We start from the raw sequence: 219,118 nt of genomic DNA, 5'->3' as shown, positions 1-219,118 counted from the left end.
TCATCTACTTCCAGGAGGAGTGCTTTCATAGACTGCCACATCTCCATGAAGGCATGAGGAAGTAAACACTTCTGAGAGAAAACTCCACATAAAGGCAACAGCAATTGGCTCAGACCCTGTCTTCCTACTCAGACACCACCACGTTAAGCACTACTCAGACGATTACTTTAAGTTGTTTTAAGTACCTCCGGTTGTTTTCTGACTGGTTTCTGCTTTGGTTATTGACTACGAGTGGGAAGCCTGAAATATCAGACTTGGAAAGTCTGTTCTGTGGTTTAACCTTTCTTTTTTCTTTTTTTTTCTTCTTTTTTTTTCCTTCTTCTTCTTTTTGTATATAAAAGACTTTTACTTTTTGTGGGGAAAAACACTGAGTATTTGATATACCTGCAGAAAAGCAGAAGCATATCGAAGCATATTGCCATTGTGGCTCTACCCCCTTTGCAAAACACTTTTCACAAGCCGTGCGGAAGACACCAAACATTAAAAAGGAATGAAAATCTGGAAAAATAAATACACCGAGGAGGACTTGGACCCCAGTTGCCTCCGTCCCGCAGGTGCACACGTGCCGTCAGGTCCCTGAGCACCCTGCGCACTGGGCTGTGGCCGAGGCCCTGTGGGACCTCCGCCTGTGCTGACTGCGATGTGCAGCTCCAGCTTTGTAACCCCTTTGCCGAGATGTCGAACCCTACCCACACCTCAGGACAGATTATCATTAAGAAAAAAACCTCACTGATCCTGAAATGTGTCTTAATTAACTCCCAGCAATTTGCATCTGACAAAAGATGGAGCCAGTTTCTCTTGTTCGGCTGATCTGTGCTTAATGCCAGATGGGGGTGGCTTCAGGTCAGGTGTTTCCCAGGCCTGGGGCTCCCTTTGGTCTGCAAGACAAGCCAAGATAGGAAAGAGAGAGCCTAAATACCGCTTGTCTTAGGGTAGCTCAGATCCAGACTGGTCAGCATAAATGACCATATCGGGAGGTTATGGTTATTTGGATTATTTTTATCAAAATAATTTTGATAAAAGGGTCTTGGAACCGGAGCAGATGTTCCGCCCCGTGGGCAGGGCTGCAGTCGTGGTGCCTGGGAGCAGCGGTGCTCCTGCTGCCGCGGGTGGGCACCGGAGCACGTCCCTGCTGAGCCGGGGGGCTGTGCTGTGCTGCCTCGTGCTGCAGGCTGTGCATACAGATGCTACCCTCGAGATCTCGGCAAAAAAAGGAGACGTTGGTATTCCTCTGCGGGACTCTGGGAACACGGTTTGCTGGGGGCAAAGCTGCATTAGGTTTTCCGCAAGCAGTGCAAAAATGGGATTTCACTTCTGCACTACCTAAAAATCTCACCTTTGTGTTGAAGTTTCAGTATTCTTGTAGATAACGCAGCTGGCCTGGCTGCTGGGGGCTGTCAGGCTCCTGCCCCTGGGTGAGCACAGCCCTCAAGGGCAAGCAAAGGCAACTGCAGGGGAAGGGGCATAAAAGAAAGACTGAGCTGGTCCTCAGTGCCGCGTATTTTGGGGAGGAACACCAGCTTGGGTGTGCTGTGAGAGCACTGAGCTCCTGGAAGTGTACCATCTACTGCCTCTTGATCTGCAGTGCCCCAGGACTTTGCTATTTAAATGCACAGTGCTGTTCCCTGGATATGAATCTCTGGAGGTAGTTTTTTTTGTTGTTCTTGTTGCTTTTTCCATAGAGCCTTTGCTCTTTTTCCATGTACTCCCCCATTGCAGTGATTACAGGGCTTTGTAGTTGAACAATGCTTAAGTGAGGGAGAGATTAACAATTTACAGTTGTTTTTTTTTTTATATATATATATATAGCTATAGGAAAAATCCTGGCAGCAAGGTTCACACATGAAGTCCTGCTCAGCTCCAAGGATGCAATGGAAAAACACTTCTCTCCCCCAGAGGAACCCGTTTCAGCAGAAGAAGGACGAGCAATCAGTAAGATAATGAATCAGTCAAAGTGCATTTGGGAAGATCAGATGGTAGGACACATGTAGCCATTCATTTCTGAGTTTCTTATAACACAGCTGCATGTTATCAAGTTAGCTTAAAATCCAATTATTATACATTTCACAGTATTAATTTTTCAACATCCTCCATTCAGTTTGGGCAGAGTCCTCTAACTACTGCTTTACGTGGGCAGACATTGGGGTAACACAACTTGGATTTAGGGAATCAAAAAATTATGCTGTCAGTGGTCACAGAATTACTGGGAACATATGACCCATGTAGGATGGTGCAGTACATCACACGATGGGGCCCCAAACAGGTTCCAGACAAGCTTTCCTGTTTGCTTCTTTCTTTTTTTCTTTCTTTTTTTTTTTTTTTTTCCTCTAAATCTCTAGAGAAGGTTCCAAAACCTGAAGCATTTGGAGCTCCTGCTAATCGGACAAGGCCTTACATGTCATTTAGATTTACTAATTTTGCACGTAACCCCACGATACAATTAACAGCGGTGGCACTGCCAGATGATTAAATCTGGTTTTATGCAGAGGTCAAATGAACTGGATAGTTTATACACGAGCCGATGCCCTTTAATGAACAAATCAAACCCACTGGCCTGACATTAGCCCTCCACTGCCAACAGCACAGCGTTGGTTCATTACGGTGCTCGTTGCTCACCGGAGCTGACCAAGGCTGGGGACCGCCACCCGCAGGAAAAGCTGACATTTTCACACTGCTCCATTTTTCAGAATGGGGACAAAACGGCAAAAACAATGTCTTGCCACCAAACCGTCCCAGCAAGGCGGTGTGTGGGGTGGAACAGAGGCTGGTGGAGCTGAGGAGGCAGGACACGTGCCCTCCTGCCCCGGCTCCTGCTCCGTGAGATGTGCAGGAGACACAGCAGGGACCAGCAGCAGCTCCCGGGGGGACTCTGCCGGGCAGAAACACGATTTCATGTCACACTGACTCACACTGACAACATTTCAGGCTGATTCAACCGAGCGCTCGGTTTCGCACCGTAATGACTCCAGTTGCAAGGTTTTGTTTAGATGCTCCTGACAGAAAGAGGGTGTAGAGAGAGGCAGACATACACCTCCTTGTGAGATAAAGTAACACCTCGGAAACTCCATTTTCTACAGAAAAAGCTTCCTGCAGCCTGGGAACGCGGCCCTCCCTGGGCCTTTCCATTCGCCTCCCGCTATCACTCACCGTGTGTCTTACGTTATTGTTACAGAAGGGTTCTCTGCGTTTTTGCCATCTTGACAGACAGAGGATAGATTGTAATTAAATCACAGCTTAGCTTGGGGCTCCACGTGCATGCACAGGATCAGGCCAATCTGTCTATTTGCAGGTCTGGAGGATATATTATTTTTTTTAAATCCTTATGTGTTTCACAAATTATACCTTGTGTTCATGGATGGGAAGCACATTAGAGAAAGCCAGCGTCCTCCCTCATCCTGTTCTTTGCACTTCTCTTCAGGAGAACAATGAAGGCAGTAGGAAGTCCCACACTGCTTTGTTACGAGTTCCCAAGCAGTTTTGCTTTCAGCTTCACAACTAGGAGCAAAGCATTGCAACATCCAGGTCTGACAGACACAGACAGCATCTGGTTCAAAAAAAAAAACAAACAGCACCACCAAAGATTCATGGGGGTGCTCAGAGACAATGCGACAGCCCTCTGTTTTTTAAATGTGCGTTTATTTTATTCAGTTTACCATTTTGGTCAAATCTGGCTTTTTAAATGCGAGGACTAATGGCGGTGTGTGAAACTGGGGGGTCACGAGTTATGGACTGGAAAAAGGGGCTGAAGCCAGGCATGCTGCTGGTGCTGCGCAGCCCTGCGCACCTCCGCTACCCACTGCTTCTCCACCAAAACCACCCCGTCCTGCCGAGGCCTCGCAGCCCTGAGAGCTGAAACGCTTCTGGGCTGCTCCCAGCCCCTATCAGCCGTGCCACCATCAGCACTAATGAGGGTAACGAGACGTCGATGCAGCTCCTGCACCGCCAGCGGCAGGGCAGCAGCCTCGGCCCCTTTTTGTCCCTCTGTCCCTCGCAGCCCGTGGAGCAGAGCTGGTTGCAGGATGATTTATTGTTATTTTTTAATTCACAGAGCGCATCCCCAACCCAAAAGCGTAAGAAAACCCCGTCCGCCTGCCAGTTGACTCATGTGTAGGGTTTCCGCTTCCCAGATCTGCATATTGTAAGATCCTGACACAAGCCTGTGAGAGTTGATGTTGTAAGTACAGCTTCCATACGGTTCGCTCAAAGGCAACAGATTTTTTATACGTATATATTTATATATGGCACCTGGTTTGGCAGAAACCACATCCGAAAAAGGGAAGCAAGGAAAACAGAGGAAGCCGGCTACCTAGCCGCTGCTGCATTTGGAGGGGTTTTGGCCCCTTCCGAAGGCGGTACAGACGCGGTACCGGTGCTGAGCCAGGGGCTGACAGGTCTGCCGCTGCTCCGTGCCCCCCAGAGGCGTCCGTGGGGCCGTGACACGACCCCGCATCTCCCGTGGGGCCGCGACACGACCTCCCCAGGAGCCGCGCCGTGAGGCGCCCTCACAGGATCCCCCCCGACTCCCCCATCCCTTACAACGTGTGACCCCCCGCCCCCCCCAAAAAACCTTCCCGGCGGACCGGCCGCCCCCCGTCTCCCTCCCCAGCCCCGCTCCCGGCTCCCGCTGCCCACCCAGCCCCCTCAGCCCCACACGCGGGGCCGGGGCTCGCCCGCCCCCTGCCCGCCCCCGGCCGCCGCCGCCGCCTCGCCGTGCCTGAGGGGCGGCTCCGGCGGCGCGCTGGGCCGGGAGGCGGCCATGCCGTGCGCCGCCGCCGCCGGAGCCGCAACCGGAGCCGGAGCCGCCGCCGCCGCCATCCCGGCGCAGCCCGCGGCGAGCCCTGCCCGCAGCCGCCGCCGCCGCCCCTAAGGCGAGGGGCGAGAGGGGCGAGGGGCGGCTTCTCCCTCGCCGGCGCCCCGCATGAGGGGAGGCGTTAAATAGCGCCAGCGCCGCGGCGGCCGCCACTGCCAGCTCGGGGGCGGCGGGGCCGCCTCGCCGGCGGCGGCGGCAGCAGCGGCGGCGGAGGCAGCGGCGGAGGAAACATGGCGAGCGACTCGCCGGCACGGAGCCTGGACGAGATCGACCTCTCGGCGCTGCGGGTGAGGCGCGGGGCGAGTGTGAGTGTGAGTGTGTGAGTGTGTGAGTGTGAGTGAGTGAGTGTGAGTGTGAGTGAGAGACCCCGACACGGGCTGGGGGGCCGTGGGGCTGCGGGGGTGTCGGGCTGTGTGTGTGTGTGTGCACATGTGTGTGCGAGTGTGTGCGAGTGTGTGTGAGTGTGTGCGAGTGTGTACCGCCCTGCCCGCACATGGCTGGGTGTGCGTGTGCCCCTGCCTGCGCATAAACGTGCATGCGTGTGCCCCTGCGCCTATATAAATGCACATGCATATACCCCTGCGTATGTATATGTGCCTGCGTACACCCTACACGTATGGAAATATGCATGCATAAAGCCCTGTGTGTATATGTGTGTGCATCCATGTATCCCTGCACGTATAGAAATGTGCATGCTTATACCCCTGCCCATATATAAATGTGTGCATACACACAGGCACGTACATAAACGTGTGTGCAAATGCCCCTGCACGTATAGAAATGTGTGCGTACGCACCCACACGTACATAACTGTGTGTGCACGTCCCCTGCATGTATATAACTGTGTGTGCACGTCCCCTGCATGTATATAACTGTGTGTGCACGTCCCCTGCATGTATATAACTGTGTGTGCATGTCCCCTGCATGTATATAACTGTGTGTGCATATCCCCCGCCCGTACCTAAACGTGTGTGCCTGTCCCCCTGCCCGCACATAAATGCATGTGCATATCTCCTGCACATACATAATGTGTGCGTATGCCCCTGCACGTACATAATACATATATAAATGTGCACATGCAGACGGGTATGTATATACGTGTGTGCCTGTGTGTGTGTGCATCCGAACACACATGTAGGGCTGGATGTGTGTACGCAAGCGTGTGTACGCGTACCCACGGCTGCATGGCTGCGCGTACACCCGGGGTGTGTGTGCGGTGCCCCCAGCGCCGCCCGTCCCCCCCGGCTGGGTGGCAACGGGGACCACGGGCAGGTGGGGTGCTGCGGGGCGCTATGGGGGCACGGGGCTGCTTGGGGTGGGGGCACCGCAGTGCTCCGGGCAGCCCGGACCCCCCCCAGTGCCCCCCTTCCCTGCCGGCGGGGCTGGGCAGCGCGGCGTCTCGCCGCGCTCGATTAATAAATCATGTCGCACGCGTGCACGCGCGGACACACGGGCGCAGACGGAGCCGGGTGCCCGCGGGATGCGGGAGCGCGGATGCTCGGGGCTGCTCCCCACGCCCTGCTTTTCCCCGTCATCCACCCGCCGGGCCCCGCCGCCCTGCCTCCTCCCTGGCCCCCCTCGGAGATAACGCGCTCCTGCCGATGTACCCTTGAAATGTCGGGCTGGTCAAACGTGGCAGCCTCCGCGTGGGCTGGGGCCTGGTTGCCCCCCTACCCCCCGTCGTTTTTTTTCCCCTAAGTTCTTCCGTCTTTCCTCCCTTTCCTCTTCATCCCTTCGCTGTTAAGAGCAGCGAGCTGGTATCGAGGAGGGGGAGTCATCTGAAGAATGAGGAGCTACAGCGGGGCTGCTTCTCTCAACCTGCTGCCATAGATAAATAAATAAAATTAAGCAGAATCCACTGAAGACTAGCACAAGTGTATTTTTAGAAATATTATTTGCTTCAGTGCAAAAAAAAAAAAAAAAAAAGCCTATCTTTATTCACTTGCCCTACTTTCTTCCTGGTGAGTTTCTGGTTGATTAATAGTGTAAATGATTGCTCAGCAGTACACCGCGCAGGCGAGGCTGGAGCAGGGCGACCATCCACAACCTGCAGACCTGGAGCTCTCCTTTCCCTTGCTAGGTGGAGGTGTTTTAGGAGGAGGGGTGCTGAAGGCGGTGGGGTTAATCCAGGAAAGCAGTGTCCTTTGGGAAGGGAAGGGGGCCCTCTTCCCCCCCACCCCCTGAAAATCAGTTTTTGTTTCATTTTTTAATGCATCTGCGTTAGGAACTCTTCTTGAAGCAGACCGCTAGCTCTTTTTAAAACTGTCCCCACGTGCTTAGTTCGTGGGTTTTTGTGGCTTTTTAATCGCAATGTTCTCGAGACACGGTCTGGGTTTTGGTTTTGGTTCAGAAGGAAACGTTCTCCCTCCAGCCCCGAGAGCCACCAGCAGCGCCCAGCCTGCTCGGGGTGCCCCGGGACAAGGGACGTGAAGCAGGGGCTGGTGGCACCGCTGCGGGTTGTTCCCCTGCCTGGCCCTGTGCAGAGCAGCTCGCTGGCACCGCCGCCGAGGCTGGCAGGGCTTCACGGGGAGGCTCTTTCTGCAGGAAATGGATTTTTTCAGACTCCCATTATAAAATTAGAGTTAGGAAAAGTTGGCCGCGTCCGAGACGCAGAGGAGCGGCGTCCCGATGGGGAGAGACCTGTGAGGGCACTTTCCTTTGAATTATGAGAGATGTGTTGGTTTATAAGTGAGACAAGAATAGGGGCTTAATTTGCCAAGGAATAGATCTTCTTCTAAACTAAGCTCTTTTAGCACTTGGAATAATTGTTAAAGGTCGTAAATCCAGCAGATAGGGCAAGGAGCGTGAATCATTCCACAGGGTCTGAATCAGAAATCAATAGTAAATTTGCTGCCTGAGCACAAAACATGGCAGCGAGGAGTAATTCCACAAGCCTTGCGGAATTTGATTTATTAGAAAATAAGAGAAGTGTCACATCGCTGCCGTAGGTGAGCCTGGATGGAGGGGACGTTGCTCCTGCGCCTACGTGTTTGAGGGTGAGAGCTGGCTGTTGGAGCTGCCGGGAGCAGGTAGTGACTCAAAATTCGTTCTGAGCGGCGGGGAAAGGAAACGCTCGGGCTGCTTATCTCTGAGTTTGAGTCACCAAAATGTTCCAGGAGGCTGGCTTTTACGAACAACAAGCAAAGGCAGATGCAGAGAGGGGACCTCTGCCTGCCACTTCGCCCCGTACCGTGCCCCGGCTGCCTTGCCTCTTTCAGGGTATATTCCCAGGGCTCCGGCACAGCCCCAGCTGAGCGTGGCTTGGCTCTGGGGCAGGATTTGTAGAGGTAACAGAAGCCGGCACACACTCGTGCCTCTGCCACACCGGAGTTTATCTCGGCCATACAACCGTGCTCCGCCGCAGCAGTGCATCTGCTCCGCGCGCGCGCTGCCGGCTCGGCCAGGAACAAAGCCCTGAATCCTGATTAAAATGCGTGGCCTGGTGCATCTAGTAAGCGCACTTCTGGCTCGCTCCTGCCTTCTTTGCGACACGTTTCCATCAATCATTTTCTGCCGTGCTTATTGCCATGGTACCCGAGTGTCCCCAGGTCAGCGCGGAGAAGCGAGCGTGCGGGGAAGGGCAGGGCGAAGCCTGCAGCGTCACAAGGATGCTCTTAAAATAGAGGTCTTCCGCTGGTGGCGCTGGTAATGAGCACTGCTAATGTTGCAGAAAACTGTAATTTAAAATGATGAGGGCATTGAACAGGTAGTGCTGCATATTACACTGACAAGGGGATAAGATAAACGGCGTTATAATGCTCTTTTGTCCGAGCTGGGAGGTGTTTTTGCTAGTCCACTCGGCATGTTTAATAGCCGAATGCCCTGGCGTTGCTGTTAGCAGAATAGTGATTAACAGGGGGATTCGCACAGGCTGTTGATGGCCGTGTTTGAGAACAGATCTTTGGAAGAAAAAGGGAACGGGTGTGAATGGCGATGCCGTGGGCCGTGCTCCCTGGTGGTGAGCGCGCAGCTGAGCACAACGGCAGAGCAGTCAGAAGGACGGGGCTGGGCTTTTGGGCTCTCCGTGTTGTATTTTTTTAAGCGTGTGTCTCGGTGAATGCTGTCATCTCTTGCCGAAGCCTGTGGCCTTGATCCTGCTAAAATATCCAGGTCAATAGCTTTTCCTCCGCCACGTCCGCTTGCAGACGGCTGACGTGCTGGGGACGGCTGCGGGCGCTTCTGCAGCAGCAGCAGCAGCAGGAGGATGCCTTTGGGTGCTCGCTTGGAGCTGGCCCTCTGTCTGCCAGGCTGCAGGAACAGCCCCCTAAAAGGGGCTTAGGCGGTAAGGGGATGAGGGGAGAGCCTTTGTCAGTGAGCTGACGGCCCCCTGGGGTGGGACCAGCCAGGGGCTAGAGCCTAGGAACGGCTCACCTGGGCTTGGCTGAGGGTTTCCTACTCAACCAGCACCCTTTTTGGGGGAAGGAGCAATAGTTTCCTTCGCGTACCTGGTTGTTGCTTTGGTTTGGACTCATTAACAAAAACCAAGGCTTTGTTGTTTACTTCCACAAAGTGCTGACCATGCACTCTTGGGAAACTGGATCCTGAAATCGTTAGTTGTTTTGGAAAGGCCTGGCCTTTAGTGCTCAGGCTTGGAGAGGAGACAGCGCAGAATTAAGGAGCCGGTGGGTATTAGCTGTTGCTGGGAGGAATTGGATGAAGCCCAAAAATGTCACTGCTGTTCCTTTAGCTTTGCTTTGTATAGAAGTGAATTTTCAGTGGCCATTTGTTTGCATTAGCTGATCATTGTCAATGAAGATAAAAGCCCTCATATTAAAAACAGCAAACAAACAAAAAAAAGCCCCAATATGCTGGCATTGTCCTGTTTCCAGGACTTCATCGGGTTATGGAATATTTCAGAATCATTAAAGATTTAGGAGAAGTTCTAATGGGGCGTAAGCACTGCAAGCCACTACTCGGGAGCATTATCTTTGCAGCATTTTGTTGGATTTCTTCTTCCAACGCCTTTTTAAAACATGTAGCTCAACAGAACTTAAGCAGCTTTTGCAAAGGTCACCTTCTTCCTAAATAGAAAGAGGAACGAATTTTACTAGAGATGACTTCTGGAGATTAAGAAAGGCATGTTTGTGGTGCGTTGTACATGGTATGCTACCATGCAAGATTTGGCACCTATCTTCAACAAATGTTTATATATAGATAGATAGATATAGATATATATATATATATATCTGGGACTCCTGAGATTAGACCCTCTTGGAGGTCTTTCATCGCGAACTTCATCAGTGCCTGTGTAAGCTATGGACCTTGGGTATGGCCATGTTCATTGTAAATTTTGAGCCTCCCCCCTTTTTTTTAACGTAAGACCTTGGCTGCACGATACCCATCTCTGAATAAGGAGTGAAAATGTCCAGCTCCAAGCCCTTCTGCATCTCGCTTCCATTCCTCAAGCCAGGATTTTGGTAGTGGTGCAAACGATGTCTTCTGCCCATGACGCAATTCCTTGCGTGTGTGTTCATGGGAAGTTAAAACAAAACCGAAGCTGGCTTCTGCCTAATCTTCTTGCACGGGGCTGATTTTTTTTTCCCATCTCGTGGAGCTGTGCAGCCCAGATGTTGCTCTTCTGCAGTTCTCCACGTTCAGCACTGGCACGGTGACAGGTTGGGTACTCTGCCTGGTCTTCGGAGTTCTTCCCCCACATGCAAGTGGATAAGCGGCTGGTGTTTCTAAAGGCACCGAGAGTCTCTGTTCTCACGAGTGTCTGTGTACTGGTCGGTTACCAAAACTAATAATTTGGGCTGCTTAAGCATGAATTCAGAGCAAAATGTGCCGTAGCAGGCTGGTGTATGAGTACGGGCATTTTGTTGAGTCAAGGTTTGAGGCAATGAAGAGGTAGGTATTTGATTGGTGTGTGCATGTCTAAAATAAAAAGCACCTGATTTCTGTTCCATGCAAAAATGAGTGGTTAGAGGAGGCTTTCATCCCCGCTATGTGAAGGTAATTTTTATCTGCCAGACTCATAGTAGGGGTACTGGTACAGTTTATACAGGGTGAGGGGGGAAAACCGTTTCCATTGGATCAGTATGCAAATCTCCCGAAATTAATCACCCCACTGAGGAAGAGGCGTACTTGAAAGTCATTATTTACGTGGTGCCAGGTCATGCAAGAGCTACTGTCGCGCCCTGAGCTTGGACTCTGAGCTGCTCCCTGCAAACCCTCGCCTGCCTCCCTCTAACGCACCCGCAGCCGCTTTGCAACCCTGATTATGTGCCTCAGCAGGAGCCTCCGCCTCGGACCTGCAGAGCAAGGACGGAGTATCGATCCCCGTCTGACTCCTTCCTGCCCAAAATACAAACGGGGAGAACCCTGCCGGTTTTCCCAGCGTTGCCCCCAAGGAAGAAGCCAAGAGCAGGCGGACGTTTGCGAGGGGCGGTGGGACGAGCCTCGGCTGGGTCTGCTTCCTCCCCCAGCTCTGTTCCTGCTGCATTCGCAGTGGGTTTGGTAAAAGCTGTTGTGTGCTGGCTTTCCGGTTTGTTGTCTGGGAAGGGGGAGGTTGGGGGGGTTCAAGAATACTTCTGCAGCGCAGCTCCCACCTGGTGGGAGACGAATGCCCCTTTCCTTCCCCTCCGCTCTCGCCACCAGGCTCGGCAGGGACCAGGAGCTGGGCAGGGCAGGGCTGGGGGCCAGGGGCTTTGTGTGGCTTTTCCTTCCCCCTGGGTGGCTTCAGCCTGCTCTGCTCTGCGGGGCCCCTCGTTCCCCAGTGGCACCGCAGGGCCTCCGTCACACGAGGCTCGCTCACGCTCAGGCACCTCAGTTACCTCGCAGGCAGCCATTAAAGCCGTCCGTAGGCTGCAGGTTGAAAACCACTGGCCAAAGTCATCGCCAGCGCCATTAAATGAGGGGTTGTATTTACTATTTGTAAAGCAGCAGCGTTGTTTTCCTTCCCCCCCGCCCCGTCCCCTCTCGTCACGTTGGACTGTGGCTGTACATGGAAACCGATGGGCTGCCTGCTCTGTTCTCTGGAAAACAATTTATATAAACGAGGCTTGATGTTCTGCATGTAAATCACTTATGATTTCTAATGGCGGATTGCCTAACGAACACAGCCATGGGAAAAAGGAGACTCCCCTCTGCCCATGTTCCCCCTCTGCGGTGGTCTCGAGAGGAATCCTGTGTGGGGCTGTGACCCCTTCCCACAGGGGCTGAGGATGCTCAGCATGGAGGGGCCAGTCCTGGGGTGCTCCCCACCAAAGGCTTGGTACTAGAAGGAGAGGCAAAGCAAGCACTGTTGGAAAACATCGGTGAGAAGCTTAATCAGACCTCGGTTACATCCCTCTGCACGCCTGATTTTATTTTGTAACGGCAAATGCTCTGAGAGTACAGCAAGCCATTTCCCTTTGATCTGGAATGTTGCTTTTCCCTGTTAATTTTCTGCCGTGCTTGCCAGAAGTTCAAGGTTCTGGATCGGTAGTAAATTATGGATGACTGTAATCAGGCAGCCAGCACTGGAGTATCCAGATGCGACTTGCGTAGCCGAGAACCAGCATTTCCTCCTCCTGCATTAGGTGAGCAAACACAGCATTTACTGCCCTGCGCTCAGCTGAGTTACCGTGAATTCAGGAGGAGGTCCGCACTTTGTTCTGCTGCTGATAAGCAGGCCTGGCACAAAAAGTCTATCAGTATTAATGGCTTCGTGCAAACGCCACCCTCCTGCCTGTAGCCGAGACCTGAGCCATTCGCCTGGTCCCATCCTTCCTACGTACGTCCTGAAAGCTGCCATGGCCTCTGGCAAGTGCAGGAGCTGCTCTGTGCAGCAGCCTGTGAGCAGTGAGCCACTCTACTGAGTAAAGGCTGAGCAGTCTGAGTGTAACATCCTCTTTGTTTTACATGCTGTCACTGCAGCAAGGGTGGGTGGATGTGTTTCTGTTCGTGTGAACGCACGTGTGGTTTTCAGCTCTGGAGTGCATGAAACCTTTTGTTACAGTTCTTGCCTGCTTCCTCCAGCAGTGTCATTTCAGAGTACGAAAAGAAATAAATTGTTTAGCTCTTCTGAAAGCAACGCTTTTTAGAAGCCAAGGATATCGCAAAGGATGTATATTCCTTTATAAACTAACAAAGAATCCAAAATTTAATTTAGGTGGCTGACACTTCCCCCCCGTTCCCCCGCCTTTTAAAAATTCTCTGTGCTCCTAATTTTGAAACTCAGCAGGAAAAAGCCTCCTGCCAGCTGAGTCATGTGTTCAGTGCATGACAGAAGTGACTGTTTGGGACCATGCCCTTAATCTGCTGGATGGAGGCTTTAGGATGCGTCTGAGGCGGTAGAGCCTTTGCTGAGGAAGAGATCGCACAGCTTGAATCTAATAAAATGTGTCTAATAACTGCTGTAGCATGCTACAGAAATACAAGAGATCAAAGCTTCGGAGGCATTTATTTTCATAATTTGTGGGTCAGATCCTTGCAGGACTAATTGGGTGCTGTTTGATGTCCAGGCAACAATAGAAATCTCCCAGTAAATCAGAATACATTTGCCTTTTCCTTTCTCTTTCGTATGCAAGCATAAAAGCTTAATATGATTTAGAGATAAACTAGCGAAAGAGAAGTTGCAGATCTCCTTCCTGTCTCGCTGCCATGTTTTTCAGAAGCATTGCACTGTGGACCTGTGCAAATGGCACAGCCTGGGTGCCTGTGCTAGCTCCTCGCTGAAAACGAGGTACCCAGATAAAAGTCCTGGCTCCCCAGATGTCAAGTGCCACGCGTTGGTGGCTGATGTTGGTAATGGTAGATGTTTAGTGTGTCTGAAGCGTGGTCCCCTTTAGGATGCACGGTTTTACCCCAGCTTACATAAGCTGACCAAAAATGAATATGCAGCTGGGTTCTGTGGGCTAAAAGCAGCCAGATTTGGGGTGAAGGAAGGGGCATGGGAAAAGGAAGGGGGATTTATAGAGGAGAAAAGAAATGGCACCGAGAAGTCCCTGTCTCTAGCAGAGCAAGTGAAATAAATTAGCTGTTAATCTTTCTTCAACGGAGACCAGGTGATGTTCAAGGCTAGCAGGTTTCCCTAGGGTCACAGGTGTCACCACACAGCTTGGAGATGGATGAGGTGAGGGAGTTTTCCTGTTTTTACTGTGGAAGAGGAAAGCACGGAGCCTGTCCGACACGTGGGCTGGGAGTGCTGCTCTTCCTAAGGCAAGGTTGTTGTTCCCGTCGCTTTGGGTGTTGCTTAATTAGCCATGGGCCTCTACTCAAATGAGAAACCTGGCTGGAAAGGAAGGGCCCTGCGCTTAAACCGTTGTGTTTTCTGTTTTATCCTCCTGCTAAATATTCATGGCAGGCGTTCCTAGGGGGACTTCCTTTGTGTGTCTGCAAATGCGTCTGTTTTGGGGGGAAAGAAATACGGGTGTGCAAAGGAACTGTTCCTGGAGTAAAACCAGAGGCCAAGGCAACAAAATTAAAAGGGCTTTAAATGCACTTTTTGGCTATGCAGACGGGCTGTCTTTGCTGCAATAAATCTTCAGCCTTTACGTATTGATTAGCCTCAGTAAATACCGTGATGACGCTGCCCTTCCTATTGCTATTCTGTGGGGATCAGCGTATTAGTGTGTTTGAAGAGACTGTAATAGCTAAATGGGATTCCAGTAGCGAGAGCGGTTTACAAATGGTCTCCAAAGTGAATCTCCCAGCCAGTGCGACTATCCCTGCTCCCTGTTTGAGTGTTTTGCTGCTATAAATATCAACACGGAGTGCTCCACTGGTGACCAGGCTGGTAATGGCTGTGTTTTCGAATGGACAAACTGTGTTTTCCGAGCCAAGTGCCCTGAAGTGGCTGTGCCTGGCCCTGGCAGGGATGCTGAGGAATCTCCTCTGTCTTCTGATGCCCTGGTTGGGGAGCTCTGGTGGGCAAGTGGTGGGTGTGGGGGAGCAGGAATGGAGGGGAAGGGCTGGAGTTTCCTATAAGTTGAAGAACTGATTCAAAATCCAGCAAAACGTAGAGCAAAACGTTTTGCCTGTCCGACTCCCTGAGCTGGTTCCCTGCAGGGTGAGGTGAGAGCCAGTGCTGGTGTGTGGGGTGTCTGAGGGTCCTGGTGGTGGGACCCGCGTGATGAGCTGCTCTAGCCGTCCGGGGGCTGCAGGCGTGGATTCCAAGACTCTCCTGATTGTGAAGAGGAGAGCGGGGCCTATCTCCTGAAGGCACCTGAAGGTGTCAAAATTCAGTACTGGAAACTGAGTACCATGAGCTCAACAAAGAGTCGCATTAGAGCATGGGGCTGCCCGGCTAGCCGTTGTCTGAAAATGGCTCCTCTTCTAGCTGTTCTGCTCACGGCCTGTAGTAGATTCTTTAGTGTTCATGTGCAGCAGGGCATAGTTCAAAGTGGTTTTATTTGCTGGGCTTTGCCCCTGCTCTTGAGGCAGTGATGTGTGGCACCCCAGCCACTGGGCCAGCCCTGGCTTCTTATAAAATTGTCGTGACATAGTACGAAAAGAGCAGGAATGTGGAAGGAATGACAACCTGTTACACCTGTGGAGCAGTGCTGGGAGGAGGGATGGAGAGCTGCTTGCTTTAGACGTTAGGTGCTGTAGCAGAAAACCCACCCAGAAGACTTTCCATTTGCAAGCCCAAGTTTTGGCACTACACCGCGGTGGAAGAGCTCTTCCAGACATAGTTTGGGCTGTAGGGTGAAAACCCAAGCTGCTCCTGAGACAGTAGATGGAAAGATAGGACGGAGAAACTGTAAAATTAGCATAACAATATACCTTTAATTCAACGTGAAGGAAATAATTGAAGAATCGCTGTTGCTTATGATGGTGACCTCTGCCAAGATGACTCATCCCGCAATATAATATGAGTCACTTGTAATGATGGCCTGTTAAAGGAGAAAGTGCCAGGTCCCCCTAACTCCTTCATTGTGTGATATAAAAGCCAGGCCAAAGAAGAGCTTTCAGGATATTGTTTAAAAGTTGCTGATACTTAGAGCTTTGAAGCACTGGGCTCTTGGGGAGCCTTGGCATGAACCGGAAAAGGCCCTGAGGAGAAACACTGCTGCTTCTGTGGCCTCTGTTTAAAAGAGCCCCATGACACACTTCTCCTCCCTGCCCTCTGCGTAAATGCCGTGTTGCCAAAGGGTGGCAGCCCAGGTAGCTCGCCTTCCTGCCAAGGGCAGCCTGTGGGTGGGAGGAAGGTGGGTGGGCATTCACTTGTGCGATGAGCACGAAAAGCCTTGGATGCCTTTGCGAGGTCTGCCCGGCAAGGGCTTAGCGCGGGGATGGAGGTCTGGAGGGCGGCATGACGGCAAGGCCTGGAGGTCTGAGGGTGGAGCGGGATGGTAGGAACAAAACCCAAAATGGGGGAGAGGAGAGGCCAAGAGCTGGCCACCAGTGGTCGCGTCCTCGCCTGCAGTCAGGGCTTTGTCAGGTACAGCCTCCCTGTGGCCTCACCTCTGACATCTGCCAGATGGGTGCAGGATGAGTTTATGGCCACGTGCAATCTGAAGTACTTGCTGTTAATCATTTACTAGCTGACTTAAACGATTCCTTGTGTTGGACTCTTGCTTTTCCTCAATAAATAAGGTTTTACAAGTCACAGAAGAAAGCGAGAGCCTGGCAGCAAGGTGTTGTGACCCTGGGCAGGAGCTCACCAAGAAACCATGGCCCTGGGAGGCCTTTCCTTAGGCTCTGCCCTGTCCTTTTCATGTGGCGGGGACACCTTGCTCCTGAGAAAGGGTTTCTAGCCTGTCAAAAGCCTGGTGGTTTTGTCTGATTTTTTCTAAGCTTTCAGTGAGGGGCTGTGGAGGAAGGCTGAGGCCCTGAGGAGGCGAGGAGGGCTGGGCCTGCCTGAAGGAGGAAAGCTTTGTACCCAGGAGTAGCTGTCAAGGTGGTCTGAGTATTCAGGAAGCATCCGAAGGACACTGAATGTGCAAGTGGTTGCGTTGCAGAAAATTGTTATCTAGTGCCTTAGCAACAGATCTCCCTGATAGAGGGAGGAACCTGAGAGGAAACTGCCAGTGCAGTGGCACCCAAGTCTTCCTTTTGTCTTGCTCCTTTGGTAACTGGCGTACCCTTCTTTAACGAGGCCCCACCGTTAGCCCGGTGGTCCTGCTGCTGTGGCAGCTCTTGGGAGCTGTCATCGTGCCTCCCATACCATCCTTGTCAACTACAGATGATTCAGTTGTCATTTATGTCAGTTATCTACCTTATGGATAGGTAGACTATTGTGTCCCCCTCCCCTCTAAAATAAAACAAAAATAAAAAATTAAGCAGTGTGGTGAACGTGGGAGACCTGGCTCAAGTTCAAAGCCAGGGTCACTTTCCTGAGAGCCTTTCCTATGAAGTTGTTAGTTGTTAGTTTTGCCACTTTATGTGATCTCTTCCATACTGTTGGTTTAAAGCAAAGTGCTGGCACGAGCGCTGGCCAGCGGAGGAAATGTCCTCGAGAGAAGATGCAAGAGCCCTACTCACTATCAGACCCGAGTAAAACTGCTCCAAGCTAATCTGGCTGCCTAAAAATAGAAGTAGTAGTGGGGGAGGGACTGTCTTCTGTCTTGGTTTGCCCTTGGTTTTCGTGACATTTTGCTGCTCTATATTACGTGTTTTGCTGGGGAGACCGGGTGTCCTGGTCACACTGGAGCAGTTCCTGTGAGCATGTGTTCATGGCAAAAACCATCGGAGAGGAAGGCCCAGGAGCTCGTTCAGGGTTTAGCAGTTAACTCGGAGTGCAGTTATATTGAGGTTTACGCTCTCAGGTTCACAGCCTGTCTCTTGGTGTGATCTCAAAGCCTCCCCTGGGTGGCTCTGAAGAAGCGATGTGGCTGGAAGCAAGGCATGGGCTGGGCCCTGGTGCATCCCTGGTCATCCATCGTGTGTGCACCTCTCCAGGGCCATGCTGGAGGTCACAGCATCTGCTTTGCAGTGCCTAAATAGGAAAAAACAAAATCACTCAGGAAACTTAATTACTCTGTTACTGTTGTAAAGCATTTAAAACACAAGTTTCATAACTGCCTTGTGATAGCCTCGTTTATGTTCCTTTTCAGTATTATGCAAGCAGCTCACCTTGTGATTATGAAATAGTGAAATGTGCTTTCTAATACTCACCCTCTGTTTCTCAATGAGTTCATAAAACCTCTTCTGCTTTCCATTAATGATGGAACAATAGGACATTTTTCTTTTCTCTTTTAAAAGGAGCCGAGCCCTTTATTTTATTTTTTCCAAGTTCCTGGGCCAGCAGCTCCACTGAGACCTTGCTGTTCCTTGCGGTTAGACCAGAGCGGACGTACCTCCTGTCCTTCACCGCACCGTCTGCCACTTGGGGGGAAATAGGACGTTTGTGGATCCGTCTAGGAGGTCCTGCTGCTCTGGAGCAGTCCCAGCTAGTGCAGTGGCTGTGGCTGGCACTAGTGCTGCTGGTGTGAGCTGCTTACAGTGTGAGCTGAGGCGAGTGGGAAAGGTGGGAGCGGGTCGGGATGGGGTGACTCTTTCCTCCTCAGAAGACCTGAAATATTACCCTGCTTGTTCCCAGCCAGTTATTTTCCAACTGGAAGTTTCTATTAATACCAGAAGAAGCCCTTTCTGCATTTTAGTGCCCCACAAAGACCTCATAGCACTGAGGCAGGGCAGAGCAGGAGCCCTCTTGTGTGCGAGGCCCCGGGAGCTGGGGCTCTGGTCTTCATCTGCGGGAGCATCTGTGCCGGGTCTGGATTTACCCTATCTCCACATCCAGCTGTTGTAGGATAACAGCGATTTTTTTTTTCTTTTCCTGTAGAGGGAAAGAATTAAAATTTTTCCCTAAGCACAGATGGGAATGCAGCGCTGCTCAATTTGCCTGGGAGCACTGAGGAGGATGTCTCCCGGCTCAGCGGCCAGGGCTGCAGCTCCGCTCGGATTTACATCCACATCCGGAGACTCATAACTCTTTGCAGATGCTAATGAGGAGTTTACAGATAAGATCCCCTGTGAGGAAAGGAATGCGAGGATAGTCTTATACCAGGGGAAATCAAGGTGAGGGGGGGGGGTCAAGCATCTTGTCTACATTCACTTACAGGCGCTGCAGCCCTGGCAGAGCAGGGAGTAGAAGTCAGACCTTCTGGCCTCTCATCCTGTGTTGTAGTCATTAAACTATGCTCTCCTAAGATTAGATAAGGTGTGTTTTCAATGCCAGCAAGAGTTGATGAGCAAATTCCTTCAATAAATGCTTTTCTTGTAGATTTGCCAACACAGAATGAGCTTTGGGACACTAGGGAAGGGAAAAAAACTTGCAGGTGTCAATTTTCAGGGAGGAAATCAGATGGGAAGATAACCAACAGGTCAGAGTTCTTGAAAGAAACAGCAAAAGTGAATTTGTGACCAAGACTAGCACACTAAAACAGGTAGGCACCAGTTATACAGAGAAACATAAGACCAGTGCTGGGACTTGGTGCGAGAGCGATGTGAAGCCAGCTCTTATGTCCTGAGCAGCTGTTACGGGGGACCAAGGTGCAGCCCTGTTACTGGCAGTAAATGCTTCAGAGCAGCCCTCAGTGGTGAGGATGGCACTCTGTGTCTCTTCCTGTTTTAGAGTAAGTGATGTGGGAAACCCACGATTCAATCTTGCTGCCGGCAGCCTGCCACGAGTTTTAATATTGCTTGACAATGTAGGGCTCTGACCGTGGTGAGACGTGGTGCAGGGGTTTGCTGCAGCCCTGAGATAGATGCTGACGTTAACAGGGTTTTGCCTCAGTATTGGGGTCCTGGTGGATCCAGTTGCAGAGTTGATTTTCTTACAGTGTAAACTGTGATAGCGTGGTTACCCTGACCTGGAGTGACAATTTGGTCCTGGCTTCAGTGCCTGCAGTCTGCACAGGCATGGATGGCTGGACTGGTTTCCCAGCAGGATGAAATACTCCTTTCCAATACATCGGGTGTTCGGAGGAGAAAAGGATTACCAGGGCATCTTGATTTCATAGTAATTTGTCTTCCTAGCTCTGGCTAGGGGCTGTAAGGCAGACTGGAGCTCAGGTTTGCTGGATCAGGTGAAGTGACACAGGTGGGTGCAGCAGACAGCTCTGCTAGGATTTAGGGTGGCCCTGCAGAGCACCGGCTTGCGGCTGTGTTGAACAAGGCTTGGAGTGCACAGAGGGCAGCCGATCGACTCGTTGAGGACATAACACGGAGAGGAGAGCTGCGTGCAGGGGGCAGAAGTGGTGTCTTGGGCGCTAACCTACAGAGCATTTGTCGTACTGCTTGTTCTACTGCCTGATGGAGTGTGTTGCTGCTGCTCTTGCATGGGTGTGATTTCTGGTTATGGGCACCCTTATCTGGTTCTGTAGCCATTAATTCTTCATCTTGCCCACGTGGACAGCTATAAGTTACTTCATCTGGTTTTCTTATCAGCTCTGACGTTTATTGTGTAGAATTCAAATTATTCTAGGAACTATAAAAGAGGGGACGAAGCCTGGGAATTACAGGTAAAAAGTTGTTCCTCTTTCTGCACAGACCAGTGAGATTTAAATGGAGAGTGAAGAATCGCTACATTTGTCAAGCCAGGACTGAGCTCTTGATTGTGCATCACAACTAGAAAAAAAAGCACATTTTCCTGAGATTTCCTGTCGTTCCTTACTTTGTGCAACATTATCGAAACGCTCCTTTCGGCCCTTTAAACCCATCGATGTGCTTGTGAAAGATTCAGAAACGCTCAGGCTGAGTTTGCCTCACCATCGGTGGGCTGCATCCTTTCTGCGTGGCTTTGGTCCTGCTTCCTCCGCGCTGAGTAACTTGCACTCCCCGCGAGCTCTGCTTCAAAGGGTATGCCACCCTCTGGGAGGCTGGCCCTCGCGGGCTCGCCGTTTCTTTTACCAGTAAGTATTTAAATGACATTGAGGCTGCTTATTGGAGCCTGCTGCTTTTTTAGCCATTAGCACCGCTGCGCAGAAAGAGCAGGCCTCCAGTAAGACCAGGCAGTGGCGGGGATGGCCAAGTGATGCTCAAGCGTGATCCTGCCGTGGAGTTGTCCAGCAGAAACGAAGCTGGCTTTGAGAGACCACCTCGAACGCTGTCCTGTGCAGTGATTCTGCCACCACGGGATGGTCTCTGAGCCTTCCTCGTGGCTGAGGAGAGGTGCCACGCGCTCTCCTTGCTTGGCGTGTCGAGGTCTGGCTGAAGTCTGGACAGAATTACAAGAAATCATCACGACTAACATTGTGCTGGTGAAAAAAAGTTAATAGAGGTGAATAATGGCACAAGATACATGGGAATCAACATTTTCCTCCTTGGAGGCTGTAGACGTAATCCACTTAATATTCTGTGGAACACAAGATTAATTTTCTTCAGAATAATATATGTGAGGGCTTTTCTTCCCAGTTCGCTGGCAGAGGCACTGCCGCATTGCTGCAGCTGCGGGCAGGGAATTAGGGGGAAAGGATGCCGGCGACTTGCAGGGATCCAGAGGCAGCGAAATCTGGCTGGAGGAGATCGAGCTCCTCTCTCTGCTCCTCTCCCGAACACCTGGGCACGGAGCTGGTGCCTGCTGCATGTGGAGACCAGCCCCAGCCGTCACTTGTCCTCCTCCACGGTGTACCTGTGCCGTGGTTTAGGCTCGCAGAGCTGCTCCGCTTTGCAGAGGTTCCTTTAAAATAACGATAAGCCAAAACCCCTGGTCGTCTTTTTCTTTCACGGGATGGAAAGAATGCAGCGACTTGCCAAGCCTAAAGAGGAGTAGATACAGGAGAAATAAATAAATCAAACTGATTTATTTTAAGTTGATTAATCTGATGTGTTTGTAGTTTTCTAAAATAAAATTTAGCCCTGGAGGTTTTCGCAAATCAAATAACAACAACAGCAATTAATTTAGAAGCAGTTGGGAGTGTTTCCCACCCCTTTGCACATCCCTACACCCACGTGATTAATTTCGCCGCTTATGGGCCCAATCCTGCTCGGGGTTGTGCAGCTGCCTCCTGCGGGATGGGGACGGGGGACTCGTAGAGCCGCCCCCTGTAGGGCAGGGACGCCTGCGGGAGGGCTGGGCTGCTGCTGGGTGGCATTTCTCTGCTGAAAACCCAAGTGTTACGCACCTCCCCCCTCTGTTTTCCCATTTCGTGCAGGTCTTCAGCAGGCTGCTACCTGGGGTCTTGCTTGCAGGGCTTGCTTTGCTGCCGTGTGCGTTGTGCTGATGTTTCCAGCCTGCCTGCGTGGGCCGATAAAGCTGCAGTCCTAGCAAAGAGCACTCTGCTCGCAGAGGCCAGGTAATGCCACGGCTCGCTCCAGGGAGGAGAGCTAGCAGAGAGCTCCCACGGCAGGGAACGTCACGGGGCTGTAAGATGGCAGGGAGCCGAACTGATCCCATAAAGCAGAAAGTGGTGCTTGGATGCACTGAGCGCCACGGCGACTTGTGGAGCAAAACCAGCTCAGACACATGCGAGAGGTCCTTCTGCTTCGCCTCGGCTGAAGCACTGCCGTAGTACACATAGCACGGGAACTACAGTGCAGTCCCTGCTCCCCACCCCGTTTAGTAATGGGATTTAGAAGAAAAAGCAGCTCCCAGAGCCTACAGGAGCGTTTTACAACACGAGCCACCACGAAATACAGAAGTTTTGCTATGGGAAATACTTTACGACCTGGCAAAAAATTATTGTGAATCATTTCGGCGCGTGCGGATGGTCTGTGGCTGTCAGGCAGCTCTTCTGGCACGCGTCAGGCAGGATCTTGCTTCTCTTGCTGTGGGACCTCGTTCCCCCCAGTTTGAGTGAGGGTCTGTCAAGATCAGACGTTCGGGCTCCCTGGTGAGTCTGGCGTTACTCAACGGAGCCTTTGAAATGCAGGAAAAGGGTGCGAAGCCTTCCTCCCCCTCCCCTGCACCCTGTTAACTCCTCAGTGAGAAAGTTCTTTCTGGATTTGTGGCGTGTGACTTAACATATCCTTGACGTTTCTGATTTTTGTGTAACTTTGCCGTTTTGTCAAGACAATTCTATGACAGACGTGTCCATAATGCGTGTTCGGGGAGCTTGTGGAGCATCGTTGTGTTTTTTACGGTCTGCTGGCTGCATCTTGCAGACTTCTGCAGCTAGCGGGATGCTGAATAATGTGATGTGACTTGCACCCTGCTTTGTCCTTTTTTGAAACAAAATGGGAGAGACGTTCCCCCATTTTGAGGTCTTCTTCTGACCTCAAGGAAGGAGCAAGGCTGCCTTTCCTTGACGAAGGCAATCGCAGATGTCCGAGCTCGGTGGCCTCCTGTGGAGGCTGCTAGATCCAGACTCAGAAAGGTGCAGGCTGGCTCCCGAGCTGTCACCCCTGCAGACATCCCCAGGCAAACCCGCAAACAGGACTGGCTGTTGGAAACGCTGAATTTTGGCCTGCCTGCGAGAGAGGGCTCTCTGCTGTTGGTGCTGGGCTTGGCGGTGACCTCGCTTTTCAAACGTGCCTCTAGGAGCGGTGCGTTAAGAGGCTGCAGTTCCTGAAACAGCTGCTCTGGTAAGTAATTAAACCAGCTCCTCTGAGATCCCCCAAACCTTTGACAGCATTTGCTAGTAGGTAGCAATTTCAGCTTGATGCAAACATTCGCTGGCTGAGGTGAGACTCTTTATTTCTCAGAGGGATGAGATCTAAACATTTAGGAATAATATCTTATTGGTCTGAAACTGCAGATGAGTGACTTCCAGTGTGGAGAGTGTCCAGCTGCTGGGCTCTAATTGATGTCTTGCATCCTAAGAAGTGTGGCACAATACTAGCAGTGACTTCAGATCTTCTGGGGACTATAGGTATGATTTATAATTGGCTCTGTAGCTTTTTAGAGACTTTGAGCTTAGCCAGGCCTTTTATATATTGTCCTGCTGAAGTTGCGTGCTTGAATTAGGCATCTGTTGAATTGGTGCCTGTGCTGGGGCCGCATTCATCCGGCGCGGCGCTGAAAACGTCGGGGTTCGTTCGGCAGTGCTGCTTCCGCTCAGCTCTGCACTGATCGACTTGCAGCTCTTCTGCATGAACAGCTTCTGTGAGCCGGAGGGAGGGCTTGTCGTACGGCTGCCAACAATTGTGGAGGCCTTCCCGAGGATCCACAGGACGTGCCGTAAAGGTTTTGAAGTGAGAGAGGATCGGACTTGGTTTAGATTCGGGGAGAGTCAAGCTTCAAATGAAGAGTAAGCGGAAACGCCTTGTGTCAAGGGTCATTGACTATCGCCGTCAACATCTTACCGTGATAAGACTTAGGGAGGTCAGATGTTGCTTCAAGTCAAAACCCACGGACTGTTGCTTAAGGGACATCAGGAGTGGATGGAGGCACCTTGTGGCTGGTAACACATGGCTCTGGCTTTTGTAGGAGTGCAGAAGAGGCTTGGACCCTTCTTGTCTTGGTTGGTGTACATGTGTATCTACCTCATGGGTGGCTTTTTCCTAGACTAGGCTATTGTAGCGTGCCCTCCTGGAGGAAGGTTAACTTCATGCATGTCAGTGTAGTCGTTGTTGTCCCTCAGTAGCATCTGTAGCACAACCTGGGCTGTGGGACCCATTACATACAGTGGTACAAACGCGTTATCTTGCTTTGGTACCTCGTTGTTTCCAGGTCTGTACGTGTTCTTAGTGCCCATGTGGTTTGTGTTTAGGGAGGGTGTGCCAACTGGTCGCTTTTCCTTTTGACACAGTAGGAAGGAGAAATCGGGTGAGAAGAACTCTCATTTTGTGTGTGCAAGTGCTAGGCTGTAAGCAGGACATCTGGAAAAGGTCAGTGTATTGTAGCTTCGGTCATTTGGACCCAGTGGAACCACGTGAGACTGGACGGAGGGGTATGTGCCTGTGTGTAGGTGGATTTTTGCTGTTCTTCCTTCAGTAGAGTTGTTGGCTACACTTTTGGCTGGTAGCTACACCTGGGAGAGCTCGTGTGTGGTTTGTGTGGGCAAAGCACGGCGGTGACCCTCAGGGAGGGCTGGAGGGAGCAGCTCCTCGTGGGATGCTGGAGAGGAATGGCTCAGATGGGTTGGTACATGGGCTTCCCTCAGCTGTCAGGTGGAGAAACCCTTCTCCAGTTAATAGCTTAGCCTTCACAACAGTTTTCGTTATAGGAGCGTTGTTTCTTGCCTAACATCTTCACTTGAGATGTGGTGCTGGGTGTTCGGGGGTGAGGGAGGACAAACTGCTTCTTCAAAACGAAAACAAAACCCTCAGCAAGCTCCTTAGTGCTCATCCAAGTAGAGCAGCTTGTATCGCTTGAGTAGGCAGGAGGTAGATGGCATTGATGATGGCTTGTCTTGTGAGTCTCTGGATGGGTGGGCGAAGGAGGGGAAAAGTACCGAAGCTGGGAGAAGACGTGAGATTAGGCAGTCCCAGTGAGCGCTGCATAGCGCCTGGTAGTCCAGCGTGGTTCTGCTTCGTTACTTGGCTTATGACCAAAGCAAAATATCCCCCCAAATACCTGTGCGGCCTGTTGAGGTTTTTTTCACTGCTTTTATTAATGGGCGGGCTTAGGGGTACATCCGCGTGTTGGGAGCGCAATGATTGCAGCTCAAAAAGGTAACATCGCCAACCTCTTTCTCTGGAAGTTCCCAGTAACTCAGTATTTTATTGCCTTGGCCTTTGCCTTCCTGCTTTGCTTGCTGTCGTCTGCAGCTATATAAGCAATCCTCTCCTGGCTTCTGCCCATCGTCATATTACTCAGAAGGTTGTTAACTAGAAGAGCCTTGGAGACGGAGACGACTAGTTTATTATTAAAAAGAAACTCTGTCCTCAAGTACTCCTCCAAACCCTCCGTTTTGCTCTAAACTGCATGCCGTTTGGGATAGCTTCCCCAGGGGGATGGGACCTTGTTCTGTCAGACCGTACGAGCGCTTCAGTTCCTGCAAAATGAGTGCGGTAATGAGTTTGCAGAGGGAATACCAGTTGACTTCTTAGAGCTTGAGATTTTTCAGGTCCTGTTGTTGGGGAGATGTGCCTGGCTGCCCACAAAGCTTCTGACTTTGCTAACATGAAGCGTGGCTTCACAGGGCACGGCGCAGCTTGGACGTGTGGTCCCGGGAAATACAGTCTGTGCAGGTACTCAGTGTGTGAGCTGAAGGCTTGCTCCTTTGTTTCGTACCCTCATTACTCACAGGGATGTTTTGCATAATCAGAAGCACATTAGCCTTATGACAATTTTATGTGTCGAATTGCATTGCTGAAGGGCTTTTCTGTCTCTCCTGCCTTCTTAGGAAGGTCTTTTCTCATACTTTAACTTTATGAGCTTCCTCCCCTGGTTGGGGCTTGGTAGGGTAAGGCGGCTTGATGTTCTCCATGCAGTTGTGTGCAGGTACTGTGTCTTAAAACCACTTGTGCTGAGAGTACTGCTCACCGCAGTCACGCTGAGCTCCGTGGCGTGGGGATACGGCCCTCCTGCGCACACTGCTGTGTGCTGTGATGCTGCCATTAGCTTACAAGAGCCGACCACTTGGGCAGGATGACCCTTGGGTATTTCCCAGTGCCAAAATGCCATCCTGCGACTGCGGGGACTCGTCTGAGCAGGGGCACCTGGATGCAGATGGAGCTCACCAGGTGTAGCATTGAGGACAGCACGTCAACTGCTTTGTAAACCTGCTTCGGGTTCTTGAAAATGCCCGATCAGTTTAATGGGAACTCCCGGTGAGGCTGTTTTATCAGGGAGCTGTAAGGCAGAGGCTCGTAAAGTCGCGGTGTTTGGAAACGTTAGTTGCGCGGGCTTTATTCGTAGTGGAGATGAAAAAACCCTCTCCTAGCGCCATGGCGTTGCATCAGCTAACTGGAGCCCGGGGATGCTCGTCGGCTACTAACCCATAATGGTGCATTTCTTTCAGTTACACAGAGCGTTTTTCTTCTCTAGGGTTATAACATTTGCTTAATGACTGGTTATCTCCATGATTTTTGGCTGGAAGTTGTCATTAGCTGCTCAGAATTGGGGGAATAAGTGCACAATGATTACAGAGGCTCTGATCTCTCATTTCCCCTCCTGTGCATTCACAGCAATAGTGGTTTAATTGGTGTGCCCCTCGGTTCCCTATGAGCATCTCTCCCCTGTCTCCTCACATAACCCTTTCTGCTAAATACCTTCTCGTGTGCTGGAGGGGAGAAAAATTAGGCTCCTGCAAGGAGAAGAGGCGAGCTGGGCACGCAACCCGCAGACAAATGCTTCCATCCTTCCCCTCGTGTTTGTGGGCATCTGCCTGGCCGTGTTTAGGGACAGGTCACGAGCGATCCGCTAACTCTGTCTCTGCCACAGATGAGCACCTGCAGCCCTCAGCCCTTAGCTGGTGTAGCCCTGCACGTGGTCACTGCCGTTTGAAGTCTCCTGGTGGCTCCTGCGCTTCTCGGGCTCGCTGAAACACGGCGGTGCCGGCAGCGGTGCCGTCCTGCGGGGCCTGCGCTGAGCGGAGCCATTTTAACGAATGTTCCTGCTGTGAGCCCAACTGCTGCTGGCCTCGCGCCGATAAGCCCTTCCGAAAGGATGCGTGTGCTGGTGCTGGAGTTTGGAGGCGTTCCGCTTTATCATCTGTATACAGAAGCCCCTTTTCTGACAACGCAACGGTTTTAAATATACTGCTTATTGAAACGCAGGGGGCGTTTTTCCATGGCATTACTCTTGCCTTGCTCCATGTCTCACACCGTTTTCAGCCACTCAGACTTTGATGCCACCGATTTTCGTGGGCGTTAGGTCAGGAGTGTAAGAATTCCCCCTCGAGCTTCCGCCTGTCCTGGCGCAGCTGCAGCAGTGGGGTCGGATCCTGGCGAGCAGGGCTCGGTGCCGGCCCGTCCTGGCCAGAGGACCCCCGGCTCTGCCCAGCCTTCACCACGGGTGCTGCTACCTAAATATTTCCTTTCCTGCCCCCAGCTGAGCGATCTTGCTGGGCGTTTTGTTGCTCTGGAAGAGCCTGAGGACCAGGCTCTCGCCGTGTGCTGGCAGGAGCACGGGGCCAGGGCAGGCAGCTGGAGCAGCGCGATGCGAGGCAGCCGTTGTCATCTGCAGGGCTTCAAATGAGCCTGCTCCAAAATCAGCCCTGCAGAGCACCCACCCACTGCAATGCCGGCGTGCTGGGGTCCCTGAAACACAGCCCCGAGTCGTGCTCGGCCTTGCCCCTGCCTTTCTGCCCCCTCCTTTGTTCCAGAGCCGGGAGGGGGAAGGAGGGACCGGCTCCTGCTCTGTCTGTACGCGGCTCTCAGCGGTGCTACGGCAATGCAAACCGTTTTCTGCCCGAAGCTCACATAGGGCTGAAAATTGTTCCTGGGTTTGTCTTAAACGCTGGTTCTCTTCCTCAATTTTAATAAGCGCATCTTCTTCCAGTAGCCCTAAATGTTCAGCCACATCATGTCTATCTTTCCCTGTTATTTCTGAGCTGATTTTTTTACTGAAACGTTTAAACCAAATAAAAGAAAGAAGGAATCTGTAGCCTTTGTGAGGACAGTGGGAGGAAACAGGCCACGATACCTCTGCGGGCAGGGGCAGGCAGCCTGGGCAGCGTGAGCAGAGAGCCCCGGGGCCGCTGCCAGCAGCCGCGCAGCGCCCGTATCTGCAGCCCGGGCTATATTTGGTCTGAGATTGCTCCTGCCTGGCCGGGGTTGGTCCCCAGCCAGGCCTCTGCGCCCTGGGTTTCTTTTCCCCGGCTAGGTCCGAAGCCCCCGTTGAGCACGCCACCCCGGTTGCCGGCCTTCCGTGCCCATCCCCTGGGGCTCCGCAGGGGTGGCCGCGTCCCCCAGGTGCCGGGGTCAGCCCCCAGCGGCCCGTAAGGTGCGGAGCTCATCCCCGGGCGTGAGCCAGCTCAGCGGAAAGAAGGATTTCTCCCTGCCCTGTCTTCTGGGTGTGCTTCCTTGGGTGGCTGTTGGCAACGCGCTGCTCCTGGGCACGGGCACAGGCTGTCTGGGAGCAGCGCTGTCCCCACCAGCGCCCGCTGCGTGGGTGAAAGCCGCGCGAGGAGGAGCAGCAGCAGCAGCAGCAGCGCTGGGAGGAGCGAGCACCCTCCTCTCCCTCTGCGTTCCCGGTGTGTTGCTAGGGCTGCGCTCAAATCCTGCCCGTCCCCGCCAGCAGGAGCTGTGCCGTGGCTCCGCGAGCGGCCCCGTTACCTTGACAATGCTTCCCCGTGGAAATGCGGGGAAGAAAGAAGCGTGGTGGTGGTGGTGGGGAGGCACAGCTGCCGTGTGCAGCCTGGCTCCGAGGTCCTGCGGCCGTGCATCAAAGGAGCTGGGAGAAACCTGGTGGAGCTGGGTGGACGAGGGGTGGCCCCGGAGGGCAGCAGGGGGGACTCTTGGGGCTGAGGTTTGGGAAGCGGTCGGGAAACGTGTTAGACAAAATGGTTCTTGTTATCAGAAATGGCCAGCTGCTTCCTTCTCCAAGCCTCCTGATCATCTGCCCTAGGCACAGCTTTCTTCTCTCTTAATCTCCTAGTGAATATTCAAAAATAGATATACTTGTAGCACTTGAAAAGCCTCTTTCAGAGTTGTTTCAGCACTGCAGAGAATAACCCTAAGGAAAGAAATTCAAGAAATAAACAGCAGCTGCTGTCATCCCTCCCCTCCTCCTTACCCAGTTTGTTCAAACTCGGTGCACTGCTTCCCTTTCCCCATCTGCTTTTCGGGAGAGCTGCCCTTGGCCTGCTCTAGGTGGTGGATGGCAGCTTTGGGGTCCGTTTTCATTTGGTTTTGCCCATGCTGCTTCTCAGGGCTTTCAGCCCTGCAAATCACGAAGCCGCACCGATGGGGAAGATGTATGAAGGCAAGACGTGGTGTTCCTGCATGTATGGGACATCTCCTGGGCTGGGAGAAAGGCAGCTCAGGCACGTCAGGCTCGGATTAACTTACTTGGGGCGCTACTAGACGTTGAAGCTAGCTTCTCAGCTGCTCACAAAGACCCAGTGTTTGACTTCAGGGCCCAGACGTCGTTCTGAGTTGATCCCGGCTTTGTAATGAATGCAACCTCTCTTTCCATAACCTGGCACGGTGACGGAGGGCTTCCCTCGCCTGTCTCCCAAGGGATGCTTCTGAAGGCTGCTCTTCCTCCTCCTGTGGCAGAGCCGCCAACCCGCCCAGCTGCCTCCTGTCAGACCGCAGGTACCTTTGCTCACTGGGCCTTCGAGTCATTTCGTAGCAGAAGTGATTCAAAACCCCGCAGAGCCTCCGAGTGCCGCCTGCAGCTTGGTGGCTTTTGGTGGCCCAAATGTCCTGTGAGGCCGGTTGAGAAGCAAGCAGGGAGGGAGGACACCCGTGGGTGGTTTGGAGGGGAGCAGAGCCCCGGGCACCGCCACGTGCCCACCTGGTTTGTGGGGGATCGCACGGACCCAGATGGAGCGGTGAGTGTGGGGAGAGGAGGAGGAGCAGAGAAGCATAAATAGAGCTTCTGGACGGGGAAAACCCAGCGAGGGGAGAAAATAGCAGCGCCGGTTTATTCTTTCCCCACCCTCCCTCATACCTCGTAGCGAATGTTGGCTTCGAGCAGTGCTGGTGCTACGTGTGCACGTGTGTGACCGCTGCCTGGCCAGCGGGGCGAAGGGGTGTGCAGGGCTTCTGGGTGTGCTTCGGTGCCAGCTGCCAGCTCTGTGTGTCCTCTTGTGCTCGTCGGACAGGCCAGAAGGTTAACGGCCAGGATGCACCAGGCCTCAGGGCAAGCGACACAAACGCTGCTGGGACCTGGCCCTGCGGGGCTGGTGCGGGGCTGGCTCGCCACACGGGGTGGATTAACGCCCCTGCTCGACATTACTGTGATGCTGCTGATCCCTGGGCTGTTAGAGAACTTTAAAATGTTCAAAACATTTTGCCAGAAAAACATCGGTCTCTCTTTATAGAATGCTTATTTTTTGAAGAATTAGAAGTACAGCTTATTAAATGCTTTTTCTTCCTTTTCTCCTAGGATCCTGCAGGAATCTTTGAGCTGGTGGAGCTTGTTGGCAATGGCACGTATGGGCAAGTCTATAAGGTAAGGCTAACGCCGGTGTCTGAAGTGATTCTGGTCGCCTTGGCCGTGTGCTGAACATGAGGCATCCCACTGCACCAGCCTCGTTAGGTTCCGGCAGTGTCAGGCCCGACAAAAACCTCGCTGGGCTTTGGCTTTTTGTCATGTGCTCGAGCTCTGCGCAGCACGTGGGGCTCCTACCATAGCAGTTTGTACTACTTCGGAAGCTGTCGCTAAAAAATGGATTGCTTTCTTTGCCTCTCCCCCCAGTCGCTTTTTAGGGATCCTGTGCTGAGGGAGGGAGCGGGGAGTCTGGGGTTTCACAGATAAATCTCTTCAGAAGAGCTGTATCATGGTCCAGGAGCCTGCTCAGGCTGGTGCTCTGCCGGGACCGCGGGGCTATGGCACGCAGGCTGGCTGCCGCTTGCTGCTCGGCAGAAACCTGCTGCCGGAGGACAACCGCGGCGCTCAGTGGGTTTGCTTTCAAGCTCCTGCAAACGTCTGGCAGCGGCTCTCCAAATGGGAGTACAAAGGAGACCGTGGAGAACAAAATTATAAACCCGTGAGCTTCTTTCCTGAAACGTTTAAAGTGTCCGTCCTTTGCTAAAGCACATCGCCTGTCCTGATCACCTCTTGGCGTGAGGGAATTCCAGAATTTGTAATCCTGGTGGGTTTTTTTGTTGTGGATGATTCTTGTGGGGTTAGCAGGGGTTGAATTATTTTGGAGTCTGGGCTTATCTGCGCTTAATGTATGCTGTAAACATGTTTCTTGGCAAGTTGCACATGGAATTTGCTGAATATTTCAGGTCTGCTGGCAGATAGTAACCCCACGGGCCCCATTCTCCAAAGATTTGTGTGTGTGGGCACTAGATCTGTATTTACATTGCACTTGTGCGTGTGTGCACACAGAGATCCCGTTTGCCTGTCTTGCCCACGTTCCCTTTTGACAACAGAAAGGAGTATATCCACGTGCTCCGCCTTGGTCAGCGGGAAGGCACAACTCTCGCCTGTCACGCAGTGAAAGGCAGCGAGCTGGCCCTAACGAAGAGGAGAAAAGGGTGCTTAGAAAGCCACCTGTCAGGAGCTATTTGTTCTGATCCTGGTCTCCCCATCCTCCCGCTGCCGCGGGCTAATTCCATCAATTCCACGACAGAAGGATTGAAGTGAACCGCGGGTGAACCGCAACTTCTGGGGTTGAAAACGTGTCAGTTTTTGAACTGGAATAAGTTGAAAACCAAACAAAACAGCCCCCCCTCTAGCCCCCTTCTTACCAAGGCTGTATTCCGGGAGCCTTCCCCTCGGTGCTCGCCCCGGGGCTGTGTTCCCCGGAGGACGGTGGTGGCCGTGGTGCCCTTGTTCGCTCTCGGGCGCGGAGGCCAGCCCCGGGAGCTGGGCTCGGACCTGTTTTTCTTCTCAGCCACTAAAATAATGGCAGAGGGTTGACCTAATTTTAACTTAGGCACATTTCTAACAATCAGTGGAAACTATGCACCTTTAATGGCCTTTTGAAAGTGTCGTGTTTTTGTGGAAAGCAGAAAAGGGAAATAAACTATCTAATGTTTGCTCTGCTCTCCGCACAGCTCCACTGCGCGTGTTTCCTGTTGCAGTGGTTTGTTTGGTGCCTCGATGTATGATCGTAAAGGGGGGAAGAACCATCCAGAAGCATTCAGCTGTAGGCTTTTGGGGAGGTAATATATTCTGAACGCTCCCGTGTTTCTTTTTCTCCTTCTTGTACAAAGAAAATCCTCCTTTTCGCTGTTTTTAATGTGCCGGAGCAATCAGATTGTCCCGGTGTGATTCACTCGCTGGCAGTGCCAGGCAGGATGGTGACTGGGAGGGGGAAAGCTGCTGTCCAAACCCAATTAGTAAGTGTTGAGGTAGGAATTCAGGCTAAGGCTGAGTTCAGATTCTCTTAAATTGAAGTCTTGGAGTTGTATCCACTTTATAAACAGAAGAAGACTTTGATAGAAAGCATACATAACTGTTTATGGTGTCCCACCCTAAAACCTAGCACGGAAATAAGATCTCTGTGATTCTTTTCCTCCAGATACCACCGCTGTATTTATCTCTTAAAGCAAAACAAATGGATCGGTTTTCAAGACGCTTAGACCTTCTGGCTCCCTTCTAAAAAAACACGTTTGAGGTTGCCCTTACCTAGGAGCAAAAGGTCTCCAAGCAGTCACATCCCCTGGACAGCTCAGAGGTCAACAGCAAGGCTGTTTGGGGTCCCCGGTGCTGGAAGGACCTGGTGTGGAGGTGCACAGCTCAAGGGAGAGGGCGCAGAGCCGTACATCGGTGCGACCCGAAGGCTGGGGAAGCCCTCATCAGGACCCGTCCTTCTGCCCCCCCTCTGGCCGCAACCAGCAGTAACTGCAGAGAGAACGTTCCTTGCTCAGCGAGCTCTTGTGACTAGCTTGGGTTTTATTTTAGCGAGAGACCGCGCTGGTGATGGTTTCTCTCTCTAATTGAATTGGAAGCTGTTCTTTATTTTCTAATAATCCTGCATCTAATGGTACGGATTGTGAATTGTCTTTGATAAAGGGCTGAGATCTTGCTAGCTCCAGTGCAAGGCATTGTTGCGCTATGGGATTTTTGTGTTCCGGGGTTTTTTTGAACGCTTAAAAGAAATGGCTAACAGATACACAGTGCTTTGGACTTCAGGGATTAAGCCGTTGCCTTGCTGTTTTTAGCAGGTAGCTGATGACTGGAAACAAAACTGTAAATGCAGAAGTCGCAAAGACTTTTGATAACGCTTTAGAGCATTATTGGAAGGGTGAGGGAAGGCTTTTTGCGTTGCAGAATATTATTATTACCGTTCATCTCTGCTTTGCATTAGAGAGCAAGCAAAAAGGGCTTGCATACTGAGCATACTTACACTGCCTGAATAAATCACACCGTCGGGGCTGCAACTGCTGGCATGCCGACCACCACTGACCACGTGAGCTGAAAGGGAAATAACACCAGATTCCTCACAAACACCCTCCCAGCGGGTTGGTGCAAGGCTGGAGGAAGACATTCAGCGGGCTGGTTATCGTGCGCTGAATATGTCACAAAATAAAGCGATCCCCCCATGTTTTTAGGCAGCTGTTTTGGTCACTCCGGGAGTCCCCTGTCAACGTGCAGCAAGGTGGGAGCAAACTCCTGGAGCAAACTTGTGCTCAGCACCACTCGGGTACCCAGCATCACCACGGCAGGGTTCTGATGCCAGTCTTCTCAGCATTAAACCAAAAAATAAAAATCGGTAGGTAGGTCAGATGGTAACCATTAATGTTCTCATCTCGCATACGGTTTTACAGCGTTGAACAGGGAGGTGAATGACGCTAGGACTGCGTACTCCTGCAGCCTCCCAACCCCACCAGGAGGGCGACGTGTGCTAACACCAAGCGTGCTGGCTTTGCTGGGTGCGCTGGGGATGTGGCTCTCCGTTCGCAGCTTTAGGGAGGCTTTTATTTTACAGGGTACAAGATTTTATTTTAAAGGGTACAAGATACGGCACTATGGGCTGGCTCCGTAACTGCACAATAACTATTGATTGTTTAATTAGCTGGTAAATGCCACATAATCGCTAAGCCGTTACACAGCCTCGTTCTGTGCTCTCGTTCAGGGCACGTGGGACTCATGGCCAGGGTCCCTGTGCACGCTCCTCCGCTGTCACGGGTGGCAGAGAGCAGCACTGGGGACACCGCGGGGTGCCACCGGCCATCACCTGGCCGCAGGGCGTCCCTGTCCCCGCCAGCCATCGCCGTGCCTTTGAGCACCAACATGGGAGCATCTGCTGGGAGGAAAAGTGTTTTGGAAGCTTAGGTTTGAAGCCCAGTTTTCATCCTGGTTTTTGCTTTCAGGCCCAAGCTAGGTGGCCGTTTGCCCCATACGGGGCAAAAGGATGAGGAAACGCATCCCAAGGTCTTCTGTCAGTTCTTTTATTCATTACCCAACTTGTGTTTGCCAGAACGGATTCATCTGGAGGCGAACCCCCAGTTCGGTCCAGTAGATGAAGATGTTGAGGTTCAGGGGTATGAGAAAGTGAAAGAAGTATCTTGAAATTCAAAAAGCCACACGTGGCTGCCTCCTGGTGATGGTGTCCCTGAGTCTGCAGATGCCAAAAGAGCTGGGATAACGTGGTCCTGCCCTCCCTGGTGCTGGTTGTGTGCTTCCACGGTACCCAGCGCGTCCCCAGCTCTCTGTGCTCCCTGGGCACTGCTGTGCGTCCCCCTGCTGAATGAGTAGCTGGTGGATATGCTAAAGAAAGGCAAAGATTTTTTTTTTCTCTTCTTCTAAGCTTTTTGGAGGGGAGGTGTAAGAGAAGAACTCACGTGCAGGCTTGCTCCGTGTTCAGCCTGCCCGTGGTCTGGCTCAGCCCTGGTGGGAACAGAGACTCTGCAGGTTCCCAGGTCATTACTAGCAGTTCAAATAATTAGCTTGAGTCGAGAATGACATTAATTGTTTTTAATAATCAGTTGTTTTATTGTCTCTCTTTCTGAAAGACTGATGGTCAATAGTTTGATAATTAATCGCTGTTGCTTCTAGCCCAGTGGAAGAAGTTACCACGCTGCACAAAATTATCGTTTCCTGCGGATTGTTGCTGTAAAGAATTAATCCTAGCCGTGTACACAGCTTTTATGGCTGAGGGCCGACTGCTGGGACTTGCTCGAGAGGCCGTGCTGCACGCACGCAAGCTGCAGGCGCTGCTCCTGGGCTGATTGCTGCCGCTGTCCCCCTCCTCTGGGCGCCCGTCCTGCAGTCCCTGGTGCCCTGCAGCACCGGCACCCGCTGTCCTGGGGAACACAGAGCCCTGAGCTCCCTGCATCTCTGGCCCACAGCAGCCAGCTGTTGGGTTTGAACGGGCTCATTAAGCATTTGCTTTTTCCCACCTTCTCGTAACACCTGGTTCATTTCATTAAACTTGAGCCAGAGGTGTTTGTCTAGCACCGTATCCTTTGCGGTCCCTTTTTGGTTCCAGCCTCTTCTTCAGAGCCTGCTTTTGCTGCATGTGTGTGTGTAGCTGTCCCTTGGCACGCTCTGGTGGTCGCTGCAGATGAGGCAAATGTGTCAGGGTGTCAGCACTCTCCGGCTTGGGTCGTTCCCCAGCTTTCCGTATAACAACCTGGGGCCTGCTCCATAGGGCTGAAACGGGAAAACTCCTTGCCTGTGCCTTGCTCGGAAAGCAGAGCAGATAAAGCAGGAAGGATCAGATGTGCCCCATCCAGGGCTCTTCTTTCCCTCGTATCAAGGCGGTTGTGGCGTGGCTGGGACCCTTCACACCCGTGTCCAGGTACGGGGTCACCCCGGGGGACGCCCGCCCCACGAGGCAGCTCTGCACCCTCAAGGTCACACAAGGGCTGTGTGACTGAGCATACGGCTGACAAGCCGCTGTATAATCCTTCCGTACCACAAGCACGGCATTACGTAGTGAGCCGTTGCTTCTGCTGGGATGGCTGCTTGTGTCGGGGAGCCCGACGGCGTCACCCCTTCTTATGGGGCCACCAGCTTGCGGGATGGTTTTTGTGCTTCAGTCGGTTCTTACTGGGCTGCGGGAAGGGGCTGGGCTGGCACGCTGATATGTGGTAACGCATGCCGGCTTTATCAGAGGGTGAAAAACAGTGACCTTGATTTACCAGCTTCCCTGTGATGTCGGATTATCTTTGGAAGAAAAAGTCCTTCCCTTGCTGCCTCAAATTGTGTGTGCGTTTCTGAAACGGGGCCTGCTTTTGGCCACACGGGCAAGGAAGCCTGAACTGGAAAATGCTTAAAATGATGTTTCACTTAGGGGAAGAAAAAAAAAAAAGAAAAAAAGAAAGGCTTTGTTACCAGAGCAACTGGTACATCTTGTGCTGCTTCGTTTCTGTGAACCGCACAGAGCACCCTCCGCCCGCCCGCCCTCCCCGCAGGAGCCAGCCCCCACACACCTACACACCAATATGTCACGGTGACTTCTCGCCGCCTGAATAAGGGAAGGGAAAGGTGCTTCTTACACTGCGGCCGCTTACAAAAGGTGATTCAGAGTGTTCCTGCGTTAATTTATCGTTCCCCCCCCCCTCCCCGTTCATCTCCATCCCCTCCGCGGTCCGTGACGGGGCAGGGCGGGCGCGGTGCCCGTGGCGCTGGCCGCTCTCCTCGCGCTGCTGCGCGCTCTGCTTCGCTCAGCGCCGCGCAGCCTCGCAAGGCAAGAAGACATCCGCAGTGGCACGGGGGAAAAAAGCTCCCTTTGAAGACGCTGAGCCGAGCCAGCGGCGCCGCAGGACGTGGTGGCTGGCCTCGCGGGGCTTATCGGGTGCCAGGCGTGGGTTCAGGGGAGGGAGAGCCCTCTGCTCGTCTCGCTGGGGTTAGAGGATGCTCTGTGCAGGCAGGCGCCCTGCAGAGCTCTCGATCCAGCACCGTTTGGCCACAGGAACGACCAGACTAGGAGCTCAGACCTGTCTCGGCAGGACAGCAGGGGAAGGCAAGGGTGTAGATGCTCGTAGCGGTGTTTGTCAGTGAAATCTGTGACACCGTGCTGCCTGGAGGTCTCCACGCCTGCTGGGAGAACCTCGGTCTGTGGGGTAAGAGAGGTGTCCACTGCCCTTGCTTTGGGGCTGCTCTGGGGCTCGCTCAGTCCCTTCGCTTTGGGGCTGTTCCTGGGGATGTCCCTACAGGCACCGACCCGCATCGAGGGCAGGGGGGGATGCTCAGAAAACAGGCAGCTTTTCCGAGCTGGGGGCGTGCCCTGCGCAAGCCTGGCTCTCCTGTTCGGGAGGTGCAGCTTCCCAGCCTGAGGCTTGCAGAGCTCTGGTCACTGACACCGCAGAGCAGTTCGTTACAGCAGCATGGCCACGGCCAGCGGGTGAGGTTTGGTTGCTGCAAGGCCTGGGTGGATTATAAAATAATTTCCTGTTAGAATATGCTGATCTGATGGTAACCCTGGGCTGCAGGGAGGCGAATGAGGAAGATCTCGCTGGAAGAAGAAGCTGGTGCACGCTGGTTGTTGTTGTTGACTCGTTCATGATATTTAATGAGTATCAGGTTAGTGATCTAGAGCCTGGTGTGGCGTACAGGAAGCCTAGTGCTGAGTCCTGCGGCTGCTAACTTCTCCGCTGGCCTTTGCTGAATCACTTCTCTCTCCTCCTCTGCCCTGCCTGTGCCCAGCCCTCCCCTGGCATCAGGAGCAGTGCGGGTGCTCTGCGGGCAGCGGAGGCCACTTACAGGGAGCTGCTGTGTCAGGGGCAGTTGTTAACACCGTTTTGCAAGCACAGACTCGGGCATGAGGCTGGTTCAAGGGGAGCTGATGCAGCAGCCCCAGCACCAGCCAAGCAGCCAGACCACCCGTTTGGCTGCTGCCGGCAAGATGCACAGTGCCACCGTCTCCGTTAACAGCCAAGAAAACTCCTCTACACGATGTAAAGAAGCGCTGAAAATGCAAAGCAGGATCCTGGGGCTGGGTCAGGCTGCGTATCTGAGGCTTTCACGGTGGCCAGTGTTTGTTTTCGACGTTCCTTGCTTGTCCTTTTTTTGCATCTTTTCCGATGTGGACGCAGCCTGACTTGCAGCTGGCGCTGAAGGCCTGAAGCAGAGCGGTGCCGGAGGGGGGCCGGGTGGAGCTCAGCGTCTCCTGGGTGCGCCGTGGAAGCTCGCCGCAGTGAGAAGCGTGGCTCTCGAAATCTGCAGTTTATTCTTAGGTTTACCTGGGAAGCCCTTTACACTAATTACCTAAAGATGGGAAGTGCCGAGCAAACATAGCCCGCTTCCAAATGGTGTGAGTTTTTTTTTTTTTTTTTCCTCCCTCACATAAGAATGGCAGATTGGCGTAATATTTTTTGTTGTTGTTTAGGTCTTTTTAAGTTCTTATGTTTGAATTTGCTCGTGGAAGAGTGTGGCTGGGAGCTGGCTCCATCCCCACATCTCCAGCAAAGGCGCTGCCTTCGCTCCTGTCCCCGTCCCCATCCCACCCCGCTCCTCGGCGTGGGCAGCTGAGGAGGACGAGGAAGAGGAGGAGGAGGAGGAAGGGGAGAAAGGCAGGGCTTCCAGCCCTGCTGCGCGTTGCGGGGGGTTCTCACAAAGGAGAAAAGAGAAGTAAGAAAGATAAAGCAATTAGCTGGAGGGGGTCTTGGGGAACCTGTGCCTTCGTTACAGTCCTGCGTGGGGCTCCGTGCGTGCTGGTGCTGTGCATCCCGAGCTAGGGCAGCGTGTCTGGGCCCTCCCTGCCAGCCCCACAGCCTGTGGCTGGTCCCTGCCCCGGTCACCTGCCCGGCTGGCCTTGACCAGAGACGTGGATGTTGATGTCCCGGGGTTATTTGTGTCCCACGCTTTATTTTCGAAGACTTTCTGATCCCCACTGGGTCGCGGCAGAGGTATCTCCTTCGTGCCGCTGGTGCAGGCTGTGCCCCGCAGCGTAACCACAGTGCCGTGCCCCACGTGGGTGCCGGGTACCCTTCCTCACCCTCTGCAGCCCCATCTCTTTTACAGGGGAGCTTGCAACCCGTGGCAGCGAGTTTCCAACACAAATAACCTTCTGCATAGTATTATTGTTATTGTTTTAATCCACTTTAAAACTGGATTTGAGAGCAAACGGTAGCTAAAGTGACCTGTGTGTGCGGGGGCAGAGAGGGCAGGGAGCTAATCCAGCACAGCACGCTCAAAACCGGGAGCTGCTGGGGGGAGAGACTTGCATAAAGGGCAGAGAATTGGATTTTAGATTCCCAGAGGTAATTTTTCAGAGCTGCCCACAGCCCCGCTCTGGAAGCTGTGCGGGCTTTGTTAGCTCTCCGTGGGCATTAAAGGCCAGGAGGCAGAAGCACCTTTCCCCGGCAGTGTGCTCCTCGTGCCGGAGCTCAGCCTTCGCCCCAGCCCCGTGCTCCTGCTCCATCGCATCGCCACGGATGTCTTCTGCAGTCAGTGCTGGGTGGGATATTTCTTTTAATAAGTCTAGCTATTGAATTCCAAATAAACAAATAGTGTTAGCTCGTTACGGTTCTTCTACTCCCTTGAGAAGTGGTTATTAACAGGGTCAGCGTGAAGAAATGTATTTTCTGTTTGTCTTCGTAGTGTCTAGATCAGACGAGAGCAGGCTTAAACAGTACGACTGCTACGTTAAAAACATTCACTCGTGGATGCCTCCTCATTAGTTAAAAGGTGTGATTCTTTCCTTGCAGGTTGCCATTGTGTTTTCGTTGCAACGGCTGTGGCGCAGTTGGTGCGGGAACTTCAGGGTGGTTCCTCCATCTGGGCACGACCACGGGGTGTCTGCGGGATGGGATGGGATGGGATGGGATGGGATGGGATGGGATGGGATGGGATGGGAGCCTCTAATGCTGAGCTCTCATCCAGGTCCTCCTCCAGAATCCCTGTTGTAATGGCAGATAATGGTTGCTGTGCCAGATGGAGGGCTGGAAAGGAAAGCCCGGAGCTTGTTCCAAGGCCTCTCCTTCTCCCTGTGTGTTTATCACTGATTTTTTTGGTGAGGACGTAACTCCTGGGGCTGTGAGTTCCCTCAACGGGTGGCTGCTGCCTTGCACAGGGCTTGTGATGGGCTCAGGGCTGCTGGGCCATGCCGGCTCGGTGCCTCGTGTGGCAGTGCTGGTTTGCATTTAAAGAAAAAAGTGATGTTTTTCAGGGGCTGTTGCTGAGGATGGGTTGGACGTGCGAACCTCAATGACAATGAAAGCAAATTTCAGCAGCCTTTTTTTTTTTTTTTTCTTAACTTTAAACTCGACATGATGGATTCGTCCGTGGAGAGTCGGGACTGAGGAATGGCTGGGGTGAGCAGTCCTGCACTTACATCAGCCATGAATTAAGCCGGTTTGCATCACACCGAGGAGCAAAAGGAAAAGTGATTTATTGCAATGGAAGTTCATGGTCACAGTCCCATTTTTTCATGGACTGCTCAGGTCTCTCTCCATGTTTTCCAGCATTGATGTCCATGTCCAGTCCTACTAGGTGTAATCCGAATATTTCACAGCCTCTGAATGACAAAGAAGAAAAAATTGTCTGAAGCCCGCTGGGGACCTGAGCCTTCACCAGTGGCGTGGCCTTCCGGTGGTGGCAGCGAGCGGAGGGGACGTGCTGGGGAGATGCCACCGCCTCTCCTGGTGGGGCTCCGGGGTCAGCCCCACGCTGGCAGCGGGGAGGCACGGATGGGCAGCCACTAATCCCTCCAGCCCGCGCTCTCTTGGTGCCCTGCATCCCCTTTTGAAAAGATGGGATGTTTCTGCTCCAGCACGTCTTTCACTTGATAAGTCTTTATGCTAATACTTTCCTTGGTGTTGCAATTTGTCCCTGAGCAGAGCCATTAGTTGGGAATACGCCGCCTCATTAAGTGGCTAACTTGAGCATTCAGAAGTCTCCAGCCGACCTCCTCCCCTCCCAGCCTGGCAGATGAAAACCTCTCTGGTTTGAAGCTCTTACGGACAACTTGAAAGGCTGGAAACATATCTTCATGTCTTATGGCAGTAGGAATTCACATGTAATCAGCAATCAGCGTTTAAGAGAAATTGCAAATCCAGCCGGACTTGCTGTTACCCTCTGTTCGTTAGAGCGATTGTTATTACAGGCAAAGCCGGCAGGGCCGCGGGTGCTGGGTGGGAATGCCTTCATGTCCCGTGCTTCGGAGATCTTCTCTTTTGCACTTCAATTCAGCAGGGCCAGGATCGAGGCCAAAGCCTTTCTTCTGTACATAACTAATAGGAAGACAGCCGCTTCAGCAGAATTTCCGTGAATAGCCTGTTCCAGATGAGTTGTGAATTGTGTATCTGAAAGCCGATAAGGTGAACCCAAGGGGTAGTTTGCAAGAGGAAATTGAAATCTTCTGTTGGAGGAGCGGGCTTCTGAAACGGAACACAAAACTGCACTTCGGGACTTTGCACAAATATTCCTTACCATAGTCACGGAACTGCCTAAAATGCAGAAAGCGTGATCCGTGGTGCTGAAGGGCAGCATCCCGTGGGCGAGCCCTACCAGTTGCACAGAAAATGCATCTGCTTCGAGTCCTGTAGGAGCCAAGCAGCAAGCCGGCCCCTCGAAAGCCAGCTGAACATGCTCTGGTGGTGCTTTTTTATCCTTGTTTGCTTTTTTTTTTTTTTTAAATTGACAAGGAGCAATCTGTAGGGATGGAGAACCTGGAGCATTTGCAGTGTGTTCGGAGTACTCCGAGCTGGATGAGCTGCTCAGCCAGGCTGTAGTGGGAAGGAGAGGGCCTGGCGGTGTCGTTGTGGAAACCTCGTCTGTAGGGTTAAGCAGCAGCATTTGGGCCCGAGGTCTGCTCTGTCCGTGCAGTGCTGGCACTGAGGGCGTGTTTCTGCACGCCGGCTGCCGTGCATTAAATGGATTTCCATGCGTGCTGCTACGCTCGCATGCCGGATTGTGCGGGGCACGGGGGTTTCATGTTACAGGTTTTTGCTCGAGGAGGGGCACCAGGGGTCCGGGAGAGGCTTTCTTGAAGTGGTGTGTTTCTCATCAGGCAGGCTGGCTCGGCCTTTCTGAATCATTCCAGTTTAGGTTTGCTGCAGAGTGCCCCCCGCACATGGGTTTGCCGGGGTTAGCACGCCCAGCCCGCAGAGTACCGCCGTGCAGCCAGGCTGCTGCCTTCCTGCTTTATGGCTAACTTGTGGTTTTATTTTTATTTATTCACTGCATCTGCCTATGTTAGCTGGGACTTGGCACGGCCAAGGAAAATCGGATCCTCTTTGAGTGCCTCAATGCCTTGAGTGTTGGTTTTTGTTCCCTTATTGGTGACCATTCACAACCTATTTTGGAAGGCACTCGAGAAGGAATCAGCTAATTATATCATTTAATAAAAGATGTGAGAATATCAATTTAGGGAGCGCCGGCAGTGTGGAGAAGCTGGGTCTGAAGAATGTGATTTCTGTTGCATGGGAAATATTAATCACGTCAGCTCCCGGGAGACAGGTCTGCCAGGAGGGTGGTTATGTTGGATGCACCGCTCATCTCTCTGAAATTAGGCTGTGTACAAGAACTAATAAAAGCAGAATAAAAGATTTCTAGCAGAAGGGATCAATAACTCGAAAGCATTTAAATTCAAAATTAGAAAAATGGGAACGGTTATGGGCAGGGAGAGCGTATTAATAAAGGCAAACAAGTATTTGTTACTGCTGGTGTGAAATAAGATAATTTAAGAGAAATGTTCCAAGTGCCTTTTGTCACAGATAAAACCTTTTGTTAGATTTCCAAGCAAAATGGAGCTCGCAACTTTCAATTTCAGGGCTCTCAGATGATCAAAATACCGTGGGGCAGTCTGATCATATAATACCTTGCCGGAATGAGGTCATCAATAACTTTTGCCTGGGTGTGATTTACACAGTTGTCAGTGTCTGAATTGCCATAATATGTCTCTGCCTGGGAAAAATGCTGCATTTGGAGGAAAAAAAAAAAAAACAAAGCAGTAGCTCTCTGGGTAGCTGGTTCTCTGCTAATAATGGATACAGAAGAGTGATTACTTGTGATCCATTCAAATAGAAATGCTCAGCGTCTAAAACTAGAGGCATGGAAGCTGTTACAAGGTCAAGCAGTGTCCTTTAAGGAGAAATAGGTGGTGAATACTGTCAGCTGCAGATAACACATCTGCAACATCGTGAAAAGTACATCTGAAATGAAGATTAAAGGTGCTTTGCACTCATACGGAGCTGGGGGTTAGGGGGAGAGAAGATAGAGGCAGAGTGAGAAAAAAGAGGATTAGCTTTTGGTGGGTGACAGACGATAACTCTTGCAAGGAAGAGATTTAAGCCCCAAAGAGCTCGGTAACCTGGGGAATTATTAGAGGTTTCTGTAGCCGCCTCCAGCTGATGATCTTCAGCAGCTCTAAATGGTTTGGTTTTGCACCTCTCACCCCATGCATGTGTGCGCACGGTGTCTTCTGCCGCCCCGTATTGCGGGCCCTGGTCATCCACGCTCGCAGCCTGCTCTAATTTTAGATGCCCCAGTTTAAATAGAGGCAGAAAGGGAGCTGACCTTCAGCTGTGCTGCCAGGCCTCTTCCTTTTGCTGACATACCCTGCGGGTCAGGGCGCTGAGAGCTTCTGAGAATGAAGTCCTCATGTCTTGGCAGATGTTTGCAAGTGTCTGCCGCAGTAATGGGGGCAGAAAGCTTTGCTGGAGATCCTGCAGTGAGATCCTAAGAGGAACTGGATCTCTTAGCTGGTGGATAGGAGCCAAAAGTAGCATTTCTTGATATTGTGAAGAGGGAGATACTGGAAATGCTGTCAGTCCCACCGTGCTGAGAAATGCCAGTTTGTGAAAATACGTTTTGGCAGCCTCTCCAAGGAGGAGAAGGACTCGACCCCTTACAGCCACAACAGTAGCTTCAGATGTGGAAACTTGTCTTCATATTCCCAACTTAGAGTGACCCCAAAGGAAAATAACTGCCCTGAAGCAGAGCGGGGGGGGCATGTGCATACCAGGTCCTTTGGACCTGGCGCTTCTCCTCTGCCTAGGGAAATCACCACAACCAAACAAAACCTGCACTTTTCCATTCAGATTGGGCTCCTCAATGCAAATCTCTGTCTTGCAAAAACATCCGAGAAGCCTAGGGTTTATTCCGTAGTGGAAGACAAATATGTTTGCAGATCTCAAGTGTTCTGGGGAGCTGCTGGTGGTATCCTGGGATTGCTCGTGCATAGGCTCGCTTCCTATGCGGCAAGACACGTGCTGATGCTGGAGTCCTCAGGTCTGTAAACACCCGGGCGGCTGGAGACCTCACTGGTGCCTGGTACACAGCTGACCTTTCATTTTGCTAGCAGAAAATGATGATTAACCTTGAGCTCAGCAGACTACACTTAAGATTGTGCACCCTAGCTGTTGGATAAAAATAGACACAGAAGCTGGAAGGGGGGAATATTGCATCTTTTAAAGATTATCTGTGTGCTATTAATGTACCAATGACCAGGCCTGATGCTGAACTTGTGGAAGCTTTACCTGCATAAATATAAGGAATATGGAGTACAACGACCTCCCAGGTGTTCATCCTTCTGGTACGTAGCAAAGCTCGCCTTCTCCAGCCGCTGACCTACTCAAACCAGTTTTATCAAAGGAGCATAGTGGCTGTTTATAACATAAAGCAAGCAGCAGAAAAAGAAGCTACAGTGGTTTTCAGGATTCTGGTGCAAAATTCTTTCTGGATTTCCTGGCACTTAGTTATTAATGAAACATTTGTTCTGTTTGCTTAAAAACCTCCCAGCAGCTAGCACATGTGCGCTATGCAAATTATTTTCGGTCTGGTTAAATACTGTTTTTCTAGGAAGGGGAATAACTGACATTAGTAGAGGAAAAATAAGTAACATTAACCCTCTGTAGGTTGTTCCCTCATTAATTATTTTGGCCGTTTGGCTCTCGTGGCAGAATTGCGTGCTTTGCTGTTGTTAGCAGGCTGGAGGAGTTCGACAGCGATTTGGGACCTCTGCTTGAATAGTCACGTACCCCAAGTGCATACTTTGGGTGGCAGTGGTCCAGAAAACTGCCAGCGTCCTAATTAACACACTTTTTCAATGGACAATATTAATATTCATACTGTTATACTGTAAAATGAGTAATTTGAATAGACAGAATGTCGTGCACTCTCTTGATCTCTTGTGGATTAACCTACAAAAGGCCATTGGCACTCGTTCTTTCAGGCCTTAATGGGTACGAAGGCTTCTCATAAAATCATGCGAAGCTGAGGTGCCTAAAAACGGGTAGCAAATATAATGCATTGGATAGGGATGTTGATGTTTTGTTAGAGCAGCCACCGGGCTGTGAAGGAAAATGTTTGTAATAGATGAGCACCTCAGGATGATGGAGGAGGGAGGCAGCTCTCTGGGGTGACGGGTCCCACAACATCCATCTAAATGATGTCAGCAGAGCAGCAGTAATGGAGAGGTCCCCCAGCTGGGCCGGGGCTTAGAGGAGAGCAGTACTGAAAGGGAGAAAGCAAATATATGTTTGACTGGAAAACAAAGGACTTGGAAGGCCGGTCATGTTTTATTGATGCCCACCATTAGGGGCTACCACAAGATGTACTGCCGATTCTAGCGAAAGGAATGGAAGTGCAGCAAATACCATGAAAGAAAGCAGATTCCCCAGGAGGAGAAGGCGGAGGCAGTGCTGAAGTAGAAAACGATGTATTTAACAAACAGGCTAAGGGATGTGAGGATTGCAGGGTATGTTCAGGTAAGCACCCGCTAATTTACTGAGGTATCCAGATGACTGCATTCACCTGGGATCCACGTCCCGTCCATGCACAAACCGTCCTTTAACAGACACTTTCCGTCTCTCCCAAGATGTAGTTGACCTGGAGTCCCCAAGGAAGGAGAAGCTGGCTTCAGGGTCAGTATTGCGGAGAAACAGCTACTGAAAAATGAAGACTCAGCACATCTTCAGTTCAGCGTTCAGTATTGAGGGGACACGGCCTTCTCCCCCTGTCTGGGGGGAGAGAGCTTTCCAGTGGCCTACCCTCTAAAGAACCTTTGGTGGTGCAAATATGGGGTAGCGCCAAGGAGAGAGGCCCTTTGGTAGCAGATCTGTCTGCGGTCACTGCAAGGTTTGAGGTGTCACAGAGACACCAGTTTGCCTTCAGCAGCAGAGGCTGGAGAAGCCTACTTGAATGCAGAGTAGGGGGACGCTAACAAATGTTATTTTGATTCAAAACCCCTCAGTTTGGGCTCAGCTGAGGAATGAAATTACATTTAACAGAATCATGGGGGTACTTTTAGGAAGTGATCAGAGCAAGCTGCTGCTTCAAACCTGGTCCTGAAGATCGATCTTGTGCCACAAGGATCTGGGGAAGCTGTGGTGCCTTGGGAGGAATGTCTTGAACCTGCTCGCATCCTCTTCGGGATGTGTTTGTGTTCCCACAGCTACCAGCTGGAGACCCACAGCGGGGGCATTTAGTCTTGCTGGCTCTGTGAACTTGATTTAATAAAAAAATCTATAATAATTAAGGTGAAATGACAAGAAAAAGAATGTCTTAAACCCGTGCCAGAGGTTAGTGCACAAAGGAACCCACTAGTGAGGTTTGAGACATCAGGCAGGCTTTGGCTGGGAGATAATGGAAAAATTAGAGGCTTTTAGAGCCTGGGTCAGTGTCATGAATCAAACACTAAAAACCTGCTGCTTTACTGCAGCTCTACAAGAACTATCAAGCCTCCTTAAAGGAGTTCCTATGACCAAGTGAGTGGAAAATAACGAGGCCTTGTGACATCCTGGGGCTGCAGCCCGGCTGGCCGTGGGGCAGCATCCCCGCCAGCTTTCGCTCTCCATCCCCTTGAGCAGAAGATACTTCAGCTAGCAGAGAAACCGCAAGCTGAAAAAGGGAGGGGAAAGAAAAAATATATTTTTTTTTTTTTCTGAAGAAAAGGGAAGGCTTGATAAATGAGAGGCAGGAGGGCAGGGGCAGCGCTGGCGCAGTGCCGTGACTCATGCTGCTCCTCTCCTGACATGCACGCAGCGCTGCAGCATCGCCGCCTGTGTTTGGTTGGGTCTGAGCCCTTGCAGAGATGTTGTCCTCTGTGGGGTGTGGAGGTAACAGTGGTGGTGCTGAGGAAGGTGCCCAGAGCCAGGCAGGACAGATCCTCCTGCCATCCGCCTGTCCTTGCTGCCAGTTTGTAGAAGCACTGACGCTGTTCTTGCTGCTCTTACGCTTCCCGCTTTTGTGAAGTGCTTTCATTGTGACTGATTATTTTTGTATCTTTTGGAAAAAGTCCCAAAGAAGGCCTTAAAATAGAGAAATCGGGTAGATTTAAGTATTTTTGAGGGAAGCTGGGGAAGTATTCTGCAGCCTGTTCCACGGCCTCTTCACGTTTCCTGTGAGGTGACTAGCAACTTCTTTGTGAATAATTCCCCAACTACATTCAAAATATGGATGGTACGCATCCGTGTAGCTGCACACTATGAAGTCTTAAATGTGCTGACTGCTGGCACCCAGGGGTGTTTGTGTCCATCATAAGACCAAGGCACGAGGCAGGACTTCTTGCTTTCGTTTTATCTCCTGTCTGACAGGGCTGGTGCTAGCCAGGTGAGGCTTGAAGGTCAAGTTTCAACTCCACCTGAACACTGCATGCTATTTTATTCAGCTGAGCTTTCCAGGGTTTACTGCTTCAGTCGCCAGGCTCAACCTGGTTTGAAAGTTTCCATGGAAATGATTTTTCCCCTATTTGCAGGAAGGACATTTTCTCCAAGATCCTTTGCTTTGATGATGGGGGAAGAAAGCTCTTATAACCCCACATTCAATATGATGGCTTCCTGATATCCTGACAGAAAGAACCTAACATTTTATTTTATATTTATTTTTTGTTTGCTTTGGTTTTAGTCTTGTCCCAGGCTGTGTGTATACTTGCAATAACAATCTTGGAGGTGTGTACTGTTCTTGTGCTTCGTTTTCCGTTCTGGGGCTCTGCTTTCTTTGTTTGGAATGTTTTTTTCTGTAGCAGGAGCTGCTTGTTTCCCAGCCGGCTCCTGTACCTTGGCACGAGGACAGTTAATGAGAGCTCTTCCAGTCTCCCCTTTCTCAACAAAATGTCTTTCCCTGCCTCTGTGTGGTGGCCCAAGGCCAAGCGTTTGTGCTCCATGAGCAATGCGGGAGCCCTCTTTGCGGGGCCTGCTAATGGGCAAGGCCTGCTGAGGTGACCGAGCCCTGGTCTGCTAGGCCGCGACTCGAGAGCACAGGAATGAGCTGCTTATTTCCTAACTGCTGTTATTTTGGCAGACTCTTCTTCCTTCCTGAGAGGCCTGTAAGCAACCTCTGCCCTGCTGCAGAGCGGCCAGGGAGTAGCGTGGATGCAAGGGTTGGGTCTTCAGCCAGGTCTCTGCTGTGCCTTGGGAGAGAAGCCTGGTACGGGCACTACCTTGAGCACTACCCTGATGTTAGGATTGGCCTGTCAAGATTATCGAAAGGTATTTATTTTGAACAGAACAAGGTATCTGCTTGCAGCCACTGTTAACTTGAGCTCCCTGCACTTTTAAGGAATTTGGGGCTGGGTAGCGATGAGGCACCCAGCTTGGGATTCCCTCAGGAATGAGACCACCCCTGCCATGTGTATCGTGGCTATTTAATGACTACTAGCTCCATGTCGTCCGTGTGAGTGATTTACATGCTCCTAAGCGTATGGACAGCCCTTCTGAAACCAGGTGGGGCCGCTTGGGTGTCTAAGGGTGAGCGCTTTGGGAGTGTTTGTGCCTACGAGCCTGATCCAAGCCATGCTCCCCTTTGTTTCACTGGAGGTTTGTTTGGCTACCACATGGCCAGGAGACAAAATGACAGGTTTTTCTCTAACAAGATTGCATAGGTGCATAAGGCAGGGATGAACATATGGAGAGGAAGACATCCTCCTCTGTTGGGCAGGTGGTGGGGTCTGGGTGGGTTCTGGGCATGGTGGTGGTGGAGCAGACCCTGCCAGCGGTGCTGCTGTGCGGATGGGGAGATGGTGCTGGAGGGGAAGCAGAAAATTCCGCAGTATTTGTGTAAGATTCACTCCCCATTGCTGCTTCAGGACTAGCTGAGTGTGATGGAGAAGAGAAAGCCAGCAGATTATTTCAAATTCCTTTTTTCTCTGGAGACAAGAGGAGGGAGGAAAGTCATTTTTAAGCCGTCAGGGCTGTATAAATTACCCAAGAGCGGTCGGCTAGCAGGGAGCATGGCGTGGGAAGGCGGAGGGGTTATTTCTGCAAGCACGGCTGCCCCCGTGCCGGGGTCCTGCTTCTCCTCCTTGCACCCAACTGGGGTGCGTGGTGGCTGGGTGACCGCTGAATTGTGATGGGGACCATCACCCCCATCCCTGCCCAGTTCTGGGGGGACGGAACAGGTCTGGGAAGAAAGCAGGGCTGCATTACCTAAAGCAATTAACTTCCTTCATTCGGATCTTCCTTCAGCTCTGGGCCAGCATTTGCATTCATGGCCTTTTCTTCCCAGGTTGCTGCGAGATTTGTGCCGATGGGTCCTTTTTGGAGAATGCCTATAGCAGAAATGTGTTTTGTTATCCCTTGGAGCTGAAAGCCATAAAGAACAGAATGACTTTAATGAACAGACCTTGCAGAATCACCACCTTGAAGCTCTAGCCGCTCATGTGAATCAAAACCTGCTGAAAGTAGGTCATATAGTAAAAATGAATTAGGTTTACTTCACATTTTATTGACTCTGCCAGTTTTTCATTCATAGAGTCTTGTAGTCAGGAATATATCCTGCCTTTTTAATGCTAGGCTTGGGTAAAAAGGGCAAATACTGTTCTTTATTCTCGCACTTTTAGCCTACGTGATTGAGGTTGTCAAAGATGTGATGGATGCTCTTTCTCTTTGCCCTGTTTATTTATTATTTTATTCTTCATTAGAGAACTGCCTAAGCAATGACCAAGTTCCCATGTTAGGTTCACAAGTGGGAATTCAGGTCAGTCCAAAAAATGAATGCAACACCTAAATTCTTCTTAAAACTTCCATGAAGGATCAAAGTGGTGTCATGGTGACTGTGCAAGGTGGTGGATTGCCCTGCATTGCCCCTCATTTATGTGATTCACTTCGATTATCTAGGAAGAAGCACAAATAAAAATCATTTGCATGCTTGTTTTGTAGGCGTGGGCTCCTGCACGCAGAGGAGGAGCAGGGACCCAGCTGTGCCGAGGCATTTGTGGAGTCTGTAGCACGGATGCAGCAGCCTGTTGCAGTCCTGGGAGTCAGGCTGGCGTTTGCTATTTGTACCTGGGTTGCATTTATCGAGCTAGCGGTAGTTTGGCCCCTTCTTGTTAGTTTTGGCAGCGTGGGACTCCCGCAGCAGCGTGTTGCTTCCCAGAAACCCCTGAGGATGGGGCAGGGGGAAGCTGGTGGCTTTGGGCACTGAATAGACAAGTATGTGGGAACGGTGGGAGCAACACTGCGTTAATGTTACTGAAACGGCTGGCGGTAGTTACGTGGGAGTTCTTGGCCGATCCACGCTGAATGCCCTCGCTGTCCCAGGGCCGTTGGTGTGGCACACCTGGCTGGGTGCAGTCCTGCTGTGGAGGTTTGTGCCTTGGAGGCTTTAGATAACCTCCGTGCTGTGGTTTCATTCCCCCTCCCCTTGGTAAGTGCAGGCAAACACAGGTTTTTTGCTTTTTCCCTTAGAGCTTAGGTTTGGAGGCCTTTGCAGCACTCAGCAAACACCACGGCTTGTGGACAGGCGTGCACGGTGTGGGACCGGAGCTGGGGGTAACAGCTCCTGGCTGCCTGGGGCTTCTTGGCCTGGTGCAAGTCCTTCCAACTCGATAGCTGCAGTGAGGACAGAGATCAGCCCCTCTGCTTCATAGCCACACAATCGTAAGAATTGTTTTATTTGTAACACTAAATGCATATTACCAAGTCTGTTTGAGGTGGAGCAGGGCAGCCCAAGGCCAGCGGGTAACGTGGGTGGGATAACCACATGCAGGTGTGGCTGTGAGACCCCGGAATGAGTCAGCGCAGCAGACGTTAGATGACTGCAGAAGGACTTCCACAAGGCCAGGTAACAGGGTACACACGCACGCCCCTGGTACCACAGAAATACCGTGGGTACATCACCACCAGAACGAGCACCCACGTTCCTGCAGGGAAAACCGGGGTGAACAAGGGGGCTGCTCTGGTGGCAAACAAACCCTGGAGATGTGCAGTGTCCCGGTGCGTATCGCAGCGGGGCTGTTGCTCCTCAGATAGGGCTGGGGGCAGACGTTCCCGGCCCGAGGCAGGAGGTCTGGCGAGGCTCTGCAGCGGCAGGCACGTGAATCGGAGCGTGTCTTCAGGTCGTGCTGGGAGGGGGAGTGAGAGCCCCAGCACAGTAACTCATTCTTCAGGAGGCTTGGCCAGCGTCCAGGGTGTCATGCAGCGAACCTCAGAGAACAGGAGGGATGGGTTGGAGCAGCAAAGGCTGGTGATGAATGGGGGCAGTGAGGACAAAGACTCTGTGCTTGGTGCCCATCACCAGCAGTGCTCGGGGCTGGCTGTGCTGGTCGTTTCTATCCCTTTTTGTAAGGTTAGAATTCATTTCCACGCTTTAGGAATGACAACGGAGGGTTTAATGACACAGTGGGTGTTATAACCCTGAAGTACTGCTGCGGAGCTGGCGATGAGGTAGGTCTCCGCCTCCACTGCTGGTGCGGTGGCTGGGTGCCTCCCGGGCCTCTGAACCGAGAATTAAATCCAGTAATTAGGATTCAGGAGCGTAAACAAGGGGGCACAGCTCTGTAAGCTTGTTTGACCATTTGGTTATAGCTTACAGCAACTTCTTTCAACGTGACTTGTTGCGTGTAGGGAGGATGGCTTTCTGGTGGTAAAGAAGGAAAAGGAAGCTGGGGGCTAAATGTCCGCCGGCCGTAATCGAAGGCGGCTGCTCTGAGCGGTGCCCGTCATCCTGCGGCTGGGGGCACGCTCTGTAAAACAAGAGCTGTGGGAGCTCACACCACGAGCAGGAGGATGGCACCGCGTGTCCTGCGGCGCTTGGTGTGAAGCCTTTGAGCAGCAGCAGGTCTGCCGCTCTTCCGTCAGTCCCTGCTGGTGCTCGCTCTCACTTGATGGGCTTTATTTCCCATCAGACTTTGTCTGCCTTCGGTCTATGGTCGTTGGATGTTGTGGTCCTCCTCTGCCACGTTCTGCTGCTGGCTGGGGTTGGGTGTTCTCCTGGCGTTTCTACCGGGCTGGAACTGTCCGGCCTCAGCTTTAGCAAGAAGCTGGGAGGAAGAGAAGGATGGAGAGAAGGAAGAAAAGTCGTGGGATCCTGTGATGTAGAGTGTTCATGCGCTGCTCTTCATTTAAAACTTCTTTTTTTTTTTTAAAGGAAGGCGCGTAATGACACAGACTGGAGATTTTATCCTGTATTTAGGATTTCTAACGTAGCTAATGGCAAATCGGTGAATAAGGGTAGCTTCTCTAATGACTGATGATTTTTTTTTGTCCTGCCTTCCTGCCTCATCTGCCTGCTGTGGATGGTACATACTTTACGAGGGAACAAAACCCCTACTGATAAATTAGGATTTGTTTTGCAACCTTCTCTGCAGCTACAGCTAACTGCTTTGATCTCAGCTGCGGACCTTTAGCCAACAACAGAATATAAATCCTCTCCACCTATGGTTTCATAATTTGAAGAAATATAGCCTGCAACTGTCTGGGTAGGAAGTGAGAGTCCTCGCTGGTACCTCTGTGCCAGGGGGCCTGGGGAGGCACAGCAGCGTACCAGTAGCCTCTGTGCTTTTAATTACAGCTGGAGCACCCCCACATTACCAAAGTCACAGCTTGAAAAAATTTTATCTATTTAAACTATTTTATCGTGGGTAATACAATGTGACCTACAGATGAAGGCCTGTAAGTAAACCACTCTCCTGCTCAAGAAAAGACCTTCATTGACTATTATGCGAGTAATAAATCTTTCATTTTCTCTTAAGAAACAGTAATTACAGAAGCTTCAGCTGTGGTGGGTATCTGCTGCGGACAATAAATGTCTGTCCTTCAGCACATCATCAGCATCTCAGTGATGGATGCTCGCGTGGACTGCAGCGTAGAGATAATATAACATGTTGTCGGCAGTGTGTACTGGCAGCCCTTGCTCTGAGCCTTGGGAGCACAGATTGGGACGGCGCTCCATGTATCGAGGAACACATCTTGTTTGTCACACTGCCTTTTTTAACAGTTCCAGGGTATTTTTACTGTCTGGCTCCTGGCTACTAGCAGTGAGCTCCAAGGAGATAAGCTTCGCTCTTCAGCAGGTACGAAGCTGCCTCAGCACTCCCAACAAAGACGGATGACCTCTTCCGTTGCTTTGCCAGCAAAATCTGAGCAAGAAACCCCAAGGGGATCAATGGGAGCTGTAATCCAGTTGCGCCGTGTGGAACTGGGTCATGGGAAGGGGAGGTGATGGGAGCCTGGAGCAACGCGAGGTCACGATCGGCTGTCCTGCGCCTTCAGCTCTAATGGGCACCAACTGTCCTAAAACAGTTGGGGATTGTTACGTGTAACAGAAGAGATCAAAAAGGAATTATCTTAAATATACATCTTCATTAGGGCTACGGTGGGCATCACTGGCGGGCAGGTTGGAGCTCTCCCTGGCATGGTACCTCGAGCTCTGCTGTCCCAGCCATGCCCGGGGCTGATGGCTGTGCCGTGCGTTGGCTCGTGTTTGGCTGCTGGTTACGAGAGGTCTTGACTCGAGATATCGTGAACCTGACGGGGTAATGGGTGTGCGTGGAAGCAGCCAGGTGTCGGGGAAATCGGCCCAGTGTAACTCTCTGGAGTAATAGCTGAGAGCTGAACTTCTGCACGTGTTGTAGAAGGGCTTCTGGTGCTGGGTGGCTACCATCTGAACATGCAGCCTCATAGGGATTCTTTTTATTTTGTATCACTCCTATTCATGCAGCTAGTGCTCGAACTGTGAGCTTTGCGGAGCTCTGGGAGGATTCTTTCTCTCAGGAGGCAGCAGTTTGCCCATGGCATCGCTTGACTTCCAAAAATTGTCTTTAGGGTTAGCTCCTGATAGAAACTGTTGTGATAAGCTGGTCTTGAGCAGAAACAGAAAAATAATTGTGGTAAGGTCTGGATGAAAAGGGAAATGCTGCCAAAACCTCGCAAAGTGCAGGTTTTAAAAATGCGCTCTTCAGCATGGGTTTGTTGGCCACCAGGCTCCAGCGATGGTGGAGAACAAAGCACACACACAAAGGGTTCTTTGGCTTTAACAGTGGATTCCTTTTTAAAATTATTATTATTTTAAAGGAAAAAATGGATATTTCTGGACTCAAAATGCATCTAATCTTGAACTCTTTAACATATACACCTTTGAGACAGACATAAAATTGGAAAGGATTGCAGAGAACTTCCTCTTTCAAGTAAGCCACTCCTGCAGATGGCCCTCCCGGGGAGAGCAGCGCAGCGGCGAGTCCCTGCGGGCCGCTCAGCCGAGGCACCCAGGACAAGCCGTGCCCCTGCAGCAGCCCTGCCTGGCCTGGGAGGATTGAGGGCAGCTTCAGCGACCGCTTGCAGAGCCGGACTCCGCGCCTGGATTTAGTGCTGAGGAAGATAAAAGGATAAAGGGATGGAGCTAGGTGAACTTGGCAGCTATTTTTAATTCTCAGATGGGTTCTTGAGAAAGCATTTCTTGAAAAGAATTACAGCCTCATTTTGATGGCTGAAGATCTGAAATTACCGACAGCTCTCACATTTTTTTCCCCCCGTCTCAGTGCTTTATAGCCCTGAGTGAGTTAGGTTGCAATGGAGAGACTTGCCTGCAGTCTGGAGAGGTGAAAGTTCTGTTTCGCAGGAGGCTCGGGTTGATCTGATTGCATTGTAGTCTTATTAATTACAGCACCCCTTTGATTCACTTACAAGGCAGACCGAGTCGGGGTCAGGGTATCAGGTTGTGTGTGCTGCCTGCTGGGGCTGCCAGCTCCTAGCACGGGCTTTTCCGTGCAGGGTTCGCATGCCTGAGACTTGAAACCATCTTGATAAACGTTTCAGGGATACGCGGGCCTCCGTCAATGCTGCTGGGGGCTCTGCCAGGGTCTTATCTGTGGGTCTGGAGTTTTAAAAAGAGCGCAGTCAGGCAAGCAGATGCTGTGCTTTGACCCTGTGCTTTTCTCTCTCATTACCTCTCTTAGAGGCCGCTCTTAAGCTACTCTGCAGTTGGCATGCAAGAAAAACAGTAGTGGTTTGAGGAGAACACCAAAATAAGCAAATATCCAACTTTTGTCTCAAGTAGTAGCTACATTTCTTACTTCCCTTTCCTATACCTGTAAGGTATAGTTTCTGTTTTTTATTTATTTACTGATTTATTTACCTTCCCCTAAATGAAAGTAGCCATGCCAAGAGTACGCTGCGTCCTGCGGTGTCAGTGCTGGTTTCGCGGTGTGCTGTGCCCTTCCTCTGCTCGTCTGCTGGAGCTGGAGTCGGCGAGGCACCATTTCCTTGCTGTTAGTTTAAGTCCCAGGGTGAGCTGCGTTGCTCCCCGCAAATAAGTGTAAGTAACTTGCTGAGGTGAGATCCTAAATAATTTACTTGTGGAGGAGCACTCTGTGTGCGCTCTGTGAAGCAGTGGTGAGGAGGGAAGTGGGACATTTCTGCACAGCGGCGCGTTAAAGAACAACATCTCCGCTTCTGTTTCAGTGATATGAACAAATCTGGCAGGTTGTCTTGATTTTTCTTCTACCTCATGGCCAGTGACTGGTCTGGTCCATGTCACATTATCCAATGTTTTTCTTCTGTCTGGAGCAAAATCTGGCCTTGCCTTTGTGGCTGGTGACAGAGGAGCTCCTGGCATTTCCTGAGCTGATTCAGTTCGTGCCATGCTGATGCATTTAGGATGACTGGGCTGCGGTGGTTTGGTAACGAACTGGGCATCTTTCTGAAAGGGCTTTCAGTAGTGAGTCCTTGTGACTTCTTTTTGCCGTTTAAGCAATTGAACTGTAGTCTTGAGAAGCCTTTGTTTGTGGAAAACTGAGCTTTTGGGGTTTCCTTGCTGCAGGGATTAGTCAGATAACGCCCAGCGGGCTGTAGCTTGAAAAGGTGCAGATCGATGTGGTTAAAGCCCAGGACTAGGACTCAAGAGCTGAATGTTCCTGCGGTGCACATATTTTCAGTATGATCTGCTGGCCTTTCCGTGCCGCCCTTGGCTCTCTGTAACACCATGAACACCGCACGTTGCTCACTTCACTCCATCTCTGGAACCATCGGTGCCAAACCCACGGTCTCCAGCCCATCCTCTCGTGCCCCTAGGGAGCTGCCCCGTGGGCAGCACGGAGCTTTGGGCACATCCTCAGGGGATGCAGGCAGTGGGGCCAGAGCTGTTCCCAGGCACCCAGGGGGACTGGGAGCAGTTCCTAGCACCAGAGCTCCATCCTTCACAGGAACCATCACCCCATCCAGCTCAGCGCTTTGCTTCCCAGCCCCGACATACCGTGGCTGTGTTGCTCAATGCTTCACCTGCTAATTAACCAGCAGATCTTAAATAATCTTCACAAGCCCCCTCCCCTTCTGAGGCAGCTCAGCGAGCGTTGTTATCCCCGGTCACAGATGGGGAATTTGAGGTAATGAGGTTAACGGGCCGCCTGAGGCCGCAGAAAGGAGCTAATTCAGAGCGGGGCTCCCAGCTGGGCGGTTTCTGGCACACGCGTGTCACCAGCCCCGACCCCGTGCCATTCATACCTGCGGCACCGCGGGCTGCTTTCTGCGGGAGACACAGAGTCCTTTTTCAGCACAGCTCTGAAAGATGCTGTTTGTCTGGCCGAGCACCCGGGACGTGGCTGCGTCCTCACAGGGCGACTTCTGTACGGGTGGCTGGGTGTGCATCCCGGCCGCCCCGCTGCAGGGAGGCGGTGGTTCGGTGGAGAAGGGGCTCGGGCAGGCTCTGCTCTGCTTTTTTCCCTTCCCTGCTGCAGCCGTGGGGATGTCAGCAGCGCTGCCACACGCGGTGGTGCCCCTGCCTTAGCGTGGTGCTGTGGTGGGCTCCTTGCCGGCAGCGGGCGGAAGGCGATCAAAGGCTTCGATTTGTAAGAAGCAGACGGACAGAAGGGACCACAAGTGGGATAGCTGCTCTTACATCCCCCTGAAGGAGAGAGCAATCCCTTCCTTGCTGCTTGTGGTAGCAGAGAGGCCAGGCTGTACCTGTATTGCAGCTGCAGATTGAAAAGTCGTGGGCAGATGAGGTTCCTAGATTGAAGAATGCCTCCTGGAATTCAGATACAGTCGCTCTATAACAGAGCGTTAAAATTTGATAGCCCTTGTTTTTATTGAAAGCCCGAATTTACAGCCAGTTGTCAGAGCGTGGTGGCGACCTGGCGGAGGTGCTGGAGGGTCACCGGGGTGGGTGGCAAAGCCACCAGCCGTTCCTCCTCTCCTCACTGCAGCGGTCTGTGCACACCTCTCGCTGCCCACAGCTGTGCTCTGGCAGACAGGGCGGCTCGGGGAGCTGTAGTTTGACCTGGAGGTGCCATGGGTGGCTTTCTGAGGGACGGCGTCCAAACGTGAAGGCCAGGAGGAGGGCCTCCCTCCTGACAGGGGGGACTTTGTGGGCCACTGCGCCTTCAGCAGTACCTTGTTGGTGCTCATTGCTTCTCTGTAGAGTTCAAAATGAGATTGCTGTAACCAGGTCTCTGCTGACGCTTATGATGGAACGATGTCCTCTTGGTGACGGTGCTGCATGCAGGAGCCGTTGGAGCTGTGGATCGGTATCCTGTCACACCTGACTTTTGGCGGTCCCCATTCAAAGATACCATTCTCACTCCAAAATGAAATCTAAAAAGGGAGCAGGGCTCGAAGGGTCTTTTGGCTCTGACAGTGCAGGGCTGAGCTCTGTCTGTCGGGATTTGGGATGAGCCCTGCTCCCTCCGTGGGCCCTCTCCAGCCCCCGGGCGGCCGTGCCCTGAGGTGGGCCCACGGGGGGTTGGAGCGGATGGAGGCCCTTCTGACCTCTGCCGTTGTGTGGGACTGAAAAACTAGAAGTTAGGCCGCTGTGGTTTTGTCAGCAGATGTGAGTAACACCGGCTGAGTGGAGAAAGTGCTCTTTTAACGCTTCTTTCCAGTCAGCTCCAGGCCTCGGCTGCGGGGGCCCAAACCCACAACTGGCAGCACCCACAGCGTGCGTGTTGGCAACCAGCATGACCCCAAAATGGAGGAAAACGGTTCCTGGCTGTGGCTCGCAGGGGGGTTGCAGGTTTCTCACCCCCTCCTTGCCGTGCCTGGGACTGAGACCAGGCAAAGGTGGCGATGCTCGGCCCCAGACAGGCCCAAACCACCCCAAAGTGGGGTTTCCAGGGCATGTGGGTGGCGTCTGCCCTGTGGGCAGTGTCTGTCCCCTCTGCTTAGGAGCCGGGCAGCGGCGGTACGCTGGGTGCGCTCAGCACGGATCATCTGGGCCGCTCGTTTCAGGGTTTATTATTTTTAGACGAAGCAGAATATGGGAATGTGCTGAGCCGGCTCCTAAGCCCTGCCAAAAAAAGAACATCCTTCAGGACTTGCTGTAGCTTCCAGCCCTGTCTCAACACACAAGCGATCTACCTGGAATTGTAAGTGCATAGGGCACATAAGGCTCTTGTAACACAGCCAGTGGGTATGAAAGATATTTCAGGAGTATTAGAGGAACTCTGTCTGAGCAAACACCAGGCTTAAAAAATAAAGCAGATGTTTTACACCCAGAAAAATGTGCAAGTCAGAGCTACTTCGCATTGTTCGGGACCAAATTACGCCAGCTGTGTTTGCATTGGGGTGCTTAGCACTTTGCTGGGCAGCAGCAAATCTCTGGATGAGAGCAGCGCCCAAAGCTGGGATCGTGGTGCGAGGGCAGGCAGAGCTGCTGCTCTCACCTTCCTGGGTTTTGGTGTGTGGGCTTCACTCCGTTTCACGAGTTAAACCTACCTGATCTGACTTCCTTTTCTGGCTGGGATGGGGCAGTGTGTAAGCATGGAAAGGGCATCTTTAGGAGCCACGGCCAGCTCATTCCTTGAATTTGTGTCTGGGGGGGGACGAAGTGCTCTAAACCGCTCCCTGCAGCGGTGTGCCGGCCGAGCGCGCGGCGGCGTGCCCGAAGCAGCTCCTGGTGTCTCTGCTCGCAGTGTGTCCACTCTCCCCTGCAGCCCAGCAGCAGGTCGGAGCAGCGATGGCAAATAGTTGGCTCGCCGTGAGGAATGCGAGGCTTTCCCAGGAGCGGGGCCGTGCGTGACGCACACCCCCAGCTATGCCGCTCTGTGCTCGGCCCTTGCAACCAGCAGATAAACTCACGGCTCGGAGTAAAGACAGACACCAGAAGCACACCCGAGAGTTATCTGGTGTGACATTATTGCCGTGATGAAGTACCCTACAAGGGCATTATCACATCATTTTGCTCCGTTATGAGGCAGCAACCGAGGGCTGTGTCGGGATGCAGCATTTTTGTACTGCACAGTGAGCTTAGTGGGAGATGATTCGTTCTTTCCCAGACTGATAAGTGGCATTGAAAGTTTTAAAGACCTGTAAAATTAGGAGTAAATTTAAAATGCCTGGAATAGAGGTAGCTTTCCTATGTAATATTTGTGTGTACATAGTAAGCACAGTACTTGGAAGTTGTGCTTGTTGTAGCCATGATGAAGCGTGGGCAGAAGAAGAGCCAGGTTTGGAGAGAGGGAATGTCTCCTGCTACAACAGCTCGTAGAGCTGAGAGAGCCTCCTGGGCACTAGGGCATGCTCGGTCCTTTCCTCAGTCCTGAAATAGATGAGGAAAATACTTGAAGCAGGGTAGAAAATGCTTCCAGCAGAGTGCTGCCTGCCTCAGACAGTCTCTGCGCCAGCGTGCCGGGGCAGCGGGGCTGTAAGGGGGAACGCTCCCCTTCTGCTGCATCCCGCGCCTCGGGGCAGGACTGACGGAATTCATCTACCTCCGTAACGAGATCTGAGGCCTTGGGTCACCACCGAGATCGCTGGGAAGGTGTTGGTGGGTGCGGGGACAGTGTGGGGACAGTGGTGCTGGTGTCCCCGCGCTGCTCCCGCACAGGACGACTTGCAGGTGGCCCTGGGAGGGGAGCGCTGGCTCTGTGAGCTCGGCTTTCTCCTTGGCTATCAGCGTTTCACTTCCAGGAGTGAATGCTTTCTGCCAGAAAAATGTTCCCAGCTATATTTTTTTTTTCCACTGGCTTTATGGAAACACTGCGCCTTTCTTCTCCTGGCTCCCCAGATGGTGCCTGCCCTTGCTGCGCGAACTGAATTCCCACTTAGTCACCCAGAGGCTGGTCAAGCGCTCTTGGTCAGAACTGGTTTACATTAGAAAAAAAACGAATATGCTTTCATGCAGATTAAAAGTTTATTTTCCATGGAGAGGCCTGGCTTTGCTCTCGGTTGCTTGGAGTGTGTGCCTCTTGAACCCAGGGCACACAGGTGCCACCCGGCTGACCCCTGTCCCCACGGGCTGGGTGCACCCGGCCTGGGCTCCCCAACCTCACTGCCCAGGGTTTTTTAGTGAAGTGCTTCAGGATTTACCTTTTTACCTTTTGTTGTTGCTGGAAGTGGATCTACAGGAACGTTTGTGGGGTGTTTTTTTTTTTTTTTCAACCCATCTTTGCTCAGTACAAGGCTGGAATTGAGCATGAAGGTGAATTTCCCAAGGAAGTGAGGCTGCCGCACCCTCCAGGTCGATCGGTGAGACCCTCCCCTGCCCCAGCGCACAGAGATCTCCTGGCTGAGCCCAGCCACATGTGACAAAGAGCAGAGGTCTCAGGGTGGGTACTTCCAGCAGATTTTCCAAAGCCAGGTAATCAGAATAAATGAGACCCTCGTTACCGTTGCTGATGAGGGAACAGCTGCAAACACTAAACTCAATTAGATTATTGAACATCAAAGAATTAATATTTATGAGTCACAGAAAATAGGTTTCATAAACCGTGGTGCTTGCCTCTTTTTTTACCTTTCTAATCAACAAAATAGCTCTTTTATAAAAGATGCTTAAAGGGCCCTGCTTGCACCACTTATTTAACGGTTTGTAGTGAGCCTTGATGGGAAAGTGACCTAGTTCAGGTCCCCAGAGGCTGCTGCAATAAAAACGGTTATGAGCGAAATGCTCTTATCGCCATATGGCAGTTTCAGGCATTGCAGACATACGTGGTCTGTGAGCGTTTTGTCCAGAAATGGTGAGCTTTCTCTTAAATAAATACATACAGCAAAGCGCAAGAGGAGATGTTTCCATTATTAGTGTTCTTTCCCCTGAACTGGCTGCAAAATAACTCGGTTGCTAGAGCAGGGAGGTAGCAGCAAGCTCTTCCACCGACCGCGTTTTGTTCTGCAGGCTGCCCTGGATAATGTGCTTTGGGGAGCTGAAATCCTCCGATGTAATAGAATCAGTTTTGCAGGTGCAGAGCACTTACTTTTTCCTTATAAGCCCAAGCCGAGATTTAATTGCTGCTCTTCAGAAGTGCAAAACAAGAGAATGTAATAATTAGAGCTGTCAGGGTGTCCTTTCTTTTATGCTGATGCTGACATTAGCTGGTTTAAAGCCTATTTTTAACCTCTGCAGCATTGAAGACTTTACTGTGTATTTTCAGTCTGAGTGTGTTTGTTTCAAACTTTGCAAATTTGAAGTAACCTAACCTGGAAGGGGTGAGGCTGGGCAGGGGTAAGACGAATAACTGGATCAAAAGAGGAAGGAAGGAGGAAAAATGAAGCAAATTAAATGCAAAGTATGCCCATAAATTATTTCCACTTCACTGTGGATTTTTTTTCTTTTTATGGGCCTGCAAAATCCTCTCTAACTGGATGCTAAAAAATCTCAAAACACAGAGCACTGAGAGCCTGGTAAGATAAATATTGTGTTTAACGTAGCTTCAGAGAATGCCCTGGATACTGCACACAGCAAGAGGACCATTTTTCTGCTTAAATAGCTATAGTTTCAGCAAAGTTCACCCCGTGACCCCTCTGGGGGTTATCCTGATGAGCCAGCATCTGCAATAGGAATGATGGAAACAAGGTAGTATGTGCCGTGCTGATTCAGCTCTTATATGTAAAGTGTGTGTCTGTATATCGAAGGGTGTCTACAGATAGCCATATAGAGGAGCTCCACGTTTGCTTCTCTGAAGGCTGGGGTTTGGGTTTTCTGCAGAGGGAAGAACTGCCCCGAAATCCCAGCGTGTATCGAAGACGGTGCAGCGGGATGGTGCGCAGCGTGTCAGCCTGCCCTTTAGGGCCCTTTCTTGCAGGAGAACACAGGAGGTGGTATTTCTGGCAGGATTTATTTTTTTCCAAATTTTTTTTTTTTTAAAGTTTCTTGGCACAGGGCTCTAATTCTTCACTTGCCTGCTGGTTCCTTGCGTTGTACTACTGTTCCTGGCCCTTTCCTTATGCAAGTTTTTGACATCCAAAATATGGATTTCTAATCCTAAAATTACAACCTGCCCTTTCATAGCACTAAATCAGTTAGTTAATCTCCAAATAGTTCCCCTGCTCCTTGTTAGTCACTTTGCGCTATTAAACTCTCGGCCAAACCTTTATCCAGGCATTAAAGCGTGAATATTAAATATGCCGGCTGCTTTGCTAAGCCAGCTCTGATCCTGGAAACCCCAAATGTGGAAGGAGCAGCATTTTTATGAGCCAGATGCTCTTGTCTTGTCCCTCACCTCTAACATCTGATGGTAGAGTCTTGGGTTGGCGACGTTTGTGGACTTAGGAGGGTGAAGTAGAGCAGAGGTTGCTGGATTTGGGTCTCTGACCATGTCCTGAGCCACCCCCCAAAAAGTGCACTTTTACACGTGGTGATCCTGACTCTCCTCATACGTGGGTGAAAATGAGACATGGTTGCTGTAAATCTGACCTGAGAGCAGAATTGGGGTCAGAAAGTTCTTCCCTTGAGGCTGGCCAAGGGCTGATTCATCATTTTTAGCCGTAGTTGCATCGGAACCAGGCTCCCCCCCAACAAACTCAGCTCCTGAGCCATCCCACGAGCTGTTTCTAGAAGCTCTCGAGTTGCAGTTATTTGGTCACTGCCTTTTTTTGGAAGAGCAAACCGGGACCGTGCTATTGAGATTACTTATATTTTTCTCCCCCAGCACTTAGGAGGCAAGTGGGCGTTTCTACAAGCACCAGCACTAACACACCTGGTTTTCTTTTTATTTATGTCCCTTGGTTGATTGAGTACTCCCCTAATAAATTAAGATTCTATCACGTCTGCTTATACCTAGACTCTCTCCCTCGGATTACTTTCCTGGCAGCACCCAGGCTGCGGTAACTGACTGGAGGCACTGGCCAGCGGGGTTAAAAACTGGGAGCTAAACTGGAGAATGGCCGAGCCCAGCTTCGTTCGCCACCCGGCTGCCTGTCGCCGCGGAGCTGGTGGGACGTAATTCTCTGTGATGCCTTTGAAGCCAGCTAACGGCATGAAAGGCCACAAGCGGACTAGCGGCACTGCTATTTTTTTTCTGCCTGAAACACTGGATTTATTTTCCCTGCTTTACGAGAGCTTTTAGTACGAGTGTGTCTGATGGCAGACTGGGCGGGCTCTGTCCCGTAACAGGGCTGAGAAAACAAGTTAGTAGGTCGACGGGTGTAATGAGAGCTTCTTCAGTATGTTAGCAAAATGCCAAATCCTGAAGAGATTGTAAGTCTTGCTAGAAACCAATCTTCAGCCTGAAACGCTGGGTCAGGCTCGGGGGTTTAGCAAAGCCAGGAGAATCGAGGCCTTGTGTGGCTGGTACCATGCGAATGTCGCAGTCCAGCTAAGAGACCACTGCAATGCTCAGTCTATAAAAAAAAATAAAATAAAAAAGTGAACCAGAACACAAGGGTTCGAACACCTTAGGACTGCAGTAACAAGTGAGTTCCCTGACAGAATGGGAATCTACATTTGCGTATATGGTGAGAGGAGGGAGCTGTTTAACACTGATGTGCCAGCAAGGCCAGGCCCCGCACAAGTTATTGCATACACAGAAGATGTTCTCAGCCCACCTTTTGGCCCTTTCTTAGCAGCGTACCTATTCTCTCACAGGACAGGATGATTTGCAGCCTTGGAGTTGCCGTCTGTCCCTTTGCCGTTCACTACATCAGACGTGCTGTTGCCTTTCTGAATCGTCCCATGTTTCTGTGCATGCTTTTAGCTGGTTTTTGCTGTTCTAATTTTCATTTCCTTCGTGCCCAAGTGCCACAACAGGAGAAGCAGGGTCGGGGAGAGGAGGAATTTGCTCTGTGAGGGTTTCGTGCTCTGGCCAGGGGCAGCCTCGCAGAGCTCCCCGTGCCCGTCCTTGGGGCACGTCCATCTCATCCGTGGGACCCCGCAGCCCAGCCCACGGTGCCGGCTGGGAGCTGCAGGGGAGAGGAAACGGGAAAAGCTGAGCGCAAGAAGGGGAGGAAGATGGAAAGAATGAAAATAAACAGGAGAGGGGAAACTAGGAGAAAAAAATGGGGACGGAGCAGGAAGGCAGCAAGGAATGGGAGGAAGCAGGGGCTCGCGGGGCTTCGAGAGCCGAAGAAAAGCAGCTGTCAGTGCAACGCTGCAGGAAGCCCGAACTTGTATTTTTAGGGACTTTATATAAATAATGGGTCTGGGGGAGGAGGGAGAGAAACGACTGCTCTTCCTACCGTCTGCTCCGTGAGTCTTTGTTTCGCTTCTGTTTTTCTTCCTCCCAGCCTCACGACGTGCTGAGCGGGGAAGAGGCGCTCGCAGCCCCGGCCCCGTTGTGCCAGCCGCATATCTCGGGGTGCCAGCTGGGTGTCCCAGGGTGCCACCCGGGTGTCTTGGGGTGCCACCTGTCCCAGGGAGCCCCCCTGGGCTGCTGGCGATGGAGGAGGGCCCGGCCTGCCTCCTGGAGAACTGCTTTGTTCACTCATTTGTTCAACAGCGGTTCTCCAAATCAGCAGGCTGGTGACGCGGGGCCAGGTTTGCTTTCTGCAGGAAGGTTGTCCTGTAGGTTTCTGAGTAAATGTTTGCACTTTAAGAGGCACTCATCTCTCAGCACAGAACAGGAGTGTAACCGCTGGTTAACTTGGTTTGCATGGACTTGTTCAGGAAAACGTGGTGCTTCCCTTGTTTGAAAGGACGATGGCTGTGTTTTTGACCTATTCATTAAGCTTTCGGAGGGAGAAATGGTTTCACGTTTCCTCGAAGTGGTTTCGGGCTGTCCAAGAGTTTCAGGGGAGACCAAGATCTGCTTTTCTGTTGTCATATCAGATGTTTTTCATTTCTGCTTCCTGATGTCGTTTGTAGCAGAACTGGGACACGTTTACGTTAAAGCACAGCACTGCGCTTTGCCAATGTTTTGTCGAGGCAGGTTTTAGAAGCACTTACAGAAGGCTCTTCCCCTGTCCCCCACCTGTATGTGACACAGGACTGCGAGGATGGCTCCCATTTATCATCAACATAAGCCTTTTCGGGAGGGATGGGTCCATCATTTCAGAACAGCTAAGAAACATAGGAGGCTGCTACAAATGGCACATCCCAAGCACAGGTAAGGAGCTTTCCGCAGTCTGTAAACGCTGCTGCAAGCTCTTAACTCCCAACACCTCTCTTCCATGACCACAAAAGCCACCTCCCCATCAGCCTTTCCAGCAGGAGGCAGCCTGGCTTGGCCGTCATTCAGGTGAGCTCAGCAGCAGGGGCTGATCTCTCCAGGCAGCTCTGCGTCGGCACGGAGACGCTTTGTTCCCCCTCTGTTGCCATTTGTCTTCAGGGATTTGTTTGCTGCATCCCGTGCCTTTCTGGTCTGTTCACGTTTGTGCTTTGGGATCCTGAAGGGACCAGGAAAGACACTGCAGCAGGAATTTTGGGGGGTGCGTGTAGGACAGATAGGAGCTCGAGTTATTGAAATCTCTGGTTCTTCTTGATCCAAAAGATACCGGGAGCCGCAGCCTTCAGGGAATACTTCAGCTCATCTCTGAATGCAGGAATTTGGGAATCTGGAGGAGGGAAACAAAATGTGAAAAGCTCAAAAAAGAGAAGAAGAAGAAAAAAAAAAGAGACTTACAGCACCTGTACCTAATCCAATTCAGAGATTTGTGTTTCAGAAGTTTTGATGAGGGCTCGTTCTTTTGTCTGAAATTGCTCATGTGCCTCCTTTGTTCGACGTGACGGTGCTCACAGCTTGTAGGCAGCGCTGATGAGCCGTTACTTCTGCACTCGCCTCCTGTGCAGTCACTTGTGCTCCCGACGCTGCCGGTGACCGCGCTCCTCGGTCACACCGCGGCTGCGAGCATTAGCCACAACGATTCCCTTGCAATTAAGTAGCCGGGACGGGTTTGCGATGGCATTGTGGTGGGCCTGGCTGGAGGCACCCGGAGTTACGCCTGGGTCAGCACGCCTGCCTGTCCGGAAGGCAGGGGCAGGGGCTGCAGGGGAGGGCCAGAAGACGTCCGTCCCGCGTGCGCTTTACCCCAGCTTAATGCTTTCTCTCCTCACTTTAGCGTTTCTCCTGTGAGAATTGGCTTGTGCGATTTTTAATCCCCAAAGAGCTGGGCAGGAGAGGGAGGAGGAGGGTTAGAGACCAGAGCGGTGTGTCCCGAGCCACGTGGTGAGGAGCCCTTACGCCTGTCCTGGGGGGGCTTTGAAAGCCGGTTCTCTTGGGAACAGTGTTGGTGGCACAGTGTCACAAACACCTGCGGGTGAGAATACTGTTAGGATACCCACAGAGTGGCCCCAAGTTTGCTGCCGTGTTAATCTAGTCCTTTTGCCGTTGTCTCCATTTGACGGAGAAGTCTCTCTCCCGGTTTCTGCCTCTGTAAGGGCGATGATCTGAATGCAGACAAGTCGGGCGTTGGGAGGGAGCAAAAGCGACCTGCCAGATTTGTGTTGTACGTGCCCTCCGCTGGCTGACCTGGTTTTGTATGAGTGAGTGGACGGCAGGGGAGCTTCAGAGGTGCGTTGGTCCTCCGCACTGTACCCCAAACACCGATTCTCTCGTGCACGGTCTGATATTAAGAGGGCACTCGGGTCTGCCTGTGTTCGTGCACAGCTCGGCAGGACTTGTAACGTGGTAGGAATCCGTCTCTCTCTCTCCCCATTTGCCGGTGCTGTGCTTTGCATGTTAAAAATGTATATTCCTGTTCATTATGAACCCATCTTTGTGACACAAAATAAGCGCCTTGTAGAGGAGCTGTTGTGTTCAAAGGGACCTGCGTGCTATTTTGTGATGCGAGGGGACAAACGCCTTTCACGAGGGCCAAGGTTGAACCAGTGGAGAACGGGAGGAGGAGGAGGACCCGATGTAGAGACGTGGCCAGAGGTTCAAGTTCACAGCCTCCCGCGAGCTGCGAGCATCCTCTGCTTCTCACGGAGCCGAGCGGAGGCAGCCGGGGCCTGTGGTTAGCCTGCTGTAGTCTCCCAGCTGCCTTTGCCAGCTCATGGAAATATCAGAAATGAAAATAAATCCCCGGGTAATATTCCTGTGGCCAGCACGTGGTGCCGAGCCGCAGCTGGGGTGAAGAATAGCAGGCAGTGTGACAGGGCAGGTTCTGCTCCGGGGGCAGAGGGGCAGGTTGCATTTATGATGGCTTTTATGCAGAAAAACGTGCGTTAAGGCTCTTTATCATTTCTATAGGCATTTTTGGTGCAGCTCGCCCCCTGCGTCGTCGGCTTCCCCTGGAATAGATGAATAGTAACTGGATGTCTTGGTTACAGCTCGGGTTGCAAGGGGTGAGAGGAGCTGGCTGGGAGGAAAGGAGCTTTCCTTGATCTCTGCACGGCAATGCTGCCTGTGATCCCGTGGACAAGAGCCTGTCGTCTCCCGAGCCCTCTACATCTCTATCTGGGCTCGTCTCTGCGCCCCGTGCTGGGGAGCTTCTGAAACAGCTTTTGCCAGCAGAAACTTGTGTCCTGCAAGAAGCGGGGCAGGAGGTGGGGTGGGTTCAGAGCGGGGCTTGAAGAGTAACTCTTCTGTGGGTTTGGAGCCAAACTGCCTCGAGACCCGGGAGCATCAGAAGGTCAAGAGCTGCGAGCACCCGGCATGGCTGGAGGTGGGAGTGGGGCTGGGGCTGGGGCTGGGGCAGGGGCCTGGCAGTGACGGTTCCCCGCGGCTGTCCCTCCCCGGTCCCCGTCTCTGTGCCTTCAGCTCTGCTTTCCTAACACCTTTTGCAGGCGGAGGCACTTGGAAGGTGGTTTCTTTGGAGACGCCGCGCATCATCCTTGTGACTGAGGCGGGGGGAGCCAAGTGGCTTCGGTTCACCTCGGCGCTGGCAGCCGGCGCTGGGACCGCGGGCCGTTCGCACGCAGGGTTTTCATGTGGTCCTCGCCAGCTCCTGCGCGAAAATCCTCTCTCTCTGTAAGGCTTCTCTGAGAAAAACATCTGCAAAAACAGTCTCTCTGCGTGCAGAGCCACCTGCTCGAGCCCCAGAGAGGGGCTCAGTCCCGTGCTCTTTGTAGGCTGCTCCGTTCCCTTCGGATGCTCTGCAGGAATTAGGATGTGCCGCGGGGTCCTGCCACATGTCCTCAGAAATCACGGAAATACTGCGAGTGCCGCCCGTTTCCTCCTGACGTGTCCCTCCTGTAAGTGGTTTAAAACGGCACGAGGAGATTTGACCGCTCTCTGGTTTTAATCAGGCCAGGCTGTTTTGAGCAGGAGCGAGAGAAATGAAAATAGGAGCTGAAAGCCGCTTGGCAAAGCAGACAGCACAGCGTGGCCAGGCCTGGTCGCTTGCAGGGGCGTCCTGAGCCCAAATCCAGAGGGGTGGCCGGGGCCAGCCTCTGCTGCCGCCCTTCTCCGTGCCCACAGAGGGGGGGACCGGAGCTCAGAGGTCTGCTCCGGAGAAGTGTCTCACGTGTCGTGGGCACACGGAGAGGGCCCCGGCAGAGTGATGAGACCGGTCCTTTGTGTGAACAGAAATAACGTCATCTTTTGCCCTTCGTATTTCTGCAAGCGTTCTGTGATCTCTGACAAACGTTGGCAGCCCCCCATGTGAAGTTAATAAACAGTGCTCCGCCGGCGTATGTCTGTGAGGCCAGGTCCGAAGCCTGCAGAAGCGTGAGTCATCCCCTGCACAGGAGCAGTTTTTAATTACAATTTCCAGCGCACTTTTTAAGCAGTCTCGTGGAAATGCTGTGTAGGAGCATTTGAATCACAAACGTAAAGGAATTGTTTTCCTTCATCCTAAGGCTGTTGGGAAAACCAGAGGCTGTGCTATGGAAGAAATTCCAGAATTTGTCCCGTGCCGTTGTTTGAGAGCGTGGATCGGAGCAGAGTGCTGCCGCATGAGGGGGAACCCCTTTTTATCCCCAAATGTGCTTGCACGCTGTCTCTTGGGCCAGGTTTGGGAAGCTTTTTGCAGCCTTTGATTGCATCGTGCTCAGGGGGTGGCTGCAGCGCGGCGTTCCCCTGTCACCGCGGGACGAAACGTGGCCACGGGAAGTCCCAAGGTTGAGCCTAGTTGGAGGGGAGCCGGGAATAGGGAGGTTCAGGTTGGAAACGAGGAGCCATTTCTTCTCAGGAAGAGCAGCCAGGCGTTGGGACGGGTTGCCCAGGGAGGTGGGGGAGTCACCGTCCCTGGGGGTGTTCAAGGCGAGGTTGGACGTGGTGCTTGGGGACACCGTTCAGTGGGTGATGGTGGTGGGAGGGGGGTGGTTGGAGCAGGGGGTCTTGGAGGGCTTTTCCAACCTTAATGGTTCTGGGATTTTAGTGCCCAGCTGCTTGGCATGGGCTCAACGCCCCCCGGAGCACCTCAGGGCATGTTTCCCCTCGTTCCGTGGAGTTTATGGCCCTGTGGTGTGTTAAAATACACCTTATCTTCAGGCTGTAATACGAAGGGCATTTATACAGCCTGTCAAGCGCGCCAGAACTCCCCCCGGCTGCGGCTGTTGGGAGGAGCGGCCAGACTGGCAGCGGTTTATGTCTGTGGAAGCACGCAGGGAGGTCTCTCCCCACTCCTGCCGTGGGTTGGCTTTTGGGGAGCGCTGTGGCCCGCTCGGTTACGGATGCCCCAGACCCGGCACCAAGCGGCAAAACAAACCACAGTCTTTTCCTGCAGCCAGCTCTCACTGCTGGGAAAGGCCCTGAATTTTTAATCCGAGTCTGCCTCTAACATACTGGCTGCTCTTAGTGCTCAGCCGGCATTGATCCTGCTGGAGAAGGGTTAAAAGCTTGCAGCGGCTGCTGGCGGGGCGGCGTGTGGTCCTGGGTGTGTGGGCAGGGGCTGGGACCTGGAGGAGCTTATACAGCGTTATTTTATCGCTCTCTTTGCCTCAGCACAGCTGAACCGGCCGGCCGGTGCTTCGGTTCGGTGCCGCGCGTGGACTTGGCTCCTTCCTGATCCGCCCACAGCACGGCGTGATCTGCGCACGGTTTGGATGAGCTGTGGGTGAGGGTCCACGCAAGCGCGTTCAGATTTCCACCCAGATCTTTCTCCAGCCCAGTAACGGGCCGTCACCGCCTGCCCGTGCTCGGGAGCTGCAGGAGCTGTCTCTCTGCCTTGGTTCGCTTTGCGAGTAACAGCGAGAAAAATCCCTGGCCTGCAGGTGGTTCTTTTCAACGGCGCGGTACTGGTTGTGTCCATCGGTGTTATTTCTTTGTAAATAGGATGCTTAATAGCTGGAGAGCCCTCCTGCTTTGATAGCCAAATGTGGGCAGAGGCTGCAATGCCTGAAGTCCCTTAATTACCAAATAACAAAGTGCTGTGCCAGTGCTGGCCGCTCAGCACCAAAGGCCTCAGGGGCACTCGGGTCTTTCTGGCTTCCTCCCACTCCTTCCTGAGCTGTTTTATCCCCGTACAATCCCCAGAATGGGCTTAACCCTCCAGTGCTAATCCCAGGTCCTCCTGCTCTCCTTGCTATCAAACCTCCGCTGGAGGCGGGTGCGTGTGCCCGGGGGTCTCTTTGCTTTGCGGGGTCCTCTGTTGGCAGCTCCTTTCCTAGCGAACCCCTCGCACGCCGCTCTCTCCCTGTTGCAGAGCTGCTTTTGCTGCTTTTTGCAGAGAAACGGGGACCGCTGAGCAGCGGCTGTGCAGGGAGGAGTTCGTTTCGTGGGTCTGTCTGGGAAGGCAGGAAAAGGCCGTGGTCTGTCTGTAATATTTTGTAAGAGAAGAGCTTTGCCTAGCTGGTGCAAAGGTAGGAAATTCCTGCTGGAGAGGGAAAAGTGAGGCTTGGAAAGAGAAGCTAGAAAAGCAGTGCAGTTTAATCTGCTGATCAGCTCTGTTGATCCTAACCTGCAGGCTGGCTCAGAAGGTAAGCCACAGCGGGGCTGTTTGGCAGCAGAGGCAGAAATCCCTTCGTTATCCCAAGCAAAGCAGTGAATACATGTGTGACATACATGAAGGAAGTAAGGGGATGAAGGGTCTCAATGGCATTTCGTGGGCTCCCTTTTCCAGTAAGATGTTCTAAATTTTCCTCCCCAATCCCTGACTTGCTTGAAGCAGCCAGACGGCACAGAGCTCTCGCTGCAGCCCCGTGCAGAGGTGTCAGTATGGATATCACCTGCTGTTGCTTTAGCCGTGGCTGGGTCTCTTAAATCATGGCATAGGCACCGCAAAAAGTTTATTGACTGCTGGCAGTAAGTGACCGGGAGTAGGCTAGGATGGACTGTAAGTTGTCACAGCTGCTCAGGGCAGACAAAAGCCCTGGAGGCAACTCTGGATAAAAGGGAGTGTGATGCCCATCTGCCTTTAAGTGTTTGAGGTCTAAAATTGATATTTGAGCTGACACGGAGAGAAATGTGCAACATGGGGTCTGCAGCATCTTGGGTTACAGAGTCCTTGGGATTAGGAGAGCACCTCGGCCCTTGACAGCAGTAGATGTGGGTTCCTTCTGTCATTCTTCCACATATTTTCCTAACACTGAGATCTAAGTCACCCCAAGAGAGATACTTGAAAGCTCCTGGCAGCTGGGGCATTTTATCCTAAGCCCTATGAAACCGAAGTACCTTTACCAACTCGCTCCCGTTATTTCTGCTGCTCACCTCTGGCACTGGGCACTCCCAGACAGGGACTTGGAGCCGTGCTTATGATTAATGAATGTACGAAGCCTTCGTGTACGAATCGGTTTAGAAGCCAGTCAGCCTTGCCACGTGGCCAGGAATCAAGGCGATGAGACCGTAGCTGATCCAAGTGCTACTGGGACTGGAGAGACTCAAATTTTTCTAGTCAATGGCTTGACTAGAGCTTCGTGTGAGGTACCAGCTAGTGTCTCGGCTTCTGCCGTGCGCAATTAGCCTGTACCAACAATGGGACTGGACCTCAGAAATTCGCCCCCAATTTCTCCCGGCTTTGGGCTGTTAGTGTTGGTGCACAGGACAACGTGATGGGTACGAGCTCAGGCACCTTTCAAAGCAAAAGGTGAGCTGTGCGGGCTGGGGTGAGACGTGGAGCAGGAGGGGGTGAAATCGGTGAGAGCCTCGTTTAGCTGCCTTGCTGCCCTGCTGGGGCACGTGGCTATCAGACCCGGTGAGATCCAGGGTGGGACACAGGAGCTCATCCTGGGTCACCGTGCCTGCGGAGAAATGTAGGGCTGTGGGGGCAGCACAGGCAGCTATGCTGTGCTACTGTGAGGTTTTAAAGGAAATACGAAGTAACAGAGGGGGTGGGAAAGCACGCTGGGCTGCTCAGGCAGCTTGGGTAATTCACGTGGACGTGGACACGGCCATTTTATGCCATCGGCAACTCAAGCGTGAAGTGCAGTGGAAGCCCTTCATGGAAAACCATCCACCGCCACAGAGTTAAACTTCCTGGATTAAACGGTCAGGGGCAATCGTCAAGAATAGATTTGGGCTTTCCTTCCGAGGCAGTTTTCCTTGCAGAGGGACAGCTAAAAGGTACGATCGGGGTTGTGTGAGGAGTTTCCCACTGGTGTCTGCACCGCTCTGTCACGGTGCCTGTGCGTGGGGGGACATCAGATGCTCCTGGTGCTCGGAGAGCCTGGGCCTCTCGCTGTGTGCAGGGTGCCCGGCTCTTTTCTGTATGGGTTTTCGGCATTCTGCCTCCCAGGCTGAGCCGTCAGCACCGGCCAGCTGTGAAATCACTCGTGGGTCACAGTCCAAAGAGACATCCTTTAGCAGAGCCGGAGCAGCGGCAGAATATTTTACAGTACTCTCCTCCAGCTACTTGCTGAGAGCTGTCATCCTTCCCTCTCTCATCTCTGTTGGATGCAGAGGAATTGGGAGCATGAGAATTAGTTATGTGCATGAAGCTCTGTCTGAACATAATTGCCACTGCCTGCAGTATCATTAACTTAAAAAAAAATAAATAAAAAATCGTAGGGATGTCAGTCAGCTTTCATAGCTGATACCTGAGCGTTACCTGGCTCCCCTGTGTCCCCTGCTACAGGTCCGTCTGTCCGTCCCCACGAGCGCTCAGGCTCGCAGGGGTGCTTCTCCCCGCCGTTGTTGTTGGTTGACAAACCACCTTGCACTTTACATGCCACCTCCAAAATTGGATCTTGCTACTATGAAACTAGAACCGGAGCCAAGCAGATGGCACTGAAGAGGTGTTTCAAGAAACCACATTTCCATCAGCATGTGTGGGGTTTTCTCTGCAAGGGCCATTTTTTTTTTCTCAGCCATGGTTTGCAAGAGCATTACTGATCTGGGGCCTGGACTAAAGAGCAGGTGAAACAAACGCAGTGCTGTTAAATGCTCGGTAAAGATAAATGGGAAATCAAAAGCCTGAAGAGACTAATGGGTACCTATGTGTGCCCGGAGTTTGGGAGGAATTGCAAGCCCTGGGAGGCAGCAGTGTGCTGTTGCAGGAATTAAGGCCTGTCTGCCCCGCAGCAGGGAGCCTGTTAGGAGCCATCAGTTTGGAAGGGACTGCTTTTTTTTTCTCCAAACGCAGAAGAAACAGCAGCAGGGTTGCTGAAGCACGTTTCGTGCCAGAAACCTTGCTGATGTCCCAGTGGATGCAGTGCTCCACCCGCCCCAAAAAAAACCCACACCTCATCCTTTTTAATCCACTTGTGTTTCCATCACGGGAAACAGCAAAGATGAAGCTCCCGTTAGGATTTGCAATAAGCTGTGGCAGGTTTAATGTTTTTTTAAGAATATATGTGTGTGTTTACCTGAAGCTTTAAACTGCTTTCCGCATTAACATTCTGGACACTTGGGTGCTTTTGGGCCCTGTGGAAATACCTCCCTCCGGTGGCTCCCAGGAGGTGGGAATAGCACGGGCTGTGCTACCGGCACCCCGGGTAACTAACGAGCAGCCTGTTAATTACAGGAAAGGGCATAGAAAGCTGCCAGCTGCCCAGGGATATCCATCCCTGCTTGCTACAGCCCGGGCATGTCGTGGTGCCCCGCTACTCGTCAGGCCGTGAGGCCTTCGGAGGAGGCCGTGTCCTTCCCGGGCTGCCCTCCAGAGCTCGGGATCCTGAGGGGATCCAGGTGGTCCCGGCACACGCCGGAGCCCTGTGGGAAGCCCTCTTCCCTCCATGGTTCAGCATTTCCCAGCTGGAAGGAGCAATCCGGTGCTGCTATCGGAGACGTGGCCTGCGCGCAAGGGTGCCTTGCGGGTCTCTTAAATGGAGATTTAATTTTAGTTATGAATACCGCAGCGCTGAATAGGCAGTGATATGAAACAGAAGCACAGTGGGGGTGTTAAAGGGTGGTAATAACATGGCTGTCATGAACTAATATTGCTGGGAACAGGCTGTACTGCCTTCTTCTAGCCGCAAAAATGTGTGCTCCCAGCACGGGGAGAGGCGCAGGAGCGGGGGGCGAGGGGCGGGCAGGCTGTGTGGCGCGGGGAGGTGAAGGCCTGGGGAAGCTGCGAGGGCTCCAGCGATAGCCGAATCCATCCCTGCCCTCCTCCGTTCCCCGGATGCTCCTTGGGCTCGCTGGAAAACCTCCTGCTGCCTCCTGTGAGGGGCCAGCTCTGTGGCTGCTTTCTTTTCACTCTTTTTTCTGTATTGCTCTTTGTTAGGAACATCTCTCCTTACTCCGTCAGCTAGATTGCCTCAGTTTTCCATAGGCTACTCCTGAAACCTGATTTCTGTGTATTTGCTTCTTTGTTGCTGAACAAAGCAACATCTCTGCTCTCTCAAAGCAATCATCTCTGCTCCTGTCTGCTCCACGCTGTCACTCTCAGGCACCTCATCTTCCAGCCCAGACCTGCTCTTGTGGAGGCTTTGCTGTCCTTTAGGTGAGCGGGGTTTGTTCCTGGGCCCTGGCAAAGCCCTGCAAGATGCAGGAACGTCCTGCAGTCTGGTCTGCTGCAAGGTTTCCTTTGACCATGAAGTGCAGCTTTTCAAACCCTACAGCTTCAAGCACTTGTGGACAAAATTTCTGCCTGGCGTCCCTTGTGTGGGTGGTGAAGCAGGTACACAGCCCCGTACTGCTTGCCAGTTTGCAGCGCCACAAAGGAGTGAGAGCGCTCTGAGCAGCTGCTTTCCCAGGGTGGGTATTAAAAGGGGTGAAACCACGTCTAGAAGAGCCATCTACAGAAACTTGCCGTTCTGAAAGAATTCGGGATCTCTGAGCTGATGTAGGACCTCCTGTGGTCATGGCTCTATCCGTGGAGGAGGGAAATGTCTCAGTTCTTCCTGAGCCAGAGGAAGGGCTGGTGTGTCCAGTCTCCTTTGCTTGAACCAGGAGAGAAGGGATGGCACAAATGCAAACTTTGGGCTAAGGGATGTGTTTCGTTATCGTCTTGCTCACCTATGTGCTGGAGAGTGTTATTTTTAGAGGTGAATAATATGCTAATTTAACAATTTAGCTCGGTAATCTAATAATCCTGCCTTCTTTACTTAACGTCAGCCCTATTGTGGAACTGCCGTAATGGAATTGCAGCTCTCCCAGCTGCACGGCCCCGATCAGAGCTTGAATTGATACAGCGGATTAGAAATACTTCAGTCCAAAGGTCGGCTTTGTTCGGTCAACACAGAGCATTGGCTTGGCCTTGTGCAATTAAAGACGTCTGGGCCAGGAGAGGATTTATGCCTCTCCAAGGGAAAACTCTGGTTGTTCGATCCAATCTGAAGTATTAATAAAAATGCCCAGCGTAAGGGAACAAAAAAAATAATCCACGATGTTTTTGTTTCTCTTTGATTTTTTTTGAACGTTTTCCAGGATTTTACTACTTAAAAGGTTGGAAAAGATGACAAATGTGAGGGAGGATCGGATATGAGTAAAACTTGTGCTTGTCCTGCTCAGTGAAAGTCTTCTGCTCTCTGAAAGCACCCCGTGGGGATGGCAGCAGCTTGGCTGGAGGGAAGGATTCATGCTCAAGCGAGCCACCAGCTTGCTGCAGGAGGTGCCTGGGCAATGGAGGAAGAGCTCTAGAAGGCCCCTTTGCCAGAAAATAACATGTATAGTGGTTACAAGCACTTTTTCATCTTTTTCATGCTTTTTCCATATTGTTGTCAAAATGTTTGAGATTTGTTACTTCTAGTCTGCAGCTCGGATTCATGAAAGCAATTTCAAGAGGTCGAATTTCCCCCACGTTCAAAGGAATTGCGTTGAATTAGTTGTGACCTTTAATGCCTTGGGTCGACAGGGTTGCTCTGAAAGCTGTTTGCGAAACTGAGCGATAATGGAGAGGTGGAAATCCATGAAATCGAAGGGAAATGCAGTGTCATTGTGGCTGCCTGTGTCATGGTCACGCTGTTTCTCTCAAAAAGGGCAGCACGAGCTCCCACTGAAAATGGCAGAAGTTTTCCTGGGGTGTTTTGTCACAAGGTAGTGAAACCAAACCGCATTCTGGCACGGGTGCAAGAGCTGCTCCCAAATCCACAGGGTGGTTGTGAGCCCACCCTGGCCTGAAATTCCCCTGCAGGTAGCTGAGGTTAAAGTGCAAGCAAGAGCAATAGGGTTTGGCCCGTGATTGCTCTGATTAATTAAACAGATATTTTACTTCTGTTAAAATAAACACTTCCCATCCTATTAGATGACTCATTTCTCTTATGCTGACCTGATATTTAGAGTATCTGATGTTTTAATTACTTTCTCAAAGACGTGGATTTATTTCAGATAAGTTTTAAGAGATGTGTAAGCCAAGTGCAAAGCTGAGTACATAGTTTTTAAAAACAGCTTCTTTTAGAGAGTGATGAATTTTCATACTGGGAAAAGCCCGTTTTTCCATACATAAATATTTTAACCCCTTTAAACTATATAGAGTTTTTTGTTGTTGGTGGGTTTTTTTTCTGTGCACCCTAAAGATCCTTTTCAATGGGAAACTGAGAAGTATATAAGTGTGCCTCTGCTCTGTAAAAGCCAAGTGCGAGTCACGCTGGGTGCTATAAAATGGTCTAATTTAATGCAGGATGACAGTTCGGATGCACATCCAGCGCTTTGTAATTTCATTGTGAAGCATACTCTAGTGTTTGTCAACACGGGTGTATTTTAGCGGTGCTGACGCTTAAGTGAATTTACTGAATATAGACCCACAGTGCTATAAAACAGAAGCGATGATTCTTTCAGATATCATCCCATAAACGGAGAGCCCGCTCTCTAAATTTCCCCTTTATACTTAGCTGGGGAGCTCTGCAAGTTCCCTGTAAAACTGCTGCCTTGCTCCCTGCCTCCCTGCCCAGGGTCAGGCGGCGCTGGGGCGCCGCACGGTGTGATGCGCCCGGCCCCGCGGGATCTGCGTGAGCTGCCAGAGGAATCTCTGTTGGAAGGCAAGGTTCTCCCCGCTTCCTCGCGATTGCCGTGCAACTGGAGCAGAAGAGAGGCCGTGGTGGGCCTGGCACGCGCCGTCTGCCTCGCTTATCTTTGGGCATCCAGAGGAGGCGAAACCGAGGTTTCAGTCCCGAGGGCAGCGTACGTGTGCGTGCTGCGATTGCCAGCCGGAGGCCTGAGAAGTAGCAACAGGTCATAAAATTGTTGGGTAGCAGCCTCCTAGTCCTTCCCAGGCTTGTCAGTAAGGTACACGTGCTTCCTGTGATAGCACTTCTCCCCGAAAAAAATGGCATGCAATTTTGGGTGTGTTGGTGCTAAAGGGCCTTCATGCTAAAAGTCTTGGACTGAGTCCCGAAATTGCCTTGAACTATGGGAAAACTAAAAAATTGGTAGGAGTGGGAGCAGAGACCTGTGTGAAGTTCTGGCCCATCACGGGAATGCTCCTCTGCAGAAGGGCTTGAATGCAGGAACGGAGCCTGGAAAGCTGCGAGTGCCCTCCTGCTGTACCAGCAAACCCCTTCGCAGTGTGCCTGTGGAAACAGGGCTAACGAAGGGTTGTCACAGGTGGTAAACGGCGTGGGAACATAGGAAAGTTAACTGGTGGTCTCTCACCTGGCAAAAACTCAGGTGTCCCACACCGTCACAGTTGTAGGAGTGTCATTTTGCTGAGACTCTGTACGAAACAGAGTGTTCCTGGGTTGTCCTTCCTCAGCTGCAAGGGGTGACTCCGTGGTCCGTTCCCAGCAAGGCTGTCAACATCAGAATTTCCGAAGCGCCCCGTAAGAGCACCCTAATCCCACTTATTTTCATGTTTCCATGTAACGGGACTAATGGCATTGTAAAATGGCTGGATAGGAAGTGTTTGTCTTCAGAGCATTAAACCTGCAGCACGGTTACTCCATTAAATGCCTGCTGCGGGGATTATGCATGCGTGGGGGGTTTGGAGGCGGGGGGGGGGAAGCAGCCAGGGAGGACATCTCGAGCAGGAGGAAGCAGGAACTTCGCCTTTCACGAGAGAACGACAATTCTCTATGTGTCCCACCGGTTTCAGCAGGTGGAGGTTCGTATATTTTGTTGGACAAATAGGAGCAGACAGTAGAAGTTACGTAAATAGAGTGGGATAAATCTCTGGGTACGGAACCGCAGGTGAAATTCATGCTTGTGCGAGCAAACTGCAAAAATCATCCTCTTTCTGTCCTTAAAGTTATGGACTTGAATTTTGGGCCAGTGTAGGCAGTTACTGCGTGCAAAGGCTGTTATTTAGGCCAGGGAGCTAACCCGCTGAGTCCGCCTTGGCAGCTTTGGTGCCTCCTTTTTTCCCTTTGGAAAACTGGGCTGGCTCGGGAGGCTCCCTCCTGCCGCGCGTGCGAGACCGCCGTTGGACACTATCGCATCGAGGCGGCCTGGGGAGCGCCTCTGCCATGTTGTGCAGGCATCCCAAATGCTTGAGGACAAAAGGCACCACCCCCTGTGTCACAGCAAGTGGTCTTCCTCTGTTGGGTTGAGGCTGAGCCCCGCCTGGAGCCCCAGCACTCGAAGTGGCCTCTGCTGTTTGCCCGCACCCAGGTAGACCTCTCCAGTGGGCTTGGAGCAACCCCTGCCTGATTTAGTGCTCTCAAGTGAATATTGCTAGTTAGTAAATAGAAGCCTGAGTGCATCAGAGGGGTGTTTAAAGGCATTTAGCAATGTTCTCGTAACATGCTGGTCCATTACATTTTATGGAGTGTGAGGGCCACAGCCTTTGAAGAAGTACTTCTGGTGCCTGCTTCGTTCACAGAAATTAGTCTTAATACTTGACACTATCAAGTTAGTGGTAGTTGATATAACATTTTGAAAGCAATTAGGAGCACGAATTTATGCTCAGATGGATTTTAATTAAAAACCATTGCAGCTTTGAAGTTCACACTTGAATAATCTTGAGGATGAAATGTGGGTTTATACCCAAGTGAACCTTGACAGCAAATCCAGAGAGGTGAAAAACGCTTTAGTAGCTCATATTTCCTCTCATTTGTTTTACAGCATCCCAGTCATCCCAGTGTAACACAGTGCTGAATTTCTGGGGAAAGGAGCAGGGAGGTGTTGGAGAACAACTGGGCGCTGTACTGCGGGTGGTACCAGCAGCTGTCCTTCAAACCTTGGGGTGCCAGCGGTGCTTACTGTAAGCTGTCAACATGGGGCAGTGGAACTGCCTCCTGGAAATCTATCCTCCTTCCTCCTCTTGAACTTCTGGGGGCTCAGTTGCTGCCCTGTGTGAGAGGAGTTGGAGGTTGGTAAGCCTGCGCTGATGTCCAGAGGAGAAGACACGCAGGAGCTTGAGCCATGCGGCAGGACGCGGCTGGCGGTGCCACGGCTCAGATGCTGGGCTTTAGGAGGGTGACGGTCCTCTTGCATCTCGTTCTGCTGCGTATGAGCAGCTTGGGGCAGCTCACCTGGCACCAGCAAGTGGCTGCTGGGAATTGTCACAAGCCACCCCACGGTGTCCCCAGCCTCAGGTTTGGGCACAGACAGCCGTGGGGCCGGCCGGGTGCTGCCTGTTCCATCAGCGTGCTCCCTGCTGCTGCCAGCTCCTTCGCTCTCCTGCCAGAGGAAATCCCAACCTCAGCTTTGTATCTCACTGAGAAACTTGCATTTTCAGCCCCAGAAAAGCTAGTTCCTTCTTCTTCTTTTTTATTTTTTTGAAAGGTAGAAAGGAAAAGGCGTTTTTGTACCAGTTCCAATATCTATCAGCTCCGGATGACCCTCCAGAGGCGTGATGAGCCACTGTAGACACTCGTATGCAGAATTAAAAAGCTTCAACCAAGCGGGGGTGGGAGGGTCATCTGGAAGCGTTTGAGTATAAAGCCTACGATAAATAATATTCCAGGAGATAATGCTGCGGAAAAATCCAGAACAATGCAGGAAGACAAAGGAGGCAAGAAGCAAAGCGTTACAGATTGCTGAGGAGCAGATCACCTCCCGTCCGCGCGCAGACGGCTGACGGAGGGCCGCTAGCGTACGTGATGGAGCAGGCAGGAGGTGGGGAGGGCGCGGGGAGGACAGGCGGCTGCAGGAATTGCCGAACCCCTCTCCCTGGGCTTCATTTCCTCCTGTCACCCCAAAATGTCGGAGGTGGTGTGGTCCGAGTGCTCGGAGTGATGGGTGGGTTTGGGTACCCCTGCTGAGGAGGATGCTGGTTGTCCTAAAGGCTGTGCCTCTGGGCAGCTGCACGCTCTCCTGTGTCCCCAGGGGGAGCTCCCAAGCACGGAGGCACCAAGATCAGGGACAAATTTTCAAAATTGAAAGAGTTTCTCTTCAACGCCAGCATCTGCAGGCTTAGCTGTTTTAACCCCTATCCTTGCTTTTGGGGGAGCAGAGCCAACCTCAGGAGCACATGGGTGTCGTGCAGTTGGGCTCACTTGGGTGGTTTTTAAGGGGGGTCTCTGCTCCAGCATTGCTTTAAACGAAAATGTCAGTAAGTTTTGATTAGTGGCTGGAGAAGTAAAAACCACATTATTACAGAAGCTTTCTGGCGCCTTTCTTGGTCAACCTTGCTATCCCAGTCCCCGTTCGCAGCTTCATTACAGCAGTGCAGAGTTCACGCTGGCCAATTTAGAACTTGCCACACGTTAATTATGAATTTCAACCTGCCTTTGGCTTCGGGAGCAATGGCATGCGTTGCTGACGAGCAGCCTGGCAGCTCCGCTCAGCTGCCTGCTCCAGCCCGGTTACTTTGGAAACAAAGCGCGGCGGCAGCAAGCCCCAATCCTGCCGGGGTAGGGGTGCTGGGGCTCGTGTTGCTGCCTTTTGGGCACGTGTGCCTACTTCTGCATGGCCAACGTGCTGGATGTGGTTGGTGATTAATGCTGTCAAAAGGGCTTGTTGCTGGCATGAAATCTTTCAATACGTACAGTTCTCATGCTAATTTTATTCCCCTATTGTATCTATCGCTTTCATTTTCAGCGTCTCTCTCTAGCCTGTCTATGCTGTTTGCATCCGAATTATTAAACCAGAGAATGCCTACAGTAGTATGAAAATGAACCGTTTTTCTAAATTCAGTGAAACCATCCTATGTAGTAAGAAAGTGTCGATGCTGAACACCGTATATTTCAAATTGAAGGCAAAGATTAATCGGTAATGAAGGGACAAGCGCTCACGCTGTGCAGAATGCGGCAGGGGAAGGTGGAAGAGGAGCTCAGGCCTGGCCCCGCAGTCTGTTCTTCTCCTGCGGGGTCACCGCGGAGTCACTGTCAGCATGTGCAGCTGCAACGAGAAACGCCCTGCAGAGATGGAGCTAAACAACCCATCCCTGCAGACAAACTACATGAAAAAGCAAATCTTTGTTACCAGTTCCCAGGCTAAATGCGTTCCACTTTGCCTGAGTTTTGCATGACTAAGTGTCCCTCATGGTTTACATTAACATAAATTCCAAAGTGTTTTATTTTGTTTTAGTAAATGTTTGCACAATATTAAGTTCTTACCTTCATCTGTAAATATTTGGGAGGTGTATGGGGCGTTGGCAGAGGGACGGGGCTGGGAGTTGGGGCATCCCCGTGTCTATTCTGAGCGCTGCCGTTGACTGGCTGGGTGACCCCGTGTGCTCGAGCCTCGCAGTTTCACAGCTTCAGCATTTACCAATCTGTGAAATAAAAAGGATGGCACCTGCTCTACTTGCAGGGCTGCTTGCAAAACTGAGCTTATTAATGTTTATAAAAGCCTGTGTAGGATCTCCGGGAGAAGGATGGTGTGGGCACCCGCGGCGGTGGGATTTCTGCTGGGGTACCCTGGCAGGGAGGAGCATCTGCACCCAAAACACCCGCACTGCCCAAGGGGGTGCCGTAAGGTCAGCCCCTGCTGGGTCTTCAGCAAGGGCCTAGATGGCCTGGGCAGCTTTTTCAGTGACTTCTCTGCTGCTCTCTTCCATGTTATTTTTATTTACCTTCACTTTCAGTTCTTTTTTAAGATTTAAACTCACCCTGCAAAGTCACTAGCAGACGCTGGTTCGTCTTGAATTTGGGTTTAGCAGGCAGTGTCAGCCCTATAGCTACAACCTTGCTGCTATCCCGCTGCGAAAGGAAAGAGATGCTGTGCTGTCAGTCATGAAGACATCGCAGACAGGAGGGAGTTGCAGTCAGTGTCACCCCCCGGGTGTGTGCTGGAGCCACGTGGTGGCCTGCACCAGGGAGCCTCCACCTGGAAGGAGAAAACCCAGTGGAGAACCAGTGCTTGCAGCTGCAGCCCCAGTGCTGTGCTGCGGCTCCCAGTGCAACAGGTCCTGCTGCCGGCAGCCCACTTTTCGCTGCACCGCAGATTGTGAAGAGCACAAGCAGGGTTAACTGGGAACATAAAAGAATACAGGCAGCTTGAACAAAGCCTGGTTTTGTGCAAAGATATGAGGTAGCCCTGAGTTTAAAATATATAACAAAGAAATCCTTGGACTGTTGAACCTTATACAGATTTTTCCCTTTGTTTGGCTCATGCAGAAGCCATTAAGACCCTGTAGCACCCATTTGAATTCAACCCTGGATTTCAGAACCGTTGACCTTAACGCTGTCTCATGAATTGCTGCATAGGGATACTGTATGATCACATGCTGTGCTTAAAGAGGTTCTGTGAGATGCATCATGGCAACACTAATATCTCTTTCTTCTGGCTGCACAGATAGGCAGAATGAAGTGTCGGTATGTCAAATGAGGCCAGGTGTGACTAGCGAATACATGACTTGAAATGCCATGAGTTGCTTCACCTTCTCCTTCCTCCATTTTATTGAGGAGTCGATGTTCTGTGATTGTGTTCCCCTATCCCCTGCTGCTGCTCCGTTGGCTTTAATTAAAGATTCAGTAAGTGTGGGCGCTTCGTGGCTGAGCAAATAAGGACGGATTTAGGGAGGATTTGTTTTTGCAGATCACGCTGTCTAAATAGGTGTTGTCTCTCCTTCCCATGGCTGTGTCAAAGGGATGCTTCAGCCGTGGCCCTGGGTGAGGAGGCTCAAGGAGGCGTGCTCAGGCCTGGATACGCTGCTGGGCTGAGTTTTATTTTATGTTGCACATTTTAAAATAAAGCTCTTCTCCCGTTGTTAGGACATGCGGTTGCTCAGGCCATATAAATTGCGTTATTAAATGAGTAAGGAGCCCTGCTGGGTGAATTGGCTTCTTGGCGAAGGCATAAATCTGGAGCAAGTGACGCTGTGCTGCTCCCCAAAATGGTTCTGCAGCTGCGCCTGGGCCTGCGCTGAGCGGGCCGGGTCCCCGTGTGAGGGGCAGCCTGGCCGGAGGGGCCTGCCGTTAGGGTTGCCATTTAGGAAATGCTCATTTTTTTCTCAGATGTTTCTGCCACTGGACAGCTCCGTGGCTTGTCCTCTCCCCGTGGTGTCCTTCGTGCATTAATTATAACTGTTGTGGGGCAGGAGTTGCTGTCCCTTGCATCCTCCGTGCAGTGTCTCACATGGCGGGGCCTTGGGGCACCCCTGTGGTGAGGAGTGGCTGGGAACACAAGGTCGCTTCACTCTGCCACCTCACTTCCAGTCATTTTTCCACGAGGATTAATGTAGTTGAACAGTTTCTTCCATGCTTTGCCAATTTTTCAGTTGTTTAAAAAAAGCAAGACTTTGTGTCCCCACACGAGGCTTCTGCTCCGTGCTGGATCTCCAGCATCTCCTGTAGATGGGCCCTGCATGCTTGGGGTCACTGCAGTGGCAAAGGAGCAAATCTGAACCTAAAGACTTCTGTGCACCGAGGCATTTACAAAAATAAATATTAATGGACAACGTATATAATGATTTGACGTCTTCTCTTGGTGTGAAGTGGTGACTTGCCTGGAGCCTTGCCTGGTGTTGGGGTTGGTCAGGCACCATGGTGGTGCCTGCAGTTGGTTCCTCCATGGTTGGTGGCGCCCATGGCCACGTCTGCCTTCCAAAGGCCTCCACACACAGGGTGTTCTTCAGCACCAAGCTGCTGTCTCTACAGTTAACTATACTGTCGGTGAAAGAAAATTCAAGAGGATTTTCCCAAGACTTATTGTTTCTGTTTGGAGGTTTTCAAGGATTTGTCCTGTGGGTGCACGCAGCCGTCAGGCTCAGGGTGGAAGTCCCTCGTGCCTCCAGCTGGGTGGTGGCTGTTGTGTGTCCCCAGGTCTGTGAGAGCTGGGGCTCAGCCAAGGACACGAGGGGACTGCAGTCAGTGTCGTAGAAGTACTTCAGTGTATTCCTGTAATCACAACTCCACTAGGCCATTTACAGCCGAGTCATGGGCTGTGCTCAGGAGAGGCCTGGAGCTCGTTTGCATGGCTGAGCATTGAAGGATATTTCCAGCAGTTGTTTGCCAGGAAAATACAACAAGCAATGAAGGCCCTTTACTAATTAATTGTAATGGCAGGAGGAATGGGAGGGAATTGCTTTCCCATCATGGCTGCTGTGAAGATGCTCTTGAAAAGGCAAAAAAAAGTGTGAAAGCTGCCAGAGCCAAGAGATTGTTTAAGGATATTGTTTGCTGTGAATGAAACATTGCCAGGCAAGCAAAATAAACAAACTTTTCTCTTTTCTTTTGCAGGGTCGTCATGTTAAAACAGGACAGCTTGCTGCTATTAAGGTTATGGACGTCACCGGGGTAATGTATCTTCCTCCTCCTGCATCGTTAAATTGCCAGATAAGAGGGGAAAGGGGACTGCATGTGATAACGTGGGGGGTTGTGGAAGGCTTGTATTCCTGGGAAGCAAATACACTTTGAGATGATTTGAGATGTGCCATTAAGAGTTTGTGTTTTTAATAAATGTGGGAGAGGAAAACAAATCTGGAAGAGTTTTGAGATTAAGTATTTTTGTGCTGGAACAATGAAGCATCCTGTTCCAGCAGTGGCTCTTTTGAATGGATTAATAAAATCTAAAGAAAATTGTAGCCGCACGATTCTGGATTCATAAAATGTGTTGTTTTTTTTTTGAAATCCAAGTTTTTCACCAAAAACCTTCAATTCGCCAAAACTATGTGCAGGTATTATTTTGAATAACTTTATTATGCAAGTTAAAGTACTTCTTTTGTATCCTATTGATACAGAGAAAAAAATGCAGCAGCCTGGTTTCAGAAAAGTATCTCTTTTGCAATTTACATCAGATTAAGAGAACCAAGCATTTAAAAATTAGTAAACAAATAACAGGATTTAGGGGAAAAAATGGTTTTACCACTTCCCTACCGCCACAGAAGAAAAAATAAGTAGAATTGCTATGATCCCGAAAAGCCTAAACAGATGCATATAGGAAGGTCACATGAAAATGTTCTTTCTTGAATAAGATTTTAATAAGAAGTACCATTCATCTAGTTTTTGTAGGAAGCAAGCTATAAGGGAATAGGCAGACCCATCAAGCATAGCGCTTTGGCACGAATGACTGTGAGAGTCCCATGAGGTAAAGTGTGAATTTACAACAAATTTAAGCTGAAAAATCAGAATCTACATTGGGGCCAAAGAGGGGCTTAAGTTTGAGTCAGCACTTAGTTAAGTAGTTTTAAACTATTGTCACTTCAGAGGTGGGACCTCCAGGGCCTCTGAAGAAATGCCGCTAGCCCCTAGTCACTGCCAGAAAGCTGCTCAGGGTAGGACCGGGCTTGGGCAGGGCTGGCAATGACCACAGGGAAAACTGAGCAAGCCTGTGGCGTGCTAGAGGACTGACTGCGCTTCATCGCTGTCATGCTGAGGTCAGATCTAGAGCCAGATCTAGGGCCGTGTTCTCCAGCCACTGCAGGAGAAAACTCGCTGTTTTCTCTAGAGAGACTGAAACCACAGGGGGATGAGAAGACCTGGTCAGTGGTACCCAGGGAGCTGGTGGTTTTTGGCACTGACAGCTCCTCAGTGCCTCCAGCATGGCTGAGCATCCAGTTGCTTTTCTGAACCAAAGAACTTCAGTAAAAAGAAAACCTCTGGGGCCTGATAAACCAGTACATTCCCTGGTTCCCCAGGCAAATGAAGACAAACTTGTTGAGTGCTTGAAGGAAAGAGGTGCTAATGGTCTTTCAGAATAGTCCCCAGGTGTTTCTTGTAACCCTTGGGTCAGTTCCTCACCCTCTGTGGTGCTTACAGTCTCTGTGTTCTTATCAAACATATAGTTGGAGGTCATTTATACAAGCTCCACTCCTTTTATTTTTTTTTCTTCCTCTTCACTCTTCTTCCCTGAATTCTCTCTGAAGAACTGTAATCATTAAGTCATTTTACATGATATTTTGGGAAGAAATCTGTGTTTCTGGCTTTGTTGTGTGACATCTGGTCAGGGAGCACTGGTCTTTAAGAGGAGCTGCATCTGCCGTTCAGCTGATCGCCAGGTCGTCTCGTCATCTGCTGGTTTGTAAAACTGAAGGCAGGATGAAGCAACTGGGGGACAGAGGGGACGTACGGAGAGAAAGAAGTGACAGTCCTCCTGGTCCTTTTATAATAACACTCATCAACACCAAGGTGCTAACTACTGCTCCACAGCCTGTGCAATTACAGCTGTGCAATGTTTTCTAGAAAAACGTCCTGGTGGGCCTCCTGACAGGTCTAAAAGGTTGTGCTGGTGCATTACCGGCATAATGCAAGTATGGTGAAGCTTCAGAGCAATGTGGTACAAATGTAAATTGTGACATGAATTAAAATTTCAGTTTAGAAATGGTGGGCTGAAAAGATGTAATTTGTGAGGCCAAAGTCTCCAGTCCAGATTTTGTGTTCCCAGGCCTCTGGTGTCAATGACATACTACAAAAAGTGACTGTAAAAAAAAATAAAAAAAAAAATAAAAAAAGGAAACTTAGGAGAGAGGATGGTCAGAAATGGGAGAAATGGGGTGTGTGGAAGTTCAACAGTGTAGCAAAGAGAAATTGGAGCCTGTGAAGTGCTGTCTCTTAGTGTCACTGTTTTGTTTTGTTTTTTTTCTTTCCCCCCCACTCCCATCCTAGGATGAAGAAGAAGAGATCAAACAAGAAATTAACATGTTAAAGAAGTATTCTCACCACCGAAATATCGCTACATATTATGGTGCTTTTATTAAAAAGAACCCACCGGGAATGGATGATCAGCTCTGGGTAAGTTGCTTTCTTTTCCTTGAAAATAGCTGGGTTTTAGCAAAACCATTTTCTCTGTGTTACATACTTACCACCAACTGTATTACACAAAATACCTTATTTTGTGTTTTTTTTTTTTTTTGAAGTCATGACTTTGAAAAGGCTGTTCCTGCGCCGGAAAATGCTTCTCCGTTTTGCTTGTAAAGTCTTTGCAGACTGATGATTAAAAACATTTTTGTTCTGGATTGTCATTAACAGCACCTTTGTTACAATAATCAATTGAAAACTATTGTATCTTACGAAAATAAACAAATGCATCAAAAACAGTTGGAAGGAGAAGGGAGCTTTGCTGGGAAGATGGAGGCTGAGAGGCTGGGGGGGGGATGCTGCCGCTTCTGATTCCTGCCAGCTCTCGGCATTGCTTCTTGCGCTCCACGTTGCACAGAGGCAGCGCAGGGACATGAAGAGAAGGGGGATGGAGCAGGGAAGGCAGAAAGGTCTGGGGCTGCTCAGCCGTTTCAGAGATGATCGCCTTGTCTTGCTGAAGGGATAGAAGCTGCTTTGCCTCCCCATAAATCCTTGCCTGCCTCATCCTGCTGCTTCCCTTGCTAGTGGCTTCTCAGTTATTAACTCAGCATTGGTAGTCCTTGGAGGACGGCGCAGAAATCTGCCATCTACTGCCAGGGGTTACAGGTGCGTTGTGCAGGATTTTCATTGCGCAGAGTGCTGCAGGTGGTGGAGCTGGCTGTAGCTGAGCGCGTTCAGGCCAGAGGAACCGGTGCCAGCCTTTTCTCAGGTTTGCCCAGTGCTGTACGTGTTTTCCCTTCGGTTCTGAGAAGGCAGCAATGTCCTCTTCGGTCTGAAGGAGGAGTCCTAAGGAGAAAGCTTATTTTGGCGTCCAAAGTCTTTCTGTGTCCAAAGAAGACTGCTGGAGCCCAAGTCTGCGGGGGTAACAGATACCCATGGTTCAGCTGGGAGGCAGCGGACGTACTGAAGAGACGATTCCTATGTTGAGTGTATTAAAAAGTTATGAATTAGTGTCAGCATCCAAAACCTCAGTTTTCATCCTTTTAAGAAACTGTTCCCAACGTCTTTCTCTGCGTCATGACAGAGTTAGAGCAGATTGTTGTTTTCATTAGTTTCCATATAACCCAGGCTTTGTTACAGGAAAAGGTTTCCGGTGCAGTGGCTGCAGTTGATTGCCCCTGCGCCCACATGGCAGGGGGCTGTGGGTGCCAGGGAGGGTCACGGAGGACAAAAATGGCACCTGGGGCAAAAACGGCACCAGCGGGGTTCGGTGCCACTTTGATACCCGAGACATGCTGGTGTACACGGTTATTGAGGAGACTTGGGGGCCTGGGCTGCAGGGGCTTTTATTACTTGGGTTCGTTGTGTGTGTTTTTTTTTTTGCTGTTGTTGTGGGAACTCTTGAAAAACATGTTCTTTGCAGTGGGCCTGGAATTCAGCGAAGAGAAAGCTGTCAAGCTGAGAAATGCCTTTTCATCCCGTGAAATTCCATTTGGCTTTAGCTGTTTTATAATCGGTGTCAAAAAAAAAAAAAAAAGAAAAAGAAAGAAAAGAAGAAGAAAAAAAAAAGAAAACCAACCCACAGCATTTCCCCTTGTGCTGCTGGAGTGCCTGGAGGAAAAAAAAAGCGCCGAGTGCATGCCAAAAGCCCGAACAGACAGACAGGCACTCCCCGGGCTGCGCTCAGCCCCTGCGTGCAGGCAGCGGTGCAGCGCCTTCCTGCTGCCTGGGTCTGGGGTTAACGCAGCCTGAGCGGGGAAGTGGGTTTTTTCATTCAGCCCTGGTTCAGAGAGTTCTTGGCGTATGCAAATGTTAGTAAAAATAATCTTTTTAAAATGATTTGCCCGGATGAGAGAATCCGGATTTCCTTTTCGACCCGCTACCTGTCAGCTCAAATTCTGCAGCCTTGCTTAGGGGGCTAACAAAGAAAACTGTTGCAAAAGCTGCTCTCCTTGCTTTGAGGAGTGCTGGCATGCGAGGTTTCAGCCCGTGCCTGGTGCTGGGCTGGTGGAGGCGTTCACGAGGAAGCTCCCTGGCTGCGGAGCAGAGGAGCGCTGGTGTCGCTGTGTTAAATAGCTGTTGTTTCAGCATCTGATTGAATTAGGACTTGTGCGAACTCTATCAGTCTTGCGGAGCAGATAAAGGCTTGTTTATTTTTCATTGGCCCTTTGTTGAAATAAAACGGTTTCTGATAATGCCCAAGTAATTCTTTTTATCGACATTCAGGAGGCTGATACGGAAATAAAAAACAGAGCGCTCTTTCAGCGGAGATTAAGATCTCTCAGAAACGCAGCAGGCTCCTGACATAAAGTATTGTCATCGCTTCTGCCGCATGCCTTGGTGATGAACAGGTCTCTTGGTGCTGCTGCTCCATTCAGGAGCAGCCACTCGCCCTGAAAGACGAGCTCAGTAACCGAGTGAGTTTTCCTGAAATCAGAGAGCCGCACAGGGCATATTTTACCAGACAACAATAGAGATGTGTATCACAAATCTGATACGTTAGTTAAAAAAAAAAAAAAAAGGGGAGGTAAAGGTCGTAGGGACAGCCTTTATGGAACATTAAAAACAAACCCAAGACCTCGTTCCTATCGTGGGTAAGGTGTTGCTTGGCAGTGCAAGGGGAGGGTGGGCTGCAGAAACGGAGGAAATAGCCCAGGGGATGGCGACGAGCTTGTTACCTTGCCCTTGCTCATCTCAGATGTGTAAGGTGTCGGCTGCCAGGCTGTGCAGGACCCAACCTTCCCTCTTTTGCCCTGCCTTCCTCCCTGGGGGCCAGCTGCTCCTCCCTCGGTGCCAGAGGGCACCCAGCGGGGACGTGCCTGGAGGCAGCAGCCAAAAAGGCTCCTTAGGGATGGCAGAAGCTGCTTCGTCCCCGTGTGCTAACACACCCCGTGCATCTGCAGGGCAAAATGGGTGCCGCTGTGCAGGATGTTTGCCCTCCCTCCTTGCCCTGCGCAGCGTGCCGTAGCCCTGCCACGCGTGCACAGCCGTGTCGGGCTCTGCTGCTGCTGGTGGCAGCCGAGGGCAGAGCCCGGCGGTCCCCAGGGCCAGCGGTGCTGCTGCCGGTGGGTCGCTTCCATGGCAACCTCGCTGGCACCGGGAGGCGGATTTGTCATGAAAAGGGAAAAAAAAAGCTGCTACCGGGCAGGCTTCAGCGTAGCTGCTGGTGGCACTGGGGGCCCTGCAGCCACCCGTGCAGGGGGACGGCCTCCCAGGGCATCTTCTGTAGTGCAGCTCCCTCAGGAGAAGGAATTGGGGTGATTTAGGGCTGGATACCAAGTCAGGATGTCCTGACTGCAGCCACGCAACACGCAGGGCTGTTGCATAGTTGCAACGCTCTTTTTCACCGTGTGAAGCTGCAGGGGCCCATTGGATTGCTGTGGGGCGATGCGAATGGGGTCACGCTGGGGATCTGGGGAGAAAACCTGGGGGCGGTGAGGCTCCAGAGGGGGCTGTTAAATGGCACAAGCATGTATGCTAGTCCATCGAATCCACTGGGTGAGACTGATCTTAATCTGCTTATGGGCACTGCAGAATATTTTGGGGTCGTTGATGATACCTTGCGTCACAGGAATTAAATCATTCCATGTTTGACAGGAGGCAGTTTTTGGTTGAGCTGTAATTCTCTTTAGTCCCTCCAAACTCTGCAGCCAGCGGACGCATGGGGCCAAGGGACTGGGACATCTCCAGACCCCAGCCGAGAGCACGGCGGCCAGCAGAAAGCCTCTCTCCCATTTCCACTCGCACTCACAGTCTGTGCAGACGGTGCAAACGCTGCAAGACTACGAGCCCAGCTCATTTCCCTGCCATCCCGAAGCGTTCAGCTGACTCAGGACGCCCGGCTGCCCTCCGGCTCCCCAAGGGACGAGATTTGCTTGTCCGGCCTCGAAGCGCAGGGCTACGCTGGCGGTGCCGAGCCAGGCACGTTATCACACGGAGACGGGCGAGAGCCGGCCGCGGAGCAGCCGCTGCCGTCACAGGGAGAGCACGGCGGCGCGGTGGGGCTGTGCTGGGTGCGCAGCTCGCTCCTGCTGCGGTGCCTGCACAGGCGATTAAAGCCTGCGCTTATCTTAGTTCAGCGTGCGTAATGGGGGAGGTTTTTTTTTCTATGGAGTATTTTAATCCGCGCTAAATACAAATTCAGTCGATGTCTCTGTTTCCGAAACGGGCATCGGGTTTTCTGCTGAGCGACGAGGTGAGGGTTTTTGCATTTTAATGCTCCGGCGTTGGCTCTGTCATTGCCACGAGGTGTGGGATAGGAGAACCTTTTACAGAGGAGCCTACTTGTGGGGTGAGGTGGGAAATTGTTGTGGCTGGTGCACAAAAGACTGCATCGCACCCAGTTTCTGCTTCTGCACCCAGCAGAGGGAAGGGTTTCCAGCAGCGTTTAGCCTGGGGGACTTGTGGGATTCTTTTCATTGACTTAAAAAAAAAAAAAAGGGAATCCAGATTGTCGGTGGGGTGAGAAGGAACACAAAAGGAATGGGCTTGCAGAGCAAAGGATCGGGTTGACTTCTGTGGGTCCCTCTGGAGAGGCTGGAGCTGTCTGACATTAGCTGGACTGGGCTTTATGTACTGGAGAAGCTCGTGTTTGAGCCCTTTGGGGTGATGTGTACTGGCAATGGGAGCAGAGGTCTTCGTGGACATTCCCAGTAGGGAGATGGTGGTGGTTGGGTTCAAAGCTGTGAAGGCTCCCTGAGCGATACGACAGAGATTTACAGCTGCTGCTTCTGATTCTGCCTCACCTATGAATTTTGCTGTCACTCTGATGTGAAGAGCCAAGTAGATGCTAAATGAACTGTGTTTAAAAATACTTCCTCCATAAATGGCTTGCAGATTAAATTTCAGAAGATGATATTACCTTTATCCCATCTTGATGATAATTTTTAATTATGGTTAATAAAAATTCAATCTGCATTTCAAGTTTATTGTCTTACCCCATCATGACTCCATCCTTTAAGAAGATCAGCAATGATGCAAGTGTTTGCTGGGCAAAGCTCTCACCTGGAGACGTGGGGCTGGTGAGACAGTACCCGAGTAGAACCACCATTTGAAGCCTTCCCTACGTGTGTTTTAGTCTCTGTCCTAAAATGAGCTGGAACTTTTCTACCCTTTTCTTTTCTCCTGGAAGGCTGTTTGTGGGTTTCCTACCTGCATACACCCATAAGGTGTTTGTGTAATGATCCTATGCCACTATCTGCCTTGTTGCTTAAATAATTCTTAAGTCATTCTGAAGATGACCCGATCATCTTATTAGTCCTGTCCGTATCTGCTCTAGTGAACATTTATTGTTCTTGTGGGCAAAGTCTCACCTTGCCTAATGGTGTGACTCCTTATTCATCTTCTGTATTTTCTGTGTTTGGAGGCTGTGTAGTATGAACCATAACTGGGTCTTCAGTAGCATCCGTCCTTCTGATGATCAGCAGAAATTCTAGAATCATAAAATCACAGAACATCCTGAGTTGCAAGGGGCCCACAGGGATCACTGAGTCCAGCTCGTGGGTCCCCAGCGGTGACCCAGCAGTGCAAGGGGATCACGTTGCCATGAACCGCCGCAGCAGCACGCTTCCAGCTTCCCTCTCATTCCGTACAAAACTTCTGGAAGCGGTGTTTTTTCAGTCCGGTGTCTGTCAGCTTGCCGCTGCAGACAGGAGTACGCTGACAGCCTCATTGTCTTTCTGCAGCTCTGTCTCTTGGAGCAGGGCTTACCGAAGTGCCTTGCTGTGAGCAACTCGTGCTGAGCCCCCTGGGCCCTGCCCGACTGGACCAGGAGGTGCCGGCGCTGCCTGCTGGCGCTGGATGCTTTCCTAGGGACGTTGTGGGACCGTGCAGCTCTTAAAAAGCTGAGTTGGAAACCCTCCCCCTGGGATTCTTTTTCCCTTTGTCTCTTATTTTAATCTCTCAGAGGTTTCACAATTGCAGATTTCAGATACATCAGCAGGCAGCTGCATTATTCACCTCGTGGTGCAAAATTCATCTTAGCTCTGTGGAAATGAGGGAGAGGACGGAGGACCGAGTGAGTTGCCAGCTCCATAAAGATAATCTGGCAGATTAATGGATGCACTGGTTACTTTAATGGTGTTTGTTCCATCTTCCTTTAAGTGTTGTGATTGCAATACGCAGCGTGCCATGCCCTTCCTCTTCCTTAGCTCTGACAAGCAGGTACAATGTGAGTGAGCCCGTCTGGCTGCAGAGGGAGAAGACGAAGGTGCAGTGCTTCTTAAACAAAATTCTTACCCAACCTCCCCCGTCTTTTCCAGACAGCAAGGCCTCTTGCTGCAAGCCCCGGTGAGAACCTGTGGATGAATTCCCGTGGTAGGGGACCATCGGGTGTTGCAGGGAGAGGTCAGCCTTTTGGGTTGGAAGGAGTTTTTGGCTGGGTCAGCTATCCGGGGATTTCCTTTCAGGATTCGCCGCAGCGGTATCCCAAATGTTCGTGTAATCAGAACCACGTGCAGGTACTGATACTCCCCGGGTGTCAATCAGCCAAAAGGAAAAAAGACAGGAAAAGCGACGTTGGAACGAGTTGTTCCATTAATCCCCATTCAGGGAGTAATTAGTAAGCCAGGACTGAAGCCAAGTCGGGTGATCCAGCCTGACTGCTGCTCTCACGCGGCTGGGGTGGGAAGGCTGCAGGCGCCTTGCCTGTGCACGGGGCAGAGCCTGGCCAGTCACGCCTCTGCTTCTTGAAGCCAGTTTCCTGACGTAACAGGGATATGCAAGGAATTTTTCAGCTCTCGTTTTAGGAAGAGAAGAGAAATTTAATATCAAAACTAAAGATAGGAGCGTGGTCGAGCGCGGTCTCTCAGCCAGCTAGGATATTTTCTGCTCAAGCGTTTTGTTTATAGTGGAGGTTTGTAGCAGTGCTCAGCCTGAATTTTGGGATTGTTTATTTATGACAGTCTTCTTAATTGCTGTGTTTGAGCAATTTGGTTGGGAGTAAACCTTTTGTTGTTCCTTTCTCTTGGCCCATGCTTTTAATGACGTGATGTCACTTGCTGGGAAAACGTTCAATACCATGTAAGCTGCATGCGACAAGGAACCTAAAACATGCACAAGGAAGAACCTGGCGAGGCATGACTTGTAAGGAGAGCAAGTATCTGTTAGAAGACAAGCTGATCTGATTGGAAGACGTGGTTTCACTTTGAGAGAAGCACATCATCAGGTCTTGGAGGAGGTTTGCTGTATGTTCGGGCTGGGCTCGTGTTCCCAGGCCCAGTGATGTCTCCTGCACACGCTGGGAATCTGTGATGGCCTTGGAAGGCAGACTCACATCCCGGACTATTTTCGTATGTTTTATTTCCCAGTTGCTCAATGACAAGATTAGCTTTGGGCCCGGGTTAGATTCTTGTATTTCTGTATTTGATATTAGGAAACTTTGTCAGTGGTACAGATGGTGGTGCCCAGCCTAATCTGAAGCAGCGCGCGCAGTAGGCCTCCGGCTGTCCCTGGGGAGCCTGCACAGCCAGCTTTGCCTCCAGAAAGGTGCCTGCTGAAAAGGTGGTCAAAGGCAGAGATCTGCTGCTAGAAAAAGTTGAAAAATACACCTGTTTTTTAAGGTTGCGGGAAGCTTTCAAACATGTCACGTTGCTTTCATATTTTCAGGGTTGAAAAGTTTAAATGCAGGAGGCAGAGTCTTGCTCGTCTTGCTGTTTATACTAGAGACTGGTGATAGATCGTAAGTATAAAGTAGGGCATGCAAGAGCAGGAGCTGAGATTTCAAGGTTTCCGGTCGCCTCTGCTGCTTTTCAGCATCGAAGTGACTGCTGCTTCTTGTTCCCATCCTAGTGGAGAGCACCGTGCCTTTCCAGCCTTCCAGCCTTCTATTGTTCCCTTTCTTAACCAAAGCCACGTGGATTAAAAGTTGATAGGGTCGGGATTACGTGGTGGTGGCTCTGCATAGCACCGCCACGGCCCCACAGCTGTGATGGCAGGGTTTTACCCTTGGGTCAGGAGCCCAGAGGATGCTCTCAGGCTAATTGTGCTAATTGCCCTTCTCCTTTTTTTGGCAGCTGGTGATGGAATTCTGCGGCGCGGGCTCCGTCACCGACCTCATCAAGAACACGAAGGGGAACACTTTGAAGGAGGAGTGGATTGCCTACATCTGCAGAGAGATTTTACGGGTACGTGTCCGGAGGGAGCTAAATGCCTTGTGCTGGTGGAGTGTTGCACTTGGTTCTCGGGGGACACGTGAAGCCCTTGGCTCTTGAGGCTCCGTGGCTGCCGCGCTGCCATGGACTAGAGCTGCTTCGGTGCCGGTAGGCATGAATGATTCATGTGCTTGTATGATGCATAATGAATAAGCGCTAGTTAATGCCCTTTAGCTCTCTTAGTTCCCTGACTTTTAACCCTCTTTTCTCCTTCAACAAAAACATAATTTCCTTTAATATTAATAGGGCAAAGATTTATTTACAGTAGAATTATATTTTCAATTAACGGAAAGGTGAGGACTAATAAAATCGGTGGAAGGAGTCTGCATGATTAAAAAGCACCGCGTGCTTTATTAAATCCACATGTCTCTGGCTTTAATGAGGATGCTGCAGCTTTTATACCTGCAAGATAAATGTTTGATTGGAATGTCTTAAAATGGGCCACGCTGGAGTTTCACATACTGGGAGGTGGCACCTTCAGCAAAGGCTTGCTTTCATTTTCTGCAAATGAGGTCAGATTATGTGATTGTAATGGCTGCCCCGACATTAAAATCTAGAGCTCCACGAACTGAGGTTTTGTTCAGGAGAAGACAGAAATATCAGACACGTGAAGAAAACGGTAGAAGAGCCATTCAAAGAAAATGAGACGAAATGACTGCTCTGACAGCTCTCATCAGGCTGTCTCTGACACGGTTTCCGAGGCTCCTGCTGCTGTCCAGGGGTGACGCAGCGTTTCTCTTTTGACCCTGGATGCCACCATCAGCGCCGACACTACCAGTCTGATGCGCAGAAGGAGCTGGCGCTGTAGCTAATCAGTTGTTGCACGGACATTTCTTCCAGTGTCAGGAAACCACAGTTGCATGGGCTTATTTTAAATGTATGAGCTCTGTGGGCCTACTTCTTAAAATAGTCTCTGTTAGTGAGTCAGAACCTAACCACTGAGTCACGTCCCAGGGCCACCATCAAGTGTCACCGCTCACATTTGGGCCCGCAAAGTGCAAGCTCCGCTCCGCTGTGGCCACGCGTTGAGTCAGTTGGTTGGTGACCTGCAGGCTGGGAGGTCTGTGGAGGGTTTCAGATCATAAAAATAGTGTTTCAGGGCGTAAAAGATTCCCACCTTTGCTGCAATCCACATGGCTCGTTCTTGTTTCAGAAGTTGGGGGCCTGTCGTAATTCTGATGCGTGAGACTTGGTCCTGCCCTGTGGAAGGATTTGTTGAAATTGAGTGAAATTTTTGCTTTGCCTCCAGTGCACAAAGGAGCCTCTAACTGGGTATAATGTGGCTAAAAATTGAATGCAGCAGGGCTCCTCTACAGATCTAATCTGTTCCACAGTGTTGTCCCAAGGTAACAAGCAAAAAATGACTTATAACTACCAGCAGTGATAGCAGAAATTATTTTCTTCCTCAAATATGAATGTTTAATGTGAAATGTAAACCTAATGCCAAATTAGTTTCTAAAGAAATCCATATTTTATTCAGCTGGCAATATAGGTGGATGTTGCTTTGAAACTGAAATAATAAATGAATGAAATAAAAATGTAGGTTGCAAAAAGAAATTAATGAGCTAATAAAAAAGCACAACAGAAAAGCTCGTTTACCTTTAGCCTTTGAGACGGGCTTTTAATTTGAGCTATATCTCTATTAGGGATATGTGCAAGTTATAATACTTGTATTTGCATGGTAGCTTTTTCAGTACAAGCTTTCCTGTATATTGGAGCCCCATTTATTGGACCGATATAACAAAGAGAATTGTTTTTTTGGTTTCTGGATGATGGAAATATAGAAAGGAGACAAAAACATTCTATTATTTCTGCTGCTCAAATGGCTCCCTAGGGCAAGAAAGCACACGGGGAAAATTACGCCTAGAAATACGGAGGAATTTGGGTTAATGTGGGCTCCTGCAGAAACTGAAAGGTTGGTTTTAATCCCTGTAGAACTGACAGTCCCTGTCCCCTGCGACAGAGAGCACCCACTGCAGCACACAGAGGCAGCCCGTGGGCACTGCGCTTGCTGGGGATGTCCTCCCAGCGTGTAACACAGGGCAGTATTTTCAACACATGATAAACAAGTGTTCTCAGGTGCTTAACTCCAGCTGTGAGTCTTTCGTTTCTGGACCATAATTGGTCGAGGAGGAATGTCAGAAAATAACATGCTTTGAACTTGGATTCCTCTAACCTTTTTCTGAATTCTCTAGGGCTTGAGTCATCTACACCAGCACAAAGTAATTCATCGAGACATTAAGGGACAGAATGTATTGCTGACAGAAAATGCAGAAGTTAAACTAGGTAAGAGTGGGTTAGAGCTCTTGGAAATTGCAAGTAGGCTTGCTGGAGAGAAGCAAAAAATTGGTAGAGCCTGTAAATGACTTGGAGAAATGGGATGGATCCTAAGAGCTACTGTGTGTTTTTTCTTGTGCCAGCCTCAATAACATGACCTTGGGTGTTGATCAAGTGCCATGCAATAAACTGTCAGTGATTGATGACCAAGTTCTGCATGCAAAGATCTTTCTTCAGTGGCATTTCTGTTATAGAGGTGGCTTGAGCAACTCTGCCATCAGATACGGGTTGAGCAATCATGACCATTTTTTCATGCCCCAGGTTGAAAATTTGCCTATGTGCATCCCTGGACGGTCTCAAAGCCTGTTTCCCCATTGCTTTGTAGTAGTGTCCTACAGGACAGTAATCAAATCAATTTAGTGTGACATAATCCAGATTTGTTTTCCAAGGCAACCTGTGGGAGAGAGCTTCATTTGCAAGAACTACTCCCAATTTTGTATGCAGCGTTAGTCACCCTTGAGACGACCCATCATCCACATGGAGATCATACGGATGACAGCAGATCAGCACAGATGATGTGCTGATATCCTCAGTTGTCCAGCACCCATGTTATTAAAGCTGTCTTTGTGCGTTTTAATTTATGCTAGTGATGAAAGATCTCTTACACTGGGAAAGTGAGGTGGAAACCTTGTTTTACCATGTCTCTCCTCTCTCTTCACAGCAGAATAAAAACCCAGCTTAACAGATGGCACCACCAGCTCGTTTGGCTTTATGCTGGTGAAGATTCCCCTCCAAGGGGAAATTCTCCAGGGCAAATCTCCAACCATTATGTTGTGCAAAGTGAACTTAGTGGACCATAGAGTATTCTCTCATTGATTTGATTTCATCAGTTTTTGCTTCATTTTGCAGCTCTATGCTTGACATTTCCCTATGGGCCTTTGTCCTTAGCCCTCAGTTCCTTAAGCCTTGTGCATTTCTGCCGTTTGCAGCAAGAATTTAGGTAGAAAAATGAGGCTTCTACAAACATTTGGCAGGTTTTAATTCAAATGAAAAAGCATAGAACAAAGGCTGCTGCTTATTCATGTTTCTAACCCTGTTTCTCATTAGTATGAGGAGTTGTGATTTCTTTTCATTGCCTCCTGGCAAGGAGGAAGAGGCATAGGGTTTCTTACGAAACCTGGAGATCAGATGATCAGATTCATCTTTGGATGACCTCTGTTGATCTGTTGACCTCAGCAGAGATGAAACAGGAATGTCTCCAGCCATATTTTTCTCTCCTGACTATGCACTAATGTACTTTAATGTTTTACATTCACCAGAAGAACGTTGCTCAGGTTTGTCTCTGACCTCATGGTGCCCTGTTGTCTTTCTGATCCACAGTGGATTTTGGTGTCAGCGCTCAGCTGGACAGAACGGTGGGCAGGAGAAACACCTTCATTGGAACGCCTTACTGGATGGCCCCTGAGGTCATTGCTTGTGATGAAAATCCTGATGCCACTTACGACTTTAAGGTACTGAAACAAGCATCTTCATACTCTTTTGTACATCATTACAGACGTAGTCTGTGCAAAGTCTAGCACATTCGCTACTAAGGTACTCAAGGGATTAAAGCAGCTGAGAGACTCAGAAGGAGTTTTCTCTGTGTGCTGTCTGACTTAGCAGTGCTTGAAATTAGAGTTTGTGATCATAAACACCTTGGTATGATCTCAGATTTTATGCCCTAGTACCATAAACTAGAGCAGTCAGGAATTCAGTATATTCTCGCAGCTTTGCAAAGTACATTGACAGGCAGCGTAGTCTCCTCCTGCTTTCTGGCTGTTAGATTTTGAGAAGTGAATTCAGGTCCAACGCAAATCTTCGTTGTGCTGTTCACGTCTCAAAATTTACTGCGAGGAAGTATTTCCCCATGCTGAGAAAGGTGTCAGACTGAGGCTTCCTACCTGCTATTCTGCTTTTCAGTGCTGAATGTTTAAATACTACCATCAAACATGCTGTGTTTGCTCAGTTTATTCTGCAGAGAAGTCAGGTCAGGTTTAGAAAGGGCAAAATCACATCTTTTGGCCTGCAGGCAGGTATTCACGGGGAGATCTGAAGGTTGCCACACAATCAGACGTTCGGGGGTCTGACCTACTTTTCACATGTCTCTGTTGCCTGTTTAAAGTTTATTTTTGGATCAGTGGCATCACAACATTGCTGCTGAATTCAAACGTGGCAGAGAGGTATGTGCCACATAGCAGGTCGGCAGGAGGGAGATGATTCCCACCTGCCCATTCAAACCCCAGCGAAGGCTGGTGTTTAAAGCAAGAAAAACTTACTATATTTTATCCCAGTTCTGCCTTACTGCAGGTTTCTGGACACACATCTGTAGGCATGTCCCTTGATTTTTGTCCCCTGTTTTTTCGAAGTGTCCAGAACTTGGTTTTCTAACTGCAAACAGCCTAAGGTTCATTGCACGTTCCCAGAGAGTAGAGAAAAACACTAAAACTTTTGGAGCTTTTGGAGGAGAAGCTGAAAGATATATACAGCTTGCTGTACCACTGTTTGTGCACATGCTGAGAGGTCGCTTTACAAAGTAATGTTTATAAAGGTCTTGGTGACCGTTCGGTATGGGGCTAGGTAGCTGCTTTTTAACAGTAGGATGTTGCCGTGTAATAGCACAACAGCCCACCATGGTGGTACAATTTAGAGGTCAATTACTGGCTTCTCAGAGAATTCTAAAGTAACCAAAAGGTGCTTTGGTATTTCATAGAACCCCAGACTGGTTTCAGTCACAAGGGACCTCAAAGCTCCTCCAGTCTCAACCCCCTGCCATGGGCAGGGCCCCCTCCCACCAGCTCAGGCTGCCCAAATCCCACCCAGCCTGGCCTTGAGCACTGCCGGGGATGGGGCAGCCCCAGCTTCTCTGGGAAACCTGTTCTAGTGCCTCACCACCCTCATAATAAAGAATTTCTTCCTAACATCTAATCTAAACCTACCCTCTTTTAGTTTAAAGCTGTTACCCCTGGTCCTGCCACTTCACTCCCTGACCACGAGTCCCTCCCCAGCTTCCCTGCAGGGTCCCTTTAGGCACTGGCAGGCCGCTGTAAGGTGTCCCCGGATCCTTTTCTCTTTGGACTGAACAATCCCAACTCTCTCAGCCTGTCTTCGTAGGAGCATTGCAGCCATTTCAGCGTATCAGTCAACTTTTGAACTGATGATTTTCCTGAGAGCAGCTCTCCAGTGTCAGTTCAGACTCAGGGTTACATAAACTGTTAATGATAAGGACATGTAGAAATAGTTTAACCTGCAATTATTTAATTTTCTTTGATTAACCAATTAAAACAGGCATTTCCTCAACTCCCCTGATTGCTGTGCTCTGTAGCACGGCCGAAGCCCGTGCTCCAGTCGTGGAAAAGAGAGCTGCACGTCCCGTCGTTTGGAGGGATGTGGGTTTGTGGTCCTTTTGTTTTACAAGGAAGGGTGATAACTTCATAGGCAACTTTTTACCCTCACAGATCCCTGAGGTTTTTCCTCTTTCCAGAACAAGGGGGCACTTAGTATGCCATTGACTGATGCACAAGGCTGGGACCAGAATGCCTCTGTTGTCCCTGAGGATCAAATGCTCGTAGTGGGCTGGCTGCTTTTGTCTCTGAAGTTGGCATTTATGGTTTTTCCTTGACTGGGGATATGAAACAGAAGGCTGATTGCTGCCGACACACTTACTGCAGGGTGTTTTCGGAGCTCGCGGCGATGTGGGAGCCGCTGGACATTAGTCTGTTCCCCAGATCGTGTCCCTGCACCTGATGCTCTTGCTTTGAAGTGGGGGGAAAAAAATGTAAATGGGGATTTTTTTAAAGGGATGCAAATCAGATGCTCAGATTTGGCCAACTGGCTTAAAATAGTGAATACAAAAGATGAGACTTATTGGGTGAAAAAAGGAATCCTCACAGGCTTAAGCTGTTGGACAAAAAGCCTCTGATCTCACTGCTTTCTCAGCCAGAAAGAGATGCCTGTGTAATCTATGGAAGGATGCAGTAAATGCCTCCTCACAAAAATAAACCACTTTAAAAAACAATAGATAGAAACCCCATGTTGCTGAACTTATTTGTTGGTTTTTGCCCCAGACAGTCTTCCTTTTTCTTTAGAGATATCTTGTCAATAAGCTTAGAATCAAAAAAAAAAAACAAACTTGCTTCCCTTCCCAAGTCAAGACAATACAAATACATTAGCGCTGTGGCTTTTTGCTGGGTGGACTGAAAAGCTTTTCAGACTCAAAGAGAAAAAAAAAATTGAATTCCAGATCAGCATAAAATGCGTGCTTCCCACTGAGTTTTCTGCTTTCTCTCGGAGACTTAGAGAGGTGATAATCCCTTTCTGCGCTGCTCCAGTTTTAAGATCACTTGGCATCTTGCATATAATACTGGGCACCTCAATATGGAAAGACACACTAGGAATTTGGAAGGAGTTCAGCGGCAACCAAAAGGAAGGGGTCATGCGTACTGAATCATGTGGAAAGACTGAGATAATTAAGTATGCAGCACAAATCCCAGCTGAGCAGAGACAAAGAATGGATGTGACTGTCCTGCGAAAGTGCTGCAAATGAGATTGGAGAGAGAATTTTCAGGCAGGTACAAAGATGCGTAGCAAGAACTACTGGGACGGCATTCGCTATGGGAAAACTTGAGTCAAAAAGGAGGAAAAATGCCTTGAAACTGCAAATCCAGGTTGTCTCCCTGGGAGGGTGCATATGAGGAGGTGCTTGTGGTCCCCAGGGGTTCCTGCCCTGCAGGTCGCTCTGGCTCTGGCTGAGCTCTCGGTGCTTTGTGCTGGGAAAAACAGCCTGTCTTGGGCGTACCAATTTGTAGGATTAGAGGCTCGAGGCTCTCTGGAAAGGGCTTCTTTTGAAATGGAGAGAAGATCGAAGAGGGACTGCAGGGACATGGCAGGAAGCAGGGCGAAGGCAGAACAGGAGGTGAGGACTGGAGGCAGCCGAGGGAGAGTGGAGGGCAGGGTCTGTCCTGCACTCGGACAAGTACCTGTTCAGTGGGTGCTCGTTTTTCTGCGTAGTTTGGCCAGTCTTCAAGAGACCTCTTTAAGCTTAGCCACATCAGCTGTGTGCATGGGGCTTCCCTGGGGGACCGCAGCTTCTGCCCTGGCCATTGCCCCTGTCCCATCTTGTCTTGTTCTGGTGTGGCAAAGCCGCCTCATTCAGCATGGCACTGACCCCGGCTTCGGCCTTACAGCTTTCACACCGGGCTCCCAGAGAAGCCGTGGCTTCATCATGGCTCATTTTGGGGAGCCGACCTGCTTGGTGAGACCTGTGGCCAGGCGAGGACTGGGGACAAAGCCATCGCTACCGGACCTGCTGGGAGAGCGGCCCCGTGCTCGTGGTCCGTGGCAGAGAGGGGAGAGAGGAAGGAGAAAGCTCCTTGGCTTCGCGTTAGCCGAGTGTGTGGTGCCAGCTGGCACCTCCTCCACCCCCAGGCCTGGAGATGTGTCAGGGACTGTGCTTCAGATGAAGGCACCAAAATTAGTCTGGGTTCTGTTCCCGACGCATCGGGTGCTGAGTTATGAATCATTAGGCAGCCCTATACATGGTGTCCAAAATAATGAATTAGCCACCTTCTGCCAACAAAAAACAAGTCGCAGCAGTGCCGTTAAGGAAGGTTCTCGTTTTCCCTTGCCCAAGCACACGCTGTCTCTTCCTCCTCTCCTGCCTGCGAGGGCTGAGCCATCCTTCAGGGCTCCTTACAGGACCGAGAGGTGTAGCTGTAGGGTTTCTTTTTCTCACCTGGGCTTTCCTACGGCATGGCCTGGTGAGGAGTGGAGCTCGCCAGGGCTTTCTGGCAGGGGGCTGGGGATATAAATATTCCTGTTTGCAAGTGAGAAAACCGAAGGAAAAGGGATACAATCGTGCAATCAAAGGAGTTTTCCAAATAGCTGCGGTCTCTGTGCACTGATCATTCAGGAGACTCAACCAACCATGTGGGCTGAGGAAGGTTGGGAACAGAGCAAATGAAAGTGCCCGCTTCTCCTCCCACTGGCGAAATGCTGCTTTTCAAGCTTGTATTTAACGAGCAGTGCATGATTCAAGAGAGTGTCCTGAGGTATCTCAAGATACTTAATGTTTCTAATCTATTCCCGACAGCCTGTTTTCGGTGGCGCTGTAACAAATCCATTTCTGTATCATCCAGCTTTGAGCAGGGAGCCGACAGCCCCGCTTGTCCAGGACCCAGATTGATGCCGTGGGCTAAAAACACCCCCGGGATCAGGACATGGCTGTGATGGGGATTAAAGCCTGGCCGCTGCACTGCGTCCTTGTAGCTGGATGGTCAGGTCACAGGGCATGAAATTCCGAGCTTCGGCCTTGGCTCTGCCAAAGGCTCAGGAAAGCAGCTGGGATTTGTGCACGGGATGCTGTGTTTCAGCTCAGCCTCTCGGGAAGGGGGAGGCAGTCCTGGTCAGTGCAGGCAAGATGTCCCCATCCCTGTCTGCATGGGGGCACTGCTGGCTGCAGTCTGGGTTAAACATCCAGGCACCTTTCTAGCACCAAGAAGCACCTCCAGATGGTGGCAAGGTGCTGAGGGCTAGTTGTACATAAAACTGTCACCAAAATACTTACTGAAAGTTGTGGTTTTGACCTGTTACACAACAAAGACCTCACACAGGAAACCAGCGTAAGGATTTCATGCCAAACCATGCAGGTGACACTGAGCCAAGTACTCCCGTGCTGCTTCGGAGAGAAGTTTCACCGCTTACACTCCATGGCCATCAGCAGAAGCAGCCGTGATGCCTGGTGCTCGCTGCTCAGAAGCGGGGTCACTTGGGGCTGGTCTCCCCTCCTGCCCCTTGCCACTCTCTCTATCCATGAAGCAGGAAGGTGGTTTGTTGCTGGTTCACTGGGGATTTGGGGTTTCATCCATTGGGGTGTCACAGCCACGAGGGCATACTGGGACCTTTGGGGCACCAGCATCTCCCCAGGCAGCGTCCCCACCGTGGCCACTGGGAGCAGCACCCAGCAAGGTGGCTGCAGGGGTTGGCCGCGTCCCACGCCTGAACTGGTGTGGCATCCACCAAAAACTCTGTAAAGACATTGAAATAAAGCTGGGGATAAACAGCAGGGCTGGGAGTCTCCTCTGAAGCCCTAACAAACAGGCAGAGCATAAAAGATGAGCTCCTGTGCTGCGGGTCTGGGATCTGGCGGAGAAAACAGAGACCCAGCTCAATGGGACAGAGCTCTGGGGCTCGCTCGGTGCTCACTGTCGTGACAGTGCTCCACGGCATCACGCGTTTCCCTTTGCTTTGTTTTACAGAGTGACTTGTGGTCTTTGGGGATAACGGCCATCGAGATGGCGGAAGGCGCTCCCCGTAAGTAGATGCCTGGCTCTGCTTTAATTAACGCCTCTCGTAACTTGCTGGCATTAGCTGAGTGGCAGCCGGCACAGGGATCTGTGTGAGAAACACCGTGCAGGGAGTTTGCTGAGCAGCCTGGGCTGGGTGAAATGGAGTTTGCGGGGTCCAAGGCACGCTGGGAGAAAGCTGCCAGATCAGCGTGGCCCGGGGAATTGGAGCAGTGAGCAAAGGCACACAACCCCCGTGTGGCTCCTGCAACGTCACCTGAGCTTTTTGTGACTCAGTTTCCTCCCAGAAAAATGCAGATAATGAAGAAGGTGAAGGAAAGCAGTTAAAAGGCTGCTCCTCATCACTGGTACGCTACTGGCCACCAGTGCGGCACACTGGGTTTAGCTGGCACATCCACACCGTTCATACTGCCGTAATTTTGGAGTGCCAGCTCTCTCCTTGGGAAGCCCGCAGGGTCTGGGAGACACCAGGCCCTGTTTAATGCCTCTTCTTGCTCTTTGCAGCTCTCTGTGACATGCACCCCATGAGAGCCCTCTTCCTCATCCCCCGCAACCCAGCCCCGAGGTTGAAATCAAAGAAGTGGTGAGTCTCTTTCTCGGTCTTCAACGGTGGTAAAACGGGGGCAGGTTTGGGCCTGGGTCTCCCGTGGAGAGGTGTTTTGGTCTGCACGAGTCACGGCTGTGAGGTGAGGAGAAGATAGCTGGGGAGGTAGCGAGGGAAATGCGTCTCACACTGCCCTTCCCAGCACCGGGACGGCTTTTCCAGGGCGCTTTGTACAGCTGAAACCAGATGACACCTCGCTTGGCTCCCCTTTCTTTCCAGTAAGGTTCCGTTTGCAAGTGGAAACATGTACCCGTGCCAGAAAAACGATAGTTTATCTTGAAGGCCCAGGAATGCGGAGATTTGTACTTAGTTTGGGCTTTATTTTAAAATTTTGGAGGAAAAAGTACATCACAGTTTTGTAAAAAAGCAGGGTATGCCAATAAAAACCCTTAGGAAAAATATTCCTGAAGCCCAGCAGATGTTGTTTTGTTACTGTATGTTCTGTACCGATGGAGCTGGAGTCCTTAAAAACACTCATCCTTGGTTCGCACTCTGCCTGCCTCAGGTTCAGCAGCAGTTTTGTCAGGAGGGATCTGCCAGGCATTAGAGAAACAACGCTGCCCCTTCCTCCCAGATAGGCTGAGATCAACGAGGAGAGTTTTGCTTTATTCCTTGAAATGAAGCATGTTATCTTTTCGAAAACATAAAGAAAAAGGGAGCAGAGTAGTTGGCAGGAACTGAATAGACTTGGTGCCAAAGCAGGAGGTGTGCTGTTGCTGGGAGGGGAGAGGCACGGTGGTGGAGTTTTGGGGTCAGACCCCTAAAAACTCACCCAGGCTTTAGCAAGAGATGACTTCGTTTTGTCAGCCCCATCCTCAGATATTCCAGTGCAAAACCAGGACAAGAGGGGCCTTTCCTTGCTACCTCTGCCAGAGGGTATCGAAGGTGCTCCCTCCTTGCACAGTGTTTTTAGTATGCCATTAGATAGAGAGCTGAGAAAACAGCTTAGGCACTTGTTTTCTGCCAGATCACCAGTCTCCTACTCCATTATGCTACACTGCTACAGCACAAAATGGATTGTAAGACTTCAGAGTTTATTTTTCATACAAATATGCTGTTTATTCAGCAAAGGCTTTCTCAGCCTCCAGACAGAAGGCAGCTGACAGAAGCAGGCTTTGAGCAGACTATTTTCCCCATCTTCTTAAGGTAAAAACTGAACCGGGGTGGTCGTTATGTTTTATTTCCCCCTCAGTAAGTGTCTGAGATGCTTTGATGCGTTTTGCAGCAGCCAGGGTATTGCTCGACACCACCTTCCCCTCCTGTGTGTGGCAGGTGGCTCTCTCTCAGATTTCTGTGTCCTAAGCTTTGCTCCTCTGCTTGGTTGCACAGCTCAGCCCTGAGCAGCCTGAGCAGTTGGCTGTTTGAGCTCGGGCTTTGCTCGTGTCCTGTCCTTGACTCATTTCTCAGCCAGAGGTGTTGGGCCTGGCCAGGTTGGGGCCCGGAACTCTGCAAGACGTATCAGGAGAGGAGATGCTTGACCAGGCTCTCACAGCGGCTCTCTAGCTGCCAGTGGGCTGTTTTTCAGAAAAACAAATCTCAAGAGAAAAACAAAATGGAGAAAGGTTCAGATCACACAGCCTGCCTGCCAGCTCCTCCTTTCTGCATCCTTCCTTTTTTCTTTGGGTCTGGGCTTGTTTTTGCTTCTGTGTGCGGCAACACATGAGAGTACCCAAGGTAGGAAGATCATCTTTTTTATGTAAAAGAGACAGTTAACAGACTGCAGCACCTCTGAGGATAATACGATGAAAGCAGCTGACAGGTAGCAGCAGCACAGGAGCTGCCCAATTGAAAATCCTAGAGAGGAAAATATTTTTATTGCTTGCTAGATCCTTGAACTTGCTTTTAAAGCATTGCTGTGCTCCTGTGAATTTAAAGACTCTTTGGTATCCTTTTCTCTTCCAATTAAAACCAGCCAGCAATGAAGCTTTATTTCCTTTCTCCTGCATTTCACAGGTAAAATCTACGTGAACTTTACTGATGCCATTACCATAAACACTTCCTAACCCTGCCTTATAGGAAATGACAAAACCTCTTTGTTAATGAAGTGATATTTGCACTGCAATAGCACTTTTCATCCAAGAAGCTGGAAAGCCTTTGCAAACATTGATTTAAGCTTTGCAAACCCCGGGAGCTGGAGGAGCAGCAGTGCGTGTGGCTGTGCAGATAGGCTGGCTTGCGCCGGGGGAGGCGATGAGCCGTGTGAAGGTGTCACCCTGAATCGGAGCCAGGGAGAAAGAAACCTCTTGTCTGCTGCCTTTTTGGGAAAGAGTGCCGAGCACCTGCAGGCTCCCGGGGCATTTTGTGCAATGCTGAGTTGGGTTTGATTCTAGCTGCTGCAGATGGAAACTTGTCACAACAGCTTGGTGAGGCGCAAGGTTGGTTCTTGGCTTAGCCAGCTGCCGACAGAGCCAGGCTGGGCACAGAGCTGTGTCCTGCATCCCTCTGCAAATACTGCATCGGAGCCCTAGGAGATGGACAAACCCATCGTTTGCTGAAGGATAATTTTTAAACTACTTCATCTCGACCACATCTGAGGGCACACTGGGCTGTGCGCCCATAACTGGAGCCTCTCTAGGTTCAGACTGAGAGAAGAATCATTTTTTAGAGGTGTGTTTTTAGAGCATCACATGGACATGCCCTTGTGGAATACACAGAGACACTGGGTTTCTTGAGGCAAGGTGCAGAAGGAAGATTGGCTCATTAATAAAGCTGGAGGGAGGATTTAATTGGATCCAGTAGTGTATTTTGTTTTTGCATCTCAATTTGTATGGATTAGCACTTAAAAGATAAATCACTTTTAGTCTGACAGCTTAAAAGTAAAATCCCTGAAAGCTTATTGTTTTATTTCTCAATGCAATTCTGTAGTATCTGTTGGCTTCTGACATTAATTTGCACTCATTTTCCCATTTGCTGAAGCAACATACAGCGTAGTGGCCTGTCAACATCCCTCTTGTAAATCCCTGTTCTCTTGGGTTTATTATGTGGCGAAATTAGTTCCAGCAAAACTTTCGATATGTAAAAACTTGAGACTAAGAGAAATTTGTTTATTAAAGATTTGGCTGAAATTGTTTTGGCTGAGATCGAATCTAACTGTTTGCTGGTGAGGAGGGGTCTCACCGAGCCGTGCTGTGGGAAGGGCACGTCCCATTCGCCTTGGGGACACTGGGGTATGGTGGACCCCAAGAGTTGGTGGGTCACTGTGGAGCAGTAACACCGTTAGGGCTCATCCAGCATCGCTCAGAGGTTCTGTGGGCCCTGAGCTTTAAGAAGCGATGTGATATTGGGTGGTCAAATCTTAAATAATAAATAAAAATGCTCAACCTAGCTTGTCCCACTGGTTTTCAGAAAGTTACATCTCTTGTAATGCAGCCCAGGGCCACAAAAGTCTGAGTAACAATCCTTTAAGGAATGGTATTTATGTCTGTATGTGTGGTCTCTTGATTCTTATCTGCACTTCAGAGGTCAAAGGGAAGGGAGGAGGAACATTTCCATGCATTTTGTTGGTTGCCAGTGATGCCATTTGGCTTTGGTCATTCCCCAGTTATACGGATGGTTCCCAGGATCAGCAGAATGGTGTTTTCCCCTAATCACACCTGCAAAAATGTAGATAACAGCATGCATGGGAAGAGTAGGAGAGGACAGAATGATAAACGTCACTTGTGATGGTGCAGCTTTGAGACCGTGCTAAGTGTCAACAGGGAAGTTGCCTGAATCCTCTCAGAAGGCTGCATCTGAGCAAGAGTAATGTAGCATCTGAGCAGTGTTCTCAAATACCCACAGGTTTCTCACTTTGTAATACAAGAATCGATGTTGTTAATTGTTGTTTGTTTTTTTTTTTTCCCCCTTATCTTCCTTTTCTGTCCTGGGCCAGGTCTAAAAAGTTTCAGTCCTTCATTGAGAGCTGCCTGGTGAAGAACCACAGCCAGAGACCAACCACGGAGCAGCTGATGAAGCACCCCTTCATCAGAGACCAGCCCAACGAAAGGCAGGTCCGCATCCAGCTCAAGGACCACATCGACAGGACTAAAAAGAAGCGAGGCGAGAAAGGTTAGTGGAGAAGCCTCTCTCCGGGCAGTCACTGACTTTTGCATGTCCTTGGAGATCCCTCATGTAGACCAAGGTCTATGAGTGCAGGAGAAGCATGTGGGTAGAAAGAGAAAGGTAAAAAAGGACCAGGCTGCTTGCAGTCTCAGTGTCAGTTTCCCTTACTCAGGTGGCTAAATTTCTTCCCAAATAGGTTGAGTTAAGTAGGCATGGTCGTCCTGTGTGAACCGTCTTGTTACGGTTGTAAGGTCCAATTATTTTGTTTGGTTTGATTCCTCTCAGTCATAACCAGAGCTGAAATGAAAATAAGTATCTGTAACAAAACAGGTGATGTTCATAAAGGCTACAGGTGATTGTCATTAGAGCTAATTGGTGTTTTTAAATCTTTTTTCTCTGACGAAAAATAGTGTCTTTTTTGTCCAGGTGGTAATTTCCACGTGGAACATTTAAGCTTTGATTCATTAAAATGTGTGTATAAAACGTACGTGTGTGTACCTACATATAAACGTGTGGGAGGGAGAAACTGCTAAGCTGAATTTTCCCAGGTCCCTTACTTTAAGTCTGTTGATCTGCGTGACATTTTTGCTGCACCAGCGACGAGCAGAGTTGTGCAAATGAACATCCAGATAAGACCCTTGCCCCAAAGCAATTCCATTGACTAGCAGTAACCTATTAAACTGAATGTTTTCAGTGAACTCTCCAGGCCCTATCAAAGTCCTCTGAAAGGAAGATCAGATAGCTGAAGAAACTTGTTAAAGTACTCTGTTGCTTGTGAGCTGAATTTTAATTTGAGAGCTCATTTGTAGAATTCAACAAATTAATATATATTGCTATTTCCCTTCTTATTGGTAGCAATATTAATTTTTCATGTGTATCTTCCAGCCCCTTGTAATAGATTTCACTATAATCAAAACAATAAAGCTGGATCTTAGTGAAGTATTAAATGTGTTTAGTCTGGCAAATGAAGGTTGTACCCTAGAGATGGAGAGTAATTGGATAAACGCAAGCCTTTCTTTTACTATCATCCCCTTCATCTGATAAAGATGATATCCCAATAGAAATCACAGTGTGTAGCACAACATTGCAGTTGGGCTTTTATGTAGATGTCTTCATTGCCTGGAAAATATACGTGTTTGCATAGGAAGAGTGTATATTTAGGGAGAGAGAAGTTCTCACCTTCAGAGCAATAGTTAAACCCCACCTTCCATTGCCTGTGGTGCACCTCGCTTGCAAGAACTCTTCTGAAAAGGGTTTTTGCTGCATTGGGGTATATCTTTATTTTATGATTACTTTTCGTCTTTGCTTTGAGTTCGTGATTGCTGGAGGCTGTCGCCCACTGCAGCCAGGACTGCAGCCCTCTTTCTGGCATGCCGAGCATGAAAGGCGCCAGGGAGACCAATAAAGCTTTCCCGGCCTTGCAGCCCCCCTAACATCAGCAAGTGGACGGAAACAATGCTGGGTATTCTTTTTCGTGCCAGAAAAAAAATGAGTTTTCTGTTCTCCCTCAGAGCTCTGGGGTTTTCAGCCATCAGAAAAACAGATGAGTCCAGTAAAGGGCACTGATAAGCAATTATGTTCCTAGATGAGACAGAGTACGAGTACAGTGGAAGCGAGGAGGAGGAGGAAGAGAATGACTCTGGAGAGCCCAGGTAAAAATTAACATTTTGTTTCTACCCTTGTGTCTCTTTAACTCTGTGTGAAGTTGGCTTGCATTACAGGCTCATATGAACTAGAAATGGAAAAAGGACAGTTTGATCACTGAGTCCCATTCCCTGGCAGAACAAAGTATATTCCCCCTGTTAGGTGGTGGGTGGGAATTAAGCTGATGCTGCAGATCACCTTGGCTGAAAGCCTGGGAAGAAGACCCGGATACCTCATTTGCTGTGGGACTGCAGTGCAGCCCGGTACTGTCACAGGAATGCGGCAGGTCCCCTTGGTATGCTGCGCCCTGGTAGGCAGCCCTGCTCCGTGCCATTAGAGCTGCTGTGCTCTCAGGGGTGACATGGGCAGGCAGGGTGGGATGGCGTGGGTACCAGGGCAGGGTGCCCATGGGATGCAGATCATCCGGGATGCATCAGCATCATCCCTTCCCGCTGTGAAACGTAGCATGGACTGCAGGTGCCCCCCGTTTACACCAGTCCTGTGCCACTCTGGTTTGCCGTCGCGCTGTTTTCTTTCTCATACGATGTTTTCCCAACTGCTGCAGAAATTACCTCGTTAAATATATTGACCATAATTCAGCAGAGCCAGCACAGTCATATTGATGAGGAATTACACTCTTTTTTCTTACCCTGTATTTGCTAGTCTGGGTCTAGAAAGGCTCCTGCAGCTTTTTCTTCATGGGCTGCATGTGGAAAAGGCCTTGCTTGCACACATCAGCTTGTGGGATATAAAACTGGATGTGCAGAGCTCGCTGCTCAGCTTTCACGTGCAGAATCATTTGCTCACACACAGATGGGTATGCTCGCCTGAACTGTGCTGTAAGGAACTGCCCCTATGGGTATTTAGATGTGGAAAAATGTGGGGTGAAATTAAAGAAGCTTCTTGAAAATGTGCTTCCTTATATCCAAGTGTATCTGCCTCCCTGTTTCCATGCAACTTTTCACCATGAAACCTTCCCAGTGATGCTGCAAGCACAATAGATCTGGAACTTTCTTTTATGACATTTTTCAGTCTCATTGTAATTAGTATCAGATTATTCCATTATTTCCCTGAGATAATGTAGTATTTTAATAGCTGGCAATGATTCATGCTAAATGTGCTTTGTGAACAGCTAAATATAGTGCGTGCCACTGCAGCACAAGGGACTTTGGTGAGAAACTTACTGTAAAAGAAATCTTCAGCAAATAAATTGTCGGTGAGCTGTAAGTAGAGCAAGCATGCTCTGTGGTCTGGGCTGGCCTGCCAGGACATACGTCCACACATCTTGTCTTCTTCAGGGCTTCTATTTAAGAAGAAAAGAAAAAAAAAAGGAAGGGAGGGTGCTGAGATGTTGTGAAACTCATGTTCCACCTGGCACAGTGCCTCCTGCACTTCCCTGATGCTTGTGGCACCCCCTTCCCTCCATCCCTGCTGTCCGGGCGTGCCTGGGTGCTTTGGGGGTGCACAGCCATGGGAGTGAGGGTCGCAACAGATGAATGCATGTGAAGAAGCCTTAAGGATGTGCATGGGACCTTCTGTGGTGCTTTTCTTCCATGCAGCTCCATCCTAAACCTGCCCGGAGAGTCAACGCTGAGACGGGACTTCCTGCGGCTGCAGCTGGCCAACAAGGAGCGCTCGGAGGCGCTGCGGCGGCAGCAGCTGGAGCAGCAGCAGCGGGAGAACGAGGAGCACAAGCGGCAGCTGCTGGCCGAGCGGCAGAAGCGGATCGAGGAGCAGAAGGAGCAGAGGCGAAGGCTAGAGGAGGTAACTGGCCAGCCTTGAGCCGATACGGGGAGCTGAGCAGCGGGGTTTCTGGTAGCAGGTCCCGGTGGCTGCTTTCAGCCTGTTTGACAATCATTTCCTAACCTTCGTGGTTGGTAAACTCAGACGTTTTGTTACACTGAACAAAACCCCCTGTTCGTGCTTTTTGTGTACCTACCTCCAGCTGCTCTCCTCAGCACACGCGAGTGTTGCCAGCCCTTGTGGAGGTAACAGAGCTTGTTCGCTATGAGGAAACCCTTTAAATACCAACCTCAGAAGTGTTCCTGGGACTGCTGAGCACAGTTAGTCCTGTATCGGTGTGATAGCTGTACTCAGTCCACATGGGCAAAACTCAGGACAGATGTCTGTCACATTCATTGTCTTTATTTTTTGCTGTGGACCGGGGTACTTGGGAAGAAGCTGAAAAACTCCATTCACCCTTTCCCCACATCCATGCACCACTTATGTCCCATTTAATCCCTAATTTCAGCCTTGGTCCTTTTAGCCCTGCCAGTTACAGTTTCTCTTTTGGGGGAGGAGCAGATGCCTGCCTGACTTGAGCAACGATCCCTGTGCCCCGAAGCATAAGATTTCATTACCCTTGTCTTAACATACCAGTTACAAATACGATTGGTCATAAAATTATCCACCCCATTTAAAACCCAGCTGCAGTATTTCACTGGGTGTCCCTGGGTGTTGGTGAGTGGCACGGCCTGGCTCTGTAAGGAAGTGCTCGCTTTTGGCTTTACTCACTGTTCCTAGGTTGTAAAAGTCCACAAAAGAATAAGGGGTTTTCTTTTGCTTGTAGTTTATTGATGTGGTTTTGGTCAGAGAGACCCATTGACTCACACAAGCTCGTCCCAAACATCTGATTGAAGGCTTTATGTGTTAAGGGTGATTAAATTAGCTTTCTGAAGAGGTCACCAATATGTCTGAAAAAAGTCTTGCAGTAAATGGGCCAACAGAGCACCCGCCCCCTTAGTTTGACTGAGCCACAGCATCTGTTTTGTTTACCCTGGGTCTCCCTAGACTGGGTTCCTGTGGGCCGGGTAATGCCCCTGGGCTGGAAGCTTAGATGAGAAGGAATTTCAGGCAGCTGACTGCACGTGATGTGTGAGCAATGTGTGGCCCTCTGTCAAGGTGGTCCTGCTGCGCCTCTCTTTGAGGCGAAAACCAGCACTGGCTAAGCACAGGCTGAGCGTTTTTCAGTCTGGTAAATATGTAGGTCTGTCATGTTGTCAGTGTGCAGAGCGTTCTGTGTTCAATACGTTGCAAGTTAGGCTTTTCTTGCTTCCTGCACGGTTCACAAAGCTGGTGAGATGACAAGGTTTGCACATGCACGCACCCCGAAATCCTCTGCACCGATAAATATTTATCTAAGGACTATCGTAAGGAAGCCTGGATCTGCCATTGTCAGAGTGTGCTTGCTGGAAGCAGTACAGAAGTGGAACAACAGCAGGATAAAAGCAGACACCAGATTAGCTGAAATCCTGTAATGAATACAATACTTGCCCCTGTATTAATATGTTCTCTTCACATAGAAGAAAATTGTTCTCTCTCTTTGCCTGCGCTCCTCAGGCAGGTTTTGATGGAGGACTAATCCCCTCGCTAAGCTGGCAGCTCTGCCCCAGGCTGCCGAGGCACAGCCCCAGCCTGCTCTGCCCTTTCCCCCATGTCATTGCAAGCTAAAGCCACCATGGCCAGTATTTAAAATCAATGCCTCTGTTTCCAATGACTCTAACAGCCCCCTGGGCTCTTTGCCCATTACCTTCTTTCCAGCTGCCTTACAGTGTTCAGATCTAAATTGAAAGGGAGATTTCAGCTGGAGCAAAGCAGGCCACGAGAGAAAAGGTATTTTTGCTCTCCTGCTGTGTTGGACAACTGGGAAGGACAGTGGGATGGTAACTGAAAGGCATCCTCTGTCCAGCCCAGCACAGAGCCACCAGCACGATCGGTTAGGATTAGGACGGAGCAGGGAGCTGTGTGCTGGCAGCTGCGGTGTCCCCAGCAGCGTGGGCGTCCCCTCCACCCAGTGGCACTCACGTCCCAGGGCAGCCTGTCCTTGGTCAGACTGCTCCTGCCGCTAATTCTGGCACCAGCGATGGTTGTAGTTTGGTATTTATGTTCTCCCCAGACATTTCGGGGCGGTGTGCGCCTGGTGGCCGGGCAGAGGCTACCAGACGGTGGCTGTCACAGCTGTGCCGAATTCGGTATCGAGGTCAGTGCCCGGAGGCACCCAGCGCACTGCTGCTCTCTTGCTGCATTTCTGCTCCAGAGAGCAGCGCTGGTCCGGCTCGGGCTCATCACAGCGGTACCCGAACGCTTCGGCAGCAGCCAGGCGGTTTCCTTTTGGCCTCTCTGGCTCTTCTCACAGTAGCTTTGCACTAACTTTAGTTGTTGAGTCTTGGCTCTGGATTTATTCTGGTTAATGGGACCAGGGTTTCTTCTGTGATACTTCACGGTCTGACTAAGATGCGGTGTGGTCAGTGCCCATACCTCTAACGGGCAGCGCCGTACCCACAGATCTCTGGGAAGAGGGACCAGTGGAAGACTCAGATTACTACATTTTCAAAATAAAGCTGACCTTTAAAACCCAATAAAGCAGCTGGGACAAATAAACACTTGGAGCTGGTGGCTTTTGGGGTACCTAGGTCAGCCTGTTTAATCCTGCCAGACACGGTACCATGTTTATAGGAAGAGCTCCGACTCGTAGTAAAACACCACGGACGTGGTCAGGCTGACTGCGTGCGTCAGCTGGCCCCAAGTGCGGTGCCAAAAGCTTTGACTTAGAAGGAGGTGAAGCTCAAAAATGCTCAGAGCTGACTTGTGCTGGAGATTGGCAGAAAGTCAGTGGATGCCCCGGGGCCAGGGGTGTGTGGTAAGGGTGCAGGCAGGGCTCCGCGGGGCTGCAGGGCCAAGGTTACAGGTGCTCCCCAGCTGCTCGCTTGTGCAGACTGGGGGAGAGGCAGTTGCTCTGAATTACGGTGCAATTCCCAAGCCATTTTCCGGTTTAGATCAGAAATGTGTTGATCCAAAGTGTTGGGCCCAAAGTTGTTCTTCTAGAAGGAAAGCAAGCAGGGCCGTAGGCAAAAGGGAGATGTGCTGAGGCTCATCTTCCCTGGATCACAGGGAGTAGGATTGCAGCTCTGTCATCCCTCATGCAGAAAGTTTGTTGTGTGATGAATTCAAACTGTGCATCAGAACTAACTGCAAGAACACAAAAATTAGGGAACTGAAGAGTATCGATAGATCAGAGAGCACTCAGGAAAGCAGTATTTGTGTAATGCAGAATGGCGAGTTGGCTTGAATGTATTTTAGTCTTTCCGTATATATATAGTCCCCTAATAGACTCTCCAGGTGTTGCCGGCACAGAACGAGCCTTGCTGCACCAGGTTTACCACCGAAACGCCAGCTGAGCTCGAGGAATAACACATCTCCTGGGCGGGAGCACTGGGGATACTGCGGGACAAATCTCTCTGCAGACCCCGTAGCAACAGTGGGCAAATGTTGTCAGGGGAGGTTTCATAACCTCATTTTTGTGTCGTGTTGTGGATTTTTTTTTCCTTTTAAGGCAGAAAACAAAGGTCAGATCTTTACGGGGAACGCACAAGGCAAATCTAAGCACCTTGCTGTTTACATGTGACATTTCAGCCAGCGCAGCTACAGAGCTGGAGGTTCAGTGGATAAAAACTTGCTGCAGCTCTGCTAGATGTTACCCATCTACTGCAAGTTCTTACAAAGCAATGCAAAAGGTTTCCAGAAATTAATTACAGGTAAACTTAGGCTAGCTACAATTCTGTTTATTGTTTTCTGGTGCATATGCAGGTGTCGTACAGCTTGTAGGAACGTTTTCATTAGGACAACATTCTCATAGTAACAGGGTTCGTGGTAGCACTGCAGTGATCCCGGCAGCAGCCAGCATGCCCGTATACAAGGGAAGCTGTATTACAGCATCTCCTATAGTACAGGTGTGCACTAAGCCTTACATTTCTTTATTTTTTTGTTTATAAAGCCTGCAGACCTCATAGTTTCTGAAGCACGAGCCTCTTCCTGCACACAGTCTCAGTCATGTTCCTTCATGATGAACCCAAACAAAACCTGCAGTGGTTCAGAGCGTATCCCATCCCCATTTGCGGTGGTAGGAAGTTCTGACCCAGTTTTTCTACCAGTGGAAAACACCTCTCTGTGCTCCAGTGCTTGGTGTGTCAGGGAAGATGATGTTCCAGGCACAGTCACTCTTTCCCTGGTGGCTTAGATAAATGAGCCTGTCACAACAACACAACCACCTAGAATATTTGTTTGCATTTGTTACTTGGAATTCCCCTTCCACTTCTTTGCTGCCTCATGCTCTGCTTGGGAGCAGCCGCTGAGGTTTCTGAGAGCTGCATCTTGCGGGTGTTTGTGCCTCGCAGAGCCCGCGTGGTTCGTGGGGAGGCTTTAACCCTGAACAGCTCTCCCGTTGCTGCTCTTCCTAAACGCGTCCTGTACAGCAAAGAGAGCTTGCTCCTTTGAAGTCCTTGTTCCATGCCGGACCCCCAAGGGCCTTCCCACTGGGGGCTTTGCCTTCGTTTGTCTTCCCTCATCAATATTTAAAACCTGTCATTTCCTGTGCGGCACAAATAAGATCCCATTCTGGTTACAAGCATCTACATATAGCTTTACCTGCAGAGTTATATAAATGCAGCCCTAATTAATTGGTGCTCTTGCCTTGCATGAATAATAAATCTGGATAGTGTAAATACACACAGTAGTTGCAGGCTTGGAGAAACGTGGGAAGCGTGCGCTCACAGTGGGAGGGAGAGGGCAGAAAACAGGGAGAAAAGGAGGCAAATAGAGCTCTTTGAATCTTTCATTTCAATTTTCAACTGCATCTTGCAGATTTAAAGTCCTACTTCAGACAGGGTCCCCTGTCATCCTGCTGCTGGTGGGCACAGGAGCAGACAGGGGTGGAGGGGAGGTGGGTGCATCGCTGGGGGCTGAGGAGCAGCTGGCCCAGCTCCAAAAGACGGCGGCACCTGGGGGACTCAGTTCCCAGCTCCTGGCTTTGTCTAGGCTTTGAGGTGTGCAGGGGGCTGGCGGTGAGGTGTGTGCCTTTCAGGAGCGGCCAGAAACGGGGCCGGCTCACCGGGCGGCGGGGTGTGCGTTTGGCTGGAAGGATGGCAGTGCTCAGCTCCCTCCTGGGAACGGCATTTTCTGTTCTCTCTTGGAGGGAGTTGGCTTTGTGTGCCTCCTGGATAAAGACCAATCGGGTGATTTTTATCGGAGAAATAGCTGTGGCATTCAGTCCCCTGCCTCCTGCCAGCCAAGCCCAGCCTACACAACCATTATGCGTTTTATTCAGCAGCATGCTTTTTTAGCAAAAACATAAAAAATACAAAAAAAAATGCCCCTCCTCCCTCCCAAGCCAAACCAGTGTGATGCAACTGCGGTTGTGAGCTCGGGTTAGGGTATATTCAACCCGTGCTCCGTGCTCCTCGGGGCCGTCTGAGCGCATGGCAGCAGTGACCTCCGCAGCATTCATCTGAGGAGGTCAGGCAGGAGCTGGTGAAGCTGGGAAATCCCGTGTCACTGTTAGGTCCCGGTGCATCTCCTGTCTAGAATAGAGCTCAAAGCATAAAAACAGCCATACATTGCTGCGCTCGACAAGGACATGCGTACGCGCAGAGTAACACATGCATCCCGTGGGTAGTGTGACAGCGCGCGTGGCGTGGGACACGACAGAGTCTGTAGCTGGCAGGTTATTTCAGGTTTAGTGCGATTTTCCTTCCCTGAGGCGAGTTAAGCAGCGCTGATAAATATGGCTGTGGATGGCACTAAAGCTGTGCTGCAGCCCTAGTGTTAATCTGGAGGAAATCACCAGACACTGTGCAGGATCCCTGTGGATGTAACCTGTGGATGGAGAGGTGTGAGACAGGCGATGACTCCTTCATATATTGCAATGTGGGGGCATTTTTGTTAAAATACTCATCTATGTATAGATAGCTATCTATAAATACATAGCTACATATCTATATAGAGACATATCTGCAGATAGATGTCTCTGTAGATAACAGATACCAAATTCATCTGTGTACACAGTGCAGGTTTACTGCACAGCACCAGTTTAAAGTACGTGCGTTTTCACCTCCAGATAGCTCAGCCAGCTCCTTGGGCAGAGCCTCTGTAGTCAGCTGCCTGTTCCAGGCCTCCGTGTGATCGAACTACCGTGCAGCATTTAAATCCCTCCAGTTCCTTCCTTGCCCTGGCAGTCTGCTCAGCTGCTGCGTGTCGGCAGTGGCAAAAATGTCCGGATGGAAAAAAAAAAAATGGGGAGGGGGGAAAAAGGCTGTGATTTATGCTTCAGTGGGCTGCCTCCCAGTGAGTGCTGCGTGTGCGTTACTGCACCCAGCGGATGAGTTACCAGATGAGTTAGGCGGTTGCAGTCCCTGCTGGCAGATATTTGCATTTGAGTGCCCTCTGCTGATGAGCCGGCTGTGGCGGTGCGGAGCAGCCTGCTGCCCCGTGGGTTTCATCCCTAGGGCAGTGCCCATGGCTCGCTCCCAAACCCCTGCTCCTAAGCAGGAGATGCCAGAGCACTTCGGGTGTCTGCAGGTCCCTGCCTTGGAGAAGATGCTTAGCAGGGGAGAAAAATCGTGAGTCCCATTCTTTGTACCTTCACAAAGAAGGAAGGAAGGTCCGTCTCCCTCATGTAATCCACATCGGAAGCATGGGTCACCCCAGAGCAGGTAGTAGATGATCGCCACCGCAAAACACCCCAGACTGCTGTTCGCAAAGACATTACAGAGCTGAGCAAGCAGGGACACATAAAATCATAGAATATCATGAGCTGTAAGGGACCCACAAGGATCATCGAGTCCGACTCCTGGCTCCACACAGGACCACCCAAAAATCAGCCCATGTGTCTGAGCACGTTGTCCAAATGTTGCTTGAGCTCTGACAGGCTCCATGCCTTGACCACGTCCCTGGGGAGCCTGTCCCAGTGCCTGACCACTCTCTGGGTGCAGAACCTTTCCCTCACACCCAGCCTGCCCCTCCCCTGTCCCAGCTCCATGCCGTTCCCTCGGGTCCTGTCGCTGTCCCCAGAGAGCAGAGCTCAGCGCCTGCCCCTCCGCTCCCCTCGTGAGGGAGCTGCAGGCCGCCATGGGGCCTCCCCTCGGCCTGCTCTGCTCTGGGCCGAACAAACCAAGGGACTCAGCCGCTCCTCATGCATCGTGCCCTCTAGGCCCTTCACCACCTCTGTGGCCCGCAGACCAGGAGTCCCCATCCTGCTTGTTTTGTGTTTACAGGAGGCTCAGCCTGTTAATAGCTCATTATTTTCAGTAGGGCACGTGGCGAGCATGTATTCTCCCATGTCAGTGAGCAGAGTTGCAGGGGGATCGGAGCAGCACGTCCTTACAAAGCTGTATCGATTGCCGGGGAAGAGGCTGTAAATGTGTGAGCCCTTCTCATAAAAAGCAGTTTGATCTTCAAACAACTTGACTGAGAGCCTTATTTTTCTTAGTAGATAACATGACTGACAGGTAAGAATCAAGAAAAGGGAAAACCCTTGGATTTTGGGTCTTCTGTGTTAGGTTTTGACCTCAGCAAATAAAAGAGGGACGTGTTGCCGTCCCCGTGGGCTGTAGCTCTCCCAACAGCCCCCCTCAGGCCTCTCGGGTGGTTTTGGGCTGCAAGACGAGGGGACGCTCCTGCTGGCGCCGTGTGGCAGCTGACCTGTGCCTGTCCCCCCTGCAGCAGCAGAGGCGAGAGAAGGAGCTGCGCAAGCAGCAGGAGCGGGAGCAGCGGCGGCACTACGAGGAGCAGATGCGGCGGGAGGAGGAGCGGCGGCGCGCGGAGCACGAGCAGGTAACGCGGCGACCCGGGGCCGTCGGCCTCAACGTGCACACCTCTCAGTCTAATAAGATAAAAGGCCCATCTTCTCATAAACACTTATATTTCTTTGCCGCTTTCACCACTTGAGAGTAAATTGCTTAATTGTCAGCGCTGCGTGTGTCGCTTCCCACTGTCCTAATTGATTTCTGTGTGGATCCACTTGTTGCCCGCAGGTTGGAGGCACTCGATGCAGGTTTTTCCCTTCCTCCCGTCCCTGGGGTGGGGTTCCGTGCTGCTCCCAGTTAATGTTTGCTGTTTCCCAGCAGTTATAGCTCTTTTCCCTCAGAAGCCCCTTTTAGAGCGGTGGACGCCCTGGGCTCTTCGGGCAGGGTTGGAGGGTGCCCGGGCTGATGGATCAGTGTCAGCTCCCGGGTGGGATGGATCTGGGTGCCCACCTCGTGCCCCCGACAGGCTCTTCCTCTTGAGAAACACTGTCTCTTTCACCTTCTCTCTCTTTTTCCTTTGATCCTTGCTGCCATGCCTCCAGGAGTACATCAGGCGACAGTTAGAGGAGGAGCAGAGACAGTTAGAGATCCTGCAGCAGCAGTTGTTGCAGGAGCAAGCGCTACTTCTGGTAAATGGGAGGCCCTGTCCTCACTTGCTGCTTCCCGCCCGCATGCGCCCGTGCCCCCCGCATGCCTCCTGCCATGCCAAATGGCAGATGGCTCGTGTGTGCCAGTGGGCTGTGACAGGGACGCTGCTGCCACCCCAGCCCTGCCGCCAGCATGCCAAGCCCCCGCGTCCCCGTGCCATGCACGCCTCCCCGTGTGCCCGTGCCTGCGGCAGCGGTGTGCTTCGGCCTCCATTAGAGGCCACGGTCCGTCCCTGTTCATTGCCATGCCACTTCTGTGGCTGTTCGCAGCATGCTGGAGTGGGATGGAGCTGCAATGGCCGGGCAAACCCGTGCCGCGATGCGGGTTTTAATGGTTTGCGTGAAGGTTTGTGTTTTAATTCCCTCACAGGAATGCTTATGCTGTTTGCATTCTAGATGCTTTCTATTTAGTTGTTTTTTTTTTTAATTTAATTATTTTCTGAATGATCGTTTTTTTAATTCTGCTAGCTGTTACTCTCACTGTGTTTTCTTTTAATCCACAGGGATTATTATTTGTCTCTCTTCCTATTGAATTTATTTAGGGAAAAGCAAAACCCTCACACAAGCCCTTGCTTTTTAAAAAGGCCCTTTCAAAAAGTGTTAGTGATTTAGTAATTAAACCTCACAGAGCCATAGGGATTCAGGGAGATCATACAGTTGGCTCTGCTCTGCAGCCGTTGCCACAAACAACAAATTAACCCTACAAAGTGCTCCACAAACTGGGCTTTGGCTGAGTTTTACATGAACTGATGGTGTTTGGTACCTCATTGCATTGATCCTTTGTTCTTCTCATCCAGAAAAATCTGGGCGAAATCAATAGCAACTTACAAGCCCCGTGAGAACATTATTTTATCTAATTGGCTTCTGTTTGGCCCTGGCCGAGGGATGTCAATGCTGACCTTCTGGTTCAGACGTGGATTTGAAGTCTCCCCCGGCAGCTTAGCAGTGATGTCCCTCTGCAGACCAAATTTCCACGTGCCTCATCTGCAGACTCTCAAAAGCCAAAAACCCCAAGGTGCCTCCCACCTTTCCTGGGGAGCACCACAGCCACCAAGGGACTTCGGTGGCCACATTCGCAAAGCGTGTCCCTGCCACCCTCCCACAAAGGAAGGGCAGGAGGTTCCCCAGGCCTCAGAGCAGGCTGGGCTGCTTGGTGAGCTCTTCCCCTGCATGGCTGCTCTGTGGCAACGGCTTGCACAGGTTTTTGTGCAGATGTCTGAGCCATCAGCAAGTTGTTTTTCTGGTGAGGCAGCGCTACCACCCTCCACTCCTATGTGGAAAATGGAGACAGAAATCTACCAGCTGCAAAGTGCCAGAGCTGGGATTAAAGCTCTGAATTTGTTGGCTACGTCCTCCCAGCTGCCTCTCCTCTGGGATGCTTTACAGCTTAGTCTCCAGAGTCTTTAGAATTAATGAGCTTTACCAGAAAACAGCTTGTCAGATACTTGGGCCCAATTTTCCATCCCAGCAGATAAACCTGCGGTTTGCTGTCCTGCGTTTACATGCTCGCCAGGCACCGTGCACCCGTGTCACTGTGCTTTCTTCTGGGTAGGAGTATAAGCGCAAGCAGCTGGAGGAGCAGCGGCAAGCGGAGCGGCTGCAGCGGCAGCTCCAGCAGGAGCGGGACTACCTGGTGTCCCTGCAGCAGCAGCAGCAGCAGCAGCGGCAGGACCAGAGGCCAGCGGAGAAGAAACCACTCTACCATTACAAAGAAGGGATAAATGCCAGTGAGAAACCAGCATGGGCCAAGGAGGTAGGCAAGAGCAAGGAGCACGGTGGTGCGTGTGTTTCCATGAGGGCTTGCAAGGAGGGGAAGTCTCCTGGAGAGATTCAGCCATAGCAGGGTACTTATGGACATGCCAGGAAGGAGCCCAGGAAATTCCTGTCCTTGCTCTGCTTGCCGCAGAGGGGGCAACTGCCTGCCAATGCGGAGAGGTAGTTGTGCAGGGGTTCCTTGCTGAGTGCTAATTCAGCTTTCCATAATCAAACAGGGACCAGGCATCTTTTTCTCCCATGCCAAGGACTTTTTATCTATAGGGATTGCTTTTCTTTCATGATTTTCAGGAGTGCAAGCCACACTGCTGATTCTCTTTTTCTCCCCAACAAAAAGAAAGAATTGTTATAACAATTGTGAGATCTTGAATATTAATTATTGCCTGACTGAATAGTCTTGAAAAGATGAAGATGTGCATTGTCTGCAGTGCAGTTTCAGGATCATGTTGAAAACACTTTCTTTGTCCTTAATCTCTTTGTGGTGGTTCCAGTAAGACTGGTGCCCACTCTTGTTATTAATTTTTCTGAAGTTCTTTGGGTTTAGTTGGTTTAATTTTGTAACCCTACTCCTGGGCCAAAAGATCATTTAATAACCCGCCCATTCTTCTTACTGGGCAGGACCACTGCTCTGCTGCCAAGTGTCGGGAACCCTTTGGTCCTGGCAGAGGCGGTAAACTCTTAGCACCTCTTTATTCTCCCTTTGGTTCCTCCTTCATTCCCTTCTGATTTAGTCTTCAGAGTCTTTTGGTGGCAACCAAACATATTTCCACAGAGCTGCGGGATCATTCTCCAGCCTTTCATGTGGAAGAAGAGGCTTGGTTGGTGGACAAGATGTTCCTGCCTGAGGCCAGATGTGCCACACAACACAGCACTGGGCTGCCTCTGGTAGGAGAGGCTTCCACCTGGGTGGTGCCTGTACGGCTTTTTGTAAAACTGGGTCTCTCGTGTATCTGCAGTAGTGTTAAGAGTAAGTAGCAGGCAGGGAAATGGGAGTAAACTCTGCCTTTCATTGCTTAGTTTTAAATAAATCATCTAGAACATTGCTGAAGTACCTCTGGCACTGTCATTGAAACTATAACAAAGATTTATAAAAAGGAATCTTATTCTTTATTTAGGATGAAGGAGCAAAGTGCTGGGTTTGGCTTTCAATTTCAAACACAAAGGCCCTCTTCTTTTATTCTGTGGCAGAGTTGTCTTTTTTTGATGTACCACTTGAAGAGGGGCGTTGGGAACTGTACAATGCAAATAAGAGTGTCAGAAGGTAGCCTCCTACCCTTTGCTGAAATCCTAGGAAAGACAAGGCTTCCTGTTGTTCTGGAACGTCTCCAGCCTCCGCCGATTAGCTGTCCAAACCATTTATTCTTCACCTGTGCCATTCTGTCCAGTTTCTAACAAAACGTTCAAAGAAATGATTGTGCCATCTTTATGCTCTTGGGAGCAGTAGTTTGATGTACTTGACAAAGCACCCTTGGGAACTCCCCCACACTACTCCTCTCTCCTCCATACCCTGCTTTATCTACTTCACACGGTCCCATTTTTAGCACAATTTAGCTACTTTGCTTGATCACCAAATCCGAGCTCTCCTTCCGCTCTGACCCTCTCCATTTTTCATACTTCTCTTTTATAAACTTATTTATCCACCTCACGGGTCTTCACGTGAACTTGGCTTTGATGACTCCAAGACCCTGCAGACATGGGATGAAGCATGAAGGTGACACTGTGGCTACTCACGTTGCCGTCGTGCCTCACCATATCCTCGTTAAGGGACTGGCCTGCTAATGAAGGCAGAGCTCTGGGTTAGGGGCTGGGCTGCAGGTCATCATTCGGAGCTTCCCAGGAGCACATTCTAGGGTTTCTCTTTTTATGCCACACAAAACAGTCTGATCAAAATAGTCCCCGCCAACATGTGTGGATGCGCATCCTCATCTGCTGTCCCTTCTTGTGAGTGGGAAGGCTTACCCACTGCAAGTTAACTTGGGGTGTAGCTTGAGTGCTGCCCCAGGTCCGGTCTGTTTACCCACACGAATCCCTTCTCATAATGAAGGACTAGCTGTGCCATTCCAGACGTCGTGTTGGGACCCTCTGATGATCCAGCCAGGGACATCTCGTTAGCACTGTAAGCGGTACTATATTTAGCAGCTCTCTCCATTACTGCCTCTTCTGTTGCGGACCAGCATTTGCTGATCAAAGCGATGCAGATAACCAGGCCCAGCTTCTCAGTGACAAAGTACTGGCAGCTCGTTCAGCTGAAGGACAGTTTGGGGCAGATATGTGCCATGCATGACCATGTGTAAAGGAGCAGCGGGGGGACACGTTCCCTGCAGCACAGGAAAGCACTCTGGGGGCTCGGCAGTGCCTCACAGGCCTGGCTGTTCCCTGCAGCAGCCAGCACACGTGAGCTCCTTCATCAGTCCCCGTGGCTTTTATAATTCTTTTGCTTTGAAGTTATGTGTTAAAACGTTAGCAGCTTTCCACTGGGACCTGCGCAAGAGCTGCTAGGGATGTTTTCCATTTGAGGGGAATCTTGAGTTATACACGAGATGGCTGGGGCTGGAGTGATGGATTCCTACAGAGCTCTGCGCTGCACAGTGTTGCTCTTTCCCCTCTCTGCTTAATGGTGAAATTGGTAAAGCTCCATGAAGCACAACCGGAGAGTCCCAAGAGCATCGTCTGCTGTGCTGGTGAAACCAAGTGCTAGCGAGGAGATGCTGGCAGTGGGAAAACCAAGTGCCTGTCTCCTTCCCAGTACACAGACATCCCCGTTTCGTTACTCTCCTGCTGCCTCCCCGACGCAGGCTTTGAAGTCCTCCGTAATCAGCCGCGCATTATGGCCTGGCAGCCTGCCAGGGAGCTCCTGCTCCTTGTCAGTGGCATCATCTTTGGCTGTTGGTGTCCGTGCCAAGGCTGGGCTGATAAGCAGATTACTGGACCGAGCCTGCAACCTAGCGTTCATGCAGCTGCTTCCTTGTTCATAGGGAGTTCTCCTTCCCACCTTGATCTTCTGCTTGTCCTTGCATCCACTCCTGTGGGCATCTGAACTGAGTTCTGCACAGCCTCTGACTGCCAGTGGGCAGTGCCCGGGGGAAGCTATGAAGTCCTCTTGGTACACAGAGTTGCCCAGCTGGTCACAGTGGGCTAGAAAAGAAAGAGTTCGTAACACAAATCTCCTACCTAAATTTTTCTCTGACTCCTGCTTGGCATCCGATAGAGGAGAAGATTCATTTTTATTAATATAATGGCTCTTTTGTTTCATGAATACTTACTTAACAATGAGCTGTGATTCTTTCCAAGCTAACTTGTTTCATGGCTTGCTTTTCAGCATGACATTGTAACTAGGAGAACTAAGACCTGCTAAGGGTATTTAACACATTAATGACATGTAAATGAAAATATATGTCAGATTTCTAGTTGAGATATCAAAAAATTCTGCATAGTGTATGCTGTATGAATACCAATGCATACAGTCTAATTGCAGTGGTGCCCAGATTGCGTGTATATCTGGGCTACCTGAAACCACTCAATTTCCATCAAGATTAACTGAAGGCAGTGGGCTTTGTTTTTATTTCTGTATCAGTAATAGAGGGTTGTTTTTTTCCTTCTGTACATGACAAGATGCCAGACTCACTAAATCTAGATCAAAGGCAGCCATTTCCTGGCTGCCATGTTTATTCTTTTATTCAGATCAAACAAAAGCACTCCTTGTGGTGTGTATGGTGGTGAGGGAAAAGGGTCCCCTTGCTTAAAGACACATTTGTGAAGAAGCAAGAGCTTCTTCTCTAAAATGATCTCCTAGAAACACCTCTCTGAGGCATGCTGCCTTTTCTTGGAGCTTTATTTTTCCATTTCATATTCTGAAATGAATTATGCACTTAAAAAATACAAGTAGTCCTGCTGGAGTCTTTAAAATGCATTTATTGCACAATGCTGGGTAACGAGGATTCCCTAGTCATACAACACCCTGAAACATCTGAAGAGAAAAGAGCTCCCTGTATGTTTGCATACCTTGGTTTTCAATTAGAAATGTCTCTTTACGGGGCTTTCTTATCCTTTAGAAGCTGGAGGTTCCTTGTAGGTTTCCTAATGGTATTGTTTGCTTACAGCAGAGGTCTCTGGAAGCTGAGCTGCGTTCAGCTTCTGGTGAATGTGGCAGGGCTGCAGGGACCCCTCTTGTGCCCGTTCAAAACTCGCAGTACCCTGTACAGCCATGCTGTTCAAATCAAAGCTGGGGTTTTCATATAAACCATGAAACCAGAATTCAGCAAATAAGCAGGAAAGCATCCTCTCCCTGGAAGCGAGGGCGGGTGGCTCTGCAGGGTGACCCACTCTCCTCCTCTCGTGCCGCAGGTGGAGGAGCGCTCCCGACTCAACCGTCAGAGCTCCCCGGCGATGCCACACAAGGTGGCCAACAGGATTTCTGACCCCAACCTGCCTCCTCGATCAGAGTCCTTTAGTATTAGCAGCGTGCAGCCAGCCCGGACCCCACCCCTGCTCAGACCCGTGGACCCACAGGTAATGGTGCTTCCCCCAGCAGGCATCCGCACAGCACCCAGGATGCTGGGGGTGCTGGACAGGTAAAAGGAAAAGCCTTGGATTAAAATAGTGTCTTGCTCCGTGGTTTCTCAGCCTTAAGCATATCTGTAAGAGCAGCATCTACATTCATGAGTGGGTTCCTCCTATCACCTCCATGTGTTAGAAACATCATGCTGGTTTATACCTTCCTTTGAAGCATCAGGTACTAGTTACTGCCAGAAACAAGCTGGAGGACCGAGAGGAACTGCTGGTCTGGTCCAGTGCAGCAGTCGCTCTCCTCCTCTTAGGATCTGTTTTATTAAAGGACTAAAACCCCAGTGTCTGGGACAAAAGACCTGGGACACTTTGATGCTGGGGATCATCAGAAAGAGGTTTTGCTTTCTTTGTCACTTTAATTCAAGGTTTTGTTTTGGTTTTCCATTGAGTTAACATCAGTCACAAACACATCTGGAGAAGGCATAGATCACCATGACCGTCACAGAGGAGGGGAATCGTTATTTAAAAGTGACCCCCAGTCACAAGGTCTGTAAGTAGGCTTCCACAGAATGTTTTTGGAGCATCAGTGCTGGCTCTGGGTCAGCCACTGGAAGTGCTCCTGCAGATCTGCAGACTCAAGCAGGCATTTCAGGAAGTACAGAGCCTTTGCTCCACATCCAGGTGGGCTTTCTATAGGAAAATGTGTCCATTAAGTGCCATCCACATGTGGTATGTGCCCCTGTAGATCAGCAGGACAACACCAACTTTAAACAAAATACCTACTGGAGAGCCCTTACAGCTCTTTTTTCCCAATGTATGTGCACTGTGTGTGCATCATAGCCATTGGGAAGTGGATAAAACCCCACTTCACAGACATCGCAGTAATGTCTCTGATGGACCAAACATTTCCTGATTTCTTTTTAAGTTTGAATTTTTTTTTCAACGGCCTTTTTGGTGACCTATATTGTCAACAGCTATAAAGGCTTTTGTTTGACAATAAAATACTAATGAAAAAGCTGCTTGAAACTCAGGCATGTAAATATATACGTGTATGCACGCCCACGTATAAATAGAAATATACGTAGAAATGTAATGTCTTCTCTGAAGTAAAAATTACAACTGCTGTATCAAGGAGAGGGTCACTGTAGGGTTCTCAGAAGAAGCTCTGATTTCATGAACTCCAATTTTGTGGATTTTTCAGATTGTCCAAAGGAAATGTCAGCATTCCTTTCACTCATAAGCCTTAGATCTGTAGAACTGATCTAAGGGTTCCTAGACCTGTAGAAACTCATGCTTCAAGATATTTTTTTAAGCCATCTATGCCTCAGAATTGCTGAAGATTTTTTTTAATTATTATTTATTATTGTTTCTTTTTTTTAATTATTATTTTTAACAAGGAAATTCCATGCCAAACATCATCAGCACAACCGTAGAGTTACAGGTATAGGAGCTTGACATTGAGCGCATGGCGGGCACAGCCTCGGGTGCACGGGGTGTGTGCGTGAGCTGGCCAGGGGGCACCCTGCCCTCACTCCTTCGGTGTTGCTGTGAGTAAATGCCGTATCACAGTGCCTGTGTAGAGATGGTCAGAACTTGAAACGTGGCTCTGACTGCAGCATTGCTTGATTTTAAAGTTCTGAGCTGTGTGAGCATGATTTTTAATCGATCTTGCGTTGAAGTGATACAAGTCAGAAGTTCCTGAAACCAAGGCAGTGCTGATCTCAAAACAAGGGGGCTTTTAATGCATCCAAAGTGCTAATCAGTTTTTTTTTCTAAAAATCAAATTTTTAAAATTTTTTTTGATTCACTTTTTTCCATTTTGTACTGATAGTTCTGTTTTGACTTGGTGCTTAGATTCCACATCTGGTCACTGTGAAATCCCAAGGAAGCTCCTTGTCTGGGTCTCAGTCACTGCATGAACAGCCTGCAAAGGGGATGGCTGGGTTTCAGGAGGCTCTGACGGTGACCTCTCACCGCACTGAGATGCCAAGGCAGAACTCGGACCCCACATCAGAAAACCCTCCTCTGCCCCCTCGCATTGAAAAGTTTGACCGAAGTTCTTGGTTACGGCAGGAGGAAGACATTCCACCAAAGGTAACACTATCGCTCCTCGCTTTCAGCACGTCAAAGAGGCAACCCCAGAGCTGGTCCCCGTAGGACGGGGCCGACACCGGTCCTCTTTGCTTCTCTCCTCCTGCTCTGTGCTCAGCACCTCTGGCCAAGCGTGTCCCCATGGCTCCATGGCGAGTACCAACCCTGGGAGCAGCTTCTGGGTGCATGCGCAGCGCTGCAAAACAGTGTTGCCCTCCAGCAAAGAAGGTTCTCGAGGCCGGACAGAGGCCAAAACAAATCAATTTCTCCTTTCCTTAGGAAAAAAAAAAAACAACCTTCTGTTTAAATAGAATTATAGGAACATAAAATTTGTCATAATAAGACGTGTTCTTTTAGTTCAGTTTCGTGCCTCCAGTTGCAATCAATATTTGATGGAAGACTTGTAAGGGCTCCAGCAGCTCTATACCTTCATTGACATTATGGCAGCATCTGGCAGTACCTCTTTAATTAAGACTCTCCTGGACCAGTATTTCAATTGCATTGTTTATACACCTCCAGTTTGGATGAATTATAACTTGGCCATTAAAATGCCCCTCATAGCTAATCAGCTCTCAGCCTGGGAGGATTTTTCGAGAGACAAAAATTATTACAAATTGATTAGTTACAGTGAGGCAGATAATATTTGTCTGCGATTGAGAGGCAGTTTTTCTGTGCGTTAACAAGCAAGCAGCTTGCATTTTTTAAGAGAAAAATACCAGCTACCAGGTAAGCCTCTCTGTGCAGGGGACCCATTGTGGTGTGTCGCTTGATGGTAGTGATATTCCCATTCTGTCTGCCACCAAGGGTTAAGGTGCATCAGTGCTGAGCTCAGAGAAGCAAGCTGACAGCTCCAGCAGTTGTTTGCATGCTTTGCTCCTCAGTAGTGCAGAAGGGTGGCTGAGGTCTTTAACCTAATTTTGAAAAGTCTCTTGCAGTTTAAGACTGGCTAGATCGAAAACAGCAGTGTGTGGTGCTGCTTTTGCACTGAGTCTTCCAAGAACGGCATCTCTTCTAATTAAAAGTAATGTGCTAGTGAGTGGGACCGCAGCACCTGGTCCTTGCGAGGAGGGTGTTTCTGACACCACACGGAATTTCCCCCTGAGCTGAGGAAGGTACGGGCTGTGGGAAGGTCCCCACCTCGAAGGGTGTTTCACGCTTAGGGCTGGCGTGTTGGCAGTCGTGCACATGAGGAGTCTGACTTCACGTTTTACTGACTGAAACAACGTCGATGCGTTTCTAACCGGGAACAAAAGGATTGCCGTGTGAGATGGGGCCAGCTTTCTCTGTGGTCTGGGGTCTTGTTTCTGCCAGTGTTTGGGACTGGATGCTTCAGAGGAAGGTAACGGAAACTGCGGGGGTCCTGACTGCCGAGTAACCTGCCCAGAGGGGAGACGGCTTTTTAGTGAGATCAACTGCAGCTGGCTGTGCTGCACAATACAAAGCTCCTCTCTCCCTAAACCTTTTAACCTTGTCTAACGTTACTGTGTGTCTGTCCTCCAAAAAAATGCCTAATCCTTTTTGCCGAGCCCTTGGCCTCGTTGATGGCTGGTGTTGCACGGTGAGTATCGCCGTGCCTCCCACGCCAGCCTCCGGTGCTGGCTGATTTTCCACGTGGTGCTGCAGCGATGTCTGAGCTTCCAGGCGTGGGGATTGGTGGCCTGGCCCCATGTGCCTGGGTTTACATGCTGTAGCAAATGTAGGCTGTGGTTTGGGTTTCTGGAAGGTTCATTTGCTGTGAGCTGTCCTGCCTGGAGCATCTGGCAACCAGCAGGCTTGGCTCAGCTCAAAACAGGTTACATGGTTTGAATGAGAGCCTCAGGTGGCTCCGTTTGGACCTTTCTGCTACCAATCCTCTTGTTTGTCCAGCAGCCAACACTTTCTCTCTGATGGTGTGTGTCATGTCTGAACTAGAGACTCTAAAACCTCCACCATGGCTTCTGAGATGCACTTCGTTCTGAGTTTTACCTTAAAAGTGCCATTTCTGGGTTTTGTTAGATGTGCACACGTATGTTCAACATTTAGAGAAGTCAGTTGACGGGGGGCAGCAGGGCTGCGGTGCTCATTGCTCCCTTCTGGCTCAGCCTGTGCCTTGTCAAAGCCGAGAGCTTGGTATTTTATAATTGCCGTAAACATTGCATCTCTCAGCGGGAAATCGGTTATAAATCAGAGCTTATGGAACTGCCAAAGGCCGGTCTCTCAGATGTGTGGGTGATGGTGAATGTCTCCGTTCCTTCCAGGTGCCTCAACGAACCACTTCCATATCCCCGGCGCTGGCGAGGAAGAACTCCCCGGGCAACGGCAGCGCCCTGGGACCCAGGCTGGGCTCGCAGCCCATCCGGGCAAGGTAGGAACACCACGTGTGGTGGCAGCAGTGATCCTGGCATAAAACTGCCCGCGTTCCTCCTGGCATCACCTGGCCGGGAGCCTGAGCAGGTCCCACTGGGCTGGTAGGGTGCCTGCAGCATGGCTGGGTTTCAGCTCTCCCTTTGCCAGCTAGTGTAAAACAAGAGTTCTGCAATGCTTTTGTTGTAGCCGTGGAGAGCTGGGTTTGCATTCATTAGTATTTTGTGTCAGCACCAGAGGCTGTGAGTGTGTGGAGTCCCAGAGATACCGCTCCCTTTGAGCTGGCCTTAAGATGTTCCTAGGCATTGTAGGGTTTGTAGCTGGATGCTGTGTCTGTTGCTGTGGGGTCAAACAGGAATTTGGCCATTCTCTTTAGTGAAAGCAGGTCCGGGCTCTCCAGAAATCACCTTTTGCTTGTAAAGAGACTTGTGCAGTTGTAAGCTGGTGGGGAGATCTCAGTGGTACGTACCACAAATTTCCTCCTACTCAGCTTTTCCAGATAGGAAAATTTTCCAAGGAGTGTGCAGGGGGACAGGCACTGGTACAGCTTGGTGAGAGCCAGTTCTTCCCTAGGTGTGTATCAAGGACTAAATTCCTTTTGGCCTCCTGGGACCAAGGCCTTTCCCATTTCCCATGCTAGTGATGTTAAAATGTGACTGGGAATGAGAGAGAAGTAATGACACTGAAGCTTCTTCCCCTCTTCCTCTTACCATCACCAGGTTTAGCTCAGGTATGTTTTTGTGTGTGAGTGCATTCCCTGGGGTCACACTCACAGTTTGAGGCAGGATGCTGCACTGCAGCAGCAGCCTGACCTCTTCCCTGTGCGTTAGGGAAGCCCATGGCAGAGCTGTCCCTGACATGTTGAAAATGAGCAGGGAAGTTAAGAGGCTCTGCTCAGAATGGGATCGAAAAAACATGGCTTAGTCATGCAAGAGCTTGTCTGTGATTTGCAAAGTGGCGTAGGCAAATCTCTAAACATCAAACAGGAGAATCTCAGGATAAACGTGTTGCATGTAGCCTTGCGTGATGGAGCTCTTTGATTTCTTCTTCCTGTCTTGTCCTGTTAGGGTGAGGTCAGGAAGCAGACACGGGGATGGCTGTTGCCATATGCTGTTCACTGTAACCAGTTCTCAGCATATGTCTTTCTTTCCAGCTCAAAACCCACATTGTGCCTCAGCAAACTTGGGTACAGCAGGCATCAACTTAACGTAGCTGGCAGGGCTAACAGAAGGAGAAAGCATCTTTTTTGTTGTTCTTTTCTTAAAGTAAAGAAAAAAACATTCATGTCACAGATTTTTGTTCATCATCTATTGCTCAAGGCTGAAGCATTTTGAATTCTTGAAAATGTTGTTCTTTTAATTAGCTGCAGCCTGAAGGACAATTTAAAATGTGGCGTGATACTGGCCTGCATAGTCCTAGTATGTAATGGTATTGAAAGTAAAAGGGATAGCGCGAGACTGCGGGATTCAAGCTGAAGGTCACCTAATGTTTCCCTCAATCTCCCAGTCCTAGTCAGTACAGGTAAATACATTAGTTGCCAAAGTTTTAAAATACATTTTTTCATGAGTTAATTTAGCGAAGGACACGTCAGCTGTACAGCATGAGCTGGAAGCCTTCAGTTTGATGAAAATTGAAAATGATTAGGATGCTGCCCTCTCCATTAAACTAAGTAGTCGGTGAAATGATTTCACATTTCATTTCTCTCACACTAATGTACCATTTCTCCAATTTTCTTTTTAAAATACCTCTTCTATTTGCGCTTAATTCCTCCCATGCACAAATGTAAATGTATTAAAAATATTCTTTATATGTTACCCAATTGGAACAACTGGGGGGATATTTCCAGGCACGGATCGCTACTGCCTTGCTCTAATCATTTTAGTACCTGCCTGTGTCAATGGAAGATAACACTAGGTAGTGATTTTATATAATATTAATGCCAGACAACGTCCAAACAATTTTGCCAACAACCCAGTAATGGCAACGGGGCATTGCACAAATTTGCCCCATTCTGGTCATTCTGTGAACAGGTCTGAGTGATGCACTGTGCACACAGCACACACCTTGTCCTTAACGTTCGGTGCCTCTGATTGCAAAGGCATTATGCATTGTGGCAGCAATACAGTGTGATCTTTATGTACACGTGGTCCTAATTAGGCTTGCTGGAGAACATTTTCTATACATCTTTAACAGGACTTTGAATTATAAGATCACTTAACAGGAATACTATAGAAAAACAAGTTGCATAACTCTGCGTGAGCATGTCTTCTGATGTCATCTCAGTGCCAAGTAAGAATTAGCTTCCTAAGGGCATCTGATACCCTGAGAGATATTAGTCACTCTTTGTGTATCAAGGACGCTTTTTATTCTAGACTTCTGTGTGTTCACAGGGGGGAAAGAAATCAAGGAGCAAAATGCCTGAAGTGGATAACTTATGCAAGTTTGAAGTGAAGCCATGAAAATTGGCAAGTGTGAATAAGTGGCAAAAGTAATCTGCAGCCTTGTTGCAAATTTGAGATACGTTCTTCACAATAAATATTTCTCTGGCTAGCAGCAATTTGCAGCTTCCTGATGTTATAATGAATATTGGTGGTTAATTCAGATAACTCCAGCATTGTACGTCTGCAGGCTGAAAGGGAGTTCCAAGCAAAGAATCTTTTCATTTTTGCCAAATCTGGCAAAAGAAGAGAATAAAATTGCTCTAGCCATCTTTTCTTCATGGCTGTTGTCCAGCCCCATGAAGATGTTGGGTGCCTAATTCTGCGTAGTCTCTCAGCTCCCCTGGATTTCAGTAAGGCTTGCAGGATCAGTGGCTTCTGAGGAGAAGACTTCAGCCCTGTCTTCCCCATCAGAAGAGGTGTCTTCTTACCGTGCAACTGTCCGTCAGTTGGGAAAGCCCTGAAGCCCCTGTGGCCTCAGCTGATGGTGGTTCTCTTTGTGCTCCCACAGCAACCCGGACCTGAGGAGGACGGAGCCCATCATCGAGAGCCCGCTGCAGAGGACCAGCAGCGGCAGCTCCTCCAGCTCCAGCACCCCCAGCTCCCAGCCCAGCTCCCAGGGCGGCTCCCAGCCAGGCTCCCAGGCTGGCTCCAGCGAGCGCAACAGAGTCAGAGGTGAGGTGGCTTTTGCTGTAAGATGTCCCTTTATAAAGCAAAGGATTCATCACTTCTGATGTACTTGAGAGACCGACTTGCCCCCTGAAAAACAGAGATGCCAGCACTGCCTTCTGCCTGGAGCCTGCTGAAGGCTCTGCTGCATGCCCCTGGCAGCACAGTCGGCTCCTGTGCTCTGCTGAAATACTGCAGTGCCAAGTAATGTGTACAAAAGGAGACGGGGGTTATGCTGCAGGATGAAAAACAAGAATACCAGCTTTCTGTCTTCACTGACCCAAGCTGACATCTATGCCAGTTTCTTGGGATTGTGCTTCCACCCTGGGTGGGTGTATCTTTCTGGTTTTGTTGTGTTTTTTTTTTTTTTTAATCTTCATTTTTGTGCAAAGCACAAGATGGGAGCAGAGGAATGAATTAGCCTGTAAGCAGCTTTCTCAAAAATGCTTTCAAAGGGGAACCAGGTTTACACTGAGTTTATGCTCCTAGCTGGGTTGTTTCCTATCATCACAGAGCCATTCTTCAAGATTTTCTGTTCCCTGGTTTAATCGCAGCTGGAGCTGCTAAAGCCCAGACAGCCCGTTTATCTGCATTTTGTCACAGCTCGGGAATATAAATTCACAGAACTGAAACACATTAAAACAAATGTGGCATCCATGCTTTGAATTTTTTATGACTTGACTGTAAGATGACATGTCTGTTGTTGAAATAATCACTTCTTTAGGTAGTCAGGAAAAGTAATTTATCACCAATTGTCTTTTTCTGTTTGTTTTTGCTTTTACTAATGAGGAATCCTGTGACAAATAATGTCCTAGCAATGTCAGGTGCTGCAGAGTTCATAATTTATAACACGCCCTGTTTTTTGCAGAGTGAATTTGTTTTCTTTGTAGAAAGAAGAAAGGCAGGAATGCTGGGAGCAGGCTGGGCTGGGCTGGGCTGTAGCTTCCCTTGCTGTATGGAGGGAGACTTGTTGCAGTGACAGCCAGGCAGAGAGCAGCAGGAGGATTTTTCAAGACAACAGAAGCAAAACATAGCGAAACTTTATTAGTTAGACACAAAGTGCCAATTTGCAAGGCATGCAGGCTCTAGACATCCTTTTCTAGTTTTGCCAGGGTCTTCCTGCTTGTAACAGGCATTGCTTGTGCGGGCAGGAGGGTGATGGAGCTCCCTCTGCCCACCCATCGCGAGGGGCTGGGAGTGGTGCTGGTAGCAGGCACTTCCCCAAGCCAACCCGCGCTTGGCAGAGGTGGCTGTGGACGGTGCACACCCTTCGTATCCTTGACAGAGTTTTAATTTCCCCCTCTCTCTGTTTCCCTTTTGCCCAGGGAACGTCAAACCCGAAGGGTCACCCGTGCTCTCCCACGAGCCCCCTAAGATCAAGCAAGAAGACAACAGAGATGTGACGCGACCAAGCCGACCTGCTGTGAGTCTTAAATTATTTCCTGCGGGAATGTTGCCAGCCGGGTGGGCCAGGTGTCCATCCGGTGCAGTAGCACAGCCGTGGGGACCCCAAAAAAAGAGGCTAGTACCACTGCTCCTCCAGCTGAGAGACTCAGAAGTGGCGGTATGACAAGAGCCTGTGGGAGGTTTGAATGCTTAAGAGAGTGCATGAGTTTGATCAGGAGCCCAGGTCTAGGGGAAAGCACTTAAGCCTGTGATTTCAAATACAGCAGATGCTTAAGCGCTTTGCTAGACTGGGCCCGGTGTTTGCCCGTGGCACATTGTTGTGTTCCGTACTGCATGGTGCCCCTGCAGCGGCCCGCAGGGATGCTCCTGGTCGGGAAGGCTGGGTGACCAGCCCTGAGAGCCTTCACAGCCTGCACACCAGCTGGGTGGTGGTGTCTGTACACTCATGTGTTACTACTGTTAGCAAAGGCCCAACAAAATCTCATCCGAAGTGTTTCTTTCTGATTTAACGTTGTTGATACTTGTACTTTAAAACTGCAGAGTCGACCTAATAACGAAATGAATTTCCACTGCTTCTCTTTTTTAATCTGTATTAATATTTTGTTGATGTTGTTTTCTCTTTACACTCCACAGCGTTGAGCTAACAATTCTAATTTTATTTCTAACCTGCTTGCCCTTCCTCTGGCTTTTTCCTGTCCTGATCTGTTTCCTCTGATGCTGATTAATCTTCCCTTACCCACAGAGCTATAAGAAAGCTATAGATGAGGTTAGTGATATCTTTTCTCAGCGGGTCATGCCAATGTGAGGTTAACTAGCTAGTGCTTAATATCAAACTGGGTTTTCTTGGTGCTGCCATTGAAAAAGGTGATAATGCAATCCCGGGTCAGATTGGAGATTGTGTTTCGGCACAGTGAGCCTGCCTGCGGGGAGGGAAGTGGCACTGGCAGTACCTTCGGCTTGCCCACGGGCTGCGTGAAACCCACTGGCAGACCACGTGTGGGGGCCCTGGCAAGATGTGCATTAACATTCACACGCAGAGCAACTCCTATTACTGTTGTTCTGCGTTTTTAAAGAGAAAGACCAAGAGCAGAGTTTTCTTGGGTCAGCGGAGGTGATCCAGACAGACTGAACTGCACATCAGATTCTGCTCCCAGCTGCAGCCCACAGGAGCCCATTGATTTCAGTGGGCAGATCGAGCTAGATTTGAAACGCAATTTAGGGCACTTGGCAAGTAGAGGAAAACAGAGCAGTGAATATGGTGATTAATTCATTGTTACAAGGCAGACCATCAGCTCTATCGAGACAGCCAGCAGAGCTGCCTTGGTTTATACCGGCTGGGAATCTCTCCCTGCAGCGTAGGTGGTATCCAGCCACTGTAGGTGAATGTGTTTACTAAAAACAGGATAGGCAAGGACATTCATAATTACCCAGGCTGCACACAGCAACACACTTCGCTACCCCAAATTGCTGCCTTGCTTGCTGGGACCAGCTCCTGCCGGGTTCGCTCAGCTCGCTCCTCCTCTCTCCTCCACCACGTTCAGCGAGACTGAACGCAGAGCAAGCTGGTACCGCCTGCACAGGGTGCTCGCCAGCCCCTGGGCAGTGTTTGGGGCATTTTCTTCATTTTTACCATGTCGAGGTTCTCTTCTTTGTGTTTAAAAATAGTGGTAGGAGGTGGAGGGGTGCCCTTGAAAGCACTGGTAGCAGCAGCCTGCTCTTTCCTTTAAAAAGAGTAAATAGAAGATAGGAAAGGGGAGAGGCAGCGTGCTGGTTAGTTAACTTGTTCTTTTGGATACAACATGACCGATGCTTTGTGTTTAATGAGGTGCTTTGTTAAGAAAAAAGCACGTAAATCAGTGTCTGAAGAGAGGCAACATGCATGCTAAATTCAAGCTAAATGAGCTATGTGATTTTGGAAACCAATCTAACTTGATTCCAGCAAATATTAAATCTAAAGACATCTTGGCAATTAAACATAATTAAAGAGCACTGATACTTTTAACTTACGTATTATGCCACCTTCAATAACAACATTCCAAACACGTGTGGAGCTACATAGTGCTTTCTGGTTGTCAGATGGTTTTTGGTCCAAGAGCAACACAGTCGAGCCGTTTAATCCTACAAAGTGCTCATTATCCGGGAACATGATAGCATCAAAGCATTAACCGTCCTGCGGCAAAGCCTTAACTAGGAGCCGTGAGTTATCTGATGATATCGTCTGGGAGTACTGTTGCTATTATAACTTCCAAATTAGTTATTAAAAACTAATTAAGCTGATTTTTAAAATATTTGGCTATCTCCTAGCGATGACCAAGTTGGGCTGATAGGGTATGGTCGTTCGTCACCCTGGTGGCAGGATTTCAGCACGCCCGTGTTTTTCAGCCCCGCAGAAGTGGCAGGCTTGGTGTGAGGCACTGCAGTCGTCACAGTGCTGCCGAATTGGAGCCTTTCTCTCCGAGCAATCTCACTCGGTTTAGTGGCAAGGTCTGCATTGGGCAGAGACATCTGGAGGACATCCCTAAATCCACGCTCTGCCATGCCCAGGCCTTGTGAGCAGCCCGAGGTGGTTTGCAGACATTTTTGGGGTGCACCACCGTCCCTTGCATGGGCAGGGAGAGCTGCCTCTATGCACATCGTGCCTTCAAACACGTTAGCAATGGAAGGTGCAAAAACAAGGTAGTTTTCATGGTCCATCCCTGTGACTAGGAAGGATTTTGTGCTAGTCCTGTAACGCCACAGGTTCAATTGCAATTTTAAGAGGCTCTTACGCAGCCTTCCCTTAAAGTCCTTTTTAAACTGGTGAAGGCTTTAATCCAAATCAAAGGGAAGTGCTCAATATATGAGAGCATATTTTGTACTCTAAGCAGAGAGCATTGTTAAGCTGTTGAAATTTTCACTGATTCTTACTTAAGAAAAGAGACAATCATATCCTAGAAACTGCTACAGCATTAATTAAAGTAATTAGTTGTCCTACCTGCAGGTTTGACTGTATTTCAATCCCAACATGTTGGCATAATAATAAACTCTGTACGCACCACATTCTCTCTTTAATCATGATAAAGAGCCTTTCCTTAGAGTTACAGAGAGCGTTTGGATTTGGAGAGGGATATGTAATATCTTTCACGGGCATCTGCTCTGAAGCATAGGTTATTCCTAATTTTTTAACTAGCCTCTTTTCACATGCTAATATTTGCAATCACGATTGCAAAGCTTTCTGACATCCACGGGAGTCTCTCCTCTACATCATTGGACTTTGAAGCACACCTTAATTTTATAATTTTATAATTAATATTCTTAAAACAGCCAAAACCTGCTCTGGGTTCCCGGGGCCTCGTGGCCATGAGTGCCCAGAGCAGGTCAGGGCAGAGCTGGGAGCAGAAGGTGCGGCGCTCCGGCACAGTGCCGGCACAGCGCCGGCAGCGGGGACCCCCCTGCGGTGCCGTGTCGTTGATGTGACGGATCGGTTCTGAGCGCTCCTCATTTCCGCAGACCCAACTCGGTGCGGCTTGAGGGCAGATGTAAATGTCAATAAAGTATTTTGTTTGATTTGTGTGGAACTGGGGATAAATGATTACTCCACTTGAAGCAACAAGCGCTTCATTTTAGAGTCTAATCCGAGTGACACAACGAGCTTGTTATGTCCTCGAGATTAGCCAATAACCACAGTACAAATTGCTTGCAAAATATTACCGATTCGTGGCTAAAAATATGCTAGGTTTCCATCTCAGCAGTAGCATTTTTCATCATTTTCTTCACGTGTCGACGGGATAGATTTTAAGAACTGACTTTGCAACCGTAATTAATGTTGCCGTAATCGCCCTGCTGGAACGGTAAACTGGAAATGCGTGGCGTGCAGTAAAGAGAGAGTGTGGCCATAAGACGATTGTGGAATTTAGCTTTTTTCAATGAGTTTCTTTCTCCCTAATCCTTTATCTCTGACCGAATGCACTGATGGCTACCTCGGTCACTAATATAGGGAGAAATGGTAAGACTGACAATTGCGATGCTTTGTTCGTCATGTGCATGTTTTGTGCAACAGAGTACTCTAACCCATTCTAATTAGAGCTCTCATGCTTTTTTGCCCTACTGCTTCCCCCTGCATTGCTATAAAAGCATGTAAGATAACAAAAAGTCTATTTTCTACACGGTGCCTGCAATGTTCCTTGTTTTTAAATAGCAGTGTCTATTTTCTATGACTGTCGGGTCTAAGGCCTCATCAAAGTCATGGTAAACTGAAAAATTATTGCTAGGTTTTGGGACTGCTCCCATCTTTTTCTTGTTTCAAGGCTTTTTCCCCCTAGCTTGTAGGCTGTCACATTTCACATAAAGTGCTTAATGGTTCCCGCTGAGGGATTTTTTTTTTTCTTTTAACGATTTCATTTTTATTTTATTTTTTCGATCGCGTGGCTGACTCAGAGCAATGACTCAGAAGTCTCGCTGAGCAGGGCGCTGCAGTGAGCCAGGCACCTCTCCTGGGTGCTCCTCACTGCCTCTCGGCAGCCACCTGACAGCGGAGACTCCTCACTGAAGCAGCTCTTGACTTGGGGATTGCACCACTCCATGGGAGATGCTGTCATTGCTTCCTTCCCAAATGCATTTATTACAGAATAAATACAATTCTGGGCTCTCTTTGAGAAGTTTGAAAGAGGAGAAAACCCTGCAGGAGAAATTCTCCAAGCCAATCTTTGAAATGATGTTGTTTTCCAGTTTACTATGATGGTGACTGAACTTCACCTTTTCCAACAAATATAATTTTGTCGTGTATATACATATAAGTGTGTGTATATATATGCACATACGCATTCCAAACAGAAAAAGAACAGGTTGGCTATTGATTTTTCAGTGAGCATAAATCAGTTTTGTTTTGTTTAATAAATGCTACATGCTACAAACATTGTCTTACATTTGTCTCATGTTTGTAATGACTCTGTAAAGCTATTTCTCGTTGCTCGTGCTGTTAGCATTGGCTTTTGAAGAGATGTGTGTGACGTTCTCCTCACTTTAGATATAATAGCCATCGATTTCTTGTTTTGTTGCCCCCATCCCCTTTAGGATCTGACGGCCTTAGCCAAAGAATTGAGGGAGCTGCGCATTGAAGAAACCAACCGCCCTCTGAAGAAGGTGACAGACTACTCTTCCTCCAGCGAGGAGTCGGAAAGCAGTGAAGAAGAGGAGGAGGACGGGGAAAACGAGACGCATGATGGGACCGTGCCTGTCAGTGACATCCCGAGGCTTATGTAAGAAGCTCTTTTTTTTTCAGGGAAAACCGTGAAACTGTATCGTTTGTTTATCTGGAGGAGCAGTAGCTGTGGTGTGGGGCATGTCCAAAGCATGTCGTTGTTCAGTGGCTGGCACTGGCAATGATGTCGTGGTTGAACAGGATAATTTGCTCAGATGTGTCTTTTTCATGATCAGAATTAGAAATGTGTAATGAGGAAAGCTGAATTACGTAACCGCGCATTCAGTGAACTTGTATTCCAAGTTAATGGACCCGTTCCTGCTGGTAAGTGAGGCGGGTTTGTAGCCAGAGCGGACATACCTGACTTCATTCACACCATGGGTCCTGCCCACAGACCCGTGGGCTGGTTTGTTGAAGCTCTGTCTGCTCTTTAGCTTGGTCTTGTCCCAAATCAAGCCATAATGAAGTACAGCGTTTGGTAACCTGACCCATGCCAACTGTTAGAGCCAGGTTTAGCACATAATAACCTGGAATTTTTGTCATTGCTTTCTGTCTTTGTCTCAGTCACTGTGCAGGCTAAAATGTTGAAACTAAGAAGTCAGCAGACTATAATAGTGCATTTGTCTCCCCGTTAGAGGTCATCAGACATTGGGCTTTTGAATATCTCAGTAGATGAGGAAGGAGGGAAGCGTAGCATCAACATACACAAAACAACTATCTTCATGCAGAGTGAGCTCACTGAGGCACCTCTCCCAGTGTTTTGCTGAACCAGCTCACTGGAGGCATTTCTCGTGGCTCTGTGTGGTAGCAGGGTTTGACTCCCTGCACTTCTGAATTCACAGAGAGGTTGCAGGAAGGCTTTAGGGGATTTTTAGCATGTTAATGACTTAATTTCCATTCTTTGTGCTAAATGAGGTGGATTATTGGTCAGTGGGGATGTACCTGACTTCATCCATGACTTGGTAGGGCTAGGAGCAGCAGGGAGACATCCAGGTCCATGTCATGCAGAGTGCCAAGCTCCAGGGTTGGAGCTTCCTCCCAGTAGAAGAAGAAAAACCAGAGCTCTTGAGATTTGTCAGGGAAAGTCAACAGGGAGAGAGATGGTCATGAACATGCAGCAGTCAGATGAGCCGTCACACATGCATGAACGGGGCCTACGGCTACTCGCAGAAGAGGAGTTTAATGAGAAGTGGTTAATGAGGGACAGTTTACGCCTTTCGTCTCTGCAGATACCTTTTCTGTATTTGAAGACTGTGATGGTTCCCTTAAGATCCCTCTTCTCTGGGCTAGACAAGCCAGCTTTTGCTCATGTCATGGGATTTCTTGCAGGGTCACTTGCAAACTGCATGCCGCTAGAATTTGGGGCTGCAGTAACTGTTCATTCATTCATTGTATGGTCTCAGAATTGGCATAACTTCTTTTTCCTCGGTTTTCTTTTTTTTTCTAAAACTGGAATAATTATGTTACTTTCGCATTCCTTGGTGGTGTTTAAGTGCCAATGATAGGAAGGAGGTGCAAGCTCATTGCATGAAAAGTGCTGCAGAATTATGGTGTGCTGTTGTTCGATTGGTCATATGTTTGACCATTCAGGCAAGGACGTGCTACAGAGTGAATTCGTAGTGATGGAGAACAACCAGTGTGTATGACTCTTAAATGCAAAGAAACAGGTGTGTCAGCAACAACTTCGTAACAGCTGTCAACATTTTCTGGCACACGGGCAGGACGGGGTAATCCAGGCGTGCTTTGTCATTTGCTTTTGGTTTTATTTGAATTATATTTAAGCAGCTCCCCTGTTCGTAATGTAACATAATAAAGTCATGGTGGGAGCTCACCACTTGCGACATGCACTCAGAAGCAATCCTAAAATTTAATGCGTTTGAGAATAAAACCCAGTCTCTCTCCTGACATATGAGCATAGAAATAAAGTCAGCACCTCCCAGCACTCCAGTATCTCTGGGGACTGGGTCCCGGGGAGGAGACTGGCAATGTTTCCATACAGAAGGTGTGCATCAAACAGCCAGTTAAACCCTCGAGTGGACTGATATCAAGCCCACGCTGTGAATTGCTTCTCCAGACAATTTGCTGTGATGTTACTGTAAAAACCAGCCTCTCTGGTGGTTGCTGTAGGAAGACAGGGTTGCTGTTTGACAAGGCGTAGCAGGGCTGGGTCAGGCTGTGTCCCTGCCTGGGAGCACATCTGCCCCGAGTTCAGCTTGGCCACATGTGGGTAGGCTGGAGGAGGAGGCGGTTCAGGGGCATCACTCAGTATCAGCCACAGATGGGGAATTGCTTCCCTGGTGGCTGGCAGGACGTGCCCCAGGCAAAAACCCATTTGGTAAGGAGAAAGCCAAAGCCTGATTGCTTCTCAGTATTAGCTTGAGTGACAGAGGCACCCTCATTAATGCTGCTATATCGCCAGCTGTAAAGTGGATTTTTAGGAGAACCACAACCAGGTCTGCCTGTCACTGGAAGAATTATTCTTGTTTCCCGAAATCTTCTCTGAAAATGACAGTGTACATTCCTTGCCAGAGCGGGCACAGCCTTGGGATGATGATCTCTTTCTCTGAGTGGGTCTTTTTAACACCAGGAACCTGTAATTATTTTCTACCTCTCTGTCTCTCATTACTTCAAGGCTAAATCATGGGTTTTATGGCTACATTTTCACCTGCATAACGGTGGAAAGCTACAGAACAGAACTTGTATGCCTGCCCGCACCTCCTCCAAGCTCCATCCACTTCACTGTCGCGTTGTGCCCCAGGGAGCCCTCAGCTCTGCCCAGGCAATGCCTGGTGGGGTGGGACCCCTACCCCTAGGTAGTGCCCCTGTGTGCTGAACGGAGCTGGGATGTGGAATTTGGACCCCGTAACCTGAAAAGCCAAAGCAAGCCCTCATTAAGCTTCTGATCTCGTCTTCAAAGCAGGTGGCAAAAACCCACCCTGTGTTTGTGAGAGTTGTTCTCTGGTGGGTTGGGTACTCCCAGACACTGCCCGTCTTTCAGGGGTTGAGTTGGTAGTAGTGGGGGTAATGCATCAACCTGAACCTGATGCTTTGTTTCTGGCCACATAAATAATGTCCCCATACATCTAAGTAGATATATTTTCTAGCTTTCCTTCCCGTGAGATACAAAGCCTTGCCCTGTCTATAAATAATACTGTATTGGAGGATTTTTTGTCTAGTACAGCTAAGGAAATGCCTGTCACTAATGCTTTTCCATTCTGTCCTCAGACCAACAGGAATTTCTGGAAGCAATGAGCCGTACAACCTGGGAATGGTGACAACCCACGGTCTAGAAACTTCCCATGCAGATACGTTTAGCAATATTTCAAGGGAAGGGACTTTAATGGTGAGGGAGGTAAGTTGTAAAACAAATATTTCCATGGAGCATCTTCAGGAGGTTTTCCCCATGTAAGCACAACAACTAACAGTGCTGTGTATCCGGAACACAAAATGACTGAGTAAATTGTGCTCATTAGTGCTCTCGTAATGCAATTTACACTCTGAGCAAATGTGACAAGTGCAAATGTTTCTCAGAACTACAAACAGCAGTGAATAGTAATGCTGGGGCATGGTGGGGTGGATGTTCATATAAACGACTCTGCTGTAATCCCAAAATAGCTCCGAGCAACAGAAGTTGTCTTCAGTTTAGAGCACTTATTTGGAGTCTGGCCCAAAGTTTCCCCAGTGCTTCCCAACCTTTACCATCATACAAATGTCAGAGGCATTCAGCAGATGTGGTGCTTTTTGAGGCTTTTACCTGAAGCCCGGGGTTACAGGCAGCTGGTTCTGTTCGGGGAGGCAAAGTACGGCTGCTGTTGACCCCTGGACATTGCAGACGCTGCTGCTGCTGCTTTTCCAGTCAAAAGTCTTGATCCAGTGCATTTGCCAAATTCTCAGAGACCAAATCTCCCCCAGGTTGTCCCAACCTGCCCAGCTCCCAGGTGCTCAGGGAGCACAGAGCTAACAAAGCAGCATGGCTTGGGCATTTCTGAACAATGGTACTGAAGAAAAGAGGCAAAGGAAAGCATGTTCAGTTGGCAGTGGAAATTCTCCCCCAGTGTTTCTTATTTTCTTTTCCTGTAACATGTTGGTGATGCTGTTGGAAATGTAGCAGGTCTCCTGGAAAGGGCAGGAGGCTCTGCAAGGTAGTAAAACAGGGGAGTCATCCTCTGCTGGCATTAAAAGGAGGTGGATGGGAGAGGATAAAAAGGGAGGGGAGTTTGGAGAGGGCAATCATAAAGGAGGAACCTTTAGATCAGCTGCAAAGTAGGCTTACTTGGCTTTTTATTTCTTAATTCTATTTGTATAAAATACATACATAGGAAAAAAAAATCAGTGTAATTTTGCAAGAAAGAAAAGTTAGCAAAGAAGTCACACAGTGTTTGCTGTCTTCCTCCGTGACTTCTGGAGCTGATGGGACATGCACAGCTCACCTGTTCCCTCATTGTCCTTTACCTGTTTGGAGCAGAGACCCCTGAAACTTGGTCAGCCCTGTGCACATCCTGGTAGCAGAAACAGTGAGGAGGTTGAGTAGGAATACAAGTCACTGTTCTAACAGGCAGGCGTTTCTGAAGTGAGCTTGGATTGTGTTGCAGCTGTAAGATACGTGCCACACCAGCGAAGTACTCTGATAAAACAGTGTTGCAGAAGGATTTAAAAGTCACAGGAAAGAAAAACAGCAGGGAAATCTCTTTTGGCAGGAGGGAGTGTGATAGGAAACCCAAGCTGCAGCCTTGTGTGGGATGTTTGCTCTTTGTTCCTGACCGCAGCCATAGCAGCCAGAGGAAGGACTCACTGGCCTCTGTGGGCTTCAGGCAATGGCTCATCTGCTGTGCTGCCCTGGCAGGGTGACAAGGTGTTTGAAGGTTGTGGTAACGGATGATCGAAAGATAGATGTTGTCAGAGCTGCTCAGTGAGTTGCCAGGCCTGTATCAGAGGGATTTTTCCACTAATCCCTGCAGATGGACCAGTCTCTAACAATTTCATTGGCGTGCTCCGGGTACATGGATTCATCAGATGGCAAATGCCTCAAAACAGTAGGCAGGGATGGGAGAAGTTACCTATCACCTGTCTCGTACAAGGTGGGGATGGAGAGAAAGGGCGAATGTGTTAGCGTGGCCGAGCGCTTGCTTGGTGTGTAGGCAGCTGCACTCAGTATTCACCCAAAAACGCCCCTGGAGGAAGCTTTTCTCTGCAGACAGGTAACTGCTGCTGGTGCTGCGGGGAACTTTGTGCTCAGAGCAAGATGTGAATAGCTCTGCTGCTGCAGGCGAGGGTAACGCTGCCGCTGTTCACTGCTGTTTTGGGTTACAGAAACATGCAAGGAGGACTGTGTTGGCATTTGCAGTCAGGCTACTCGCCGGTGTAGCTGTGAGAGCCGTTAAGGCTACTGCTGATCAAGGGGTCAGATTCTGCTGTCACTGTGGCTGGTGGCAGCGTGGGAGTGGAGCTGGCCATGGGGCTTGCACCATGGTGGCATGGGTGGAATCTGCCCGACATTCCTTTCCTAGAAATGACAACGATCAGGCTTCTCCTTTTGCTGTAATGTGGCTAATTACTCTGTATTGACTTTGTGATTAATCCCGTCTTTATTTCTCCTGGGGCGGGGGTTGGTTTGCTGCTTGCCAGATTGCATGGGGATGGAAACAGCAGAGAGGGTCCTTGTCCTGTGCTTGCTCAGGGAACTGGGGGACTGCAAAAAAAACTCGGTTTTGTTTTTTTTTCTCTTCTTCTCTTTTTTTTTCTCCCCTTCTCTTTTCTTCCTCATGCTTTGTGTCTCTGCAGACCTCTGGTGAAAAAAAGCGTTCTGGCCACGCAGCCAGCAATGGCTTTGCAGGCCACATCAATCTCCCTGATCTGGTGCAGCAAAGCCACTCGCCTGCGGGCACACCGACCGAGGCCCTGGGGCGAGTCTCCACGCATGCGCAAGACATGGACTCGGTGCCTGAAGTAGGTGGTGGGGGCTCCTCCTTCTCCTCTGCGCTGCTTTAAACAAGTATTAACATCTCTGTCCCATCGAGGGCCCTTCCTGCTTCCTTCCCTGGCTTTCTTTGCTCTTCTCTCTCTTTGTTTCCAGTCCGTGTGGGTGAGTGTAGTGGAAATCCAAGGGAATCTGATGGGTTATTGGGATACGGGTCTGTGCCTGGCGGTAGGATTGTAAATCAGTAAACCAACCTGAAGCCCACCAGCTGGAGTTCAGGTGACGATGGCTTGAACGCTGCAAGCTGATGTGAAAGTCCTCATCTTCTGGTACATGGAAATGAAGCAAAATAGGAGAGCCAGTGATGCCATTAACTTCACCCGGGCCCAGTTTCTGCTTAGGCAATATTTGAGGCTTAATATGATCCAAAAGGTTAACAAAAAACAAAGCCAAAAAAAATCCATGTAGTTCTTCAGACTAGAAAACTTTGACACACCTTGAATTTTTACCGTGACTGTTTCCTGTCACAGTATTTTTCCCACATAGCTTTTTTAGGTGGACTTGATTGAAGATAAAGGTTGTACAAGGTCTAAAAAGTCCTAAAAATCACAAGATGTTTCACATAAGACAAGGGAATTGGTGTGTCTTGCTTACCAGAACCAGTTCTGGGAAACAGGCACATATTTCTTTGTTTTCCCATGAAAAATCAATCCAGTTGGTGCTGAATAAGCTATTTTATTTGTTTTTTCTTTTTGTCTTGTTGGATATACGATAATATTTCTGTCACCTTATCCTCTTTCACGGAGATGATGTGCTCACTTTACGGTTTACTTTTACTAGCAGCATAAAAACAGGAATGGCTTGGGACTGTGCGTTGATGCAGTGTAAGAACAGATGGTGCCTGACTTGACCTCCAGGTTTTACCCATTTCCTTGCTGCCTTCAAAAGCAGCGCTGAGACAGTTGGTCCTGAAGTGACACCTTCCAGAGCCACCCTGGAACTGCTTAAACACGAGCAGTTTGCAAGGCCTGGGTTTAAATATACTCATTTATGGGATACCGACCGAGAAAATCTTTTCCGTTTCTGAAACTGCATTTTTAGGGCTGTCTGAGCAAGGAGTGGGTGGAAGTGGGGAGGTTTGGATCGGGTTCTTTAGGTGACTCACGGCGCTGCGAGCAAAACTCGCCGCCTGGCTGGCAGCAGCGTAAGCGTCTTGCTGGGGAGTTATCCCTTGTGCTGCTTGTACAGGGCGTTCCCATTTCTGGTGGGGTACCCTCACGGGTATCGCTGCCGGAGCGCCTGCGATGTGTCGGGACTGAGGAGGGTGGAAGGGACCGAGCACTATCGCACCCTGCAGCTTGATGCTGTTTCTGTAAGCCAAGACAGAGGTTTAGAGTCAGCTGAACAGAACCTGGAGGAAGATGAGGTCTTAATATTTAAATAACGGGCTTGGAAGTTCTTAAAATGCCAGCTTCTTAGGAGAAGAGCTGCTGAGTCTGAGCAAAGAAGAAAAAATGCTTGGGGCATTGGAATGAGGGATTTCTTCGTAATTCATTTGTTGGAAAGCACCTAGCTCTCAGCTGGAAGGCATCCCTGCAAACACTGAAGTTGCTCCCTCTTTGAATTGTTGGTGTTTTATGGAAAAGATACCCAGCACAGGAAAAAAATGTGTATTTACCGGATATGAAAGAAGCACAGAGTAGCGAATATATCTTGTGTGCACATACAAATATTTTGGCCATACAGTATAAGTAAATATGGTATCTGTTCCTGCAGCCATCTCTGCCTCAGGCGGCTAACTCCTTGCATGGGTCTCCGTTAGCATTTACTTTTTGGAAATCGTCCTGTTTCCATGGCAACACAGGGGCTGTTGCCAGGCCATGGGATGCGGATCGGGAGGGAAGCAGGAGGCACAGCGCGGCGGTGGCAGGCGCAGTGCGGGGATGCTGGCTCACCCAAAATGTTCTCGGTGCCGCTGGGGAAGGACCAGGAGAGGCCGTTTGGGGCTATTTTGTCTGTGTGCCCCTTGTGACGCTTCAGCAAGGAGTCGGGGGGTTTCTCTCTTCCTTGTCTGGTGACCTGGTGGCTTGGAAGCTGAGCAAGGTGTATTTTAGGGAAGGAAAATGTCCTGAGGAATCAAAATGTGAAAGTCCTGCGGCTGCTGCAGTAAGATTTGATTTTTGCTGCTGTTAGAGCTCTTAATGTAGGTCCTTCCTACATTCCTTAAAACAAGGGACACCCTGAGTAAACACTGCAGTAAGAAAAAGAAGCTGCTCAGCGAGGGGAGGAGATCGTGGCACTTTGACTCCCAAGAGAAGGATTTCATTTTGCTTGGGAGAAGGTCTTAGCCTTGTTTTCTGCCTTAACAAAGCGATGGCAAAAGCAAAGACAGCAGTGTGGCATTGGAGTTTGTTCCTTCCCAGCTTCCCTTAGCAAAGCATTGGCTCTGGCATCCCCTACGATACGTTCGGGGTCAGTTTTGCTGCCGTAGAAGTAGCCTTTTCTGCAGTTACACCTCAAGTGTTGTAGGCAATTTGAAATCCTTTATTGGGTTTGCAAGTAACCCATGAAAGACGTACACGTGACGTGTGGTGGACACCAGAGCTGGGGGGGATGGAGCAATGTGGGAGTGCCGCTTCCCACATCCGTGCTCCCTGTCCCGTGCTGGAGGAACAGCACAGTGGGGTTTTCCCCAGAGCCGTCCTACAAATCTCTTTTGGGGCGGTCACATTGACAGGAAAAACAACCCCTTGCCTGCCTGACATCCCAGCCTGGGCGTTCAAGGCAGGTGGGCTGCGAGCATAGAAATTGTTTTACCTGCCTTCACTTTTGCCTCTGACACTGCGGCTTCCCCGCTAACCAGTCTCCGGCTGTGCTGTGCTTCCACCTGCGAGCTGGGCCCGCGGCACCGGGGCCGGGCGCTGCTCCCCGTGCCCTGCACTTCTTGTTTGCTGCTGCTCCAGAGGCATTCACGAATCTGGTGTCATGTTTTCACTGGTCACTTCTGGGGGAGGAGGATCCAAATGCTCAGAGAGCTCGTAAGGGGCGCTGCAGGGTCCGGCACTGTGCGCTCACCAGGAAGTCACACGCACACAGTGTTACTGGTATTTCTGTGCGCTGAGCTCTCTCTCTGCTGTTTGTTTTGCAGTATGGTATGGGAAGTAGCACCAAAGCCTCTTTTACCCCCTTTGTGGACACTAGAGTGTATCAGACCTCACCTACCGATGAAGATGAAGATGAGGATGAAGAGTCATCTGCTACTGGTAGGAGGCAATGTCACCAGTTTGAGAGGGGAGGGCCTCATGGGAACCAGGCCGTGGGGCCTGAATAACCCTATAGAACCTCTCAGATTTCACTTACCCTTGTGCAAAGATCATTTGAATTTGTACCCTCGTGTTCTCCAATTTCCATCCAACTCCTTTGCTCCCCAGTGAAATCCCATCAGAAAGGTCAGAGAGAAGACAGGGAACGGCAGAAATCCACCCACCCCTTTCTGCCCAGGCACCTGGCAGAAATGTTCCTAGCAGAGTCAGGAGGTGACAGTTGCTTCAGAAAGCTTGCACTTGTTCAGAATTCATTGAAAATGGATGGATGAGGGCAGGCAGGCAGAGGATAGGGCTGGTTATCTCAGTGGGCAGGGCAGGAGGTCAGGGGACATCACCTCTTAGGGCTTGGTGTTGGTTCCAACCCATGAGAAACTACTGATGTTACCTCTCGAAACTAATGGCTTGTAACATAGTGATAACTTCCCCGTCAGAAGATAAAACAAGAATTTTCTTCCTCTAATCAGTCACACCTCCTTGTTTTGTTGTTTCCTTGTCAGCACTGTTCACCAGCGAGCTGCTCAGACAGGAGCAGGCCAAGCTGAACGAAGCCAGGAAGATCTCCGTGGTGAACGTGAACCCTACCAACATCCGCCCCCACAGTGACACCCCAGAGATAAGGAAGTACAAGAAGCGCTTCAACTCGGAGATACTCTGTGCTGCTTTGTGGGGTGAGCTCCTGGTCCCACTGTGCCCTCGGCAGAGCTTCTGGGGGCATGTGTCCCTGAGTCCCTTTGGTGTAAAAGTGATGCTCCTCGTCTGTGGGAATGCTGCCCTTAGTTGTGATTGTCATGGGGTGGTGGTGAAGAATGAGCTGGGGGTGCAGTCCTCTGGCGGGCAGCAGCTGTGGCTCCACGTGCCCGTTGCTCTCCCCGTTTCAGGTGTAAATCTGCTGGTGGGCACAGAAAATGGCCTGATGCTGCTGGACCGAAGCGGGCAAGGGAAGGTGTACAACCTCATCAACAGACGGCGGTTCCAACAGATGGACGTACTCGAGGGCCTGAACGTCCTTGTAACAATATCAGGTACACCTCTCAGCCCATCGTTAACTTCTCGTCCATATTCCCCAGTTGATACTCACAATTCAGCTGCATTCGCTGCTCCCCAGCGAGGCTGTAGGCAGAGCTGGGTGAGCAGAGCGCTGTTCCCAGGTTTCACTCTCCAAAGGGAGAGCCTTCCATGCCGGAGCTGAAAGGCTCATTTTGTGTAGCCATATCTGAGGTGTAAGAGCTGCGTTCCTGGCCCTGCTGTGCCTGGTTCTCTCTCTGTGAGCACCGATTTGTGCAAGCTGGGGTTTCCAGCCTGCAGTAAACAGCACCCAGATCGTACCGCATCAACCAGCAGTGTGGGAGACCAAGGCACAATCAAAAATACAAAACCAACTATATTGCTATTTCAACTTCCTTTCGAAAAGAACTTAAATTTTATCTTAGTGAGATATATTGGTGAAAATAAGCACTGAAATCTCAAGGTTTTCCATGCAAGCATGTTCTGCGCACCCATTGTGGCATACAGAGAGAGCAGGAGCCTGGGGCTGTCCCCAGGGCCGCGTGCCGCCCTGTTACTTCTTGCTGCCTCTTATGGCCGGGTTTCCTTTGCCAACAGGAAAGAAGAACAAGCTGCGCGTGTACTACCTGTCCTGGCTGAGAAACAGGATTTTACACAACGACCCCGAAGTTGAGAAGAAGCAGGGCTGGATCACGGTTGGGGACCTGGAAGGCTGCATCCACTACAAAGTTGGTGAGCGGCTGGGGCCACCGGCTTCAGTGGGAAAATGTCTGGAGGCATTTTCTGTGTCCACTGCAGCTGTGAAACAAGCATCTGGGTGGTTTGCTCTCGCACTGAGATGGTGCGTTGTGTCCATAGCTCTGAGTCTGGAGAGGGTGATGCTAACTGGACTGCAGAGGGCTGGTTGCCTGCTCCACAGCACTGGACATTGGGAGTTCTTCTGTTGTAGCCGATGTGATAAAATGGCTTGTTGTTAAAAATCTTCCAGTTTATCTGATCAGTCACATACTGCGTATGTTACAGGCAAAAGATACTTGGAGTCTTTGGAGATTTTATTCTATAGTCTTAGATCTGATCTGATGATTCCTCTTAAAAGTATGGGCAGACCACAGCCACAAATAATTTTGATATTAATCTATATGTGTTAGGTGGATACTTTACCACATGGGAACCAACAGAGAGAGAGCCTTAGAAGCTGTTTCTAGAGATAAATTCTTCAGTCTCAAAGCAAAAGTCAATGATTTAAACTTTGGTTTTATTTTAATTTTAGTGAAATATGAAAGAATCAAGTTCTTGGTGATTGCCTTAAAGAATGCTGTAGAGATCTATGCTTGGGCTCCTAAACCATATCACAAGTTTATGGCATTTAAGGTACGTTTATCTGGTTACCAAAATACACTCTGTAGTTGCAAATACTCGAGATTTCTGTACTATGCAGAACAGAAAAGTGTCTTGCGTATGTAGTCCTCGGGGACCTGGGACCTGGGTGCAGTCTCCTGAGGGCCGATGAAGAGAAGCACCTGCAGCGATTCCTGACAGACTTGCTGCGAGGTGCCAGGCCTTTCAGATCTCAAGGACGCAAACAAAAGCACTCCTCAGAAATGTTATCATCATTGTACTTCCCCTGGCAGAGAGTTCTGAAACTCGTGGCTGAAGAGATGTGATACACACCGTTTATGGCTAACAATTAGGCATTAATTCTAGCTTTTCCTGGGAGGCTTCACAGGGGAAGTTTGCAGAAAGCTTGCCAAATGTCCTTGAGTAAAATTAAGTTGGGGTTTTGGGTTGCTTTTCTTTTGTGTTTGTTTGCTTGCTTTAACTTCTGACTAATTTTCCACGTGTAATGTGAAAACGGGCTGGCATTATTTTCCATTTTTATTTTGCAAGGTCCTCTCCCCTTCTGCAATGTGGATTCTGTTTCAAGATAGAAATTCCAGGAGAATGACCCACTCTTTCTCTCCCTCTCTCTTTCTCTCCCTTTTCATCTACCTCAGTTTCCTTCAGTGAGACCTTTCTCCTACATAACCTGCCAACGGGTATTTTGTACTTAGTTCTTTAAAGCACTTTTCCTTCTAAGCTCTGCGCAGCAGCAAGTCACAAGGGGCAGTGCCTTCTGGAGACTTTCATGCTGAGTAATCTCATTTTGCATCCTTCCAGCACAAATGGGCTTATTCAGTATTAGGTCACATTTGCTTTCTCTGAACAGAAGCCAGAATAAATGGGCTCGGTGATACGAAGAGCTCAGCAGCAGTTAAGCAGCCTGGGATCCAGCCTCCATGGCTGCAGCTAGGATGCTGGTTAGCGCTCCTGCTGCTGCTTTTCCAGTCTGGGGGCTGAACTTTGCCTTGTAGGCAGGGATCTGTTGGGATAGCAGGAAATGGCACTCGCTAATTTTCCCTGTCAGGAGTCAGAGGGGTACTTGTGCAGGGAGCAATTCACCCTTTTCTCTCCCTGTGGGTTTTTCACCCTCCTGTTGAAGACCTAAGCCATGGAAGGACGTACTCTGTCCCAGCTCGGTCCATGCCAGGGAGCTGATCCCAGCGTGTACCCAGCAGGTTAGCTTTAACAGGATAAAGGACGTTTAATTTTACTTGTTCTAGCTGCCCAAACTGGAGCGGTGATACCCACCGAGAGGGGAGGTGGGTGCTCACAGCCGTTTGCAGACTTTGCTCGTTAAGCTGAGCAGCACCAGAACTGGGGGGGTCCCTGCATGCTGGCTGAGCTGCATGCTGATGTAAAACTGCGTCTCTGTCGCCTTCCTTCGGAGACCAAACTGTTGGGCTGGCCTCGTGCTCCTGGGGAAAAGCTGTGCTTGGCGAGGGTGAGCACCTACCTGCTCGGATGGCTGGAGTGAGTGGGTAATACCCCTGACGTGTATGACGTAGGAACAGAGGCAGGAATATAAATAATGACATGTTTAATAGGAAACACGTTCAAACAAATACGATTTCAAAACTGTACCAGTCTGCTGTAGGAATTCGTTGGTTTTCCGTGATACTCACTGAAAGGATTATAAAAGTCTTTTGCAGATCTCCAGCACAAACCGTTGCTTGTCGATCTCACTGTAGAAGAGGGTCAGAGACTCAAGGTTATCTTTGGATCACACACTGGTTTCCATGTGATTGATGTAGATTCTGGGAACTCTTATGATATCTATATACCATCTCACGTGAGTACATGGGGGAGTGCTGCTGCATGACTAACGCAGGTCACCAGCAAGGTTTGGCCGGGCTTTCGGTGTCTCAGAAATGCTGACCAGTCAGGGGACATCCTGCCGTGGGTATGACATTCTCCAGTGCCATCCTCACTGATAACTTGCTTAAAGAGGACGCAGAGGTATCACCTACTTATGTCCATTATTCACACAGGCCACTGCTGTCCTTGTGCCCAAGCAGTCAGGTGTAAGGTTGCCAGGTCTCACAGAAAGGAGAATCTGTCCTTAGGCTGCGTGGAGCAGTAGAGGAGCTCTTTGTAGGGCGAGATGCCATGAAACCCAAGTTCTTGGTTACTGGACAGCACAGACCCACCAAGGACTGGATGCCCAGTGCACTGTCCCCTGCATGGTGTAGCAGGTGTGCACACCAGCACTCCTTCCTGCTGAGGCAGTGAGTTTGCCCAAGCAAGGGTTGCAGGATTAGGGTAGCCCAAATCTCAGTAAGATTGTAGGTTGAAGTCCCCGACTCCCAGGCAGCGCAGACTCACCACAGGTTCTCTCTCAGGCCCATTAGGCTATTTCAAGAAAGAACCAGTGCTACAAAAGATACTGTAGATAAGGATTCTCTTGTTGGCTTATTTAAGCTCCATCCATGCTGTTGTACCAACCGGCATGAGAAAGTGGCCTAGGAGAAATGGTGTTATTAATCGAGTCCAGGAACTGCTGAGTAGAGCAATAGAGCTTCTGCAAGAGCTGGCAAGAAACCTAGGAGAAATACGGGGGCAGTTTGGGACGGTTTTGTTTTCTTACCCATGGAAGGTCAGATGGGGGTGGAAAGTTACTGTTACTACCCTCAGGAAAGGGGAATATTTCCTCCCTAGAGCTACCTGTAAAATTCTGGGTTTATTTGCCTTAATTTGAATAGAAGATGGATTCATCAGCCAACAGTTGCTGATTTGTGTTACTGCCAAGTGTCAGCCGTCATTCTTGGGGGCGTATATGTTGTGATCTCTCTATAATTGCTGAACCTGTTTATCCTTGATGTCTAAGACAGCTTTGATGGTAGGGTAAACATGACAGTTTATTCCCCTTCAAGCTTATCTCTAAAAGCTGATGCCTGTTTGTTGAACGGAGTGAGGGTTTGTTCTTGGTGTGGTTTTGGGTTTTGTTTTTCTAAGGCTCTGCTCCCTTCCCCCTACCACTTTCTCCATTCAATGTAATTCTGACCCGTAGGGTTTATTTTAACTGCAGATTCAGGGCAATATTACTCCTCACGCCATTGTCATCCTGCCTAAAACAGACGGGATGGAGATGCTTGTGTGCTACGAGGATGAAGGCGTGTATGTGAACACCTATGGACGGATAACTAAAGATGTGGTGCTCCAGTGGGGAGAGATGCCTACTTCTGTGGGTAGGTCAACCCTTCCTCTTCACCTTCATAAAACACATACGATGTAAGATGCGGAGTCAAGGATGCTGAGTTAGAGTCATTTGGGATTTTGTTTATCAAAGGAGATTTCTCTCAGCCAGTTAAGAGGTGCACTTGCTAAATTCCTACAGTTTGGTCCTGCACAGAAAAAGCAGGCGACTTCTTGAAGATTTTCGCTGTGTTTTATTGTAAGTATAAGCTGTTACATTGGTGGGATGCTGTGTTGACTGGAAGAGGTGCTGGGTGCAGAGCCATGAGAGCCTGAGTTGCCCTTCTGGCTGTGCTACTGCTGAGCTCCACAGACTGTGCAGGCAGGTCACTGTCCAGCTTCTCTCCTGCAGAAAGCAGAAGTGTAACATCTTCTCTTTAAAGCACTCAGCGACTTCTGGATTAAAAGTGCTACTTAAAGGCTATTTAGCAGAGCTCTGTGATTCATCTGCGTAGACTTTGAGTAACAGCTGATGAGAGTTTTTCTGCCCATCGTGTAATATTTAGCTTAACACCCGTTGTAACATCTGCCAAACGCTTCCTTTTGACAGCCTACATTCATTCCAATCAAATAATGGGCTGGGGAGAGAAAGCTATTGAAATCCGGTCAGTGGAGACAGGACATTTGGATGGAGTATTTATGCACAAGCGAGCTCAAAGGTTAAAGTTTCTATGTGAAAGAAATGATAAGGTAAGTCCACTTCAAAGCTTGTATCCGTGCTTTAAGCTACAACCAACTACTTTTAGACTTCGGGTCTAGTTTATCTTGGGGTTAATAAGTAATTAAGCTGAAGGTCCTGTTTAATAAACAGTACCCATAAACCCAGTCCCAATTAATTCTCTTCAGTGGATGTGGATCTCAGCCTGTGGTGGGAATCAGCAAGAATCAACAAGAACTCTTCCACCTCTAACTGAGGTCTCCGTTGACTTGGCTTGAATTTCTTTCAAGTGTTGCATCAGAACATTAATTGTTGAGGCCACCAAATAAACTGCAAAAGTTGAGAAATGGTAGTGCTAAGGTTGTGTAAGTAACCCTAATTTGAACTTGGGTGTAGAGACATCGTGATGCATTTTTAGTTCTGTGATGATAAGCTGTTTTCTCCATGGACCCCCATCTTTTTGTATGAACAACGTTGATAAATATTGTTCTGGAGGGGCACCAGAGCTGCATGTCAAGTTGCATGGTTGTGCAGATTACCCTTGGCTTGGGTGTTGCTGAAGGAGGAAGGTGTGCAGGGAATGAGGGAAGAAGAAATGCCTGAAGGAAAAAGAGTATCTCGTGGAAGAGGTGGTTGAATGCTGAGATCTGGTTTCTGCAGTGATTTCTGCTGGTGGTATTTCCTCACGTCACAAGATTTCACCAAGATAAACCAGGGCCATGGAGCAGGGAATTCTTCTGTAAAAAGCACAAGCACGGAACACGTGAAGAAAGTGATTGCTGTGTCGCCAGAGCAGGGTTTAATAACATGCAATAAACAAGATTTGAGGCCGCAATTAGTTTATTTAATTGGCCTACCTGTTGCGTGAAGTTATATTGGAACTCTGTGGAAAAAGTGTATCCTTATCTTTTAATTGAAGTATATCGTGCAAAGTTGTCCACGAAGCTGAATTTTAGTTGTGTCCAAATATCTTTAGTTTTTTTCTTTTCCCCTTAACTTTTGAGAACTTGACTCTGTAGGTTTTATATTGGTTATTTAAATTGGTCTTTTTCTGTTTTGTTCCTATTGATTTTTTCCTTTTTTAAGAACACTTTGGGGAAAAAAAAGCACCTACATTTCTCTAAAATACTGTAACCAGCTGATCACTAGTGCATTTGAAATGCTTAAAACAGACGTTTCTCTTTCTGGGCAAGTGGCTAATAATGAAAGTCTTGCGAAGACTGAATGATTTTTTTGTTTTCAAAAAGGACTAAGTCTTCAGATACTTCAGCTGCAGCAGCTGAAGAAGTGTCCCCTTAAAATACTTGCAAATTACTTATTTTTTAAGACTTCCACTGTGGTCAAATGTTGGTGGATCCAGACAGAAGCACCAAAAGGCATATTTTCATAGACAGCCCTGATAGCTTTCTGTGCCTTGAAAATACTGAAGGAAAGGTTGAGTTTTCCCTGACGTAGCATTCAGAAGTAGCTGAAGTAATGTAACTAACTTCTGCAAAGAAGAACGTTTCAAACCCAGGCAGATAACTACCGTGCAGAGTATTGACCCAAATGGTTAACGTTTAGCAGGATATAAAGCCCTGGAAGCAGTCATATTAATGTTGCATAATAAATGATGCCATGGCAGTGCTATGTGATAAACTTGGTATTTTTAAGGCTTTCCAAACCTTGCTCTCTGCAGTGGTGATAGCGAGGGAGGTTTTATTGCGGTGTTTACTAATAAGCAGTTGGGATTTGAGCCGAGCCTTGCTTGGGCTCGCTGGGCTGGCTCCTTCCTGGGCCGCGCTGCTTTCGCTGGCAGCCGCTTCCCCGGGCTGGGCTCCACGCACAACGAGCGCCCCTCGGGTCCGGCGGCTCCCACATCTCTGCCCACATTTCTGCTGTCATCTGGAGAAAACAGCAGAGAGTTGGGTTTGGATGGAGCAGACTGCATGGGCTGTGGCTCAGCTCTTGCTTTCCTTGTTCACAAGACAATTAATAAACTCCTTTTGTACCCTAATAAAAATTACCAGTATTTAATACAGGGCGTTTTTGTCTCCAACCAGGTATTTTTCGCGTCGGTGAGATCCGGAGGAAGCAGCCAAGTGTTTTTCATGACCCTCAACAGAAACTCCATGATGAACTGGTAACAGAGGAGCACTTGGCACTTACCTCCGTGGCATTATTTCTAATTTAAAGGACATTAAACACGTGGACTAACACTGTAGAGGCTGATGCGGAGGGCCCTGAGGATCACCGCTCCCCACGCTCCCCCCGCCGGCGCAGCGCTGCCCCAGGGAGCGGCTCTGGGGGGCTCGGGCACGCGCGGCAGGGACGGGCGCTCGCGCTTGGAATAGGGAAACCGCCTCCCGAGGTCTCCTGATTACGCTGTGTTATAGTGGGTTATGAGTTTTCTTCTTCTTTTTTTTTTTTTTTAATTTTACTTTTTCTTTGTCCCCTACTTTGTAAGAACGGGGAAAGAAACAAGTGTCAAAAAGTCTGTTTTTAATTCTGTCTGCCTGCTAGCATCAAATATATAGTATGTTGTAAAGTTACCAATTAAATCTGGTGAGAGACAGCACAATAAATGTACCTTTTATCTTTGTGATGAAGGCCATAACCGTATAGCTGGGTAATTTTAGAAGTCTTTTGCCTTCACCAACATTTACATGTTGCTTTTGGCAGCAACGGCTTAACGGATTTTTAAAGAAGAGAAAAATAATAGTTTTTTTTCCCCTCTTTTGGGAAATGGATTTTAAATGGCTAAGCTACTAGCCTTAGACTAATAAAAATCAGCTACCATTTTTGTCAAGTCTGTCAATCCATATTTCTATATGGATCTTCACCCAGTGCTGTGTCGTGATAGGGACAGTGGTGCCGTTTGCTGTTGCTCCGGATGCTGGCGGGAGAGGACGGCCGCCCGCCGCGGGGGCTCGCCTGCGGGCACCGGGACGGGGATGGAGGGGACCGGGCGCCGCGGGGGGGCCGCGGCCGCAGACGGCTCCCGGGGTGCCGCGGGCACCGGACCCGATGCCGAAGGCGTCGCGAGCTGCGGGTGCTCGTCCCTGGAGGCGACAGGGACGAACCGAGCCGCCCACCCTGCGCGTCGCTGCATTGGGCTTGTAAAGAGCTTAAACCTATATATATGTGTGTGGTTTCTTCGGCCAAGGGTCTGAATCTATACTCGTTTTCTGCCCCCTCCGCTCCCTACGAATTACCCAACATACAGTGGAAGACAACATCTGTGCCGAAATGTGTGTGTGTTTAGTTCAGGTTGAATCGTGTCCTTATAAACTCTGCTCAGTTGATTTACATTTTCAGTGCGTATCTGGGGTTTTCTTTCTCAGTAGCTGCAAGCATGGCCGCCTGTGGTATTGGGGTGTCGCATAACAAGGTCTGTGTTGCTGGTTTTTAACCTACCTCGTTTTGTTTTTGGTTTTGTTCTCTTTTTTTTTTTTTTGGTTGGGTTTTTTTGTTTTGTTTCGTTTTGTTGTTTTGCTGTTGATCACAGCACTGTTACCTCCAGCGACATATAGAGAGCTTAACTGGTAATCTTGGTGTACTCAGTAACGATGGCTTTATTAAAAAATGATTAAATCAACAGGACCTGGTCAAACTCGAATCTTTATCCAGGGCAAAAGCGTTTGCTTGCCGGGGGGGTGCAGCGGCGGGGACGGGACAGGTCGGGACGGGACAGGACGCCCGCAGCCGCGCGGGCAGCACGGCACGGCTCGGTGTGGACGTCGTCCTGGCGGGGGCAGCCTCCGGGGCAGCCTCGTGGGCACCGGGCACCCTCCTGCTGCCGGCCATGTGCCTCTGGTCCAGCGCAGCCCCACGAGCTGCAGTGACGGCCCTAATACCGCGGTGCTGGAACTAACCCCGTCGCAGACACTGATTGCCACCAGCTCTTTGTATTTTCACTGTGGTCGCTACCTTAAACCAGAGGGGTTTATTAAATTATGTCGCGAACTGATAACTCTCCTTTCCTCTTTATTTTGCTCTCCTCCTTGATGTGACTGGTTCAGAATACACGGCTTTAAATTATTTTTTTTTAATTGTGGGGTTTTGAGTACAGTTATGAAATAAAAAGGAATCGTTGTGTTTAAACATACAGTAGTTGGTGAATGTATTTTTTTGAAACCATGGAGTCACTTGAAACAGTCATAAGAAGCCAATATTAACACGGTCTTGTTTACACTGTGTACATGGACATAACAGATCAAAAGCGTTTCTGGTGCCAACTACAATAAAGCACGAACCTTCAACACGAAGCCATGCCTTTTAGATTTCTGTGAACAACAAGCGGGGTGTTAGCTGGTAGCAAGTCACCGGGCTCCAGTGGCTTCTCAGGGCTCTGAGCAGCGGTGCTGCTTTCCTGGAGGGGCTCAGGAAGCAGCGTTTTGGGGCAGGATGAGTACACAGGGGCCGGCGCATCCCGGAATAATGAGAAATAAAGTCTGTGCAATGTGAGATGCATTTGAGCCTGTTGCAGGTTTAAAGCGTTTCCAAACCTGTGTCAGAGCACAAAACAAGGCACGTTTCTCATTGCGAGGTGGTTTGGGGGTTGATATCACGCATGTGGGGACGGAAAGGGAACGCTCGAGGTGGCCCTAAACGTGCCCCTGGAGCCGGGCTGGTGGCTGGCTGAGGTTGTGGGGCTGCAGTTCTTGGGCTCAGCCCTGGCCTCTCGGCCCCGTGCAGCTGGTGCAGCGATTTGGGCACCGAGGCTGCGTAACGGGGGCAGCGCGAGCATGGCGAGGCCGGCAGGAGGCACCGTGCGGGCAGCACTCGCTGCCTCACTGCGAGACCCGGCAGAGTTTTGTTGGTTCAGAAATGAGGTGGCTGCTCAGGGAGCAGGATGCTGCCGCCACCGCTGCCACATCCCGGAGGTGTCTGCTGGCTGCCCACGTCCCCCTGCGGTGCTCTGACACTCCTCCACCTCCAGACCCAGCCCAAGCGCTCGCCTTGCAAACTGCCACAGCCGCAGGTGATGTTATCTGGATGTGCCTGAAATCCTCCAGCGCGTAACGCTCTTGTGCAAACCTCCGGTGCGCTTCTCCCCATCGTGCTTTTATCTGGAAATCCACAGCCTTAGGAGCTGCGTCTTCCTGGTTTATTTTTTCTGCTTTGTTTGGTTTGCTTTTCACGTGAAAGCTGCCTCGGAATAAGCCAAAGACCACAGCAAGGGTGCGTCGGCCACCCCAGCCTCAGAGAAAGCCTCGCTGTCCGTGCTCTGAATTGCTTTCACTGATGTGAGAGCACGCTCAGCTGTTCAGCCTGACACAAACTTTAACCCAGGGCTTTTATCACATCCCATCGTGTTTGGCAGCACCACTAATTACAGTAGGCACGACATAGTAGGCAGCGGGGACGACGAAGTGGCGTGTTATCAGACGTGGTTCTTGCACCTTATTAATAAGCAATGCGCTGAGCAGCGGTGGGAGTGCTGCTGTTGGCGAATAACGCTGAGTGTGCCCAGCGTGCTGCGAGCGGACACACGAGCTTTTATCTGTGCATTTCGCGGGCCCAGTGCCCTCGTTCTCCGGCATCAGCCGACGCCGTTACTTCAGCGCTCGGAGGTGCAGCTCGTTTTCCTCCTGCTCCTGCAGCTCCTGGGGCCGCCTTTCTTCCAGCACGGGCGGGCTGGGCTCGGGCACCTTGCGCCGGTAGCGGGAGCGCTGTGCGCCGGCAGGCGCTGAGCTGACAGCCCCGTGGGTTTGTGCGCTGCCCTGGGCTTTACACACCGGCCCCGGGTCTACACACCAGCTCTGGATTTATACAACAGCCCTGGGTTTACACACTGGCCCTGGGTTTGCACACCAACCAACCTTTCCCACCTGCAAGCCAGCCTTGAGCTGCCCTCTGCTAACCTGCGCAAGGCGACACGGCCACATCCAGAGCCCAGTTCAGAAAAACACACGAGCTGGGCTGTGACAGTGTCACCAGGAGCTAAACACGAGCGTTAATGGATTTAATTAAAGCTTTGCCCAGGGGCAAGTCTCTGGCAGCGTGCACCACAGCGCTGGGTACCCCAGCACCGCCCCGCTCTCTTTTTTTTGGTGTTTCCTGTCATCCACACCCCACCGGTGACCCTATCGCTTTCCTCACCTCACGCACCCCAAGCAGGGACGTGGGAGGGGGCTCAGCCCTGCAGTTTCCCGGGTCCCACAAAAGCTCGGCCCCTGCAGCCGGTGGGGCTGCGATCAATGCGCACAGGAATGCAGCGAACACTTTGCCCCGGGTTAAAGTTTTACTCTGAGACCAGAGCAAAGATTAGTGGTCTTTTTCTCCTCGTTTTTTTTTTTTTTTTTTTTCCTCTTCCTCCGTAGAAGGTGCATGTAGCGCCCATGTGAAGGCTGCCTGAGCGCCGTCGGTGACTCACTCGCCTTTCCTTGGCTGGCAGCTTCGAAAGCTCACCTGGGAGGCAGTGGAATTAATCACCTCCGGGGCTGAGTCAGGCCTTGGCGTGCCTCCGCTGGATGCTGCATCCATTGCCAGCGGATGATGGCAGTGCCCGCGCCCGAGACCAGCTCAGACCAGATTTTTGCATCGACGTGCAAAGTTCGGCAAGTGCCCGCGGCGGGGCGGCGATACCCGACAGCATCGGCAGCACGGCGCACGAAAAGGGATGGCGTTGTGATGGTTTCTGGGCCGCTTTGCTGTGTTGTGTCCCCGTGCACGCCTACGGCGCTCTCCTTCCCCGGCTGCCCGGGTGTACGGCTGCGCACCAGCAGGGCACGGCGGTGGCTGCAGGTCGGTGCCTGCGGAGAGAGACCCGCACGCATCTGGGTTTGCGTATCCTCTGTGTGCACGTTATGCACGCACACAAAGCTATTTCAGAGCAGGTGCCAAGTGATGTTTAAATAAAGCACTCGTTTTCTAGCATCTTTGCCACACGTGCTGGAAAGGTTCCTTCTGGCTAAAGTTCAGCGAGGAGTTTGGGGGTTCGGCAAACGAATCCCCCGTGGAAGCCAAGACGGGTGCAGCACACCCAGAGCCCGGCTGCGGCACGTCCCCAAGCCCCCCGCACGTCACATCCCGGTGCCGCGGGGACGGCCAGAAATCAAAACTCAGCCTGCCGGCTGGATTTCCCAGGTCTCACCCCCTGTCTTCGGCGGGTGTCCCGTTCTTTCCTTTGTCCCCCCCCAAAATTTCAGGGGATTGGCAGTGACGGCTCTGGGCTGGTCAGACGGAGGATATAAGTGTTGGGAAGACGGGTTTCTCATTAACCCCGGAGGTGATATAGCCCCATCTCCCGCGGCACAAACCGCTTTGCTGCTCCCGCTGTCCCTCCTCCTGCACCGAGCCCTCGCCCCGCTCCGCAGCCCAGGACAGAGCCGGGAGGGCAGCGGAGGAGCCGAGGGATGGACAAGAAAAGCAAAATGCAAGCAGAGAAGGTAACCACAGCTCAGCACCGTCTGTGCACTGGAATTTCTGAGGGAAACCAGCACCCGGGGGTGGTATTTATTGCCCGCTAAGACCAAAACCAACAAAATTTTCCCCCTTAGTTATCTGGCCTGTGATGTTTGTGTACAGAGCAGGGGCAAAGGGGCCAAGGGATTATTTTCTGTTATTTTTAAGAACTTTGTCACCTTACGGGATAATTTCAACCGCGACGGAGGGAGAAGGTATTTGAAATGGGACTGCTGAAGAACAAAGTCTTGGCTGTTTTTTTTCCTAGCTGCTCTGCTCCAGCAGCGCTGCTGTGCCCCTTCCTGCTGCCGGCCCCCAGAAAGCCCCCAGGGACCAGCAGGGCGGTGGGCACGGGTCGCTGTATGTGGGGCAGCACCGCGTCCTGCCTGCCCCTGCGGCTTTCCCTTCTCTTTGGGAGCCAGCTGGAGTGACCCCGAGGGCTCACCGGGATCCCGGGGGGGGTCCTGGGGCAGGGCAGGGGCTGAGGCTGTTCTCTGCTCCCTCGGCAGCACCTCACGGGAACGCTGGTCCTCTCCGTCTTCACCGCGGTGCTGGGCTTCTTCCAGTACGGCTACAGCCTGGGCGTCATCAACGCGCCCCAGAAGGTAAGCGCCGAGCCTGGCTGCAGGGCTGGGGGCCTGGGGAGCCCCAGGGTGTCACGAAAACACCCCAAAACACAGCCGGGGGGGGTTATAGACGTGAGCCGACGGCGTTTTTCCTCTTTGCAGGTGATAGAAGCCCACTACGCGCGCGTGCTGGGCATCGTCCCCCTGGACAGGCAGGCCACCAACGCCTCCGGGGAGGACGGCGCCATCCCCAGCACCATCCCCAGCACCATCCCCAGCACTGTCCCCGGCACCGTCCCCGGCACAGAGGCTGGGGGCAGCGCCGAGGGGACGCTCGCGCCCCCCGAGGACCTCGCCGCCTCCCCGCACGTCCTCACCATGTACTGGTCCCTCTCCGTGTCCGTGTTCGCCATCGGCGGCATGGTCTCCTCCTTCACCGTGGGCTGGATCGGCGACCGGCTGGGGAGGTGAGAAGCAGCCCACCCCCCCCTGGTTTGAGGCACAAAGGGCATTTTTCAACCCCAATTTTTCCTGCGTGCCGGCCACGAGGCTCCGGTTTGCCCTCTAAAAAGGAGGCTGCAGCATTGCCCCACGCACCTGAGGGGGTCTCCATGGGGCGCCGGGGGGTTGGAGGGCTGGGAGGCACCGGCTTCGTTTCCTCTGGTATTTATGGCTCTCTGTGAACGCAGAGCCCGGGGCTGGAAGTCGGCACCTGTCCTCCCTGCTCCCGAGCTCTCCCCAGGCAAGTTGCAGCACTCAAACCCCTCGCTAGGAATTTCAGACTTTAGGTAGAGTCGAAGCCTTTTTGTTTGTCTTTTTGTTTTTCTCCAAAAGATGGTTTCCTTCTTATAGAAATACCATTCGTATTATTCTTCCTAATACAATGAAAAAAACCCTCAAACCTCCAAAATACCGCTCCAAACACCCCAGAGCTCTGGCTTACTAAAACCCTAAATTACCGGTCAGATGTTTTATTGCAACGCTTAGCGCCCAGAGCAGAAATCAACGAGCTGCCTTTACCGGCTGCCTAATCCCACCCTTCTCTCTGTGGCAAAAAGCAAGAGGAAGGTATTCGGATAGGATTTGCCCCGGCCCTATAGCGTGCTTTAGGCACCCCGACTGCCCCCCTGCTGCGTGTTCCCGTTGTCCTTTCCCCGTTGGCGCCGGCCGTCCCGCTGGCTCTGCCTTCCTGCGGCGGTGCCGGCGGGCCGGGGGGCGCAGGGACGAGCGGTGCCGCCTCCTTGCAGGGTGAAGGCCATGCTGGTGGTGAACGTCCTCTCCATCGTGGGCAACCTCCTCATGGGGCTGGCCAAATTCGGGCCGTCGCACATCCTCATCATCGCCGGGAGAGCGATCACGGGGCTGTACTGCGGTGAGTGCCTGCAGGGCAGGCTGTGACGCGAGGGTTTCTCACCTTTTGTAGCTTTTTTTTTTTTTTTTTTTAATATTTTTTTGAGTTCACGAGGGGTTTGGCAGGTGGCACTTTGCCTCTTCGCCCCGTGCCCGTCCTCCTCAACCCGGGACGTTCCCCAGGAGCACCTGGGTCGGCTCGGTCGCAAAATCGGCTCGGTGTACCTCGCGCCAGAAGGGAGCTGGGAGCAGCGCCTTAATGTCAAGGCTGGGTCTTGGTGGTGGCTGTCGCGCAGCGTGCTGTTAGTCACGCTGTTTGAAAGGTTCCCCGGACAACAGCACTATCTACAGCTGGGCTGCACTTAGTACAGGAGCTCCGCGGGTAGGGAGGAGAAGATATCGCGCAGATAATAGGGGATTATATCGGAATTAGCTCAGAAATACAGCTCGCTATCGCTGTTGCTGGCGTGTAAAGGCAGTCCTGCACTCTGACGGGTCAAGGAAAGACGGGAGAGAGCTCTTTGCTCCGTAATAACTGCTCCCAGCAGATCTCTGCTCCATGCTGGGCTGCCTCTGTTCACGTGCACAGCCCTCCTGGCCCCGCGGCAGGCAGGCAGGGCGGGAGGTGGGCTGTGGGACGCGGGCTGTGGGACGCAGGCTCCGTCCTCCCTCCCGGTTCGGGGAGAGGTTTCTGCTGACCGTGGAGCTGCCATCCTGGGGTGGTGACGCCTCATGTGCTTCCTGCAGGACTCTCCTCCGGCCTCGTGCCCATGTACGTTAGCGAGGTCTCTCCCACCGCCCTCCGGGGAGCGCTGGGGACGCTGCATCAGCTGGCGATCGTCACGGGTATCCTCATCAGCCAGGTAAGGAGGAGAAGGCAGAGGAACAGTGAGGGTATTGCACGGGTTAGGGATACCCCAGCGATACGCAGGGGAACCTTTGAGAAATCTCTCATAATTTCACCCCAAAACTGAAGGCGAGTGAAGCTGTTTGCCCTAATGGGGTTAAACTGCAGCCCCGAGCCAGAGGTGCGGATCTTCTCATGAAACAACAAGTACATCTGTCCTCTGCTAGGAAACTTTGGTACACATCTGCCCAGAGTCAGGCTGGATCCTGAACCCGAGATCCCTGGTATTTGGGAGCTCAGAAATGGCTTTATCAGGGAAGCAGGACACCACCACGGCAGGTGTCCCCACCACGTGGCAGCACAGCACGTAAATGTGCCAGGGAACAACACCCCCAGAAAACGGCACAGCCACAAACCTCATCTAAGCTAACTTAGCCGAAGAGCGTGGCTTCCCAGTCTTTTCTGGAAAAACCTTGTGAAAAAGCTAGCAATGTAGGTCCTGCCTGCTGCTCTGGGGATGCAGAAATGGCTTTGCAAATAGTGGAAGGAAAAAGTTGGGCAGGCTTTGCTCGGGAAGCTCTCAGCTCCTCTCAAACCCGCCTCGATTATTCCAGGTGCTCGGGCTGGACTTCCTCCTCGGCAACGACGAGATGTGGCCCCTGCTCCTGGGGCTGTCCGGCGTGGCCGCCCTGCTGCAGTTCTTCCTGCTCCTGCTGTGCCCTGAGAGCCCCAGATACCTTTACATCAAACTGGGGAAGGTGGAGGAGGCCAAAAAGAGTAAGACACAACCTCTGGGCTTGTCTGGGGCTGTTTTCACGCCGTCCGTGGTATTAAACACCGAGGGGAGAGCCTGGCTGAGCACTCACAGGTGTCCCTGGGTGCAGCTGCTCCTTACCATGCTACTCCCCTCCACCCGAGGGGCTGCATCTAGCAGGTGCAGAGTTTTCTGTTTCCACACTTCTGTTGGAAATCCCCGTGACTGTAATCACACAGCAAACCCAGAGCGGTTCCTGCAGCAGCTCACACATCTCGCAGCGTGGCCGTGGCTGGTCCATAATAAATGGCTAATCTTTTTTTTCTCTTAAGGTCTGAAAAGGCTCAGAGGAAACTGTGACCCGATGAAAGAGATTGCCGAGATGGAGAAAGAAAAACAAGAAGCGGCGAGTGAGAAGAAAGTCTCCATCGGGCAGCTTTTCACCTCCTCGAAGTACCGGCAGGCTGTCATCGTGGCGCTGATGGTCCAGATATCCCAGCAGTTCTCAGGAATCAATGCGGTGAGCATCCCAAACCCATTTATCTTTAAAGAAGTCCACATTTATCTCCCGTCCTTAACGTCCACAAGACAGGAATCGCCTTACTCTTTGAGAGGAGGGAGAGACCAGAGTCACTCCAACGTAGCAAGATCTTTTAAAATCCTTTTAAAGCTCAGTCCCATCAAGGTGTTTGCCTCCAGCACGTCGTGCTGGCGATCTGGCTTTCAAGATTAAACACAAGACCGCATGGAGGAAAAGTTTTAAATGTGCAAATGCCATAGTTCAGGAGGGGAATTTCAATGGGATTTTTAACTCCCCCATGTTTCTTTGAAAGTTTCAGCCTTAGTTATTGCACCGAACCCTTAAAATTTGAAAGATTGATTGCAATTAAATTGCTTCAAATCTCAGCCAAGCAAGAACAGTTCTTCCCTCGGGAGAACAAAAAGTTCCACCAGCCCTGTTACCTAATCCTTCGTCCTAATGTGTTTTGATAGATCTTTTACTACTCCACAAACATTTTCGAGAGAGCCGGAGTTGACCAACCCGTTTATGCAACCATTGGCGTTGGAGTGGTGAACACAGTCTTCACTGTTATCTCTGTAAGTAAATATTTCTGCCCTAGATTACAAAAAACGGGTGAGCAGCAATTTGATTTTGAAATATGATTTTTATCCCGGGGCTGGGGGGGGGGTCGCAGTTTTGCAGGGCCGACCCTGCACACCCTATGGGAAAATTCATTCCCTGGGCATTCCCTCATCTGGAAAATCAAGCCTTGACCCATGGCTCATTGCTGCCAAACAGCACTGCTGAATGCCTCGTGAATGAAAGCTGCATTGCCTTGCTCGGGGAAGCTCGGGTAGCTCAGTGCTGCCCCAAAACCAAAGTGCCTTCGAGACACATTCTGCGGGCCCGATCTCCCCGAGGAGCAGGCAGGGGCTGGAGTAAAGCCAGCAGCTCGCAATCTCTCTTATCTGTTTTCTTTCAATTTCTCATGCCTATGCACACAGCATCTGCATGATTGATATCTGAAGGTTATTCCACAGTAATAAAATAATAGAGCAATTCTCATCAGCTCTGGGCACTACTCTGTAGCAATAAAAGGGTGGCTCCAGTTTTCTTTGCCTTTCCCTCCACTTGTCTCTCTCTTGAGAGGATTAACACAATTCCAATCAGGAGATAATTATTTTTTAATGTGGCCATTAATATAGGAAGAGCAGGAAACGCCATTTCCCTCGTATTCCTAGAGAGCAGTAGGGAGCAAAGGACTTTTGCACACAGTGAAGTGGGACTAGATGCACTGTAGAAATACAGTCCTAAAGGATCTTAGCCCACCCTACAGACGGCATTGGGGTGAAACTTTAGAGAAAGTCCATTGCAGGTCCCATGCAGAGGAGAAACCATGAGTGGTTATGGTGAAACAAGGCACGGAGGCTGTGCAGCCGGAGGAGGGCTGCCTCCAGCTCTGGCGGTCTCCTGCAGTCCCAGATCCACCCTGGGGACATGTGCTGTTTGCTTCTTTTGGCCATAAGCACTTTAAAAATTACCTGCATCTGTCAATGAATGACAGACCCCGACCAAAAGGCAGAACCACTGACGGCCATGCAGGTCTTGGCAAGGGAAGAAGGGAGGTGGAGGCTCGCCCGCTGCAGTTTCACGAGTTGGCAGGATGATCTGCCTCCGGCAGTGAGACCATCCCCTGGGAGCATCTGCTGTAACTGCACAAAAAGGAGATGTCTGAGGTTGAGCTGATGGCCAAAGGTGTCCTTCAGAGTGGAGGGGAAGGAGCAGGCAGCCTCCTGATGTAGGGTATGTTAGGACAGGCCAGATTCCTTGTCCTTTGGAGCTACCTGCATCTCCCCATTGGGTGAAGTGATGGGTATAGATGCAGGGAAAAAAACAAGTCCATAGCCAGCAATACATGTGTAGGAGCAGTGGGCAGTCCTGAGAGCCTGGAAACCCTTAGCTCTGTGTATACAGGCTTTCACCTTGCCCTGGGCAGGGCGACTGCTCGGTCTGGCTCCCTACCAGCTACCAGCAGAGGTTCTGGAGCTCTGAAACCAGCACAAAGATCTGTACGTGAGCTAAAAGAGCAGGACTGCATGGTGGTGGTCGTAACAGGCTGTTTGCTGCTAACGGACCTGGTGGAAGCTCCTGAGAGCAGGGCTGCTGGAGGCTGACCGGCTGCGTGTGTTTCTCCAGGTGTTCCTGGTGGAGAAGGCGGGCAGGCGCTCCCTGTTCCTGGCTGGCCTGATGGGCATGCTGATGAGCGCCGTGGCCATGACGGTTGGACTCGCGCTCCTGGTAAGGCTCGCTCCTCACTTTATCTCTGTGGCTTGCAAACAAGAGAAGACAAACCAGCCCTCAAGGGGAAAGCTTTGAAGTTTCTTCTCATAGAAGCTTGGAAGACATTTGTCCTCAGAAGGGACAACATGGCTATAGCTGGAGCTGTCTCTGATGAGGGCAGTGCCTGGGGGCATCGCACTTTGTCCCCTGCAGTCCCACCACACACGCAGTCAGCAGGAGCACAAATGTTTATAGCCTCAATGACACATATCCCGCCCACACTTGACTGAATAGGGGGAAATTTCTGAAAAATAAACTTAATAAATTAGCAATAACTAATGAGAGTCGTGCTGGGGCCATAACACTGAGCGCATCCTCTTGCAGAGCCAGTTCGCCTGGATGAGCTACGTCAGCATGATCGCCATCTTCCTCTTCGTCATCTTCTTCGAGGTGGGGCCTGGGCCCATCCCCTGGTTTATCGTAGCCGAGCTGTTCAGCCAAGGCCCGCGCCCTGCCGCCATCGCCATCGCCGGCTTCTGCAACTGGGCCTGCAACTTCATCGTGGGGATGTGCTTCCAGTACATTGCGGTAAGAAACCTCGGTAAAATGGTACAAATACGTGCTGGGCATGAGTCTGCTGCTGGATGAGGGCCCAAGGGCAGGCTAGCGGGGTGTGCATGTGTCCCCCGGGTCTCCAAGTCCTCTGGGGTGGGGTGACAAGAAGCCACCCATGGTGCTGATGGCCGTGTCCCTGCTCTCACTTGCCCCACTGCAGGACCTGTGTGGACCGTACGTGTTTGTCATCTTCGCCGTCCTGCTTCTGGTCTTCCTCCTGTTTGCCTTCCTCAAAGTACCTGAGACGAAGGGGAAGTCGTTTGAGGAGATCGCGGCCGTGTTCCGCCGCAAGAAGCTCCCGGCCAAGTCCATGACCGAGCTGGAAGAGCTGCGAGGCGGCGAGGTGGCGTAGGCACGGCCACGCAGGCAGGAAGGAGGGACGGAGCCTGGGCTTCCTTCAGGCGCAGCGGGAAACGCTGGGCAAAAGTCTCACTTCACACAAACCTCGCAGGCGGCAGCCCGGGGGGACTTCTGACTGCTGCCGCCTGCACCCTCCAGCCACAGGTGCCAACCTGGCGCTTTGCTCTGAAACCATCGGCGCAGCTGGGCTCAGGAAGAGCCGGGGAAAGCATGGGAGGAACACGTTACACGTGCATCCCCACGCCCCGCCGCGTGCTGAGGCGATGGCCTTACTAACTGGGAAAGCACTGCATCGAGCAGGGCCCTCGCCCGGCTGGAACGAAGGGAAGAGGGGTGGGGTGATGCTGAAGTGTCGTGCCTTCACCTTTTCTTCTCATGTTTGCCGTTTCCTCCTGCCGAGTGAGCTGAAGCCTTGAGAAACCACCTGTGAGGCAGCGGTGCTGGCGGCACAGCGCCCACGGTGCTGAGGGACGCAGGCCCTGTGGGGCCGGGGCAGCCATGGCTGCTCTGGGCAGCCTGGGGCTGGGCCTCCCCTCCCTCGCTGCCCTCCTTCCCCACCCTCTGCACCCATCTTCCTGTCATAACGTACGGTGCTCAGGCCAACCGTAACCGCTAACGGGACCCCGAAGGGTAAATGGCTCCTGCCCCACTAACTGGGAGGTGCCCCCTGACGTGCCCCCTGCTTGGCACCACCGGGGTCTCGCTGGCTGGCTGTGCTTCACCAAAGACAGCGTGTGAGAGGGAGCTTGCTGTGTTCCTGTAGCCTTGTTCGTGCTCATTTTGCTTCTGTGTGAGAGAATTCTAGGTGACAAAAATCAAACTGTGAGGATTTTCCTTCCTTTTGGGGGGATATGTTGGAATCAGGGTAGAAGCCTGCTCTCTGCTCGAGCTTTTAAGGTTTGCACGTTCCCTGTTGTGATACCCGGCTACTTCCTAGCAAGCTCCTCAGGACAGACACCCAGTATTTATTTAAAGAGAAGGCACCAGCACTGCTGGGTCACCGTGGGCTCACAGCAACTGCGAGTGCCGTGGTGGCCATGGTGTAACAGAAGATCAAAGATGAAGAAAGGCATGAGAAGCGATGGGCCAAGGAAGACCACAGCTGGCCGCCATGGCTTTGGTTTCAGGCAAGAAGGTTCATGGGCCTGAACTTCCTTCCTGTGTATACCTTGCCCTCTTGGCATTAAGACCCTAAGGCAAGTTTTGGTTCCTTCTGAGCAACTGGAGTGCGGGCACGAGGTTCCCCTGGCCCAGCAGCTGGCCCTGTGTGCATACTGGAGCAAGGAGATTTCACCGGAGGCTTTCCTGGGATGCCTGCAATAACAGCAGTTTTCTATGTCTGTTACATAAAGGCGGCAATGAACAACATCTGTGGCATCTGTTGGCTTGTGGTGTTGTTTTTTTTCCCGTCCGTACATCCCAGCCGTATGTCCAGCTCCAGATGGGAGGTGTTTTGCTGGCAGGGTGCGTTTGCTCCACAGGCAGCAATTGCTGCGCAAGCCCTCTGCTGTTAAACACTGCTCTGCTTGCACGGAGCCTGGGGCAGCTTCACAGCTGGTGCTGTGCCTCTGCAGGGGGAGCCTGTGGGAGGGATGGGGCTCGAGGTGTGTTTGCCTCACCATTAGGGCAGGTGGAAGGGGCAGCAGCGGCAGGGAAGGCCCCACATGGCACCCACCACCCCCAAACGTCCCCGCTCAGCCCTCCTCAGCCTGCCAGTCCCTACAAGTAGAAGCAGCCTTCCTAGAGGGCAAACGGCTCAAGCCATGGCTGTACAGGTAGTTTGGTGTGAGAATGGCTGGCCAAACATGTTTTGGTACACTTCTGCTGAGCTTTGTCCTAATGCCTGAGGAGCACCAGTCAGCGATGAGTTGGATTCAGAACTAATAACCCAGCGGTGTGGGCTCATTAACTGAGCAACGCTCTGAGCCGGGCAGGCTGCGTTTTCCTGCGTATCACTAAATGAATGCCAGCAGAAAGCCTGATTTGCCTATTGTTATGTTGCACATACAGGCTTTCTCTCCTCATTTTAGCCTGCACTCTGAGCTTTTGGCTGAGGTACAGCCCAGACCGGGTAGCTTGCCACGGGAGCCTCAGCACTAGCAGGCACCACACGCCAGCAAGTTCCTCCCACCCAGCTGCTTTTCCATGGCCCGCTGCCGGTGTGCTGGTCCTCCTGCAGGCTAACGGGACGCTCCCTCGCTCGGTCGTGCTGAGTTTCAGCCACGAGGAAGGGAAACGAGTCTTCTTCCAGGCTGGAACCCCCACGGGGCATCCTCTCTCACCTTCTCAGGCCACAACTGGACAACGTGCCTTGGTGCATTTTGCTGTTCTCATTCATTCACCTGTATAGCCCCCTAGAGACAATGCTTTGCTCGACCTGGGATGTTTCAAATTAATTCTGCTAATGGTTGTGTTGTCCGTGGGGCAGGCAGCAGCCTGGGAGAGGGTGCACAGAGCTGGGTGCTGCTAAATGCTTCGGCAATCCCTGTCCTCACCAGGGCTGCTGGGGACGGATGAAGCTGATACACCGGCCTGAGCTGTCACACTGTGCTTTTACCATGCATGGCAATGCAGGGAAGGGTCAGAGGAGTTTGTTCAGTTCTGCAGCCGTGTCTACGTCTGTCTTGTCCCATCAGGCTGTAATTAGCATTTTATCTACCCTTGCTTACATGCGAGTTCCAGCTGAAACTTGCTCTGATGACACAGCTTGTTCAATCATTATTTTTATCTCTGTTACAGTTTTATTAAGCTGCTAATCATTAAGGTTTAAAAGACCAAATCATACTTATTAGCTAAATGGTCATTGCACTTTAGTTAACATGCAAAGTATGTTCCCATCCTGTAGTTAGCTAATAATGCAATATAATTAATAGCCCCTGAGAAAGCATCTTGTCAGCAAGAGCTTTGACAGTGTTTTCCTAATGTGCTAAGATGACAGCCATTAAGACTTTTCTGTTGTGTCAGATAAATGGCTAACAATATCTACTTTCCCACTCTCTAGGCGTAATTTAAAAATTAGTTTGACTTCCCTAATCCAATAAGCTCAGGACATTTGGCTCCATTAACACTTTCCACGCTAATTTATCACAGATTTTTCTGCCTCACTTCAGCTTGTTTTTCACCGCTGAGCAGAGGCACCCTCCCCCTGCTGAGCCGAACGGCTGAGGATGATGAAGCTGAACCAAGAGCTACATGTTCAGGGCACCGGGCTTTAGGGTCCGATGTATTTTCTGAGGTGCTCTGTGTCTTTCTCTTTTGCTGAGACCTATCGGTGCTGAGGAACCACGAGGCAGGACAGGAGGTCTGGCTCCAGCAGCACACGTAGAGATGAAATTTAATTTAAGTGCCGTGCTCGAGAGTTTCACTAAAGCACCGCTGGCAGGTTTTGCCCAGAGGCACCCGTGAGCAGCAGTGCTGGAAGAGAACTGTCCTCCCCCGCAGGATGGCAATAAATCCTGGCTGTAACTCAGCGGGTTTTAAATCTTACAGGCTGTAGGCATAACTACAGACCAGGCGTTTGTGCAGTGCCTTGCATTGCCCCCTTTACTCGCTCTGGGGACTACGCAATGCAGCAGGGCTCCCCGGTCATGGGTCGGCTATCCCGTGGCAGTGCTGCGTCAGCCGCGGGAGGAGGGAACAGCTGGACTTGCAGCGCCTTTTCCCCCTTCCTGGTGCAAGTTACAGCTGGTTCCAGCCAGCTCGGTGTCCCTGGCACTGTCACACCGCTCGGCTCTTATCTGCAGCGCGTGCCCGGGGTGATTCAGCCGGCGGCTGCACACACACACCTCGCCTGATCACACCGTGCAGCTGCGCTGGAAGCTGCACAAGTCAGGAGCGAGCACAGAGCGGGCAGAGGCACTGCTGCGGTAGTTTTTACGCATCCCACGGCCTGCAGCCCCTAATAGCTGTAGGAACCGTCTAGCATCCCAGAACCCTGTTCTCAAGGCCAATGCAAAGCGGGATGAGTCACTGGTTCGATCTTTGTAGGAAGCAGAAGGTGAACATGGGATTAAAGCCGTGCCTGGAGCAGAGCGGGATGCCTATGGCAAGGTCACTGCAGAGGCTCTTTCATCTGGTTCAGGCTGCACGGAGAGATTGTATTTAGGAACACAGAGGGGCTGCTGAGCCTGGCATCACCCTCTACAGGGGAGGATCATCAGTCCCCAGCCCCTTTTTTGTCCTCCTAGTGCCGGCTGCCCCCAGAAGCCAACATGAATCATCATCCCCAGCAGCCAGGACATGACTGTGCGATCCCAGGTAAGACAGCTCAGCAGTTAGAACCAGAGACGCTTGCTAAAGTTGCAGTAGGGTTGTGTTTACATTGCTTTGCTCGCGACCTGTTACTTCTCATCTTGCAGCATGACCTAAGTCTTGCTGAGCGAGCCTCTCGCTGCTTCACCATGAAGCTTACATAACTGAGAAAAGATACACCTCGCTCATTTTAACCTTTCCAAAAGCTCTTTGATAATTTCTGCTGTGCAATTTATATAAAGACGTGGACAGAGGAGACGAAGATTGGTAACATACCGAGCCTACTCAAAAGAAAAGATGTGGTCCAGCTGTGCAGTGTTCTAAGCACACATGCACAAAAGGAAAGGAAATACGTTTAAACATGAAAGGCATGATATTTACAAATATGCTTTGAAATCCAATTGCTATTGTTGCACAGAAAATGGGATAATCACATTAGTACAATCAAGAAACTCTTTATTTTCTAATAACTGTTGATCCGAACAAAGGAGAGATATCTGCAAGCAATGACTGGTGCATCTGATTTCCAGTTTTCTTTAACTGAATCTCTGATAAAGACTGCCTTGGAATATTTGTTTTGTGTCTCAAAAATATGTATCAACTACAGTTGCACCTCAGCAAAAAAACTAGGCTTAGTACAGAAGATCTCTCAGATCACCTAAAATGAATCTGTTAATTGCAGAAAATCAACCAAATTTATGCCATGAACCATTGAGAAAATAAATTATTGTTAGTGCTTAGCCCCAGTCTGCTCCAAAACGGGCTCAAAAGAGTTGGGAGGTCTCTCATAAAGTATTTTATCACAAGATAAAATGCCCTCAAGCACGTGCAACTAGTCGTACACTTGTAGGTAAGCATACACACACCGTGAATGTAAAAACACTTAACGCAACAGCTCAGACACTGCTTATCAACTGACACAGAAGAAAAATGGGCAGTTCCCCGGGGTAATGTGTATCATCTCCAGAGCTAGGCTGCATGAGACAGCATCCACTGCCCGCCCTGGTAACAGAAGAGAGCCCGCGCCCCAACGTGCTAGGAGGCCCGTGTAAATAAGAGTCACACCTATCTCCTTGGGTACACACCGTACAAATTGAAGTGGGATCTATTCACGGGTTGGCATCAATTAAATAAAAAACACTTCAGAAACTGCTGAGGAACTGATTAAAAACGTGGAGTTAAAACGCATCTCTCTTGCAGTCCCATTTGAACAGAGGGGATAAACTCGGGATCTTGTGGCAGAAAGAGCAGAGCAGCAAACTAGCTGACGGTGCCAGCTGCAGGGACCAGCTCTGACAATGCTACCACCCACACATCACCGTTTTTCTGGGTTTTTCACTGTTCTGTTTGTGTGGTGTTTAAAGTAAGGTATCCATGTTGCCCCAGGCAGGACTGGGCCCCACACCGCTCCTCCAACAGCAACTCCACAGAAAGGTCTTTGGGTGAATTTAGTCAAATAGCTAAAAGTATTACGGAATATGACTTGGAGTTCTTGTGTGTGTGTGTATTTAATTTTTTTAATAACCATTTGGCCTTGTTTTGCTCGGGATCCATCTGTCTCTGTGTGGCTGCGTTCGTCGCCGCACTTGGGAACGTCTCTCCCCTGACAGCAGAGCAGGATTGATGTCGGAGGCTAACGAGGGCTGTGCTATTAATGCTGTAGATGATGGGCAGGACACCTTGCACAGAGCCATCTGAGCCTTATGTTAATTAAAACAAGCTTTCGTCATTGCTCTTAGACAGTTTCAAGTCCTTTTGACTGACTACGCAGTGCTTGCAAAATGCTTTTGTTTCTGATTATTTTCTGACAGTAAAGGAGAGACGTTAAACTGACAAATGACCTTTGCATCGGCTGTTAAACACATTTCTCGAGCAGACTTTGGGAACACCCGTTCCTTCCCTGGCTTGCTAAAGCCTCATTGTGTGCCCCAGGGGCTGCCCGAGAGCCCTGCAGCAGGAAGATGGTGGCAGAAAAGCCACGGCCTGAGCTGACTGGATCAGATACAGGGTGACAGGAATGAACACCCCCAGATGGCCCTGCTAGGCCTGGTACCACACCCTTGCACTTAAACCTGTTTTGTTTTGTTTTATTTTGAAAGCAGCCTTCATTACAGAGGGAACGGCCTCACGTTGCGCCAGGGGAGGTTCAGGTTGGAAATGAGGAGATATTTCCTCTCAGAAAGAGCAGCCAGGCGTTGGGACGGGTTGCCCAGGGAGGTGGGGGAGTCACCGTCCCTGGGGGTGTTCACGGAGAGGTTGGACGTGGTGCTTGGGGACACGGTTCAGTGGGTGATGGTGGTGGGAGGGGGGGCGGTTGGAGCAGGCGATCTTGGGAGGGCTTTTCCAACCTTAATGGTTCTGGGATTCTGTGATTCTATGATATTCGGCCTTTATTACTAGTATATATTATATTCAGCCTGTATTATTAGTGTATAAATTATGTTACAATGCTAATTATTTAAATTATATAAATGTAATTATATGATACTATATTATATTACAACTTCCTATACTATTCCTGTGTAATAGTCCTAATGCAATTAACAAATTAACAATACACAGAGCAGCAGCAACCCCACACAACGCACGACGGCCGCACCACCCATGCAATACCAACACATTTCACACCAACATCACGTTGGGTACCAGCGGTACGTTTAATTAAGCCAGTATCACGTTCAATTACAGCGATATATTTAATTCAGCCAGTGTCACGTTCGGTTACAGCGAAGTATTTAATTAAGCAGCGCCGCGTTTACGGCTAACACCGCCGCCCGTAACCCGCCTCACGGCAGGACGCGGCGGCGCCTCAGCGCCTCGTCAGGCCGCCGGGGCGGCAAGGGGGGGCGTGGCTTCGCCCTCAGGCCCCGCCCACAAGGGCGGGGCCTGAGGGCGAAGCCACGCCCCCTCCGTCGGGCGCGGGGCGGGCGGAAGCGGGGCGGAAGCGGGGCGGAAGCGGGCGGGAGGGGGGCGGGGCGAGGTGCGCGCGCTGCCCGCCGCCCTTCCCGCCGCAGTGCTCGGGCGCGTGTGCGCGGCGCCCTGCCCCCGCCCGGCCCCGGCCCCGGCCCCGACAGGTAACGGACGCCCCCTGTAACCCCCCCCGCCCCCCTTATAACCCCCCCACATGACCCCCCCCTCTGCCCGTCCCCTTCCCCATCGCCCTCCCGGGGCTAACGGCTGCGGCCGGCGGGCGGTTGGGCCGTGGCGGGGGAGGACCGGGAGGGGATAACGGGGGGGTGCCGGGGGTTAGCGAGGGGGGTGCGGGGGGGAGGTACAGAGGGGTGCGGGGGGGGTGCGGGCACGTGGCGCCGCCCCACCGGGGCACGTGGCGCCGCCATGGCGCTGCCCCCCCCATTCCCCCCCCCCCACCCGGCGGTCCCGGTGTCCCCGTTCGGTGCCGACGCCCCCCGTTCCCCCCCCCCCCCCCCTTCCCCGCAGCCCGCCGCCATGGCCGACGAGCTGGACTTCACCACGGGCGACGCCGGCGCCTCGTCCACCTACCCCATGCAGTGCTCGGCGCTGCGCAAGAACGGCTTCGTGGTGCTCAAGGGGCGCCCCTGCAAGATCGTCGAGATGTCCACCTCCAAGACGGGCAAGCACGGCCACGCCAAGGTGAGCGCTTCCCCGGCGCACACCCCCCCCCAAAAACCGCAGGGCTTTGGGGACGGGGCAGCACCGTTGGGCGTAATAGGGCTTGGGCTCGTTCCCTCCGTGCCAGCTCCCTGAAATGAGTTAGCGGGCTGGTGAGACGTGGCGGGGTCGTGCTGCTCTGCCCCAGCCCCGGCAGAGCCCCGCGGTGCCGGAGGCAGGCCCGCAGAGCCGAGCCGAGCAGCACGCCCGCGGGAGGTGCCCCCGCTCCCTTACATAACGCCAGGCACGCAGCCGCTGCCTCGCCGGGCCTCCACGGCCCTGTTTTGCCACCCTGCCGTGCCACCGCTGCTTCCCTTTCCTCGGCGCGGAGCACGTCCCCCCTCCCGGTGGGGACGTGAGGGCTGCGGGCCTGTGCAGCAGCGTGACTTCGTGGTGGGTGTGAGGCTTCGTGGCGGGGATCGAGAGTTCAAAAAGAACCAGGCTTGTTAAAAGTCAAAAGCTGGAGCTCTCACTACCAAGCGCTTACCATTTTTTTGCGCTTTCTCCCTCCCTTTGCCTTTTTTGGCTCGTTTTATTAGGCTCTCCTGTATTCTTAGATATTGAAACCGTTGCAAAAGTGAAAGAAGCTGGGGAGAGGAGCCGATAACCCAGTAATCCAAGTGCGAGCTGTAGCGGACTGCCAGGGGAGTGGGAGCTGCTTTAATCTCAGTGCATGGCCTCCTCTTCTGTTCTCCTTACCCCTCACGTTGTCTCTATTCTGTTTCTCTGAACAGCTAGAGCCTGAAAGAAATATTCTTTTAACAGTTCTGTACCATGCTGCACTTTAGCTTGTATCGTAGGACTCGGGTAGGCCATGGCTGTGTGAGATAACTCACTGGGTGATCTTCTGTAATGGGCTGCGAAGGGATATCTGAGGCCTTCTCTCAGGGCCTGGGCTGCTCTCATACGGCAAGCAGCGGGTTTAGGCAGAATTTTGTCTGTTTCATGTGATCTCTTTAAAAAAATAAAAATTAAAAAAAGAAACGTGCGTGGGACAAGTGGTACTGATGGCAGTGCAATCTTGCTTCTCTAGGACAAAAGGTGACCGATCTCATTTCTGTTTTCTTGTAGGTCCATTTGGTTGGTATCGATATCTTCAATGGTAAGAAATACGAAGATATTTGCCCATCGACTCATAACATGGATGTTCCAAACATCAAGAGGAATGATTACCAAGTGAGTTAATAGTCACTGTGTCCTCCCACACGTTGAAAAGCGTAAAACTCCCAATACCACAAGTAAACTATCTTCACCCCCAAATTGTCTGTCAATTAGTAAGGTACTGTTGCCAGAAGATAGAGAACTAATGGTTTGGCACACTTGGCTGTCTCAGTGGGGCATTGCTGCGCCAGTAGCATTTACTGAACTGTTGGAGCTCACTGGATGGGAGAGCTGCTCCCTGTACCACCAGCCTCATGCAGCAGTCTTTAGAAATGATAGGTAACAGCTGTAATTTGGAACAGCATTTCTTCTAGTTGATATTGTAAGGTCACTTTTTTATTCTTTGAGATACTGGCGTCCTTTAGAGAGAGGTTCCCCTACTATTAGGTACTATTGCTATCTAAAGGATGACTAGTATTTCACATAAATGTGAATTTAAGCATATATTAGCATTCACAATTTCACCCTTACATAGGCGAATCAACAAAACGCTCTTAAGCCATGTCTGATGCCAGTACTAACTTGCTGTGGTGCTATCTGCTTCTTGTGCAGGAGCTGGCTTTAGCTGAGCTCAAGTACTTTCGGTAATCTCTGAAATGCATATGTATGGAGGGAATTTGACAGGCTTCTGTAACACTTCCTGTGATACAGACAGTACGCTCTTAAAAGCGGCTTAATTCAGGTTGAGTTGTCATGTCTCAGCCATCTTCCCTTTGTCTTGGGAGTAGTGGGGTAGTTCTGGTCGGGAGCTGGTACATCCCGATCGGTGGGAAAGCTGCAGTTGCTCAACAAAGCCAAAGTTCAGAGTGTTAGCAGCTCTTCAGAACAGTTGATTCTGTTAAAACACGATGAGCCTGTCTTGGGGCTCAGAGCTTCCAAGGGGTTGTTTGTGTGATCTTGGTGGTCTTTCTCTCATGTTCTTGGGCGCTTAGTGCTACTGAAATTCTTGCTGGTTTTCAGACTTGTTAGGGTTGCCTTTTGGATTTACCGTAATGTGTTACAGGTACCCTAACCTGCTCTGTCAAAAGAGCTCTTCCTTTAGCTCAGGCTTTAAATTTGGTTGAAAACAGCATTATAACAGTGGTCTGGAGTCTGGGGGATGTTCCCTTATTTATTCCTTAGCCTCTAAAATAAATGATAGTATCTCATTGTACAAATGAAGGTATTGGAGTTTACAGTTCAACAATTAGGTACTTGCTACACCTTCTAAAAGCAATGCTGTTCAGAGAACACCGTTCCAGTTATTGCTTCTAATTCGCAAATGTAAAAAGCTGATCTGGTGACCTGGAAGCAGACATCTTGTAAATCACAAGGAAGAGTTTTGCAGTGCCCTACATACTAGGAAATAACCAGCAGGGTTCTGGTGATTTAATCTGTTGTTTAAATTGACTTGAATTATTTTTTTTAACTGTTACACTAATTCTTTAGTACTGAGATTGTAACAGTTAGCTGTGCCTTCTGCTTATCTTCGGCTGTTGCCTGCTAGTGAGCACTAATGTTAAACTTCCTAAAAATGAACTTCTCTTCACAGCTGATAGGTATTCAGGACGGCTATCTCTCCCTGCTGACAGAAAGTGGTGAAGTTCGTGAGGATCTAAAGTTGCCAGAAGGTGATCTGGGCAAAGAAATCGAAGGAAAGTTCAATGCCAATGAAGATGTGCAGGTAGAGAACAAAGCAGACGACGAGCTGTGGTTAATTGCACTTGACTGTACAATGAAGAACTCGTATTCTAATATCAACTGTTTGTATCTCTTCATGAAGAGAGGGTTAGAAGTATGGGAATCGGTCCTTTGAGATGCAGAAGGACTTCTGTGTTGGAGCAGTCGATAAGGCACCGAAACCCGTCTGAGTTGACAGTGAAGTGATATGGGGGTTTTGAACGTCTAGATAAATCCTAACAGTGCTGTCCACGCAGTATAAATTGGAGCTTCCACTCCTTGTATAAAGCTTCGATGTAATCTGGGCTATAGAAACAGCTTAAAGCTGAAAAACAAGCCTTGATGTGCTTAGGTCTTGCACTAGAAAGGTCTAGCTTGTTTGGAAGGAAATTAGTAGGGAATTAGTTTAGTACCCTTCAGATGTCAAAAGCTTTAATGCTGGCTCTTTTGCTGAAAGCAACTTTGTTTTGATTATAAGGCTACAATAGTCTCATCTGCTAACTTTGCCAGCTTCAGCATCCTTTCTTCTCAAATGAGAGATGGGATAGATGATAGTGTGAATGTCTGTAACTTTTAGGAGCAGCTCTTCTGTCAAGGGTTGGAACTCACCTGCTTGTCTTTTTCTTCCAGATATCCGTCATAAGTGCAATGAATGAAGAATGTGCTGTAGCCATAAAGCCTTGCAAATAAAGAGGATCGCCAGCCCCGGGCAACTGCTCAGGTCTGGACAAACCACAGATCTTTAAATTTGGTTCTGATTGTCACCAAAGCTCTGGCCTTCACAAGCAACCTCATTTCTTTTTTGAATTGTTAAAAAGCAGTGCTGGATTCTGGATTAGTGTTGCAGGCTAACTGGCAGTTTTCAAAATCACTGAGACTTTAATTTCCTAATTGTAACTATTTTAACATTCCTGTGGGTTTCGGCTATGGATCTAAGAAACCAATCAGGTGTTACTAGTGGATATATTTTTATTTGCTTGAGCAAAACAGTGTTTGTCTGTATGAACAGACAAAATCCAGTATTCAGGGGCTTTTAGATAAGCTAGTAGGTATCTAGGATTATAAAGTGACCTAGAGCACAAATAGTATTTTTCTTGACATGTTTAGATAGAACTGACAATAAAAGTAGCAATTTTTTTTTAAGCTTAAGTATTTTGTGGATTGGGACTCTTGCAGAACTGTAGGTGCCAATCACAAATTTTAGACCAAGAAACTCAAGTGATCAAAAATGCCAGCTGGCTTGACCAAGCCCCAGTGGCCATGTGCAGCTTAACTGTATTACCTCTGTATTCTTCTTTGCCAACTCGTTGGCTTATTGTAATGTTAAAATGGTGTCAAAGCCTACCTGTGGTTTAGGCAGGCAGTTGGAGTATAGGGTAGATAAGACATAGATAGGTCAAGGGGACACAAAGGTGAGAATGGATGCTAAAGCTATAGACTTTCACTCGAGGCCTTTGTCAGACTTGAAAAAAAAAATAGAAAAATGCAGTTCAATTGCTTTCCTTTATTGTATTTATCTTAAACTATAAAAGGGTGACAAACTCCATGGGAATCTGTTGCAGTGCTTCCAGCTTTAGGTTTTAATCTTCAGGTTCAGACCATATTTTTGTAGCACAAGGACCACATGTTTTTCAAAAAGTGGGACAAATTGTAGCATCGAGCCTAAACTAAACGCATGTGATTCTTTTTTAAAAAAAAAGAGTAGAATTATTGTATTTTCAAAATATAGACTTGACAGACAATACTGAACAACCGTGGCTTAACTATAAAAGTAAATTGCTCCATAGTTTAGAAAGCTCCTATCCATAGGAGCTGAGTCATTAAAACACATGCATGCCTCTAACTATTTAGTAGCTTAATAGGCAAACATAAAGCTTTTCAGAACTAGTCACGGAAGGATAACTAGCCTACTCCTGTTTATGGCATTTGACTTCAATTCTAAGACTTACTGACTCTTCAGGAGTGGGAAACTTTTTAGCCCATGGCTCAAACCTCCCCTCACAGTGGGTAAACCGTTACATGGACTTACCTTAAGCTTCAGCAGCTATTAGCAGATGGAGGAGAACTTGTAAACACACTGCTGCTGCCCTGGGCAGCCTGCGTGATTCAAACTCTATTGGCGGTGAGAGTCAGACTTCACACTGCTGTTAACCGCTTAAAATGTTTTTGGTTTAATAGTATGTACTCTAATCCCTGAAGGGCTCATGGCAACTGTCCTGAACAGCCCTTGTACGTAGTGTGATAGGGCTTAGCAAGCCTTGGAAGCCTAACATAGGTGGCAAAAACATGTCAGGTCATAGACCTCTTACGACAGGGAGAGCAGTTCAATGAAGGTAAAGACAGCAATAAACAAACATACTCCGGTAATAAAGCACAGTTACCTGGGACACCTGGCAGAAGTAGGATACTGCCGCATGCTCTTGCCTAGCACAATGCACGTTGCAGGTGAACTCTACAAATAGCGCCTTGACTGAAGTGATAAGAGTTTTTTTAAAAAAAAGCTGTGGAAGCAAGAGATTGAAAGGAATTCATGGTGGTTTCTAAGGACATGCTTAAGAGTTGAAGGTAGTCTGCGCTATGTTCCTTTCTGCCTCTCCATCATACTGGTATCTGAGGGACAGGCTTTGTATGGTTTGGAGGAGACTAAACCATTGATTGTGGTCTTAATAGCAGGCTGATCTCTGTGATCAGCTGTCACACGGGAAGTCAGAGGTTGCTGTGTCATACTAAGGCAAGCTCTAATGCTGTTGCTGTGCTATAAATGCTTCTACAAATGCTTGAAGTCTACGAGACTTGGATTTGCTCTCATTCTGGTGGGGCTTTAGTCCACTTTCAGGTGCCGGTCAGTCCCCGGAAACCTTCTTGGAAGACAGGTATTTGATACCACTGGCCCACAGTCTAGGTATTTAATTAGACTGTAAGTTTTCTGGGCTGTTTCTTAACCTGTTTCTACAAGTGGGCTTCTGGTCTGAATGGAGTTTTCAGGTACTGCAGCAATCTAAAGATCAAGGTTTTATGACCTCCAGCTTGCTGGAAGAGCCCTCCTTGGGACTTAAGGATGTCCTATTGCAACCTTCAGTTCTGCAAGACTTAAATGATTCAGTACTTCAGTATAGGTTTGTTCTTATATACTTAGTTGTCTTTTGTGAAGCACTTCAAACACTACGGAAGTGCGTAGCATTGGTTTGTCATGCATGAAGTTTCTCATAGGTAATAATACATAAGCATGAGTCTTAAGTATAATCTCCAAGTTTCAGTAAGGTTGAACGTTGCTTCTAAATTAGAACAAATCTTTGAGACTTTTTTTTTCCAAGGTGTCTGTCTGCTGTCAGAATAATTTGCAACAAAGTTTGCTTGTGATCAGTAGTCCATCTAGATGTGTATTTGTAAGATTCCTAACCAAATGCTTAGGGAAACTCCTCTTTCATAGCTTTACTTTAAAACAAACGTTATCCATCTACTTGTTTTGTAGTACTGTCTTTAACATCTTAAAACAAATTATGTCAAAACGGAAAGCTATAAGCTGCTGCAATTGCTTAAAATAAAGGTTGAGAAGACTAGGAAGCAAAGCAAAGTATTTCCACTCCAAATAATGATGCATTTTTTTATGGCTCCAATCCATTGAGTTTCTCATGCTACTTTACAGAATTGGAAAGACTGCAGTGTTTCCTGCCTCAAATGTTGGCACATAATATTTCAAGATTTCAAGAGATCCTTCTACTTTTTTGCTTATAATGGTGGTTTTTCAACTAGGCTCTTGCTAGTTGAGCCATGTTCTCAGGGCTGTTTTTTTTTAAGGAGTTAGCTGAACTTCATTGTTTTAATGTAACTGCTTTCAAGCCTCTTGCAGGTTTTTCTAACCCATAACGTACCAAGAAACGGTGTACAGTCTGTAGCTTCACAATACAGGTAATTTTACAGAATCTGTAAAGAAGTCAAATTTGTTGACAGTTGAAACTCTTATGGTTACTGCAGGTCAGTCTCACAGAATTCGAAATTCAATAAAATCCCACTTTTTTTGGTTAATTAGAATGTAGTTTGTTACAGTAGAATTAAACTTCAGGATAAAAAGACCTCGTAAAGGATATGTCGTGCATCTCACGCTGGGAAGCCGCCGAAGGCGCGGGCTCCTGCGGGTGTCGTGGAGCGCGGAGGAGCGTGCAGCGGCTCGGCGCGCCGGGATCCTCGGAGCCTCTTCGCCGCCTGCGGTCCGGCCCTATGGTGTCTGGCTCTGGGAGTAACTCGCCGTGTGAGCTTAGAGCCGCTGAGCTGATCTAAATGTTTGCTGTGTATCACTGAAACCCCTGTTCTCGGTCCTTGTGCTGTGTGTTGTAACCGTGCCCCGGCGCGAGCCTGGGGAGGCGTCCCCTGGTCGCAGGGGACCCAAGCCCTGTCAGAGCCGCCACCCGAGGGAACGTCGGTCCCTGTGGTGCCGGCTCCACGCGTGTTTGTTTTAGCAGATGCGTTGTTTTATACCGCACCAACGAGGTGAAAAATGTCGGTGTCTGTTTTGCTCCAGAAATAATAAAAGATCTCGGTGTTGTGGGGGAGCTGAGCTGTGCTTGCCCTTATGGGGTGGTGTGTGAGGTGGGGAGCTTACGGTTATGGGGTCTGTTGGGCAGGGTCTGTTGGTTTGGGTGAGGGTTGGGTGGTGGTTCTGTGGTGTTTGCAGCTTTTCTGTCAGGCGCCTGCTCGGCGCCCTCCTTGTCGCTGCTGGCCGGCCCCTGTGCTTGCCGGGTGACGAACACTTTTTTTTAACGCTCGAGCAGCTCGGCCTAGAATTGTACGAGAGGAAGAAACGCTGTCGTTCCTGTTCCTACTGACAATTACTGACAATAAAGAGGTGACTCGCTGCGCTCAGCCTCTGACTCCTCTGTGAGGGGGGTATGGGGGGGGGGTGGGGGTGCGGGGACACCACCTGAGGGGCCGCGCCCAGCCCCGCCCTCCCAGCATCCCCCGGCCGCGCAGACGCGCCGTGCCGAGCTGCGTGCTACGTCACGACGTCGGGCTGGCTATAAAAGGCGGGAGCGGAAGCGGCGCCGGCCTTTCGGCGGCAGGCCGCGGCGGCGGCAGCATGGGGGCGGTGAGCGCCGGGGGTGGGGGGAGCTGAGGGTCGCGGCGTGCTCGCTGACGTCGTTACTGAGTTTTTATTTTTTTATTGTTTTTTAGCAAAAGGACAGGAAGGCTAAGAAGGCGACGTGGAAATTCTGCCTCGACTTGACCCACCCTGTCGAAGATGGGATCTTCGATTCCGGGAACTTTGTAAGTGGCGAAGGCCTGGGCCTGCGGGGCGGCTGGGGGCTGGGGAGTCGCAAATCAACGTTTCTTTAATTAATCGGCGGGTTTCGAAAGGTTCCTGGGCTTAAGCTTAGTTTATAGACTTTTTTTTTTTTTAACCTATCCATTGATTTTAAATTGAACCCTTTCTTCATGTGGGTGTTTTTACAGTGTGCAATTCAAAATAAATAAATAAATTTTACTGCGTTATGGACGTTTACTATGGTCATTTTTAACGTTGCTCCATGGCTAGGGTCCCTTCCCTAGTTCATACCTAGGGTGCCATTCCCTAGTGTTCTGTTTCTTCTCTGCTGTTGAAACAGGAACAGTTCCTAAAGGAGAAGGTTAAGGTCAATGGAAAAACGGGAAACTTGGGAAACACCGTTCACATTGAGCGTTTGAAGAACAAGATCACGGTGACATCTGAGAAGCAGTTTTCTAAAAGGTCTGCCTCAACTACTGTGTGTGGGTTTTGAACAGTGATCTGTTGGATCTGACGCATTTTTAATGTGTACAGAGAAGGTGTTAGCTTAGATCTTTGTAACACACGTTGGTATTAGTGAAAGACAGTTCCAACGGACTTACAAGATCAGGTATTAAAACACGTTTCTTAAAGTTTAGGGCTTCACTGCAAATCAGTGCTTCTCTAATACAGACTTAATGGTATGGAGAGGCTCTATATAGCTTGTTAACAGTGTAACGAGGAAAGATATGCTTTAAAAATCATAGCTGAATTCATATCATGGGTGCCTGTTTATTAATTAATTAGTTGTATGGATGGTGAGACACTGGCCCAGGCTGCCCAGAGAAGCTGTGGATGCTCCATTCCTGAAGGTGTTCGGGTTGGATGGGCTTTGAGCAGCCCGGGCTGGTGGGAGGGGGCCCTGCCTGTGCCGTAACGATTCTAAAAGGTATGTGTGCACAGTATGTGTTGTGGCAAGAGAACCCCTGAAGTCAAATGAGGCCTTGATCTGCTTAGTGTGCTAGGGCACGCAGTAGATCACTACATTGATTTAGGGGTACAGTTCCTTCCCCACACCCTCATTTCTTTTCTTCTGATACCGATGCCCCAGTATCTATTGCATTAAACATGGTTTAGAGCTATTTCTTAGTAGTCTGGAGTTACTGGCATTGAGCTATTTGGTCAAAATGCAACAAATAATAAGTTTTTATATTATCAGGAATGAAGATGTAGGTTTATTATCTATTACACGTGATAATTTTTGATTTCTTGATACAATTAGTGTGTTGAGTTACTCCCTGAAAAATTCAGCATGTAAAAGTTTCGTTGTTGCCCCGATAGACCATGTCTTGGGTGGAGTTCAAATTGCAGTCAGGATTGCGAAATGACAAAGTTCTAACGTATAATTAATGTTTCTAAGGTACCTGAAATACCTCACAAAGAAGTACCTCAAGAAGAACAACCTTCGTGACTGGCTTCGTGTGGTTGCATCTGACAAGGAGACGTATGAGCTACGCTACTTCCAAATTAGTCAAGATGAAGAAGGATCAGAATCTGAGGAATGATGTAGCTTACCTTTATACTTACTACAGTGTACAAAAAAGATAGAACATCTATTTATGAGAACACTTAACTTATTCGTGAATAAAGATTTTGTACTCTGTTGGATAGAGCATGGATAGTTTTCAAGCCTTTTTCTTAAATTATAATTACGGGACAGCAGGGGGAATCATTTGATTTGCAGTTTTATTTCTATTGCTAGAAGTGAGGGCTATTCAGCATGGCATCAATGGAAGTCCAGGTGGAAAAGCAGACCTGAGCCCTTCACCCAGTCAAAATGTAGGACATCGTTGTTTAATCATACTTGTACAAAACATGCTAGAGCTTTTTGTGAGTAAAAGTACCAGCTGTTTGTTTAACTTAATGTGGAGTCGATGCAATATTTAATAAAAGTATATTTTTAATTATTAAAAAAAACTTGCATGTTTTAACAGAGCAAGACTTTATTTCGATGTGATTTATCTAAATCATTAATTGGTTGTCATATTCCTATGTCTAACCACAAGTAAAACAGGAATATAACAAATAAATACAAATCTCGCTAACAAATCTTGTAACTGACATGTAAGGAGATAAGAGACAAATCTCATTAACCAGCACCTACCTAAAACAAATATTAAAGGAAGAAATGAAATGTGCTTTAATGTCAGTGAGTGACACCATTAAATCCATATAGGTATTTCTACTTTGATGATCACGTGTTTTATGGTTCTTATATTTGAATTCTGGGACTATTTGTTTAATCCTAGTATAAGTAGCTTCTGCATTGGAACTAAATCACTCCAGATTTTAGGAACTAGTTCATTGGTTCATGTTACATAAAGAGAAATTTGATTATTTTTCACTACCAAAAAAAGTGCTTGTGAGCCTGCAGTTGCACGTTCATTTCTATGAAGCTGGGAGTAGGCTTCTTGTGGTGGTAATTAGAATGATTAATTGGGTTCCAGTGCAATGTTGAATTTACTCACAGGCTGTTAGGAGGCAGCCAGTTCCTTTGGATCAGCCATGTAGAGTGGGCTTTCAAACACCTAAAGGCAGAAACGATGGGGTTAGGTAGAGTTCACTGTGGAATTAGTAACGCCACATTTGTTTAGTGTAAGATAGGGATGCATATGGGCTGTAATACCAAACTTTCTGCTTGAACAAGTTTGCTAGTTTAAGCTGAAGCCTGCCTACTGAATTGTTTAATTTCCTCATGAATTTTTGATTATTCCAGCATTCTTTTTGCAGGCAAACCTTTAAGACAGACTAGAGAGTTGCCAAAGCACAAAGCAATGTATTAACAGCCGCACGATACCCTCTGGTGCTACCTAAATGTAAATGAAAAGTACAGAAGGGGAGATAAATGTCGTCAAAGGCCTTGGGGTCTCGTTCGTCATTTTTCAATTTGCTTGAACAGCTGTTCCTGAAGCAGGGCCAAGGGAGATAAGAGAATGCAGCAGCTGAACCACAGCTACTTGGGTAATCGCTATTTTGTTGTTTCTTCTATTCATTTTTCTGTTTTAGAACCAGCAGAAGTAAGGGAGCAGGGTATGCCGCTGGCTGCAGTGCTAATTATTTCATTGCTCGTGCATGCAGAGCTTTACTTCAGTGGAAACACCTGAAAAAAACACCTGAAATCCTGCCCCGATCTAGGGAACTGGATCATACCAGAGTGCTGCTTTGGAATTTCTTTTCGGAGAAAATGGCACAAGCCAGCAGCAAGCGTGTCACCTGGGGTGTCTGCTGCTCCGAGGGAAGTGTTGCTGCTGATGCTTTGAGCACAAAGCTTGCCTTTCCAGCACCGATGGCTGTTCCAGGTGCTGAGGCTGCAGACTGCCAGCTTCCAGGCACTGTTCTCTCGAGGCTTCTGTGTTGAATAAACGTAGACTTAAAACTGGAGGAGTCTAGAATACTGTTTATCACGGCCCTTTAAATACATACTGCTCCTTTGCTTCCTGCAAAGCAAATAGCCGTGAACCGCTTCACATTAGGCACGTAATCCTCTCTGTTGATTTTGAAGCACCTGAAGGTGGCCATGTGCTTTCTTTACTGGAAATCCCAAAGGCTGCTAATGCTTTTTAAAAGTGGTTATAGGATTGGAAGCTATGCTGAAGCAGCAGCATTGTTTTTTTTTTTTATAGTCAAGCTGCAAATATTTGAGAAAAAAAAAAAACACAACCACGGTTTGTTTTCTTTGCTGCACTAAGTTAGTTAAGCAACAAATACCGTGACTAACAGTTGTATTTCAAAATACATCTCCACCTGTTTTTTCAGAGTTGTGCTTTTATGTGACAGTACACCCTTTAAAGTGGGCTGACACAACAAAACTGTTCTGATTAAATGTAACAACCACAAACAAAATCAAAGCTAATAGGATCATGCTGCCTTGTTATCTTTCCGTCCTTTTAAAGCAGTGTGTAGTTACGCAGCCCAACAGACACACATTATCATTAGACAAAAGACAGGAAAACAACACCTGGGATTTGGAGCAAGGCTATTTATTTCATGGCTAGCTTTTGAGGAAAACCGCCAAAGTGCTTGTGAGAGTTGTATTAGTCACCGAGCTTACCTGCAGTGAGGATGGAGTCTGGGAACTCCTTTTCTTCCTTGGGGTTTCATGGGGGAAAAAAAACAAAACACAAAACAAACAAACAAACAAAAAAAACTGAATTGCACAGACAAGAAGACAACCTTAGAAAAACCTGGAAATTGATGATTTTTTTTCATAATTTCACCCGTTTCACAGCTGAAGAGGCCAGGTATGATGCAGGTGGCAGGCCAGGAAGCAGAGCCTGTTGTTGTTCACATAAGGAAATTCATTAAAATAATCCAGATTAGAATCACATCTAGCTTTAAAAAAATAAAAACCACAATATAAAAAAAATCCACGTTTTAATGTCTGTCCCCTGGCAGCACACAAGTCTGAGCATGGCAGCTCTGCTGCACTGACTCAGCGGCCGGGGAGCTGCCAGGTGTTGTTTCCAGCTGGACCCTGCTGCTAAATGGCCAATTCTGGTCTTTGTTGTGAAAGGGAGAGGAGCCCGAGCAGCTTGAAAAGCCCTCGGCCTGCAGCTTGGGAGTGCAATTGCACCGTAAGTCTTAAATGGCTTTAATTTAGATGAAATTATACGAATGTTACATATGTAATTTTCACCCCCGTTCCTTCAAGATAAACATTTCCCCCTTTCATTTCTCAAAAAATGTTTCTGCTGGGCTCTTCCAAATAAAACCGGTTTAGGAGAGACCTCCCGCACGTGGAAAATTTCAGTGTTTGGCAAATAAAAAAGTGGAGTGGAGATTTCTAAGAGAAAGAGCTAAGCAGCTGTTGCCAGAGCAGCGGTAGCAGCTCCATGTAAGTTATTTATATGTGAGCATATAGAGATTTTTTTTTTTCTGCACTATTATCTCTAGTGCAGCAAAACTCTCATTGACTTCCATTAAACAAAAAAAAAAGGAGAAAAAAACAATCACCAAACCTAACTACTATTAGTAAAAGTTACTTCTAGATGTCCTTGCATTCCTGTATGCTTTCTGCCCACTTGCCCTTTTGGCCCATCAGAAATTGTCTTTAATCATACATCCCTAAGTAGTAAGGTCAGAAATGGAGGTAACTAATAGCAGGAAATGTCTGGAAATGTGCTGGGGCACTACTGCGTATAGTACAGCCAGCATTTGGCAGGTACTAACGGTGGCACAGGCTCAACATATTCACGTAACATCAGCGAAAAGTAATTAGAAACAGAGAGGCCCATGGAAAAACAAATAATAATAGCTTCAATGTACCCAGCGGCAGGAAATGAGCCTCGGTGGAGGGGGTGATCTGATTACGCCGAATATAGACAAAAACACGGATAAAATGTTTCTTTTTAAGGACCAAAACAAAAGGAAGATATCGCATCGCGGGGATCAGATGGGCCGAAAGCCTCCTCGCGCTGCCGCGTTGGGTTTCCTCTGGCAGCCCTGGGCTCTGCCCTCACAGCAGCACACAAATACGGGCTGGAGAAGTGCTCGCCCCAAGGAAGGGATGGTTTTCCAGGGGGTGCCCAGGCACAGCGCCCTGCATCCCGTGGTGGAGGGAACTGGGGACCGCCAGGGAGGTGGTGGTGAGCATCCGCTGCGTTTGGAAACCGCTTCCACATCGCCTCTGTCCCTATCGATACGGCTTCCCAGCACACGCTTCCCCTGGGGCACGCACGTTTTGGGCAGGATGCTCGCACAAAACCACTTCTAGGTTTGTGCTGGCACCGCAGCAGATACCTGAGCCCTAGCTCCTGCTAGAGCCGTTTCTTGAGAGAAATGCTGCTGCAGAGCACAAAGCAGAGGTGAGAGGAGTGATAAAGGGGGCCAAAGTGTCAGAAACATGCCCTGGAACAGCCCCAAGGCAGGTGACACCCCCAGGCAGAGGGTAGGGTGCTGCCTCCAGGCCCCCTCCAGCCTTAAATCTGCACCAGTGCCTCTTGGCACCCGAATCCCTGTGCTCCGGGGACTCTTAAGCTCACAAAGCACCGAGGAGCCACCAGCTGGGAAGGATTTGTAGTCGCTGTCCATCCAAGCTGCATTTAAATAAGCAATTAACAGAGAAATGCTTTAATACTCTGTTAACAAATCTTTTTCAATTGAGTAGTTTAACTTGGCAAGACAGTTTAAACACTCCCTCCCCACAACAGCAAGTACCACGTGTGATACAAGTCTCGGTTGTGTTACAGTGCTCTTGCCTTTACGTTAGGGTTTTGGTGGTGATTTTAAACGGGATCATGTGTTTTTTTTTGTTTGTTTGTTTGTTTTTTCCTGGTCCTATGGTGCGCACATTGGAGCACTGAGAAGCTCCAGTGCCCTGCACACCAGCCGCCCCTCCTGGTGCCAAAGCCAACAACAGCATTACTTGGGACAGGATGAGGAAAGGCAGCACTGAATAATACATACAAGGTGTGCCAATTTTGGAATCGGGAGCAGGTGGCTGAAATCCTTCGTTTTGGCACAGAAGGGCAAGGCGCACTTCTCCAGCCTGCAGCCCCTGCCTGCTCCTCTCGGCCAGCAGAGATAAGGGGGTGCTCAGAAGTCCCTGTTCCCAGCTCTGTAACATTTTCCTGCAAAAATGTATTCATCAGCCCTCCTCCTTCCAGCTCGTTTAGAAAATATTTACACTGCTGGAAGATAATGAGCTCGAAGATAGCGATGGTTTTTGCTGACGCAGCGGGCCGGGAGCTGCAGAGCTTCCAGGCCTTTCCCCGTCACCCGTTCCCCGTCCCAGCCTGGGGTGCTGGGGCCCTGGGGAGGGCACGAGCCCCCCCCATGGCACCTGGCTTTGGGCATGGTGTGGGGCTGGCAGAAACGATGTGCAGAGCTGTGGGTGGTCAGAAAGGGCTGGCCGAAAGGGGGTGCTCAGAGGGACGCCCAAAGCAGGAGGGAGCTGCCACCAGCACGCCGCAGGCCCCACCATTTCCTGCACCTCGAGGTGTGGGATTGGAGGCATTGACAGAGGCAGGGATCAAGTCCTCTTTTCTCTGGGTAGTCTCAGGAATGGGGATGCTGCTGTAGAGCACAGCAGGGACCGCTGACCCTCCAGAGGCACAGCACGCTGTCCTCTGCGCCTCAGCCAGGCTCGCCGCAAGAAAGCTCTTCACGAGCTGCGCTGCTGAGGCACAGTGCTCGAGAGCCACGGAAGGGCACGAGAATTCATGATATTGGCTTAAAAACCATTGAATATTGAAATATTTTTCACTCCTCCACAATTTAAGGAGTAGTATTTCCTAACTCTTCTTGGCAGGAGAGAGAGAAATGAATTTAGATTTTAAACCCAGGCAGCAGTTTCAGGAAACCATGTCATTCCAAGGGCTGAAGCTCTGAGCAAAACACCTGGTAAAAAAACAGTGTTGGGCTCTGTGCGGGGTCTTGGACCCCAGGACCCCCTCAGCAGGGTCAGGAACAGCAGGAAGCACATCGGCCATACCCATGGGCTGGCAGCAGCCCCTGCTCAGGATTTCCCCAAGCCAGGGTTAGTACCTGTGTGTTTAACATGCTAAATTCCTTTCCTACCATACATATGGCCAATTATTTCCCCAACACCAGTTATTGCCAGGCTTGCAGTTCTTAAAAAGCAGGCGTATATCTGCAAAGCCAGCAGAAGATGGAGCCAAATTAACCAGCTATGCCACAGAAAGATCAGTGCTGCTCTGCTGCGGGTCGCATCTGCCTGAGCGTGGTCGGCCCCGGCTGCACCCCTGTGCTTCTTGAACCCCACTCATGGGGCAGCACAGCAAGCACTGGGTCGGGCCCTGACATCCTTGTTACTGGGGGGAAAAATAACTATGTTTTTCTGAAATATTGGTGCCTTTAAGTAAAGCAGTCTGGAGCCTCGTTGTGGACTGAGGGGATGCACAGAAGCTAAAAGAAATCCTGTGGAAGTGATGGCAAAACACCAGCAGCCGCTCTGAAAACCCACGCTGGAAAGCTCTAGGGGGATCTGTTTTTCCTCCCACAAACACAATAAAGAGGCACAGAGCGGCTGATGTTTTTGCAGGTGCAGAGTTATCTGTTGAGGAAGCAAGCTGCAGAATTTGCGGTGTAAAGCTGCAGCTTCTGTGCTCACCTGGAGCAGGGAGCCTGCTTCTCCCGGTGACTGAAAAATCAATCAATCCCATGAAATCAGAAGCCAAGCAAAAACCAAACAAGCTAACAACAACAAAAACAGCTTTTGTTCCAGAAGAGCTCATAATGAGAGCCCTCCCAGTGAAAACGCTGGCCCTTGGGTAGCATCAGACTGACATGGGATGGGTGAGCAGCGCACAAAGGAGATGCAGTGGGAAATCCATGCAAGGCAGAGCACTGAGTTAAGTCATTGCTTTCCCTGATATTTGGGAGAGCTCTGTGGTTTATCTTTGAATTTGAAATTCATAGCGTGAGGGTTTATCTGAGCTTGGAGGCAGGGGTTAAGCAGCACTGCACTCATTTTTCACAAAACTTCCCCGGGGGTTTGACAACGTATCTGATGCACTCCTCGTGTTGGGCTGTGATAAAGGCAGAGCTTGCTTCCGACACGTAAAGCGAGCAGCAAGCTCTGTCCCTGCTGCTCTGGGAGGAGATCGGGTCTTCCCCGAGAGAGCTACGGCTGTGCCCTGCCCAGGACCCCCCGGCACAGGCAGGACATGACCCAAATCCTCAGCTCCCCTGGGCAGGTGGTGCAGGCTCAGTCCCAGCAGCAGCTCAAACCCAGGACACCTCATCCTCATCCAGCTGTGCCAAAATGTTGTTCCAGCACACTCTGATGGAGAGGAGATGCTGATCAAGGCACTCAGGCCCGCCTGGGAGCCGTTGTTCTCTCATTCTGCCAGCAGATCTGCCAAAAAAAGAAGGTGGGCTTGAAACATACAGGTTCAATCAGAGATCAGCCCAGCCCAAGGTAAGCGAAACCACAAAATCCAGAGGTGTGCCCGGCGGTGAAATATCCCTCGTAATAACAGCATGGTTGTCACTGAGCTCCCTGCGCTGGTCCAGAGCAACTACAACTAAATTCATTGTTCTCAGGTAACCGGTGGATTTGATGTCTCAGTAATACAATAACAGGACCTGATGGACCTAAAATGTGCTCAGATCAACTTGACCAAGGGCCAGAGGGGGACCAGCTCCTCGCTGGGCAGCCACCGTGGCACGGCTGTGCCAGCTGCTCTGCTTATTGCAGGCGCAGCAGCTCGCTCAGCTTTTACACATCCCTTGTAACTGACTGCTCTGGACTGCTCACCGCCAGGTGAAAAGGCAGGGAAAGCATCCAGGTCTCCAGCAAAGAACAACATGATGAACACCTTGCAAGTGTCCCTGTGCAGTGTTGGGGGGAAACTCATTAAAAACGGTAAGGTGAATGCACAATGATGGAAAGCGTGACTTGCCCAGCTGGTGCACGTTGGTCCAGCTGTGCACAATGTACTTTCTCAGCTGAGTGCTTTTTCCATAACTGGTTTACATTTCCCTAGGTATTTTTCTTAACTGACTCTAAGAATGAAGGTGTCGGTATGTGCATGCACATCCACTTGTACGTTCACATTCCTCTTTTGCTATTATTTTTAGGGAAGGGCATTGATGTCACCCTGTAGATATTATTCACAATACCCTGAGGCCCAAATACTGAAGCGTAAATGCTTCAGGACCCACCTATTAAAGAGTCTGCACTTGGATTTTACTTCACTACAGAAGGGAAAGCCAGCAGGATGCTCCAGCTTGCTTGCTGAAGTAGCTGCCCCCAAATTCTGCCTTTATGGGAAAGAGTGCTAGCACAACCCAGCAGCAAATGATGGATCTCCAGGACCTCAAGCTGGGGAATTGTGCTGACAGGCAATTTCTTGACTCATTAACCAAAATGAAAACCTTCCTCTGAAACTCCAATTTTGATAAAGTGTTTACACAAACCACTGAAATTTCCTCCCAGATCTGTTTCTCTGGGCAGTTTGTCTCACTGGTTAGAGATTAATATTTTTCCTAAAATTTTAAGTGCCCAGCAGACCCAGGAACAGCTTCTTCTGGACAAGGAGGAGAAAAGAGGAATCCGGTGATCTGGAGAGGCTGATCCAAGTCTTTCTGCATCCTAGGAGTCCTCCAGCCTCAAGCACCACACCAGGATAACGCACAGGAATTGTACATTGACTTTTACTTTGAGCTGGGAAAGAGGTGAACACCAGCTCTTGTTTACAACAGGGATATTTAAAATATTGTGCTGAACATAAGTTCATGCCACTCTCCTCTGATCCCGAATCCAAGGGACCAGGACGAATGAAAGACGGCTGATAACCCAGCAAATTAAATTTCCTAATGACCCTTGTGCCTTGTGCCTTCCCTCAAGGTCCCCAGCAGCACAACGTAGGTGGCAGCATTAACATGTACAAACAAATAGGCACAGTGAATTAAAAAGCATTGCCCCGATGAGGGAATATTTGCTCTAATTTCTTTTGCAGGCACTTAGCAAAAGCAGAACTGGAAGTAAAAGGGAGAGCACCCAGCCAAAGCAATACGAAAATGGAGTCTCTGGCAGCCCCTGAGATGCGCACTTTTAACGCAATCAGAGCACGGGGAGGATGACAAACCTGGGACCTGATGTGGCCAAACTCCAGCTCTGTTTTTTTTTACACTTTGAAAGACGTACTGGGGTGTCTGCACTCCTTATCTCTCCTTCCAGCCAGGGTGTGCCATGAAAAACCACAGAGCAAAGACGCATGCCCTCGCTGCCAGTGGCAAACGGTGCCTGGTCACAGTGGAGCTCACTGGTGGCCCCCAGGGGAGCTTGGTGGTGGATCTGCAGCCAGCGGGGTCCCGACACCCTGCAAGGCATGGCCAGGCTGCCCCACCATTCCCAACCACCCCTACAGCCCTTCCCATCCCTATTGCACCGCAATATCCCAGGAAGAGAGGGTCCCAGAGCAGCCTCCTTGCCAGCCACATGCCAGAGATACCTCCAGCACCTCCACCACCACCCAACACTCATTGGAGTGAGATGAGCTACAAAAACATACTAAAAAGACAACATATGCAACAGTCTGGACACGCCAGACAGCGCCAGAGGACGGAGAGCATCTTTAGCCCAGGCTCACCACCTCTGTGCCCGTGCCAGCCGTGCCGGTGGTTCAGGCTGCAGCGCTGAGCACAATCTGTTCCACAAGCGGCTGGAAAATATATTGCAGCTGTGATGGGAATGGATTTTTCTTTTCTTCTTCACCTACTGTGAAATATGAATCGAGAATTCATTAGCTATGAACTGCTGCAAATAATGTTGTTCTTTAAATATTCAGTAGTCTCCTGGCTCCAAAGCACCTTGGTTAACTAGACGGAGCAGAGGGTTTTTTCATTTTTTAAAATGTCCCGGAAAGGATCATTAGAAACGACTTTTACAGTTTCTTTCAGAGGCTTTTTATTTCCATTTGCAGACTCTAAGTGGAGATGTGGAGAGCGACTCTGCTGTGGCGTTGGGTGCCGGACCCATGGAGACCCAAAGAGGCCTACAGGGACCCACAGGGACCTGGGGCGGGAGAGGTGACGGAGCAAGGCACACGACCCAGGGACCAGGTAGACCACAACTCTTCAACTTGCAGAACAATTTGTTTTCAAGGGCTTTGAACAACAGCTTGGAGGGGTAACATGGTTGGAGGAGTGACATTTCACAGGTACCCAAAAGACAAGCTGCAATCCCCTTTCTCCTGGATTTCGATTGAAGTTTAGAGGCCAAAAAGCTCCAGGTGTTTAACATCCCTCAACAGGCAAGAAGCCATGAGCTGAAAATTAGGAAGAAACCTGTGAGTTTGTCTTCAAACCCATAAAGATCTTCAAAGCTGTTAAAGATGCGGTCGCCCTGGGCAAAAGAGGGACTTCCACCTCACTTGATCTTTTTGTCTGGCAAATCTTTGCCATGTGGAGAGCTGATAAACTTTATGTGGTCATGTTTCATGTCTCATGAAAAATCCTTTGGGTAGAAAAATTTGTCTTTTGGTAGAAAAAAAGCACTTCTGCCTCCAAAAAATCTTTGAAGCCAACTAATTACAAAGAAGTTTCAAGTTAATCCAGAAACAATTTGCATTTTGGTTTTTAAGGTTTTTCAGCTCTTTTCAAAAGGAAGATACCAACATAAGATGAATATTCATATCATGATGGGTATTTATTTCTGCTGGCATAGTATCTTCATGCCAATCTTTTGAAAATGGTAAATAAATCCCTGCCTGGAGAGCTTACCGTGAGGAAAGAGGGATCCTAAAGGAAAAGCTGACAGCAGAAAACAATAAAAATGACTTTTTTTTCTTTCTTTCTTTTTTTTTTTTTTTAACCTGACATTTTCCTGTGAAAAATCTCTTTAAGTGTGAAAGCAACTCAAGAAAGTCAGTTCCTGCTGAGAAGCTATCCCACTCGTGCTGGAGTAGGCCATGGGCATCACTGTGGTGCTCAGCTGCCTGCTCCAGCTCTGCTGCCTTCCCTCCCTTCTGAACTGCCCTTCAGAGAGGCTTTTTCTTTTTCTTCTTTTTCTTTTTCTTTTTCTTTTTCTTTTTCTTTTTCTTTTTCTTTTTCTTTTTCTTTTTCTTTTTCTTTTTCTTTTTCTTTTTCTTTTTCTTTTTCTTTTTCTTTTTCTTTTTCTTTTTCTTTTTCTTTTTCTTTTTCTTTTTCTTTTTCTTTTTCTTTTTCTTTTTCTTTTTCTTTTTCTTTTTCTTTTTCTTTTTCTTTTTCTTTTTCTTTTTCTTTTCCTTTTCCTTTTCCTTTTCCTTTTCCTTTTCCTTTTCCTTTTCCTTTTCCTTTTCCTTTTCCTTTTCCTTTTCCTTTTCCTTTTCCTTTTCCTTTTTCCTTTTCCTTTTCCTTTCCCTTTCCCTTTCCCTTTCCCTTTCCCTTTCCCTTTCCCTTTCCCTTTCCCTTTCCCTTGTTCTTTTTCCCTTTTCCCCATCACAGGGCACCAGGGACCACCAGCACCAGGGCTGAGCCTGGGATCCCACAACAACTCACCCTCGGGCATCCTGCCGGCGTGCACCATGCACCTCCAGTAGGGCAGGACCAGCATCTTTTAAACAAAACCCATCTCCCTCATACACATTCACAGCCAGCAGCCACAGCAGATGCTGCACCCCCATATAGGTAGCGAAGGGGAGGTCTGGGCAGCAGCTTTGTGCCTGCAGATGCCAGGCTGGTGGTGCCTCCTCCTTCTGGCTGGCCCCGCCGGAGGGGAATGATGGATTTTACAGCCTCGCAGCCAGATCCGCAGTCACAGCTGACAGCGCGGGGGAAGGCCTTACTGCTGACTCTGTGTAAGCTTGGAAAGATTCATAGTAATTATCTTTCCTTAAGAAAATAGTTGAATTAATCCTTCTGCTAGGGTTGCAGTTAGTTTCCAGTCAACTGGGGCTTTCAGAAAGCAAATAAGGCTGTCTGGCATCATTTTTCAAAGCCATTCATAGCCAGGTTTTTCCAGCATCCCATCGGATTTTCAGAACAAAATAAATCAGATCTCAGAAGCACTCAGTGGGTGCTGCTGGGTGCTGCAGAAAATGAGGCCGTTGTCTCTGTGCCTCAGAGAAAAGCAGCAGCTGTGCTAGGTTAATGCTTGGACTCGACGATCTCAGAGGTCTTTTCCAACCTAAATGATCCCACGATGCTGTGATCCTCTGATTTTGCATGGACCTAGCGTGTTGGGGATGGATGGAATTGTGGAATGGATGCCAAACACGTGCTTTCCTGGGGTTTAAGTTGCATTTTCTTTTCTGAAATGATCCATTTATAGCTCCGAATGTGAAGTGATAAATCTGGGAAGAGAGCAAGAGAATCCAAAACTGGATGAAATTTCATGAGACGGTTCCTAAGCACCGCCGTGCTGCTGATGCCAACAGAACTCTGCTCTGAGCCTCAGGGAGAGACGTGCAGGCACTGCATTTTGCAGCACGCTGAAGGCAGACCTCAGGACACAGCAAAGGTTGGGTGACGGGGGCTGGTGATGGAGATAATAAGGAAAACCCTCAACTATTCACACGGAAATGCCGTCTGTGAAAGGCTGTAGAACTAGCTCTCACAAAAATCACTCAATTTTCTGCACTACAGCTTAGTGTAAATCAATGTAATCAGTGAGGACGAAACAGAAATACTACCTGGAAGACCTCTTTAACCTCTGAATGCCAGGCTCACATGTCAGCCATGCAGAGGGTTCTTCTTTGCAGCGGTTACGCAGATAATTAAGTGGGTTAACTAATGGCTGGCTGTGGGTATACACACATAAACCCACATTTAGAAAGCAGTTTATGTATTTAAGCTTCTCTCTTTGCCACCATGTAATGGTGTTTCACCCACGGAGGGGAGAGAACCCGGGTGGGTGATCAGGATCCAGGTTGGGTCTTTGTGTATATTCAGCTCAAAGAGTAGAAGGCTGAGGAAAGATGTTCCTGCTGTTTATAAGTATATAAGGAATAACAGCAGGAAAATAAAATAATTAAGCCAAGAAGAACTAATGGGAATGAGCTGGCCATAAATAATTTAGGATGGAAATGAGAAGAAGGTTCATACCATTAGAGAAAATCTCCATAAAAACATCAATTCTTGCCTCCAATTAGTCTAGTCTATTTTGGACAAAGCCGGAGTGCCTCGGAGAGGCTATTCCGGCCCAAGATAACACGGACACGGTGCCTCTGTTTTGCAGGGAAATCTGCTGGCGGGAGGAGGCTCGGGTTTGCGGGAGCTGCTGGTTGTGGCCCGTGGCCCTGACCCTTTGATACGATGCTGCGGGGGCCGGGCTTTCCTGCGGGGCTTATCGGGGCTGAGGCTCCAAGGACAGCACGGCGAGAGAGGAGCCAAGCACGGTGATATCATGGAGTGATTCCTGAGCATTTAGCTACAGGGCTGGTGTCTGTGCTCAGGGGCTGCGAATAGATGCCGCGGACAAATGCCAGGAGAAGGAGAGTTTCAATTTTCCTTGCACAGCTGCTGCTGCTGAACAGCTTTGCAGCTTGGCCTGTGCTGAGGGCTAGCTCTGGACACAAAATCCTTGCACGGTTTCTGAGCGGTCTCAGCTTCCAGCCACCTCACAGCAGGGCCATGGCCCAGGGGCTGCACCTGGTGGCTGGAGGCAGGCACACCGGGGAGACAGAGGAAAACCAGGCATTGCATCCTGTTAGGGCCCAAAGAGTGCCAGAAATACTTGCTCGGTCTCACCTCCCCACCCGGCCCAAGGCGCTGGGTGTGCAGTGCATGCAGTGTCTGCAGCAGGACTTCCACCTCGGGGAAAGCTCTGCAGTACAGACCACCACATGGGCTCCTGTATTCCTCCATGCTACAGCAGGCATTAATTAATGTGCTCATGCAAAATATGCTGGAGAACCATGTGAGGAGAGACTGTCAGCCAAAACAGAAGAAAAGTGGGAGATGTCTCTAATTACGTGCATTTATTCAGCCAAAGTGTGCTCTGGTCGGGTCATTAACTGCACAGAGCCACTCAACCTGCAGTCTGGTGTTCAGAGGTCTCAAACGTCCCAGGTGTCCTCGTGCCAGAGGAACCTTGCAGCCCCTGCATCAATCTCTCTTCCATCTCCTCATCACCACCGCAATGACGAGCCTCTTCTCACGGCTTGCAGCCTCCTGCCAGACCCCTCAGGCTTCCCACGTCCCTGTCTGAGTAGCTGCAGAACATGTGCAGGGAGCCCAAAGCCTCCCCTACCTCACACACCGCTATGCAGGTGGGAACACGGTCCTGCGAGAGGGGGCTGAGCAGTGCCAGCCTCGGCTCCCTCCCGCGTGGGGAAGAGAAATCGGAGTTGAAGGGCCTGCCCCAGGCTGGCTGCCTCGGCACCACGTGGGAGCCCGTGTCAGGCTACACAAAACCCAATTCTTTAGCGTAGCAGTGGCGCGTGGCTGATAAAATAACAGCCGGGAGCCCCCACGGAGCCCAGCACCGTGTGTCCTGCAGGATTGCAGTCACAGATTTCCCTTTAGTGGCACTAAAATCAGTACCCCCAATCACCTCCCATCAATACTGAGGTGCGGTTGGCATCCAGAGAGAAGAAAACAGAGGAAAATCACTGAAATAAAGCCACTACCCCCTTATTCTTTAAATAACATCTTTCTTTCTTTCTTTCTTTTTTCTTTTTCATTACTATTTTTCATGCAGAATATAAAAAAAAAACAACTGTGGAGCATCACAGTCTTAAGCAGTGACCCGACTGCTGAGAGCCACAGGGCAGCCTGCTTCTGTTCCCCCCCCGAGACAGAGACCAAATTGTGGGCAGAAAGCTGCCGGCATTTGGTGAGCAAATGCACTCTGTGGTTATTTCGGCCAACAAAATTATAATCCTCTTAACGACTGATCCAAAAATAGGCTACCACCTTTGGGGAGAGGCAAAAAAAAATTCATCCTGCTGCTGGGGTTGCTCCCAGCCCCCTCCTCAGCTTCGCTCTGCTTTCCAAAATGTTGAGATGTGTTGGCAATGCCCGGCTGCGAGGGTTCAGCCCGGAGGTAACGGGGGCAGGAGATATAAATACGTGTGGTGGCCGTCGGTCCCCCGCCAGCCAGGGCACCTCGGGACAGCGCTTCTCTCGTTGGGTTTAAGGCCACAGGATTGCCTGGGGCTCTAAGGCAAGAAAAACTGTCTTAGACAGACTGAAAATATTAGAACTGAGTTGTCTGAATATGTTAAATGCGTTAGCTAATTATATCATACAGCGCAGCATTAAAATACTTTAAATGCAGCCTATAAGGCCGCGTACTAGTCTGGATTCCCAAAGCAACACATCTTTTCCAGTCTCAGAACAAAACCTATCTACAACAGACGTTGGCACTAGCACAGAGCCTAAGACTACTCAAACCACTGCTGAGACCTCCTGTATCTTCCCCACAACCACTCTCCGGTGTCTGCAATTTAACGGGGCCCATCACGGCGCGGGACTGATGGGTTGCACTTCTGCCTCCAGCCGGCTGCCTTCGCAGAATTACAAATATGTTCCTCCTCGTGCTCTGCATTTCCATTTTGAGCTCAAACCAACTTGTCTGTACCAAAAAGGAAAGGCGTTTTAGATCCTCACCGTGCAAACGGAGCTTGCTTTGCCAAAGGGGAATTGTTAATATGGGCTGCAGGGAGATTGTCACCACAGACTCAGCTTTGCAGAGCCCCGCAGGAGCTTCAAAGCAGTCACGCACGGGTCAGGCACGAAATGAGAAAGGAAACCTGAAAGCTGTCAATATTCCGAGAGGGAATGAAAGGAGAAAAGATCACTGGAGAGGATGGAGAGATACATCCCTTGTAAAAAAGAGCAGACACTCACTGGCAGTGAGTACAGAGCAGGGACACACAAACCACATTTGGAGCCAGTTCGGTGCACCAAATTAAAGAAGGGGAAAAAAAAAAAAAAAAAAGCACGTCTGACTGCAAACAGCTCACTCAGCTACAGACACCTGGATGAGGTCAGCATCAGCTCTGCCCCCCCTGCTGTCCTTTTTCTCTAATAAACCTGTTTTCTGAGCGCTGCGGTGCTGGTGCTCTGCTGGCAGCCTGCACGCCCGAGCTCCAAGGGGCTACTTGCTGGCTGGTTCTTCACAGTCCCTTTGCGAGTTTAATTAAAGCTTTCCATTTTTTGATGCAAGTAACGGAGCTGCTAATTAACTGCCAAAAATTATAGCGAGGAGCCAACATCTGCTGTGCAGCTACCTCGGTGCTCATCAGCTTCACAGGGTGATTTTGGCAGGGGGGAGCCGCAGCGGGGTATGGGGAGGGTGGAAAAAAAAATCCAGCCACTGTTGGAAACACTAGCAGCCTGGGGGGCAAACCTGGTTCTCTAGGCTGGATTTCACAGGAGGGAATGCAATCTAAGTACATATATTGGATAATTGGGTAATCCACATATATAATAATAGGATATCCCAAATAGAGAGCCACCCAAAGCACCATGTGCTATCTGCTCTTTGCAGCCTCTCCAAATGCAGGGGAGGCACTTCCACTTTTTCTGGTTCCTCCGTAACTCTGTTTCTTAGAGACAAATAACTAAAAAAAACCAGTATCTGATGCTCTCATTTTTTGTAGGGGGTTTATTTCTGACGTAAGGGACAGCAACAAGACTGAAGGATGCTCCAAACCCCTGTGGGGTACAGGGAGATGTGCAGTTGGCAAAAGGCCCCTCGAAATGTGCCATCTTTGTAAGACTGGTGCTAATTTGCTGTTTTTTTCTTCTTAACTGGACGTGGTCCTCAGGAGAGGGGAGGAAGGGCACTAATGGTTACCGCAGTGCTGGTGCTTGCGGAGCGTTTCAGGGGTGAGCTGCAGCCAGGCTGGGGGAGGCTTTTAATTAAGCCATGTCCCTAAATGGCCAGCCTCGATGAAATACCAGAAGGTGGAGCACGAGATGATGAAACAAGTGATTCAGGAGAGGTGTGCGCAGTGTAACCAGTGGCATTACTCCACCGACTGTCCTTAACTCACCGACAGAGCTACTGAGATACCTTCAAGCAGAGAAGAAGGTTGCTCAAAATCTCTCATTTCTCTTTTCCCCTGGGCTCTGACCACCTCCTGTGGCCTCCTCCAGGGAGCCAGGGCTTCAGGACAAACTTCTGGAGCAAAAGCAAGCCTTGTCCTACAAGAGGCTCAACTGAGCACCGTAGATGTGCTGCTCAGCTCTCTTCAGCTGTCGTTGCAGGGCTGCGACGTGTTGTTTGTGCTTTGCCCACTAAGTGGAGCTGGGGACTCTGCCATGCTTCCCCTCCCGTGCACGACATGGATTTTCCTCCCAGGACGAAGTGGCAGAGCCATCGGGAGGCTCCCAGCCTTGGGGACACGGCGGTGGAGACCTGGTTATGGGTGCTGAGGCCAGGCAACATGGGAAGACAAGGATGATGGTATGTTGCTTGCTTTCCATCACCACGTGAAGGGCATCGGTTTGGGTTATTCCCCCCTTTTTCTGAACGGAGGATGTGTTTCTGAACACGATCCATTTAGCCCTGTGCCTGTGAACATCCTCACTTTCAGAGGGTGAGGAGTGCCAGAGTTTCCTGCTTTAACACTTTCCTGCTTTTGCTTTAATTAAAAAATTCCATTTAAAAAATAACAACAACAACAACAACAATAATAATAATAATAAATCTAGAGGTACTGAAATAAATGTCTATGAACACAGGCACTTTTCAGGCACAGTCACAGAACCTCCTCATAACTTGATCCTTTGTTTTTTGTTTTACCTCTTTAATACAAACCACCCAAAACCATGTATGCTACGATACAGCAAGTCAGTTACCAAAACATTCCTATTATCTGCCACAAAGATTAATTCAACCGTTAGAGAGACTATTTGCTTCACTAGAGGACATCAAACACCCGTACAGGCTCACAGATTCCCGGTGAGACTTCCCCGTGAGGGGGGAAGAACAGCTTCCTTAATTCCTGCGCTCACCACCACCCTTCCTGCTGCCAACGACCACGTCACAGAAAACCTCAGAGGAGAGCAGAGCACGTCCCTGGAGAAAACAGAGGACATGGAGATCAACCAGGATAAAATTACAGCTTTACAAAATTCATTGCATTATCCTGCAATGGAAAGATAATTAGGAAATTGTTTTTTAGACTAATGATTCATATCTAGCTGGGCAGAAGCTGTGTCAGGAACAGGACTTTAATTTAACCTAATAGTGCAGTACCCAGACGTGGTTTGCAATATTTCTGTGCCCAGGAATCAGATACTCCCCGTGTGCTGGCACTCCCCTGCCACCCCTCTCCCTAAATCACTGTCTCAGACAAGGGCATTTGGGAATTACCTGCACAGCGTGGACGGCGTTTAATTATCCCTAACGCTGTTTGCAGTGAGGCAGGTTCAAACTGAGGTAGCTGGGACAGTGAGATTATTTTCCACTAACTGGATTAAGATTCTTTAAGACTCGTTTTGTTACAGTATGATCATCTAATGGATGAGGCTGGATGAAATCTGTAAAAACACTGAAATGTTATATTGGGATAAGGGCTGGTCCACATGGTGCCCCCACAGGGAACTCCATATTGTCTCCGAAAAAACTTCAAGTGTTGCTTTGGATGTTGGAGTTTCTTGCTGAATGTCCCCTTCCTGGCAGTCAAGCTTGTTGGACAACATCAAGCATTTCTATTCGATTATAACAGGCCTTGCCCTGTATTAAAGGGAATTATTACAGTCAAGTTATGTCAGCACATTGACGGTGTTGGCTGAAATAATGTGTAAAACAAATGTATTTATGCAGCACATATGTCTTATGGTTATCCCTGCAGGGATTTTCTTTGCACACAAAATATTTTGTTGGCAAAAATTTACAATTCCTCATGGAAATATTGTTCATGGAAATCATACTTTTGCCATGTGATACGACAGAGATATGTTACCTATTGCTGCTTGTCAACATGTGGATGAAGAGCACACGGAGTAAATAGCTGTTTCTCAGCTATGAATCAAAATGCGCTTGTTTTTCAGTGATCACTGTGCAGGTTTTTTTTTGGCAAACTATGGACTCTGTTTAACATGCAATGAATTTAATGAATGTAATGAATTTAGAAGCATTTAATGAACTCAAGATTTCATCTTTTTCCCTTCCTTTGCTTCCCAGACTTCAGAGCTGCTCAGGATCATGTTGAAACTTATAACGGGAGCTTCTTCCTTGATAGTGGTTTGGACCAATGCACAGGGCACGAGTGGTGCCTCCAAGGATAGCCAGACCCTTGCAAAACAAGTCCATCCTAGAACACAACAGACATCTGCCAAACGTTATGTGCTTAAGTAAACTAAAATGAGAAATATCCTTATAGCCTTTTAATCTACAGGACGGAAAAGGGGAGAAGGTTTATATAATGGAAAATTTGCTGATATATTGAAACATATTGTCGTTATTGCTTTATTGCCAGTTATCACATGGCTCTTATCAGCACTTCCCCTTGGTAAATGAATCAACCCTTCCTCGACACAGCCCTGGGATGGGAGCGCAGAGCCGCGGGCAGGCCAGGGGAAGCCCGTCCTGCCGGGGACCCGCCAGCGGGGATGCAGCACTGCCCTTAGTAAAAACCTTAAAAATCAACACTGCCCTTAATAAATACCTTAATAAATACTGGTGAGAGAGTCAGGGCGTATAAACATGCTGCTTCTGCTGGCGGGCTGCACTTGGGTGAGTACAGGGAAGAAATATTTACGTGCACTTGAAGGGGATGCTTGTGGTTAAATCTCCTCGTACAACGCACACAGAGCAACACAACGCGGGGCTAAACTTCCACTGGGAGCCCAGGCCTGTGCCAGGTGGCTGAAAAGTCCCTTCGCTGCCCCCCTTCCCTGGCTGCTTGCAGGCAGGCTGGCGGTACCTCTCCTGTAGACACAGTTTCTATAGCAACATCACTTTTACCACATAAGAGGACCCACCAGATTAAAACAGCCGCCTTCAGGTAATTAAAATACATGAAATTTCTCTGTTATTTACATTTCTGCCGGCGAGGAGCCACAATACGCGATTCAAACCAGGACGCTGAGGGTCTCTGAGAGCGAGCAAACAAGGAATAAAGCTGTCAGTGTTTGTCTCGCACAAAGTGGGGGCTTGTCCGCGGCCGCAGGCCTCGCGCACACAACACCTCCCAGTTCGGCGCATGCAGCGCAGAGAAGGGCAAGCTGGGCAAGCTGGGATTTGCATCCAGAGCCAGTGCCAGAGGGCTGGCATGAAAGGCCCGGTTTGTTTTCTAGAGAGGCAGCTTTCAAGAGAAGGCATAATGCACTGGGTAAGAGCCTTACCCCCGGCGTCCCCCTCAGCACGGCACCGAGGGGAGGGTTCCCAGGTGACAGCAGCTGGACACCGGCGGTCACCTCGGCCTTGCAGGCAGCACTGCTCCGGTGTGCTGGGCAAAAACCATTCCTCGTGACAAGGCGAGAGGGCTGGATTAAACACCCTTCCCCTTCGTGACGATAACAGCAAAGAGGGGGTCATTCAGACAGCTGAATTTCAGGCCGCCCCGCGGTGAGGCTTGCTGCAGCACCGCAGCATTTTTGTGTGGCTTCCAACACACTGGAGTGGGAAAGCCCTTCTCCAATTAAATACGTCCTTGGTGCATTTTAAGATCTTTCTTTCTAATTAGTGCACAACTTGAGTGGCTGCTGGGCGAAGCGTTCTTGTTTGGAAATATCGGGAATATTAAATCCAATGTTGTTGTTAAACTTGTGCCTGATCCCTCCACTTCTTGTCAGCTCCACAGTTAGCGACTGGAGGAGCAAGGACTTCAGTCTTACTGCATACGAGGCAACTTCTTCATCCCTGTTTTGAGACGCAGCGTTCCAGCAGCAGTTTTAGCATTTATTCTCCAACATTTGGCGAGCTACCACCACATAGACCCCTGGTAGATAAAGCAAAAGAGCATTTAGATGCAGATATGGCTGTGCTCAGCCTTTTCTCTGAGCTTTGTAGCAGTTTCCCTTGGAGCAGCCAAGCAGAGCAGCCCACCCCCTCAGAGGTGAGACTCGATCCATGCAGACCCACCACACGGAGCCACATTGCAAGCTTCTTTGCCAGACTTTAAAACTGCGAACATTTTTCTAAAGTTAGCAGCGAGCTAACCTCCGTTATTTGTTATTAAACGCGGTGGCCAACTAGGTGTGAGGTGGCACAGCAATTAAAACCTGGGCACACAGGAGACAGATAGGGCTGGTGAGGTGCCACCAAAAGCGTGCCAGCCCCTGGAAGCCCAGCTCGGCCCCTGGACAGTGCTGTCCCAGGGTCCCAGTGTAAATAACCAGTGGAGTCCATGTCTGACATCGCCGTGGCCTTGCAGTGATCTTTTCATTTTCTTGGCATATCTTTAAAGAGATGCATTTGTTTTTAGGAAGATGAAATGGAAATACATTTTAATGAAAAAGGAGTAGAGAAGTGATTACACAGAAGGAAAGCAAACCAACCGTGCTATGTCTGGCAGGTTTCCTCAGCCTTTGAATTAGCTGGTTATCTCTTGATTAAAAAAAAAAAAAAAGAAACACCAACAAAGAACTGGGAGACAAGACAACATCCATAAAACAAAGCTATAACTGCAGCCAACACCCTTTTCTCATCTGACAAACATGCTGATTTGGAGCAGGTGTAGGTGCTACTGTGAGCTGTGATGAGGGGGGACCGCACGCCAGGCTCTGGGCTGCTCACTGCCCCCTGCCAGGGCAGGGGCTTTGCTCCTGGCGGTCAGGGTGTCTGTTCCTCACTGCAGCTTGAGCTGCAGGCTAAACCTCAAAGCAAATGACTCACATGAAAAGGTGGCAGCCTACGGGATCAAATGTCCACCTGAATATAAAACGTTTCTACATGACCAGAAAGAAATATGATAAGCTATGTGTTTGGAGGAGGAGGAGGATGCCAGGAACTGCATGTTCCGTTCCTCACTGCCCTAAGACCTTTGGCTCATCCATAAATCCTCTGAGTGGGCTCTGACGACTTTACACGCTGCTACAGAAGGCATTACCCAAGCCTGATGCCTGGTAGCTCCGACCTGCAGCGACCACAGAACAAGCGAACACCCTCCTACAGCCCGTGGGCACAGGGCAGGCCCACTCAGACTCACAAGAAGCATCTGATCACTGCTCTGGTGGGGAAATTAACCAGCAGCAAGGACCTGCATGTGCCCACAAGGCTGTGGTGACCTGGCTGTGGAGGCAGCCACCCCCACCAAGGGACCCCGATCAGGCTCTGAGCTGTACCTCGTGAGCCTCTTCCAGTTGTTCCTAAAGCGTTACCTACCTCAGGGCTCAGCCTTACCGGCATTTACAATGCAAACCTTACCTGCTCGGAGATACTTGGATTAAAACTGCAAACCGTTCATTTTCCAGACATTAAATTTCAGTATAAAACTGCAAACCCCATTATGAAAACTACCCGTTCCCTACAACAGCCGAGCAGCGCGCTCTAATGCTGCTGGCACACGTTCCTCCCAGGCTACACCTCCTCGTCCCACGCCGAGCTGTGACACCGCCACAAAAGCAGGAATTAACAGAGCTGCTGCCGGCCAGAAGCATGCTCAGCTGGGAACTTGCTGAGGAGGGTGGACATAAAACGTGCCATTCTCTGAGTATTTGGAAGAGGACGTCCCTGTGGTCCTGCAGCAGCACCTCGGTCAGCAGGGTGGGTGTCAGTACACCTTGTCCCTGTTGTTGCTCCCAGCCCTGTCCCTCGGTGTGGGGGGTGAGGGGTGGATGTAGGGTGGCTTCATGTCATAGCACAGCGGGATGGGGCTGCCTGTGGCCGCAGGAAGGTTCCTGGGGCTGGCAGGGGACAGCAGCACATCCCAAAGGCACGGCCTCTCAGCTGCCCCAGCCAAATGCCCTGCGCTGGCGTGAGCTGCAGGTATTCCCGCAGAAACACCCCGGATTAGACATGACTCAGGGGATGATTCAGGCACCCGAGCACAAGTGTGTAGTGACTCAGCTCTCGATTCATTATTCTGGCCGTACCCTATCTGGTGAAAGTTAATGTGAAGGTCGTTTTGAATGAAATCAGGCGTCTTTCTCCTGATGGTTACTGGCTTTGACACTTTCCTACAACTTCAGTGGGTATTTGTTTTCTGATAATGCAATGACATCGCACAGCTTCTCTGAAGCAAAGCCCGGCTTATTTATCCATACAAGTACATCGGTCAGAAGCAGGGAGTTAAAACCGAGGAGGTTCCTGCTCTGCCTTAGCATTTCCCTCGAGGTTAGGCATGACCGCTTTATTCCCATTATCCCACGTCTCGTGCCCAGGGTTTGTGTGCCTTCGTGCTCTCCTCCTGGAGTGCCTGCGCATCAGCTGCCTTATTCAAATCAGCTTTCAATTCCTGTATTTTTCACCTCTCTCAACAAGGGACACCAGTTCCTAACTAAAAAAGTTAGGTAGCCTTTCATGCCTTTGTTACACATTAAGTAGCAGTGGAAAAGAAACCCTATCTTGTAGCAAGCAACACAAGCAAAGCACCACGTAAAGGTTCTGAACATATAATTAAACATATAATTAATATCTTCTATTTATTTTATTTTTTATTAAAGCGGGACTCAATCCATCAATGTCACAGCTCTGAAAGAAGCCCCTGTAAACAACAGTTCAGCTGGGCCTTTGCTGAGACACAGCTAATTTTATTCCTCATCAGAAGGACTGCATTTCACTCCCCAAAATAATTTTAATCCTGTTCCTAATTCACCTACATTAACACTCAAAAGTGATTATAGTTGCACAACACGAAGTAATCAGGTTTAAGCATTGTACATAACGCTCAGCAGTTTCTGCCCAAGGCAGAACATACCATCAACAAATTCGTTAGCAGGGTTGCCCTTTGGAGACTATCCGTGGATTTTCTGTTGACAGAAGTATTTCCTTTATTCCCATGGTATTTGCCCAATGTATCTCCTGGAACACCAAAAGAAAAGGACGATAAAGAGGCTGCCTTCATAGCCCTTCATACACAACTCAGGGTTTGTATGAGGCCCTCTGGGCCTTTTTGCTTTGCTTTTCAACTCATCTCAACTAACTTACTTTGGGTCAGATCCAGAAGTCCTCACTGAGGCAAAGATTCACCGCCTCCAAAAGACCAGATCTTGACAGAAGTCTCAGCTCCCAGTAAGCAGAAGGCCAAGTCAATCAGGCTACCTCTCTGCTAATCAATTAAAAATGCCTGGGACTCTTTCCTTGGATGGTGGCCAGCTGGCAGGGGATGAGCCGTGCCCATAGCCATTAACTCCCTCCACCTGCAGAACGAAGGGGCAGGGTCTCTGACCCACGCTGATGCCTGCAAGACCAGGGACTGCTGCTGGCATGGCCCAAAAGCACGGGGAGATGGCTCCTGGAGCCGAGCAGCACCAGGACTGGCCTCCTGCGTGTGGGTAGGGATGAGTAATGCCGCGCTCAATTTCCTTAATGCGGCTCGGTGTCCTTTATGCAGTGGCAGAGGTTCATGTTTCAGTCTGTACAGGGAGACCTGCATGGGAGAGAGGACGGCCAAGGCCGGGGGGTTCAAACCACTGTTATTCGGCTTCTTGCTGATGCCAGTTTAGGGACTCGTGTGGTGTATGGGCTTCCTCAGGACCTGCACGTTGCTGTCTTCTGGCCGCGTTGCATTTGCTCTTCGCGCAGCCGCACGCTGCGGTCTGCCCAATGCAGCCTTTGGCAAAGCTCACACCCACGGGTTGCAGCAAGCAGCCAGAGGCTGTGGCAGATAAAACTGAAGGAACTGAAGTGCTTTATTTATCAATCGTGTTCTGCCGTGGCACAGCCCTTCAGGGGTTCATCAAGCACAGAGCGGAGCAGGGACGGGAGGTCGAGCAGTGTCACTAGACAAGGAAGGCAGGAACAATTTCTGTGTTGGAGCTCTCAACAGAAGAGTAACTGCAAGGAGGGGAGGAGAGGTGGGCTAGCAGCTCAGCAGTATCTCCAGAAGTTCTGTATCATTTTCCTTCGCTCTGGGGAGCTGTGGTGGACGAGCCCACCGTTCATGTCCACCCCCTGTTAAAGCTCTAGAGTCACTGTCGGAGATGCCGCTCTGCCATGGAAGCGGAAGGATGGTGACCCCTTTCTGATACACGAAGGCTGGGCTGAAAAACCCTGCTGGCAAAAATCACAGAAAAAGGCGAGTGTTAAGGATCCAGGCAAGGAGAAGCCACATGAAATTGGTACTTCGTAACATAAAACCTGAAAATGGAACAAAACACGTCGCAGTGCTCTGCTGTTATGCAGTGCAAATAAATTGTTTCTGCAAGAGAAGTGTTGTTGGTTTTATTTTGTGTGTGTGTGATTTTGTTTTCCAAGCCAAAAGAAAAGCAGAGCAGGGACGAACCAAAATTCAGTTTTCTTCAGCAATATAAGGCTCCAGCATCCTGCTCCAACATCATTTCAACCATTTATAAACAAAAGCGAAACCTTTAACACTCATTTTGCTTTTCTCGTAGGTGTTTTAAAGACCAGAGGGTCCCGATGCATCAGTCTCTCCACAAGCATCATTGAGTTTAACCCCAAAAGCCCCTTGGGAGCACCAGAGCTGGAGATTAGTTACAAGGGTGGGGAGTTACAGGGATGGTGAAATAGGTGCCGAAGTCCCTGCTGAAGAGTGGTGTATCCCCAGGTGCTGGCCATCAGTTCCTCGCTGACATTGATGCGACGTGTCCATTGATTTTGCTGCTGGAGCAAACATGAGTCAAGACTTTGTCTAGCCACAAGCTTTGGGAGGTTTCATACAAGGAGAGAAGTTTTAGGGGCAATTCCTAGTGCATGCTGTGGACCTACCTTTCCTTTAGCTCCTCCAGTGGGTGCTGGGGTGGGAGCACAAGGATGACACCCATTACAAATTAAGAAAAAAAAAATGAAGCTGTGGGAGCTGCTGGAAATGCTGCAGCTGGGAGGGGAACAAGAACTGGGTCGGAATTGTTCCCCTGCCCAGAAGCAATTTAGCACTGACTGGTCACAGTTTATTAATTTAATTTTATATATTTGCTCCTTGCCATTAGATGTTACTTCTTCTGCCAAAAAATGACTTCTCTTTGCCAACTCCTCCTTGTAGTCTGTGACCTCGTTTCTCCCAGGGAAAGGAAGCCGTGGTGGATAAAAGCACTGCAGATTTACTAGATAATTGAAATCATCACAGAAAATAGTGTTATGTGATCTAGATTTTGCCTTGAAAGCATCAAAGACATGCATATTTACAGCATTAAAAAAAAATAGTAAGCTTTTTTAAAAAAAAAAATAAATCTTGGACTAGGCTTTTAATTTCAAAATGTGAGTCAGCCCTCGCTCGTGGTGGGTGCTGGGCTGGCGCTGAGGGGCTCTGACCTGAGAGCAGCGATGCAGTTTTTCTCCCACAGTTACAAATGGGTCACAGCTCTGTTCTGGGAAGATCCCTGCAATATGGAGAAGGATGGAGGGAGCTGTTGAACCTCTGTCAAGCCTCTGGATGCCAACAGAAGTGCAAGTGTGAGCCATTTCTTCAGGTGGATTTGGTGATGGCAATGTGTACCCCCAGAGAATGCAGCCGAGCCGTATCGCTTCCCCGAGCACATTTCATGCGGACCACAAAAGGGAACATTCGCTTACAAAGCACTTGCTTTAAAGCCAACTCCTGAGTTTTTAATTTATTGAGTATCCGTTCCGCTCGACTGAAACTTCAGCGGTCTTCCTCTGCCAGAGCTAATATTTTAAACTGCATACTTTAACATCATTTGCATAACTTTTCCAAAACATGTTATTACTGTCCACGTCCTCCTGTTTTACATCCTGTTTAATCCCAAGGTCAAGGAACTCAGTAGGAGCCCCTGGATTTTTCTGGGCTTTGGACAAGAATTTACGGACCCAGCAAGAGAAAGCTGCCAGTGACACGCTGCATCCACCACGGCTCTCGCCTCTCTCCTGCGCACACCGCACACCTGACAGCAGGACTGCTCGTGGTTTGTTTTTATTCACTCTCTGCCATGTGTTTTAAACTTTTACCCTTGCTCAAAATGCCAATGATTATGCTTGCAACATTCCTTTGTACTGTCTGTAATGGCTACAGCAAAGTCTTCAGTCAAAACCTGAGTAACATCTAAAATGTTTTTTCTAAAACTATCTTTTCCATAGGAGTAAAGATGTTACGGGGAAGATATCTACAAGCACAACAGGCTTTCTGCTCAAGAAGCTGCAGGAAATGAAGGCTGTACAAACAGGAACCACTTACCTGCGAGCTACAAAAGCAGAGACGTGAAGAGGGGCCCTAGTCAAAGCCTGGTGGAGTTCATGGAAATGCTCCCTTGGGCTCCTCTCAGCCGAAGCCCGCCTCAGCTCAGAGTGAGGGGGTCTCATCCCGATCCTGCTCGGGAAAAACCCACCAGGTTCATTTACATCCACCTGTACAACCTGGGCTTCCTCCCCCTGCCTGCAGCCAGAGCTTCGGGGCAGGAGCCCACGTGCGTTTCTCTCTCGGTCTTTGCTAGGGTTGGCCAAGGTGAAAAGCAGGAGAACGCCTCGGCCACCTCGCGGGCTCCCAGCCAGCATCGCTTCCACGTAGGCACCTGTCTTTCGGCACTGTTGTCATGAAAAAGGAGGGTTTTCCTGCATGTCTTCTGCCTGCCCAACCCCATAGCAGATGTTTATCAGGGGACCAAAGTAACCTATTTTTTTTTATGGGCCTGTTAGGTGTACAACACCGGTATTCAGTAATTCTGCTCCATCCTGTGCTCCTCCACACCAGAGCCCCTTGGTGCTCAGTTCAGCATGGGCACAGGACTGACACCGTTCCCTATCAGCAGCCAAGCATCTGTTTGTAAATAAACCTAATACAAGTCTGATGACAACTCTGCTTCTTTATTAGTGTACAAAAATCGGTTTTCATCACTGATGGTTTACGGGCAGCTCATCCAGGGGTTGCCTTCCAAGTCACAGCCCATCTCCTGTACAGAAAGGTTCAATGAGCCAAGCACAAAGGAAAACAAAGCAATCCCCAGGTGTCTTTTGCTTGATAGGGCCTCTGTAGCAGCAATCTGTCCAGGAGAGGGTTATTGGCACTGAGTTGCACCATGTCTGGGATCCACCAACCTGGTGTGATGAAGAGGATGTGAAGGAGAGCACAGCACCCTGCTGAGCGAGCAAGGAGCGAGTAGACTCAATACACTGCATGAACTGGGAACCGACGGTGATGCTGGGGAAAAAATAAATAAACAGTGTCTCCTACAAGCATTGATCAGGCCAAATCCCATTTCACCGGCTTCATTTGCGAAATGGCTGAGTGCTGGGACACAGGGGGCTTGCCTGTCCCCAGCGCTTTCTGCAAACACCCCCATGCCTTTGCAGCAGAAGGCTGACAAGGGCTGTGTTAACAGAGAACCATTTTCCCCAGTCCTTTTAATTAGGCAAGAAGATATTTTTTTTCTTATTATTCTCAACCGCAATCAACCTGACGATAATTTGGACCTCTCGGCTCAGCTGCCGCGTGCGGCATTTACCCAGCGCAGCCAACGCCGCGGGTGGGAGGGATTGCTGTAGGAGGCCGTGGACCTTCGGCACGGCTGAACCGTCCGGTGATTGCTGCCAGCTGAGCCTCTGCCTGCGCCTCCCGTGACTCATCCTCCTCCAGCCTGCAGCAAGAGCCCCGAAAATGCAGGGCTGAGTCACTTCTGCTGCGACGGTGGGAGGGGGGCGGCCCTCAGGACCCCCCTGCCCGCCTCGGGAGGGAATGCCGGGGCAGAGGCCATCCCTGCAGCTATGGACCTCGAGGTGGAGTGATAAAAATAATAGCAGGAGGATGGGCAGGAGGAGCACGAGGTCCCCTCGCAGCTGCCTCGTGTGACGGCACGTCAGTGCGCTCTGCAGGGGCGAGGGGGTGTGAAGGTGGGCTGCACGGGATGGCCGAGGGGGCGAGGGCTGCAATTACACGGGATTGCAATGCACAGCCCTGCAGTTACATTCGGACTGAAAATTACAACATCAGTGGGGAGCAATGTCAGAAAAGGGCAGCAATAAAGCAGAGCAAGCAGGGCAAACCCAGCCCTGATTTAAGCGCGTGCGGCTCCGCTGCCAGACTTGGCCACGTGGCACCCGCAGACAGATACATATGACCCGGCAGCCCTCCCTGCCGAGAAGACACAATTATGCATTTCCCTAGGGATGGTGCAGCTCTGGCTTTCTGTGCTAGCGTTGGGTACAAATTTCCTCCCTCCCCAGGGGTATCCACGCTTCTTCCCCTGCGCAGGGCCGCCGGTGAGGTCCCAGCCGTCGCTGCGCCTCCTGCCCGTCCCCTGCCGCCTGCCTTCAGATCATTAATTACCATAAGAGAACATCTCCTCTAACTGCACGAAGACAAATCACCCTTCAATTTAAGTGCTCGTTTGTTTTCATCCGTACAGACCCGAG

At 49.9% G+C, this 219,118-nt stretch overlaps 4 protein-coding genes and 2 long non-coding RNA genes across 11 annotated transcripts; 5 read left to right on the top strand and 1 right to left on the bottom strand.

Moving 5' to 3' along the window:
* Positions 1–4,745: 4,745 nt before the first annotated feature.
* On the top strand, positions 4,746–161,927 carry TNIK (TRAF2 and NCK interacting kinase). Of its 6 annotated transcripts, XM_080604220.1 has the most exons (34): positions 4,746–5,097; positions 30,561–30,626; positions 85,023–85,079; positions 87,387–87,512; positions 95,531–95,641; positions 97,864–97,954; positions 99,326–99,456; positions 105,238–105,292; positions 105,790–105,868; positions 109,761–109,936; positions 111,516–111,582; positions 113,134–113,338; positions 121,070–121,180; positions 121,695–121,781; positions 123,352–123,552; positions 127,917–128,081; positions 129,933–130,172; positions 132,407–132,513; positions 135,462–135,625; positions 136,945–137,042; positions 137,769–137,792; positions 141,003–141,011; positions 142,079–142,263; positions 145,431–145,557; positions 147,987–148,151; positions 151,271–151,385; positions 151,946–152,116; positions 152,327–152,470; positions 153,051–153,185; positions 153,724–153,824; positions 155,473–155,622; positions 156,859–157,018; positions 157,576–157,715; positions 159,726–161,927. In XM_080604220.1, exons 1-34 carry the CDS (start codon positions 5,041–5,043, stop codon positions 159,807–159,809), a joined length of 4,104 nt encoding a protein of 1,367 aa, XP_080460346.1. In that variant the 5' UTR covers positions 4,746–5,040; the 3' UTR covers positions 159,810–161,927. The 6 variants fall into 6 exon arrangements, with proteins under 6 accessions (XP_080460346.1, XP_080460341.1, XP_080460342.1 ...); XM_080604215.1 differs by lacking the exons at positions 137,769–137,792; positions 141,003–141,011; XM_080604216.1 differs by lacking the exons at positions 121,695–121,781; positions 137,769–137,792; positions 141,003–141,011.
* On the top strand, positions 30,633–76,329 carry LOC308199721. The gene is made up of 2 exons (XR_013954892.1): positions 30,633–67,924; positions 68,046–76,329. It is a non-coding gene; the product is annotated as an uncharacterized lncRNA (long non-coding RNA).
* Positions 161,928–164,095: 2,168 nt separating the features above from the next.
* SLC2A2 (solute carrier family 2 member 2) lies at positions 164,096–173,714 on the top strand. The gene is made up of 11 exons (XM_080604266.1): positions 164,096–165,056; positions 165,582–165,677; positions 165,801–166,105; positions 166,886–167,010; positions 167,736–167,851; positions 168,450–168,612; positions 168,922–169,109; positions 169,583–169,687; positions 171,288–171,389; positions 171,756–171,959; positions 172,147–173,714. Exons 1-11 carry the CDS (start codon positions 165,024–165,026, stop codon positions 172,336–172,338), a joined length of 1,629 nt encoding a protein of 542 aa, XP_080460392.1. The 5' UTR covers positions 164,096–165,023; the 3' UTR covers positions 172,339–173,714.
* A 5,813-nt stretch (positions 173,715–179,527) lies between these two features.
* On the top strand, positions 179,528–187,597 carry EIF5A2 (eukaryotic translation initiation factor 5A2). Its single transcript, XM_080604214.1, has 5 exons — positions 179,528–179,671; positions 180,036–180,209; positions 181,299–181,403; positions 182,920–183,051; positions 183,678–187,597. The coding sequence occupies exons 2-5, from the start codon at positions 180,045–180,047 to the stop codon at positions 183,735–183,737; spliced, it is 462 nt and encodes a 153-aa protein (XP_080460340.1). The 5' UTR covers positions 179,528–179,671; positions 180,036–180,044; the 3' UTR covers positions 183,738–187,597.
* Positions 187,598–187,992: 395 nt separating this feature from the next.
* RPL22L1 (ribosomal protein L22 like 1) lies at positions 187,993–189,954 on the top strand. The gene is made up of 4 exons (XM_080604213.1): positions 187,993–188,130; positions 188,217–188,309; positions 188,648–188,769; positions 189,707–189,954. Exons 1-4 carry the CDS (start codon positions 188,122–188,124, stop codon positions 189,849–189,851), a joined length of 369 nt encoding a protein of 122 aa, XP_080460339.1. The 5' UTR covers positions 187,993–188,121; the 3' UTR covers positions 189,852–189,954.
* Positions 189,955–210,501: 20,547 nt separating this feature from the next.
* LOC308200173 lies at positions 210,502–216,452 on the bottom strand. Its single transcript, XR_013955309.1, has 3 exons — positions 213,782–216,452; positions 213,552–213,655; positions 210,502–210,632 (listed from the first exon to the last, which is right to left on the bottom strand). It is a non-coding gene; the product is annotated as an uncharacterized lncRNA (long non-coding RNA).
* Positions 216,453–219,118: the final 2,666 nt, after the last annotated feature.

This window comes from Anser brachyrhynchus (genome assembly GCF_964034855.1).
Source record: "Anser brachyrhynchus genome assembly, chromosome: 9".
Taxonomy (NCBI): Eukaryota; Metazoa; Chordata; class Aves; order Anseriformes; family Anatidae; genus Anser; species Anser brachyrhynchus.
This window is presented reverse-complemented; position numbering and strand designations above follow the sequence as displayed.

Coding starts and splice junctions, on each gene's coding strand:
- TNIK (XM_080604220.1), top strand. CDS start 5,041: ATGGCGAGCGACTCGCCGGCACGGAGCCTGGACGAGATCGACCTCTCG. Junction 85,080..87,386: donor AGGTTATGGACGTCACCGGG/GTAATGTATCTT, acceptor CTCCCATCCTAG/GATGAAGAAGAAGAGATCAA. Junction 109,937..111,515: donor AAAGAAGCGAGGCGAGAAAG/GTTAGTGGAGAA, acceptor TTATGTTCCTAG/ATGAGACAGAGTACGAGTAC.
- SLC2A2 (XM_080604266.1), top strand. CDS start 165,024: ATGGACAAGAAAAGCAAAATGCAAGCAGAGAAG. Junction 171,390..171,755: donor CGGTTGGACTCGCGCTCCTG/GTAAGGCTCGCT, acceptor ATCCTCTTGCAG/AGCCAGTTCGCCTGGATGAG. Junction 171,960..172,146: donor TGTGCTTCCAGTACATTGCG/GTAAGAAACCTC, acceptor GCCCCACTGCAG/GACCTGTGTGGACCGTACGT.
- EIF5A2 (XM_080604214.1), top strand. CDS start 180,045: ATGGCCGACGAGCTGGACTTCACCACGGGCGACGCCGGCGCCTCGTCC. Junction 180,210..181,298: donor GCAAGCACGGCCACGCCAAG/GTGAGCGCTTCC, acceptor GTTTTCTTGTAG/GTCCATTTGGTTGGTATCGA. Junction 183,052..183,677: donor ATGCCAATGAAGATGTGCAG/GTAGAGAACAAA, acceptor TTTTTCTTCCAG/ATATCCGTCATAAGTGCAAT.
- RPL22L1 (XM_080604213.1), top strand. Junction 188,310..188,647: donor TCTTCGATTCCGGGAACTTT/GTAAGTGGCGAA, acceptor CTGTTGAAACAG/GAACAGTTCCTAAAGGAGAA. Junction 188,770..189,706: donor GAGAAGCAGTTTTCTAAAAG/GTCTGCCTCAAC, acceptor AATGTTTCTAAG/GTACCTGAAATACCTCACAA.